This window comes from Phacochoerus africanus, chromosome 15 (genome assembly GCF_016906955.1).
Source record: "Phacochoerus africanus isolate WHEZ1 chromosome 15, ROS_Pafr_v1, whole genome shotgun sequence".
NCBI lineage: Eukaryota > Metazoa > Chordata > Mammalia > Artiodactyla > Suidae > Phacochoerus > Phacochoerus africanus.
In genome coordinates this window covers 41,450,687-41,734,309 of record NC_062558.1, presented here as the reverse complement: position 1 = coordinate 41,734,309, position 283,623 = coordinate 41,450,687, and the positions used below count along the sequence as shown (strand labels likewise).

General features: G+C 47.2%; 5 protein-coding genes across 28 annotated transcripts; 3 read left to right on the top strand and 2 right to left on the bottom strand.

The window, feature by feature from the left end:
- The first annotated feature begins 64,690 nt into the window (after positions 1–64,690).
- Positions 64,691–118,892, top strand: MYO1H (myosin IH). The gene is made up of 31 exons (XM_047761876.1): positions 64,691–64,816; positions 68,597–68,712; positions 70,954–71,152; positions 72,023–72,103; positions 74,619–74,798; positions 78,440–78,538; positions 80,517–80,630; positions 80,953–81,024; positions 81,709–81,828; positions 83,520–83,587; positions 84,431–84,536; positions 84,828–84,908; positions 87,572–87,663; positions 89,069–89,163; positions 95,182–95,228; positions 99,379–99,459; positions 100,130–100,235; positions 100,966–101,083; positions 103,212–103,325; positions 107,037–107,113; positions 108,630–108,698; positions 110,070–110,154; positions 111,091–111,250; positions 112,124–112,207; positions 112,978–113,071; positions 113,530–113,585; positions 114,451–114,586; positions 114,817–114,887; positions 115,027–115,124; positions 116,237–116,336; positions 117,866–118,892. The coding sequence occupies exons 1-31, from the start codon at positions 64,691–64,693 to the stop codon at positions 117,887–117,889; spliced, it is 3,069 nt and encodes a 1,022-aa protein (XP_047617832.1). The 3' UTR covers positions 117,890–118,892.
- Positions 118,893–119,823: 931 nt separating this feature from the next.
- KCTD10 (potassium channel tetramerization domain containing 10) lies at positions 119,824–146,642 on the bottom strand. Of its 2 annotated transcripts, none has more exons than XM_047761801.1 (7): positions 146,519–146,642; positions 139,194–139,407; positions 129,789–129,958; positions 125,893–125,982; positions 125,570–125,622; positions 123,598–123,793; positions 119,824–121,599 (listed from the first exon to the last, which is right to left on the bottom strand). In XM_047761801.1, the coding sequence occupies exons 1-7, from the start codon at positions 146,519–146,521 to the stop codon at positions 121,375–121,377; spliced, it is 951 nt and encodes a 316-aa protein (XP_047617757.1). In that variant the 5' UTR covers positions 146,522–146,642; the 3' UTR covers positions 119,824–121,374. The 2 variants fall into 2 exon arrangements, with proteins under 2 accessions (XP_047617757.1, XP_047617758.1); XM_047761802.1 differs by having other exon boundaries at positions 125,893–125,979; positions 146,519–146,613.
- Positions 146,643–146,666: 24 nt separating this feature from the next.
- UBE3B (ubiquitin protein ligase E3B) lies at positions 146,667–206,425 on the top strand. Of its 17 annotated transcripts, XM_047761791.1 has the most exons (31): positions 146,667–147,036; positions 148,683–148,752; positions 148,897–148,929; positions 151,212–151,216; positions 151,303–151,405; positions 152,659–152,840; positions 153,000–153,120; positions 154,780–154,839; positions 155,259–155,363; positions 156,859–156,955; positions 158,800–158,885; positions 161,099–161,181; positions 167,142–167,247; positions 167,502–167,622; positions 168,477–168,654; positions 169,092–169,258; positions 170,630–170,797; positions 178,588–178,759; positions 180,314–180,432; positions 181,064–181,178; positions 181,942–182,041; positions 187,202–187,321; positions 191,698–191,874; positions 192,005–192,115; positions 194,263–194,400; positions 194,763–194,828; positions 196,827–196,885; positions 199,430–199,612; positions 200,333–200,444; positions 203,331–203,423; positions 204,215–206,425. In XM_047761791.1, the coding sequence occupies exons 6-31, from the start codon at positions 152,680–152,682 to the stop codon at positions 204,404–204,406; spliced, it is 3,210 nt and encodes a 1,069-aa protein (XP_047617747.1). In that variant the 5' UTR covers positions 146,667–147,036; positions 148,683–148,752; positions 148,897–148,929; positions 151,212–151,216; positions 151,303–151,405; positions 152,659–152,679; the 3' UTR covers positions 204,407–206,425. The 17 variants fall into 17 exon arrangements, with proteins under 17 accessions (XP_047617747.1, XP_047617746.1, XP_047617740.1 ...); XM_047761790.1 differs by lacking the exon at positions 148,683–148,752; XM_047761784.1 differs by lacking the exon at positions 151,212–151,216.
- Positions 206,426–218,129: 11,704 nt separating this feature from the next.
- On the bottom strand, positions 218,130–231,825 carry MMAB (metabolism of cobalamin associated B). The gene is made up of 9 exons (XM_047761366.1): positions 231,661–231,825; positions 230,389–230,450; positions 227,488–227,581; positions 224,333–224,390; positions 222,415–222,487; positions 222,080–222,177; positions 221,684–221,748; positions 221,134–221,193; positions 218,130–219,364 (listed from the first exon to the last, which is right to left on the bottom strand). The coding sequence occupies exons 1-9, from the start codon at positions 231,774–231,776 to the stop codon at positions 219,265–219,267; spliced, it is 726 nt and encodes a 241-aa protein (XP_047617322.1). The 5' UTR covers positions 231,777–231,825; the 3' UTR covers positions 218,130–219,264.
- Positions 231,826–232,062: 237 nt separating this feature from the next.
- On the top strand, positions 232,063–267,840 carry MVK (mevalonate kinase). Of its 7 annotated transcripts, none has more exons than XR_007132231.1 (13): positions 232,167–232,370; positions 233,489–233,580; positions 234,708–234,855; positions 236,325–236,457; positions 238,734–238,889; positions 242,615–242,718; positions 243,331–243,376; positions 248,771–248,861; positions 249,233–249,349; positions 253,019–253,172; positions 264,193–264,247; positions 265,281–266,683; positions 267,179–267,840. XR_007132231.1 is itself a non-coding variant. In XM_047760885.1 (12 exons), exons 2-12 carry the CDS (start codon positions 233,503–233,505, stop codon positions 265,348–265,350), a joined length of 1,152 nt encoding a protein of 383 aa, XP_047616841.1. In that variant the 5' UTR covers positions 232,167–232,370; positions 233,489–233,502; the 3' UTR covers positions 265,351–267,840. The 7 variants fall into 7 exon arrangements, 5 of the variants coding, with proteins under 5 accessions (XP_047616844.1, XP_047616841.1, XP_047616843.1 ...); XR_007132232.1 differs by having other exon boundaries at positions 265,281–265,451; positions 266,608–267,837; XM_047760885.1 differs by having other exon boundaries at positions 265,281–267,840.
- Positions 267,841–283,623: the final 15,783 nt, after the last annotated feature.

Sequence of the window (283,623 nt, the reverse complement as noted above, 5' to 3'; positions counted from 1 at the left end):
GGCCCGCCGGTGCGCCCGCGCTCCCGCCTTCCCCGCCGCCCGGCCCGCGCCGCCCGCTGCCCCGCCCCGCGCCAGCCGCGGGAAAGGTGGCGCGGACCGCGGGAGACGGCCGGGTAGAGCGCGGACAAAGGTCTTCCCGTCCCCTTAGGTGGGGCTTGAGTTAGTTGGATCTCCCAAGTAAGTTCGCATTTTCCAACCCCCTCCATCTTGAGCCTCAGTTGGAATAATTTGCAGTGGTGACAACAACAATAAGAGTCATAGTCATTGTTTATCTTTATTTGCTTATCTCTGCCGTCTTGATTAACCTTCACATCAGCCCCTTAGGGGATAGGATGGTTCCTCCCTTTTTGCACACGGGGAAACTGAAGCTCTGGGCGGTAGGGAATGGGCCAGGGCGCACGGGCAGAGTGGAAATTCGAACCTAGGGCACGGAGACTCCACACCCGGTACGCGTGCATGTGGACGTTCGCCTCCAGTCTGCGCCTCAGGCCGTGTCAGGCGGGGCATCCGGTGCTTCTTGGGTTTCTCGAGGCTGTTCTCACGTTGTTTATTTATTCCCTCGTAGCTGGCAGGGGAACCGCACCTCAGCACCTGTGGTTGGGGAGCCTTTCCGACCCGCTGTTTAGGTTCCAGAAGGAGCCGGGGCTCCCTTGGCTGGGTGTACCTGGATTTCACTTTTCATTCAGGTGGGCTGTGACCTTGGCGCTGGTCCACGTCCCAAATGGTTTTCTTGTAGCACCTGGGCGCCCTTGCTCCTTTCTTCTCTGCCAGGAGTAAATAGATCGGTTTGCATTCTCAGGGCGGCGGCGGCGGGGGTGGGATGGGGGGAGTAATTTACAGATGTTAGTTAAGGTCATGGTCATGAAACTTTCTCAGTTTTCATCTCTCTCCGGCCTGCATGCATTGAAAATATGTTTTTGACTGGCTATAAATAAAGGTAGTTTACATTGCTTTGAATGTTCCTGAATGACCTACAATTAATTCAGGAGTTAAATTGTAAGCACTCAAAGCATTTTGGTTTATTTTTATTTATCCTTAATAGAGCTGTCAGTAAAGAGGGGGTCGGGTGGGGGATGACTTGACAACCTTCTTTTGAAGTAACAGTCCTTTTCATTCAGGTATAATTTTATGTCTTTAGAGTGATTTAGAAGGAAAGCCTTCTGGAAAACTGATGAAAAAAGCCCTCTGTAAAGCTTTCAAAATGAAGGGCAGACAGTTTGAGTACTGTAGACTCAGGAACTACTCCCCACCCCCGGCCCTTTTTCCTTAGGAACTTGGCTTCTGTGCATAGATTTTTGGCTGGCAACTGTATCATTCCCCTAAAGCACTGAGCTTTTGAGTTCTTTGCATCAGGTTTGGTTGATGAAAATATTGCCACTCAAATGCCTACAGTTAGAGTTATTCAGAAAACCCAGGTAACTCAGCAGAAATCCTTCTTTGTTAGGTTAATGTATTTTTCCCTTTTATAAATGCATGGTATTTCTCTAGCCTGCAGAATTATAAGAGTCACCTGGGGTGAAATTAAAACCATAAAAGGGAAGAGCTGGGGAATTCTTGTTTTTGAAACAGGAGTCTCAGGTGATGCTATGATGGAATAGGTATGGGCATCTATACCAGGTAAGCTCCTCACTGAGTTATAGAGAGATGGCCAATGCTCCCCTTTTTTCTTTTTTAAAATGGAAGAATGTGAAACTCACCGGTTTCCATAGCTATATCCTCCTTTGTGTCTGGCTATAGAGAGCCTCACATTGATTCTGATGTTTGCAAATTTATCTGCTTCTCTGCTGGCAAGATTTCCAAAAGGCTCTACAGAAGCCCAGCTCGTCGTCCCCTGATTACACAGGAAATGCGGAAGGAAACCAAAACAATAGGTATATGGCTTTTCTGCTTATCCTCTGGTTCAGTATAGCAGAAAATGTTCCACCTTGGTATTTGTCAAGTTTTGGTACTCGAGCAGTGTAGTATTTACCCGGTCTGTTCAGAGCTAGGGTCCAGAGCATGGCTATGTAAGCAGTGTTTTTTCATGATGTCGATGATGAGTTTAAAACCGAGTCATAACAGGGGAGAGCAGTTCCTTATAGGCAGCGGGTAGCAACAGGATTGGTATTGAAGGATTCAAAACTTCTAGCTCACTTAGCAAGTTTTAAAGCAGATTAAGTTCGACCAAGAAGAAACTCAATTTTATTGCTAGCTATGACTGTTTCTTCTTTTTCCCCAAGTTTGTGACTTTTGCTTTGCTTCTTTTGCTTTTCTGGTAGTGACGAGGCAAAGGGAGCATGGTCAGGAATATGTGATTTGTAGAAGTAAATAAACTTCTCTTTCTCCCCCTCTGACTCATCTGCTGGCTTATGTCCCACAGGGCATATCTAGGAAGCAGAAATATCAAGGCGCAACAACCCCCCTTAGCCACAGCACCCTGGGCTGTGTCTGTCACACAGTAGATTACCCCGGAGACTTACAAGCTTTAAAAAAAAAAAAAAATTGTTTCCTTGTTTTGTCCATGGCGAAAGAGTCCCGTGGCATTTTCTCCTAAGAACATGCTCAGCAGAAAGCTTACCCAGTAATCACTCCCTGAGGTTGATGCACCCTCTCAAAATCAGTTCTGTTTCCAAGATGTTGGTCCTATGATGCTGTGAAGCCACCGTTTGATGTCTATACACAGCTTATGCAGATGGGAGCACAGAAGTGTGTGTTTTTTTTTCTGTGGGAGACCATGAAAGTACCCTGGCTGTTGATCTCTTTTGCTCCTGTTAGCATGACTGATGTTTGTATTATGGTCCTTTGGGAGCACGTTTGTAGAGGAACTGCCGCTCATAATTGTTGGTATATATCTTATTTAATAAAAGGATTCAAGACCCTTGGGTGTTTCTAGGAAAGGCATACCAGGATTTTCTGTTTTGATGATACCCTACAGCCTCCGCCCAGACCCAATGCCATCCCTGCCCTGTCCTTCTCCTCAGAAAATTGGTTGGTAGCTAATAAATCCAGGCTTTTAATGAGTGTGACCCTTGGATGTGTTCCAAGCAGGTCGCTGGGGCTTTTCTCCTTCCTTTTATAATAAACCAATTTAGGTGTTATTTGGGACAATATTACTGGGCATTTCTTTATGAAAAATTTTCTTCTTTTGAAATTCTTTTTTGAGAATTTCAGTGTTGAAAAAATAAAGCCCAGAGCCCTTTTCATAGGTGACTCCCCAAAATTGAGTTGAGATCACCAGGTTGTAAGTTCCAGGGCTTATTTGAACCGGAATAAGGAAAAACTTTCTAGCAATAAGAGCAATCCCAGACTGGCCTGTCTCCCCTAATGGTAGAAAGTACCCTGGCCCCAGCCATAGATGCAGAGATCGAGAAGAGGTAAAGGGGGGTTTGCAAACCAGAGACAGATTGAATTTGACCTCTGAGGCCCACTCAGTGCCGGAAATAGCGTGGAATTCCACACCTCATGCTTGAATTTGAGTGCCAAGTCTATGAACATAAGTAACAATTTTTCTTTTTGAACGTGCGCAATCAAGTTTGTTGCCTTAACAAATATTATAATTGCATCTAGTCGTGATAATGCAGAGTTCAAAAATCAAAGCTTTGAAAGGAAAACTTAAAATCCTCTATCAATTTCAATGTATGTTGGCAATGACCACATGGAAATTCTTGGGCAGTTTGGCTTCAGTTTAAAACCACAAACAGAATTTAGAGACAAAAATGGGCTCCTAAACATGTTTTTAAAAGCTTATCTCTTGGCTGGTATAACTGATTACCTACAAATGCCACCTGATAGTCATCTGGTCCTGACAAACCCTGAGATAATTTCTGAATCAAAAAAGACATATCACACTGTTTGGCATAATCTTAACCTTAAGCATATTTTATTTTTGGAAAGTAAAGAATTACAATCATCTTAATGTACTAATTCCATATGAATTAGAATATTTAGAACCCACAGTTCCCTGCAGACTCTGTAAATGGGGTGAGCACATGCTAGAAGCCAGGACTTTCTAATGGCTCGACTGTGAGGCCAACCCCACTTCGAGTCTCAGTGCTGTTCCCTCCCTTCTGAGTGGCTTTGGGGTGGGTTACTCCCGTAGCTTTATTTCCCCATTTCTAAAAAAAATGATAACACCTGTCTTTCAGGGCCAGGGGGAGGCTTGGAGAGAATACCGGATATTTAGAAGATGCCTCATCAACGAGGGCTATGTTTCCAGGTGAGTTTAAATTCCTAAAGTTTCTTCTGGTTCTGTAGCTAGATTCTCCTGGAGCTGATAAGAAACCAGTGGCATTACTCTTAGAAGCCCTCTCAACCTTTTAAATAGAGTCTGGATTGACCACGGTTCTCTTGACATCTGAAAAGTTGGACATAGCCTTTTTCTGGAATCCAGGGAGATACTAGTTGAGGCTCGCTCAAGATAATGATGTTTGGGGAACTAAAAAAATATCCTTATCTTCTGCGTCAATCCATAATTTTACCCCATTGAAGCCCTTAGCCATCATTCACCCACCAGGAAATCCTATTCAGCAATCACTACTGGGGAAAAACTTTTGCCCCTGAATTCTATAATTGCTCTAATCTGGCCATTTTGTAGACTTTTTTTTTGTCTTTTTTTAGGGCCGCACCTGTGGTATATGGAGGTTTCCAGGCTAGGGGTCTAATTGGAGCTGTAGCTGCTGGCCTACACCACAGCCACAGCAACGCCAGATCTGAGCTGTGTCTGTGACCTACACCACAGCTCACAGCAACGCTGGATCCTTAACCCACCGAGCAAGGCAAGGGATCGAACCCACAACCTCATGGTTCTAGTCAGATTCGTTAACTACTGAGCCATAATGGGAACTCCCCATCTCATAGACTCTGTAATATGCATGTATATTTTCTTATATTGTGCTGGGTATATTGCTACAGCCTCTAGATCTATATTCTGGGCACAGTTAACATACACATCTACATCATTAGACAGAATGGGGACCACTCTCTTGTCTATTTCATTTTATTTGTATGTCTCTTTCTATTGGTTGCCAGCAAGCATCATCAACCAGGGCCTGCAGCCCACCATAGGCAGCCACAGACAGGCTTGGTTTAACTCACGAGGTTTCTTTTTAAAAACTTGAAATAGAAGCCAGTGTTTAAAAATCCTTCAAGCTGGGATTTCCAGCATTTCTGGCAAAATCTGGCCACCCTAGGTCCACAATCCCAAGAGGGAGCCCTCAGCTACGACTGAATGCAGCTGCCCCTGCTTAGAGGGAAGGTCACATGCTCTCCACTTTGCCACAGGCTCCACCACTCCTTATTACCCCACCCCAAGGCCAAAGTCTTTGCCACTGGCTTCTGACCACGTTTGTCAGTGGTCTTTGCTGTTTCTCTCATGATGGCAAAAACAAAAGTAAAATGGGTTTTGAGCCCGGGCTGCTATCAGAAACTCAGAAAGATTGTCAGTAGCTAATAAACATAATATGCTATCCTTTTGGAAAAACTTATTCTGCTGGGCAATGTGCTAAGTGCTTTGCACATCTTTCTTGGTCCTTATGATGCTGTGAGGTAGGTGTGACTGCACCCATATGCGAGGTGAGGACATAACTCAGCCGTGGCTCACTTTCTCTATTCTACGTGATGGTGTTAGGGGACAGGGAGGAAGTGGACGTCAGGATCCCGCCCTCTTACATTTTTGCACCAAGTGGTTTCTGCTGGGCAGGGCATTTTAGGCATCTTTTAAAATGATGCATGGCTTAGGACAAGGCACAGCCCGCTGATAAGGATATAGCTACATCCCAGGAACCGCTGGTCCCCACCCTGGTCCCATAGATGTCATAATTGAGTTTGTGGGGTAAATTATAATAAAAATGGAGTTGAGCAAACTTTGTTGAACTTGTTTCAACGTCTCGATCGTCTGATCTGTAAAAGGGAATATTTGAACCCACCATACAAAAACAGTTTGGGAAAATAAAATTAGATCGTTTCCATCTAATGGAAAGGCTTCATTCTTAGTAAAACATACAAAAATGTCTCAGTATTTGGTATCCTCGCTGTGGTTAGACTTGATTTCAAATGATACGCTCTTTTGGATAGTATATTTTGAAATTTGTAGTGTTAAAAAACTTTATTGGAGCAACGCCTTTTGTGTAACTAAGATGTGAAAAAGAATACATCTTCATGCTTCAAGCCAGCTCTTTTAAATATCATGGGCTGATTTTGGAGGCTCCTCATTTGTCTACAAAAAGCTTTTTACAGTTCTTTTCTCAACAGAGAATCCAAACTCAGATTTTTTTTCCCCCACTGTAAACTCCTTTATTCTGTGAACACCAAACAACCCTGAGTGGTTTTAAAAGACAGCTCAGAGAACTCTCTCAGCCTTATCACTGTTGCAGGTTCAGATCCTGTTCCCCAGTAACAAAAAGCATTGTTTTTGTGTGTGTGTGTGTGTGTTTTCCATATCTCTCACACAAACCTTCTGCTTTTTATTGCAAGGTAACAATCCTGGCTGTTTGTTTTAGAAATGGTAATGTTGTATCATTGTAACAAATTATACTTAAAAATCATTTAGTGTGAAATGGCAGATTAATCCCATAGGGAAGGGGTATTAACAATCACCCAGCCCTTTGGAGCATACAGATGGTGAATCTGGGATTTACAATGGGAACAATCGCTGATTACATGCATGGGTGTAACGGACAAAAAGGCCTCCACAACTTCAGCCTGGAAAGTATGGTGGAGGTCCTAGCGCCTGACTTGTTTGAGATGCTCAGTCCCTAAGAAGGCCTGGTCCCTAAGGATGCCTGTGTACCATCACCCCAGCCTGTGTGAGATTCTGCTGTGTCTTCTGTGTGCTCTGAAACCTTACCAAACACGTATACAGAGGCGTCCTCTCTGTGTCCTTAGTATTGAACTCTTCTAAATCCCGTCAGAATGTGTGTGAAAAGCAACTTCACAGGGGGACAGACAGTGCCCAGGCCAGAGAGCTTGTTACCAAACCCAGTACCTGCTGCAGGCTATCGCCAGGAAGATAGTGGGCTTGAGTGTGGGAAGGGTTCTCTGCTTCTGAGGTTAATCTGTACCAGAAATGAAAAGGACTCCTACATACAACACCCCTGATTTTGAAACTGTCAGCCCACAGAGCTAAAGACTAAAAACGCTGTGACATGCTTAATGTTTCTTTTTTGAAAAAACTCCCACATGACTTTCATCTAGATTTGCCAGTGAGATAGAAATTTGCTCCAGGTAGATATAAATATGATAAAAGTATAGATACAGACATAGAAGTAAATACAGGTATTGATTTGCCTTTTTTTTTTTTTTTTTTTTGGTCTTTCCCTTTTTTGGCCATCCTGGGGCATGTGGAGTTCCCAAGTCAGGGATCATCCCAAGCCAGCTGCAACCTACTCTGCAGCTGCAGCCACATCGGATCCTTAACCCACTGCGGGGGAACAGGGATCAAACCTGCATCCCAGTGCTCCAGAGAGCCACGGATCGACATGCTTAATGTCGAGAATTAAAATGGCACACAGTCTTGACTGTAGATCACGTTACAGTAAGTGACCAGCCGTATGTTCTTGGGACTTTGAACCAAGTAAGGCTGTTTTCTCTTAAACTGTTTATATTTTTTAAATGACTGTTCACAAAATTTTTACATTGGAGCATAGCCATTTCTTTGGTCATTTAGATTCACAGGCAATGTCTACATACAACCACGTTATGTTCTCCCCCTAATGTGTGGTGTGATTCCAGACAAAAGTGAGAAATAACTTTCTAGTCAGGAGAATAAGTTGTCTTAGAAGAAAACCCCAAAGCCTGAGTGCTTAAAAGGAAAGAGCTTAACATGATTCTCTTGGCTTTTTAGGACTTGTTTCTCAAAAACAAAGAAAAGCCTTTTATCCATATGAATGGCTTATCCTATATATTCTTTTTCCAAATACTGCTTTGTTCCAGAATTCAGAACAAAATATGAGTGCCATGCCCATGTCTGACTGCAGAAGCTGTTTTGCTTTTAGGCATATGCATTCCACACATGTTTTATTGCTTTTCCTGAATCCAGGGATTTGTGATAGTGATGGGCCAGCTAAGTGATAACAACCAGGTCCTCTACTGGACCAATTAATTACATTCCCAGAGGAGTTTGGCGACCCCATCTTGAGGGGGATGCTTATAAGCTTCTCAGGATTATTTTAGAGGTGCGTGGCTACTGGCCCTTATTTCAGCCTGTTTCTCAGGCGCTTGGTTGGATAGCAGCTTCTTCAGAATGATCAATGTGGCCTTTATTGTCGTGGTTATCAGTGACATTAGTAATATTGAGGCAGTATTTTTTCTTAAACACTATCATGTTTGAAACATGTTAAAGTATCAAGTACAAAATATATGGTAATGGATATACTGTTGAGAAAAGCAAAGATAGCAAAAGCTAAAAAAAAAAAATTGGAGTATAAATCATAAAATACCCATGAGTACATACTGATAAAAATTGTTGAAAGACTATTTATTGATAGGGGAGAAGTGAGAAATAGCCCTAACAAAAAATCCCAAATAATGTATGTATATACTTTCTCCTGCAGGAGGCAGATATTAGCACTCTCCTTTTTCCTCCCCTGTCGCTAATGGACTGCTACTAGTGACTCACCTCCAAATTGCAGTGTATAGAGAGGGGAAAATAGAGGGGAGCAGCCTGGCACATGCAACCTTAACTAAATGATGAAGGTTAATATCAGTGATGGTGTGCAGATCCCATCTTCCCCTGCTGGGGTGGCATGAGAAGGCACAGAGGCACTTGACCTCTGTGGTATTCTTTCTAAAAATCTGGCACTTTGGTCTACTCATGAGAAGAACATTGAGAAAACCCAAAGTGAGGTACATTCTGCAACATACCTGACCAGTACCCTTTAAAACTCTCATTAGGAGTTCCCGTCGTGGCTCAGCAGTTAATGAACCCGACTAGTGTCCATGATGATGCCAGTTCGATCCCTGGATCCCTGGCCTCACTGAGTGGGTTAAGGATCCGGCGTTGCCTTGAGCTGTGGTGTAGGTCGAAGATGCGGCTCGGATCCCACGTTGCTGTGGCTGTGATGTAAGCTGGTGGCTATAGCTCCCATTGGATCCCTAGCCTGGGAACCTCCATATTCCCATACAAAAAGACAAAAAACAAAAACAAAGAAAAACCTCTCATTAAAGAAGGAGACACTATCCCAGACCAGAGGGGACTGGGTAGGGATCACAGCTAAATGGCAGTGCTGTATCCTGGGTTGGACCCTGGAAGTAAAAAAGGGCATGATTGAAAAAAACTAGTAAAATCTGAATGAAGTCTGGAGCTCAGTTAATACAAATGTCCCATCTTTGGGTTCTTGGTTGTGACAGTGTACCATGGTAATAGGGAAGAGTAATGGGGGTGACTAGATAACCTTTGCAACTTGTCTGCAAATCTAAGATGATTCCCAAACAGTTTTGTTCATTTGTTTTGATTCTTTTTTTTTTTATGTCTGTGCCTGCAGCGTATGGAACTTCCTAGGCTGGGGTCAAATAGGAGCTTCAGCTGCTGGTCTACACCATAGTCACTGCAACGCCAGATCCAAGTCGCCTCTGCTACCTACACCACAGCTCACAACAACGCTGGATCTTTAACCCACTGAGTGAGGCCAGGAATCGAACCCGCATCCTTATGGATACTAGTCAGGTTCATAACCTGCTGAGCCACAATGAGAACTCCCCAAACAGCTTATTTTAAATCAAGTAGATGACACATCCATGTTCACAGCATTATTCACAATAGCCAAGAGGTGGAGGCAGCCCAAGAGTCCACCAGTGGATGATGGATAAACAGAAATTAATAGTATTCAGCCTTAAAAAGGAAGGAAATTCTGACCCTTGCTACAACACAGATGAACCTGGAGGTGAAATAAGCCATCACAAAAAGAAATGCTGTATCTTTCCCCTTATCTGAGGTACCTAGAATGGTCAAAATTCATAGAAAGTAGAATGATAGTTCCCAGGGGCTGGGGGAAGGAAGGAATGGAGAATTCCTGTTTAATGAAGACAGAGTTAACATTTGGCAAGATGAAAAAGTTCTGGGGATCTGTTGCACAACACTGTGAATATACTTAACACTTCTGGACCCTTAAAATGGTGAGGATGGTAAATTTTATGTATTTTACCATAATTTAATACATTTTTTGAAAAATCAAGAAAATATAACAATTGTACAGATTGCACAAAGTTTTGTTTACCATGAAGAAGGCGATGGAAGGATTATTAGCCTTGGTGTTATTGACATTTGGACTTGATGATTCTCTCTTCGGGGGTGTGGAGCTGTCCTGTGCATTGTAGGATGTTTAGCAGCACCCCAGCCTCTACCCATTAGATTCCAGTAACACCCCTCCCCCCATCACGACAACCAAAAATATCTCCAGACAATGATAAATGACCCCTGGGTTTCAGGGGGCAAAGTTGCCCCTGGCAGGGAAACATTGGACTATTATAAAACTAGAGAGGAAAGGAACAGATTGTTAAAAAGCCTATCAGAACTTCACCAATATAGTAGTCAAGAGCCATGTGGGGCTATTTAAGTTTAAAATTATTTTTGCTTTTGTTGCTTTGCTTTTGATATCAAATCCAAAACATCATTGCCAAGACCAAATGTTAAAGAGCTTATCCCCTATGTTTTCTTTAAGGAATTTTACATTTTTAGATCTTATGTTTAATTCATATGGAGTTGATTTTTATATTACGGTATAAGATAGTAATCCAATTTCATTCTTTTGCATGTGGCTATCCAGTTTTCCCAACACCATTGTTTATTCTTGGCACCTTTGTTATAAACAAATTGACTGTATATGTATGGATTTATTGTGGGCTCTCTGTTCCATTGATCTGTGTGTCTGTTTTAATGTTAATACCACACTATTTTGATTACTATAACTTTGTAATATAGTTTGAAACCCAGAAGCATGATGCCTCCAGTTTTGTCATTCTTTCTCAATATCATTTTGGTGATCAGGGTCTTTTGTAATTCAATACCAACTTTAGGATTTCTTCCTATTTCTGTAAAAAAATGCCATTGGAATCTTCATAGGGATTGCCTTGGATCTGCAGATTGTTCTGGGTAGTACAAACAATTTTAACAATATTAATTCTTTCAGTCTGTGAACATGAAATATCTTTCCTTTTACGTGTGTCTTCAGTTTCTTTTCATATATTGCAGTTCTCAGTGTACAGATCTTTCGCCCCCTTGGTTACATTTACTCCTAAATATTTTATCATTTGTGATGCTATTGTAAATGGGATTATTTTCTTCATTTCTCTTTCTGATAGTTCATTGTTGCAAAATACTTCAGTGGAGAATGGTTTTAAAACTTTTAAAGATCTAGAAATAAGACAGGAATAAATAGAGGTACAGTTTTTCATGGATGGGATTATTCATGGTGGTAAAATATAAAATAAAATTTACCATCTTAGCCATTTTTAAGTATAAAATTCTGTAGCATTAAGTACATTCACATTGTTGGGCAAGCATCACCATCATTCATTTCCAGAACACTTTTCATCTGAAATTCTGTATCCATCATACACTAACTTCCCCAGTCTCTGGCAGCCACCATTCTACTTTCTGTCTCTGTGAATCTGACTATTCTTAGGGACCTCATGTCAGTGAAATCAGATCGTATTTGTCCATTCGAGTCTGGTGTATTGCACTTGGTATAATGTCTTTAAGGTTTAGCTATGTTGTAGCATATGTCAGTCTTTTCTTCCTTTTTAAGGCTGAATAATAATCGTGTGAGTGTGTGCGCGTATGTGTGTATCTCTAAAGACAATGACTTCATGTCCTTCAGCTATATAAGCAGAAATGGGATTGCTGGATCATACAGTGGTTCTTTTTTTAATTTCTTGAGGAAGCTCCGTACTGTTTTCCATAGTGGCTGTACAGTTTTCATTCCCACAAACAGGGTTCCCTTTTCTCCACATTCTTGTTAGCATTTTTGTTTGCCCATTCACTCATCAATGGACATTTAGGTTGCTTCCATCTTTTGGCTGTTTTGAATAACGCTACTAGGAACATGGGTGTATAAATATCTGTTTTTGTCTCTGCTTTGAATTCTTCGGGATATATACCTGGAAGTGGAACTGCTGGATTGTATGGTAATTCTATTTTTAACATTTTGGGAGGCTTCCATACTATTTGCCATAGCAGTTGTGCCATTTTACAATCCCGCCAGCCGTGTGCAAGCGTTCCAATTTTTCCACATCTTCACCAATACTTGTTTTCTTTTTTTTTTTTTTGATAATTACCATCCTAATGAGTGTGAAGTGATCTCACTGTGGTTTTGATTTGCATTTCCCTAATGATCTGGATGTGCTAATTTAGCATTGTGAATATGTCAGTTCTCTTTAATTAAACTGTTTGATGAAATTCCAATCAGAATTATTAATTCACACTCTTAAGGCACAATGAAAGTACACTGGTGCTGCTACATGAACAAACAGTAAAATAGAACAGATTAGAGACCCCAAAAATGGGCTCATGCACATAAAAAAATATTTTTCTGACTGGCTAATACAAGTGAAACTGACTAGCTCATAAACATTTGTGGTCGAGCATTCTCTCTAACCTCACAAATAGTCCAATAGTGCAAAAGCAAACAGCAATGAAATACTACTTTATATCCATCAGACTGGCAAAGATGGCAAAGCCTGGAAATACTAAGGAAGGGCAGTGATATGGAGAAACCGGAACCATAGCACACTATTGAAGGGAGGACACACTGACCTCTGCAATCCTTACAGGAAAGGGTTTTGCAGAACACAATGAAATTAGGCACGCATGTGCCCTAGGGCACAGTAGTCTCACTCCTGGGCATATACTCCTCAGGGAACTTGGGTATATGTTCAAAAGAGAACATGTCTGAAGATGTTCATCACGCTGTTTGAGGCAGTGGCAGGCTGGAGATGACCAGTTATTAGAGAACTGGATGGGTTGAACAGGGTAGGTTTATACCTGAGATGTTGTATAGCAGTTAAAAGCAGGGAACTGGATATGTTTTTTAAAATGTCAAGTGATGCACGCAAGACATATGCATAAATTGGATCTTTCTTTTGAAAAAGATTTCTTGGAAGCCTCTCCCAGGCACTCCCACTTGAAGTTCTTTGGCTGGTTCTGGGCTAGGTGGCCTCCCCTAGCTGCAAGGGAGCCTCCAAAACTCAGCATTTGAGATTTCCACCCTGTTAGAGAGGAGGCAAAGGAGGAAGGAGCTCTGTCTTGCTTTTGGTCCACAGTGTCAGCCATGAGTTCTGAAATACTCAAATGGGATTGTGGGTATTTCATTTTAACTTAAATGTATACATGCACATTCACTTACAAATCTTTTGTGGCAGAGTCAAAGCCTTTTTATTTTTACTTTTTGAAATAGGGCCAACCCGAATAGTGTTCTTGCTTTAATCATACCCATAATGGATTGTTTATATTCTATATTTCCCTGGGTCACTTTCTTTATGGTGGATCAGGGATCTACTGCCACTCACAAAGCCATCTCAGTACAGAACCCTAGTCTGCTCGGGCTGCTATAACACAATACCGTAGACTGGGTGACTTAATAATACATTTATTTCTCACAGTTCTGGAGCCTGGGAAGTCTAGGATCGAGGTGCTGGCAGATTTGGTTCTTGGCAAGGGCCCTCTTCCTGGCTTACAGATGACCACCTTCTTGTTGGGGGCTCATACGGCCTTACTCTCTTCTGTCTCCTTTTTTTTTGGCTGGGGATGGGGGTGGGCAGAGTGTGCAATATGCAGTGGCTTGATGTGGGATCTCAGTTCCCAGACCAGGGACTGAACCCCAGCCACAGCGGTCAAAGGTTGAGCACTAAGTACTAGACCTCAAGGGAACGCCTTCTCTATCTCTTTTAGAAGGTCACTCATCCCATCACAGGGATCTTACTACCTCATCTAAATCTAATTATCTCCCCAAGGCCCCGCCTCCAAATACTTCAGTATACGAATGGGGGGTGCACACAACCATGCAGTCTATAACAGAATCCTTCTAGATTTTTATCCTAAATTTTTTTTGGCCACACCTTTGGCACATAGAAGTTCCTGGGTCAGGGTCGGCCCCACACCACAGCAGCTACCCGAGCTATTGCAGTGACAACGCTGGATCCTTAACCCACTGTACCACAAGGGAACTCCTTTCAGAAGTCTTTTACAATATTCTCTCCTTATTTAATGTAATGGAAATTAACCCCCAGACCAGTTTCTCTTTGCAAGGCATATTGAGAGATATGGTGGTTAAGTTTCATCAGTTTGCTTAATTGCTTAATTACAATAGCAGGTTTAATAGCTACAAATAGGTTTGGGAATAAATATAGGTGCTCCAGCATCCCATTCAGTTGATGGGGAGAAATCTTCATGAATGTTCTAGAGAGCCCTGTGTCTCAAACTTTAGCTATTGGTCACCTGGGAGCTTATCAAAAGGCAGATTCTGATTCAGGAAGTCTGGGATGGGGCCTGAGATGGTACCAAGACAGCTGATTCTAGGACCTCATGTAGCAAGGTTCTAGAAGGCCTCCTGATGCCTTTTAGAGTCGAGCAGGCCTGGATGTCACCAGTGGGATCAACAGTGTGCAAAGCAGTGGCTGGTCTTGAGATTCAGTCCGTGAAGGTCGGTGGAGAGAGTATGTGCTTGATTGTTTTGGTTACTGTAGGGAAATAAGAAACCACCTCCAGGTTAAGAACTGGATGCAGTGTCCATGAGGATGCGGTTTGATACCTGGCCTCGTGTGGTGGGTTAAGGAGCCGGCGTTTCCGTGAGCTGTTGTGTAGGTGGCAGACGTGGTTCGGATCCTGGGATGCTGTGGCTGTGCTGTAGGCCAGCAGCTGCAGCTCCAATTCGACCCCTAGCCTGAGAAGTTCCATATGCTGCAGGAGACGCCCCAAAAAGAAAAAGAAAAAGAAAAGAGAGAGAAAGAAAGAAAAAAAAAAACAGCCACATTTAGTGGCATAAAACAATGACACTTTTTTTAGGCTCACCAATCCTGTGGGTGATGAATTCCAGTAGAGGACAGTGGGGTGGGCTCATCTCTGCTCCTTTTTTTAAAAAAATGTCAAGTATTCAGCATCTTTATTGAATTATAGCTAACATAAAATAAATGATTCATGTTCACAGTATATAATTTGATGAGTTTTAACCTAGTCATACACCTGTGAAATCATCACCAAAGTCCAAAAATTAAACATATACATCATCCCATAAAGTTTCCTTGTTCCCCTCGATATTCCCTCTAACCTCCTTTTCTGTCCCTCGTTGGCCACCTCTCCCGCCCAGGCAACCAGCCATCTGATTTCTGTCACTATAATTTAGTTTTCATTTTTAGAATTTTATATTAATGGCATAACATCATAGGTACTCGTTTCGGTTGTCTGAAATCTTTCATTCAATATAATTACTTGAGATTCATTTATATTCTTACATGTATCAATAGTTCCTTCCTTTTTATTGCTGAGTGTATTCTACTCCATGACTGTACAACAGTGTGTCTGTTGATTCAGCTATGTGGTTATTTCCAGTTTGGGGCTATTACAAATAAAAGCGCTTTGAACATTTATAGACAAGTCTTGGACATATGCTTTCAGTCCTACTTAGTACCTTCAAATGGCATGGGCAGGTGACATGGTAGGTGATCATTTAACCTTTTAAAAAACTGCCGGCGTTTTTCAAATGGTTCTGTTATGTTACATTTCTGTCAGCATCATGTCATGTGAGCATTCCACAGTTCCACCGCTTTGCTAATATTTAGTATGGTTAGTCTTTTTAGACATTCTCATCTTTGCTCCTTTTTTTTTTTTTGGCTTTTTTTAGGCCTCTCTGTGCGGCATGTGGAGGTTTCCAGGCTAGGGGTTGAATCAAGAGCTGCAGCTGCAGGCCTACACCACAGCCACAGCAATGCCAGATCTGAGTCACTCTGTGACCTGTGCCCTGGCATACAGCAATGCCAGATCTTTAACCCACTGAGTGAGGCAAGGGGTCGAACCTGCATCCTCATGGATTCTATGTCAGGTTCTTCACCTGCTGAACCACAACAGGAACTCCCTTATCTCAGGTTCTTTCTTGCCCTTTGACATTCTTTAGAATTTTTCAGAATTCACCTTCAATTTGTCTATAGTTCAATTTGATTGGAAGTTGTGTCATTCATAGTTTCTAGGTTGGGATTTGCTCCTCAAGGCCTTTGCTGTTCTAGGCACTCTAGCCTTTGAAGGGACAACAATGGCCCTGGGTGGGAAGGTTTACTTACTGAGGGGAAGCACATTTTCCTCCTGAAAAGTTAAATATGAAGTAATAAGGTAACTGTGAACAATCCACTCTTTTACAGAAAAATACACAAGAGTTTGAAAAGCCCTCTCCAAACACAAGCACTATGGCAGGAACATTATTGCCTCTCTTCACTGCCGCCCACTCACCCCAAAGCTTTATGCACTTTACTTCAAGAAATCAGGAAACGCTGTAGGGGAGGAGGCCTAAGAATTCTGGAATGTGATAAGCTTGGAATGAGTTCTGTCTCTACTAATTTCTAACTGAGTGACTTTGGAAAAATCTCTGAGTCCAGTCAAACATAAGTTTTACACATCTGCAAAATGGGAGCAAGCCACTACCTACCTTACAAGGTAGTGGTTTTGTTTGGTTGGTTGGCTGGGTTTTGTTTTGTTTTGTTTTTGTCTTTTTAGGCTAGGAGTCTGTCAGAGCTATAGCTGCTAGCTAGCCTACACCACAGCCACAGCAGCACCAGATCTGAGCCACATCTGTGAACTACGCCACAGCTCACAGCAACGCCAGATCCTTAACCCACTGAGCGAGGCCAGGGATTAAACCTGCATCCTCATGGATACTAGTTGGGTTCATTACCACTGAGCCACGATGGGAACTCCCTGTCTTTGCTCCTCAGTGCCTGGGTCCTTAGCTGGGAAGACTGGAAGGCTGAGATAAAAGTGATTTGATAGCTGGGCTCAAACCATCTGAAGACTCACTCACTCTCAAGTCTGGTCCCTGCCTCCAGAGACTGGAGGACTAGGGCTGCTGACCAGAAAGGCTGCATGTGGCCTCTCCATGTAGCTGGGCTTCCACACAGCATGGTGGCCACAGCATGGTGGGACTGCCATGATGGCAGCTGTGTCTTTGACCTAGTCCCAGAAGACACACTGTGTCCTCTCTGCCACATTCTGCTGGTTACAAGTGAGTCCCAAGCCCACCTAGATTCAAGGGAGGAATTAGACTCCACTTTTTGGCAGGTGAATGGAAAGATCTAGAAGAGCAGGTGGAAAGGGAGATACTATCGCGACCATCTTTGGAAAATCCTGTCTACCAAATTTATGATGATGGATTGACACCAAATCTTGCCAGTTTCTGTAGCACATTCACCTCGGACTCCACATCTTTCCAAATGTATCATCCACAGGGCCTTAGTTCTCCCTTCTTTAAGGTTCCCACAAGGCATTTGCAACCTTGATGACTAGTCTTCATTACAAGGTAAAGGCTCTGTCTCGAAAGCATTTTCCTCCTCCCTGCTGAGTTCCTGTTGCTGAGTATCTGTCAGCTAACAACAGCCCTCCTTGAAGATCAATCTTCCACTTAGAGTACAACTGTCTACCTTTCTGTACTTGTCAGAGCAATTTCTTCTACCTGGTGGAGTTCCACCAGTGGTCAAGGTGCTGCTTAGAGAACCAACAGTTTGTATGTTTGTGGACTAATTTGTGCTCTTTCTCTATTTGTTTCTTTCCTATCTCATCACTTTTGATTTTGTTTCCTATTGCCACATTGGTGAGTCCAGTTGACCATAATGTTAATTTCACTTCTTAGTTGTGATAAATGTCCCAGGTTATGTAAGATGTTAATATTAGGGGAGATTAGGTGAAGGTCAAACAAGAACTCTCGGTACTGTCTTGGCAGCTTTCTGCAAGTCTACAATTATTCCAAATAAAAAGCACAAACGTATGTGGGCGTGGACACGCACGCATAAACAAATGCACGTACGTGAAGTCATCTGCACTTCCGGTTCAGTATATTTTTTAAACAATCAATGGAATGATATGGTCATTATTAAAAAGTTTTTAATATCAATAGTCAGCCTGTTTGGCTAACAGTGTCGATCTGAATGTGATGGGGTGTCAGTGCCTGATGAATGAGCGATTTAAGAGGTTGTCTCTACTTCCTTATTTAATAACGGGATTCGTAAGGGCTTCTTAAGCCTGAGTGACCCATGCTTTGTTGCCCGGCCTCTCCCAATGACCCCTACCAAGACCCCTGTCCCAATTCGTCTATCAGAGAAAAATGAATCTATTTCAGGAGCTATCACTCCTCATTATCTCTAATTGGGTCTGGCGGCTGGAGACAAGCCTCATTATTTTTAATTGGGGCCCATCGTTCTAGAACAAAACGCCACCCAGTTGCATGCAGATCATGCCTGGATATTTGCTTGCAAGTTCAAAGTGAAATTGCATTGTGGGATTTCCAGGAAATCACACTATTTTTATCCTTTTGTTTCACCTAGTTTTATAGTTGTAGTCTTGGGTTGTTAAACCAAAAATAATCACTGCATTTTGGGACTGTCTCTGTTTATGTCAGAAGGTTGATTTTTTCTTTTTTTTAAGGATGTGAGGAGGAGGAGGAGGAGAAGTTTTTCTGTGTTTCAAAATTAATATTATAATACTGGGTGTAATTTGACAGACTGCTCACTTAAGTATCATTTAAATGCTGCTTTGTGCATGGCGTTATGCCATGGATAAATTTTACTGATTGAATGGGGCTGATTTTTTTTTTTTTGCTAATTATTCTAATTTACTATAAAATAATCCTTCAGATATCATATGCTTTGGGTTTTTGTTTGTTTTGTTTTTGCCAAGCCTGGGGCATTTGGAAGTTCCTGGGCCAGGGATCAAACCCCATCCACAGCAGTGACAATGCTGTGTCCTTAATTGCTGAGTCCTTAACTGTGGGGCCACCAGTGAACTCCATAGTGTTTCTTTATTGTTATCCTGATGTTGCTAAACCATCAGTTAGTGTTTTCTGTACAAAATCCATTTTAGAAAATTTTGCTTAAGTATCTGTTTCCTATTGATTTTCAGAGTTTTCAGGTGTCCCAGCTTTCATATTTTAATGATCCAAGATGCCAAATGATTCCTTCTTGGACCAATTGACTTCAAAAGGGTTTTTTGTTTGTTTTTGGCTTTTTAGGGCCACACCTGCGGCATATGGAGGTTCCCAGGCTAGAGCTGGGATGCCAGCTTACGCCACAGCCACAGCCACTCGGGATCTGAGCTATGTATGCAACCTATACCACAGCTCACAGTAATGCCGGTTCCTTAGCCCATTGAGTGAGGCCAAGGATCGAACCAGTGTCTTCATGGATCCTAGTCAGGTTCGTTAACCACTAAGCCACGACAGGAACTCCTCAAAAGACTTTTGGGGGACTGGTTTCCTCCAGAGGTAGACTGTCTGAGATCCCGTCTGAGATCTCAGATTCAGTCTGAGATCCATCTCTTGAGAGAGAATGCCCACACAGGGATGAGGGGTGGGGTGGGTCGCTAAAGTTTCCAGATGCCTGGCCAAACATTCAGACACAAAGTCTGACCCTCCTCAGACCTAAGAGCTTCTTGGGGAAAAGGCAGACCACCCTGGAAAGAGAATTTTTAGAAGCAGCTTTAACATGCTTTGCCTCCTCAGGAAAACTTTTTAGACCTTTCATAAAAACAGAAAAGGGGTCAGGACATGGCCTCCATGTGACGTGAAAGGATGGATATAGCAGGGCTCAGTTCCTTTGGTCCCCCTGCTGTGATGCCTGCCTCCTGCCCTCAGTTGTATAGTGTAGCTCCTGTTTTAAAGCTGAAGATGAGTGGCTTTTGTTTAATTTGCTCTCGATGCTCTTTTTTTGTCACTTTAAATTATTTATTTTTAAAAGTTTTAAGTGAAATATAGTTGATTTACAATGTTGTGATAATTTTTGCTGTACAACAAAGCTATTCAGTTATATGTGTATCCACACCCGTCCTTTTTCAGATTCTTTCCCCATATAGATCATTCCAGAATTTTGAGTAGAGTTCCCTATGCTATACAGCAGGTGCCCACTGGCCAATCATTCCATATACCACAGTGTGCACATGCCAATCCCGAACCTACAACCCACCATCCACCCCTGCCCTGGTCCCATTTGGTAACCATAAGTTCGTTTTCAAAGTCTGTGAATCTGTTTCTGTTCTGCAGATGAGTTCATTTGTATCCTTTTTTTTTTTTTTTCAGATTCCACGTATAAGTAATATCATATGATGTTTGTCTTTCACTGTGTGTCATATTTTAGATTCCACATAAGTGAAATCATATGGTGTTCCTAAGAGGTAAGGGGGGAGGCCAGTGTATATATGATTTTGGTGAAGGATACTGAAGTCAAGCCCACATCTCAGTAGAATGTTTTTGCTGGTCACAGGAACAGATGTCTTAGTTAAAAGTTTTAGTACTTTTCTAAGTATGGGCCAGGTTCATAAAAATTTCTCCTAATTTTTCTTTCTCAGGATTGTTTTGGCTGTTTGGGGTCTTTTGTGTTTCCAAATTTTAAAATATTTTGTTTTAGTGCTGTGAAAAATGCCATTGATAATTTGATAGCAATTGCATTGAATCTGTAGATTGCCTTGAGTACTATAGTGATTTTGACAATATTGATTCTTCTAATCCAAGAGCATGGTATATTTTTCTATCTGTGTGTGACATCTTTGATTTCTTTCATCATGGAGTCTTATAGTTTTCAGAGTACAGATCTTTTGTCACTTTAGGTAGGTTTATTCCTAGGTATTTTACTCTTTTTGATGTGATGGTAAATGGGATTGCTTACCTAATTTCTCTTTCTGATCTTTCATTGTTGTATATAGATATGCAGTCAATTTCTGTGTATTAATTTTGTATCTTGTAACTTTACCAAATTCATTGATGAGGTCAAGCAGTTTTCTTATAGCATCTTTAGGATTTTTTAGGTACAAGTATCATGTCATCTGCAAAGAGTGATAGTTTTACTTCTTTCTTTCCAATTCCACTCCTGGGCATCTATTGCAGAGAAAACCATAATTCAAAAAAAAATAGATGCATCCCAATGTTCATTGCAGCACTATTTGCAACAGCCAAGACATGGAAGCAACCTAAATGTCCATCAACAGATGAATGGTTTAAGAAGATGTGAGATATATATATATATATACATATATATATATGAATATTACTCAGCTATAAAAAACAATGCTTTTGCAGCAACATGGATGGACCTAGGAACTATCATACTAGGTGAAGTTAGTCAGACAATTAAAGATGACAGACATCATATGATATCACCTATATGTGGGATTAAAAAAAAAAAGAATACAGAACTTATTTCCATAAGAGAAACAGATCATCTACTAATCATCTACTTCTTTCCTTGAGTTTTGCTATTTCCTTAGATACCCATGCTTATCCCTTCCTTTCCAACAATATAAAGCGATTCTTCCCTCAAAAACCATATTCAAAATTCACCTTTTCCACAAAGACTTCTTCTGTGTACTTTGCTCTATTCTTGCCATTTTCACTCTCAGTACACATAATACATTGGCCACACACCACCTTTCTCTTATTTAACCCTGTCCTTAAAGTATAATATATTTGTGCTTTTTATGTTTGTGAAAGGTTCATTCTAGAAAATGTAGCAAAGGGACCTATACATATGAGATTTAATAAGTGCCAAGGAAAAGAATGAATGAATGGGTGATTAAGAATTGTGAATTCTGGAATTCTCTTTAGCACAGTGGGTTAAGGATCCAGCATTATCACTGCAGCAGTTTGGGTCACTGCTGTGCTACAGTTCAGTCCCCAGCCTGGGAATTTCCATATGCTGTGGGCACAGCCAAAAAAGAAAAAAGGAAAGGAAAGAAAAGAAAGAAAGGAAGGAAGGAAGGAAACAAAGAAAGAAGGAAAAAAAAAGTGAATTCCAACCCAGCTCAATCATTATTTACTGGGGTGGTGGAATTTAGCTTTTTCCAGCTCCATTTAACACTTTGTTAACTGGGGTTTGGTAATAGGAAGCAACCTTCCAAGATCTGATACATGAATCTAGAATTGGCAGTATTTGCTCAGTATAAAAATTAGGGTACTAGCTATGCTGCTGAGACAGAGCAGAGCTTCAAGGAAGACTGAAGCTATTTCTCTCTTAGAAGAGCCCAGAAGTAAGAGAGTAGCCCAGTGTAGATAGGTGTCTGTTCCACAGGGCCATCCAGCATCCAGGTTTCTTCCATCTCTTTGCTCTGCCATCTTCTGGGGGCTGTCCTGGTCTGCCTGGTAAACACCATTTTACTGTCAGGTCTGTAATTTAGCCCATGAAAAAGGGAAAGACTAGAGGAAGAAGCCACACAATTTCCTTTTAAAGAATGTATATATGCTCACCTTCCATTGGTAGCAACTGAGTCACATGACCAGTCCTAACTGCAAGGGAGGTTGGGAAACACAGTTTCTAGCTGGGTAGCCATGCACTTGGCTGATAGTTGGGGAAGGGGTTTCTTCCTCAAAAGAAGAAGGGAAACATGGCACATTGAGTCCCTGCTCTTTGCACCATGAAGTTAAAGGAAAAGAGAGATGAGACATATTTTCTGCAGCAGACTAGCTACACCTTATATCTAGCCAACCATTTGCTTCTAGGTATCCTGTCCTGCAACCCAAATCTAAACATCTCCTGATTGTTCCACCAATTTTTGAGTTCCCTTTGCCTGAAAAGCATTTGTTACCCCATCCTTCAAAGACCACCTCAAATATAAATATTTCCTCCTACAGGAAGGCTCCAAATGGATCTTGTATATTGATAGCAGTTTGCTCATCTTTCTCTTGGCCTGATATGTTGGTTACTTGTATTCTTGCTTCATCCAATCACATTGCAATTTATGCTGCTCAGTGGATGTTTCTGTGTCTTCTAACTTCTATATAGTAGGTGCATAATAAATGGGAGTAGCTGGCATTATCCCAACTCCCATTTAGTGATGTTTATAATGAGCCAGGAAACATGCTGGTCCCCCTGGGTTAATGAGTCATTGAATCCAAACACTATGCTGGGAGATCCCATCTTGGCGCAACAGTAACAAATCTGACTAGTACCCATGAGGACATGGGTCTAGTCCCTGGCCTTGCTTAGTGGGTTAAGGATCCAGTGTTGCCATGAGCTGTGGTATGGGTCACAGATGCAGCTCGGATATGGTGCTTCTGTGGCTGTGGTGTAGGCCAGCAGCTGCAGCTCCAATTCAACCCCTAGTCTGGAAACTTCCATATGCCTAAAGAGACAGAAAACAAAAAGCAATCAATCAATCAATCTACCCTATAAGGTAGGTAGTGGCTTGCTCCCATTTTGCAGATGTGTAAAACTTAGGTTTAACTGGACTCAGAGATTTTTCCAAAGTCACTCAGTTAGAAATTAGTAGAGACAGAACTCATTCCAAGCTTATCACATTCCAGAATTCTTAGGCCTCCTCCCCTACAGCGTTTCCTGATTTCTTGAAGTAAAGTGCATAAAGCTTTGGGGTGAGTGGGCGGCAGTGAAGAGAGGCAATAATGTTCCTGCCATAGTGCTTGTGTTTGGAGAGGGCTTTTCAAACTCTTGTGTATTTTTCTGTAAAAGAGTGGATTGTTCACAGTTACCTTATTACTTCATATTTAACTTTTCAGGAGGAAAATGTGCTTCCCCTCAGTAAGTAAACCTTCCCACCCAGGGCCATTGTTGTCCCTTCAAAGGCTAGAGTGCCTAGAACAGCAAAGGCCTTGAGGAGCAAATCCCAACCTAGAAACTATGAATGACACTACTTCCAATCAAATTGAACTATAGACAAATTGAAGGTGAATTCTGAAAAATTCTAAAGAATGTCAAAGGGCAAGAAAGAACCTGAGATAAGGGAGTTCCTGTTGTGGTTCAGCAGGTGAAGAACCTGACATAGAATCCATGAGGATGCAGGTTCGACCCCTTGCCTCACTCAGTGGGTTAAAGATCTGGCATTGCTGTATGCCAGGGCACAGGTCACAGATGTGACTCAGATCTGGCATTGCTGTGGCTGTGGTGTAGGCCTGCGGCTGCAGCTCTTGATTCAACCCCTAGCCTGGGAACTACTATATGCCATGGGTGCAGCCATAAAAAGGAAAAAGGAAAAACAAAAGAAACTGAAATAATGATTTGCAACATGTGACAAAGGGCCAATTTTCTTAAGTTATAAAGAGCTCTTACAAATTAATAAGAAAAATTCCACAATCCAAAAAAAGAGGGGGAGGAGAGAGGCAAGGATTAAAGTTGAAGTCAAATGGCTTTTAAGTATAAGAAAAAAAGGCTTAAGTTTCTTACAATTAAAAGAAAATTGCAGCAATCAAGACTTTGATAATCTGTAGTGATAGCCAGCAAGTCATGTTGTGATGGAGATAAAAAGCATCTTTAGGTTCTGCTGGGAGTGTAAGTTTGTGCATACTTGATGAACGACAATGTGGTAATGCTGAGTAAATTATAAAATGGGCATAAACCTTGATTTAGCAGTTCCACTTAGGAATTTAGCATCTTCTGGTTTTTCATGTACATGTGCCTCAAGGTCAGGTATATGGCTTATGTATAGTAGCAAAAAACCCTTGACACAACCTAAACATTAACCTCTGGAAACTGATTCAGTATTTTGTGGTGAATTCACACAATGGGAACCTCTGTGGCCATGAAAAAGGACATTAGCCAATGCAGTTGTGTACATGGAGCATCTGACACCTGCAGAGGTCATTTTGATCACCTCTCTTTTCTAAATGATATAATTATTTTATATATTAATCTTGAAATGAAACAGATAACAACAATGGTCAGAAAGGAAATGGAGAGAGTGAAATTTGTTCTATTTCACTTTGTATATATAAAAATAGGCCAGTTAAAAAAAAAATTAAATATTTCAGAGCAAAATAAAGAAGTAATGGATCAGTACCGCCTAATTACAATAATGTATTTTTTGACAAAAGGGGAAAATTATGCCTATATTTTTGCTATCACAGTGATGAAAAATAACATTATAGCTTCTCTTTTCAAGCCTTCTGCAAATTTGCCAATGACTTCATTGATACTGATTTTTGCATATGCATGTTCAGTAAATAGGAAGCAACAGGATATGCAAATGGTTAGGAAAAGTCTTAAACTTAGGGATAAATTTGGTAGAGATTCATAAAAATTCCTTTGCATAGTACATTCCAGAAATATAATATTATCCGTGTCTGTTTCTTCGGCTCAATTTTTGCAACTTTCCATTGTCTCCATAGATGAAAGTTTACAGTATAGCAATTTTATTAAAGAGCTCATTATATTCAGTGATAATTTCTGATGGCTTTTCTTCTTCTGCAAACATCAGAGAAAATAGCTGAATGACAGCAATTACGGAAATAAATAAAGACCAACCAAATGAGAACGAGAACAATCAAAAGCTCTTTAGAGCTTGTGACAACAAGCGAGTCAGCCACCATCACCTGTATTTTGGCAGAGAAGCAAAAGCCAGCAGAAAAATGAGAAAGTTTTTATGGTGAGGAAAAGGGAGGGTTTCAATGATGCCCTGATGGGAAGTTGCTGGCACTGGAGCTATACTGGCACATCCTCTGGGATTGTCTAGGGGGGCGGTGCATATTTAGCTCTCTCTGATTGGTTCAAAGTTGGAAGTGGGTACAAAAACCAGGGAAGCTGGCCATTTTTCATCAAGTCCTGGCCATTTTGAGCCAATGGTTGCAGGAGTTAATGGTTGGCTCTCCGGGAGTATTACTAGAGATAGATGGCAGTTTGGCTTCCTGGCTGTTTATTACAGGTAAGGTGTTGGTTTCCAGAGCAGGTAGCTACAAGTTATGGGTCAGAATTCTGGCTGTATACATGGTATGGACATTGTCAATTTATATATTCTGTCTCTTATGACATAGACGTTACTTCATTCATCCTCTGCTTTAGAACAAGCCTCCAGTCGCTGGCGGAAATACTCAAGGCATCTAAACACTGCCATTTTAATTTTTTCCAGTAAAACCAGTATCTTTTGTCTTTTCTCCTGTCACTCTTCTTTGAAATTTGGAATTTGTCTGATGTTTTCTCATGATTATTTTGGGCTTATGGATTATTGGGAAGAAGACCCAGAGGTAGAGTGTCATTTTCATCACATCACATTGAGGGTATGAACTATGAACAAAATTTATGACTATGGATGTTAACCTTGACATGACCTCTTCTTAAGTTTAAAAATATAACACCAAAAAAAAAACTTATACATAATAAGTTCAACAAGTCCTCAGGATACAAGAGCGATACACAAAAATTAATTGTATTTCTGTATATTAGCAATGAGTAAGCCAAAAATGAAATTAAGAAAATAATTCCATCTACAAAAAGTATCCAAAACCCCCCAAAATACCTAGGAATAAATTTAACAAAGAAAAATGCAAGACTTGTACACTGAAAACTGTAAAATATATCATTGAAAGAAGCTGAAGAAGACCTAAATAAATGGAAAGACATCCAACCGTTCATGGATTGAAGGATTTAATATTGTTAAAACAGCAATACCCCTAAATTAATCTACAGATTCAATGCAATACCTGTCAAAATCCCGTCTGACTTTTTGAAGACATCGACAGGCTGATCCTAACATATATAAAGAAGTGCAAGGAACTGATAGTAGCCAAAACAATCTTGAAAAAGAAGAATGAAGTTGTATGATTTACATTTCCTGATTTCAAAACTTACTACAAAACTTCAGCAATTAAGACTATGTGGAACAGGTATAAGGAGAGACATGCAGATCAGTGCAATGGAACTCAAAGTCCAGAGGTAAACCCATATACTTATGGTCAACTGATTTTCTACATGGATGCCATGACAAGTCAATGGAGGAAATAACAGCTTTTCAACAAATGGTGCTGAGGCAACTGAGTGAAGTTCAGACTCTTATATTTAAAAACTAATCCAAAATAGTGCAAAATAATGAAGTTAGACCCTCATATCATATTTAAAAATGAATCCAATTATATGTATCAATTATAAAACTCTTACAAGGAACATGGGGTAAACATTTGTGACCTCGAATTAGGCACTGGTTTCTTAGATACAACAACTAAAACGCCCGCAACCAAAGAGCAAACAGATGAATTGGGCTTCATTGAAATGAACACCTTTTGCGCCTCAAAGGACACTATCAAGAAAATGAGAAGACAACCTACAGAAAAGGAAGAAAATACTTGCGAATTATATATCTAGTGAGAGTCTAGGTATCCAGAATATATAAAGAACTTTCACAAGGCAACAGTTAAGCGATGAATCGCCCAATTTAAAAATGAGCAACTGAGTAGGCATTTCTCCAAAGACCATATACAAATGGCCAACAAACACATGGAAAGATGTTCAGCATCATGAGGCATTAGGGAAATGCAAACCCAAACAACAATGAGATAACACTTCACTACTAACATGGCTGTAATAAAAAAGAATAATGACAATAACAAAAGTTGGCCAGGATAGGGAGAAATTGCAAGTCTCGTACATTTCTGATGGGAATATAAAATGGTGCATATATTTTGGAAAATAGTTTGTCAGTTCCTCAAAAAGCTAAACATAGAGTCATTGCATAACTCAGCAATTCCTCTCCTTGAGTATATACCCAGGAGAAATGAAAATATATGTAAACGAAAGCTTTTACATGGATATTCATAGCATCATTAGCTATTCACAATAGCCAGAAAATGGAAACAGCCCAAATGTCCATCAGCAGAGAGTTAATAACTTGACAAGCATAAAATGAGTTCCAAGTCTGGCAGGGACCAACTCCGAACTTCATAGTAAAGCCACTTGCAATCCCACTGCTCCAACAGCCTGAACATTGTAATTTTTTTTTCTTTTCTTTTTTTTTTTGGCCAACCCTGAAGCAAGCAGAAGTTCCCAGGCCGGGAATGGAACCCACACTGCAGACAGTGACCCGAGCCCCAGCAACTGACGATGCCAGATTCTTAACCCAGTGAGCCCCCGGGGAATTCCAGAATGTTGTAATTTCTTAATGAGGAGGCACACATGCATTATACTTGCTTCTGAAAATTGATAATAACAAAAAAATTAAAAATCTTAGGATGGTCAGTGTCTCCATATTACGGATCTTGAAGTTTCCCAGTCAACTTGCTTGCTTGAAGTTGCAAGAGGTTAAATTTTATGAATGGAATCAAGAGAAGATTCCAAGAGCATTTCTGCTGAGCTGGATGGAGGCTGGAAGATAGGAGAGTTTTTCTTTATTAAGTGTAGCTCCCTGAGGGTCCTGAGGGTGACCTGTCAGTGACTAATCAAAAGATCAACAGTAGCTGTAATGCAATCTTGAGAGAGATCCGGTTTCTAGTTCTTATCACTCCCCAGCAGCCCCGTGTGCCCACAGGTGGGTGGCCATAGGATGCAGTCACTGCCTCCCATGATAAATTATTAATATTGCTCCGCCCAGCAAGGTAGAATCACCTTATACTTTGCTACTGAGCATCATGTGTCACAGGAGCCTAAGCCAGTGGGAAGCAAGCTTTGAATGGCTCAAGTGGAATAATTGTTAACAACCTGGTCCCTTCTGTGCAGGATGGAATCCAAGGTAATGGGTCTTAAAGGTGGCCTCACTGTGGTGTCCTCTGTTCTACCTGGAGCCATCTAAACATAGTAACACCTGGGCCTCTAGTAAGCATGGGAAGAGAATGGGGCTCATGGATAAGATTGTGAATTTGGTGAGAATTTTATTTGAGCCTTTAGCTGCTTCCCTTTTGTTGGTTGGGGGAGCGAGGTCATTGAGAAGCAAAGTGTAGGCTGTTACAAATTCGTTTCAAATTGGTCCAGAGCAGAGCTGGCAATCAAACATTCGGTGATGATGGGAAAGGTCTCTATTCTCAATGTCCGATATGGTAGCTGCTGACCACACGTGACTGTTGGGTGCTTGCGATGTGCATAGTATGATTAGAGAACTAAATTTAAAATTTTACTCTATCCTAACAACCACTGGGTTGAGCAGCCCAGGTAGAACATTAAATAATAGATGATGACCTAATAGTGACAAAAACCATGGATAATTTTTGCCCTTAGAGATAGGAGTACTTATAAAGTCACTTTTCTATCCCGGATATATCAGTTTACTCTTAGATGTGGTAACTTGAATTACCCCAGGTGAAAATCTGGGGAAATTTTAAAGAAGCTAAAACCGAGCTATGTTCATTGGTCTATAGACAATGAAAAATTATCCTGGGGTGATGGAAGACAGAATTTGTGTCATACTTACTACCTTTTTCCAATAATTAATTAAAGGCATAAAGATCTAGAAGGATAATTTTTTCCTGTCCTCCCCTTTTTTTGCATAATTTTTTCCTGTCCTTCCCCTATCTAGTTGTATTGTCTATTTAGAAAACATTATTTGTTGAAGGATTATTTTTCCTTCTCTAGATAGTCAAAAAGGAGACAGAAGTATTTATATGTACATTTAGAATAATTTAGTAGCTGGTCACAGAACCCGCCTGTACAGTGAAGAAACTCTAGTTACAGCTTGTCATCGAGCCGTTTAGTCAATGATCCATTTCTATAACACCTAATACTGTCACCTTGGCAACTGGTAACTCCACATGGCACTGTCCTTGACCCAAAATGTATTTGAATGCCCAGAGGTCCTGGTTTTGCTTGCCATTTCCTGAACTGTATCTCAAAATAGGAACTTTTGGAGGCATGATTCACTGGGAGAAATAAGTCGGTTGCTTGGTGGAGGGGAGTATTCACTGTAAATTGGATCTTGCAGAGGAAATGTCACAGGTAGACCTGTCCTCAAGCAAGGTCATATGTGGCATTTTCTACTGTCACGGCTGTATGAAATTCATGTAGTAATTCATGCATATGTATCTATATGTAATTATACTTTTTTTTTTTTTTTTGGCTGCATGCATAGTATAAAGAAGTCCCTGGGCCAGGGATCAAATCCGAGCCACAGCTGTTGCAATGCCAGATCCTTAACCCACTGCATCAGGCTAGGGATCGTACCTGCACCTGTAGCACCCAAGCTGCTGCATTTGGGTCCTTAACCCACTGTGCCACAGCAGGAACTCAATTATACTTTTTTAATTTAAAAAATTTTTAATTTTTTATTATAGTTTATTTACAATGTTCTGTCAATTTTTCCTGTACAGCAAAGTAACCCATTCATATATATGTGTGTGTGTGTATTCTTTTTTTCATATTATCCTCTATCATGTTTCATCACAAGTGATCCGACATAGTTCCCTGTACTATACAGCAGAATCTCATTGCTTATACATTCCAAATACAATAGTCTTCATCTACTAACCCCAAACTCACAGTCCCTCCCACTCCCTCCCCCTCCCTCTTGTCAATCACAAGTCTGTTCTCCAAGTCCACGAGTTTCTTTCCTATAGATAGGTTCGTTTGTGCCATATATTAGATTCCAGATATGTGATATCATATGGTATTTGTCTTTCATCTTCCGAATTACTTCACTTAGAATGAGAGTCTTTAGTTCCATCCATGCCGCTGCATACTTTTTTTTCTTAATGAGGTAAGCTATCCTTCCTTAAGTGGTGAATTAATTCCCAGATTCCCTTGGTAAACCATTATTGGAATGGAACTAATCTCTGATAAAAAATAGCAAACTATTGATCCATCCAACTTGGATGGATCTCAAAGGCATTATGCAGAGTGAAGAAAGACAACCTCAAAAAGTTATATACTAGAGGTCTTCATTTACCTAGAATTTTTGAAATGACGTGATTATAGATATGGAAAACAGATTCCTGGTTGCCAGAAGTTAGAGAGAAGATAATTGGTATAACTATAAAGTGTTGCATATCATTAGGGATATTGGAGAAATTCTTTATCTTGGTTATCATGGTTGCATGAATCCATACATGTGATGACATTGCATAGAACTACTCACACACACACGAGTACATGTAAAATCTAGTGGAATCTGGGAGTTCCCATCATGGTGCTGCAGAAATGAATCCGACTAGGAACCATGAGGTTACGGGTTTGATCCCTGGCCTTGCTCAGTGGGTTGAGGATCTGGCGTTGCCGTGAACTGTGGTGTAGTCTCAGATGTGGCTTAGATCTGGTATTGCTGTGGCTGTGGTGTAGACTGGGAGCTATAGCTCTGATTAGACCCCTAGCCTGGGAATCTCCATATGCTGAGGATGCTGCCCTAATAAGCAAAAAAAAACCCCAAAAACCAAAAAGCCTAGCAGAATCTGAATAAAATCTTACGATTGTCCCAATGTCAATTTCTTGGCACTACTAAAGTTATATTACCTTTGAGAGACTTGGGTAAAGGTTACATGGGATATCTCTATTATTTTTGCAACGTCTTATGAGTTATTTCAAAATAAAAAGTTAAAACTTATCTGGAAATCTTAGAGGTGGAGCTATTTAGAAAGTACCTCAGAGGAAGCTAGGTTTGACGTGTAAAGCAAAATGATGAACAAAAGCCACTTGAATAGTGATGCTGGTAATAACTAAGCACTTGCTTCCTGCCACTTGACTGGGTAGCACCCATGTCTAGGTATTTCCATATGCTACTTACTTTATACAAATCATCAGGGGATTGCCTCTTTCCTCCAATTAACTGGGTTATATGGACTTGGTCAGAAATCAGAAAGCTCTCCCATCAGATAATAAGGAAAAGACTCATGATTCACATCCATGTTCAGTGTTCATGGAGGATGGCTTGCACCATGTTTCAAGTAATAAGTACTTTGCTATGGTTCAAATGTGTTTTGTGATGACATACGTTTTTGTGCCTTTATGACACGAGTCAAAGTGCGAAAGGTAATTTTTAACTTTTATTTTTAAAATAAAGACTCATAAAGAGTTTCAGAAATTGTATGGAGAAGATGCCTTGTACCCTTCACCCAGTGTCCCTGTATGGTTATATCTTACATAGCTATTGTCAGTATTAAAACCAGGGTAGATGACATTGGTATGATGTGCATGCATACTTTCATGCCATTTTATCACATTGGTAGATCCATGGAACAACCACCACAATCAAGAATATTTATTTTGGGGAGTTCCCGTCGTGGCTCAGTGGTTAACGAATCCGACTAGGAACCATGAGGTTTTGGGTTCGATCCCTGGCCTTGCTCAGTGGGTTAAGGATCCAGCATTGCCGTGAGCTGTGGTGTAGGTAGCAGACATGGCTCAGATCCAGCGTTGCTGTGGCTGTGGCTTAGGTTGGCAGCTGCAGCTCTGACTGGACCCCTAGCCTGGGAACCTCCATATGCCGGCGGTGCGGACCTAAGAGACAAAAAAAAAAAAGGAGCATTTATTTTTTTACCTTGGTGTCTTAAGTGCTAAGTAATAAGCTCACTAAGCCTCTAATAGACTTATTCTCCTATTCAGGTAAGAGGTGGTTTCACTAGAAGATTGGTGAAGCAGGGTACAAGTAATATGTTGGGTTCAGAGAAAAATTGGATTGGATAAGCTGCCTCTTGGATCTCGTATCCAATAACTTCATTTTTAACTTTGCCACTAATTTTAGTATGGCTTATTTTGAAAGCAAAGCTGCATCTAAACCAGGCTGTGTGTTTTTTGCAACTACTATAAAAACCCTTATGAATTATTTCCTTGGCGTTCCCAGTGTGGCTCAGCAGGTTAAGAACCCAGCATAGCATCCACGAGGAAGCAGGTTCAATCCCTGGCCTTACTCACTGGGTTAAGGATCTGGCATTGTTTCCATAAGTTGCTGTGTCAGTCACAGATGTGGCTTGGAATCTGGTGTGGCTGTGGCTGTGGCCAGCACCTACAGTTCCTATTAGACTCCTAGCCTGGGAACTTCAATATGCTGAGGGTGTGGGCCTAAAAAGAAAAAAAGAAGAAAAATAAATAAATAAACATTTTATACTAAAAATCTTGAAGGAAAGCAAAATCACACAGAGTTTTACAGCAGGAATTTGACACCATTTTAGGTAATTTTCCAGTTAATTATTTTTATTGGAGTCAGAGTTAAAAACTATTTAAAGGGTTAGTTGTTCTGTCCAGGACAACTGTTTGGTTCACTGTTCCTATCATTGTATTTTCTTTCCTTTTTCTTTTTTTTTTCCGTCTTTTGTCTTTTTAGGGCTATACCCAAGGTATATGAAGGTTCAAGGCTAGGGGTCCAATTGGAGCTGTTGCTGTAAATTCATGGGGACCAGGTACCTCACACAATGCCTTGCACACAAATGATGCTCAGAAAATATTTGCTAATTGATTGCTCGAGTGCTGTATTCATTTCAAGAATAGGAAGGAAGTCTCCAATGTAAATCAACTATAATAAAAAATTTTTGTAAAAAAAGAAGGAAGTCTTGGAGTTCCCATTGTGGTGCAGCGGAAACGAATCCGACTAGGAACCATAAGGTGGTGGGTTCAGTCCGTGGCCTTGCTCACTGGGTTAAAGATCTGACATTGCCATGAGCTGTGGTGTAGGTTGAAGATGCAGCTTGGATCTGGCATTGCCGTGACTGTGGTGTAGGCCGGCAGCTGTAGCTCTGATTTGACCCCTAGCCTGGGAACCTCCATATGCTACAGGTGCGGCCCCCAAAAGCAAAATAAGAAGAAGAGGAAGAAGAAGGAATGACAGCTCTAAAAAAAAAAAAAAAAAAAAGGAAGACTCCATAATAGTAATGATAAATTTGATTGTGCTTATGTCCCTATTTAATACACTCACTCACCTTTCCAATGTGATCTTTTCTTCTTAAGTTGACATTATAGATGCTAGGGTGAACATTTCTAATAGTTTTAGCAGATTCCAAAAATTAGCTCTGCTTGAATCAAATATCATCTAGGGAGTTTCTGTCATGGAGGGTCAACATTTCCAATAGCAGTTTTAGCAGATTTCATAAATTTTCTCTGCTTGAATCAAATATCATCTGGGAAGTTCCCATTGTGGTGCAGTGGAAACAAATCCGACTAGGAACCATGAGGTTGCGGGTTCGATCCCTGGCCTTGCTCAGTGGGTTAAGGATCTGGCGTTGCCGTGGCTCTGGTGTAGGCCAGTGGCTACATTTCTGATTAGACCCCTAGCCTGGGAACTTCCATTTGCCTCGGGTGCGGCCCTTAAAAGACAAAAAACAAACAAACAAAAAAACAAATACCATCTAATGCAGATGATTCCATGGTCATCAGAGAAGCTGGTTCTAATTATGCTTCCCTCCCCCCATCACTATCATTTAGAGAAAGTGAAACAATTTTCCCTTCTGTATGTCTTTCTGGATATTCAGGTTTCTGTCAAATGAACTTTGCTCTCTTTCTTAATGCTTCAGAATTTAAGTTTTACTAGTAGAAGAAGAAGATGCTCTCAATATGATTCAGAAGATGAAGGGTCTTTTTCTCTTTTCAAGGCTAGATCCTTTGTTGTCACAGAAGTCTGGCTCTGCTTATTCTTCCACTTTTAATGGAGCTTTTAAAAGATGACACTTATTAGATTCAGTGTTGTCACTGCTATGGATTGGGTTTTGTTCAGTCCTTTGCCTAGGTACTTAAAAAAATAAATAAATAAAAGATGACACTTATTGATGGAAAATAATTCTAGTCCCTAATATTGATACTTTAATATCAGGAATACTTGGCCAGAAGATTCTTAAACAATACCACTGTAGTCCATAGAAATTATTGGGAAATTAACTCTTTCTTGAATTTTGATTTCTAACCTTGTAATTCTGCAGGCTTCAATTCCAAATGATGTTTTAAAATGTCATTCTTAGTTCATGAGGATTAATCATGTTATTTTAGAAAAATGACCTAAAACCACATACAAGACAGTGTCCCAGTATTTTTACATATCCTCATACCCACAGGGGTAGGAAAGACTAGAAGGAAGCTTCCAAAAGGAAAACAGTGGTAATTTCTAAGTGGCAGGATTGTGGGTAATTTTTGTTCTCTTAATTGCATTTTTTCCCCAGAATGTCTGAAATAAATGTGTAATTCTTTTATAATCAGACCAAAAAACAGAGACCATTTTAAAGTGCCAGATTTATGGAGGGCTTTTAATAGTTGCCTACTTAATAAGTATGCTTTTCATCTTCATCTCCCTACTCAGTCTCATTAGAAACCATGCGGCATTAACAGCAAAATACAGAGAAGTAAATCCTAAAATATTGTACACATTGACTCTTGTTTGTTGTATATTTGTCCCCCGAGGGGTTCGTGTGTGTGTGTGTGTGTGTGTGTGTGTGTGTGTGTGTGTGGTCTCGCCTTCCCCCACCTTCCTCCCCCCTCTCCCCTTTTCCTCCCCTCTCTCCCCCTCCTCCTCAGTAAGCCCTTTTCTCAACCTAACAGGTTGAGAGTTTTCTTTCTCCACTTTCACATTTGTGCTGGCTCCGGTGGATTACCGTGTCCCTTTACTTTCAAACTTGAACTTTAAAATTTCACTAGAGGAGTTCCTGTCATGGCACAGTGGTTAAAGAACCCTAGTAGGAACCATGAGCTTGTGGGTTCAATCCCTGGCCTTGCTCAGTGGGTTAAGGATCCGGCATTGCCATGAGCTGCGGCGTAGGTCGAAGACGCGGCTTGGATTCTGCGTTGCTGTGGCTGTGGTGTAGGCCGGTGGCTACAGCTCTGATTCGACCCCTAGCCTGGGAACCTCCATATGCCACGGGAGCGGCCCTAGAAAAGACAAAAAGACAAAATAAATAAATAAATAAAATAAAATAAAATAAAATAGAATTTCACTAGATCACATTGGAGTCATTCAAACAGTAAAATGTAGACAATCCCATAGGGATCTTGTTAAAATGCAGATGCTGACTTGGAAGTTCTGGGGCAGGGCCTGAGACTCTGCATTTCTAACAAGCGCCCTGGTGATGCTGATACCCTGGGTCCTTGGACCACACCTTGAGGAGTGGGGTTATAGTTATGGTCCCAGGCTACCCTCATTGGAACAGCCGGGGGTACCTGTTCAACATGCCCGCCCTCTGCACTTGCCCAGGCCTCACCGGGAGGTCTTCCTGCACGTTAAAGCTTGAGAACCACCGCCTTAGGTCTGTGTGATCTCTAACTGTGCCTGAGTTTATGAAAACACTTCTTTCGGGGTGGGGAAGAGTTTAAAAAGAAAGCCATGTTGGAAGTTGCCTATTCTGTGATGTCTCTCAATTTCCTCACTGCCCCAAAGGAATGTGGACTGTGGGGGCGGCACATCCTAGGGAAATTCCAGGCCACACTTGAGAATTTGTTGTTCCAAATAGTTCTTATTATAACGATAGTCAATATATCCAGTTTCTGCTGAGTATTTGCAAGGCTTCCAGACCAACAGCAATCTTTCTTTCCAGGGAAAGATAGCTGAGGATGCCAAGGAGATTGTCCTTAAAGCAAGAAAATGCTTCTTTTATAATTTCATCTCTAAACTCAGGGAAATGGGACTTTAAGGAACTGCCATGGACTTGAGGAAAGGCTCAAAGTAGAATAGATACCCTCCATTCAGAACTGGTATGTTGCACTCCCGTATTCACTGTAGCAGTATTTATAGTAGCTAAGACATGGAAGCCACCCATGTTGCCTTCTTTATCCATTCATCTATACCCATCTGAGAGATGAATGGATAAAGAAAGTGAGGTGTAAATATGCAATGGAATATTATTCAGGAGTTTCTGCTGTGGTGCCACGGGATTGATGGCCTCTTGGAAGCACTGGGACACAGTTCTATCCCTGGCCCTGGCATTGCTGCAGCTGTGGCTTAGGTCACAGCTGTGGCTCAGACCGGATCCCTGGCCTGGGAACTCTATATACCGCAGGGCAGCCGAAAAAAAAAAAAAAAAAAGAAATCTTGTCACTATGACAGCACGGATGGACCTTGAGGCAATTATGCTAAGTGAAATAAGTCAGACAGAGAAAAACACAACTGTACGATGTTCCTTACATGTTGAATGTCTTTTTTTCTTTTTTTGTCTTTTTAGAGCCACATCCACAGCATACGGAGGTTCCCAGACTAGGGGTCAAATCAGAGCTGTAGCTGCCCGCCTACACCACAGCCACAGCAATGCCAGATCCCAGCCGTGTCTATGACCAATGCCATAGCTCGCAGCAACACTAGATTCTTAACCCACTGAGCAAGGCCAGGGATCAAACCTGCGTCCTCATGGATACCAGTCAGATTCTTTTCCGCTGAGCCATGATGGGAACTCCTCCAAATCTTTTTTTTTTTCCTTGGACAAAGTGGATTTACAATATTGTGTTAGTTTCAGGTGTACAACAAAGGAACTCAATTATATATGTATATTTAAAATTGAATATTATGCATATGTTCTTTTTCAGACTCTTTTCCATTACAGTTTATTACAAAATATTCAATATATTCTGTATGCTTACAGTAAGTCCTTGTTGTTTATCTATTTTAATAGAGTGGTAACTGTTAATCCCGTATTCCTAATGTATCCTTTCCTTCCCCCATACATGTTGAATCTTTTTTATTTCTTTTTAGGACCACACCCATGGCACATGGAATTTCCCAGGTTAAGGGTCAAATCAGAGCTGCAGCTGCCAGCCTGCACCACAGCCACAGCAACATGGGGTCTGAGCCACGTCTGCAACCTGCACCACAGCTCGCAGCAACACCAGATCCTCAACCCACTGAGTGAGGCTAGGGATCGAAGCCACAACTATAAACTCCCAAAGATCTTTTTTCTAAGATCTATTGATTTTAGTTTGGATACTAGTTGGGTGTGTTACTGCTGAGCCACACCAGGAACTCCACATGTTAAATCTTAAAAACAAAACAAAAACGTAAGCTCACAGATATAGAAAACAGATTGGTGGTTGCCAGATTTGGGGGTTGGGCAAAATGGATGAAGGTGGTCGAAAGATAAAAACTTCTAGTTAGAAAAAAATTAGTCATGGGGATATAATGAACAGTATGATGATTACAGTTAATAGTATTGTATATTTGCAAGTTTCTCAGAAAGATCTTTAAAGTTCTCATCAAAGAAAAAGATTTTGTGACCAGGTAAGATGATGGATATTAAGTAGACTTTGTGGTGATCATTTTACAGTGCATTAAAAAATATCACATCACAGAGTTCCCTTGTGGTACAGTTTAAGGATCCGGTGTTGTTATTGCTGTGGCTCAGGTTTGATCCCTGGCCCCGGAATTTTTGGATGCTGCAGGCACGGCCAAACAAAACAAAACAAAACAAAAAAACTGCTTACAAAATATCATTATGTTGTAGACCTGAAACTAATATAATGTTATTTATTAATTATGCCTCAATTTTTAAAAAAAGAACATGTATGAAGGGGAAGAAAAACAATTTATGTGCTTATTGTTAAGAAGTAGTGAGAGCACTTGATATTTTGAAGTCCTCTATGCTGAAAAGTACATGCAGTGACAGGGCCATTTTTTTCCTCCACCTGCAACTCCCATGGGGCAATTAAGACTCCCTGAACTGTTCTAATTCTTACTGGAAGACCATGTAATCCCTAAGGTAATTTAGGAGCATTATTCTGTTTATAGATAGACATAATTATATGCATTCAGTAGTGATTAGGAGGCTGCAGTTGGATAATCAAAAGCTGACAGTCTCTTTGTCGTTACAGGAAGATAGCCCCTCATTTCAGCAGTTGAGCAAATCAAATGCATATACATACACACTTGCAGTATTATCATGCTCTGATCAGGTTGGATCCTTGTCATTTCCACCACTGAGACAAAATATTGGACCGTATTTTGGATGGATGGATGTTTGGTTTAAATTTATTTTTTGATTTCAACCTTATTATTCTACATCTAACAATGCTAGATACAAAGAAGATCCTTTTCCCCCCCTGTACCCACAGCATATGGAAGTTCCTAGGCCAGGGATTGAACCTGAGTCTCAGCTGTGACCAACACTGGTTCCTTAACCTGCTGCACCACAGCACGAACGCCTAGATCTTTTTTTTTTTTTTTTAAGTATAGTTGATTTACAGAGTTGTGCCAATTTCTGCTGTACAGCAAAGTGACCCAGTCATGCATATATATAATTCCCTTTCTTATATTATCTTCCTCTCCTAGAAGATCTTTTTTTTTGTCTTTTTTTTGTCTTTTTAGAGCCGTACCTGCATCATATGGAGGCTCCCAGGCTAGGGTTTGAATCAGAACTGTAGCCACTGGCCTGCACTACAGCCGCAGCAATGCCAGATCTGAGCTGTGTCTGTGTCCTTCACCACAGCTCATAGCAATGCCACATCCTTAACCCACTGATCAATGCCAGGGATCAAACCTCCATCCTCATGGATGCTAGTCAGGTTCCACTGAGCCACGTTGGGAACTCCATCCTAGAAGATCTTAATTAAGAAGTGTGCTGACTCCAAGTTTGAGGGCTGAATCATAAGCCGTTAAGCATTTATTTAGAGAGAGTTATCTTTGAAATTCCACTTTGCTTCTCTTGGTACGCACAGTTTTTAAATACCATTGATTCAGGAGTTCCTGCTGTAATGCAGCAGAAATGAATCCAACTAGTATCCCTGAGGAGGCAGGTTTGATCCCTAGCTGTGATCAATGGGTGGGGGATCCAGCATTGCCATGAGCTGTGGTGCAGGTCGCAGACATGGCTCGGATCCCACGTTGCTGCATCTGTGGAATAGGCCTGCAGGAGCCCCTCTGATTCGACCCCTCACCTCCATATGCCATGGGTGTGGGGAAAAAAGCAAAAAAACAAAAACATTGATTCAGAAGTCTGATTACTAAGGAAAAGAGAAGTGTGCCCAACAGGATATAGAGCAGGGACCAGTGGAAATTTTTCATAAAGGGCCAGATAGTAAATATTTTAAGTTTGGGGGTCCATATTGCCTCTGTCACAGCTACTCAAGTCTGTCATAGCATGAAAGCAGTCACAGACAGACATAGATGATAATCATGGTTGCATTCCAATAGCTATTTAGAGACCCTGAAATTTGAATTTCCTATGATTTTCTCATGTCATCGAAAAATTATTATTATTATTATTTTTGTTTATGGCAAAAACAGGCAGCTCTCTGGATGGACTTGGCACATGGGGCACCATTTGCTATTCTCTGATATAGAGCAAAAAGACTGTTTTGTTTTTAGAGTTTCGTTGACCACTGATGGAGCTTCTGTGACTGGCTTCATTATGGATTACTTTCTCCTTAAATATCCACTGATTTTTATCTAGCGTATTCTGGCTATTTGACTCCATGACCAGAGGCAGTTTCCTATAAACCCATCAGGGTGATAATCAGAAGCAAGTGCAATAGGCAAACATCAGGATTGCTATAAAAATAACTGAACAGTGACATGAGTCATTGCTAAGACGCTGTGAGAGCCATGCCTATTTGTGCTCACTGGTTTCTTATCCGTATATTCTGGAAGCATCACTAGGTAGTATGCGCTCTATGCAGCTTGTGAAGTAGAAGTGACACACGAGGTGTTTTCAATTCATATATACTCCTGTGCAGTTAGCTATATCTCAACCTGGCCAGATTTTCAAGATTGGGTTTTTCCACGTTCCCACTGTGGCTCAATGGGTTAAGAATTGGACTGCGGCGGCTTGGATGGTCGCAGCAGGTTAAAGGACCAGGCATTGCAGCAGCTGTGGCATAGGTTGCAACTGCTAGCAGGATTCATTCTCTGGCCTGGGAACTTCCATATGCTGCAGGTGTGGCCATAAAAAAAAGAAAAGAAAAAAAAAAAGATATTTCTACCACATTAGGGAAGGGTCCTCTGGTGTTGGACTATTTTATTCTGTTGAGTAGCTTTTGAAAAATTGCTAATATCCTAAATATTTCCTGACTTTCCTACAAATAGGCTTCTAGGTCTTGGGGTCTGAATTTTTAGTTACATTTTTAAATGCCGGCCTTGAAACCCATCGGGAGTTGGCATGCGGTCTCTTGCTGATGGTGCAAAAGTTTCAAACTGTTGTTATTCAAGATGGTTTTCAGTGTCTGTGCCCGGGAGATGGCCCTTCCCTACGGGAGGGTGGGAGGTGCCTTGCGAGCTGTCCCACTAACTCACAGAACTGTGGGCTGGATTGCTGGCCTGAACCCAGACGTTTGAGCGCCTCATAGCTCCTAGGGAACCTGACAGGCAATTGTATTATGAAAGCTGACATGCTGAATGGACCGCTTTTAACGATATTCTTTACCTGTCTCTTTGTGTTAAAGTGGGAACAAGCAAAGTAGCAGAGGAGAGAGTGGATGAAGGCGGGAGGGAGCTGGCAGGTGGAATAAAATATCGGGCGGGTTTCATGTGCGGAGCCCGATGTAGACTGGGTAACAAGAAAGGGTTGCACAGAACAAATCTCTTTTGTTCCTTGTCATCTTTAAATGAGTGTCAAAGTAGGCAGGGGGGCTTTGACCGTTAACCGCACAATTTAGCTGGCCTGTTGTGTCCTGCGGCCCCCACCTCCTTGGAGTTTCTCAGATTAGAAAAGAAGACCCCAGCCCCTTATAAATGGGCCATCTCTTGTTCTTTGTGTCCAGACTGCCCAGTGTGAAATCCACAGTGACGTTAAATGTTTTCTAATGAATAATTACTGAAAGGAAATGGAGGACTATATGTGTAATGGATTGTAGCGCATTAAAATGTTTTATTTTGCACACAAAAATGTTGTCCTTCACAAGCACCATGATTGTTGCAAAAAGGCCTTTGTGCTGGACCTGCTTCAATGGATTATCCACCAGCCTTTCCATCCCAAATGGGAATCAAAGGCCGCCTTTGGCAAACGAATGTTTTTCAAGATGGCAGCCATGAAACACATTTAGTATTTAAAGTTGCGGGGTTTAAAGGAATGTTTGAACTTGGGAGCTTTTCTCACTTACTTTCCCCCCTTTTGATTTGGGAAAGTGTTGCGGCTGCCCCCCCGCCTCCCGCCAACCTCTGTCCAGTTCCGGCAGCCGGACGGTCAGCCTTTACCAGACTCTTGATGCCTATTTCTTAGAGACAAGCAAGCGGTCCCAGGGATGGGTGGTTAGCACTTTTTCTTGGCTAAACTTCATCCTGTTTTTCTTCTGGGTGCACGTGGCTAAATACGAGGCAGCAGAGAATTTCAAATAGCACCTTGTTGTGCACGTCTTAAGACTGTCCCAGTGGGTTTTATTAGGGAGACTATTGGGATTTGAGCGGCTATTCAGTGTCTCAGCATTGAGATCCAGTGGATCTGTGTGCCAGCTCTAATCGGTTTATGACAAGACTAATGGGAATTTCTGTGCTGCTTGAATTGGTGTGGAGGTGTCAGCTTCAGGGTTTTAATACTGTTTTGTTGCCAGTGAGACAACCTCCATGGCAAGGGTCTTCTCTCTCTCTCCCCCCCCAGAATTTTACTAATACTAATGTGAGTGAGCTGGAGACGAGAATAGCTGTGGGTATCTGATGCTTGAAGGGGAAACTTTTCTGGAAGGTAGAATTTTCCCAACTCTTTGCTCATCTGCCTTCATGGGGTAGAGGGTCACTGTGCGTGTTCTCGAGAAAAAGTCTCTTTGGTAATCACAGATATGGGCAAAAACATCCACAGTCTTGCTTTTCTCCATGAGATTAATCATATTGAAGTCTTGTACTAAGACAAAACAAACAAACAAACAAACCAAAAAAAACAGGCATTTCTTGTCTTCAAAAGACAAATGTTGACAGAAGTGGGTCTTGCTTGCCAGGCTCTGCCTGAAATCCTCGTTGGTTTTTAAGCCGTGAGACACAGCCACAGGATTCTGTGCTAGAGGAGAAATAGATACACAAACCAGAACTTTGAAAAAGTACAACAGAGCATAGATATTCTCCTTTCCAATATGTGAACATAACTTTCATCCCCCGAGTCTTTCCCTTTTGGTTTATCTTATTTACCTGCTACCTCCACAAGTTTCAAATAATTTTCCGGATGAATTGACTTGGCGTCCCTAGATGCAGTTTTATAAAGAATAAATGAAAAACAAAATGTGGACTTCCTCACAGGCACTGCTGTCCTACCTTCTTTTGTTTTTGTTTTTTCTTTTCTTTTTAGGGTCATACCTGCAGCATATGGAAGTCTCAGGCTAAGGGTCCAATTGGAGCTGCAGCTGCCAGCCTACACCACAGCCACAGCAACATGGGATTCAAACCTTGTCTGAGAGCTACACCACAGCTCACAGCAACACCAGATCCTCAATCCACTGATCGAGGCCAGGGATCGAACCCTCATCCTTGTGGATACTAGTTGGGTTCCTTACTGCTGAGCCATGATGAGAATTCCTGTCTTAGCTTCTTTGTCTTGAGAGGAAAACACCACTGAATTAAAACGTGATTTTTTTAAAAGGGCTTTTTATTGTGGGCTATAACACCCTCACTAAGAAGTGCGTAAATAAATATGTGGTTCGATGAATTATTATAAACCACACACCTGTGTAATCATCCTGGTTCCCCCAGAAACCACTCATGTGCCTCTTCCATTCAACTCCCTTCATCCCCACTAGCAACAACCATGATGTGGATTTTCATGACTTGTTTTTGAATCATTTGCCAAGCATTTTCAAACACAAATGAGAGCTTTAAAAAAAAAATCAGACTAAGGAGTTCCCATCATTGTGCATCAGAAACGAATCCAACTGGGAACCATGAGGTTGTGGGTTTGATCCCTGCCCTCGCTCAGTGGGTTAAGGCTCCGGCATTGCCATGAGCTGTGGTGTAGGTCACAGACATGGCTCAGATCCCGCATTGCTGTGGCTGTGGCATAGGCTGGCAGCTCCAGATCTGATTTGATGCCTAGCCTGGGAGCCTCCATATACATGGGTGTGGCCCTAAAAAGATAAAAAAAAAAAAATCAGACTAGTTTCACAAAGTGGAAGCATTGAGCTGATTTTAACTGGTACAGAGATGAGCCTAGTTGTATGTTCATGTGTATGGAGGAAAAGAACTAGCAAAACCAATGTATCATTGTTTAGATACTCTTACCTGGAACAAAATGAAAGTAGACCTTGTTGCTAATCTTGCATCACGGCAAAGAAAAATAACTGAGTCAATAATAGAAATAGGTAAGATTTGGGCACAGCAGAAGCCACACCTGAAATGGGGAGCAACCTGATTGAGTAATGATTATCTTTGGATAGAACAGACTGCTTCCGGTTTAAGTTTGCAAAGAAAGCAGATGTCCAACAGCCTTTATTGTTCAGCTACCAAAACCTTTGCGGCTCTGTCAGCAAAAACAAGAGTGTTTACCCACAAACTACAAGTCTCCAAATAATTGTTGGGGAGCATCAAGGTGTGTCCTTGTTATTTTGTTGATGGCCGGTGGGGCCCCACTGATCATGAGATTTATTGAAAGGGTGTATCCCTGTATTTAACCTTAGGGTGGACAATTTGAGCCCTAGTTTGAGTCAAAAGATCATCTTCTGCATTTATAATTTATTACTTAAAAAATTCTATCCACTGTGTTACGTCTTATTTCATTGGCTGCAAGCAACGGACGCAACCCTAACCTAGGCCAGAAGATATTGCTTGTTTTTTTTCTTTTCTTTTTTTTTCTTTTCCTTTCCTTTCCTTTCTCTTCTGTCTTTTGAGGGCCGCACCTGTGGCATATGGAGGTTCCCTGGCTAGGGGTCGAATCAGAGCTATAGCTGCTGGCCTACACCACAGCCACAGCAATACCAGATCCAAACCACATCTGTGACCTACACCACAGCTCACAACAACGCTGGATCCTTAACCCACTGAGCAAGGCCGGGGATCGGACCTGAGTCCTCATGGATACTAGTTGGGTTCATTAACCACTGAGCCATGACAGAAACTTCAGAATTGCTTATTTCTTTTCTTTCAACCTTAGATGCAGGTAATGAAGCTGGAGGGACCCCGTTGACATCACACATTGTGCTCATTGTGAAGCCTTTCTCCCAATTTATCTTCCTTCTCCCCACCTCCATTCACCTTTCCAAATAGAGATTTGCTCCCCATCAGTGCATTTAGAACATATCCTTATATATGGCTGATCCATGTGCAATATGTAGCTTTGTTTTGCGTGGAAATTAACCACATGTTGGTTAAAGGACACCTTTGTTTCTTTGTCCATCATAATGCATTTACTATCTTTCTGCCCTACTGAGAGTTTTCCTAGGTGCGTCTCCCATGCTTGTTCAGTACTTGGGGGTAGACACTGAGGTTACCTGTAAATGGAGCTGTCAACAATGACCATTTCCCTTCTTTATATTCCTGTAATCAAGATCTAAATCCTAGAGAGAAAAATCTGGAAGTCTGCAGTGTGTGTCCACCCACTTCTTGGCTAGACTATAGTACTGGCTAAAATCTCACCCCCTGGACCCCTTTGCTTTGGGCTCATTTGTAGTGCCTAAAGTTGATCCAAGATAGGAAAAGATTTGGGGAAGTTTAGGGGTCCTGTTACGTACCCCTCCAGTTTAACCACATAAGGATCCTTTAAACAGCCCCAGAAGTGGCTTTGAGACTGTTAGAGCTGAGGGTTTTATTTCGAGGTTTAAGTAGGATGAGCAAATCTACTCAAGTCTCCAGAACAATCTCCTTGACATGAAACCAAAAGCTCAGGATGCAGGACAAATCTGTGGTTCTCACTCAAAGGCAGATAAACCTGTTATAAAATCAAAGAGATGAAGGACGATGTTTGAGCCTTGACACAGACATAAAACAACACTTCATTTGCTGCATAAAAGCCAAACTGAGTAGAGAGGAAGAATGACTTTGGAGTGACAGACATGTGTTGAATCCCAGCTCTGCCCTTTGCCAGCTATGGGGACCTAGTCATTTCTTCTTCTTCCCCTTCTTATTATTTTGCTTTTGGGGGCCGCACCTGCAGCATACAGAGGTTCCCAGGCTAGGGATCTAATCGGAGCTACAGCTGCCAGCCTACACCACAGCCACAGCAATGCAGGATCCAAGCCTCATATGGGACCTACACCACAGCTCACAGCAACGCCAGATCCTTAACCCACTGTGTGAGGCCAGGGATCGAACCTGCAACCTCATGGTTCCTACCTAGTTGGATTCACTTCTGCTGCACCACGATGGGAATGCCTCTCATTATTATTGCTACAACCACCGTAACTTTATTATCTACTATTCTGGGGGAGGAACTACTTTTTATTTGGTACTATATCTCTAATTAACTCATATCCTTCCAATAAGTCTCTATTAAAGAAATGTTATGACCTCATGTTGTAAAGGAAAAACTAGAAGATTATATTATTTAATTTCAAGGAACAAAAGCCCAGACAGGTGAGTTTATTTTGTTCTAGACTCACAAGAAACTCAAAGGGATCCAAGAAGAAGTAAATGGGAGTCCTAGACACCATAAAGGTAAAATTCATTTTTCTCATAATTAACTTCATTACATGTTTCTCTGAAGGAAAAAAAAATCCATAAGCAAAATCAAAAGACAAATGGCAGGGGTTCCCATTGTGGCTTAGCGAGCTAAGGACACAGTTTTGTCTCTGTGAGGACTCGGGTTCTATCCCTGGCCTCGCTCAGTGGGTTAAGGATCGGTGTTGCCATGATCTATGGTGTAGGTGGCAGATGTAGCTCGGATCCTGCATTGCTGTGGCTGTGGCATAGACCAGCAGCTGCAGCTCTGATTCACCCCTAGCCTGGGAATTTGCATATGCTGCAGATGCAGCCCTAGAAAAAAAGGAAAAACAAAAAACAAAAAAATCAATAAACATAAATGTAAAAAGCCCAATAAATACACAAAAAGATTCTCCCACCTGCTTGGAATTTATGACATGCCCCATCTCTAGCTATGTGACTAGTGAAAATTAAAAAGACCCATAATGCTAATACTAGAGAGATAGGAAGGGAAACAGCATTTTCTTACCCTATTTGTTAGAGGGGGAGTTGAAGCCCTCTTTTTTTTTTTTTTTTTTTGCATTTTAGGGCTGCACCCATGGCATATGGAGGTTCCCAGGCTAGGGGTCTAATCGGAACTACAGCTGCTGGCCTACACCACAGCCACTGCAATGCAGGATCCAAGCCACATATGGAACCTACACCACAGCTCACAGCAACACCAGATCTTTCACCCACTGAGTGAGGCCGGGGATCGAACCTGCAACCTCATGGTTACTAGTCGGATTTGTTTCTGCTGCGCCACAACGGGAACTCTAAAGCCATCTTTTTGATACCTGATTCTTAAGCTGGCTCTCCAGATTGTCTTTTGATCCATCAATTCCTCCATGACAGATGCTCCCCACTGGTACCCTCTAAAAAGAAGCCAAGTTATGAGCAGGAGGATGTCTATGACAAATGGTTTGTGACCCTAAAAACCAAAGATAACCTGTGTCCACCTGTAGGAATGCTAGCTCAAGGACGAGGATGTTTTTCTGGCTTTTTCATGAATGCATCTCAAGCAAAGTGCTTAGAAAAGAGCCTGACACATAAAAGGAGCTCGGTGCATGTTGGAGGATAATTGAAGGTAGTAATCGATGAAACAGTCTTGTATAGTCGTTAAAAAGAAGGTCATTCTTGGAGTTCCCATCGTGGTGCAGTGGTTAATGAATCCGACTAGGAACCATGAGGTTTCGGGTTCGATCTCTGGCCTTGCTCAGTGGGTTAAGGATCCGGAGTTTCTATGAGCTGTGGTGTGGGTCGCAGATGCGGCTCAGATCCTGTGTTGCTGTGGCTGTGGTGTAGGCTGGCAGCTACAGCTCTGATTAGATCCCTAGCCTGGGAACCTCCATATGCCGTGAGTGCAGCCATAGAAGAGAACAAAAAAAAAAAAAAAGGTCATTTTTGCTGTTATCAAAAGATATCTGGGATTTAGAAAGTAAGAAAAAAAGCAAGATGCAATGTGTCATGTCTTACATGGTTCTGTCTGTGTAAATACAAAAATCAAATGCAGGAATTTCCTAATGGCCTAGCAGTTAAGGATTCGGCATTGTCACTGATACAGCTTGGGTTCAGTCTCTGGCTTGGGGCTTTCCACATGCTGTGGGCATAGCCAAAAAACAAAACAAAACAAAAAATCAAATGCAATAAATTTTCAGGAAGGGTGCTCACCAAACAGTAGGAAACCTGTGGAGAGAGAGACTCAGGTTTATTAGTGATAAGAGAGATTTTGCTTTTTATTTCTTCTCAAATTGTTTGACATTTAAAAACTGGGCAAGTATTAAAAAAAAAAAAAAAAGAGTTCCTGTTGTGGCTCGGCGGGTTAAGGACCTGTTGTCTCTGTGAGGATGCAGGTTCGACCCCTGGCTTCACTCAGTGGGTTAAGGATCTGATGTTACCATGGCTGTGGTACCCATCTCAGCTCCTATTCGATTCCTGGCTCAGGAACATCCAATACACAGGTGTAGCCATTAAAAAAAAAAAATTAGACAAGTATTAATTCTTAAAAGTTGTTCTCTGTCTCATAGGCATCACGATCTAATGAGAACCAAGAAGTTGTCAGATAGTTGGTGTCTGTCTGTATCGTCATCCTTCTAGCCCTAGACTACCAGTCAATGTCTATGTGGCCACAGCACTGTTTTCATAACTTTGCGATTCCCTTCTCCATGACAAAATGAATTAAGCCTCATAGGATCCCTCATCCAGATTCCCCGGGGCTAGATTCTGCCTTGCTCAGCTCAGGTCTGCCTCCCCCAGTTTAGGGAGGTCCATACCCTGGCCCCCATGTGACCAGTTCAACCCACATTTTCAGCAGGAAGCGGGATGGCTAGAAAGGCAATTCCTGACATCTCTCCCATGCAAAGGGCTCAGAGGGGACAGTGCCATTGCTTAAACTAACATAGCTACTCAGCTTTGGGGCTTGGCTTTGATTGATCCATTCCTGAGCCCTCTCCACAGCCTCCCTTGTCACACAACTACTCTGTTTCAACTTTTGCAAAGTGAGGAAAATACCACCTACCCGATGAGTTGTCATAGGTATTATGTAATATAAAATGGACAACTTTTTTTTTTTTGGCCATCCCCACAGCATGCAGAAGTTCCCAGGCTAAGGAATTAACCCAAGCCACAGCCATGACAACACCAGATTCTTAACTGCTAGGCCACCAGGGTACTCCCAGGACAGATGTTTTAAATTGCCCATTTACCACACGCTATGCATAGTACAAACTCAATGAATAGAAAGAGCTATTGCTGGGAGTTCCCGTCGTGGCTCAGTGGTTAACAAACCTGACTAGTATCCATGTGGACGAGGGTTTGATCCCTAGCCTCGATCAATGGGTTGAGGCTCCAGCATTGCTGTGAGTGTGGTGTAGGTCACAAATGCAGTTTGGATCTGGTGTGGCGTGGGCTGTGGCGTAGGCTGGCAACTGTAGCTCCAATTGGACCCCTGGCCTAAGAACCTCCATATGCCACAGGTGTGGCCCTAGAAAGCAAAAGAAAAAAAAAAAAAAGAGCTATTGCCATTTTAGTATTAAATTTTGTTGGCAGGAAGAATACACTTGGATAAACCAGTGTTGATTATCTTTTTTTTTTTTTTTTAGTTTGTTTACTTATTTATTTCTTTATTTCTCTTTTTAAGGCCATAACCACGGCATATGGAAGTTCCCAGGCTACGGGTTGAATTGGAGCTATAGACTATGGCCCTACACCACAGCTCATGGCAACACCGGATCCTTAACCCACTGAGTGAGGCCGGGGATCGAATCCATGTCCTCATGGATACTAGTCAGGCTCGTTAACCATGGAGCCATGATGGAAACTCCCTGATTATCTTTCTTTAACTTGTGCTTTCTCCCAACCAGTGACTTTAGCTGGAATGCTGCCTCTGCAAATTCTCTAGTTGATTTCAGATCTATACAGGGCACAGAATTAGAATAAAATTCTGGAGTTCCCATTGTGGCTCCTCCAGTTAAGAACCTAGCTAGTATCCATGAGGATATGGGTTCTATCCCTGGCCTCACTCAGTGGATTAAGGATCCGGCATTGCCACAAGCTGCAACCCAGGTTGCAGATGCAGCTTGGATCCCATGTGGCTGTGGCATAGGCTGGCAGTTGCTGCTCTGATTTGACCCCCAGCCTGGGAACTTCTGTATGCTGCAAGTGTGCCCCTAAAAAGAAAAAAGAAAAGAAAATTATAAGCTCAGTCAGTAGAGCATGAGACTCTTAATCTCAGGGTTGTAGATTCAAGCCCCATGTTGGGCATTCACTCATTTTGGAAATGAAGATAATAAAAGAACTTTAAAATATTCTAATCGTTTGACAAATTTACTGAGCATACAGTATGTGCTAGGACTTGAGCTAAAAGCTGGAAACATAACAGTGAATATGATTTACCTTTGAGAGGTTTCTGGAAGGGGTCTAAGATCAAGAAATCACTTGATTAAAATAACTACAAGTTGTAGAAAGTGCTATTAGAAACAAATGAGTGCAGAGATATAGAATACTGGGCAGATATACTTGAAAATTATATATATATATTTTTTAAAAGGTAATATAAATACAAGGTGCAACATGTTGAAGACCTGAAGAGCTAACAGTGAAACTTAAGCCTCCTCTTGCAGAAGCAACCAGTGTTGCCAATTTCTTGGGTATCATTTCAGAGAGGTATTATGAATTTATGAGCATATATGTATGTGCATTTTTTTATTTAACAAGATGGTGGAAATCTCTCCAGAAGATTCTGTACCTCTATAGCATTCCATTGTATTACATGTGCCATAATTTAATACACCCATTTCCCTATTCATGAATATTTGGATTCTGTCTGTGTGAAATCATATATAATAGGATAAATAGCTATACATGAAATTACTCCATCAAAGAATATGTACTTAATTTGAAAAATATTTTTTCAAATTACATTTCATAGAGATTCCACAATATGAATGCCCTCTAACCTGTAATAGATGCCAGTATTTCTTGGCCACACTCTCCCAAAGAGTGTGTCCTAAAACTTCACCTATGAGATAACCAAAAATGAGAAATGGTATTTCAATATATTTTAATAGCATTTCTCTTGGGAGGGACCTTAGATATATTTCTCTTTAAAAGACAGATTTTCATATTATTTTCTGTGAATTGTTGTTGTTTATATTCTTTGTCCACTTTTGGTGTGTATGCATGTGGATGGGTGTTGGATTTTTTCATATTGATTTATGGAAGCTCTTTACATACTTAGGAAATGAATCATTTGTCTGAGATGTGAGTTGCAAATATTTTTTGCAAAATTGTTTTTACTCTTTTGACTCTGCTTACAATGCTTTTCCTGGACAGACATTTTTCTATGTAGTTGAATTGATCAATCATTTATTTCGTGGCTTCCGAATTTAGTATCATACTTAGAAAGGCATTCCTCTCTTCACCTATATTTTCTTCTGGTATTTTTTTTTTTTATCTTTTTGCCATTTCTTGGGCAGCTCTCGGGGCATATGGAGGTTCCCAGGCTAAGGGTCCAATTGGAGCTGTAGCCGCTGGCCTACATCACAGCCACAGCAACGCCAGATCTGAGCTGAGTCTGCAACCTACACCACAGCTCACGGCAACGCCAGATCCTTAACCCACTGAGCAAGACCAAGGATCGAACCCACAACCTCATGGTTCCTAGTTGGATTTGTTAACCACTGCACCACAACGGGAACTCCTCTTCTGGTATTTTAATTATTTATTTTTCAATGTTTGAATCTTTCATCTAGTTGGATTTTTTTTTTTTTGGTATAAAGTATGAGGTAGGTGTCCAAATTATTTTTTTATGCCCCCATCAAATATCCCAAAACTAATTTTCAAAGTTAGGTTAATAAAGCCATAGTTTAGGTACAGTAAAATTCATCCTTCTTAGAGGAGCATGTCTCTGAGTTTTCACAATGATATAGTGCCATATTGACTAATCATTTTTTTAAAATTAAATTTCGAAGTACTTGGCCACACCTGCAGCATGCATAAGTTTCTAGGCCAGGGATCAAACCTGTGCAACAGCGGTGACAATGCCAGATCCTTAACCCACTGAGACACTGGGGAACTCTGACTAATTGTATTTTTACCATGAATTTGAAATGCTGTCTTAATCATTTAATAAATTAAGTGTGGGACAAGCTCTAGCTTGTTACATTGAATTCAGTTACATTGAATTTCTTGTCTATTCATATACCATTGAATTAATGTAGCTTTATGTTTTAATATATGCTAAGGCTGGCACTTTCTCATCAATCTTTTTACCCCAGAAATTTCCTGGATATTCTCCTTTATTTTCCCAAGATGAACTTTAGACTTGGATTGTTTAATGCTCCTCCCCCCCATCATAGTACTATTGAAAATAAGATTTCAGTTGATTTATAGATGAATGTGTATATGGTATGTATATATATATATATATCAAAGAATAATAAACAACCATTATCTATCTCCATCCAATGTAAGATATGAAGCACAGTTCTTGGTTTTCCTGTGTATATTCTTTTTTTTTTTTTTTGCTCTTCAGGGCTACACCAGCCACATATGGAAGTTCCCAGGCTAGTGGTTGAATAGGAGCTGTAGCTGCTGGCCTACATCATAGCCACAGCAACACCAGATCTGAGTAGCATCTGCGACCTACACCACAGCTTGTGGCTACACCAGATCCTTAACCCACTGAGCGAGGCCAGGGATCAAACCTGCAACCTCATGGTTCCTAGTTGAATTTGTTTCCTCTGAGCCACCACGAGAACTCCTATATATGTATATTCTTACGTGACTTGCTTTCTTTGAACTATGCTGGTTTTTTTTTTTTTTAATTGAACCATGTTGATGAGCCTAATCATGACCCATTCACTTTCACAGCTGTGCACAACGTAATGGCTGAATTAAGCATCTTTGTTGAATTTCCTTATGCAGAAATTTGGCAAGTTACCCAACCTCTCTGGGCTTCAGTTTTCACATCTGAAAAATGGGAGTAAAGTACCTATTACCTTATAGGGTTGTTGAAAGATTTTAAATGACTTCATATATGAAAAGTACTTGAGGCAGAGCGTGGTGCTCTGTAAGCTCTGTATAGCTGTTGGGTGTGGCTATAGCATTACATGATAGTAATAGCAGCATTTTTATTGGTGGAAATTGAGGTCATTCCCTGACTGTTTTAGTTTATTAAAAATAATGCTATCGTGCCCTTCTTGTGCTTATCCCCACTGCACAGAAACAAGAGGAATGCAGTTGCTTGGTCGTGGAGCATGTGTCTTCAAGTTTTCCTAGGCTATGTTAAATGGTTTTTCAAAGTAGTGGTACCAGTTTACACTCCCATCTATAGTGTAAGACTTTCTGTTGCTTTGATATTTTTACTGTCCTGTCTTATCATATTTTAAATTTTTACCAATTTTTTAAGTATGTAGCTGTATTCCACTAGAGTAAAAAATTGCATATTTAATATTGGCCATTTAATTCTTTAACAAAATGCCTGTTTGTCATTGAGCCAATTGGTTTTTTCTTACTTGTCCCTAAATTCTCTTTGTGTGTTAGAAATAGCTTTTCCTCTACCCTGTACCTTTTCTTTTTACTTTTTTAATATCTTTTGATAAACAAAAGCTCTTGATTTTAATATAGTCAAGATTATACATCATTCCCTGTTTGGTTGATGCCTTTTTATATGAATTATTAAGCAATGCTTCCCTACCTCATAGTCATGAAGATAACTTTTACATTCTCTTCTAAATCTTTATAATTTTGTCTTTCACATTTAGACTTTATTTTTCAGTCACAGCTTTGGGATGTAATTCACATACCATACAGGCAATTCACCCTCTAAAGTACACAACTCAAGCTTGTTAGTATATTCAGAGTTGTGCAACCACCACCAAAATCGATTTTAGAACATTTTCACCACCTTAAAAATCAACCTTTTATCCTATAACAGTTATCTCTCATTTCCTCCCAAACCCCCTAACACTTGGCAACCACTAATTAACTTTCCATCTCTATAGATTTGCCTATTCTGGACATTTCATGTAAGTGGAATTGTGTACTACATGATCTCTTGTGACTGGTTTCTTTCATTTAGAGTTACGTTTGCAACATTGATCCATGGCATATATTGGTATCTTATTCCTTTTTATTGCCAACTAATATTCCATTGTGTGGGTGTACTATATCTTGTTTACTCATTCACTAGTTGATGGACATTGGGTTGTTTCTACCCTTTGGCTGTTCAAAATAACACTGCTGTGAACATACCTTATGAGTTTTTGTGTGGACACATGTTTCCATTTCTCTTAGGCATGTGTGTGAGAATGGAGTTGCTGGGTCATGTAGGAAGTCTGTATTTAACCTTTTGAGGAGCTGCTAGGCTGATTTCCAACATGGCTGCACCATTTCATATTCTCATTGACAGTGTGTGAGGGTTCCAATTTTTCTGCATCCTCACAAACACTTGCTATTATCTGACATTTTGATTGTAGCCATTCTAGTGGGTCTTAAGTGATGACACATGGTGGTTTTGACTTGCATTTTTCTATTTCATCTCTTTTAATAGATAGGTTCTCTTATTTCTTCGACAAATAATGAAGAAACTAGATTCTTTGCCCTGTAGAGTTTCTTAGTCTGAATTTATGTGACTATAAATAAGCTTATGGAAGCAATATTTATTTAATTATATTTATTTATTTATTTATGTTAAAGAGTATGGTGGATTTTATTTCCTAATATATCCTTTCCCTATGTTTTTCTTTTTTCTTTTTTAAATTTTTAATTTTAGATTTCTTCTTCTTATTAAAATACAGTTGATTTACAATGTTTTGTCAAGTTCTGTTGTACAACAAAATGACCCAATCACACACATTTCCCTGTGCTGTACAGTAGGATCCCATTGCCCATCCATTCCAGATATAACAGTTTGCATCCCCAAAACCCCCAAAATGCCCATCCCTCCCACTTCCTCCCTTCCCCCCATCTCTGGGGAACCCCAAGTCTGCTCTTCTTGGATGCTGTTTTTCTAGTTTTTTTTTTATCATTTTTAGATAGGATCATCTGTTCCATATTTTAGATTTCACAAGTAAGTGGATATCATATTGTATTTGTCTTTTTCTTTCTGGCTTACTTAGTATGAGAGTCTCTAGCTCCATCCATGTTGCGGCAAATGGCATTAGTTTATCTTTTTATGGCTGAGTAATATTCCATTGTATATATGTACCACATTTTCTTAATCCATTCATCTGTTGATGGACATTTAGGTTGTTTCCATGTCCTGGCTATTGTGAATAGTGCTGCTATGAACATAGGGGTGCATGTATCTTTTTCAGTGAAAGTTCTGTCTGGATATGTGCCCAGCAGTGGAACTGCTAAATCAGATGGTAGCTCGATATTTAGTTTCCTGAGGTACCTCCATACTGTTTTCCATAGTGGTTGTACCAATTTACATTCCCACCAACAGTGGAGGAGGGTACCTTTTTCTCCACACTCTCTCCAGCATTTTTTTTGTTGACTTGTTAATGATGACCATTCTGACTGGCGTGGGGTGGGACCTCATTGTAGTTTTGATTTGCATTTCTCTAATGATTAGTGATGTTGAGCATTTTTTCATATGCCTGTTGGCCATCTGTATGTCTTTGGAGAAATATCTATTTAGGTTTTCTGCCTTTTTTCAATTGGGTTGTTTTGTTGTTGTTGAGTTGCATGAGTTGTTTGTATATTTTGGCCCTTGTCTGTTGCATCTTTGGCAAAGATTTTCTCCCATTCTGTGGGTTGTCTTTTTGTTTTTTTAATGGTTTCCTTTGCTGTGCAAAAACTTTTGAGTTTGACTAGGTCCCATTGGTTTATTTGTGTCTTTATTGTCATTATTCTAGGAGGTGGATCAAACAAAAGAAGTTGCTGTGATTTATGTCAAAGAGCGTTCTGCCTATGTTTTCTACATTTTCCTCTAGGAGTTTTATAGTGTCTGGCCTTATATTCAGGTCTTCAATCCATTTTGAGTTTATTTTTGCATATGGTGTTAGATTGTGTTCTACTTTCATTCTTTTACATGTATCCTTCTAGTTTTTGCAGCACCATTTATTGAAGAGGGTAAGCAATATTTAAAAAGTGTTTCTCATTCTTTGTTTTCCTGTGAATTGGAAATTAGATGCTAGATGTGTGCAGCCTGAACTCTAGTCACTAGCCACCTCTGGCTGTTTAAATCTAAATTAATCAAAATATGAGTTCCCGTTGTGGTGCACTGGGATAAGGATCCGACCTCAGAGGCTGGGTTGCTATGGTGGCGTGGGTTTGTTCCCTGGCCCAGGGCAGTGGGTTAAGGATCAGGAGTTGTTGCAGCTGTGGTGTAGGTTGAAGCTGCAGCTCAGATTCAGTCCCTGGCCCAGGAACTTCCATATGCTGTGGGTTTGGCCAAAAAAAAAAAAAATTAAAATTTCAATTCCTCAGTCTCTCCATATTTTAGATGCACAGAGGCCATGTGTGATTAATGGCTGCTGCGTTGGATGGTGAATCTATTCATCACTCTGGAAATTTCTATTCTATTGTCATCTTAGCCTGATAAGATTCAGTGAGTCTTGATCAAAATTAAGCTTTGCATGATTTGAATCCTTTGAAATCAGAGATTTGCTTTATGACCCAATTTTTGTACACACTCTATATGCAAAATGAAGACTGTGCAATTGTTAGGTGTGGTGTTATAGTTGTGTTAGCTAATTGTTTAGATTTTCTCTGTCCTATGGATTTTTTTTTGCCTTTGTTTTCTATTTCTGATAGAGGTTTGTTAAGATCTTCCACTCTTGAACTAACTGAACAAACTACAGTACAGTTGACCCTTGGACAATATGAAGATCAGGGGTGCCAACCTTCTCTGCAGTTGAAAACCCACGTGTAATTTATAGTTGGCCCTCCCAGCCACATGTCTTCTGCAGATTCAACCAACTATGGAGACTGTAGTACTGTTGAAAAGCAATTTACTATTGAAAAAAGTCTGCATCTAAATGGACTGGAAGAAGTTCCTGTCATGGCTCAGTGGTTAACGAATCCGACTAGGAACAATGAGGTTGTGGGTTCAATCCCTGGCCTTGTTCAGTGGGTTAAGGATCTGGCATTGCTGTGAGCTGTGGTGTAGGTCAAAGACATGGCTTGGACCCCGCATTGCTGTGGCTGTGGCATCAACCAGTGGCTACAGCTCCAATTAGACCCCTAGCCTGGGAACCCCCATATGCCGTGGGTGTGGCCCTAGAAAAGACAAAAAGGCAAAAAAATAAATAAAAATAAATGGACTGGAAAATGTACAACTATAAATGTAATAAAATTCATTGAGTAATAAAAAAAATTCTTCCCAAAATATAAATAAATAAGTAAATAAATGGACTGGAAAAGTTCAAACCTGTGTTGTTTGAAGGTTAACTGTTACAGTACCTATGTACAGTGGAGAACTTTGCAACCTTAAAAAGGAGTGAGTGCAAGTTCCCACCATGACTCAGCAGTTAAAGAACCCGACTATTATCATTGAGGACATGAGTTCCATCCCTGGCCTTGCTCAGTGGGTTAAGGATCTGGTGTTGCTGTGAGCTGTGGTGTAGGTCACAGACGTGACTCGGATCTGGCGTGGCTGTGGCTGTGGTGTAGGCTGGCAGCTACAGCTCTGATTGGACCCCCAGCCTGGGAACCTCCATATGCCGCAAGTGCAGCCCTAAAGAGCACCCCCCCCCCAAAAAAAATGAAATGAGGAAAGTCATTATAAACTACTCTAAAGGGATCTCCTGGGTAGATTTCCCTGTGAAAAGACAGGTGGGAAAACAGCACGTTGAGTCAGCATATGCCTAAGAAAGGAAGAAAACAAATCCCCTTGTGTATTTGCTTCCATTTAAGAAGAGAAATAGTTTTAGCATTTCCAAGCTTTGTAAATGGCTGGTGGGAATTCCTGTTGTGGCTCAGTGGGTTAAGAAACTGACTAATATCTGTGAGGATGCAGGTTTGATCCCTGGCCTCACTCAGTGGGTTAAGGATTTGGCTTTGCTGTGGCTGTGGCGTAGGCCAGCAGCTGCAGCTCTGATTCTACCCCTAGTCTGGGAACCTCCATAGGCCACAGGTGTGGCCCCAAAAAGACAAAAAAAAAAAAAAAGGTTGTTTACAGCAGGAAAAAAGGATAGAGTAGAAGGGACCAGTATAGGACCTAGCATTTGAATATGTTATTTTGTTTTTGGAACTATTAAATATATTTTCAATAATGATAAAATTTTAAAATCAGTCTCCCCAAATAACAGAAATGAACTGAGATATGTATCTAGTTGCTGGTATAGATAGCCACATGGAAATCAACTATTTCAAGGGAGTTTCAAAACACTGCAGTCATGTACCTATTACAAACACAGCGAGGTACACTCTGAAGAAAAATAATTTTAAAAATTTTAAACTCTTTTCAGTAATCATGTTGGTGATCATGTTCGTATTGTTATTTTGAGATATCGTGTAGATAATGCGGAATAAAACCAATGAATAATTGATTAGGTCACTGAACTGGAATTTTAGGTAGGAGAAAGGGGAAGAAATATAAGCAAAATAAGGTTACGTACAAACTCTTTAGTTGTGTATTTGAATTGGTGGAATCAGAATAAACTTAGGATGTATTGCTCTCTCTAAAGAAAAGCCTTAGAAACAATAACCAACCCAGTGGCAGTGAGCGCCCCTAGTGTCTGATTGTGGTATCTATCACCTCCCCACTGAAAGAAACCAGAGCTCCCGGGGCCGATTCAAGGTCTGGGTTGAAAAAATATAAAATAAATCCAAAATCAGCTTGGCATTTTGATAAGCAAGGGAAGCTGTAAGACTATTAAGGCCATGTCAAAAGGTCTCAAGAGCCCATTTAATAGGTTCCCACTGGCCAAAATGGGATAATTAGAGCATCAATAAGGATAAATAATTGCCATGGAATGAACTGTATTGAATACATAGACCTGTGAGCTTACCATGATATTAAAAACTCATTGTCCCCTTTGGAGGGTGTTATGGAACCAACTCATTATTCTGAAAATGGGTAAATCAAGCATTCATCCTACCTTTTTGTCTGTACCTTAGGGCAACCAAATAGTTGATAAAGTTTCTGTTTATAGAAAGATGACAGCTAATAAATGGAATGTTGGAACTGGAATATTACCATTTTTTGTAGTCTCATAAGAAAATTTGGGCTAGGCAATGTGTATAAGAGCAGTGACATCTTAAAACAATAGCCAGACCTTATGTGCTTTTTGCCAGAAATACACTTCACTACCTAAAAAATCTTTTTGCCAGAGTAACTCAACTCTGTACTTGAAAAGTCCTCTAGATCAAATTACCAGTTTGGGAGAAATGCAGGAAAGAGAAACATATAAAATGATCCCATAAAGATAGATCAGTCAACAAAATCCAGAATATGGGAAATTCAGCAGGGCAAATTATCCAATTTCTTCAAATAAACCGCCAGGCAAAAAAGGGAGAGGGAGTCTAAGACCCATCGACTAAATGCAATGTGTAGACCTTGTTTGGATCCTGATTTTAGCAAACCAACTGTAAAAAAATCACAGAAGATAGAGAAACATTGATTATGATCTATATTAAGGAATTACAGTAAACTTTCTGTATGATAATAATGTATACATATAATTTAAGAGCTGTCATCTCTTAGAGATACCTGCTGAAATATTTATAGGTAAAGTGATATACTTGTGACTTAACCTTGAATGAATCTCTCCAGGAGTGGTGGGGTGGGGCATAGCTGAAGCATGAGAGGCCGTCAGTTGGTATTTGTTGAAGCTGAGTAACAGGTACTTTGGGTTTGCTACTGCTTTTGATATTTCTGTATATGATCCATTTTTCATAATAAACTCTAAATGTATATATTTATAGAAAAAAACTATTTAAAGAAACATAAAGGAGTTCTCTGGTGGCTCAACAGGTTAAGGATCTGGTGTTGTCACTGCTGTGGCTCAGGTCACTGTTGCAGCATGGGTTCAATCCCTGGTCCATAGCCAAACTATCCAAGATAAAGGGTGGCTTGCCTTATTTTGGAGTGTCTGATGCAGAGATTGCAAACTAGTGTCCTGTGAGGCTAAATACATGATATAGGACTTAAAATTCTAAATTTTTAACTTTTCTGGAAGAATTGGAAGGTTTGGCAACACAAGCCATACATTTGTGCCTGGTGCCAACCAGCTAAAGCTGAGCTGTGACTGCACACCTTAGATGGCCATTCATTCCCTAATCTGAGTGAGTCTCCCATCTTGACTCAATTCCAGTACCTACCCTGTAGGTGACAGAGTTTGGGATGCCTGCACTGTGTCTGGCACTGTTCCAAGAGCTGTCCATTGTTCTCTTCCAACCAACCATCCTGTAAAGTAGGTCCAATTATGATTCCATTTTATAGACATGAAACAGAGACAGGGGCTTAGAGAGAGATTAAGAGAATTTCCCAAGGCTGTTCCACTGGGTAACGACAGGAGTTAGCATAGTAGTATCTCCTACAGTTTTAACACCCCAAAGATGGAGTTCTTTCTTAGGTACAGTAAGGATCGCTCCGTCTTTCTCCCTCTCTCTCCATCTCTTAATCATCTTCTTTTTGGTAAATGCTGAAACCCTTCTCTTTTTTTTTTTTTTGAAGTCAGTGATATTTAATTTGCAAGAGGATCATATTTAGAAATTCAGCTTTCTTTTTTTTCTTTTTTTTTTTTTTTGCTTTTTAGGTTTGCACCTGCGTAATGAGGTTTCCAGGCTAGGGGTCAAATTGAAGCTACAGCTGCCAGCCTTCACTACAACCACAACAACACCAGATCCAAGCTGCGTCTGTGAACAACACCACAGCTCATGGCAATGCCGGATCCTTAACCCACTGAGCGAGGCCAGGGATTGAACCCACAACCTCATGGTTCCTAGTCAGATTGGTTTCTGCTGTGCCACAACGGGAACGGCAACTTCAGCTTTCTAGAACCTTTCATTTCTTTATGACCCTTTCCCCTTTTGCTCCAATATTCATTCCTCTGACCATTCTCGTATATATCATTAGGATCCTATAGCTTGTCCATGCCCCTTGTCATAAACTAGATAAGAGAAATCCAGATATTAGAATTGAAATGTTGCAGCAAACAAAACTCCAGGCCAACGTGAATGGGCTGTGCCCTTGCCCATTCCTTAGTCTATGAGGTTTTGTCACATCTCTCTGGGCTGCAAGTCGCCTAAAGCCCTGAGGCTGACTGCAGGACTCACTCTTGTAAGCCTGCCACCCCTCCCATCACTAGAACTGGAATAAGAAAGAGGCTTTGTTCATCTCTGCACCCTTTACCTGCAGAGATCAGACCACAGTAACATTGGTGGGTGCAGCTCTAGAGATTACTTCAGATTCCAGCCAACTCCCAATTTAATATGGGCTCATTGACTATTCACCAGCAGATTTCTTTTTGCTTTATTGTAGTCTCGTTTCTAATAATCTAATTATTAATATTCATGAAGATAGAAGCAAGTCACAGAGCTGACACTGTGTCTGGCACTGTTCCAAGAGCTGTCCATGGTTCTGTTCCAACCAACCATCCTGTAAAGTAGGTCCAATTATGATTCCATTTTATAGACATGAAACAGAGACAGGGGCTTAGAGAGAGATTAAGAGAATTTCCCAAGGCTGTTCCACTGGGTAACGACAGAGACAGCATTGGAACCTGGACAGGCTCACATTCCAAAATCCTTGGGCTTCATCACTATGCTATACTTCCTCCCTTATAAAAAAAATTAAAATGGGAATGTTGGTAATCACTAAAATAGTACTATCTAAATGCATGTTTTTATACTAGAACACAGCATCACTCCTTCTAGCTCCATTTAGCTAGGGTATAGAGACACCTGGTGGTGGTTCTGGTTTTTAAAATGTTTTATTATGGAAATTTTTCAAGTATATGCAAAGTAAACAGAAGAAGATACGAAGTCCCCCCTTGACCCATCACAGAGCTTCAACAGTTATGAAACTTCCACCAGTCTCTTAATCATTTTCACCTCCACCCACTCTCCATCCTCTCCCTACTTGATTATTTTTTATGGATCTTTTTAAAACAGAATTTATACATATCAAAGTGTACAACATTGTAACCATTTATCTTGACAAATAGATAGACCCATGTAACTCACAGCCCTATCAAGTTAGATAATGTTTCTTGGCTCCAAATGTGGCCAGGCAATCCCCCTCTAACCAGGCAACAATTGTTGTGATTTTCACTGCAGATTAGTTTTGCTTGTCCTAGAATTTCATATAAATGGAATCATACAGCATGCAATCTTTTGTGTCTGAGTTCTTTTACTCAGCCTAATGTCTGTGAGTCATCTGTGCCATTGTGCATACCTGTCATTTCTCTTTTAATGCTGTACCCATTCTATTGTACAGATGGTCCCCGTCCATTCTCCAGTTAAGAGGAATTTGGATTGTTTCCAGTTTGGGGCCATCATGAATAAATTTGATGTAAACCTTCATGTTCAAGTCTTTTTGTGGACATATGTCTACATTGCTCTTATATAAATACTTAGGGATGGAATTGCTATATCAAAGGGTAGAGGCTTGGTTAACTTCATTAGAAACTGCCAGACCTTTCCCCAGCAATTCTATTGCCAGCAGTGTTCGAGAGTTCTGTCTGCTCTATATCCTCGCAAATATTCTATGTCGTTGGTCTTTTTCTTTTTAACTCTTCTGGTGGCATCTCACTGTGGTTCTGATTTGCATTCCTCTGAAGACTAATAATATTGAGCACTTTTTTTCTTTTCTTTTTTTCTCCCTCCTTCCTTCCTTTCTTCTTTCTTTCTTTTTTTCTTTCTTTCTTTCTTTCTTTCTTCCTTCCTTCCTTCCTTCCTTCCTTCCTTTCTTTCTTTCTTTCTTTCTTTTTCTTTCTTTCTTTCTTTCTTTCTTTCTTTCGGCCAAGGCATGAGTAAGTCCTTGGGCCAGGGATCAACCACACCACAGCAGTGACAACACCAGATCCTTAATCTGCTGAGCCACCAGGGAACTCTAGATGAGCAGTTTTCTGTGTGTTTGTTGACCATCTGTCTGCCTTCCTTTATAAAGCATCCATTCAAGTCTTTTGCCCAGTTTCTGTTGGGTTTGACTTTTACATGACTGAGCTGTTGCAGTCTTTTATTCTAGATACAAGTTCTTTGCAGGTATGTACTTCGTGAACATTTTCTGCCAGTCCGTGGTGTGTGCATTCATTTCTTAACAGTGTCTTCTGAGAAGAAGGTTTATGTTTGATAAAGTCTAATTTCTTCTTTTTTTCCTCTTATAGTTATATCTTCCGGTGTCCTAAGAAATTTTTGCCTTTCTTTGAATGCAAAGATATTCCCCTCTGTTTTCTCCTAGTAGCTTTGTAGATTTTGCTTTTATATTTAGGTCTAAAACCCATCTCAAAATAATATATATTAACTATATATACTTACACACAATCTGTAAATATATTATAAATTGTATAATCTATTTTATATAATATATATGATGTATATGCAGCATTTTCTGTACAGATACCTAATTGTTCAATACCACTGATTGAAAAGATTTTCCTTTTCTGCACCAAATTGTTCGGGTACATTTGGCAAAAATCAATTGACACACAGTCTTGATTCCTTAAAGAAATATGAGTCCTTTAGCTTTGTTTTTTCTTTTTCAAGACAGTTTTGGCTATTCTAGGACCTTCGCATAGCCATATGTGCCAGTTGTCCATTAACTGTTTCTCAGGTCCAAGTTCACCCTTCAGTACCTGCTCTGAGATGATGAAGTGGACTCCTTGGCATTTCCCCTTGAAGTGGGCATGACTTTAATCTTTGTCTCTAGAAGGTGCTGGAAGGACGTTGCAATAGCAGAAGTGTTCTCTTTCTAGCTCCTTTTGCTATGTCTTGCTTTTTCTTGCCTCTTAGCTGCAGTCAGCCGCACAGTGGGATGTGGGTGGGAGATGCACAAACTGCATCCAGAACACAGAGTCTCTTGCGACTGTGCAGCCCTGGTCTGGGCCTCATGACCACATTGCCACAGTCCTCCCAACACAGACATCACACACTCCAGGCCTCCTACCCACAGCGGCTCTCCTCTCCCTCTGCACACCTGCCAGCCTCCAGCACCAGCTTACCTGAGCCCTGGAGAGCTCTTTCCCATGGTCTTCCCAATTCAAACACGGCAGCACCAGGTTCTCTGCCCTGTGGGGATCTGGCTGCCTTGGCCTATCTGTTCCTGAAAGGGTTGTTACCTAGTGATCATAAACCCCCTGTGGCCTTAGTAACCCAGCAAGATTTTCCTCCATTCAGTGGGCTGCAACCAACCTTCTCCAAGGAGGTCTGAAGCCCAGCCTTTGTGAGGAGACCCTCCAAGTTGAACCTTCCTTGAAATACTCTTCTGTAACAAGAAATTTTCTTCCCGACCAAACTTCTCATCCCTCATCTGGGAATTACATAGAAAGTTTAGGCTACATTCAGTGGCACATAATGGTCAGGAAAGCAGGCTGTGGGGCCAGGCTACCTAGGTTCATATCCTAGCTCTGTCTTTTGGCAGGTCTTGGTCAAGTTTTAAAATCTCACTGTCCTCAGTTTTCTCATATGTAAAATGGGCATGATAACAGCACTTCATAGGGTCAGAATGAGGATTAACAGAGATAATACATGTCAAGCAGTTAGTGTAGTACCTAACACAGAACATGCTTCCTTCCTGGCAACAGCTGCTGTTCCTATTGTTACTGCTTTTACTATCATTTCTTGTTTCCCTAACTGATCACAAATGCTTAATGAAGAAAGCATCATTTAATCTCTGCTCTCTACTATCCCCAGAGTTTGAGATCTTGCTATTTTCATACTAGGTATGCAATAAAAATTACAGAATAAGTGAGTTTCTGAGAAATGTTCTGTTTGCTGTAGAAAGAAGAAGTGAGGCGGAAGCACATTCGTCTGCACATGGAAGGTGCACTGACGGCCCGGGACAAGGTCGGAGTGCAGGATTTTGTGCTGCTGGATGCTTACACCAGTGAAACCGCTTTTCTGGACAATCTTCGAAAGCGTTTCAGCGAGAACCTCATCTATGTAACGTAACCCATTTCTAGGCTGTTTTTCCTAGTGTGGTGGTTTCCTTCTGGTCTTAGGTCTTGGTGATCGTAAATAGTATCTCTCCAATTAGTTTGACTATTAAAGGGAGGAGTCGAGGGACCACTGTCAGGTGCACTTTGGTCCTTTGTATTAAAGCCTTAATGGCTGCCAGTGACAAGAGACCCAACTTAAATCTGCCTAAGCCCCAAGAGGGAACCTATCGACCTGTATAACTTTGGGGTCCAGAAACAGTAAATCCGTTTCTAGGGTCTAGGAAGATGTCTTGAGGACTCTGTCCCATCCCTCTGCTTTCTTTTGCATCATTTTCCTTCTGGGTCAGCCTCTCCATGCAGTGGCAAGATAAAGGCCAGCAAAACCAGATTGATACATTTCCCTCCTAGAGCTGCTACTGAGAAGGGGGCAAGACATCCAGGAGATGGACGTTGATCGGCTCTGATTGGTTCATCTTGGGTCACGTGCCTATCTCTGATCCAATCCCTATAGGTAGAAATGAGGAATGTTATGATTGGCCAGGTTGGAGTTCCCATTGTGGCGCAGTGGAAACAAATCTGACTAGGAACCATGAGATTGCGCATTCAGATCCCTGACTTGGCTCAGTGGGTTAAGGATCCAGCATTGCCCTGAGCTGTGGGTTAAGGATCCGGCACTGCCCTGAGCTGTGGTGTAGGTCGCAGACGCGGCTTGGATCCCGCATTGCTGTGGCTCTGGCATAGACTGGCGGCTACAGCTCCGATTAGACCCCTAGCCTGGGATCCTCCACATGCCGCAGGTGTGGCCCTAAAGAGACAAGAAGACAAAAAAAAGAAAAAAAGAAAAAAAAAAAAGATTGGCCAGGTTATTCACAGACCCATTTCTAAAAGTGAGAGGTGAGGCCAGTGGTCTACTGACCGCATGTATAGACTAGTTGCTGGAAAAGGTTCTTCAGGGGAATCTGTTGGAAAAGGGGGACTTGATGCCAGGCAGGCAAAAATAAGAAATGTCTGCTACATCTCAGGACTCTTCAAGGGTCAAGACTGCAATACTTTACCAGAACTCTGCTCAAGTTGGCCTCATTACTTCTAATGGTCAGTTTTATTAAGTTATCTGTTTATCACTCCACCTTGGTTTGATTGGTCAATTTTCAGGTAAATTCCTCTAAGGGTGCACTCTGTAGTGTTTCTGTGTGTGTGTGTGGGGGGGGTGCTATTAAATGTATTTAATTTTATTAGCTTTTGCTAAGAGTAAATGTGATGATCAGAAGCAGTTCACAATTTGTTGATTTATTTTTTTGGCCGCACTCATGGCATGTGGAAATTCCCTGACATGGGCTCGAACTTGGACCATGGCAGTGACAACACCAGATCCCTAACCCACTAGACCACCAGGGAACTCCCTACGAATATTTAAAAATTAAAAGAAGATTTGATTCATAGCTATTTTGTTTGTAATGGTGCCTGTGATTTAGTTTACATGCGGAAACCAGGGTTACCTCAAGAAATAAGCAAAGTATTTCTCAAAATAGGGATTTTAAATTAGATTATTTTTAATAATTTAAAAATCTATATATGTATTTTTTCTTTTTACAGCCACACCTGTGGCATCTGGAAGTTCCCAGGATTGGGGTTGAATTGGAGCTGCAGATGCAGGCCTATACCATAGCTACAGCAACACCAGATCCAAGCTACATCTGTGACCTTCACCACAGTTTGTGGCAACACTGGATCCTTAGGCCATTGAGCAAAGCCAGGGATCAAACCCACCTCCTCATGGATACTATGTTGGGTTCTTAGCCTGCTGAACCACAGCAGGGACTCCTAAATTTATCTATTTTTAATGGATTTCATGTATAAACTGACTTATGGATAAGCAAAGGAGAGCGAGTATGGTTCGAGGAAGTATAAGTGGGATGGTAGGATCATCATGAATAAATTAAATGTTTCCAGTTTGAACAGATAAATTTCAGAAATTATTCTATTCTGGAAGCTTTCTACCAATGGAAGCAATACAGAATTTTAGTCAAAATACTCATCTGCCTTCCGGTTCCCTCTTTGACTTTGAGAGATTAGAAACAATAGTTGGGATGATTTTAGCATAATTTAATGTAGGCTTGAGTAACTCCAGCATTTGAAACTCTAAAATGAAAAGCGGAGTTCCCGTTGTGGCACAGTGGTTAACCATCCAACTAGGAAACATGAGGTTTTGGGTTCGATCCCTGGCCTTGATCAGTGGGTTAAGGATCCGGCGTTGCCGTGAGCTGTGGTGTATGTCGCAGACTTGGCTCAGATCCTGAGTTGCTGTGGCTCTGGCGAAAGCTGGTGGCTACAGCTCCGATTGGACCCCTAGCCTGGGAATCTCCATATGCCACAGGAGCGGCCCAAGAAATGGCAAAAAGACAAAAAAAAAAAAAAAAAAAAGCAACAACAAACTCAGAATCTGAAAACACCAGATGTATTTTTTAATTTGTAAATTTTTAATATAATTTTTAAAAGTTACTTTCCATTTACTACTACAAAATATTGGGTCTGTTCCCCATGGTGTACAGGACATCTTTGAGCCTGTCTTATACCCAGTAGTTTATGCCTCCCACCCCGACTCTGTACTACCCCTCCCTCCTCACAGGTAGCCACTAGTTTGTTCCCTATATCTGTGACTACCAGATGTATTTTTAAAGGACCCTAATTATTTATTTTTACATAGAAGAGCTTAGAATGTTTATTGTATTCCCAGAAGCTTTCATTAGTGGTTATATTACAAATATAAGTACTTCACATACTTGAATATTAATAGAATCCAAAATTGAGATCTATTGTTTTATTTTATTTTATTTGCTTTTTAAGGCTGCACTACTGGCATATGGAAGTTCCCAGGCTAGGGGTCAAATTGGAGCTGCAGCTGCCAGCCTACACCACAGCCACAGCAATGCATAATCCAAGCCGTGTCCACGATGTCGCCACAGCTCACGGCAATGCCGGATCTCCAACCCACTGAGCAAGGCCAGGGATCAAAGCATCCTTATGGATCCTAGTTGGGTTCTTAACCCACTGAGCCATGACGGGAACTCCCCAACATTGAGATCAAGAGAAAGAAATGCCAGTAGTGGGAGTGTTTGTCCAATTTTAGAGGGCAGATGTGTATACCTGCCCTGCTTTCACTCAGTCATCAGACTTTGTGAAACCTGAATCAGTCAGATCATGGTGTTCTTCCCAAAATCATCTGTTTTCCATAACAGTTCAGGGCAGGTGTTTCACTTCTGTAGAGGGAGTGGTGTCTCCAACAACCATCGCATTTGGAATGAATCCCTGATTGCCAATACCCTGCTCTTTCCCTCCCCAGCATCCTTGCTACCATTTCCCACTCTCCCCTCCCACGCTGACCTCCAGTGCAGAGCCAGCCTGCCACACTTGTCCCCTCAGCCTCAAATGCCCTTCATGCCAACTTTTTTCATCACTGGCTCCGCCTCCTTCAAGTTTCAGCTCAGATGTCACTTCCTTAAGGGAGCCTCGTGAAGCCCACTAGCTAAGGTGGCCTTCCTTATTATTACCCTGTTTGTATCTTTCTTAACACACTAATTGAAACAGTCTTGATCCCTTGGTTGGTTGTATGCCCACCCATACCCTGTAGGTTCCATGACAGCAGAGACCCACAATCAGTTTTATTGACTGTGTTACCTATCCCCAGTGCCAAAAGAAACACGTGAGGATCGTAGCATATAATGATATTTTGCTGTAGCCATTAGAACCCTGGAATTCCTCACTAGTGCTTTGGTCATTCCTCTAGACATATATTGGAACCCTCCTTGTGTCTGTGAACCCATACCAGGAGCTCGGAATATACACTGTGAGCCAGATGGAACTTTATCAAGGGGTCAATTTCTTTGAACTGCCACCACATGTGTAAGTAGCACCCACTGGGCCAGCAATAGGAGTATTTTTCCCTTTCTACCTCTATTTTTCCTCTCCCTCTCTGCCTTCACCCCACCCATCCACCTACCATCCTCCCACCTACCCACCCACCCATCCATCCATCCTTCTGCCCACCCATCTGTCCATCCACCTACACACTCATCCTCCTACACACCCGTCCAGCCAACCACCCAGCCACACACCCATCCACCCACCCACTCACCCACCCATCTATCTCCCTCTCTATCCACATCCTTGACGTATACTCATTAGGTTCTGTACCTCACTTAAACTGCTTCCTTCTTCTTTAAACACAGTGAAAAACATCAGAAAATCATCATGATCAAATCTCAGTTTAAATATGATGAAAAGTAGAATCTTTGTATAACTGCTGAGAAATCTAAGCCATAGGAGAGGTATCTTCTCTGGGAAATGGATTGCTATAGTGCCATCTACTGGTGTATGAATATCATGGCAGCTGAGGAGAATGCCCACTGGTAGGGACTTACCAGGGCTGCAGATCCCTAAGAAAAGGAAATTCCTGCCCAGTCCGTATGTGACTGGGGCTTTGCTGGATTTCCTAGTTCTCCTCCCTGGTTGACTTCTGGGCTAATATGTAGTTTCTCCCTTTATTTTTCTTGATGACTCATCTGTTTCACTCCCAGGGCATTTATCAACCTCTCTGCAACACTACCACCAGTAATTTCTGAAATACCAGATTTCAGACTTGACCACAGACTAAGATTACACCCTTGGGAGAGCTTCATGCTTTGGTTTCTGATCTTGTAGATAAAGCCCTTATAATAGTTTTAGCTCTTGTCCTAAAGCTATCACAGGAGTGTTTAAGTCTTTTTGTTTGGTTTTCTATGTCTACACTTTTAGTACTTTAAGTTTTGAAGGAAAGAAAATGAGATCTTATATCTTTTGAATTATTTAATATTTAGAGATGTTATTTCCACCTATAGTTAATAGAGCTTCTCCTTGGGATGTAATTTAGTAGTTAGCTTAAGAAATGTCGATAGATTTTTAAAAATTGGTAAATTCTGAAAAATAAATTTATTTTATTGAAGTATAATTGATTAATCATGTGTTAATTTCTGCTGTGCAGCAAAGTGATTCAGTCATATATATATATATATATATATTCTTTTTAATAATTTTTCCATTATAGTTTATCACAGATTTTTTTGTTGTTGCCGTTGTTGCTTTTTAGGGCCGCCCCCATGGCATGTGGAAGTTCCCAGGCTAGGAGTTGAATCAGAGCTGAAGCTGCCGGCCACAGCCACAGCAACATGGGATCCGAGTCGCGTCTGTGACCTCCACCACAGCTCATGGCAAAATCGGATCCTTGACCCACTGATAGAGGCCAGGGATCAAACTTGCATCCTCATGGATTCTAGTCGAGTTCATTACCCACTGAGCCACAACAGGAACTCCTATCATAGGATATTGACTATGGTTCCCTGTGTCATACACTAGGATCTTGTTGTTTATAATTCTATATATAATAGTTTGCATCTGCTAATCTCAAACTCCAATCCGTCCCTCCCCCAGCACCCTCCTTCTCCTTGGCAACCACAAGTCTGTTCTCTTAGTCTGTAAGTCTGTGTTTCATAGATAAGTTCATTTGTGTTGTAGCTTAGATTCCATGTATAAGTGATATCATATGGTATTTGTCTTGGTCTGACTTACTTCACTTAGTATGGTCATCTCTAGTCCATCCATGATGCTGCAAATGGTATTATTTCATTGTTTTTATGGCTGAGTAGTATTCCATTGTATGTATGTGCCCCATCTTCTTTATCCATTCATCTATTCAATGGACATTTAGGTTGCTTCCATGTCTTGGCTATTGTGAGTAGTGCTGCAACAAACATAAGGGTGCATGAGTCTTTTTGTATTATAGTTTTGTCCAGATATGTGCCCACAAGTGGGATTGTTGGATCATATGGCAACTCTACTTAAAAAATATTTTTAGTCCTGCTCACATCCTTCACTTTAACTCTTCTACTATTAGAGTTCTGATATCTTGTACATTCCGTGTGTGATCAGTCAGTAGGTCAAGGGGGAGAGTTGCTATCTGTCTGAGTTCTGTGCCTTGTACCACAGTCTAGATGTGGCTTCAGGGAGGCAGGGTACCTTGTCCTTCTGCTCTGGTGGGCATCAGAGCCATGGGAAGTAGCATTATGGCCCCTTCCCACGCCTTCTCTTTCTGTCTGACTCCTTCCCCAGCTACGCCATAGCCGACAACGCTTACCGCATGATGTGCTCTGAGCTAAATAACCACTTCATCCTCATTTCCGGAGAGAGCGGGGCAGGGAAAACGGAGGCCTCCAAGAAGATCCTTCAGTATTTTGCGGTGACCTGCCCAATGACCGAGTCCCTTCAGATAGCCCGTGACAGACTCCTGCTCTCCAATCCAGTGCTGGAGGTAAGCAAACTTGGAGGCCCTGGAGAGGGGCGTTCCAGGAGGCCACTAAGTAGGAAGAATCCTGGCAGGTCAGTCAAAATGGGCAGGTGTAGGAGTTAAGAAGAGGATGGTGGGTTACATGGGTAGTATTGTGGTGAAGGGCGTGACCTTGAAGTCCAGCTGGCATGGAGACTAGTCCCCGGGCAGCCACCTACCAGCAACCTTCTGCAAGTCACTCATATCCCAGAGCCAGTTTCCCCATCTGTAGACTGGGTCTACTCCTAGTACCTACATTGTAGGAGGCTTTGAGGATTAAACAAGATGAATGCACAAAAGCACACAGCAAAATTAGCACTAAATGAATGCTCTAGTCATAATATTTTCCATATTTAATTAACATCGTTTGGATGGTTTTTATTTCTATTGTTGCAGTTCACTGACTTGCGGGATGATTTCAAACAAGCCATTGTCTCCTATCTTTTTTTGCCCTTTGTGTAAGAGATGTTTACTGAAGGAATTTTTTCCAGTAGACTTTTGAACTGAAAATTTTACCTTTTTGATAGAAGAAAGGGTCTGGTGCTGGGGCCTGTCAGCTGTGCCTTCTAGACTAGCCAGGGTCTAGGGTCCTGTAGATCTCTTCTTAGGCCACTTCTAACCCCTTCCTAGACTGGATTCTAGGGAGAAGATATTTTTCCTTTCTTTTCTCTGGGTCCAGCCCCAATACTTAGCATCAAATCCTCTATAAAGAGTGATTTATAGCTTTCATTCCTGGCTCCTCCCTCCCTCTTCCAGTGAGCACGTCATTTGGGGTCAGAAATTTGACGAGCATGCTGAGCTTAAATGACAGTGAATGACCATTTGGTTCCGCCTGCCCTCCTTTTGTATTTCAAGGCTTTTGGAAATGCCAAAACACTCCGGAATGACAACTCCAGCAGATTTGGAAAATACATGGACATACAGTTTGACTTTAAGGTACACTGCAGTTCCTATTACTGGTTCGGGGACCCCCTAACTTGCCGGCCTTGGAAACCCAACCCAAGGAACCATCAGGGAGGAGGGGCATTTATTGATGCAAGTGCTTGAGAAATCCAGAATTAATACTAGTTTTAGGAAATGCAAATAAAGACCACGATGAGATACCATTTTACTATATGGCAGAAATCAAGAAGTCTGATGATACTGGGTGTTGGTGAAGATATGGAGCATTAGGAACTCTTACACGTTGCTGGTAGGGCGTACATTGGTCAACCCATTTGGAAAACACTGTCTCATCTCGTGATGGTGAAATCACCTCATCTAAGAGGGAGCCATTCCACTCCTAGAGATGGTCCTACAGATGTGCAAGCATGCCCACAACAGCACTGCTTATGACCATAAAGGGACCAGGGAGAACCAGCACATCTGGAGAGGACTGAATGGCCCTTGGACAGGAGAACGGCTAAACTGTGGGATGTTCACACATTGAGGTGTTGTATGGCCATGAGAGCACATGAACGCCAGCTCCATACAATGACCAGGTCATGAGAATGTGTGTGTGTCAGTGTGATGCCCTATCTTATAAAGCTTAAAACCATTCCAAAGTAAATCATGTATTGCTTAGGTGTACATAATTATGTGACATGGGTCAGCCACCTCTTTTGGGTGGGGCCCAGATAGTAACGTTTTTAGGCTTTGTGGGCCATACAGCTGTCTGTCCCCACTACTCACCTCTGCTGTTGTAACATGAAAGTAGCCAGAGAGAATACGTAATGAATGAATGTGGCTGTGATGTACACAGAGTTTAAATGGGGCTAATGCAGGTGGGAGGGGTAGACAAATTTCTCCAGGACATGTAATTCCAGGTGACAAAGTGACACTTGGTCTAGAGAACTCACTGCTGGCTGAGTGCTGTGTCTAGTGATGAGGATGAACAAGCTTAGGGTTTCCCAGAGGCTGGGATGTGGGTTCCTCGTGGTGTGTATATAGACTTCAAAAAAAATTTTAATAGCAACATGTATTTTTAAACTTTCTATTGAAGTTCAGAACATACTGAAAAGGGCACAGATCATGCATTCAGCTCAATGAATTTTTACATATGGACCTATCTGTGTAACCAACACTCAGATCAAGATATATTGAAAAAAAAGAGAGAGATGGGATTCCCGTTGTAGCTCAGTGGTTAACATACCCAACTAGTATCCATGAGGATGTGGGTTCAATCCCTGGCCTCACTCAGTGGGTTAAGGATCCAGTGTTGCTATGGCTGTGGCGTAGGCCGGCGGCTACAGCTCTGATTAGACCCCTAGCCTGAGAACCTCCATGTGCCAAAGGTGTGGCCCTAAAAAGACAAAAAAAAAAAAAAAGGTATAAAAATTTCTGTCACCTACAAGGATTTCCTACCTGTCTCTGACCGTACTCCTGCTTTCTCAAAGGTTATTGCTGTTCTGACCTCTATAATCGCATATTCAGTGTGCTGGTTTTTGAACTTCAGAAAAAAGGGAATTATACAGTTGTTCTGGTTTGTGTTTGCCTCTCAATCAATATGTCTCTGAGATTCAACCATGACAGTGCATGGAATCGTTCATTTAATGATTGCACAACTTCTGTCACCATTTACCTGTTCTCCCATGATGGACATTTGGGTTGTTTCTAATTTGGGGTGCTCTGAACATTCTTGCACCTCTTTGAATAGATAGGAGCACTCATTTATATTGGGTATACACCCAGAAATGCCATTGATGGCTTCTTACCAGCAATGTTATAATTGAGAGTTCTAGTACCTCCACACTTTTGCCAACATTTGGTATTGTCAGTCCCTTTAGTTTTAGGCATTCTGGTGGAGGGTATAGTAATTTCCTGCCATAATTTAAATTTGTGTCTCCCTGAATTTTAATGAAGTTTTGCTCATTGGTCACTTAAAGACCTTCTTGTATGTTAAAGTATTTTGCCCATTTTTAATTGGGCTGTCTGTTTACTTCTTAGTGATTTGCAACTATTCTATATATGTCCTGGAATACAGATCCTATATTGGATGTATTATTTTAAATGATAATTAAGACTGTGATATTGGCACAAGAATATGTCAAGAGGCTGATGGACCAGAATCTAGAAAGACTCCCCCCCTCCCCATGTGTGGTCACCAGACTTCTGGCCAAAGTACCACTGTGATTCAGTATCAACAGAATGGTCTTTCTAATAAATGATGCCGATCAACTGGAAATGCATTTGGATAAAGAGATCTTTGGCCTCTACTTTACTCCACATACAAAAATGAAATAATGATGGGTCATGAATGGTAAAACACCATGCTTCTAGCTGGAATCAGAAAATATCCTCATGGCCTTGGGGTAGGCAAAAATCCTTTGGAAGCATCACTAGGAAACTCTAATCCTGGAAGACGGATAGATGGGGCTTGATTCAAGTTCATAATTTCAGTTCATCAGAAGACACTAGAAAGAGAGGGGCTTGATTAGCTTTGTCATTGCTGTATTTTTGTTTTCTTTTGAAGGGCGTTCCTGTCGGCGGGCATATCATCAGTTACTTGATAGAAAAGTCTCGTGTCGTATATCAAAATCAGGGTGAGCGGAATTTCCACATCTTCTACCAGCTACTAGAGGGAGGAGAAGAGGAGCTCCTTGCTTACCTGGGACTTGAGCGAGACCACCAGCTGTATAAATACCTCTCACAGGTTGGAAGGACCAGCACCTGACTTTGGTGGCCCTTTGGAGGGGGGATCAGGGGTGTTTGGAGAGGGCCTCTATGAGGTGTGCATTAACTCTCTCTTTACCATTGTGGAGGTGTTCTCCTGACTGATTTCTTGACACAGACCATGACCCCTCCTTTTAGGCTTGGCAGGAATATCTTCTTCTTTTTTTTTTTTTTTTTTTTCAGTGGCCTCACCTGCAGCATATGGAGGTTCCCAGGATAGGGGTTGAATCAGAGCTGCATCTGCAGGCTTACACCACAGCAATGGCAACACTGGATCTGAACCACATCTGTGACCTACACCACAGCTCATGGCCATGCTGGATCCTTAACCCACTGAGCGAGGCCAGGGATGGAACCCATATCCTCATGGATACCACTTTGGGTCCTTAACCTGCTGAGCTACAGTGGGAACTCCTATATCATCCTGATAAAGTACCAATATCTAAGTGAGTGGTTCTCAGCCCTGACTGAAATTAGAACCACCCAGGGAGCTTCTGAAACACACAAATGCCTGGGCTCTATCTCCCAGCGATTCATGTATAATTGGTCTGGGGCAGGGCCTGGACATCAGGGTTCTTTTAAATATCCCTGATGATTCAATATAATTCAGTCAATCCCCTGGAGATTCTAATGCACAGCTGAGGTGAGAACTGCTGATCTAGTGTGATAGAAACTCACCATCAATGTGTGTCCATAACCTATAGTACTTCATTCTGCTTGCAGAATAAGTTTGGAAAAGACTTTTTGCACCTTCCTGCCTTCCAATCTGAAAACTGTTAGTTGCAAAATGAATATTGTAGAAATAGTTTGGATCATTCTTATAAGCAATCTTAGGATGTAGTGTAAAAACTGGCTTCCAGGATTTAACTTATTAGGTGTCTGGATGCCCAGGATGTATAGCATCTATCAGTATTTGATGCCATTGGCACCTTTTTGCCCCAAGATTTTTGGATTTTTCTCTTCTCGCTGGGCCTGGCTTTTGACTGGAGAACGATTGGCAGAGTTCAGGCAGGGACAATCATTTAAGAGAAAGAGCAAGGTCTTATTAAGGGCGTCTTGTAAAATGAAGACCAATATTTGTGGTAAATCATGGAGGAAAAGAAGACTGGATGGAAAGTTATCTTGAAAAATGAAGCTCAATCAGGACAACCAAAGAAGCTTATAATCTCGGAGTTCCAGTTGTGGCTCAGTGGGTTAAGGACGAGACATACAATCTGTGAGGATGCAGGTTTGATCCCTGGCCTCGTTCAGTGGATTAAAGATCCAGCATTGCCACAAGCTGCAGCATAGGTCACAGATGTGGCTTGGATCTGGCATTGCTGTGGCTGGCAGCTGCAGCTCCAGTTCAGCCCCTAGCCCAGGAACTTCCACATGCCACAGGTACAGCCATAAAAAGGAAAAAAAAATCTCATTTTATATTTAATAAACTTTGTACTAATTCTTAGAACAAAGAATATATCAAATTTGATTTTTAAAAATCTTGAGGACCTGATCTTTCCAACAAAGCTGTGTGGGAGCATCACCTTTGGATTTTCATGATCGGAGGATCAATTTATTAATCCATTTGAGGACTTCATCCATTTAGGATGGATTTTCTCCCTTTAGGAAGGAAATCCTAAACTTCAATAATCAAATCATTCTCTTATGGAATGTCTCATGTCTTTATCCTTGTAAATTTTTTCTGGCCAGATCCTCATGCCACACTGGCTTTAGAAATGGTTCAAGCAATTCGCAGGTATTACCTTTTTCGATTTTGTGATCTCCTGTAACTTTGGCAAACTCTGCAGCTGTGCTTTGCAGTAGACTTGCACTACTTCCAAACCTCTAAGTGTCTTCCAAGGATAGACTGACACTAGCCCTGCCCTTGGAGAAGCAGAGACTGTGCTGGTTATGTGGGTGGGGCTCTTGGGGAGGTTGCAGATTTAACATGGCCAGTTCAATGATGCATATTTTCATGGTATGATATCGTTGCTTTCCTCATGCAACAAGAAATTCTTTAAAGATGACAAATCTTCAGATAATCAGGAAAGTAGGAATACCCTGTGCTACAAAAGCAAAATAATAAAAAGCCCTCATTTAGAAGGTTTTCCCTTTAGACAACTTTTTTTTTTTCTTTTTATGGATGCACCTGTGCCATATGGAAGTTTCTAGGCTAGGGGTAGAATTGGAGCTGCAGCTGCCAGCCTACACAACAGCACAGCAACACCAGATCCAAGCCTCATCTGTGACCTATACCACAGCTTGTGGCAATGCCAGATCCTTAACCCACTGAGCGAGGACAGGGATCGAACCCACATCCTCATGGATACTAGTCAGGTCTGTAACCGCTGCACCACAATGAGAACTCCTGGCAGCTACTGTCTTATACACCTCCCATAGAATCTGTGTTTCACTAAACACCAAAATTTTATTTCCTTGGGTGAGGGTCTCCTTCCATCTAATCCTGTAGTGAAATTTTTGATGGAGATTGCTAAGTGTGTCAAGATTTTTTTTTTTGAAGAGTTTCCCAGTGGCCTAGCAGTTAAGGACTTGATGTTGTCACTGCTGTGGCTCAGGGTTGCTGTTGTTACTCAGGTTTGATCCACATGTCACAGGCATGGCCAAAAAAAAAAAAAAAAAAGATTGTTTTCTAAATTTAAGCACTGTCATTTCCCTGTATGTTTCAGCAGATGCCTACTGAGATGTGCCCTCACTTTATTCAGCAAAAATGGCAAGGAAACCATTTTTAAGAAACACACGAAAAGATATACCACTAATATATAACTTTGAAAGTTTTCCCGGAACAGATATTTAAACAAAATTCCAAATAAATTTGAAATATATATTGGAATCAGTTTGCTATACAGCAGAAATGGGCACAGCATTGTAAATCAACTATATTTAAAAATTTTTTTTAATTCCAAATAGGAGTTCCCATTGTGGCGCAGCAGAAACGAATCCGACTAGGAACCATGAAGTTTCAGGTTTGATCCCTGGCCTCGCTCAGTGGGTTATGGATCTGATGTTCCTCTGAGCTGTGGTGTAGGTCAAAAAAGCGGCTTGGATCCTACATTGCTGTGGCTGTGTTGTAGGCTAGCAGCTGTAGCTCCGATTCAACCCCTAGCCTGGGAACCTCCATATGCCGCGGATGCAGCCCTAAAAAAAAAAAAGAAAAAAGAAAAAAAAATCCAAATAAATGTGAAAAAAGCAGCAGGTAGCAAATCGTCACATTCTGGACAATTAGAATAAAACCCATTTTTGGAGTTCCCTTTGTGGTGCAGTGGTTAATGAATCTGACTAGGAACCATGAGGTTTCGGGTTCGATCCTTGCTTAGTGGGTTAAGGATCCGGTGTTGCCGTGAGCTGTGGTGTAGGTCGCAGATGTGGCTCGGATCCCGTGTGGCTCTGGTGTAGGCCGGCAGCTACGGCTTCAATTAGACCCCTAGCCTGGGAACCTCCATATGCCACGGGTTCAGCCCTAGAAAAGGCAAAAAGACAAAAAAAAATTTTTTTTTCACAGTTCAGAACATTACAGAGCTAGATTTTTCATGCGGTAGAGAAAACCATTTTGATTTGGGAGTAGGAGGTGACACAACTGTCTTCATTAAAATGCTGTTAAGTGACCCAAATCTCTGTCAACAGGGTCATTGTGCCAAAGAGTCATCTATTAATGACAAGAACGACTGGAAAACTGTTTCCAATGCCTTTTCTGTCATCAATTTTACTGAAGATGACCTTGAGGTATGGATCCCAAGGGCAGAACTGCCATTAATCAGGTCTGGGATTGAGAAAACCATCCTGATTTCTCGGTAATTACAGAGAAGGGTGGCCAGATTCAGCAAATAAAAATACAGGACGCCTAGGTACATTTTAATTTCAGATAAACAATGACTAATTTTTTAGTATAAGTGTATCCCAACATTGCATGGGACAAACTGAATACTAAAAAATTAGACATGGCTTTGACATTCGCATGTTACTAGGCATTCTGCATTTTATCTGGTAGTCCTAAATTTTCCCAATGTTGTGTGCCAAGAGGCAGTCACATTTCTTCTTCCTCTCAAACCCAGTCTCAAATATTTAACCCCCTAGAATAATAGGAATATAATTTATTTGTGTTTTACATTAGAACAAACTGGACCAGGGGAGTTCCCATTGTGGCCAGTGGAAACAAATCCGACTAATAACCATGAGGTTGCAGGTTCGATCCCTGGCCTCACTCAGTGGATTAAGGATCCAGTGTTGCCGTGAGCTATGGTATAGTTTGCAGACATGGCTTGGATCCTGTGTTGCTGCCGCTGTGGCGTAGGCTGGCAGCTACAGCTCCTATTCAACCCCTAGCCTGGGAACCTCCATATGCCACGAGTGTGGCCCTAAAAGGCAAAAAACAAACAAACAAACTGGACCAAATTGTAGGATTTGTAAACATTTTGTTTTTACATCTTTTTTCTTAGGAGATGGGAGAGCTATTGATCTTTCAAAGATCACAATGTGATTTAAAATTCATATAAATTGAATGAAATTCAATATATAATAATTGAAATATATAATTATTTATGTAATTCAATATAAATTTGAATATGGGAGTTCGGTGGGTGGCTCAATGGGTTAAGAACCCAACATAGTGTCTGTGAGGATGCAGGTTCAATCCCTGGGTTCACTCAGTGGGTTAAGGATCCTGTGTTGCCCAAGCTGTGGTATAGGTCACCAATGGGACTTGGGTCCAGCATTGCTGTGGCTGTGGTATAGGCCAACAGCTGCAGCTCTGTTCAACCCCTGGCCCAGGAACTTCCATACACCACAGGTGTGGCCCTTAAAAGATTTTATTTTTTTTGCTTTTTTTTTTTTTTTTTTTTTTTAGGGCCACACGCTGTAGTATATGGAGGTTCCCAGGCTAGGGGTCGAATCAGAGCTGTAGTTGCTGGCCTACGCCGCAGCCGCAGCAATGCCAGATCTGAGCCACATCTGCAACCTACATCACTTCTCAAGGCAACACTGGATCCTTAACCCACTGGGCGAGGCCAGGGATCAAACCTACAACCTCATGGTTCCTAGTCAGATTCCTTTCCACTGAGCCACCATGGGAACTCCTAAAAAGATTTTTTTAATTTATATGTGTGCGTGTATGTATGTACATATATATCCGGGACCATGGCATTTGAACATTAGATGGTTTATTGATGGGGAGGCAGGGGGTGATGTCAAAATAGCAGTATCTTTCACTGGAGGCTGAGTGAGGCATCACCTAGCCCTCCACCAAGGCTCTCTCCCTGCACCCCCCCCCCCGCTTTTTTTTTTGGTCTTTTTGTCTTTTTAGGGCCACACTAGTGGCATATGGAGGTTTCCAGGCTAGGGGTCCAATTGCAGCCACTGGCCTATACCACAGCCACAGCAACACTGGATCTGAGCCATGTCTTTGACCTACACCACAGCTCACGGCAACGCTGGATCCTTAACCCACTGATCGAGGCCAGGGATTGAACCCTCATCCTCATGGATGCTAGTCAGGTTTGCTAACCACTGAGCCATGACGGGAACTCCTCCCTGCTCCCCTTAATATCTGACGTGGATAAGAGGCCAAGAAGCCCATTTTCCAGGGAAGGAGGAGCTCCTCCAGGAGGGGGTGGTGTTCCCTCGGGACCCTCCTCTGACGCCATTTATCAATTAGGCGGCCACCGTCTTCTCTCCCTGCCCTCCTCACCATTTCCCACATTCCTAGAATCTCTTTGGCATTATTGCCAGTGTCCTTCACCTGGGGAACATTTGTTTTGAAGAGAACCAGCAAGGCTGCGCCACCATACCAGATACCCAGGAGATCAAATGGATTGCCAAGGTGATGGTCAGCCTTGGAAGAGCACAGTGGGGGTGGGGGGACCCTTTTGGAGGTGGAGAGGTGGGGGAGGGGAACGAGGCAGGGGAGCACCCATGTCCCAGATGGCTAGCATCATGTTCTCCCAGCTGACAGTGGGAGGTTTAAAGAGTGGGGTGGGGAGGGAGTGGGTAAACCAGTTGGTTGAAAGACTGAATGTGGTCTGTTTTGCAGTAAAGCACAATTAGCTGTCAGGACAGATACATCTGGGCCTGGAAATGCCACAAACTCTGTGTTAGTGAGTAAAGTTGGCTTGTCGAATAGCATTTGATTTCCATTTATTCAGCTCCTAGGGGTCCACCCATGGGTCCTTCTGGAAGCTCTCACCCATAGAAAGATTGAAGCCAAAACAGAGGAGGTAAAAACGGCTCTAGGTGGAAATGTGCCCACCCTCCCCACCACTGCTGCCAGCAGGATGGCAGCCCTAGGGGAGGCCAGTCCCCTGATTCCTGCCTATCAGGTCCTGTGTGGTCCAGCTTCTTTTGGCATCTCCTGCCTTGACCTCCCCATCCCCCAAGTTCCCACCATCACGAGCCCTCGATGCCTCACACTTGCCCTGCCTTCCCTCCACGGGGTCTTTGCATATGCTGTTCCCTCTACTGGAATACCTTTCCTTGCACTTCAGGTAGTTCACTCCTCCTCCTCTTTAGGTTCCCAGATGTCACTTCCTCAAAGACCCTTCCCTGCTCATCCCTCCCCTCTGCTAAAGCACCAGATGTATCTCCTTATAGCACTTGCCACTCTTGGCTTGAGAGCAACATGACTCTTCTTTGTGTGACTTGTCCAATGTCCCCCCCCCCCAAAACTGAGCCCACAAAGGCAGGACCTGTCTGTCTTAGGTGTGGCCACATCTCAGCAGCTCAGCACAGTGCCTGGCTCCCAAGAAAAAGCATGAACAGCACAGGAGGGAGGGACATCTTCCCCTAACAAAGATCCTTCCTTACTCATCATTAAAGGCTAGGTTGAAAACTCAGGGGGCTTTTTAAGTATTTTGTAATCTTTTTAATTTTTTTTTAACGGAAATCCCTGCCGTGCTTCTCAGGTGATATGCCCGTTGACGCCAGAACTCTCTGCCTATGCTAGAGACGCAATGGCCAAGGCTGTTTATGGACGAACATTTACTTGGCTGGTCAACAAAATCAATTCCTCCTTAGTGAACAAGGTTGGTCTACCAGTATGGGGGTGTCTTGCGCTCATGAACACTTTAATGGTTGATAACCAACATCACTACTATGAGAACTGTGAGAATTGGAGTTCCTGTTGTGGCTCAGCGGAAACAAGTCTGACTAGTATCCATGAGGACGCAGGCTTGATCCCTGGCCTCCCTCAGTGGGTTAAGGATCTGGCATTGCCGTGAGCTGCAGTGTAGGTCACAGATATGGCTTGGATCCCGCATTGCTATGGCTGTGGTATAGGCTGGCAGCTGTAGATCTGATTAGACCCCTAGCCTCGGAACTGCCATATGCTGTGGGGTATGGAAATAAATAATTTTTGAGAATTGACTCTAAGCTCCGGTGTTTTTTCATGTCTAGTCTCTGGCACACAGTAGGTTCACAAAAATGCACACCAAATGATTTTGGCAGTATGTCCCCAAATGAGGGGTGCATAGCATTTGAAGTATGCCAGGTATAGCTTTACATGTACACAGAAACTTTTCAATGGTAATGTGTATTTTAATGTGTATAAGAAAATATAGGACAGCTCCTTCAAAATCACCCTAAGGGCATGTTTCCTTTTTAAGTAGAATTATTTAAATAAAAAAGGGAGTTTGCAAAAAGCTGGAAATTGGAGTTCCTGTCGTGGCTCAGTGGTTTGCAAATCCGACTAGGAACCATGAGGTTGTGGGTTCAATCCCTGGCCTTGCTCAGTGGGTTAAGGATCTGGCGTTGCCGTGAGCTGTGGTGTAGGTTGCAGACGCGGCTTGGATCCTCGTTGTTGTGAGCTGTGGCGTAGGCCAGTGGCTACAGCTCCGATTCAACCCCTAGCCTGGGAACCTCCATATGCCACGGGAGCGGCCCTAGAAATGGCAGAAAGACAAAAAAAAAAAAAAAAAAAAAGCTGGAAATTAAGGAAATGACGTGAGGGCCCTGGGTACAGGATGTGGAGGTATTGCCAAAGGACAGATTTGGATACATTGACTCAGTACATCATACAGAATGTTAAATTGTATCACTTTTTAAAAATAGGCATATTCTCTTTAAATAGCCATCCTTGCCTGACAGCACTTAGTCCTCTGTTTAAAATGAGATCCAAAGTAATCTGCCTTCTCTCCTGGATAAACATCTCCTTCCTGCTATGTAAACTAGCTACCTTCCTTCCTCCCTCTCTCCCTGCCTTCCTCCCTCCCTCCTTTCCTTGTTTTCTCTCTTTCTCTCTTCCTCCTCTCCCTTCCCCTCTCCATCCCCCTTCCCTCCTTCTCCTTCTTCTTTCTCTTCTTCCTTTCCCTTTTCTTTTTTCCCTTCTTCTCCTCCTCCTTCTCCTCCTCCTCCTCTTCCTCCTCCTCCTCCTTCTTCCTATCTATCTATCTATCTATCTATCTATCTATCTATCTATCTATCTCTATCTCAGATTGAATATGGGCTTGGGAGGCTGAGGAGGGCTGAAGCAAGGAAGTGAATCAGAAGGGCAAGGTCTCACTGCTCCAGTGATGGATATGGAGGTGCAGATGGGATCTGGGGAGGGTGCAGGTAGGCTGCGGAAATTATTTCTACCCTAAGGATCTTCTCTGAACCCTTGTTGGAGAAAAAAGGCATGAGCTTTACAGCCAAGACCCAGCTTTGGGGACAGCTACCAGGTTTTGAGTGTCACAAAGTAAACAACCTAAGGATTAATGGCATGTTTTGCTTTGACTAGGATTTCACTGGGAAAACTGTGATCGGATTGCTGGATATCTATGGGTTTGAAGTCTTCGACAAGAATGGGTGAGTTTGTCGTTCCCCAGCAGTCCTTTGTTCTTCATTAAGGTCTGAGTTTAGTTTTTGGCATCTCTGATGTTACTGGAATTCATTTTCCTATTCCTAGAAATTCTCCAGATTTGCAAAGCCCCTACTTCATAAGCTTTTCTAGAAGCGGAATAAGCATTTTAAAAAATGCAAATGCGGAGTTCCCATTGTGGCACAGTGGTTAACAAATCCAACTAGGAACCATGAGGTTATGGGTTCGATCCCTGCCCTTGCTCAGTGAGTTAACGATCCGCCGTTGCCATGAGCTGTGGTGTAGGTCACAGATGTGGCTCGAATCCCCCGTTGCTGTTGCTCTGGCGTAGGCTGGCAGCTACAGCTCCGATTAGACCCCTAGCCTGGGAACCTCCATATGCCGTGGGAGCGGCCCAAGAAATGGCAAAAAGACAAAAAAACAAAAACAATTTAAAAAAATGAAAATGCCTTTTAGCCTGACTCTTCTGATCTATTTATTAAATTCTTTGATTAATGAAGACTTTGGTTTTTAAGATCCTTAAAAATAAGTAAATACAGGAGTTCTCATTATGGCTCAAGCAGGTGAAGGACACAATGTTGTCTCTGTGATGATGTGGGTTCAATCCCTGGCCTCACTCAGTTGGGTTAAAGATTCGGCATAGGTCACAGATGCAGCTCGGATCTGGCATTGTTGTGGCCCTGGCGTAGGCCCACAGCTGCAGCTCCGATTCGTCCCCAGCCTGGGAACTTCCATATGCCGCAGATACAGCCATAAAAAGAAAAAAGTGAATACAGTTTTTTAAACTTGGTCTACTCATGTAGCTTTACTTAAATCTTTTGCATCTCTAGTTTTGAACAGTTCTGTATAAATTACTGCAATGAGAAACTCCAGCAACTATTAATTGAGAGAACTCTAAAAGCAGAACAGGCGGAGTATGAAATGGAAGGTATAGAGGTAAATGTTTTGATGTTTTCTTCTCATTTGATTTCTTATCCTGTCAGAAAAAGACATTTACCTGAGAAATATTGTTTCAATGAAGATTTTTCCTGACTAGTAGTAAGAATTATTTATCACTCTTTCTCTGCTTATTTCCTGGGAAATTATTTCGATATTCAGCAGGTATTCTTTTCAAATGTCAGGGACACAAATCAGATTTGGGGGAGGGGAGGAATCAATCTGAAAGAAATATATTTTCTGCTCATCTTAATCCTTCCTGGAGAATTTCTTCACTCTTTGTCATTTCAGTGGGAACCAATTCAGTATTTCAACAACAAGATCATTTGTGACTTGGTAGAAGAGAGACACAAAGGAATCATTTCTATTCTGGTGAGACAGTTAACGTTGGCTTGGCACTTACAACACAAGGAAGACCTTTTCTCCAGGCTTACAAAGGGTTAAGGGTGGAATCTACTGGCTTGTTGAAGGGCACCAGTTGCAGTTTTTGGCTGAATTTTTGCTCCAAGATTTATGCTGAGCTTTTCACTCTTGTTCAGATTCACGGACCAAAATGACAGCCCATCAGGAGAGCACACGGAGGGACCTTTGAAATGAAAGCATGTGTGTCTCTCTTCCATAGCTGTGGAATGATGAGCCCAGGAACTGGGGATGGGGTTTAGGCCGGTGTTTGGTGGAAGTTGGGGAGGGCTGTTTTCATACTTAATGCCGATCAGGGAGCCAGGAGACTTAAAGAAAGGCTTTGCAAAGAATATCCACAGATCCTTGGCATTGCTGTGAGCTGTGGTGTAGGTCACAGATGCGCCTCGGATCTAGTGTTGCTGTGGCTGCGGTGTAGGCCCTTAGCTACAGCTAATTCGACCCTTAGCCTAGGAACTTCCACATGTCATGGGTGCGGCCCTAAAAAGACAAAAAAAAAAAAAAAAAAGAATATCCATGGATCCTGAGTTGAGGCTCCTTGGGATAGGCCTTATTTTGAACTATTGTGGCTTCTGAGAACATCACAGGGTCCTTGAATCTACAGCGATTCCAATTCAGACATCAGTTTCTTTCACAAATTCTGAAGGCCAGTGAAAAATGATTTCCCTGCCTTGTGTTCCACTCAGGATCATCTGCACCAGAGTTTGTCTCCCTTTTAATGAGGATAACTGGTCTCCTTCCTCCTCCTGCCTCCCCCTACATCTAACGACTGTGAGAACCCAGGATTCTAAAGCACAGCAGGGGCATTGCTGGGTAGTGACTCTAGTTGTCCGAGCAGGATCTGGATTCTGATGCCAGCCCCATTGCTAACTAGCTGTGTGAGCTTAGGCAGGTGGCTAAACCTCTCTGAGCTCCGGCTGCGTCTTTATGTGGGTCCAGTGATAATAGCACTTTACTTCATAAAGGAGTTGTAAGGGCAAATTAAGTGAGATAATACATGCGGAGGGCTTAGGACTGTGCCTCGCAAGCATTCAGACTCTGTTCATTCAACAAATACTTACCAAACACTTACTTTGTGCCAGGATTCTGCCCTGTGCTTTGGGACACAGCAGCAGACACAACACGTCAAAACACCTACATTCAGGAGGCTTTAAATTCTAGCAGGGAGAGATGAACAACAAACAGGTTAATGGACAAAACGGATAGATTGTGCAATGGAGAAAAAAGGCAGAGATTAAATGTGCTGAGGAAGAAGGGGAATTCAGTTTTAGGTAAGATGGTTTGGAAAGGACTCTCTGAGAAGGCAACATTTGAGCAAAGACCTGAAGGGGGTGAGGGGACAAGCTGTGTGGACATCTGGGGAAGCACATTACAGGAGGCACAGATGCGTGTAAGCTAATATACGTATGTTCAGTGTTCCTATGGATTACTAGACTAGTATTTTAAAATATTTGAGGAATTCCCATCATGGCACGGTGGAAACAAATCCAACTAGGAACCATGAGGCTGTGGGTTCGATCCCTGGCCTTGCTCAGTGGGTTAAGGATCCGGCATTGCCATGAGTTGTGGTGTAGGTCACAGATGCAGCTCAGATCTGGCGTTGCAATGGCTGTGGTGTAGGCGGGTGGCAACAGCTCTGATTAGACCCCTAGCCTGGGAACTTCCATATGCCACGGGTGCGGCCCTCAAAAGACAAAAGACAAAAATAAAATATTTGAGTAATAAGTACTTGTTTCTATTTGGTTTGCCATAGATGGAATCAGAAAGCATAGAAATGCTGCTTTGTGAGAATTGTCTTACCAGTCTGGACACAGGTTTTTGTTGTTGTTTTAGTAAAAATTACAAGGTTGATTCATTTTTAAAAGATAGTCAATTAAATGTTATTATTGTTGAGATCTCAAAATAGGAAACAGACACAGCTTGTTTTTTTGAGGGGTGGTTGCCCATGTCCTCATCATGCAGAAGTTCTGAGGCCAGGGATCAAACCTGAGCCACAGCAGTGGCAATGCCAGGCCCTTAACTGCTAGGCCACCAGGGAACTCCTAGATTGTCCATCTTATTATTAGCCCTTCTCCAAATAGAATATAGATTGGATATAAGAATTTCGGATTTTTTGGGGTTTTTTGTTTGTTTGTTTTTTGTTTTTTACTGTTAACAAGCTTCAGCCAATCAAAATAGGAACTAGACACAGCTTGTGGAAATAGGAAAGGTTAGACTCAAATGGTTTTATGGCTCGCTTTCCCCAAGGGCTTTACTCCTAGTAAAAGAGGTTATGTTTTTGGCCAACTAGTTAAGACTGGTTAAAAGACAATGAAATTAAATGTTTAAGCTGGTCATGGAAGCTGCAAAGTATTCACAGGAAAACTTTGGAAATAGGCGTCAGATCAGTGGGAGAGTTGACTTTTCATGGAATTTCCAGCCTCTCTGGTTCCAGGGTTCCCTGCTCAAACCTGAGAAGCCGAGCATGTATGATGCATTTTACCCTCCTCCCCCCACAGTGTTCACCCCAACTTGTATGAGATGATAGTCTTTTCAGTCTGGTACATTTTGCCATGGCTAGGGGAAGCATTTAAACTCAGAGTTGCGGTGAACAGGTTTGTCTTTCTGTTTTGAAGGATGAAGAATGTATTCGTCCTGGACCTGCTACAGACTTGAGTTTCCTGGAGAGACTAGAAGAGAAAGTGGGCAAGCATGCACACTTCCAAACGTAGGTATCTCGTTCGCTGGGCTGGCGCACCAGGGAACGTCCTTGTGTAGTTGCCCTTTGAACAACACTGGTTTGAACTGCATGGGGACACTTATACTGCATGGCATATGGACTTCCTGAGTCAGGGGTCAGATCTGAGCCACACTTGCGAACTGCATTGCAGCTGTGTTGACACTGGATCCTTAACCTACTATGCCAGGCCAGGGATCGAACCTTTATTCCAGCACTTCAGAAACACAGGCAATCCTGTTGTGCCAAAGTGAGAATTCCTACCTGGTTTTTTTTTTTTTTTCACTAGCAAATACTCTAGTACTGCATGATCCCAACCCCTGTTGTTTAAATCCATGGATACGGACAGCCAACTATGAGTCATATATGTATTTTCAACCATGCAGAGATTCAGTGAATGGTCTTGGTTTTATCAGTTTTCTTGAAGAATATAGAAAGGATAAGTAAATGTGATTGGATAAGTATATGAATCAAGAGTGGAAAAATAGGTGTTCCTGTCATGGCTCAGTGGAAACAAATCTGACTAGCATCCATGAGGACACAGGTTCAATCCCTGGCCTCGCTCAGTGGGTTAAGGATCTGGTGTTTCTGTGAGCTGTGGTGTAGGTCACAGATGCAGCTCGGATCTGGCATTGCTGTGGCTGTGGTAGGAACCTCCATATGCCGAATGTGGCCCTAAAAAGACCAAAAAAAAAAAACAGTGGAAAAAATAAATTGTGGTAGTTTCCCAAGTGAGATAATACATGACCATGAGACTGACCAATCTATAATACATACAGTGATGTAGGTAAATCACACAAACATGTAACTAAGAGGAATCAGACAAAAAAGAGTCCATACTCTAGGATTCCATTTCTATAAAGTACAAAACCAGGTAAAAGCAGTCCATTCTGTTAGATGTCCGGCTGTACCCGGAGAGGGCTCGTGGTGGGGTTCTCAGGGACTAGAAATCTTCTGTTTCTTGATCTGGTGCTAGTTACACAGATGCGTTCAGTTTGCAAAAATTCACTGAGCTGTGCACTTGGGATATGTCTGCTACATTTCCCAAAAAAGTTATGAAAAATTATGAATCACTAGAATCTGAAAAATGATGTTTCATGTGTATTTTAGTCTTTCAACATTATGAAAATGTAAAGGAGCAAAATTGGGTTTTAGTCATCACCTAGAAAAAAATAGAAGTTATTTCATTGTACAAATAAATGTGTTGTTTAGCCCACATATACATTTTTTAAATTCTTCAGTGCTTATGAGAAGGAAGGATTTAATTTTAGAGAGACTGTGGTCTGTAGCCTGATGGAATAGGGGGTAAGACTTCCCTGCACCGCTCTTTGCTTTATACGTTGGTGCGTTTTGTTGCAGTGAAATAGATTTTGTGTCTGTTTCTCTCTTGCTGTAGCCGGAAGCTGGCGGGTCCAAAGGGCCGAAAGAGGATTGGCTGGATGGAGTTCCGGCTCTTCCACTACGCAGGAGAGGTCACGTACTGCACCAAGGGTGAGTGTCTGTGGGTCGCAGGGTCACAGATCACAGCCATACAGGTGCCCCCATGTCCGTCTCAAACATTCCCTCGTCCCGCAAGCCAGCAAGCCATTTTTAAACTAGTTTTAACATATGTATTACTTTTATATATAACCACTTTATTGAGATAATTCACATAGCATATATTTTACCCGCTTAAAGTGTGCAGTTCAGCCATTTTTAATATATTTACTCTACAGGCGTGCAACCATCACCCCCATCTATTTTAGAACATTTCCCCATCATCCCCCCCCCACAAAGAAACCCTATACTCGTCAGCAGTCGCTGCCCCTTTTCCCCCAGCCCCATCTCCCACAGTCCTAGCCAACAATCCAGTCTACTTTTCTTTGTAGATGTGCCTATTCTGGACATTTCATAGAAATGAAATCACACAGTGTGTGAACTTGTGTGTCTGGCTTCAATCCCTGAATATATTTTCTTTTTTGTTTTTTGGGTTTTTTTACTCAATGAATTTATTACATTTATAGTTGTACAATGATCATCACAATCCAATTTTAGACAATTTCCATCCCACAACCCAAGCACATCCCCCCACCCCCCCAAACTGCCTCCTTTGGAGACCATAAGTTTTTCAAAGTCTGTGAGTCAGTATCCCTGAGTATATTTTCAAGGTTCAGTCACATTGTCCTTCCTGTTTAATTGCCAAATAATTATTCCATTGTATGGCTATACCACATTTTGTTTGCCCATTCATCACTTGATGGGCATTTGGGTTGTTGACACTTTGGGGCTGTTATGAATAATGCTGCTGTGAACATGCCTGTATTTTTTTTTTTTTTTTGCCATTTCTTGGGCCACTCCCGCGGCATATGGAGGTTCCCAGGCTAGGGGTCGAATCGGAGCTGTAGCTGCCAGCCTATGCCAGAGCCACAGCAATGCGGGATTCGAGCTGCGTCTGCAACCTACACACAGCTCATGGCAACGGCGGATCGTTAACCCACTGAGCAAGGCCAGGGATCAAACCCGCAACCTCATGGTTCCTAGACAGGTTCGTTAACCACTGCGCCACGACGGGAACTCCAATGCCTGTATTTTTGTGTGGACATATGTTTCCATTTCTCTTGGGTAAATATCTGGGTGTGGAATTGCTGGATCCTATGATCTCTCTATACTTAACTTTTGGAGTACTTGCCAGATTGTTTTCCAAAGTGGCTACATTGTTTTATATTACCACCAACAGAGTGTTTGGGGGTGGGTACAGTTTCTGCACATTCTCATCAGCACTTGCTATTGTCTGTCTTTTAATTCCAGCATCCCAGTGGGTGAAGTGGTATCTCATTGTGGTCTTGATTTGTATTTCCCTAATGATTAGCGATGTGAATATCTTTTCTTGTGCTTATTGGCTATTGGCATATCTGCCTCAAAAAAATGTCTATTCAGGGAGTTCCCGTCGTGGCGGATTGGTTAACGAATCCGACTAGGAACCATGAGGTTGCGGGTTCGGTCCCTGCCCTTGCTCAGTGGGTTAACGATCCGGCATTGCCGTGAGCTGTGGTGTAGGTCGCAGATGTGGCTCAGATCCCGCGTTGCTGTGGCTCTGGCGTAGGCCGGTGGCTACAGCTCCGATTCAACCCCTAGCCTGGAAACCTCCATATGCCGAGGGAGCGGCCCAAGAAATAGCAACAACAACAAAAAAGACAAAAAAAAATGTCTATTCAGATCCTTTTTCCATTTTTAAATTGTTTTTTATCATTGCGTTGTAATAGTTCTTTAAGTTCTAGATTCAAGTCCATTATCGGATCCATGATTTGCAAGTATTTTCTCCAATCTGTGGGTTATCTTTTCACTGTCTTGATGTTATCTGTCAAAGCACAAAAGCTCTTAATTTTGATGCAGGCCACTTTGTTCTGTTTTACTTAGCATAATGTTTTCAAGGATCATCAATGCTATTACTGGTTTTGTATTGCCAAATAATACTCCATTGCATGGTTATACCACAGTTTGTTTTGTTTTGTTTTTGTCTTTTTGCCATTTCTTGGGCCACTCCCATGGCATATGGAGGTTCCTAGGCTTGGGGTCGAATCGGAGCTGTAGCCACTGGCCTACACCAGAGCCACAGCAACGCGGGATCCGAGCCACGCCTGCAACCTACACCACAGCTCACGGCAACGTCGGATCATTAGCCCACTGAGCAAGGCCAGGAATCGAACCCGCAACCTCATGGTTCCTAGTCAGATTTGTTAACCACTGCGCCACGACGGGAACTCCGAGTTTGTTTCTCCATTGATCAGTTGATGGGCATTTGGGTTTTTTTCCACTTTTTCACTATTATGAATAATGCTGCCGTGAATGTTTTTTTCAAAGCATCTTTCTTTCTCTCTCTCTCTCTCTCTTTCTTTCTCTTCCTTTTTTCTATGACCACACCTGCAGCATACATATGGAAGTTCCTGGGCTAGGGCTCAAATTGGGGCTGCATCTGCAACCTACACCACAGCTATGGCAACACAGGATCCTTAACCCACTGAACAAGGCCAGGGATCGAACCCTCATCCTCACAGACACTATGTCAGGTTTTTAACCTGCTGGACCACAACAGGAACTCCTCAAGCATTTTTCAGACATTTTCTTTTGTCACTTCTGCTTTGGGTTCTAGATTATTTTTTCTTCTAAATAAGTTTATTTTGCTAAGAATCTATAAAAAGTAAAATACCCTGTATTAGATTTTTTCCCCTTAAATACAGAGCAGGATTAAAAAAGAAGAAATATTTTTTAAAAGAGCAAATCTCGGGAGTTCCCTGGTGGGCTCATGGTTAAGGATCCAGCATGGACACTGCTGTGGCTCCCGTCACTGATATGACTCAGGTTTAGTCCCTGCATAGGGAACTTCCACATGCTATAGGTGCTGCTTTAAAAAAAAAGAAAAGACATTTTTGTTTAAAGAATAAAGTAATACACATACAAGGCTAGAAATTGCTGATAGTACAGAAAAGTATAAGAGGAAAATTAAAATCCCTTTTTATTCCTAGTCTCTCCCTGAGGTGACCCCAAGAATCCACAGGAAAATTAAAATGTCTTACACATATATTTACACATGTGAGAACACATGAGCATGTGCATACACACATACAAATAACACAGATTGTTATTTTGTGTTATCTCTTTTGCACTCTCTTTTGCACTTTTCATTTAATGGATATTGGCAGTCATTTGGACTCCAACTAACATTCATTGAGCACTTATTACGGGCCAGGCACTCTCCCAAATGCTTCACCTCTGTTGCTGGTTTAAACCTCGCAGAATCTTGTGAAGTAGGTAGCACTATTAGCCCCCTTTTAATCTATGATGCTCTGAGCTCAGAGAATTTAAGTAATTTTCCCAAGGTCACACAGCCAGTAAGTGGCAGACCCAGACCTTTTGCCTCTAGACCTGCGTTGTTCTCCATAGTGGCCAACAGATTCCACCCCATTTATTCTGAAAAACTTCAGGCAACCCTCCATGGGGCTCTGTCCTGTCATCCGTCTGAAGGACTCTGGTTATTTCCAACTTTGTCTTTTGTAAACACTGCTGTGTTAGGCATCTTTGTATATTTTCACTTAACCAGTAGGATAAGTTCTTAAGGGTGGCATGAATAAGTTAAAGGTTCTATCAAAGTTAGTTTTGGGAGTTCCTATCACGGCTCAGTGGAAACAAATCTGACTAGTATCCACAAGGATGCAGGTTCAATCCTGGCCTCATTCAGTGGGTTAAGAATCTGGTGTTGCCATGAGCTGTGGTGTAGGTCACAGATGCGCTCAGATCTGGCGTTGCTATGGCTGTGGTATAGGCTAGCAGCTGCAGCTCCCATTTGACCCCTGGCCTGGGAATCTCCATACACTGCGGTTGCAGCCCTAAAAAAAAAAAAAAAAAAAAAAAAAAAAAGACAAAAAAAGTTAGTTTTGACCCAGTCTGAGTATATAACCAAAAGAATTGAAAGCAGGAACGTGAACAGATACCTGTACACCTGTATACCTAGGAGCATTAGTCACAGTAGCCAAAAGGTGGAAGCAACCCATGTGTCCATCAGTGGATGATTGATAAACCAAATGTGGTCTATTCTTACACTGAAATGTTATCCACGCTTAAAAACGCAGGAAATTCTGACACGTGCTACAACATGGATGAACCTTGAGAACATAATGCTAAGTGAAAGAATCCAGACACGAAAGGACAGATATGATCGGATTCCACTTACATGAGGCACATAGAGTCATCAAATTCACAGAGAGAGAAAGCAGGATAGTGATTATCAGGGGCTTCAGGGAGCCGGGAATGGGGGATTAGTGTTTAATGGGTCCAGAGTTTCAGTTTTACAAGATGAAGAGTTCTGATGGTGGTGATGGTTGCACAACAGTGTGAATTCACTACAATATCACAGAACTCTACACTTAAAGGGAGTTTAAATGATAAATTTTATGTTATGTAGGTTCTACCACAATAAAATGTTAGTTTGGAGTTCCCACTGTGGTACAATGGGATCAGCAGCATCTCTGCAGCACTGGGATGCAGATTTGATCCCTGGCCCAGCACAGTGGGTTAAAGGGTCTGGCATGGGTCACAGCTGTGGCTTGGATCTGATCCCTGGTCTGGGAACTCCATATGCCATGGGGTGGCCAAAAAGAAAGTAAAAAAAATGGTAGTTTTGGTAACTCCAAATTGTCATCTAAAAAGGCTGTATCTTAGACATTGTTGATGCGTATCTTTCTTTTTTCTGGTGCATGTCTTCTTTTTGTTTGTTTGTTTTTCATTTCATTTTATTTTTTTTTATTACTCAAATGAATTTATCACATCTGTAGTTGTATAATGATCATAACAATCTGATTTCACAGGATTTCCATCCCACAGCCCAAGCACATCCCCCCACCCCCCAAACTCTCTCCTCCGGAGACCATAAGTTTTTCAATGTCTGTGAGTCAGCATCTGTTCTGCAAAGAAGTTCAGTCTGTCCTTTTTTCAGATTCCATATGTCATTGAAAGCATATGATGTTGGTGTCTCATTGTATGGTTGACTTCACTTAGCATGATAATTTCTAGGTCCATCCATGTTGCTAAAAATGCCGGTATTTTGTTCCTTTTAATGGTTGAGTAATATTGCATTGTGTATATGTACCACATCTTCTTTAGCCACTCCTCTGTTGATGGACATTTAGGTTGTTTCCATGTCTTGGCTATTGCAAATAGTGCTGCAATGAACAACGGAGTACATGTGTCTTTCCTAGTGGCCCAGGAGTGGGATGTGGGATTGCTGGATCAAATGGTAGTTCTATTTTGAGTTTTCTGAGGACTCTCCATACAGTTTTCCACAGTGGTTGCATGTCTTCTTTAGCTGGTTTTGACTTTATGATGCCATCTAGCTACAGATTGAAATATTACTTGGCTAGGTTTTAAGTGAGCATTTATAAGCCAAGTTTTAAACTTGGAAATGACGTGTCTTCCTTTGATGTCGTTGGGTACCACTAGCCCCAGTGCTTCGAGTATGGTTTTTGTCAGAGGTGGGGATGGTTTCTCATCCATCTACACTGTCTCACCTGGCCACACCTGGAATTCAGCTCCCTCTCCACATTTCAGTGTCATTCATGGCACGTGTAATTCTTTGCCACTGGCCTGGGGCACGTGTACGATACTCAGCATAAAGATTCTACATTCATGTGATCGCTCATCGGGGTTGAGAATGTAGCATGAAAACTATAGGTCAGTGTTGAGGACTTGGGCCTCAACCAAGGATAGAGCTCTCCCCGGGGGAACATCTGGCAATGACTTAGAAACGTATTTGTTTGTTGTACCTGAGGGAGGTGCTGCTGGCATCTAGTGGAAAAAGTCCAGGGATGCTGCTCAACATCCTACAGGGCCCAGACAGCCCCACCACGAATGTCAGTACTGCCACGGCCGAGAAACCCTAATCCTCAGAGATTATTTTTAGGATTTTCCTTTGGGATAGAATTATAGTTTTATAAGCCAAGCCATCGATTCAAAAATTTTTTATTCAATATTTTACAGGATTTTTGGAAAAAAACAATGATCTCCTCTACAGGCATCTGAAAGAAGTAAGTCTGAAACCTAGCTGTATGTATTTTTTTATTTTTTTATTTTTTTGGCCCTGGAACTTCTTGGGCCACGTAACTTCTTGGGCCTGAGACGCTGCAGTGACAATGCTGAACCTTTAACCTCTAGCCCACCAACTCTATATACGATGACTATGAAATATCACCCATGACACTTATTTGGGGATAGATTTGGCCTTCTGGATTTTTCTCTTGGATGAATTATGTTTGAACTCCAGCATGTCATGGCCAGAACAGACACTGGAGATCATCTGTATGAACTTTTTTTTTTCTTTTTTTCTTTTTTTTGCTTTTTAGGGCTGCACCTGTGGCATATGGAAGTTCCCAGGCTAGGAGTCAAGTTGGAGCTGCAGCTGCTGGCCTACACCACAGCCACAGCAATGTGGGATCCAAGCCATATCTGCCACCTACACCACAGCTCACAGCAATACTGGTTTCTTAATCCACTGAGTGAGGCCAGGGATTGAACGTGCATTTTCACAGGTATTGTGTTGGGTTCCTAACGTACTGAGCCACAAGGGGAACACCATGACTGTTTAAATTTCGTTTAGGGGGTGAGAGAAAACAACTCTGTGGAGGTAACTTTGAACTGAAAGCTGAATGAGAAGAATCTTCACCTTGGAAAGATCAGGGGCTACTCCAGGTAGAGGAACCAGCATGTGCAAAGGCCCTAAGGCTCCAACGAGCTCACCACGTGCTCAGTGCGGGGCAGTGTTAGGAGAGGGGGCTGAGAGCTCAGCAGGATGAGAGCTCCACAGAGTTCCTGTTCTGGAGCAGAGGGACTGTTCTGGGGTGATATGAGCTGAGGATGAAGAAACAGACCCAGAAAGATCATGTCTTGTTCAAGGTCAATCTCAAGATGGGGCTGGAGCCAGGATAAAATTCTTCATCTCTTTCCATGTACCTCCCTAATCAGAGAAACCTTAGGTTTTTTTAAGCCTTTATTTTGTATTGAAATAGTTGACCATTTTGTGAAACTTGGGTCTGATATAATTAACTTGGTTTATAAAAAAGCTTAAACCTAGGGAGACGTTTTGATGGTTCCTAGTTGAATCTGTTTCTGCTGAGCCATGACGGGGACTTCTAGGGAGACCTTTTCAGAGCGAACATGTAATCGGTTCTTCTTGGGAGTGTTTTCTGCTCTTTCTTATCTTTCTCTACCACTTCTAAGACTGCTTGTCCCAACCTCTGGGGCTCAGGATGGCTAAGTGATGCCTAACTTTGCATCTTTGCTGCAGGCTGGTGCTCTCTGGGCCTGAGACTCAGCCTGCCCCCTTCCTGGCTGGGGGTTCTGGAGGGGGGCAGATTTCGCTGTCAGTGAAGTGGGTCTGATGGTGCCTTTCTGTAGGACTGAAAGGGCCCCTTGGACAAATGGAGGAAAGCATTGCTCTCGTGGCTTTCTTCCCTGTGGGCAATGCCCATTCCCTTCACAAATCCAGCCATGGAGGGAGGCTCCTACAGGAAAAATCTCTAAGTCTCCCACTTCTTCATCCAGGGCTGAAGTTCCTTGTAGTTGCTGAGATGGAGCCTTTCTCATTTTTTAAATTTCCTGTCTGCAAATTCCTCTCTCATGCTGCCATGAGTTTAAATTCAGGATGAGTTAACAAAAAAATTATTATTAAAACATTTTAAGAGTTCTGCTGTAGTGCAACGGAATCAGCAGCATCTCTAGAGCACTGGGATGTAGGTTCAATCCCTGGCCTGGTGCAGTGGGTTAAAGGATCTGATGTTGCCGCAGCTGTGGCATAGGATGCAACTTGGATATGACCCCTGTCCCGGGAGCTCCATAAGCTGAGGGGCACCAAAAAAAGAAAAAAAAATTAATGTGGCAAATATATATACATAACAAAAGTTACCATGTCGGTGATTTTTAAGTGCGGAACATGCACCTTGTTGGGCAGTTCACCTCCAGAACTCTTTTCGTCTTGCAAAACCGGAACTCTGGGAGTTCCCATTGTGGCACAGTGGTTAATGAATCTGACTAGGAACCATGAGGTTGCAGGTTCGATCCCTGGCCTTTCTCAGTGGGTTAACGATCCGGCGTTGCCGTGAGCTGTGGTGTAGGTCGCAGATGCCACTCGGATCCTGCATTGCTGTGGCTCTGGCATAGGCTGGCGGCTACAGCTCCGATTGGACCCCTAGCCTGGGAACCTCCATATGCCGCAGGAAGCAGCCCTAGAAAAGGCAAAAAGAGAAAAAAAAAACCCAAAACTGAAACTCTGTACCCATTAACCACTAACTCCCTTATTCCACCCCCCACCCCCACTCCAGGCCCTGGCAACCACCGTTGTACCTTCTGTATGCATTTGACAACTCCTGGTACTTACATAAGTGGGATTACATGGTGTCTGTCTTTCTGTATCTGGCTTATTTCCCTTAGCCTAATGTCCTCAGCATAATGTTGTTACGTGGATGAATTTCCTTCCTTTTTAAGGCTGAATCAGGAGTTCCTGCTGTGGTACAGCAGGTTGATGATCCAGTGTTGTCTCTGAAGCAGCACAGGCTCCATCCCTGGCCTAGCGCAGTGGGTTAAGGACTTGGCATTGCTGCAGCTGTGGTATAGGTCGCAGGTTGCAGCCCTAAGGCAAAAAAAAAAGAAAGGCTGAGTTATCTTTCATTGTATGGCTATAAGGAAAATTGTTTTGATTGTCAAATTTTTAAAATATATGATTTTTATGCACAGGAAGGAAAAATCAGTACAAAATTGGTGTCCTTGGACCCATGTCACCAAGTCCCTCTCATGAGATCCAGCTACTCTTTTTTTTTTTTTTTCCCGCTTTTTTAGGGCTGCACCTGGAGGTTCCCAGGCTAGGGGTCTAATCGGAACTGCAGCTGCTGGCCTACACCACAGCCACAGCAACGCCAGATCCATGTTGCGCCTGTGACCTACACCACAGCTCACAGCAACACCCGATCCTTAACCCACTGACTGAGGCCAGGGATCAAACCTGCATCCTTACCGAGACAAAGTCGGGCCTTAAACCACAGAGCCACAATGGCAACTCCCTTTTTCATATTCTTTTCCATTAGGGTTTATCACAGGATGTTGACTATAGTTCCCTGTGCTATACAGTAGGGCCTTGTCGTTTACCTATTCTATATATAATAGTTTGCTTCTGCTCATCCCAAACTTCCAGTCCATCCCCGCTCCTTGGAACCACTAGTCTGTTTTCTTCATCTGTGAGTCTGTTTCTGTTTCATAGATAAGTTCATTTGTGTCATATTTTAGATTCCACATATAAGTGAAATCATATGATGTTTGCCCAATTTCATTTAATATGAAAATCTCTAGGTCCATCCTTGTGGTCGCAAATGGCATTATTTCCTTCTTTTTACTGGCTGAGTGGGATTCTGTTGTATATATGTACCACATCTTCCTTATTGGAGATCATTGTTCAAGGCTGGTTTATTCGGTAGCACTGGGCTAGACTGGGAACAATTACTGCTCCATCATGCAGAGGAGAAATAATCTCAGAGCTTGACCAAGTAGACAGAACAATGGATACAGCATAGATCTTCCTCAGCTTATGATGGGTTACATCCAAATAAACCCAATGTAAACTAAAATTACCATACACTGAAAATGCATTGACTACACCTAACCTACTGAACATCATAGCCTAGCCCAGCCCACCTTAAAGGTGCTCAGAATGCTGTGAGAGCTTGAGCAGAATCACCTAACACAAAGTCTGTTTTATACCAAAGTGTTGAATATCTCACGCCATTGATTACATACTATATTGAAAGTGGAGAACAGTGGTTTTGAGCGTATCATTGGTGCATCCTCATGATTGCATGACTGACTGAGAGCCGTGGCTTCCTGGGCTGGCCAGCATCATGAGTGTATTGTAATCCCAGGAAAAGATCAAAAACCAGAATTCTAAGTATGGTTTCTATTGAATGCGTATCACTTTTACGCCATTATAAAATCAACCCCCCCACTCAAATAAGTTGGGGACCGTCCATATTTGAACAATTTCTTCCATGTGTGGTGGTGCTTTCTCCCCTCTTATTCAAGTGCTCCCAAGGCAATTGGCTCTGGTCCGTCGTGCACACTTATATGAACTTGCCTGGAAACCCCATAGTGATTTCTGAAGTAGTGAATGTGGTGTTCATTTGCCTTTAACTACAGGTGCTCTGCAGGTCCAGAAACAGAATCCTGAAGGAATGCTTCCTGGTGGCTGAGTTAGAAAACCGGAGGAGGCCACCAACCGTGAGTCGGGGGAAATGCCTGTGCAAAATTGGGAAGGTAGCAGAAATCACCCAAAGGGTGCAAGTACTTTAGGTACGTATATATTTTTTAAGCTGCCCTCTCCTTTTTCTGGAAGTATCACTCTCTGGAAGTTCTACTAAACATATATTTTCCAAAGTTAGCAACCAGTGTGTTCATTTGCAGGCGTTCATTGAGTAGGTACTGTGTGTCAAGCGCTGTGCTGGGCACAGGGGACTCTAGCAATAACAAAACAGTCAGGGTTCCGGCCCTTCTGCATTTTACAGTCTGGTGGGAAATGGTATAGGAAGATACCATGAAATAAATTACAGTAGCGTGAGGGTCATAAAAGAAGCTCGGTAACAAGGTAATGGAGGGTGACTGGCTCAGCGGTGATGCTGGCTCCTACAAGGGGCTCACGTTGTATTTGCTGAGTGAGAGAAGCATCCTGGAAAGATGTTTGTCCAGCCTCCGCTTGACCAGACTGAGCTGGGCTTCTCAGGCCAGGACATCCAAAGCCTTATCTTAATGGACAAAACAGTTTGTAACAGATAATGAGTAGAATAGTTTGTCGAGAGTTGAGGTCTAAAGAGCCAGGCTGGTGCTTTAACCACCCTTCTCTGTATAAAGGGGGATCAGCAATGTCTCCTTAGCTCATTATCTCTCCCTGCAGGTGGGGACTCAGTTTAAAAACAGTCTGAGCAGCCTTCTGGAAATTCTCATCTCTAAGGAACCTTCATACATCCGTTGCATTAAGCCCAATGAGAGGAAAGAACCCAGTGAGTTGTGAATTGTTCCGAACACGGAGCTCAGGGAAATGTGCCTGGGAGGAAAACCAAGGTGGCAGTGGGTTAACATCCTACAAACCACCACAGGCTTGCTTCTTGTCCTCTGTATTTAATAATAGAAGGTTAATATATAGGGAGGAGGGTTATCTTTGGTGGTCCTATGTGAGCATTTCTCAGGGCTTTGCGAGTTTCAGGAGGGACACAGCTGAGCCAGGCAGACCTCAGAGTTAAGGAGAAGCAACATTGCTTCTCTCCAGTTGGGTGAACAATCTTCCAAAATAGTTTGTGATTTGGGTATTTTCTAAGCTTGTACCATGGTCTTATAACAAAGTTATACAGTCAAAGGCATACAGAAGCCAGGCAGAAAGAGCAAATAAGTGAAGTAGATTGGCTGTAATGAAGTAGGGAAGGGAGAGGACTGCCGCAAAATGGACAGGGCACACCCTGCCTAAAGGGGCAGTACTTCCCCCTTCTGGCCTGATGTTGCCATCTGGGACTCCAGGCTCAGAATGGCCAGACCTCACGGTTTTTTCGAGAGAAACCCAAAATTCACATGTCCCTGTAAAATTACCCCATTAAAAGAAACACAACCAGAACCTAACAAAACATGTCTGTAGCCAGACCCAGTCCACAGATGGTCAGCTTGCAGCCTCTGGTCTGTCTTGGTTGAAACAGAGCCATGGGATCCTTTACTGTCACTCTTCCTTCTGTGTTTCCAAAGACAAGTTCGATGACTTCCTCGTAAGGCATCAGGTCAAATACCTGGGGCTGATGGAGCACCTGCGGGTGAGACGGGCCGGCTTTGCATACCGGAGGAAGTATGAGCATTTCTTGCAGAGGTAAAATTTTAGTTGATCTGAAACCATCAACTAAAGTCAAACACCTGCTGTTCATGAGCCTCTGGATGTGATGATGAATCAAAGGCCGTCCCCCAAAGAAGTCCGTTTGGTTCTTAACTGCTGTGGCTGTGACAGTGATCAACACTGACATTTCTAAGAATAGGAAGCTGGCTCCATTTACCACCTTCCCTTCATTTCACTAAGCCTCTCAGAATCCGTGAAGTGCAAGGCCCAATGCACAGACCTGCCACCAGGGGGCATATGTGAGGCATGCTCCCGGGGTGTGTACCTGGCTGGGGAAGACCCTCCTGGAGAGGGATCTGGTTTGGTGTGGTCAGTCTGGATGTAATCCCTTTGGCTTCATTGGCTGTCAAGGGACGCATAATAGGAATACCACAGCTAACATCTTTTTTCTTTTAAGGGCCACACCTGCAGCATATGGAAGTCCCCAGGCTAGGGGTTGAATTAGAGCTGCAGTGCATGGCAGTGCCGGATCCTTAACCCGCTTAGTGAGGCCAGGGACCAAACCCACATCCTCATGGATACTAGTCGGGTTTGTTACCACTGAGCCACAATGGGAACTCCTATAGCTAACTTTTTAAAAATTCTCAGACTCTGCCAGATAGTTTCCACGGGTTATTTTATTTCAACCTTGTGACAACCCCACAAAGAAGGTCATGCTGCTGAGTGAGGAGGCGAAGTGACTTGTCAGGGATCCAACTCAAGCAGTGTGGTTCCCATCCAATGGCTCCTGATATATTGTTTCTAGCCTTGGTCCTCAGGCACCTCTGAATTCTGCGTGCACCTTTTTTCATTACTTTGTAGACCTCATGGTCACCTTTATTATGACCACATATTAAAAGGGAGTTCCATCTTGTATTGAAATCAGGTTCTTTTTGTCTTTTTTTTTTTTGCTATTTCTTGGGCCGCTCCCGCGGCATATGGAGGTTTCCAGGCTAGGGGTTGAATCGGAGCTGTAGCTGCCAGCCTACGCCAGAGCCACAGCAATGCAGGATTCGAGCCGCGTCTGCAACCTACACCACAGCCCACGGCAACACCAGATCGTTAACCCACTGAGCAAGGGCAGGGACCGAACCTGCAACCTCATGGTTCCCAGTCGGATTCGTTAACCACTGCGCCACCACAGGAACTCCGAAATCAGGTTTTTTTTGTGTGTGTGTGGCCACACTGGTGGCATGCAGAATTTGCTGGGCCAGGGATCAAACCTGCACCACAGCAGTGTCCCAAGCCACAGCAGTGAACCAAGCTGTAGAAGTGACAACACCAAATCCTTAACCTACGGCACCACAAGGGAACTCCTGAAATCAGGTTCTTAAGTCAACCTTGGGTCCAAAATTACCCTCAAAAAATCCCTCATGGGAGTTCCCATTGTGGCGCAGCGGAAACAAATCCGACTAGGAACCGTGAGGTTGAGGGTTCCATCCCTGGCCTCGCTCAGTGGGTTAAGGACCCGGCATTGCCATGAGCTGTGGTGTAGGTCGCAGATGCAGTTCAGATCTGGCATTGCTGAGGCTGTGGCTGTGGCTGGCAGCTGAAGCTCCGATTTGGCCCCTAGCCTGGGAACCTCCATATGCCGCAGGTGCAGCCCTCAAAAGCAAAAAGGAAAAAAGAAAAAAAAGAAAGAAAGAGGAAACAAAAGAAAAATCCCTCATCACTTACCAAGCATGGTGCCTTTTCTTCCCATGCTAGACCACATTTATTTATTCATTCCTTTGTCCACTGATGAACATTTGGGTTATTTCTACTTTTTGTCAGTTATAAATGATGCTCTGAATACTCACATATAAGCTTTTGCTCTGAATATTCACATATAAGCTTTTGCATGGACATGTCTCTTGCATATATACTAAGAGTGGAATTGAATTTCTTGGGCGGAGTATCTGATGATGTCATCATTTCTATGAAGACAGATCAAACTTCCCACCTTAGTGAAACAGTTTCTCTTTTTTCTTTCTTGCTGAGTATCTAGTGCTGAATTACCGGAGGTCCATGTGATGACTTGACTCTATTATGCTGAGTGGCTGGCATGGCCAGCAGAAGGAGCTGACCTCTGTGGGACCCAGTGTAAGGTCTAGGGCCTTCTAACTGTTCCCTCTCCTCGCCCTAGGTACAAGTCCTTGTGCCCAGACACCTGGCCACACTGGCACGGGCCTCCAGCAGAGGGCGTAGAGCGGCTCATCAAATACATTGGCTACAAACCCGAGGAGTACAAATTAGGGAGGTGAGTGTCTGGGGAATCACTGTCAAAATGTTAGCCCATTGGTCCATATCCATCTTGAGCCTGAGATTCATTCTGCAGGAGTTTACGTAGATTTGCAAGCAGATACTTCCATCCACTCTATTTATTTATTTGTCTTTTTTTTTTTTTTTGCCTTTTCTAGGGCCGCTCCCGCAGCATATGGAGGTTCCCAGGCTAGGGGTCTAATTGGAGCTGTAGCCACCGGCCTACACCACAGCCATAGCAACATAGGCTCTGAACCACGTCTGTGACCCACACCACAGCTCACAGCAATGCCGGGTCCTTAACCCACTGAGTGAGGCCAGGGATCGAACCCACAACCTCATGGTTCCTAGTCGGATTCGTTAACTGCTGAGTCACGACGGAAACTTCCATCCACTCCACTTAAATGCATCTCTACAAAGAAAAAATTCTCCTGTGTGTCTCCTTCACTCTCGGTGCTTCCCTTACACTCAGAACATTCCATCAGCCTTCTGACACCAGCTGGGTGTCCTATAATTAAACTCACTTCTGACAGTTTACCTGGAGACTGTGTCAGATCCTGCAGGTTAAGAGCTCAGCCCCCCAAGTCTGTCCAGCCTCCTGTCAGATGCCAAGTCCAGTTTGTTAGCTGTGTTTCTGACCAATTAGCTCTATGTTGGAGGTTCCCATGACCCACTCCTTGAGTTTGGTTTATTTTTCTGGAGCAGCTCAAAGAATCAAGAAAATATTTTACTTACTGAATTACCAGTTTATGACAAAAAGATGTAAGTTAGGAACAGCCAGAAAGAAGAGATGCATAGTGCAAGGTATGGGGAGCCCCCCTGATCTCTCTAGGTGCACCCAGAAGATTTCCAAACTGTGGCCTTTTGGGTTTTTGTTTTCTTTTTAGGGCTGCACCTGTGGCATATGGAGGTTCCCAGGCTAGGGGTCAAATCAGAGCTACAGATGCCAGCCTACACCACAGCCACAGTGACACAGGATCTGAGCCTCATGTGAGACCTACGATGCCACAGTTCACGGCAGCGCTAGATTCTTAAACCATTGAGTAATGCTAGGGATCGAACCCACATCCTCACGGACACTATGTCAGGTTCTTAATCCGCTGAATCACAAAAAAGAACCCCAAAAAGAATTTTTTAAAAGACACTCATTTCTCCTTTATCACTTTGAAACTACTTCAGGAACATAGCCCAAAAGATTATAACCTTTGTTCCTGCTGTGCCACAAAGAGAATTCCCTGTTTTTCTTATTATAAAGTACAGTGTCACAAGCGCTAGTTAGAAAAGGCTGCATTGGAGTTCCTGCTGTGGCACAGTGGGTTAAGGATCTGGCGTTATCTCTGTGGCTGCTTGGATCGCTGCTGGGGCACAGGTTCCATCCTTGCCCTGGTGCAGTGGGTTAAGAATCCATACATTTAGAATGGATAAAGCAATGAAGTCCTAGAATATGACGGAAGATAGTATGAGAAAAAGAATGTGTATGTGTGTATATATATATATATATCTTTGTGTGTATGTGTGTGTGTATGGGAGTTCCCATCGTGGCTCAATGGTTAATGAATCTGACTGCGAACCATGAGGTTGTGGGTTTGATCCCTGGCCTTGCTCAGTGGGTTAAGGATCCGGTGTTGCCGTGAGCTATGGTGTGGGTTGCAGACACAGCTCGGATCCCGCGTTGCTGTGGCTCTGGCCTAGGCTGGCAGCTGTAGCTCCAATTAGACCCCTAGTCTGGGAACCTCCATATGCCGTGGGTGTGGCCCTAAAAAAAAAAAAAAGACCAAAAAATGTATGACTGGGTACTTTGCTGTATGACAGAAATTGGCACAACATAGTAAATCAACTATAATAAAAAAGAAAGTGAAGTTCCCATTGTGGCTCAATGGTAACAAACCTGACTAGTAGCCCTGAGGATGCGGGTTCAATCCCTGGCCCCACTCAGTGGGTCAAAGATCCGGCGCTGCCGTGAGCTGTGGTGTAGGTTGCAGATGCGGCTCGGATCCCCTGTGGCTGTGGCTGTGGTGTAGGATGGCAGCTACAGCTCTGATTAGACCCCTAGCCTGGGAACCTCCATATTCTGTGGGTACAGTCGAAAAAAAGAAGAAAGGCTACATCACTGCCTGTTGGAGATGAAGTGTTCTACACCTGCATCCAGGGCTGGGATGAGCTTCTCTGTGTGCAAAATGAGACGGGGACCAGCATGAACCCCCTCACCTCTCTGTGCCTAGATTCTTTCATCATTCACATGTGTGCATGGCCTCTTGGAGGGGCTAATAGGACTTCTGTGTTGTGAACGCTCCTCTAGCATCCCAGAAGTGGGTATCGTTACTATAGACTTGCGGTTGCCCATGAGCAGATCTTTCATACGTGTTGAAAGCTTCAAGGCAGAACTCAGTGGGGGTGAATGGGGGTGATTCTATTTCGTCTATTCTATTAGACATTTTGGTCCACATTAATTAGGTTGCAGAGAATAGTGTTCATGCATGAAGAGGATCCATCCCAGGCCACAGAGATTCCAGCCTCAGGGGCCTCTGCCTTTGAACCTGTCAGTGGGCTTTCCCTGCTAGCAGCTCCTAACTCCCGCATGGGATTTAACTCCAGCTCTGTGACCACCCTGGCCCTGGTCCATCCTTTACTCTTCTGTTCTGGGCCCAGCTCCAAGAAGCAGTAATTTTTCCAAGTCATATTTCTGAGGGGAGTCTGGCTTTGCACATCCTGAAAGAGGTGGGTGTTGGAAATCAGAGGTGTCGCTGTTCCATTCCATAGCCTTGGAAGAGAAGATGGGTTCACGTGGCACAGTGCACTGCTGCCCCCCAGTGGTTGATATGGGACGTTCCCCTCAAAGAGTGAAGGTGTGGTAAGTGGTAGGCAATGAGGTCAATATTTATAATTTATTCGAGTTCCCACTGTGGCGCAGTGGGTTAAGAATCCAACTGCAGTGGCTTGGGTCGCTGTGTGAGGCACGGGTTTGAGTGCAGTGGGTTAAAGGATCAGGCATTGCCACAGCTGCAGCATAGGATGCAGCTGCTGCTCGGATTCAGTCCCTGGCCCAGGAACTTCCATGTGCTGTGGGTGTGGCCATAAAAAAATAAGATTCTCAGCAAGGGCTTTAAAAAATATTTGTAATAATCTTTGCTGGTTGATGGGATCTTCTTTTAGACCTAGGCCCATATTCTTTGCCATCACTTTTCAAAGCCCAGGGAAGTCACTTTGGGTTAGGATGGTGTATTAGCTTCCTAGGGCTGCATAAGTGAATTAACCACAGACGGGATGGCTTACAACAACAGAAATTTATTTTCTCATAGTTCTGGAGGCTAGAAGGCCAAAATCCGGATGTGAGCAGGGCTGTTCCCCTCTCAAGTCTCTGAAGGGATCCCCCTTTGCATCTTCCGGTTTCCAGCAGCTCGTGACTTTCCTTGACTTGTGGCAGCAGCACTGCTGTCTTCACATGGCTTCCTTTCCTGCGTCCCTCTCTCTGTGTGTCTTTTGCCCTCTTAGAAGAACACTCTCTCTGCATTTAGGGTCTACCTAATTTGGTATGGCTTCATCTCAATCCTTATCCCGATTACATCTGCAAAGACCCTTATTTCCAAGTAAGAACCACATGCTGAGGATCTAAGTGGATGTGAACTTGGGGGCAGAGAAAGGACAGTGGTCAATCCACTGCTGATGATGCCTGACCAGTGAATAATTAAATCATTTTTTTCACTTCTAGAACCAAAATATTCATTCGCTTCCCCAGAACACTGTTTGCTACTGAAGATGCCTTTGAATTTAGTAAACATCAATTAGGTATGATTTTTTTTTTCTGCCTTGATTTCAAGCTTGGGAAACATCTTAAACATGGGTGTTGATTATAATGTTAGAAAGACTTGCTTTGGAAACCCAGAGCAGAGTATGGGGTTATAAAATGCAGGTGAATGTATGCCTTAATGAGTATTTGGAGGGCTGTCACAGATGTGTCTGGAACCTTAAACTATAGTTCTACCTCATTCCTAGCTTGGATCCAACTCTGATCTGCCACACCAGGGCCCAAATCCATGGAGTCCATGCCCCTAAATGAAGATTTTTTTTAAAAACTTCATTTGTCTAAATATCTGTTGTTGGAAGGTGTACAAAGCCTTTAGCCAGAGTGTTTGTTGTACGTGGTAAATGAGGAAAGTTAGGTGGGAGGAAAATACAAAAAATCAGAAATCGAAACTATAGGTTGAAAGAAGTTCCTGCTGTGGCGCAGTGAGTTAAGACTCCAACTGCAGTGGCTCAGGTTGCAGAGGTGGGGTCAGGTGCAATCCCCAGCCTGCAGCAGTGGGTTGAAGGATCCAGCACTGCTACAGCTGTGGTGTAGATTGCAGCTATGGCTCGTATTCAATCCCTGGCCTGCAAACTTCCATATGCCATAGATGTGGCCATAAAAACAAAACTACAGGTGGCTAGAGGCTTCTCCCTTGAGGTCTAAACTGGCCTGTTGAGCCAGCTCTGCTTGAGTCCCCGCTGTGTGCCAGGTATGTGCTGAGTCCTTGCATGCACCATCTCATTGAACAAACCTATGGTCAGGTGGTATTATCATCTCTGCTTCACATGTGGGAAAGCAAGGCCCAGAGACGTTGGTAACTGGCTAAAGGACACACAGCTAATAGGCAGCAGAGCTGAGGTCTGTGGCTGGCTGGCTGGATTTGGGGCCTGGGGTCGTAACCAGCATGCATGGAGGTCTGTTTTTGACCCTGCAGCAGTGGGCACAGATCTCCTGGACCGGGTTCGTGGGCAGGTGGTGAATGCGGGGACTGGGTCAGCAGTTCTGACCAGTTCACAGGGGATGTGATGCTGCTGGTGTGCAGGGCCTCAGTTCCTAGGCAGAGGGGGCGTATAGAGAATGGAGAGCTCCAGGGTGAGCCTGTATGGGTCCTGCAGCCCTGTTCACACCCCTGTTTCGTAGCCACGTGGCTGCCTCATGCCCGGGCAAGTGTCTTCATTGCCTCGGTCTGTAAAACGATGCAGTGCCCACCTGACTTGCAGTATGAGGATGCAGGATAATGCCTAGGAGGGACCCAGGGGCTGGCACGCCCTCTAGACAGTGGCTGGTTCCTCACCTGGAGGAAGGTCCGAGGAGGGAAGGGGGTGCCAGTCACGGACCAGCTCTGGGGGCCAGGCTGAATAGAACCCCTGCTCTCATTCCCTCCTTGTCACATCCCATGGCTTCCTCTGTCACTTCAACCCTGAACACCCCCAGGGCCTTCTGACCTCCCCTCTGACAGTCACAATTACAAAGCTGCACAACTGAAAGCCATTTGACCAAATCTTTTGTTTTAAGTTGCACGAATCCAAGGCACGTACAAAGGCTGCCTAGAAAGGAGAGCGTACCTGAGAAAAAGACAAGCAGGTAAGAACTGAGCAGGAAGCCCCAGTGTGCCCTGGACCACAGCTCCCAGCTTCTCTCTCATCCATGTGGCACCTGGAGGCACAGGCAGCTGTGAGCATCCTCCCCGCCGGCCCGGCCTTGAAACCTGGTGTCAGGCAGCCTTGGGGTCCAGTCCTAGGGCCTCATTTTTACTCTGTTCACCAGCGATCTTAACACTGCAGCCTGTATTTGTACCACAGACATGTTTTATTTGATCCACAACATATGCATGTCTAAAGAATAATTTCTTGGCGTTCCCACTGTGGATCAATGGTAAGGAACCCAACTAGTATCCATGAGGATGCGAGTCGGATCCCTGACCTCACTCAGGGCATCAAGGATCCAGTGTTGTCACAAGCTATGGTGTAGGTCACTGATGTGACTCGAATCTGGTGTTGCTGTGGCTGTGGCATAGGCTGGCAGCTGCATCTCTGATTCACCCTGGCTTGGGAACCTCCATATGCTGCAGGTATGGCCCTAAAAAATAATGATTTCTTTTAAAAGGTTACCAACATCACAAGCGCCCTTGGAGCCCCTGCCCTACTCCCTCCCTGATCATTTCTAAGCACCCCCCCCCCCAAATACCACTCTTCTCAACTTCACATTTATCGTTCCGTTTTTCTTTATAATTTCAGCATCCATGGATGCATCAGTAAACAATATATTTATAGGCCAGCATGTTTTGAACTTCATAAAATTACAGTTTGTATTTTTCCTGTGCAACTTTTCTGTTGCAATAAAATTTTATAAACACAGGCAGCCGGCCCTCAGGCAGCAGTTTGCTGACCCCTGTGTGCTCTATGCGAAAACCACAGTTTAGCCCTTCCATTGATGGACATTTGGGTTGTTTCCAGTGTTTGTAACAACCAACATGTGTGTGACCATGAGGAATAAAAGAGAAGCATTTTGAGTGTTAAAGTTAACTGAAAAAAAAATCTGAAAAGCATCTAAAACTTGGGAAACAAGCCAGAAATCTGGTGTTTGTGTGCCCCAATTTACCTATCCCCATTTTTTAGTGCAGACACTAAAACACAGGGTGAGACAAAGCAAAGGCGGCAGCAAGACTCATCTGTACCATCCGGTGCCACCCTTGTCCCTCAAAAAGGCCTCAGGAAACCGGCCCCCTCACGTGTATTTTGGGGCTTCCCAGCAACCTCTGCTCTTCTGTCACCCTGGTTCAGTTGTCCGTCTGGCACCTCCAGGGAGAAACTGATGACTCTGACCCCACTTCCCATCTCGAGGGCTAGGCTGGCCATCCGGGTGTGGGTGGCATGGATGAGTAATTCTGGCAAAGGCTTTGGTAGTTAAATATGATTGTGCTCACCTTCTAATGCCAGCAGTGAATTCTTTCAGCCATTACACTCGAAGCCCACTGGCGCGGAGCCCTGGCTCGGAAGGAGGCCGAAAAGAGAAAGTGGGCTGTGCAGATTATAAGAAAGTAAGTTTTCCATCGGGCCCGGTGGAGAGGAGAGGGCTCTGGATGCTGCGGTGCTGCAGAAGGTGGTCATGGCTTTGGCTGCGGTTTTAGCAGCCCAAGTCATTCTCCCTGCAGGATGGCATCCCTTAGGAATTTCCTCCCATCTCCTCCCTCTGCCCATTTGACGGTGGTCACAGTTCAGTGCATTTATCCTTTCTCTTAGCCTCGTTCAAAAGTCACAGAGTCAAGGGAGTTCCTGTTGTGGCTCAGTGGATTATGAACCTGACAAGTGTCCCTGAGGATGTGGGTTTGATCCCTGGCTTGCTCAGTGGGTTAAGGATCTGGCGTTGCCACAAACTGTGGTGTAGGTTCAGATGTAGCTCAGATCCCATGTTTGTGTGGCTATGATGGAGTCTGGCAGCTGCAGCTCTGATTGGACCCCTAGCCTGGGAACCTCCATATGCCAAAGGTGCAGCCCTAAAAAGAAAGCAAAAAAGAAGAAAAAAAAAAGTCACAAAGTCAAATGCCTAGCAATGCCAGGCAAGTACAGTGAGTCTCCTGAGCTAAGGCATTAAGGTAGGGTGGGGACTGCGGCAAACCAGAAAACTCAGTTCACCTCAGAGGTGCAGTCACTGCCCCACTTTAGCTGACTGCTGTCATGGAGAAAGCCCAGGCCTGTGTTATTGGGTATTTTTATTTTTTTCAAAGAAAGCTGGAAATCTGGCTTTCTTGTAATACCTCCCCCTTTTTGGTTGTTGTTGGCAACAAATTCAAGTTGCTCAAAACAAAACAAAAAATGGTATGTGTGAAATCGAACGTACCTTTGGGGCAGATTTGGCCTGTGGCCCTACGTGGCGATCAAGTTTTCACCTCCACTGAATCCAACAAGTGGGGGAAAGAACGCAACTCTTGGTGAAGAAATGGGCCAGAAAACCAATAAAACTCGGTCTTTTTTAGGTTCATAAAGGGATTTATCAATCGCAACAAGCCCCTCTGCCCTGACAATGAGGAGTTCATCGTGTTTGTGCGGAAGAACTACATCTTGAATCTTCGGGACCATGTCCCAAAGAACCTTTTGGATAAGTGCTGGCTGAAGCCTCCTGGCATCCTGGCAAATGTAAGGACTACATTGGAACTTGTGTGCAGGTGACTAGGGCACCAATGGAGCTTAGCCTGTGTGTTTGCTTGTGCTGCCTCAGCAAACAAAAGCACTTCCCTGCAAGGGGATGCCCAAGGAATTTAACTACTCAGAATTTGTAATATCCTCTCCAGAATTATAATGCCAGTGGAGATTTGTTCACATGGAGTGATTTTGAATGGTTTCCATAAATGGTTTCTGCCCTTGTTGTAACCTTTCAGATGGGTTTAGAGACTGCCACCTCTAACCGTATTTCCCAGAAGACAGTCCTAGGACCCTCCATCTGGAGCATAGAGTAGGGGTTACTATGAGATTTCTGGGTCCCAACCCATCAGCGACTCTAGGAAACTGCTAGCTCGCTCCTCAGTGACTCATACTCATTCACGTTCAAGAACCACTAGTTTAGGAGTTCCCTTGGCTCAGCAGCTAAAGAACCCAACTAGGATCCATGAGGATGTGGGTTTGATCCCTGGCCTCACTCAGTGGGTTAAGGATCCAGCATTGCCATGAGCTGTGGTGTAGGTCACAAGAGGCAGCTGGGATCTGGCATTGCTGTGGCTGTGGTGTAGGCTGGTGGCTGACACTCCAATTGAACCTCTAGCCTGGGAGTTTCCATATGCCACTGGTGCGGCCCTAAAAAGACCAAAAAAAAAAAAAAAAAAAAGCAGAAGCAAAAGGTGAACCCCAGACTAGAAGACTAGCTGCTTTCTTTGACTAGAAAATATTCACACTGTACTTTACGTCAAACTGAATTCAGCTGTGCTTTCAGAGCTCCTGTTTTGGAGTCTGAAGCCCAAGTGGGGTGGGCTAGGGGAGGGAGGCGGGTGGAGAAGAAGTGTGTTCTCCACACAGGCATCGGAGCTGCTCAGGAAAATGTGCACCAGGAACCTAGTCCGGAGGTACTGCCGCGGGATCACAGCCGAGAGGAAAGCCATGGTAGGGATGCCGTGTGCGGGTGGGTGGCAGGATGGTGGAGGGGCTGGTGCCAGCCCTCAGCAGTCCTTGCCCACCACCTCACCTGTAAGCCAAGGGTCACACGAGGCCCATGCCTCATGCTTGCACTGAGGATTAAACTCATGTGCACCACTTAGTACAGATCCCTGGTTAACCGGCAGCTGTTAAGAAGTAGCATCCTTCATATTGTTACCATGGGAACACCATCCATGTGGCCCGTGTGCCACAACAGGGCCCCTTCCCTGCTGGAGGCTGGTTTTGTGCATGTGGTCTGCTGGTCAGCAGACTTTTTCTATAAAGAGCTCGAGGGCCACATCATCTCTATTGCAATTACTCTGCCTTGGTAGCACTTGAGCAGTCAGAGCGAACCTCTAAGTCAGTATCACGGCCACAAACCAGAAAGACTTGACTTACAAAAAACAAGCAGCAGCATGCTGGATATGGCCCTTGGGCTGTGGTTTGTAATCTCTGACCCGGAAGAAATTACTCTCTGAAATTCTGAGAATTCCACTGAAAGTCAGCGCACAAGTTGGACAAGCTGAAGTGCCAATTCCAGTCTCTACCAGTATAATCTTAGAGCATTTATGGCTAAAGCCAGGTATGTGTTCTGACTTCTGTGCAGAAGTATGCAAGTGCATACTTATCCTACAGCTTATCCAGGAAAGAAAGCACTAACGTGGACTTAAAACTTCTCTTTAGTTCCCAAAGAACCTCATGGCTACCTTTTTGTACTTCCAATTATATATCCCCAGATGCAGCAAAAGGTGGTTACAAGTGAAATATTCAGGGATAAGAAAGACGGCTATGCAGAAAGCTTAAATCAACCCTTTGCCAACAGCCGAATAGGTAAGTCCATTTTTCCATCTATGTACTCACTTTCCCTCTTTAAAAAAAAAAGTCAGGGAGTAACCATTGTGGTGCAGCAGAAACAAATCCAACTAGTATCCATGAGGATGTGGGTTTGGTCCCCAGCCTCACTCAGGGGGTCAGGGATATGGTGTTGCCGTGAGCTGTGGGGTAGTTCACAGATTCGGCTTGAATCTGGCGTTGCTGTGGCTGTGGGGTAAGCCAGCAGCTATAGCTCCGATTTGACCTCTAGCCTGGGAACCTCCATATGCCACGAGTGCAGCCCTTAAAAAAAAAAAAAAGTCAAAGGAAGACGCTTACCCTACACTGTTTCCTGACAGTACTTTTCCAGATTGAGGTCTGGGTCATAGAAGAACATAAAACCAGCAAATTGCCCAAGGCTTCTGCTCAGGGGTGATATTTAGTGACGATTTGCTGTGTTCTGGTTGCCACCTTAGATGAAGGAGACATTAGTCCCAAAGTGCTTCAACTCATCAGCAGTGAGAAGATCCAGGTAAGGGACGTGTGTCCTTGCCTGAGGCAGGATTCCCCCGTGGAGCCTGAGAACAGGGTCTCTTCCCTACATGATGGGCATCTAGAAGCAATACTTAAAGGCAGGGGTGCCTGTGGGCGGGCCGGGTTCTCACCTGGGACGCTCCAGGTATGAAGATTAAAGGGACCAGATGACCATTAGGTACTTGTTGCTGTTCTCATGGTCCTTATCTGTCACCCCTGGACCTGGGTTTGGTTTTCTATGGAAGTGAGTGAACTGCAGCTGTACAATCTGTAAACATCCCCTATTAGAGGTGGTGTGGCAGGGCCTGGTGCTGATGTGTGTTTCAGAACGTAGCTGCGTGATCCTGGGTGGGTGACTTACACTCTCGGTGCCTCTGTCCCTTTGAGTTGCAGTGAGGGGGCGGGGGGGTGGTGCGGGGAGAGTCGATGGTATGAAGTGCACAGGTTCCAGCCTGGCATGCAGCAGGCATGGCTGCTGGTGACCGTGGCTCTGGTGGCTGCTCTGTCCCTGGGGTACAGAAACCCATGACTGAGCTGGATCACTCTCTGGCCGTCAGGGCTTTAACACCAGCTAAGTCTTTACATTTCTGTAGGCCTCTCAGCAGCAGCCCTGTGAGGTAAGTGACCATAGCCTTGACTTCCTTAGAAGGGCAGCTCCATAGGCAGGGCCAGGGATGGCAGCCTGTCACACAGGGAGCCAGGGTGAGGAGAAATCTCATTTATGCAAACTGTTTGAGTTCCTCTCCTTTGAGTGCCAGAAGCAACGTCCCCAGTCCTGATAGGGAGGAACTCGGTACCCTGCCCCCCTCCCCCACGAAGCAAGAAGCAAGTGTCCCCTCGCAGTGACGGTCACCTCCTTGCAGTATGGTGTCCCAGTCATTAAATATGACAGGAAAGGCTTCAAGACGCGGCAGCGGCAACTCATTCTCACTCAGAAGGCAGCTTACGTGGTGGAGCTTGCCAAGATCAAGCAGAAAATAGAGTACTCCATGCTCCAAGGTAAGCAGCAGGCACCCTTGACAACTCTCTGGGTTGACTTAGCTCCGGGGCCTGGCCTGCACCTCTCATTCTGGCGTGAAGGCCCAGCATCCAAGTCGGCAATGGTCACCATCACCCGTGTGCTCACTGGAGGGAAGAGACTGGGGTGGGGCCCCCCACGCATGCCTCTTGTCTCTGTATTCATGTCAAGTGGTCCAGTTCCTGGCCCCTGACTCTGGATCTGTCCTAAGGTGTCTCTACCAGCAGCCTCAGCGACGGAATCTTGGTCCTTCATGTGTCGCGGGAAGACAATAAGCACAAGGTAACCGGTGGCCGCTGGGCTGTGGCCGGAGGGAGAGGCTGCCCACAGCGTAGCTGCCCCAGAAACCTGAGTGGCGAAGAACACTCTTCTTTGAAGCTGCTGCCCCTGAAACGGCCGTGTCCTCCCCTCTCCGCTGCAGGGGGACGCCGTCTTGTGGTGCGAGCACGTATTTGAGGCAGTGACAAAGCTCGTCATGCTGGTTCAGAAGGAGAACATTGTCACCGTGGTCCAGGGGAGGTAGGTGGTTTCATCCACAGCTCAGGAAGTCACTCAATAGTGAATGTTTATTAACAGATCGAGGAAGATGTAAATGCTAATTGTTTCTTTCACCCATGCCTGCCCCTCCCCACAAAAGAAGCACTGCCTGCCAGCCGGGGTGGGTTACCCTTGCCCCCTCTGATCAAGAACTTTCTTCCCTCCTCACCCCCTGTGACTTGGGCTCCTGAGAAATACAGTTAGTGATCATTCCACCTACAGGAAGGGCTGGTGACCTTATCATCCAGTTTTCAAAGGAAGTGCTTATGTTCCTAAGGGCGCTGTTACAGAGTGAAAGGTGGACCCCTGGACCAGAGCAGGTGACAGCCACACCTCTGTTGTTGATGCCTCTGGAAGAACTGAATGTACTCAAGGGATTAGGGAATAACTACAGGATCATGTGGCCATCTTCCCAGTTGCAGAAATGGTTTTCTTCCAATTACTCAAATATATAGTAAGACTCTGGGAGTTCTCGTTGTGGTGCATCAGAAACTAATCCGATCAGTATCCATGAGGATGTGGGTTCGATCCCTAGCCTCGCCCAGTGGGTTAAGGACCCGGCATTGCTGTGAGCTGTGGTGTAGGTCATAGACGTGGCTTGGATCCTGCGTTGCTGTGGCTGTGGCGTAGGCCGGCAGCTGTAACTCCAATTCGACCCCTAGCCTGGGAACCTGAATATGCCTCGGGTGCGGCCCTAAAAAGCAAAAAATTAAAATTAAAAAAAGACTATAATATAACAGGAATTCTACATCTTTCTTTGTCTTTTAGGGCCACACCCATGGCATATGGAGGTTCCAGGCTAGGGGTCGAACCGCCAGCCTACACCACAGCAACGCAGGATCCAAGCCACATCTATGACCTGCACCACAGCTCACGGCAATGCCGGGTCCTTCACCCACTGGCGAGGCCAGGGATTGAACCTGAGTCCTCATGGATGCTAGTCAAGTTCGTTAACCACTGAGCCACAACCAGAACTCTAGGAATTCCATCTTGAACCTAGTAAGCATCACAAGTGAAATGTCTTTTGCAGACGAAAAGCTGAGGGAGGAAAATAAAAGACCCTATCAGTAATTCATCCTGTTATGTATTTTAAGTTTACAGTTTTATATTAGTCCCGGAAAAGAAGGCACAATAGTTTTTGACACTGGACCAGGAGAACAAATCTATAAAGATAAAAACGGACACCTAACAGTGGTGAGTGGATGTTTGGGGGAGAGAGGTGTGAGCAGTTTTAAACTAACTATAGATTTTTTTTATTTTTATTTTTTTGTCTTATTAGGGCCGCACCCATGGCATATGGAGGTTCCCAGGCTAGGGGTCTAATCAGAGCTGTAGCTGCCAGCCTATGCCACAGCCACAGCAATGCAGGATGTGAGCCAAGTCTGCCACCTACACCACAGCTCAGGGCAATGCCGGATCCTTCACCCACTGAGCGAGGCCAGAGACTGAACCTGCGACCTCATGGATACTAGTCGGGTTCGTTAGGCACTGAGCCACAACGGGAACTCCGAAGCTGTAAATTAAAATTCCACCAGCTTCAGCCCTCTGTAGACTGACTGGAATCACCACCTAGCTTCTCTGTTCATCTCTTCCCGATTCTACATTGAAAAATAGGAATTGGTACTAGAAGTATAGACTCAAACACTGTATAACGAGGGAAACAATTTACCCACCACATTTAGTTGTCAGTGAACCAGAAGCTGATATTAAGTTCTCAGTTTGAAATGTCAAAGCCCAACCCTTCCTCAGATTGCGAAGGCCTGATTCCCCACGGCTCTCAGGCGATTCTCCATGCCAAACTTCAAAAGATGCCAGTGTTGGGAGTTCCCGCTATGATACAACACGTTAAGGATCTGGCAGTGCTGCAGCTATGGTGTAGATTGCATGTGTGGCTCAACTATGTGATCCCTGGCCTGGGAATTTCCATATCCTTTGGGTAGGGCAAAAAAATAAGTAAATAAAAATAACAATGCTGGAATTCCCTGGTGGCCTAGCAAGGATCCAGCATTGTCACTGCTGTGGCGCAGGTCCGATCCCTGGCCCAGGAACTTCCACATGCTATGGGCGCAGCCAAAAAAAATAAATAAATAAAACCAAAGAAAACAGTGTTGGCGTCTCCCCCCCAGCAAGATACCATGATGTAATCGGCTGGGGGTGAGGCCTGAGCTAGGGAGCAGAGGTTTGAGAACCACGCCTATCCTAAGAAGCCAAGCCTGTGGGCTCAGTGCTTTGCAACTCTGATCCAATTTTTCTGGGAAAGCTAAAGGGGCTGAATCTTAGCATGTATTTCTGTACATACACCAAGTATTCATAATTTGCTATGAACTAATTAAAAAATGGTCTAACAACAGAGTGTCTCATACACATTTAACTATGAAACTTTTTTGTGGCTAAATAGTACATGTAATTGCCTCTCAACACAGTTAACTCCTTCAGGGACAAGTTAAAATATTTAAGCATGGTATTTAAAGTATAAGGGGATTTTTCAGTTTACATGCTGCCTTAAGACTTACACCCCATATTCCTCTCTGACTGGCTCAGGCCTCAGAGCCCATTTCTAAATGTGACTTGTCTCATGGGAGGTGGGGCAGCAGATGGTGTGGGTGGCAGGGCTGGCTGCTCGCAGCTTGTCCACATCCACCTTGACGGCTCAGGTGGTTGGGGTGATAACTGCTTCCTTCTAAGATAAGCGAGCTCTAAACCTCAGCATGTACCTCCCCCAGGTGTCTGTCCGCACAAAGTCCTGATGGAGGATGACATCTGACCTCTCTCAACGCCACTTTTGCTCTGACAGAGGAAAGCACCCAAGAAGTGGGAATTTGGTCCAGTTAGCAACACCTTCAAGCAAAGGTTTCAGCAGCTCAGGCAAAGGATCGCCTCTGAAGAAACGGAGTGGCATCTTATGCCAAAGCCCAACCCCTCAGGAGTCCTGTGACATTAAAATGTCCTCTTCAGGGAGCCAACCTCAAGTCACCCAACAAGGTGGTTTTAAATGTCCCCAATGGGACGGACACTTGATAGGCACTTGAACAGATCATTAAAGGGTGGGCGATAGCTGCCCCTGAGGCACAATGAAGTGTTATCTCTGGTCTGGGAGCATAAAGCTGCACAATTTGAATTTTGCTTTAAGTAAATGGAACTCAAACATACCTAGTTCCTTCCCAGCTTTAGGTTCCACATGGCAAGCTGCAGTTCTCCATACCAAAGAGTCAATCAGAGGCGATGCCCGCTGTCTGCTCTTTCATCAGCCTGGCAGCATGTCCACCTAAGATGCCTCTATGTCTGAATTCAAACACAGCAGAAAAGTAACTCCTCTTATCTGCCCTGAGCAACTTTAAGGTGATAAAGGAGAAGGTGGGATCTCTGCCTTGCTCTCTTTGCTGTAAACTGCACTTTGCTTCTGTGGCTGAACTGTGCTAGACGTTTCTGAAAACAGCCAGAAAAAGATTTAAGCAGAAGCATTATACAACCTTTATTTTACACATGTCCATCAATGCTTGTACAACACAGTGACTACTTCTAGTGCTCAGAGTATTTCTTCCTGTAGCACAAAGAGACAGAAAGGTTAGTGACACACGCGTGTTACATACAGTGACTCCGGGGGGAGCCCTAAAAGGCACACATTCCAGAGGGAGAGCTGGGTAGCAGCACAGCCACCAGCCTGCTAAGCCACCACAGGAAGGTGACGGAGAGACTGTCCTCGGCAGAAGCCCCAGTCACCACCATCAGATGACTTTTTGAAAAACCTTGATTACAAGGGACCCAGAGGTGTTCTGCTTTTTCAATTGTAATAAGCTATTACAACGTAATAAAACTGTACTCTCAACCAAATCTCAGGCCAGGGTTTTACTTGGATGGTTCTTAAATACCGACTTTTGTTTGCCCTTAGTGCTCACATAAGAAATCAGTTCCTGGGAGTTCCCATCGTGGTTCAGCAAAAACAAATCTGACTAGTATCCATGAGTATGCGGATTTGATCCCTGGCCTCACTCAATGGGTTAAGGATCCAGCATTGCCTTGAGTTGGGGTGTAGGTCACAGACGTGGCTTGGATCCTGCGTTGCTGTGGTATAGGCCGGCGGCTGCAGCTCCAATTCAACCCCTAGCCTGGGAACCTCCATAGGCCGCAAGTGCAGCCCTCAAAAGCAAAAAAAAAAAAAAAAAAAAAGGCAAGAAATCAGTTCCTTGTAGAATCTGTTTAACAACAGAGCTTGGAACCAGCCAACACTCTGTCAGCTCATGGCTACATGCAGCTAACCATGGAATGTATCATGTACTTGTTCAGATCCCAGTAAGCAAAGACTCCAAACTACAAGTGCAGAGTTGGAGAAAATGCGAAAGTGGAGAGACGGTCAGAATCATTAAGTCATAAGGTGTAGAAGCCCCGACAAATCAGGTGGTTCCACAAACTCACTCCTCACATAAAAATCTTAAAAAACAGAACTTACAGGATGGCTTTTCCATTCCTACAAAAAACATAAGAACTGACATTCACTTTAGCTTTCTAAAAAAGTTCAACCCAAACAGCAGGGTTGATGTTTAAAACTTAAACAGTATAAAATATTTACAAAACATTATTGAAGCCCCCCCATCCTTAGCACTTAATAAAATCCACATAGCCTAATACGAAAGCATCCCACATAACAGTTTAAAAAACATCTACCCGGTCCGTGATTTTTAGGTTCAGTCATGATTGTTTTAAAGTTTTATTGTAGGCTTTGCTGCCGGATATAAAATAAAGGTGTACAACTGTCACAAGTAGGGCAGGATGTACAAAATCTAAGCTGTAAAAACCATTTCAAAATATAAACTCGTTTTTTGTTTTTTTTCTGGAATACACTGTGTCAAAGGCTGCCCATATTAACACCTTTGGTATAGAACGGTAACGTTTCCCTTGAAGAGCAGACAAAACCCATCCACAACCTCACATGTTCACATCTCCCTCTAACTACTCTACCTAATCTAGTCTCAACCACCCACATTCGTCACAGCTCCCTCTGTCCCGGGGCGCAGGGGAGACGGGAGGTAGGTAACTGAGAACATCTATCCCGCTTGAGCACCATGCAGACAGCAGGGCTCCGGCGCGGGCCACCCGAGCACACGTCCTCATCCACAGTCACATACGTCCCTTAAACAAACACAAACACAGACACTGACTGGACCCCAAAGGATCTGCACGGGGTCTCCTCCGCTTGCTGACAGCCACTCCACACTGTGTACAAATCAGGGGCCAAGACAAGATGGGATCACCAGGTGATGGCTGTGCTGACAGCAGGAAGGCCGTCATGAGGCTGCTGGTGTGAGTGCTGGTCCTGCCTGGATGTTTAATTTCTTCTAAGCAAAGGGCAGGGCATCCACTGGGGGCAGGAAGCCTTGCTTAACAAAGCGTAAGGCGGAGGAGGAAGAACTGGAATTCACAGGGCAGCGGCTTGTGTGCTCTGCCCTGAGCAGGCCAGGCGGCCTTCCTGGAATGGAGTGGGTCAACGAGGAGGGCAGGGGAAGGGGCAGGGGCCAGCTCTGCCCTCAGCCAGACTGTGTGGGGCCCCAACAAGCACTAGACCACAGATCAGACAAAACGAGCATATGCCTGCCCCTGCAACACAGCTAGGCCCCCAGAGCTACGCCAGGAACAGCAACCGAGAGGCAGGAAGCAGGTCCCATCTCCACAGCTTCGAGCGTTGGTTCTTTCCCAACAAGCTCTAGGGGTGACAGTGTGGCAGGGAGCAGGGCTTCTCGCAAAGCCTTGAGGGAGAGACTGTGCTGGCACGGGAACCGGCACCAGCGTGCTGGGCTGGAGGGTGGGGAAACATGACCCGCAGACACCCCTGGGGACCCCTGACTACAGGACCCCTCATGGAGGTGATAATCTCAGAAGCAGGGCCACTTCATACAGGTAGTCGGCACCCACAAAAATAAATACTGCAAACAAGTTCTCACACACTCATCACACCATTCACACGTTTCCTCCGAGAACCAGGAAAGCCTGGTTCCAGCTGCTTCTCGGATTCTCGGGAAAAGCAGAGACCTTGGACCCAGTGCGAGCCACAGCAGGGGTGTGTTCACCTGGGTAAAGACGATCAATTCACCTGGTCAAGAAATAGCAAACTCGTTATCTGGCTGGTTACGAAGTCTCTCCAGACTCCGGGGGCGGTAGGGGTGCCCAGGAGCCCGTAGCGGTCTGAGTGCATAGCAGGGAGGAGAGCGGCAGAGGTGTGGCCAAGCCCCCTGACCGCTCACTGGTGGAGGTGGGCCCGGTCGTCTGGGCGCTTGATGTGGATGCGCCGCACGCGCTCGATACGCTCCCGCTCCCGTTCCTCGTCCTCGTCCAGGTGGTGGGAGCGCCCGGCCGCCCCGCCTGTGGCCTCCAGGAGCGCATTGTCAGGTCCCCGACCATCCTGGGCCTCGTACAGCAAAATGTTCAGGGTCTCCTCATAGATTCGGGCTTCAGGGAACTCCACCTGCATCCCCACAAAGCACAAGGCAGGTAAGTTAGCATCACACCCTCGCCACCTCTGCTGCTGCCCACTTCTGAGCAGGGCCATCCAGTTACACGGGGCCCTTGATTCCGTAAGGCCTTTGTTATTATTTTTAAAGCAGTTTTTATTTTCAATAGGCAACATTCACACACTGTGCTCAATTCACAGGAGACAAGAGAGAGATACAGTGAAAGAGGCTTCCCTGCCCCCCAGTTTCCCTTTCTTTGGATATTTACATCATTTCCAATACGCTGCTTCTAACAAACAGGGCTATATCCTTGCACATGAGTCATCCCACACCTTAAAGCGGCGTTCTGGACTTCCAGTCGTGGCTCAGCGGTTAACGAATCTAACATCCATGAGAACACAGGTTCCATTCCTGGCCTCCCTCAGTGGTTTAAGGATTCAGTGTTGCTGTGAGCTATGGTGTAGGCTGCAGATGCGACTTGGATCCCGCCTTGCTGTGTCTGTGGCTGTGGTGGAGGCCGGCAGCTGTAGTTCCGATTCGACCCCTAGCCTGGGAAGCTCCATATGCTGCGGCCCTAAAAAGCAATAATAATAAAAAGCGGTGTTCTTTCTGAACAGGGACCAGGTGGGACCCTCATGAAGTGGACACAATCTCTCCTGCTCAGTAAAGCACCATGTCTGCTTATTGTCCTCTGGGGTCTGGCGCCATGGACAAGAGGAAGGCTACACGGTGGGTCCTGGGCCCTGACTCATGCAGTAGAGTGAATCAGCAAGGACCGCTCAAGCACTTGAAATGCTGCACCAAGGAAGGTACCAGTTACACAAAACCCCAGTGGGACATCCATACAGTTACTTAAGACGACAAGAGTATCAGCTCCCAGAAGTTTGGGTTCTGGGCCAGAAAATGGGGAACCTGTCCCTGGAGGGGCAGCCACTGCAACACCAACTTCCTGGAGAAAGGAAGGAGCCTTAGGGACAGGATGCAGGGCGAAGGGAGCCAGGAGAGGGGCCCCAGCCTCCACAAACAGAGGCACAGGCTGCTCCGAGAATCCATATGCAGCTGGGAATGGACCACAAGGTCTCAGTGCCTTTGCTCCCCCGTTAAGTTCAGAAAATGTATAGTCACTACCGTCAAGTTTAGTCAATATAATGATTAGCCTTTAATACCCAAGGGCAGAGGCAATTCATGTAAATAAAAAACTGAACCGTGACAAAACAGGGAGTCTAGTTACAGCTGGAATTCACAGCCCTAAAGAAAGTTCCCAGGAGAAAACAGGCACGTGTCTTGCTAACACATAGAGAGAAGTGAACAATTCTGATACCTCTCATCTTTAAAAGAAAAAAGCGGCTCAGTCTTTTCCCCTTAAAACAATACCCATCTTCGAGGATGTATTGTAAATACTAATGAATAGTGTTTTAAGAAGTTAAAAATAAATTTAAACTCTGGTTTCAACTTTGTGATCTGATTTTCTCCCATTTGTGCTGTGCTTCTGAGGTTGAGGACCACAGAGCAGGGGTGAGGATGACAGCTGTGCAGGTAACCCACAGATCTGTGTGTGGGTGATGAGAGGCAGGACCTATAGCATGTGTCCTGCTCATCAGCTTTCCCCCGGATGGGTTGAAAAGGAAATAACAGAGCCTATGGTATGATTTAAAAAACACACCAACCACGAGTTCCCATCATGGCGCATCAGAAACAAATCCGCCTAGGAACCATGAGGTTGCGGGTATGATTCCTGGCCTCGCTCAGTGGCTTAAGGATCTGGCGTTGCCGTGGCTGCGATGTAGGCCAGCAGCTGTAGCACCAACTTGACCCCTAGCCTGGGAACCGCCATATGCCACTTGTGTGGCCCTAAAAAAACAAAAGACAGAAAAACAAAAACATGCAGTTGTGAGTCAAGGAAAGCATTTTTCAAGCCTTTCCTTAAGTGTATTATGCCCAAGTGGACTGGGAGGTTGTACAAGCAGGGATCTCAGTGCAGCCACTCAGAACTGTCCTCTTGAGGCCCTTACCTTGGTCTGTTTCTTCTCAGTGGCGTAGACAATGGAGGTACAGCAGACCTCGGCGATCTTGCGGCCTTGGCCATAGAAGGACCAGCAGCAGATTTCGTCCCCAATGACATCCTTTATGAACAGGACCCTTCCATTAAAGCGTAGAGACAGCTTATCAAACAGCTCGATGTTTTTCAACATATTGTCATCGGAATTGCTGCAAAAAGGCATTTGCTAAGGTGAGTACAGCCTGGTGTTAACTGCCACCACCAAGTAAGCGTCCCCCCACCATCCCTTTGCAACCTCAGAACAAGCCCACAAAGAGTGCACCACAGTCCCCACTGCTCAAAGGGAAGTGAGGGTTGGAGCACTCAGGGAACTGTCTGAGGCCAAAAACTAATAAATGGCAGAGCTGAGCCTCAAAAAAAGACAGCCCTGGCCTCTAGTATGCCAGCCAGGAACACAGGCTTAGAGTGGTGGCCCTGCTTGTGGAACAGCAAGAAACGGAACGCTGAAAACTGGGGTCTGCAGGCACAGGCACTGGGAGACATGGAGAAGAGCCCCACAGAGCCCCAGGACCTGCCCAAGGGGAACTTTTTCTCCTGGGTTCATTTATGGGTCTTGAGTCACTTCATCAAATACCCTGGCATCCTTAAGTCCCTGATTTAGAGCCACATGTTCCCAAGAGCCAAAAGGTATTCTAGAAACCTACATATACTATTAGTAGGATCATAAAATGGTTAAGCCACTTTGGAAGACCGCTTGGCAGGTCCTCAAATGATTAAACTGAGAGTTACCATACGACCTAGCAATTTCACTCCTAGGTACATACCTAAGGGAAAACGTGTGTGTACATGCATGTCCTCAGCAGCATTATTCCTAACTGCCAAAAGGGGGAAACCACCCTAACTGCCCATCAACTGATGAATGGATAACCAAAATATGGTCTGTCTGTACAATGGAATATTATTCAGCCATAAAAGGGAATAAGGTACTGATTCATGCTACAGAATAGATGAAACTTGAAGACATTAAGTTAAGCCAGTCACAAAAAGCAATATATTATGTTTTTGGGGGTTTTTTGTTTGTTTGTTGTCTTTTTGCCTTTTCTAGGGCTGCTCCCAAGGCATATGGAGGTTCCTAGCCTAGGGGTCGAATTGGAGCTGCAGCCGTCGGCCTAAGCCAGAGCCACAGCAATGCAGGATCTGAGCGGAGTCTGCGACCTACACCATAGCTCACGGCAACACCAGATCCTTGACCCACTGAGCAAGGCCAGGCATCAAACCTGCAACCTCATGGTTCCTAGTCAGATTTGTTAACCACTGCACCACGACAGGAACTCCAATAAAAGCAATATATTATGTGATTCCACTCATAGGAAATGTCCAGAGTAGGCAAACCCATAGAAACTGAAAGCAAAACAGTGGTTGCCTGAGGCTGGGGAAGGTAGGAAGGTGGAGGGAAATGGGGAGTGAATGGGAGTTCCCACTGTGGCACAATGGGATTGGCGGCCACATCTCTGGAGTGCTGGGACACAGGTTCAATTCTCAGCTGGGCACAATGGGTTAAGGATCTGTGTTGCTGCAGCTGTGGTGTAGGTCACAACTGTAGCTCATATCTGATCTCTGGCCTAGGAATTCCATGTGCCATGGGGCAGCCAAAAAAAAAAAAAAGAAAGAAAAAAGAAATGGGGAGTGAATGGTAATGGGTACAAGGGTTTGAGATGATGAAAATAGTCTAAAATTAAGCAAGTAGTGATGCTTGCACACTGTGAATATACTAAAAACATATTAAAAACCACTGAATTGTATATTTTTAAAGGATAACTTTAACAGTCTGTGTGAATTAGATTTCATATCTATTGGTCTATCTAGGCATTCAAGAGGTGCAGAAGGACCAGCCTCATCTGAAGGGAACAAGGGGAGCTGGGCCTGGCTGGTGTGGGCAGAGGTTTACCTAGCAGTGCAGATGTCTTTTCTGGCCAACACCTTACCTGGTATATGAGTATTTGTTGTTACTTCTGTTGTAGAGCAACTTCACAGCTGGCTGCGGGTTGTTTTAAAAAAGGAAGAAGAGAGTTACTTGGAGTACAGATGCAATGAACCACTGGCTTCCCATAGGGCTGGGGAGGAGCTAGGGAGGGAGAGTGCAAGACCCAACACCAGGGGCCACACAATGAGCTGTAGGCTCCCATTCCTGACCCTTTCTCAGGCCTTGCTCAGGCAATTTCACATATTTTTATTGAGAAACTTATTTAGAAGAACCTCTGCCATTTTTGGTAGCAGAAGGAATGCCACAAGGGAGCCTCTGACATACCTTATTTGAAGTTGCGATAAGTTTCTGTTCTTCCTTGGATGAGGTGATGACAGGAACTTTGCAGAAAGGCTCATAAGTATCTTTGTTCTGCTGGAACAAAACTTGCTTTCAGCCTGGGAGGCCTGCCCAGCACTGGACTGCTTAAACTGGCCTGCTGGGTAAAGACAGGCTCTGGCGAGGGGAGATAGGGCAGCCATGGCTGGGAATCGAGGAGGATTCTTAGCACCAGTGAAATAGGATGGGGGACAACCAGAAGTGGAGCTCTCAATAAACTTGCTCCCTGGTCCAGACTGTTATATGCCAGGGTGTTCAGTGAACACTAATAATGATGACACATTTTCACAGCCCAGGAAGCCCCTCAAAAATGAACTCTAAACAGGGCAGATGAAGTATGACTGCATCAAAGCTCCTAAAACCCCCACAGAAATGACTGCAGAGGAAAAAAAAAGGTATACACCCATAAGGGGAAAAAGAATGGGAGAAGTAAGGTCAGCACACAAAAGATGTCAAAAATTCAAGGCTGTACTGTACAGAACAGGGAATATATCCAACTTCCTGGGATAGACCATGATGGGAATAATATTAAAAACAAATATATATATATATATATATATATATATATATATATATATATATATCTGAGTCACTCTACAATACAGCAGAAATTGGCACAATAGTGAATCAACTATACTTCAATAAGAAATAAAACTGTCTGGTTACCTAGACCTTATCATATTAAGTGAAGTCAGAAAGAGAACGGCAAATAGCATATGGTATCACTTACATGTGGACTCTAATAAAAAAACAATACAAATGAACTTATTTATAAAACAGAAACAAACTCAAATATTTTAAAATCAAACTCAGGGTCACCAAAGGGGAAACTGTGGTGGGAAGGGTAAACTGGGGGAATGGGATTAACATATACCCATTACTATGTAATACAGCACAACCATACAATATAGTAGTATTACTATACAGTATAGTAGTATTACTATATTATACAGTAATGTGTGTTTTATAAAACTCTTTTATATAGTTATACAAAAACAGACAACTAACAAGGACCTACTGTATAGCACAGGGAGGTCTACTCAATGTGCTGTAATAACCCACATGAGAAAAAAGAATGCATACATGTATACAATTGATCCACTTTGCTGTAAACCTGAGGCTGATACAACATTGTAAATCAACTACTACGCCAGTAAAATTAAAAAAGAATTAATGTGGAGTTCTTGCTGTGGCTCAGCAGGTTAAGAACCCAACATAGTGTCCATGAAGATTCAGGTTCGATCCCTGGCCTGAGTTAAGGATCCCATGTTGCCATAAGCTGCAGAATAGGTCACAGATACAGCTCGGATCTGGCATTGCTGTGGCTGTGGGGTATGCCCGTGGCCGCAGCTCCAATTCAACCCCTAGCCTGGAAACTTCCATATGCTGCAGGTGTGGCCTTACATACTAAAAAGAAAAAAAAATTCAAGGCTGGAGTTCCCTGGTGGCCTAGTGGTTAAGGATCTGGCACTGTCACTGCTATGGCTCAGGTTCTGAAGGCTGGTAGGCACAGGATAAGAGCAGAGGATTGCTTGCCAGTTGGCAGAAGCACTGGTGAGAACCTCCCTGCCACCACCGCCTCCCCCACCCCACCACTGCTGAATTCCCTTCCCCTGACTGTTAAAAGAGAAAGGTCCATTTTCCTGGAGCAGCTTGTACAAGAGAGAACAGAACTGAGTTGCTGTTCTGAAACAGGGGCATTAAGCGAATGGTCTACACACTAAATGGTGAACTCCATCTCACCCCAGCCCCCTTCCCCTACTTAGATCCTAGAAGGCAGCTGATCAGGCTTGTACCCACCAGTCAAAGAGAGTGGAGGAGGATTCCTCTGCGGGGAACCACCTGTCCAAAAAAAGGCTTACAGATTCTGACACTGAGGGTTCCTACTGAAAAAGTCAGCTTTATCATCTGCCACTGAAGCCCACTGGACAACAAGAACCAACACATACAGTTTTCCAAAGCCTTACTCCTAAATTTCAACAAACTAAGGACCATCAGATTATACTCAAAAAGCCTCTCAAATATGAGTGTGAAATCAAAACAAAGAAAAAGAGAAGCAATTACACAATAAAGGCAGCAAAAAGAAAACTTCAAAAAGTATTATTGGACAGACAAGAGCAGGTAGCACATCTCATCAAACAAGATCAGCATGCTATACAAAGAAGACCACTTCTTGAGAAGAAGGAAAGGCTCTTAGGAATTAGAAATATGATACCAGAAATAAAAAATTTAATAGAATCATTGCAAAGATAAAGTGGAAAAATCCTCTGAGAAAGCAGAACGATAAAAGCGACAGAAACCAGGAGGTCAGTCCTGGGGGTTTAATCTCAGACCAACAGAAAACCACAAAAAGGGAACCCAGAGGGCATGTCTCTAAGACGGAGATCAAACAGAGATTCCCTGATGAGTTGAACATACCACAAGGAGACTGATGTTTCTGAGAATTTAGGGCTGAATTAGGGATATGTACTTAGAAAATAAAATACACAAAAAACAATGAAGCAATCACTTAATTCTGGCAAACTGAAAAGTTACACAAGGAAATAATCACTGTATACTCTGTGGCTCAACAATATTTACACAACTCAAAGTAAAACTCTGAATACTAATTTAACCAAAACTGGGATAAACTGTTGGGAAAAGGAATGCATGCATGCAAGTTAGGTAGTGGTTGGCGGTGGTGGGGTGCATGAGCTAAATCTTAATTTTCTATAATAATGTCAGCAGGTAATGTTGAAAACTGGAAAATCAGAGTTCCCGTCACGGTGCAGAGGAAATGAATCCGACTAGGAACCATGAGGTTTCGAGTTCGATCCCTAGCCTCGATCAGGTTAAGGCTCTGGCGTTGCCATGAGCTGTGGTGTAGGTCGCAGACATGGCTCAGATCTGGCATTGCTGTGGCTGTGGTATAGGACAGGGGCCACAGTTCCAATTGGACCCCTAGCCTGGGAACCTCCATATGCCATGAGTGTGGCCCTAAAAAGACAAAAGAAAACTGGAAAATAAATAGCTGTATTAGAAATGAGAGTAAACAGAACTGCTGCAGAAAATTGCAAGAGGCTGCTGAGGGGTGGGAGTGGGTGGAGGGCATATGGTAGTGTTTTTTATACCAACCTTAAGACACTAACTTGACTTAAATGCTTTACATGCATTACTTTAATAAACATAAGAATGAAATAGAAAATAATAAAGTAAAGGCTACAACATTCAGTTAGGGTTATAGTGAGTTCCCAGACAGCTCGTGGTAGAGATGGTGGGTGCAAATAACCATTCCTCGGGCAGAGAGGCATCATGAGCACTGCCCCCGTGGAGAGCCACGCAGTCACTCCCCACACAGTGCTTGGGGGAGGCTTGTACACAAATCGGATTCCTAGGACAACACAAAAGGACTCTTCTGCTTCTCTGCCATGTCTTAACTTGCCTTGAACTAGATGGCCGCTGGCTCTATTTAGAAGCATTTGGGGTTTCTAGGGATTTTGCTCTCCCTAGACTTGACCCCAGTGATCCTGCCCCAGGTCCTGCTGAGAAGGGTGTCTGTCTGTAGAGATTATGCTGGGCTCTCAACAATGACTTGTGGGATACGCTTAAGTTCCCAAATGGATCCAGAAAACGGATCAAGTTTTATACCCCATGGCTCAGTCCTGAAGCTGCAGTGTACACAGGAGAGGACCCAACACCATGGGGACTGAAATAAGCCACAGGGGAGCAGCTCTAGGATTAATTCATTAACTCTCACAACAGCTCAGTGAGGTAGAAACTGCCCTCATTTGCAGGGGGGAAAACAAGGAAGGCAAGTGCATGGGGGCCCTCCCACCCACACTGGAAGAAAGGGTGATACCTACTTGCAGGGCTGCCTGGCACTCTTCCACCAGGCCCTGGACCAGGTAGTACTTGGCTTCTGCCAGCAGCTCCTCAATTTCCCGGCGGCTCTCAGGCAAGGGGACTGCTCCGTCACGCAGGTAGTTGAGTATCGTACCAAAGTGCTTCCCACAGCGATCAATGAGGATCCAGCCTGGGAAGTGGGGGGGGGGGGGGGCGGGGGGGGGGTGTGGAGGGTTAGGACTGGAAGGCACTGAGAAGAACTGGGGTGTCTCTTGGCTTCCCTCACCTCTCAGGAGCGAGCAGGACCATGGGACCACAGAGAGGGTGCGGCCCCACCTGCCAGCAAAGGGCTGATCGGGCCAGGCCCTTCCTGGCAGCACTGCCACAGCCTTCAGGCCCTGCTGGCTAGAGACAAGCACACCTTAAACTCATTGGTCGTGGGCTCTTTTAGACATCAGGGCCTTGGTCCTAAAAGCATGTTTCCAAAGTACCCTCAAAAATCCATTCACCAGGAGTTCCCATCGTGGCTCAGTGGTTAAGGAACCAACTAGGATCCATGAGGATGGAGGTTCGATCTCTGGCCTCACTCAGTGGGTCAGGGATCCGGCGTTGCTGTGAGCTGTAGTGTAGGTTGAAGATGTGGCTCGGATCCCGAGTTGCTGTGGCTGTGGCGTAGGCCGGCAGCTGTAGCCCCAATTCGACCCCTAGCCTAAAACTTTAATATGCCACAAGTGTGACCCTAAAAAGCAAAAACTAAAAAACCAAAACGCATTTACCAGGTATACTCAAGAGGGCTTGCTGCACCACACCTGGATAAAATGGGCCCAAGTGACCACATTCATCAGCAGGGAAAGGCTTCTGGCTTGAAAACATCTACGCCCTTCTTCATCAACACTTTTTTCAGACTTCCAAATAACAGAGCCATTTATAAGGAAGCAAAAGGCTCACTCCCAGACTGTGGCATGTGGCTCCCAAGGGTGACCCTCAGACACTCACCAGTACCACCACAGGAAGTTCTATCTGTAACCACCTCCCCCAAACAAACAAGCACTGAGTGGCTAATGATAGCAATCAGAGATGAAATGGTGAAGCAAACAGACCCTGGCCTCAAGCAGTTCAGTCTAACATGGGGAGATGGTGCCTGCATTTATTAGATAAGGAAACTTGGCCAGCTGCTGACCAGAACCAGGCACAGTTAGGGATTCTTAAGGGTGGGGGCAAAGCAAGCTTGCCCACTTCTCAACATGCTCTCCAATCTCAGCACCAGCCTACAGTGCCTCCAATTCCTCCACTAGAGATCCAGGGCTTTGCAGAACTCCTCTACTGAGTTTCCACTGTGGCTCAGCAGGTTCAGAACTGGACTAGCAACCATGAGAATGCAGGTTCAACCCCTGGCATTGTTCAGTGGGTTAAGGAGCTGGTGTTGCGGTGAGCTGTGGTGTAGGTTGCAGACGAGGCTTGGATCCTGCATTGCTGTGGCTGTGGTGTAGGCCGGAAGCTGCAGCTCAGATTTGACCTTAGCCAGGAAACTCCCATATGCGGCGGGTGTGCTAATAAAAACAAGAAAAAAAAATTCCTCTACTGAAATGCAAATGTTATTGGGAGGAGGAAAGAGGACTGGTGCCTAGGAAGAGAGGGTGGTGCCAGAAAGTGAAGTAAGGCTGGGGAGAAGGCCAGGTAAAATATGAAGCCAGACAGATGCAGAACTGCAGGGCCACCTTGGCAGGGGCCCCAAGTCTCCTGCTATCTTCCCCAAGTTGCCAGCACCCAGGGCAGTTAGGAGGTTTACAGAGGAGTTGGTCATTCTCTGCTCCTGCTTTCCCTCTGCTTTGCTCTCTGTTTCGGAAAAGGGTCACGTTTCCACTTGCAAGACCACTGTGTCCTCCCCGAGTCCTGCTCAGACTCCAGGCTCTGGGTCGGCTGCAGAGGCCAATGAAGGGCAAGGCACCCTTTCACCTCCCAAGTCAGTTAGCCCACCTTCACCATATCCAGCCCCACTAAGTGTGCTCTGGTGTTCTAACGCACTAGTTGATGTTCTTTGCCACAACCACCAGGAAAGTTGACAACAAGACCACTTCCACACCCCATTGCAACTAGTCCGCAACTAGTCCTCAGCCCAAGGTTCCTAGGCCTTTGGTTAATGGTTTGGTCTCATCCCTCCAGGGCCTTCTTCTTAGCATCTCCATGCTGCCATGGCTTCCCAAGCTATGAAAATAATCCCCAGTCGGAGCAAACACATGTAAACATGTGATCTAGAGCCAAACCATGGATCCCAGGAAGGATGAGGCCTTCATAGGTGAGGTAAATCCTATCACCTTGACTGTGCCCACTGGACATTATGCTACCGCTTCTTTCTTAATCTGAGACAGCAAGTATGGACTCTGTATCTGTTATGCCCTTCAATCGCCTAGAGGGCCTTGAGCAAACAGGATAACCCAGGACAGCCGGACAGGGCCGACCATAGCACAGGGCCTGCATCCCAGGGAAGGGGCTCTTCCAGTTACAGGTGGGGGGTGAGGGTGGGGTACTGTGAGAGCTTGTGATGTCCCAGCAAAGCCAAAAATGCAAATTTCCCCTTAAACTCTCCTGATTTTTTTTTTCTTTAGGGCTCCACTCACGGCATATGGAGGTTCACAGGCTAGGGGTCAAATCAGAGCCACAGCTGCCAGCTTAGCTTACACCACAGCTGATGCAGGATCCAAGCCAGGTCTTCAACCTACACCACAGCTCACGGCAATGCTGGATCCCTGACCCACTAAGCAAGGCCAGGGGTCAAACTCACATCCTCACGGATACTAGTCAGATTTGTTTCCACTGTGCCACAACAGGAATTCGTCTCCTGATTTTTAAAACAGTAAACTGATTCTTTTAAAAACCTGTCATTAACCCACCATAAGGCAGCCAAATCAGGGCCTGCAGGCCACCAGCTTGTGACCTCTGTGTCACTCTGGGTCGGGCTTTTCTTGATGAGATTTAGAAAAACGGTATTATCTTCCCAGCAGTTTTTTGTTTTTGCTTTTTTTTTTTTGGCTTTTTAGGGCCACACCTGAGGCATATGGAGGTTCCCAGGCTAGGGGTCAAATCGAAACTGTAGCTTCCAGCCTATACCACAACCACAGCAACACCAGATCTGAGCCCCGTCTGCGACCTACACCACAGCTCACGGCAATGCTGGATCATTAACCCACTGAACAAGGCCAGGGGTCAAAATGTGAGTCCTCATGGATACTAGTTGGATTCGTTTCTGCTGTGCCACAATGGGAACTCCTCAGCAGTTCTTTTTGAGGAAGACTCTGTCCTCTGCATTTCCCACAGATGAAAACAGAAGCTCAGAGAGGTTCAGGGACATTCCCAAGATGCGAAGGCAGAGCTAAACCACAATGGAAAACTCCTATCACGGGAACTGAGAAAACACGCAGAACCTCAGTCTCTGGGAGAAACGACAACCAATTCCACCCAGCTGCTCCGGGAAGAAAACCTCCCTAGTCGCCTTTGATGCTTGGACGACTCAGCTGCTAAGAACACGGGCCCCTGAAATCAATTACCCAAGTGACAGTCCAGAGTTTCCATAAACGAGTAGGCGGACCGTGACACTGGGCTCTGACTCAAGAATGCTGTCAGGAAATGCTTGTGGTGAAGGAATCATACTTTGGACAAATAAGGGCAAAAAAAAAAGAACCAGGCACACTCTCCATGAGGTTTCAATTAGCGTTGTGACTTCAAAATATTTTAGCTGCTTTCCAAGCAGGAATCTATCTCTTTGAAACAGTCAGCTCCAGTCCCCAGAGTGCAGAAAAGCTACCAGAAGCCAAGCAGCTTCTTGCCTGTGGGGCGTCCTTCCTGCACCAGGGAGCAGGTGGGCTATGTGGAAGGCTGATCAAGTCAGGGCAGCCTGGGGTCCCCGGCCCCTTGAGCAGGGCTGGAGAGTGGAATGGGAGGTACAGACCCAGACGCTCCAGGACAGGTTGAGAGACCTAGCAACGTGTAGTGGTTGAGAGCGTGGGCCTGTGCTGGACACCCAGCTCTGCGACTACTAGCTGGATGACATCAGTGTCTCACTAAACCTCTCTGTCTGGCAGTTTCCTGTTCTAAAAAGGGTGCCTCAGGAGGTAAAGGTAAGATGAGAGACTGTACAGGAAGCACAGGACACAATGCTGGGTCTATGGGCAGCACTCAGACTAGGTCTTTGATGGAGACCCTTGTACACATGTCATCATTGCAGAACCGAGAGAGGCGGCAGCAGGGCCCAGCCCCCAGGAGGGTGTCTGCATGGCTTTCCGGGCATCTGAGAGGAGGCTTCGTGCGGGGCAGGGAACTGGGCCTCTGGGCTTGCCCCCTCCCAGCCCTGTGTACTTCCTCTCTCCTCCTTCCCTCCTCCCACCTCCTCCAGGGAGCTGTCACTGATCTCTCTGTCACAAGTATTTAGTTTTTTATGGTCCCCAAACCTGCCTATTCTGAGGTTGCCTAAGGTACTTGGGTACTTGTTACAAATTCCAACTCGTAAAAACTGCCTGATTCTTAAATCAGAATCTCTAGGGCAGGTTGTCTCTACCTCGGCGCTACTGACACTTTAGACAGGTAATTCTGTGATGGAGGGATGGTTCTGCACATCGTAGGAGTTGTGACAACATCCCAGGAACACCCCCTCCCCCAAATGGGATACCAGGAAATGTCCCTGGACACTGCCAAATGTCCCTGAGGGTCAAACTCAGCCCTGGTTGGACACTACTGACTGAGGTATGAAAAAACATCATTTAAAAAGTCAACAAGTCATACTGGGAGAAGATATTTAGAACCTAAAGTCACAAAGAAATATGATCCATAATATGTATTTCTACAGAGCAATAAAAAAAAAGGAAAATGGGAAAATGTATAAGTAAATAAGACACTGTCCAGCAGCTAAAGGATGCAACACAACCAACCAATACACATAAGACATTCGATGCACTAGAAATTAGGAAATGTTCTCTCCCCCCCGCCTTTTTTTTAAATGGCTGCAAATGCGGCACATGGAAGTTCCCAGGCCGGGGACTGAATCCAAGTCAAAACTGATTGGTTAAAGGAACATGAGATCCTTTAACACACCGCGCCAGGCGGGGGCTCGAACCCGCACCTCTACAACAACCCAAGCCATCGCAGTTGGAGTCTTAACCCACTGCACCACAGTGGGAACTCCTAGGAAAGGTTAAATAGAACAACACAGTACCATATCATAATGATCAGATTGGCAATCAGTAAACACTGACAGCGACCAGTGTTGGCAAATATTCAGACCCCTGTGGAGAGTGTAAATTGACACAACCACATAATAATATCGAGTCAAGCCTAGGGTGAAATCCCCAATTCCTTTCCCGGGAATAAACTCTAGGACCAAACTCCTGGGTGTGCCTGGTATCATGTGGCAAAGGGTGGGAAGCAAGCCCTGGAGAAACTCACACATACACAGGACAGATGTTCAAGAATGATAATATTCCTAATGGTGAAACAATCTGATTAACCATCATGGAACACAGATCCGTAAGCTGCAATATATTCCTAGCATGGACCACTCTACTTCAGGGAAATGTGTGAACTAGGGCTGTTTTATCATGGCTCAATCTCACAAGCATAATGCTAACGAAAGCAAACTAAAAGGCTACAAACTTTGTAACAACACCATTTACCTAACGTTTAAAAACGCACATTGTCTGGGGCCACGGACAGTTGTAGTAAAACTCATTTATGGCAAGACCCGCACCTGTGGTTCTCAGCCCTGGCCGAACATTCAGAATCCTGTGGTGAGCTCTGAAAACGTCCTAATGCCCGCCACAGCCTGTCCAATTACTCTGGCTCTGGGGGGCCCAGGTGTCAGGGTTTAGCTCCAAGGGTGGCTCACTGTGCAGCCAAGACTGAATCTACCTGAGTGACCCCCACAGCCAAGTTACTTAGAGACTCTCACTGGAAGGGAGAAAGGCAGAGAGGGTAAAGAGAGGCCCCACCAGTCCAGGTGACTTTTTATTGCTTGTCTGAGTGGGGGCACAGAGGAGGCTGTTCCATTATTCACAGTTTGATGAAAGCTTTCAACACACTCCAGAATTCCGCACAAGGCAGGGGCCAGAGATCTCTGGAAAACAGGTAGTGTGGGTTTTCCCACTTACCATACTGACCTCCCCACTGGTTCTCTAGGGAATGTGTTAATTAGATTAACGACTCTCTAGTTTACACGCTTCTTCACTCCAAAAACATTAGCCAGAAGGAGTTCCCTGGTGGTTCAGCAGGTTAAGGACACTGCATTGTCACTGCAGTGGCCCAGGTCACTACTGTGGTGTGAGAACTTCCACGTGCCGAAGGTGTGGCCACCCACCCCCCGGCCCCCGCCACCAAAAGACAAACAAAAAAACCCCATTAGCCAGAGACCAGGCACTATTCACAGGGGGAAAATACTACACCAAGCAACAGGGATGAAGCTGGCAACTACAGGTGAGAACCACTGGAAAGAATTCGCATTACAAAAGGTGTCACATCAATCTGCCGCCAGTAATGACACTGAGGAGGGCTGGAGGGCTCAGGGAGAAATTCCAGCCCTGTAAGAACTGAACCCTCCTGGGGAGGCGTCTTGGAAAGGCCTGATGCCTGCCCCTGTCCTGGGCTTCTCAGAATGTGGAACTGCAGTACTCCCATCCCTCAAAGCCCAAGTGGGCCACTTTTCCCAACCTGCTGAGACTGCTTCCCCACAGCCATTCAGAGGGCTCTGCCTTCCCCCTCTTCACCCAGGCAGGACTGAAGCAAAAATGAACAGTTTCCACTCATTAAGTCTCCTAAAGTGTCAGCAGCTCTGTCAAGGGCTTTCTGACGTCCTCTCTGTTGAGGAATTAGATGCACAAGGAATAAAACTCAGGCAGAAGGGCATGGAATGCAACAGAGTCTGCCACCCACCCAGGACTCCAGGTCCCCTCCCCCGAAGCAATCAGTTTCTCAGGCATCCTATAGAGATTTCTGGCAACACAATGCATACACTGTTCGGTACCTTCGGAGGCCCTGTCCTTTAACCAGCATGCCATCCTGACGGCTTCACAAGCCTGCATGAGCTGCACTTGGCACTTTGGCATGTTTGTGGCTTCCTGCCTGAAGGCCAGGGTGAAGCTGTGAGATGCAGGAAGTCCACCTCATTTCGCAGATCTGAGGGTGTGCTCGGGCCAGGGGTCAAGCTGTGCAGTTTACTCCCAGGGGCCAACGGGACTGCTCTGAAGGACCAGACACTCAGCCTGGCATTCCAGGCCCAAAAGGGTTTCAGTACTAAGCCAGTGGTTGGACCCTAAGATTGCCACGCTTGGGCGACCTAGCCTGGGCCCACATCAAACCAGGGTCAGTAGACAGTAAGAACTAGTAAGCTCTGGGTTTAGTAGCTTGTTTCCAGCCCAGTAGCTTTTAAAAAAGCATCTCACTGGAGATGCAATTTCTCATCAACAGGGTGAAAAGTGAGGCTTAAGTGAAATAACATCCATCAAAGGCCGTACTGTGAGCTTTTCATAATGACTTGAAGGGGGCTGGAACTGTCCTAACGTGAAAACCTGAGCGTTGGAGTGTAAAAGACAGCACTGCTTCCCCAGAGATGCTGGGTTTTCCAGGAAGCACAGGGAAAGGATATCTAACAGCTATTTAGAAGCCTGTGCAGGCCCACTGGTTCCACTCCCATGTACCTCCCACCTGGGGGACAGGGAAGTTTGCAGACTTTTTCTTTTTTCTTTTTTGACATGGCATCAGGCCACCAGAGCCAGGGCTTTCAAGGAGACAAGGCTTCCACTTTGCTTTCAAAGTGACTCGGCTGTTTTTCCTGAGCCTCACCAGAGACTAGGCAGGGTAAAAGAAAAGCCACAATAATCCTGAGTTCTCAGATAAGGTCTGTTTCCTTCAGCAGCTGGGGTGCTATTGTCTTGTTTTCCACATATACTCCTGGGTGATGCTGGGTGTGGCCCAGCAAAAGGGATCCTCCCACTCATAAAAAGCTTTCTGGGTGAGGCCCAGAGGCAGCTCTGGGACTCTAAACTCACTCACCTGCTGCTGGGCCAGAAACCCAAGTTCACAGGGAGCCCAGGGAAGCAGAACTGTGAGCCCTGCAGCCTGGCTTCTCCAGGACACAAAAGGCATTACCCCAGCTAGCAGATTTCCGGACTTTGGCCCAGGGCCCCCCATCCTATTCCCTGTGTCAAAATTTGACACTCTCCCAGGAACTACCACCCCTCAGAAGGAATGGTGTGTCAGGAGTTCCCATCGTGGCTCAGCGGATAACGAATCCAACTAGGAACCATGAGGTTGTGGGTTCAATCCCTGGCCTTGCTCAGTGGGTTATGGATCCGGCGTTGCCATAAGCTGTGGTGTAGGTCGAAGATGCGGCTCAGATCCCGCGTTGCTGTGGCTCTGGTGTAGGCCAGTGGCTACAGCTCCGATTAGACCCCTAGCCTGGGAACCTCCATATGCCACAGAAGCAGCCCTAGAAAAGGCAAAAGACCAAAAAAAAAAAGGCATGGTGTGTCAGCACAGAGGCCAGCCTCAGAAACAGGTAAGGTAAGGTCAAGCCAAGCTGTAGCCTGGCCAGGACTAAAGAAAGCTCAGGCCAAGGAACGAAGGATGGGCCATCTTTAAACTTCATGTGACCTGTCCTATATCCCCAGCCAGGGATGGAAGATACCCTCCTGCAGGTATATGAGTGTTCCAGGTAGGAGGAAAGTAGTTATGCTATGTAGGACAATTTTAAACAATTTTTTGACCTTTACTAACATGACTTTTCACCCCCACACACACCCCCACCAAAGCACTGAATATACATACAGTGAACGCTTACTATGGGCCAAAAGCTCCATAGGGTGGCTATCACTGTGCTCATTTGCCGGATGGGGAAATGGATAAATCAAAACAGATTAGGGTCACCAGACACTAAAATGGGGAGCTGTGACTCAAATCCAGGTCTGTGAGTTTGTCAGAACCCTATCCTAGGAGGACAAGGGTCCAGAGAAAACACTCACACCTCTGTCACACTTGAGTTTCACTCTGATGTCACAGAATCACCATGGAGAGAACTGGAAGAGAGCTGACCAGGTGAGTCCTGAGTCCACTGCACAGAGCTGAGGCCTGGGGCATGAAGTGCCTTTCTCAGAGCCACACTGAAAACCAAGAGCTAAGTTGAGACTATGACCCCTGGTCCAGCTGACTCCTACCCATCCTCAGGCCTCAGCTCAGATGTCACTTCCTCAGGGAAACCCTCCTTGACCACACCCCCGATTACATCCGGCCTCCCTGTTACTCATTCTCAAGGCTCCCTGCACGCCTGGTAACACAGAGCACAACAGGAAACCTGGGCCATGTACACTGCCGTCTCTCACTGGTTTGCTGAACTCAGAGGATGCCCTCAAGTACCAATGTGTCCCCCGCCCAGACCCTGGGCTTACCTTCGCTGTCGGTGAGCACCTCCATGCGCCCGCTGAACATGGCTTTCAGCATGGTGTCCTGCTTGGTCAGCGTCTGCATGGTGGTGTAGTAGAGGGCTCCGCCCACATTCAGCTTCACGTATTTGGAGCTGGGGCTTGTGCCCTTGAAGGAAGTGGTGCGGGTCGCAGCCGCTGGCACCGCTGAGCTCACCACACTTTCTCCTGACATCTCTTCCTGCCAGGGGACGAGACACAAGATCACCAGGGTTGCAGCACCAGGCCTGTTTACTTCTTTCAGCCAGCAGACTACAGCTGGCCTCCAGATGTGTTTTACTTAGTGCAAGCATACACGACGTGGAAAACAAAGTTTGCTCCCAAGGCTGTCAACTCTGGAGAGTTCTTGGGAAAATCTAGATTTCTGGCTTCTCTTAAAATCAGAGGCCAAATAGGCCAGCCTGGGAATGAGTGGTAGGAGCTGGGGTGTTGGCTGTCCTCCAGAGAAGGGCATGCATTTCCCCAATCAGCCCCCAACACCACACAGATGGCTTCACTTGCTCACCCTGGAGACACAAGTTTGCCACTAGGTCTTACATTACAAGAACTTCCTTTGTGCCTGCTACCCATATAAACGAATACCCTAGCTGAATCCTAAAGCAGCCCAAAGCACTGCCGAGGTCTCTGTTTCCTTATCACCGTGCACCGTGGAACAGCTAAAAGCATCATTTTCCAGCTGAATTACAGATGAAACAAGCTTTTATGAAATTGAGTGGGATCTTAACTACCGTGCGCCTATAAAGAAAAAGTGTTTCTGAGGACTCAACAACAGGCATAAAAACTCTTGGAAGCTGGAGTTCCTGTCGTGGCGCAGCGGAAACAAATCTGACTAGGTACCATGAGGTTGCAGGTTCGATCCCTGGTCTTGCTCAGTGGGTTAAGGATCCAGCATTGCCATGAGCTATGGTATAGGTCATAGACGAGGCTCAGATCTGGCGTGGCTGTGGCTGTGGCGCAGGCTGGCAGCTACAGCTCCAATTAGACCCCCAGCCTGGGAAATTCCGTATGCTGCGGGTGCGGCCCTAAAAAAAGACCTAAAAAAAAAACCCAAAAAACAAACAAAAAACTCTTAGAAGCAAGTTACTGCAAAATTAAAGACTTCCTGTACTAGTTCCACCCTAGACAGCAAGGTCTGATGTCTCCCAACTGGCACTGCCAGGAATCGTCAAAAGAATGGACATAGTGTCTGACTTAGGCAGACGTAGGAAAGGAGACTGGTACCTGGCACATAAATCCTCAAAGAAAACATTTCTTGAACAGGTGAAACTCTCTAGCTTGGTGTCCAAGAGTAGGCTGAGTTGTTACTGAATCTGGGGCACAGCATTGAGGAGAAGGCAGCCCTGAGAGCCAGGAGCTGGCCTGGCTTTCACCGAAACATGAATGACCACACAGTGCAAAACCATCAGACAAGGCTGCTCTGTGGCTGACGGATCGACATAAATAATTATGTCCAAACACAGACAAAAACAACAACAATGTCCCCTAACACACGCACACACAAAAAAACCACTAAGAGCCATGGCTGCTTTTTTACCAATTAGAGCGTGAGCCCCACTCCATCCTTCCTGCCTTCAAGTGAGGAATTGCTGAGACCCAGTCACAGAATTAGCCCTGTTTTCCGACAGCATCAAGGCAGAGCAAAGCCCCACTTCCCTGATTTCTCCCCCCCAAATCACCCACCACAAGCCCGAGCGCTCTGAGATGCCCCATGGTTCTCCCCCAATGCACCAAGGAAAGAAACCTGACTGACTACAGACATGCTCTTGGTGGCTTTGCCAGGAGGGCACAGACAGCACAAAATTTTTAAAACTATTCCCTGATACTGCAAGTGCCCTCTGGCACAGTGGGTTAAGGATCCAGTGTTGCCACAGCCATGGGACAGGTTGCAATTTCAGTGTGGGTTCCATACCTGGCCCCAGAACTTCCAAATGCTGAGGGTGCCACCAAAGAACAAACAGAAAAACAATAAAAACTATTCCTTGATACTAGAAAAAAAGATTGTTTAGTCTTCTTAAAATTCTCTATGCCTCTCTACCTTTTTCAGATCCCCCACAATGAACACCTATTACACTTATGGTAAAACACAACTGTTATTTTTTAAATGGAGAAGGGACTGACAAGTAGCAACCTGCCATCCATGGGTGATAGCAGAGACAATGGCCAACCTGATCTCCATTGCATCAAAAGAAATCACCCACTGGGGAACTGGTGGCAGGGTCCTGCAGAGTGACACAGACAAAGAATGGCCTCCTGGGGAGCAAAGTGTTTTCGCAAGAAACTGTTCCTGCTTCATCAAAGGAAAACATCACAAGAAGTTAGGTTTTCAAAAGCTCACCTGGGGCCTCTGTGCCCTGATGCCAAACACAAAAGACAGAGGCCAAAAGCAAAAGCAGTGACCTCTCCCTTTCAGCTTTCCTCTGAAATCAGCCCCCAGAGACTGACACTAACAGTTACCACCAAGCATTTCCCCCAGAAAGACACACTGTCCATGGGATGACAGAAACAGCTTATGGGAATAAAGACCTGGGGGGGGATTTTAGGGGGGTTGGGGGAGAGAGGGTTAGTTAAGGAAATTTATCCCCAAATGGAAATACTTTAAAGCACCCCTTTCAGATCTAAGTTTACACAAAAGTCAGTACGTTTTTGAGAAATGGTGTAGCATTTTTGTAAGGCACTTAACCATGAAACAGACAAAAAAGACATCATAAAGGATAATTTTATGTACTGTACTTTGCTTTCCAATACCTCTTTAAAGATAATCAGCACACAATAAAGTGTATTTTAAGTGTAGAGACGGATGAGTTTCGGACAACTTTTGCATCTACAGAGCCCCCACTCCAGTCGAGATAGAGAACATTTCCATCAATCCAGAGAGCCCCTCCTTTCCCACTCCTCCCTCCAGAAGATACCACTGCTTTAGTTCCTATCCCCAAGTACAACCATTTAAAACCTAAACGATGTTGGACAACAGCCATTGTTTCCATTCTGTGGATTCCGATACCTTAGCCCATAGACATTCAGTCACTTCCCAAAGCATACTGGTGACAGAGGAGGTGGCTTGGTGACAAAGCAATGAATGATGTAGGCAAGCCCTGCCTGGCCTCAAGCCCATGACTGTATCAATGATCATGCTTGGTATGGAGAGTTATGATATATAAACTGAGAAAGGGGGCCCCACACCCCCCTTCTTCAGGAAGCACCAAAAAAAAAAAAAAAAGCTAAAAAAAAAGAAAGAAAGAAAAAGATGGGAGGTCATGTGTGGCTGAGGGCTTGGGTTTGGAAGTCGGAACTGAGTTTAAGCCCCCAGCCCTGACACTCACCAGCCGCGGGAGCCTGGACGAGTCAACCCTCTGAGACTAGCCCATCGAGCAAGCAGGGACAGCAGGCACACCTCCCTCCCATGGCTGCAGTGAAGGATGCCACAGAGAGTGCTCAGCCGGCCCCTGGCTCAAACCAAACACGAAGCACTCCAACTATGATCATCTGAGAAAGCTGTTCAAGTCTCAAATTATCCTCTCTCTGGAGATGTTTCTAGCTCTAATGACATTCAGCTGAATTACTTGGAGATAAAGGCAGAAACCATCCTGATCTAGAGCTTGAGACTCCCAAATAGACAAAGAAAGCTCCGAACCTTTCTAGAACCCACCTTTCCAAAGGTCAGTCACTATGAGAGGCCCTCGGCAAAAAGGTTCTGGCTGTGTCCCCGTCCCTAAACGCCAGTCACAGGCAGCAGACGACACAAAGCAATAGACAATAAGCGTCTCACAGCAAATCTCTCTTCAGAGGACTCCTCAGCCATCCCCACTGGGATCTTGCGTTTTAACTTGTTTCAAGGCTGGGGAGGTGGGGTGGCAGAGAGCAAAACTGGTTCCAAGAAACAGAGGTAATTAATACTTGAGCTATTGGTTACTGATTTGATTCAATCAGTTTATTCCAATTAGATGAACAAGTCCAGGCTTCTCTCCCCCTCTGAGAGTACTGTTGCTGATTCTAAACAGTGGTTCTCCACTTAAGAAAAAATACTGGTTCTGGGCCCTATCCATGGAAATTCCTTTTTTTGTTTGTTTTTGTTTTTAAATGGCCAAACCCACGGCATACGGAAGTTTCCAGGTCAGGGACTGAATCTGAGCCGCAACTGCAACAATGTCAGATCCTTTAACCCACTGTGCTAGGCCAGGGATCGAACCTGCACCTCCCCAGCAATCTGAGCTGCTGCAGTTGGATTCTTTTAACCTACTGTGCCATGGCTGCAACTCCTATCCATAGACATTCTGATGTAATTGGTCTGGGCATAGAGCCTGAGCAAAAGAATTTTAAAATTTAAACTCCCTAGGTGATTCCAGTGTGCAGCCAATATCGCAACCCACTGTTCTAAAAGTTCTGTGTAGCCCCCACTCCAGTCAGGCTACATTTAACTTCCTGGTCTTAGAGAAGCTCCTCAACCTCTTGTTCTGTGGGTCCAGTGAATTCCTGACCACACATAAAAACAAACCAAATCATCAAAAGCAAAAGCAGGTCCCTACTCACAGCTTCAGGCCACATACAGACAGGAAGCAACTGTACACATGCTTAAAAAATAAACCATCAGCCCAAGGTGGGAAACCTTTGACTTGAAAAGAGGCCCAGGCAAGGACCACAGGAAAAAAGGCACCAAATCCCTCCCCCTTAGAGGTTTCCTCTACATCTCTATTTAACTATCTCCCTGGTGTGTGGGTTGGGGGAGATGTGTGTGTGGAAGGTTAGAACGAGCATTTAGCAAACCTGGACTGCATGTCTGTGTGAAGTTCAGACAAATGGCTTCATAGGGGATCAGTTTCCAAACTTGTAAAATTCAGTTAAAGCCATATGCTTCATAGTAACCCTCAAGGAATAAATGAAGTATTTAGCACAGTTTCCCTTCTGCACCTCAAGCTCTCCTGAAGACCAGAGGTTCCCAGCCCAGGTGGTAATGGACTCACCTGGGTGCACTTAGAAAGTACTGATGCCCTATCCGGACAAAACTCTACTTAAAAGAGACACGTGCACCCGCATGTTCATTGCAGCACTATTCACAATAGCCAAGACATGGAAACAACCCAAATGTCCATCGACAGATGATTGGATTCGGAAGATGTGGTATATATACACAATGGAATACTACTCAGCCATAAAAAAGAATGACATAATGCCATTTGCAGCAACATGGATGGAGCTAGAGAACCTCATACTGAGTGAAATGAGCCAGAAAGACAAAGACAAATACCATATGATATCACTTATAACTGGAATCTAATATCCAGCACAAATGAACATCTCCTCAGAAAAGAAAATCATGGACTTGGAGAAGAGACTTGTGGCTTGATGGGAGGGGGAGGGAGTGGGAGGGATCGGGAGCTTGGGCTTATCAGACACAACTTGGAATAGATTTACAAGGAGATCCTGCTGAATAGCATTGAGAACTTTGTCTAGATACTCATGTTGCAACAGAAGAAAGGCTGGGGGAAAAATGTAATTGTAACGTATACATGTAAGGATAACCTGACCCCCTTGCTGTACAGTGGGAAAAAAATAATAATAAATAATTTTTAAAAAAATAAAAAATAAAAATTTCTCATCATGAAGTTTTTCAAAGAAAAAAAAAAAAGAAAGAAAGAAAGTACTGATGCCGAGGCTTCACCCCAGAACAATTCATCAGATTGGGGAAGGGTGTGGCAACTCTGAAACCAGTGTTTCAAAAGCTCTTCAGATGATTCTAATGTGCGGCCAGAGCTGAGAGCCACAAAGCTAAGGCGTTTCTTTAATCAGCCAGATTCAAGAGTCACTGCCTTGAGGCCAATTATAAAACTTTCCCAAACTGAGGGCACGTCTTCAACTCAGAAAAGTCTGCTGTTCCATTTCAACTAAATTCAATCAGGCACGTTAACTGTAGCATTGGTTTGCATCTGAAACTTACAGAATGGCTTCTGCCCGATTTCTTTCTTTTTTTTGTGTTGAACACACAAACCATCGGTCTATTCCTCTCAACAGTCTAGTGAGGAAAATGTTATCATCAACCCCATTTTAAGGGAAGAAAAGTAGGAATCAGAACTATTAGGGTCCTCTGATGCCCACTCTCATGCCTCTCTATTACATAGCCCAAATTAAAAAACTCATTACTCTCAACCCCTGCACAGCTTTTGCTGAAACAGATTGCTGGGCCCCACCCCCAGAAGTCTGCAGGAAGGCTTGAAAACTTAGCCTTTTCTACCAAGTTCCCAGGTGATGCTGCTGGTCTTTGAGAACAACTGCTTTGTGCTTCCTTCCCCTCAGGTGGAACTTATTTGCACAAAATACTGTCGTCCTAAGTCAAATACAGGTTGAGTCTTTTTTTTTTTTTTCTTTAGCATTGGCCTTGGTACTAGAGTGCCCTAAAGACTGCACTTTCCAGGGAGGAGCCATGGGACAAACAAGTAAAAAGAGAATGTGGGTTGAACTTTGGTCATTCCCACCCAGGGAAAAAGCTATTCGAGGAACAGACCCTTGATGGCTTCCAAGCACAGAGAAACCACCCCACAGCTAGGAGATGGACTGTGAGACACCCCAGCTCCTTAGGCGTGACCACCTCGGACCTTGAGGGAAAGGACTAGATAGGTACCCAGGAGCCAGATAAGGGGCTGGACTGCGTGGCGAAGGGACCCTGACTTCAGACCCCTGGCAATCCTCCGCGGAGTTCCCAAGACCCAGCGCACACCCGCCCGTGGGCTCCCTCCATTTATTTCCTCCACTCCACTGGTTCAGGTGTTCAGACGTACCTGGAAGCCACTTCCCCGAAAACCATTACCTTCTACCTCAACTTCCAAAGCTCCCTCAAAGCTCCGCTCCTAAGAATCCCACTTCACCCTCTCATAACCAACCCATCTCTCCTTCACAACCCTCCCCAAATTCTCATTTTCCACCCCAAATGTCCGTCTTCAATAACATCTCTTTGTTCTCTCTTTAATCACCAGCTCCCATTTCCAAACAGTCCTAAGACTCAGAGACTGCCCTCTCTACTCACCCGCGCATATATTCCCAAGCCCAGATGCTCCTTCCAGGATCCTCAACAGCCAGGGACACCCCCCTACACACACACAATTTTCTCACGTACAGTCCTCCGTCCAAAGCCCTTCCCCCACCCCGGGCTCTCCCCGCATCCTAATACTCCCACCGCCTCTCCCCTACCGCAGCTGCCCCTCAGCGCACCCCTCCTCTAGGTCTCTGCCCCCTCTACTACGCCTCTGTCCTGCTCTCTCCGCCGCCTAGAGCCCCCAGTCTATGGGCACCGCCCTCCTTACCATGAAAAGTCGGAGGACGCCGGAGTCTCCAAACCCGGACTGAAAGAGACAGGAAACACCCAGTTCGCGTGAGCCGGGGGCGGAGGTGGGGCCGGGGCGGGAACTTCCGCTCTCTGCACCCTCCTTCCGCCCCTCAGAGGGCACTTTCCTAAAGGATCCGGTGTACCCCCAGATATAGGATTCCTTCCTTCCAAATTTCCCGGCTCGAATACGCTGCATCTCCTCTCGGACGAGTCAGGAATTTATCCTGCTCCTGAATCATCTGTTTTTCCAGCTTACAGAGAGGAGGACACGATGTATGGAGGTTTTCCTTCCCGAACGCAGAAGCTCTAAGGAACTTTCGTTTCCCGGAACCGAATAGCTGTTTCCCGACGGAGCTCTCATGGAGAACACCCCGGGGCAAGATGGCGGTCTGGCCGCGGCCGCTGCCCCGGGTCTGGTACAGCTCGGCAGTTTGGGGCTGAAGCTGTGGTCACTGCGGCCCCGACCTCTAGCACCGGGGCCTCGAGCGGATAAAGGTCTATGGCCTGCGGGTAGCGAGTGGGGACAGGGTCTTGGGTTCTCCGGGGGGTGGGGCCGGGGACTTGGAGGGAGGTGGCCCGGAGGCCCGAGTCCCTGCTTTGCCTGGTCGGAGGGGCAGGTGCTGGGGGCTAGCTTTCGGGCTCCAAGGGTGTCTCTTCGAGTCCTTTTTACCTCTGGGACAATAGGCCTTTATAATCGGACTTATTCTGGGTGGAAAAGACTTGTTATTGTCGTTATTGATGCTGAGAAAAGACGCTGGGCCTCAGGAGTCATCCAAACCGGAGTTTGAATCCTACTTATTCTGACCTTGGGTAAATTCCCTCTCCTCTCTGAGCCTTACTTTCCAAGTCTGTAAAATGGAATAATGAGCTCGTGCCACAGAGGGTGTTGTGTAATTCAAGTTTTAGTACTGTGCCTGACACTCAGCTCTCAATAAAAGCAGCTGGTGTTAATGATATCAATAAAGAAAAACTTGGTAGTGATCTAACTTAGCCCCACAGACAGCCTTACATTCTCGACTTTTCTTTGCCTTCTGTGAATAGGAGGGTCCCCGGGTCTTCGGTATTTCACTTAAAATAAATGATCCTTTGGAGTTAGGAGTGGATTCAAATTCAGGGGCCTAGAGAGCTCTGACAAGACATGTCCCTTCTCTTTGTGAAGGTGGGATTGAAGATAGGCTGCAGGGGAGTTCCCGGTGTGGCGAAGTGGTTAATGAATCCGACTAGGAACCATGAGGTTGCAGGTTCGATCCCTGCCCTTGCTCAGTGGGTTAACGATCCAGCGTTGCCGTGAGCTGTGGTGTAGGTTGCAGATGCGGCTTGGATCCCGCTGGTGTCTACAGCTCCAATTAGACCCCTAGCCTGGGAACCTCCATATGCTGTGGGAGCAGTCCAAGAAATAGCAAAAAAAAGACCAAAAAAAAAAAATAGCCTGCACCTACATAGGTTGTAGCCTTCAATAAATGATAGCTATTACTATTAACAGCCCTGTTGCTTATTCTGAAGAAAACTAGACTCTTGAGATCTGACAGAGCTTTTGGAAAAACAGAAGGTGGTTAAATATCTATAGATGTCTGATACATGGTCCACTCTTAACAGATGGTTATGGTCATTCAACCTGGCTGGCCAGTCGTTTCCACCATGAGTGGAGAATTCTCTAGGTCTTGGGCAGCAGTTGGTATTTATGGTGTTTCACCTTTGGACAATACTGCTGGAGTGTCATGCTCTTTCATGGTTCTCTATCATGTTGGCCTCACCCAGCAGAGACTGATTTTGAACAGTCTTATGGCAATGTAGAAATAGAAAAGAGTCCTGTCTTAGTATTAAAATCTTGACTCTGTTCCTTACTAATGGTCTAACCTGGACCATGGGAGATAGTAAATGATCTCAAAGGGTTGTCCTTTCTTACATGAGATCACAAAGAAAGGACTTGACAGGGCAGTGGGTACTCAAAACAGTATGTTTCTTTTGGCTTTTCAGACCATCTTGGTTATCACCAATCCCTTGTTTCCTAATCTTTCACCGTTGTCGCCCTAACTGGATTGTAAAGTTCTTAAGGACAGTACAGTAAAGCTCACTTACATGCCATCTGCTTTCAGATAGATACTCCTTATGAATATTTTCCCTTTTAATCCTAATAACAGTGTCCTGGATGACTAAATCGAGATACAAGAGGGGCAAATTTTCATCTAATCCTTTTAGTAACTCTAGGAGGTAGGTACCATTATTATCCTCAATTTATAGATAAGGAAACTGGGGCCTAGAGAGGATAGGTAACTTGGCCAAATGAGGTAGAATCAGAACTAAAAGAACCAAAGGCTACCTGATCTGATTCAAGGCTTTTTCTGCTACACACAGCCTTTCCTTTGATCTTCCAAGACATTTATCAGAGTAAGTACTTGATAAATACTTCTGATGTGTTTCTATTTGATTGTTGCACCGTAATAGACATTATGTCAGTCGAGGAGGTGAATAAGAAAGAATTAAAAAAACTGCAAAGTATAGACCATTATGAGGTGTAAATAGAAACCACTATATAGTGTTGCTGAGGGGATGATAACCTCGAAGAAGGGATCTTATCATGCCTGGCCCCCTGGGAGAAGTGAGTGTTTGGAGATAGTGTTACAGCTATGTAGTCATAGTTTGCATGCAACCTCCTGTTTTTCTCTTGGGAAGAGGCTCCCTCTTCCGTCCTCCCACCCTAACCCACCCCCCATGAGGGACTATCTCCGTGTTAAGGAAAGAGTATGACTTGGGCTAGTTCGTCTGAGGTCTCAGGAGCTTGAAGCTGGTACCCAATCTAAACAGAGCCAGAGGTTCATAGCCCAAGTGACAGAACTGGTGAGTCTTAGTGTACCCAGGGATAGGAAAAACTCTTCACTGGTGACCATTATTCCCTACCCAGAGAGCCAGAGTCACTGTACGGATGGGGGCCTCTGCTGAAGAGTTTAAAAAAGGAAAACCTTTTGTGTCTATAAAAATGACACGTCAGGTAGACTTCCTGACAGTGTGCTCCATCAGCCCTCAATAGGTACTTGGTGTGTATCTCCTTCTGTCCTCACAGTCAGCCTCTAAGCTGATTAACAGATAAAGCAGAACAGCTCTGAGATACCTCCCTGCAGTACGTGGCAGAGCTAGGGGCCACTCCAGCTCCATGTGACTCCAAAGCACAGGGGCCTTTCACAGTGCCTTGTCACCTCGCCATGTGCCTTCTGTGGAGAATTCAGGAAATAGGTAGTTAGAGAAGCAAAATGCCCACAGTTCCACTATCTCAAAACAACCATTCTTTTTTTTAAAATTGAAGAACTGTTTAATCGAAGTATTATTGATATACAGTATAATGCATGTGTTACGGGTATATAGGAATTCCTTGTGGCACAGTAAGTTAAGGATCCAGCATTTGTACTGCTTGGGATTGCTGCTGTGGTGCAGGTTCAGTCCCTGGCCTGGGAACTACCACATGTTGTGCCCCCTCAAAAAAAGAGTTGCAGGTGTACAATTGTGATTCACAATTTTTAAACATAATACTGCACTTACAGTTATTGTAAAATATTGGTTATACTATGTTATAACATGTATCCTTTGTATTTATTTTTTTGACAGCTGCACCTGTAGCGTATGGAAGTTCCTGGGCCAGGGGTTGAATCAGAGCTGCAGCGGCAGACCTACACCACAGCCGCAGCAATGCGAGAACCAAGCTGTGTCTGTGACCTACAGTGCATCTTGTGGCAACACCTAATCCTTAGTTCACTCAGTGAGGCCAGGGATTGAAGCTGCATTTTCAGATTCATCAGGTCCTTAACCCACTGAACCACAATGGGAACTCCTGTACCGTATATCCTTATGGCTTATTTTATACCTTATAGTTTGTACCTCTAAACCCCCTACCCCTCCATTGCCTCTTCCTCCTTCCTCTCCCCGTTGATAGCCATTGTTTGTTCTCTATATCTGTGAGTCTGCTTCTTTTTTGATATATTCACTAGTTAAAACAACCATTCTTTATGGTGGTGTTTTTTTCCCCCGTTTTGTATCTACATACGCATATGCCTTTTTCTTTTTCATTATGTAATTGGGATCACGTTGGTTTGTAACCAGCCCCTTTTTCACTTCTTAGGCATAAACATTTTTCCAACTTGCTAAAAATGTCAAACAATTTTCAATGGTCTTTTTTATTACCATGTTTTTTAAATTGAAGTACAGCTCACTTACAACATTGTGTTAGCTTCAGGTGTACTCAATGGCTTTTTAACATTCCATCCCCTCTTATTCTTGGTTGCTGTCACAAAGCACATACAGTTTTAACTGAGCGACTTCTTTGAGCTCATTTTCATCCTATTCCCTTTAAACTCTGTGAACTAGGGAGATGCATCTCCCATTTAGGTCCAACATTAACCTAAATGGGAGATGCATTTTTGCTTTTTTTAAACTGGAGCAGTTTTTATTTTTCTCAGTGAAAAAGATACAGAATGCCATACCTGCACAACTTAATCCTGGAGTTCCCGGGTGGCTCAGCAGGTTAAGGATCCAGCATTGTCACTGGTGTGGCTCAGGTTGCTGTGGTGACACGGGTTTGATCCGTGGCCTGGGAACTTTCACATGCTGCAGATGTAGTCAAAAACAAACAAACCTAATCCTAAGTCTGGATTTTTTTTTTTTTCTTCTGCTTCTGCCAGAGAAGGTGAGCTCCTCTGAAGTGGGAAGCTGCCCTCGGCCGTGAGTCCTGTGCAAGATCACTAATGATTACCTGGCCTTTTTGCGTCATAGGCAGGTCCTCAGCTGAGCGCTCCAGACTTCCACTGCTGGGGCAGAGTGAACGATCCAGAAGACCACTGCCTTTCTCTCACCTGTCTTCTCACGCTCCCTCCAGGTGAACGTTTTGACATACTCTTACCTGTACTTAATCACGGTTTGCTTGCAACCTCCTATTTTCCTGCTGGGAAGAGTCTCCCTCTTCTGCTTCCTCTCCACCACCTCCTATGAGTGTTCGTCTCCATGTTCATTTGTCTTGAGAATTACTGATGAAAGACCCACATATAGGAAAAGCCTTGTTTAACGGGTGCGGTGGGTCAATGTTGAACAGGGGCCACAGAGGTCCCTCATCATATTGATGGTGGGGGAGCCTCACGTGAGCTTTTCATTCTTAAATATTTTCATGGGGGTGCTGCTTTGAGTGAAGTAACCTGGTAAAGAGAAGTTTCTCCAGAAGTCTGGATTTCGGAATAGTTCATTTCAGTGCTTGTGTCAGCTGGGCTGATTATATATTTTGGATAGAATGACAAAGTTGTCAAGCTTCTAAATACGTCACCTCAGTGTGTGAGGCTCTGTGGACCAGTACTGTGTGCTTTTGGCTAGCAGCCAAAGCCATCCCTTTGGGAAAAGACAGTTACTGGTGATTTAGATTAAAATGTAGTGGATAATTTAGAGCCTCCACCCATGGATGGGAACAATTCTGCTCTAAAATTTTCATCGGCCCTTGGGAGGCTGAGAACAGTAAGTACCACAAAATAAGTTATACTTAAAACCAAACGTATTCGATTTAAAGGCTTGTCTCACATTCTGGAAGCATGTACTTTTGGCTTTTTTATTATTTCAATGGCCCTTTAGAAAAAATGAAAGGCTTCTTTTGTGCTGGTAAGTATCAATAAATATTTGTTGGGTGAATGGATAAGATAATGATGACAGTAAATAATTATGTTTAATGTTTTTCCCTTAAGTCTTTACTTGGCAAAATAAAAGTTGATTGCTCAGTGAAATATCTTTTGACTTGAGAATGCCTGTTTTGAATTAGAGCTTTATGGATGGAATCGATTCATGTTTTGTTTATTCATGGGGTGATTACAGAGCCTGTAACCTATGCCAGGCACTGGGTTCTTTCTCTTAAGAAAATGTAATTATTTAGTACAGGAAAAAGCATTGCTGGTCTGAGCGGTTGCCTGAGAGGAGCCAGCAGGATGTTGGGACCTGTGCCAGGAGAGCTCTTAGCCCCTTGGAGAGTGCTGGGGGTCCTGAGCGGCCCTTTGCTGTGGCCCAAGTCCCTTCGTGCTCTTTGCTCCTGAGCCCCTTCCCTTGAGTGTTTTTCATACAATGATCTACCTCAGCCACTTGCCATTTTCCTTGCAGGGCTCGTGCAAGTTTGCAGACATGTTCACTGTTTCTCAGACCTCGAGGGCATGGTTCATTGATCGAGCCCGTCAGGCTCGAGAGGAAAGGCTGGTGCAGAAAGAGCGGGAGCGGGCAGCCGTGGACATTCAGGCCCATGTGCGGAGTTTTCTCTGTCGGCGTCGACTGCAAAGAGAAATCAGGTAGGTGTCAGGAACTCCTCAGTAATTTTCTTTGCTCCCAATTAATAGCCCCCCCAACCAAAAAAAAAAAGATTGCTATTCTCTTACAGTTCTTAAACAGCCTTCCAGCTGCTGTGAGCTCCTCATTCGAAATGTCTTTTTTCCTCTTTCCCTCCCTAGGAGAGAAATTGATGAGTTTTTAAAAGCAGATGACTCTGGGTCCAGTAAAAGAAGTGCACTTTGTATTTTTAAGATTGCCAGGAAACTGCTGTTCTTGTTCAGAATTAAAGAGGATAATGAGGTAAAGTAATAGCAAACATACACCGTGCTTACCATATGTCAAGTTTTTTTATAAGTGGTTGCTAAATATTAACTCATTTAGTCCTTAGAGCAACTATGAGACAGGTTGTGTTACCCCCACATCCTGCCCCTTTTGTTTTCTTGGAACCTGTTTTGTAGGAATCACACCCTGTGCTGGGGAATATTGTGATTTTTTTCACATTGACTGTTACAAGCACTTGTCCTCAGCTGCAGGCGGGAGCCAGGCAGGTTAGGCAGATGAAGGAACAAGCTACTCTTGAGTCGTAGTAAATGGTAACTGATGGGCAGTAGTGGTGAGGACCCTGGAGGAAGAGCTGGGCTGTGGACTGCCCTCCAAAGGGGTGGCTACACCTCAGCTCCAGCCAGTGGTAGACAGAAACTGTGTTTTTTTATTTTTATTTTTTTGTTTTGTCTACTTTTTTTTTTTTTGCTTTTTTAGGGCCACACCTGCGGCATGTGGAAGTTCCAAGGCTAGGGATTGAATCAGAGCTACAGCTGCCAGCCTACACCACAGGCACAGCAATGCAGGATCCAAGCCGCATAGTATCTTAGACCCATACTACAGCTCACAGCAACACTGGATCCTTAACCCCCTGAGTGAGGCCAGGGATCAAACCTGCATCCTCATGGATCCTAGTTGGATTTGTTAACTGCTAAGCCATGAAGGGCACGCCCAGGCACTGATTTTTTTTTTTTTTTTTTTTAAGGAGACAATGGATATCTTTGATACTCAGTTTTCTACTTTGTAAAAGTTGGTGGCTAATTTGAAATTTCTTCTAAAATCTACAAACCAGATAAAACATTGTAGTTGTACCTTTGGAATTAGAGCGATCAGCCTAGAAAGTACAATTCCAGGGAAGCAGCTGGTTATCTGTCACAATACTAAGGACACCACTTATCCGTGCCTCTGTGTTATGGGGGCTTAGGCATCCATTACTACTCAGCTTTACACTGTGCCAGACCCTCTTCTGGGCACTGGGGTCCAAGAAAGAAACAGGATGGGCAAGGTCTCTGCCCTGGAAGAGCCAGCAACCCAGCAGGAGAGGGAGGAGGACGACAGCAGGGAACATGCAGCCATGCAGAAGAGGACAGGCAGGTGCCCTGAGGTGACTCCCGTTTTCAGAGGAGACTGACCACAGCTCCATATGGCAGGGCAGCAGCCAGGGCCACCCCACTTCTAAGGGTGGGTCCCCAGCTGGTATAGCCAGAGTATAACCCAGGTTCCAGTTTCCACTTTTACTGCTTTTGCATTTTAAGATCAAAGTAATGATATGACAGTCTGTGAGGCAAAAGTCAGTATCCAAAGTGCTTACAAACGGCTGAACACAATTAGGAGGTGGCTACTAGTCTGCAGGAATCCAGGCCCAGTTTGTCAGATTGATCTAGTTTTTCCGAAGGGAATCCCAACCCGTCACACATGTAGCACCCCTCCAGCCTGTGGGCCACCAGTTTGAGCACCTCTCCTTGGCCCCTCTGATCCTTGGTCTCCACATCTGCAAGTGGGAATTAAATAGGATCCCAGTGGGGGTCAGCTGCCATCGCCCCCGCACACACATGCCAGGGGCCTACCGAACATTTGCTGCTTTCCCATTTCTCCATTCACTGTGGGGGTTTAAATGTCTATTCTGCCTTTCCGCAGAGATTTGAGAAGTTGTGTCGCTGCATCCTGAGCAGCATGGAGGCTGAGAACGAACCGAAGGTGAGTGGGGTGGGAGCTGGAAGGTCTCCCATGAGCCCTCAAATGGGCTGATTTGGCTCTGCAAGTTCCTGGTGAATGTTCTGACTTGGTTGTATGTGACTCTGCCAGTGTTCACACCATATACAAATCAGAAGTGGAGCAAAACATTAACAAAATACAACCGATGTCCTTAGCCTCTGCATCATCCAGGAAGCTGTTTTCTGCTCTTGCCTCATACTCAGCATGGGACAGTCCTTTCCCAGGCTATTTTATCTTTGGGTTTAGTGTTAAAATAAGTTCTATTTGCTGCTTATTTATCCATTCCTCCTCCTCCCTTATCTGGCTCTGGACCTAGCTAGTTGGTCCCATTCCAGTAGCTGGCATGTATGTCATTTGATCCCTGTGACCGCCCATTACATTTCTCTTTGTCCTGCTTGTAGGCATGGTACGTGTCCCTGGCTCTCTCCAAGGATCTCACCCTCCTGTGGATTAAACAGATCAAAGACATTTTGTGGTATTGCTGTGAGTTTCTTAAGCAGCTCAAGGTAAAAAAATAATAACAAAGCTGTAAGTGTATCCTACCCCCTTGAGACCTGTAGAGTATATTTTTTTCAGAGTCCTCATAGGCTATCCCTTTGTGATCTATCAGTCGGAGTCTAGTAAAGAACTCCTGGAGCCCCTGGTCCCAGAGAGCGCGAGTTAGATGCTGTTATCAACCTGAGCCCTCCTTCCATGAACAGCATTTGGAATATTGACCTGCATGCAGCACAATCTTGATGCCAGGGAATCTGTCTAGAACGATTTTGCTATAGTGGATACTTCATAGTTCACATTATTGGATTAGTCAGGCCTCTTGCTGCAGGGCAGAAGCCTACCATGAGTGCAGCTGGTAATACATACAAGCTAAGCAAGAAAGACAGTATTTTGTCATAGAGTATATTCTCCAGTGCAGCAGCTGGGGACCACCAGAGCCAAGGCTTCTGGATTTTCTCTCATTCCCTTCTCTCGTCTGTGTTCCCTTCTGGAACTACCTTGTCCTCTCCCTCCGTAATCATGATAGCTGGTGGTTCTGGCCTCTTATCCTTACTCTGTTTTGACTGAAGAGCAAAGGGAAGCCTCCCCCCACCAGTTCAGAAATCTGGAAAGACTCATAAAGGTCCAGTGGAATCCTGGTCTCAACCCTGAGTCACAGTCACAGTGGCAAGACAGGTAGGGTAGTGCCACCACCACCAGCCCCACCTGGTCGGGTACCCCCTCTTCTGTTACACAAAGGTGGGCAGGAGCCATTTCCACTCTGCACAGCGGGAGGGAGAAGTTTCAGGGCCAAAGCTTGGCAAGGACACAGGTAGTGACTGAGCAATGGAGCAGATGTACCCAGAGCCCCCAGTGATGCATTCCCAGACATGTCTCTCTCGGGGCACTTGTAAATAGCTCTTTTGGCCTTGACTGAGCAGCAGCATGAATTATAATCATGATTGCAATAATAGCCAGTATTATATGGTGTTATCTGTGTGTCAGGCACTGTACTTTGTGCTTTATATAAGTTGATCTTAATTTCTCATAACTCAGTAAAGAAAGAAAGTGTTCTTCTCTTTAGTGAACAGAGGAGGATGCTGAAGTACAGAGAGGTTAAGAAACTTACCCAAGATCACACAGCTAGAAGTTCTAAAGCCAGAAGTCTGAGCCCACAGTCCTTGTTATGTTCAGTTGCATTTCTTCTCTGTTGCTCCAGTGCACGTACACACGTACATGCATGTATTAAAGCCTAAATGCATACAGATAGCAAGCCAGCCCTGGTCATCTTGTTTTCGAAGACTTCTCAATTCTCCATCCCAAGAGTATTTCAGATTCTGTGGTCAGGCATAGTGTGCTGAAATCCCTGTCATTTCATTCCTAAAGTGGTCATTCCCCAAGAGGAATAGAATAAAGACTGACTGATAATCCTGACTCATTTGTTCATTTGCTTGCTATAAAGTGGCTGTTTCACTGTCTTGGACTGAAGGACGAGTGTCTTAATCTTACTCTCTTTATTGTTTCTAGCCTGAAATTTTACAAGACTCCAAACTCATCACACTGTACCTCACAATGCTTGTCACCTTCACAGACACTTCAACATGGAAAATTCTCCGGGGAAAAGGTCTGTGGGACTCACTTAAAAATCTTTCCTAAGTAGTATTTCCGTACAGAGTTTGGGGTCCTTTTCATCTTTTCAAGAAGTCATTTGCCACCACAAGCCTGAGGAAAAGCCCTGGGACATACACACGGAGATGCCTTTGGCACGTCCCGTCCCACTGCACTGTAGTATCCAGAATATGGTCAGGGGAGTTCCCATCGTGGCGCAGTGGTTAACGAATCCGACTAGGAACCATGAGGTTGCGGGTTCAATCCCTGGCCTTGCTCAGTGGATTAAGGATCCAGTGTTGCCGTGAACTGTGGTGTAGGTTGCAGACACTGCTCAGATCCTGTGTTGCTGTGGCTCTGGTGTAGGCTGGCAGCGGTAGTTCCAATTAGACCCCTAGCCTGGGAACCTCCATATGCCACGGGAGCGGCCCTAGAAAAGGCAAAAAGATGAAACAAACAAACAAACAAACAGAATATAGTCAAGACTGTGGGCTCCACCCTCCCTTCTCAGAATTTATGTCTGAAGGCACAGTCGTTCTGATCTCAGTTAACTCCCACAGCACCTCAGCCTCCAAGTGGTAAGGCCTCACTTAAGCCTCATCATTTCATTCGGAGAATCTTTGGTAGCAAAATAATTCTATTTTACCCATAAGTTGCATGTGGTAAAGCCGCTTCCTCCCCAAATGTTGTTCTCAGCCCTGTGTGTTTCATGAAGTGAGCTTCATCCATTCCACCAGTAGCCTGCTCACAGTGCCAAGTGCTGTGCAGGCACTTGAGAGCCGGTAAAGGTCATGTCCTCTGGGGCTTTAGGTGCTGAACCACTGTGTCCACTCCCCCTCTCTCCCAACACTTGAGTCTGGAGTGGTGGGGTGAGGTGGGACAAACATTGCAGAGAAGCCGTATACATGTGTGTGAATGTGAGTCATATATGTGGGTATGTACACGTGACAACAGCGTGACAGGTGGTGCTTGGGCGGAAGAGCGCAGGAAAGAAGCGAATTCAGTGGAGTGGGGAGGCCTTGCCTTGTCTGGGGCTCAGGCTTTCCTGAAGAAGTCATGTCAGGGCTGAGAGCTGGAGGGAGAGGGAGAGGGAGAGTTAGCCGAGAGCAGAGGAGGAACAGAGCCTTGAACCCAAGGGAACTGCATGTGCAAAGGCTCCGGGCCAGGAAGGAGGGTTTGTTTAAGACATGATCCTGGACTCTGGGGCGGATTTAAAATGGTGTGTTCTGAAGTTCCCGTCATGGCGAAGTGGTTAACGAATCCGACTAGGAACCATGAGGTTGCGGGTTCGGTCCCTGCCCTTTTTCAGTGCGTTAACGATCCAGCGTTGCTGTGAGCTGTGGTGTAGGTTGCAGACGTGGCTCGGATCCTGCGTTGCTGTGGCTCTGGCGTAGGCCGGGGGCTACAGCTCCGATTCGACCCCTAGCCTGGGAACCTCCATATGCCGTGGGAGCGGCCCAAAGAAATAGCAAAAAGACAAAAAAAATAAATAAAATAAAATAAAATGGTGTGTTCTGGGCCCTGCCAGGTTGTACCCAGTGGGGAGAGGAGGTGCCACAGGGAGTAAAGTGCCTCGGTGGGCATTAGAGAAGGTGCTACAGGAGCTTGGAAGCCCGGGGTGTTACTTATGGGAAATGTCAAGACCCTTCACCTAAGAGGTGACCCTTGAACCAGGCCTTCCAGGAGAGAGAATTCCGGAGATGTGGGTCTCCCTGAACCCCAGTACCAGACCTGTGGGCGGCAGGAAGGCCAGCCAGAGGGGCTCTTGTTTCCTTCCAGCCATGGGCCTGGGGCACAGAAACCATTTACATTAGGGCTAGAGATTTTTTTTTTTTTCTCAGACTTTTTGTCTTCATTTAGGTGAGAGTCTTCGACCAGCCATGAACCACATTTGTGCAAATATAATGGGCCATCTCAACCAGCATGGATTTTATTCTGTACTTCAGGTCTGTGACCCCCACCCCTAATCCGTGACTCATGCTGCAGTACCTGCACTTGGGTTGTTACATCTGGTGTCAGCATACCTGCTGCCCTCCTCATGGGAGCACTTTCCACAGGACTGGTTTAAGGCCTAGTGCCCTCCCCAAACCCTCCACCCCCGGCACCTTGAGACCCTTGTGGTTTGTGTAAAGGGAGGACAGTGACTAGGATCCCTTTATTGCACTACATTTTTGGCTCAATGATGGGATAATGTAGTCACTTGAAATTTAAACGTGGGAAGGCCTCAGAGCTCCTTCTTGGTTGGTGTCTAGAATTAAGTTTCAAGGTCTGGGTTCTTTTTTTTTTTTTTTTTTTTTTTTGTCTTTGTTGTTGTTGTTGTTGTTGCTATTTCTTGGGACGCTCCCACGGCATATGGAGTTCCCAGGCTAGGGGTCGAATCGGAGCTGTAGCCCCCGGCCTACGCCAGAGCCACAGCAACGCAGGATCTGAGCCGAGTCTGCAACCTACACCACAGCTCACGGCAACGCCGGATCCTTAACCCACTGAGCAAGGGCAGGGACCGAACCCGCAACCTCATGGTTCCTAGTCGGATTCATTAACCACTGCACCACGACGGGAACTCCCAAGGTCTGGGTTCTTAAACCGCCTTCCATCCACACTGCATGTTACTGTGCCAATTCATACATCTGGGGAATCACCAGAAAGCTAACTAATCACTGTTTAAAAGTACTTTGGGGAGTTCCCATCTTGGCGCAGCAGAAACGAATCTGATTAGGAACCATGAGGTTGCAGGTTCGATCCCTGGCCTTGCACAGTGGGTTAGGGATTCAGCGTTGCGGTGAGCTGTGGTGTAGGTCAAAGACGCGGCAGGGATCTGGCATTGCTGTGACTCTGGCGTAGGCCAGCAGCAACAGCTCCGATTAGACCCCTAGCCTGGGAACCTCCATATGCCACAGGTGCTGCCCTAAAAAGACCCCCCCCCCAAAAAAAAAAAGTACTTTGGGATTCTCGAGTTTGATAAATGACATCGATTTAGTCTGCCTGGTACTAAGATGGGCTCTTTCCTGGTTTGGTTTCATTTTATCCTCACAGCAGCCCTGCAAGGTGGGGTGGCAGCCAGAGGTGAATTATCAATGATTCCTTTTAGTGGAAGCTTCTACTTGATACCATAACTCTGAACTGCTAGTAAAAAAGTTGAGATTTTGGAGTTCCTCCTGTGGTGCAGTGGCTTGAGTATCCAACTGCAGTAATTCAGGTGTCTGTGGAGGTACAGGTTCAATCCCTGGCCCAGTGCAGTGGGCTAAAGGATCCAGCATTGCTGCAGCTGTGGCGTAGGTCACAGCTGCAGCTTAGATTCAGTCCCTGGCTGGGAATTTCCAGATGCCGCAGGTGTGGCCATAAAAATAAAAACAAGTTGAGATTTAAAATCTTGTATTTGAGAGTTCCCGTCGTGGCTCAGTGGTTAACCAATCCTTCTAGGAACCATGAGGTTGTGGGTTCGATACCTGGCCTTGCTCAGTGGGTTAAGGATCTGGCATCGCATGAGCTGTGGTGTAGGTCACAGATGCAGCTCGGATCCTGCGTTGCTGTGGCTCTGGTGTAAGCCAGCGGCTACAGCTCCAATTAGACCCCTAGCCTGGGAACCTCCATATGCTGCAGGAGCAGCCCTAGAAAGGCAAAAATACTAAATAAATAAATAAATAGAATGTTTTTTTAAAAATAAATAAATAAAATCTTGTGTTCTTTGTTAAAAGCTGTTAATTTTTTAAAACTGTATTATTTTTGAAAAAACTAAGTGTAATATTTAAAGAGTGATTTAACGAACTTCTACCCACATTATTTTTCTTTCATTTTTAAAAAACATTCCAACAGGTTTTTTTGTTGTTGTTTTGTTTTGTTTTACTTTTTAGGGCCACACCCTCGGCATATGGAAGTTCCCGGGCTAGTGGTCAAATTGGAGCTGCAGCTGCCAGCCTGTGCCAAACAGGATCCAAGCCACGTCTGCGACCTACATCACAGCTCATGGTTAACTGACTGAGTGAGGCCAGGGATTGAACCCATGTCTTCACAGATACTATTTGGGTTTGTAAGCTGCTGAGCCACAATGGGACCTCCCTCAACACAACTTTTTATCTGAAGTATTCATTGTACATTTTTTTATGTACAAATGAATATAAAGTTGGTATCACCCCCTGACCAGTTACAGTTTTCTTTTCAGGTATTGTTAACCCGTGGCCTGGCGAGACCCCGGCCTTGTCTGTCCAAAGGCACTTTAACAGCAGCCTTTTCTCTAGCATTGCGGTAAGTAGAGAACTGTTGCAAGGGTTGGTGTACTCCTAAAGGCCTCCTGTCTTGCTTTCCTTTTGTTACTTAGCTTAGGTATAGGTTTTCCTGCTTTGTTAGAATTTAAAGCAAGTGTTGTTCTTGGGGAAAATGACACATCTCTGACTGCTCTGCTGCTGCTGCTGCTGCTTTTTTTCCGTTTGTCTGTTTGTTTGTGTTTTCTAGGGCTGCACCCATGGCATAAGGAGGTTCCCAGGCTAGGGGTCAAATCTGAGCTGCAGCTGTCGGCTTACACCACAGCCACAGCAACGTGAGATGAGCCGCATCTGCGACCTGCACCACAGCCTACAGCAACGCCAGATCCTTAACCCCCTGAGTGGGATCAGGGATCGAACCTGTGTCCTCCTGGATGCTAGTCACATTCGTTTCCACTGAGCCATGACGGGAACTCCTGACTGCTCTACTTCTTAATCTTCTATCTGTACCTCTGAGTACTTTTGCATCATGATTTGAGGGAAGCTATTCAAACTGAATTGCTTTTATTCTTCAGGGGGCCAAGATAGAATCATTTTGTCTTTTGAGCTTTTAAGTGGCAAAATAAAGGAAATGTAAGAGTTGGAAGAGGCCTCAGCAAAGGGCAGGGCAAAAGGATTAAAGGAATAGTGTTGAGAACACAGGTTTAAGACAGTAGAATGCAGAGGACCAGAGAGGAGGGTATATTCACCTTCCTGTCATCACTTCAGAGAGATGTATAATGCTTAAGAAGCTCAATATTTCCTGAGAGAAATCCTACCAGCAAATAGGGGAAGCACCAAGTGTAAATAGCTGTGCTCGTTGATGGGTCCAGAACATTCTTAACCTGTTGAGAGGAATAATAACGTGGGGAGTTGTTAATAAAATAGCTTGATGATCTTAGATAATCTTGATCCCCAAGATAATGTCTAACTTGAGAAAGAAGGAGTGTTGTGGTCAAACGAGCTTGGTAAGGCTGCCTATCTGCCCCCTCCTGCTAATTCACAGGGCACCATCCTGCTGAAAGCTGACAGGTCCTGCGCTAGGAAAACCTTTGGGCTTGTTTAACCTCATGTTGGCCCAAACATACCTGAACATGGAATATTGTCACCTTAGTTTTAGATGGTGGACGTTACTATCCTGTGGATTGCAAACACCAGTTTGCAATCTGATGGTCTAGATGATAGGTTGGCAGACCTTTTCTGTAAAAGGCCAGCTAATAAGTATTTTCGGTTCTGTGGGCCACACAGTTTCTGTCACAGCTACTCTGGCACTGTAGCCGCCACGCAGCCATAGACAGTGCATACACAAATGAGAATGGCTGTGTGTTCCAATAAAACATTATTTACAGAAATAGGCAGGTGGGCAGAAATTGGCCTGAGGCCGTAGTTTGGCAGCGCCTGGTCGAGACTGTGCTTTCCACTAACCACTAGCCACATGGGGCTATTTAAATGGAAATATATTAAAATTAAATAAAATTAAGAACTCAGTTCCTTGGTTGCATTAGCCACATTTCAAGTGCTGAGGGAGGGGCCGAATGGGACTAGTGACACCCCCATTAGGCAGCACAAATGAGGAACATTTCCATTGTCACAGAAGGTTCCGTTGTACAAGGCAGGTCTACAGCAGCACTGTCCAGTGGAAATATAATGATTTCCCTTTGTGGCTCAGTGGTAGCGAATCCGACTAGGATCCATGAGGTTGTGGGTTCAATCCCTGGCCTTGCTTAGTGGGTTAAGCATCCGGCATTGCTGTGAGCTGTGATGTAGGTCACAGGCGAGGCTTGTATCCTGAGTTGCTGTGGCTGTGGCTTAGGCTGGCAGCTGCAGCTCCAATTCAACCACTAAGCCTGAGAATACAGCCCTTAAAAAAAAAATACAGCCCTTAAAAAAGAAAAAAGAAAAGAACAGAACAGGAGAGCTCCTGCTGTAGTGCAGCAAGTTTAGAATCCAGCATTGTCTCTGTGGTGGTGCGGGTTCAGTCCCCGGCCCTGCACAGTGGATAAAGAATCCAGCTTTGGAGTTCCCGTCGTGATGCAGTGTTAACAAATCCGACTAAGAACCATGAGGTTGTGGGTTCGATCCCTGGCCTTGCTCAGTGGGTTAACGATCTGGCATTGCCGTGAGCTGTGGTATAGGTTGCAGACGTGGCTCAGATCCCGTGTTGTTGTGGCTCTGGCGTAGGCTGGCAGCTACAGCTCCAATTAGACCCCTAGCCTGGGAACCTCCATATGCCACAGGAGCAGGCCCAAGAAATGGCAAAAAGACAGACGAAAAAAAAAAAAAGAATCTGGCTTTGCTGCTGTGGCTCAGATTCAGTCCCTGGCCTGGGAACCTCCATATGCTGTGGGTATGGCAAAAAAAAAAGCAAAATTAAATTTAATGAAAAATGTTATTTAAGGTGTGTCCAAAGTGTTATCATTTTTGCATGGAATCGATACTTTTAAATTATTTTAATTAAAATTTAATTTTTCTTTCCATACTGAGTCTTTGAAAAGTGCTGTGTGTTTTAGGCTTACAACATAGGAATTTGGACTAGCCACATTTTAGGTGCTCAGTAGCCCCTGACATGTATTGGATAGCATGTCTTTAGAGGCTAGACTTTCATAATAGGAACAGAATCCAACCTGTTATCCTCTGATTAGTTATAGAAGTAGAACAGATTATTTAGTTAGCAATCATACCTTTGTTTCATACTTTGAGAGGAGTTACATAGAGCTGTATTTAATGAGTCATGTCTAGGCACAAACAGGTTTTCCTAGAAGCAGGTTTCTTGAGACCCCCCCCCCCCCCCAGGGCAGCTTATTCCAGCAACATCACCCACTCTCTCCTCTGTCAGTGGCAATGAATGGTCAACACACAGACACCTGCTCCCTGGAGCACAGCAGCAGCTCTGCCTGCCTTCCATCGCAGCTTCCCTCCCCTGCCCCGATGTGGCCACAGTTCACACTGTGATTCACCATTAGGGTTGCATCATATGGTTCCACACGTTGCTTCTCCTTTGAAGATATAATCACATCCATCATTTTAAGTTTCTTCTTTCATGTGTCAGAATCCATTGGTTGATTTGTTAAGGCCAGGCTGCTCTAAGGCCTTTTTCTTACACAGGGCACTTTTTTTTTCCTCCTCTGTAATTGAACATGACCAGAACCTTTTAAAACAGGATACTCAGTGGTTCTGTCATGGGAGGATATACTACTACTGAAAGCCTGTCATGTTTAGACATAGTCACCAAATCCTATAATACAAACAACTGATATTCATGTGCTACACTGACTCCTCACCACGTCCTCTTATCTCCATTTTATAGATGAAGCAGCTAAGGCTCCGAGAAGTTAGATCACTTGTCCTTGGTCATACAGCAGGGAGTGGCAGGGCCTGGAATTAGACCTGGGCTGCCTGACTCCAGAGCCCACACTCTCTACTCCTTATGCTTTATACTTGCGTCGCATATTGGACACATTTTTATATTAAAGATCAGTATGATCAGTATGTATTTCTTGAATTAATGGAGTATTTTTGGCTATTATGAATAGTGTTGCTGTGAACATTGATGCACACATTTTTGTGTTGACATATGTTTTCATTGTGAATATATCCTTAGGAGTAGAATTGTTGGGTCATGTGGTAGCTCCATGCTTAATTTTTTGAGGAACTGCCAAACTTTTCCAGAGTGGCTGCATCATCTTACACTCCCACCAGTAATGTAAAGAGTTCCAAACTCTCTATACTCTGGCCAACACATGTTATCTTTTTTATTATAGCCATCTTAATGGGTGTGAAGTGGTGTCTCACTCTCATTTTGCTCGGCAATTCTTTGATGGCCAATGATGTTGACCAACTTTTAAGCACTTATTAACCATTCGTATATTTTTATTTGGAGAAATCTCTCTTTAGATCCTGTTCTTATGTGGGGTTGTCTCTTGTTGAGTTGCGTGAGTTCTTTATATGTTTTGAATATGTCCCTTATCAGATACATAATTTGTGACTATTTCCTCTCATTCTGCGGGTTTGATCACTTTCTAGATGGCGTCTTTTAAAGCAAAAAGTTTTTATTTTACTTTTTTCTTTTGTCTTTTAAAAAAAATTTTTTTTAATTTATTTATTTATTTAGTCTTTTTGTCTTTTCTAGGGCCGCACCTGAGGCATATGGAGGTTCCCAGGCTAGGGGTTGAATTGGAGCTGTAGCTGCCAGCTTATGCCAGAGCCACATAAGGATCCGAGCCGCGTCTGCAACCTACACTACAGCTCACGGCAGTGCTTAATCCTTAACCCACTGAGCAAGGCCAGAGATTGAACCCACAACCCCATGGTTCCTAGTTGGATTTGTTAACCACTGAGCCACGACGGGAACTCCTCTTTTGTCTTTTTAGGCTGTACCATGGCCTATGGAGGTTCCCAGGCTAGGGGTCCAATAGGAACTGTAGCTGACGGCCTACACCCCAGCCACAGCAACTCAGGATCTGAGCCTCGTTTGCAACCTACACCACAGCTCACAGCAATGCCGGATCCTTAACCTACTGAGTGAGGCTAGGGATCGAACCTTCATCTTCATGGATAAAGCAGAAAGTTTTTTAATTTTTTTGGTTTTTTCTTGTTGTTGTTTTTATCTTTTTAGGGCTGTACTCACGGCATATAGATGTTCCCAGGCTAAGGTCTAATTGAAGCTGTAGCCACCAGCCTACACCACAGCCCCAGCAGTGCCAGATCAGAGCCACATCTGCGACCTACATCACAGCATACAGCAACCCCAGATCCTTATTCCACTGAGTAAGGCCCACAACCTCATGGTTCCTAGTTGGATTCATTTCTGCTGTACCACGACAGGAACTCCTTAAATTTTATTTGTGATTTTGCTGTCATAGCTAAAAAATTATTACCAAACCCAGGATCTCAAAGATTTACTCCTATGTTTTCTTCTAAGAGTTTAATGGTTTTAGTAATAAAACTAACATTTAGATCTGTGATCCATTTTTAGTTAACTTTTGTATGTGGTGTGAGGTAGGGGTCATTATATTATTTTAATAATATATTTTTCTGATTATGGAAGTAATACTTGCTTATTGTGGAAAATGTGGATCTAACAGGAAAGTAGAAGGAAGAAAAAATGTTTCTTATTGTTCTACAACCCAAAGATACATTGTTAACTTTTTTTTTCTTTTTTTGCCTTTTTGTCTTTTTAGGGTTGCACCCGAGGCATATGGAAATTCCCAGGCTAGGAGTCTAATTGCAGCTATAGCTGCTGGCCTGTGCCAGAGCCATAGCAACACAGGATCCAAGCCGCGTCTGCAACCTACACCAGAGCTCACGGCAATGCCAGATCTTTAACCCACTAAGCCAGGGATCGAATCAGCAACCTCATGGTTCTTCCTAGTCAGATTTGTTAACCACTGAGCCACGACAGGAACTCCCATTGTTAACATTTTTTAAATCTGCCTTCCTGGTCTTTTTTTTTTTTCTTTTTCCATTCACATTACTTATGTGTTTGTGTATACCTATCTGCATATAACATCCTAACATATGTATTTAAGCTGAATTGTTTAATCGAAGTATGGGTTGTTGGTGACTTTTTACACAGTAAACACACCACGTAAGCACCAACCCCCCTGAGAAACGGAACAACAGTACCAGAATTCCAGAAGCCTCTCTCTTCCCCCTTTCCACTCACTACCTTTTCCTCTTCTCCCATGTATACGTTTCTTGTTCTGCTTTTTTTTTTTTAAGTTGATCGTAGCATGAAGATTCTCTCATATTTGGTACAACTTGAGAACCGATTTCTCATAGCACCATCATAGACTGTACTCAACCCTTCTGCCAGTGGATGGGCCCATTTTCAGCCTTCAGTTTCCCTAGGAATCCAGTGAAGCATCATTTCAAGGGATTTGGGGGTGTGGGTAGGGTTGTTATACCTACCCAGGGTCAGGGTCACAGGCGAACCTGTCTGAGTGAGGTGCTCTGTCTGTGTAGACCTGTGATTGCCGCCCAGTTTTCAGACAATCTGCTACGGCCGTTCCTCATCCACATCGTGTCTGTGCCGGCTCTCGTGACTCATCTCAGCACGGTGACCCCTGAGGTAAGTGGGCTCTGGGAATCCCCCCCCCCCCCGCCATTCCACATTTGCCCACGTCCTCAGGAATTAGAAAGTAAAATGTTTTCTCTGTTAATTTCCACCTTCTCCTGATACGTTTAAAACCAGTAGCCACTGCAGATACCGCTCATGTTAGAAGCCCAAAGAAAAAGGTTCTCATCTATGTTCATTTTCTTCTTGGTGATCGTGGGAAGTTTCTTTTGTCAGCTTCCACTTTAACCATCTGCAATTGTTTGCAGCGCCTCACTGTTTTAGAATCTCATGACATGCTCCATAAATTCATCACATTTTTAAGAGACGAGGATCGATGCCGTGATGTGTGTGAAAGTCTAGAAGGATGCCACACACTTTGTCTCATGGGTGAGTATCTGTGACTGGGATTTGATTGTGTTCTGGGCATCAGGAAAAGCCTGGGGGTTTTGCTTTCCACCATTCCGGAGGCCACAGGCAGTTTTTAATAGTTGGAAGGGCTTACCTTAAAAGACATGTAAACAGATAGACAAAGTGAACATGTACCACTGAAATTACATGGAAAGTAGGCTGGCAAACTAGCTGAGTGGTTGTAAATGAATATTAAATTTCAGTCCTTAGCTTCCTGGCAGCCAAGGGAAAAATGAAAACGTGATGAGCTGCCCAGATAATTCTTATCTTGAGAGAGAAGAGAGCACAGTTGTGTGGGGCTTAGATAGGAGTAGGGTCTGCAACGTTTATTTCACAAGGTTTTTGTTTAGATGAAGAAACAGTTTGTGGATAGATGCATTTGAAACAGCAGAGGTACATATTTCTCCTTGCCTAATTAGAAGAAATTTATTTTACATAGAAAAAGGTTCTCGGGGCTACGTTTTTTAAGGGATGTTATGGTGAGGGTCCTCACATAAGACATTAAATGACTTCATTGCGCACTGTGGAACACTGATTTTCCAGGACTTTCAGATGTTCTTCAAAAGAGCATTTCTCCTATTAACTCTTGATTTCAGAATCTTGGGGTAATAAAGTATGATGCTAAACTTAAAAATCTGTGTGCCTGAGACTTTGCATGTCACTTTATATAATCCTCACATGGAGAGCAGGGCTTATCATTCCAGTCTTACAGGTGAGGAAACAGACTCAAGAGGTGGGTTGCGGGTCCCTCAGCTCTTGTCTGCAGCAGAGGCAGGGTTTGAAGCTGGGTGGGCCTGTTTCTTAGCCCCACACTCAGCCTTCTTTCTTCGTAGGCAACCTCCTGCACTTGGGCTCCCTCAGCCCCAGAGTGCTAGAGGAGGAGACGGACGGGTTTGTGAGTTTGCTCACCCAGATGCTGTGCTACTGTCAGAAGTATGTTTCCCAGAAGAAATCCAACCTGACCCACTGGCACCCTGTCCTTGGCTGGTTCTCCCAGTCCGTGGACTATGGGTGAGTCCCTGAGCAGATCACTGTCTTTCTTGTCTCCTCACGCCTCTCTTCCACCTCCTCTCCCTTCTTTCAGCCACATTTGTGCGCTAAGCCTGCAGGCTGGCTGTGAAGAGGACAACACAGTAGGCATCAGATAGCGTTTGTCGACTGGGTGGTGAATAGGATGGAATCGGGAGGAAGAGCAGAGTGCGGGTGTCTGGGAGGTGACTGTGACATGGGCCCTGGGAGAGCAGCAGTGCTGCTGGCAGCATGGGAAGCCTGAGCAGAGCGAGAACCAAAAAAGAGGTCATTACCTTATGCATCTGGGCCTCAGCAGCAACTTGTGGATGTTGTTTTTTATTATCTTATTTGCTATGCCAAGTGGCAGTCCCCAGCTACCCCTCTGAGTGGTGCTCTAACAGGGGGACTGATGTGCCTGCTCTCCTGCTCTCTCCTAGCCTCAACGAGTCCATGCCCTTGATCACCAAACAGCTGCAGTTCCTGTGGGGGGTGCCTCTGATCCGCATCTTCTTCAGTGACATCCTGAGTAAGAAGCTGCTGGAGAACCTGGAGCCAGCCCACGTACCACCGGCATCGTCCCCGCAGAACGTGCTGCCCGTGAAGAGTGAGTCACTGCAACAGGCTGGCCCCGTGGCCCTCCTTGCCCAACGTGTAGCTCTTGCCTGGACCCGTGTGCCTGCCTGCCTCTGTCTTATGGACTCTTGCTTTTCCCTTAAAGATTTTGAGACTATTGAAATCAAGTTCACATTTAGCAGTGACCTAAACTCCTAGAAAATAAGGACTAGGGAAATACAACTAGGTAAACAAAATCAAGGTCATATGTAGAGAGCATCTGCAGGGCCCATGCATGCTGCTGTGCTTATCTCTGAACTTCCATTTGGCTCTGAATTTGTAATAGCCAAAAATAAAAAGGGATTTGTGGAGGAAGACCTATTTCTTAGGGGGAGTAGAGCTTTTCTGAGTCCCCGAATATTCCATAGACGAGATCTCCCACATGGAGTTTTCATACAGGAGACAGTGATCACTGACTGGACTACCACCTTTCAGGGTCAGTAATGGGTTCCCTGGAGTGGTTTTCTTTTCTTTTTTTGTCTTTTGAAGACTGTACTCACGGCATATGGAAGTTTCCAGCCTAGGGATTGAATCGGCGCTGCAGCTGCCGGCCTACACCACAGCCACGGCAACACCAGATCCAAGCTGCATCTGCGACCCATACCACAGCTCATGGCAGTGCTGGATCCTTAACCCACTGAGCGAAGCCAGGGATCAAACCTGCATCTTCATGGATGCTAGTCTGATCATTTCTGCTGAGCCAGCACGGGAACTCCCATGGAATGGTTTCTTATTGCCCACTCTGATAAAGGTAAGGCAGTATGGTTAATACACACTTGAGTGGGGTTACTTGCCTGTGGCAGGTTGCCAAGTTCAACATGGCTTTTCTTCTGCCACCCAATGTGTCACAGAACTCCATCTTATAGCTGTCGATGAGCATGGCTCAGTGTAACTTCAGCAGGGTATAAATGGGAAAGTGTGAAACAAAAGAAGAGTACACCCCTAAACTGAATATGAGTACTTAAGTTTGATGCTCTAGAAGTACAGAAAATTGGGAATCACCCAGGCCCCCACCCCCCTCACCTTTTCTCTTTTTCACCTCATATAGTCCTAGAAGTTTTACCTTAGTGGATTCTAAAATTAAGTGATTATGATGAAAGAACCCACTGTAAGAATCAGATACACTTGGCTTGTTCTGAAAAGTCTTCTGATCTTCTAAGAGGTCTTTTTGTTCTACCTACAAACCTGTTGTTAATGCTTTTCTGATTCATCCCAAAGAGATGATTTGCGTGAAAGCAGGAATCCCACTGCCTGGCTTTGGCTGGAAATGAGAAGGCTTATTGAAATGCTGTACCCTTTACAGGGTAGAATTTGGCAGATGGCGGAACCTCTGCTCACACGTTCCTTCTTCCCTCCTTGCCAGCTCTCCTGAAGCGTGCATTTCAGAAGTCTGCATCAGTTCGAAATATCCTCAGGCCCGTCGGGGGTAAACGTGTGGATTCTGCAGAGGTACAGAAGGTCTGCAACATCTGCGTCCTCTACCAGACCTCGCTGACGACACTAACCCAGATCCGGCTGCAGATACTCACAGGTCTGGATCCTGAGGCGGCCTGCTCCACCTTTCACATTTGCCAGACAGGTTTTCTTAGAGGTTAATTCTCAGAGTTCCTGTGTAGCTCAGCAGGTTAAGGATCCAGTATTGTCCCTGCTATGGCTTGGGTCACCACTGTGGCACAGGTTTGCTCCCTGGCCCAGGAACTTCTGCATGCTGTGGGTGCAGTCAAAAAACGAAAGAAAACAGAAGTGGATTCTCTCCTGGCTTCCTTGGCTCAGAAAATAGATTGTGGGAGTTCCTATTGTGATGCAGCAGAAACACATCTGACTAGGAACCATGAGGTTGTGGGTTCAATCCCTGGCCTTACTCAGTGGGTTAAAGATCTGGTATTGCCGTGAGCTATGGTGCAGGTCGAAGACGCAGCTTGGATCTGGCATTGCTGTGGCTGTGGTGTAGGCCAGCAATTGTAGTTTCTAGCATATGAACCTCCATGTGCCGTGGGTGCAGCCCTAAAAAGGAAAAAAAAGATTGTGAAGGAGGGTATTTTTGAGCTATTCTTCATGGAAGCTGGTCTACCTCCATTAAATAGCTCAAGCTCACCACAGTTCTAGCATTTTTAGTTTGTTTCTATGGCCCTGGCTTCTGTTTTTCTTATGAAGTACAACTTGCTTTTTAATAAGTTATTATTTTTTCTGAATAGAAAACTAGAAAAGATAAGGAAGCAGAAAAAAGGAAACTTAAACCAATCTTAATTCCATAGCCCATAAATACCTACCTGTTCCTAAGTGTGCTACATATGCATCTATTTAGATCGAAATATATAGTTTCATTTTCCTGTCCATTAATCACTTCATAACCATTTTACCATGTCAAATAGTCTTCAGAAACCTCATTTTTATTGGCTGCATAATATCTCACTGCATGGATAAGCCCAACATTTTCATTTTTAGCTGAGCAAGGAAGAAGATCCCTGCTGTAAGCAGAGAATTTGGCATCAGGGCTTATAAGTTGTGGCACAGGAGTTGTTAGTATGAATTGGTGTTACAAGGACAAAAAGTCCGCAAGCCTTGAAGCTGTTTGCTGCATAAAGGGTTAGGAACATCTCTGTTGCATTTTACGTTTCTAAATCAAATTGCTGCTGTTCCTGTCTTTCACACGTATTTAATTTATCTTTGGATATTTATAGAGCAGCTGTGTGTGCCAGGCACTGAGTGTACAGAGAAGAAAAAGACAGCCAAGGTCTTATGTTCTCAAAGGGGTTACATTCTAGTTCCGGGGAGACCAATAATAAGCAAGAGAAAAGTCTATTTAATATAACGAAGGGCACTGTGACAAAATAATGAGAGACAGTATTGGCTTGGGCTAGGGCAGAGTTTCCCAGCCTTAGCACCGTTGATGTTTGGGGGCTAGATAATTCGTTGTTTTGGAGGACATCCTATCCATTGTAGGATGTTTAGCAGCCCCTGGCCCCTACCCATAGATTTCCAATATCACGTCCACCCAACTCGTGACAACCATACATATCTCCAAACATTGTCAGGTGCCCCTTGGGGGACAAAATCACCCCTGGTTGAGAACCACTGGATGGATGAGATGGAAGCAGGAGGTTTTATGCTATGTTTTAGAAGTAGTCTACAGGTTTCACTGGTAGATTGCATTTGGGGGAGTGAGAACTATGAGTTTTAGAGATGCTGCCAGATTTCTGGCCTAAGCAACTGTATTGGTGGTGGTGCCTTTTGCTGAGCTAGGGATGACCAGCTTGGTTCGGGATAGGGGTGGGCATCGAGAGTTCTGTTTAGCTGTGATGAGATGCCAAGCCAGCCTATAAGAGTACTGTGTCGGGGCATGAGCAGAGGGGTGGCATGAAAGACCTGGGGCTGAGGGCTGCTTCTCTAAGGAGAGTTCAGGGAAAGTTGCCCAGACTAAGCCTGGCACCCCAGCACCCAGTGGCGGGTCTGGGAAGCATGCTGACTGAGGTGATTTTGAGGTGATAGCCAGTACTCAGCTTTTTAAGATAAGCACAAATTTAAGTGTCACCCCTTGTCCCAGTGAGAGGATTCACAAAGAAGTCTTTTTTGGCTAATTTGAAAATATATGACTTTATGGAGTTCCCATTGTGCCTCAGCGGTAACAAGCCCAGCTAGTATCCATGAGGATGCGGATTTGATCCCTGGCACTGCTAGGTGGGTTAAGGATCTGGCTTTGCTGTGAGCTGCAGGGTAGGCCACAGACACAGCTCGGATCTGGCGTGGCTGTGGCTATGCCTGTGGCTGATGCTGCAGCTCCGATTCATCCCCTAGTCTGGGAACTTCCACAAGCCTCAGGTACAGCCATAAAAAGCCAAAAAAAAAAAAATGGAAAGAAAGAAAAGAAAATGTATGACTTTAAAAATGAACATCAACTAGTCTAAAATATTATATGGATGATATTCATGCTATCAGTTTAGCTGTATACAAATTAGATTATAGAAAATAATATACTTGTTTTAAAAATACTGCTGTTTCTCTCCTCTCACAATTTACGAAGTGTCTGTTCGTGCTCCTCAGTTGCTCGGGAGGCAGCCCTGGTTGAATTGGTGTGTCATGCTGTAACTGAGTATTTTTGTCCTGTAGAAGTATATCTGTGATGTCGGCAATTTACTTCCTCATTCCATTTCTTTTTTGTTTTCTTTTGCAGTATAGTTGACATTAACATCATCTTATATTTGGGTGTACAACATAATGATTCAATATTCATACATATTATGAAATAATCAACATAGTAACTCTAGGTAACATCCATCACTATACATTGTTAAATTATTTGTGTTGAGGACTTTTAAAATCTACCCTCTTAAAAATGCAGTGTAGTATTATTAACTATAGTCAGCAGGCTGTGCCTTACATCCCCGTGACTTATGTGTTTTACAGCTTCAAGTTTGTCCTCTTCGATCCCTTCTCCCATTTTTGCATACCTTCCCCTCACTGCCGACCCCCTGCCGCACCAACCACCAACCTATTCTCTGTACTCATGAGCTTGGATTTGTTTATTTTTCAGTTTTCACTTATAAGTGAGATCCTATGTTAGTTGTCTACCCGATTTAATATAATGCCCTTAGGGTCCATCTGTGTTGTCACAAATGGCAAGATTTCATTCTTTTTTACAGCTGAATGGTATTCGTGTGTGTGTGTGTGTGTGCGCGCGTGCACACCACATTTTTTTTATCCATTTGACCATTAGTGGACACTTAAATTGTTTCCATATCTTAGCAGTTATAAACAATGCTGCTGTGCACAAGGGGATGCAAGTATCTTTTCAAATTAGTGTTTTTTGTTTTCTTCAGGTACATACCCGGAAGAGGGATTACTGGATCATATAGTAGTTCTATTTTAAATTTTTTTATGGAACTGCCATACTCTTTTCTATAGTGGCTGCCCAATTTACATTCCCACCAACAGTGCATAGGGTTCCCTTTCGCCAGCACATCCTCAATAGCACTTGTTACTTTTTATCTTTTTGATGATAGCCATTCTGATAGATGTGAGGTGGTATCTCATTGTGGTTTTGATTTGCATTTCCCAGATGGTTAGTGATGTTGGACACCTTTCCATGTGCCTGTTGCACTTGTGTCAGATCCTCTGACCATTTTTTAAATCAGATTGTGAGTTTTTTTTACGTATTTTGGGTATTAACCCCTTAACAGGTATATGATTTGCAGATATTTTCTTCCATTCTGTAGATCACCTTTTCATTTTGTAGATTTCCTTTACTGTGCAGAAGCTTTTTAGTTTGATGTAATCCTACTTGCTTATTTTTGCTTTTGTTGCCTTTGCTTTTGGAATCAGATCCAAAAAGTTCACCTCTAAAACCCACATCAGGCAGCTTAGTGCCTATGATTCTTCTAGGAGTTTCATGGTATCGGGTCTTACATTAAAGTCTTTAATCCATTTTGAGTTAATTTTTGGGTAGGGTGTAAGATAGTAGTCTAGTTTCATTCTTTTGCCTCTGGCCATCTGCTTTTCCCAGTACCATTTATTGAAGAGACTGACTTTTCCTCATTGTATATTCTTGCCTCCTTTGTCATAAATTAATTAACTATATATGTGTGGGTTTATAACTGACCTCTATTCTGTTCCACTGGTCTATGTGTCTGTTTTTATGCCAACACCATACTGTTTTGATTACTATAGTTTTGAATATAGTTTGAAATCAGGGAGCATGATTCCTCCAGCCTTGTTTTTCTTTCTCAAGATTGTTTTCCATTCAGGGTCTTTTTTGGTTCCACATGAATTTTGATTCCTTTTTTTTTTTTTTCCTTCTGTCTCTTTGAGGCTGCACCCCACGGTATATGGAAGTTCTCAGACTAGGGGTCAAATCAAAGCTGTAGCTCATGGCCTACACCACAGCCACAGCACCATGGGATCCGAGCCACATCTGCAACCTATTGCCTAAGCTCACACCAGTGCCAGATTCTTAACCCACTGAGTGAGGCCAGGGATCAAACCCACATCCTCATGGATACTGGTCAGGTTTGTTACTGTTGAGCCACGACAGGAACTCCCAAATTTTGATGCTTTTTCTGTGGAAAATGCCATTGAAATTTTGTTAGGGGATTGCATTGAGTTTGTAGACTGCTTTGGATAGTATGGACATTTTAACAATATTAATTCTCCCAGTCCATGAACAATGAAATATCTTCCCATTTGTGTCTTCTTTGATTTATTTCATCAGTATCTTACAGTTTTCAGTGTACAGGGCTTTCAGAACTCCCTGATTAAATTTATTCTAGGTATTTTATTCTTTTTGTTGCAATTGTAAATGGGATTGTTTTCTTAATTTCTGATAGCCACAGATTTGTGTGTGTGTATATATATATCTTTTGTCCTTTTAGGGCCATACCTGCGGCAGATGGAGGTTCCCAGGCTAGGGGTCCAATCAGAGCTACAGCTGCTGGTCTACGCCACAGCAACAGCAGTGTGGGATCCAAGCTGAGTCTGCGACCTACACCACAACTCATGGCAACGCCAGATCCCTAACCCACTGAGCGAGGCCAGGGATCAAACCCTCAACCTCATGGTTACTAGTAGGGTTCGTTAACCACTAAACCACTACGGGAACTCCAGATTTTTGTATATTTTGTATCCTACAACTCTACTGGATTCATTTATTATAACAGTTAATGAAATCTTCAGGGCTTTCTATATATAATGTTACGTCATCTACAAATAGTGAATTTTATTTCTTCCTTTCCAACTGGGATGCCTCTTTTTTCCTGCCTAATTGCTCTGGCTAGGACTTCCAATATGATATTGAATAAAAATGGTGAGAGTGGGCATCCTTGTCTTATTCCTGATCTTAGAGGAAATGCTTTCAGCTTTTCACAGTGATGTTAGCTGTGGGTTTGTCATATGTGGCCTTTGTTATGTTAAGGTGTGTTCTCTCTGTACTCACTTTGTTGAGTTTTATCATAAATGGATATTGAATTTTGTCAAATGCTTTTCCTACATCTTTTGAGATCATCGCATGATTTTTATCTTTCATTTTGTTAATGTGATGTATCACATTGATTGATATGCAAATGTTGAACCCTCCTTGCATCCCTGGAATAAATCCCACATGATCATGGTGTGTTATCCTTTTAATATATTGTTGAATTTGGTTTGCTAGTATTAAGTTGAGGATTTTTGCATCTGTGTTTATCCAGGGCAATGACCCTGAAACTTTCTTGTTTTGTGACGTTCTTGTCTGGTTTTGGTATTGGGGTAATGCTGGCTTTGTAAAATAAGTTTGGAAGCTTTCCCTCCTCTTCACTTTTTTTGAAGCATGTGAGAAGAATGGATATTAATTCTTCCCTGAATGGTAGAATTTACCACTGAAGTCATCTGGTCCTGCACTTTAATTTCTTGAGAGGTTTTGATTACTGATTCAGTTTCCTTACTAGTAATAATAGATCTATTCAGAATTTCTGTTTCTTCATGATTTAGTCTTAAAAGGTTGTATGTTTCTAGGAATTTATTTCTTCTAGGTTGTCCAATTTGTTGGCATATATTGTTAATAGGAGTCTCTGAAGATTTTTCTATCTCATGGTAGCAGGTATAATTTCCCCTCTTTCATTTCTGCTTTTATTTATTTGAGCTCTCTCTTTTTTTGTTGAGTCTAGCTGAAGGTTTGGCAACTTTATCATTTCAAAGAACCAGCTCTTAGTTTCATTGATCTTTTGTCTTGATAGTCTCTGTTTCCTTTATTTTTGCTCTCATCTTTGTTATTTACCTCTTTCCACTACTAACGTTGGGCTTTATTTGTTTTTCTAGTGCCTTGAGATTTAAAATTATTTTCTTTTATTTGAGATTTTTGTTGTTTCCTTGAGCTAGGCATGAATCACTATGAACTTCCCTCTTAGAACTGCATTTGCTGCTTCCTATAAGTGTTTGTTTTGTTTCATCTTGTGGCCGCATCCATGGTATGTGGAAGTTCCTAGGCCAGGGATCGAACCTGTGCCACAACTGTGGCAACACCAGATCTTTAACCCACTGTGCCACGAGGGAATGTCCCCATAAGTGTTGATATGTTGTATTTCCATTTTCATTTGTCTCAAGTTATTTTTCAGTTTCTCTCTTGATTTCTTTATTGATATGTTGACTATTCAGTAACTTTTTTTGTAACCTATTTTTAAATTTTGAGATTTCTGCATTTCATAACCACATCCCCTAACTATTAAAAATATGAGGTCAAACCTTTAGGAATTAAATTTCTTTGCCTCCATTACAGTCCCTTCGGTTCACCTTCTAAGTATCCATAAGTAGCACTGATTCTGTCCCCAGACTAATACATCTTCCCCAAACAGTTCTTTGTTCAAAATTAAGTAATTCAAAGTACTCTGTTAAATGGGAGGCATTATAAAGACTCAAATATAAGGTGACTCCCACTTCTCTAAGGAGAATTCAGGAACATCTTATTGTACATTCAGTAAAACATGGAACTTCAGAGCCACACTTTCTGAGTCAGTAGCTGTATTCATATATTTCAATGTAACAGTGATGTAGCTTGTTGCCTCGGGCCTGGCCATCAGGAAGCTGACTTAAAATGTCTTCTGCCTCTCCCAGGGTCACATTTTTGTGTAGCACTTCAGAATATCTCTGCTATGGTCATTCATTGCTTTCTTATTTTTAACAGAGGTAGAATAAGAGAAGTAGGTGAGAGGAAAGCTTGGCTAAATGTGAGTAAGCCTGAAAGGTACTTTACAGCAGGTGTTGACAAACCACGGCCCCTGGGCCAAATCCAGCTTACTACTGGCTTCTGTAAATAAAATTTTTGTAAAAACAGTTGGAACACAGCCACTTCCATTTATTCACATATTGTCAGTGGCTGCTTTCATGCTGTGATTATAACATTGAATAGTTGTGACAGAGACTGGTCCAGACTAAAAACCCAAAAATACTGACTCTCTGGGCCTTTCCAGAAAAAAATTGCTGTTCTCTGATTGAACACATAAACACTGAGTCAGGCAGACCTGGCTTCTCTTATTGGCTGTGTGATTTGCAATCAATTACTCGACCTCTCTGTGCTTCAGTTTCCTCCCTTGTAAAATGGAGATAACATTGGGTGAAAAGGAAATAATGCCTGTAGAATATTTAGAGTGGTACCTGACACATAGTAAGCACCCACTAAATGTTAGCTGTTACCATCATTGATCTCCCAGTGATGCTTTTCATAATGGGACCTTCTTTCTTTCATATGTGTTAAATGGTCACTAATAGGTTTAAGTGTTTTGTTTTCCCAGTGGATAGTAGAAATAAGGGACCAGGTGGAGCCCCACCTGAAGCTTGGGTTTCTCTATCCTTTTCCAGGTCTCACTTACCTTGATGACCTGCTGCCCAAACTGTGGGCCTTTATCTGTGAGCTGGGGCCCCACGGAGGGTTAAAGCTCTTCTTGGAATGCCTCAACAATGACACTGAAGAGTCTAAGCAGCTCTTGGCCATGCTGATGCTGTTCTGTGACTGTTCCCGGCACCTCATCACGTAGGTTGACTGCTGTGGGGCTGAATTCCTTTCCTAGAATGTGGAGAGACAAAATTCCAGTGTCAGCAAGGAAGCAGGTGCTGATGTGATTACTGCAAACATTTGGACCTGTCATTGAGAGGATTAGACAAGACTTTTACAAAGTGGGTAGCACATAGAAGGGATTCAGCAATTGTTAGTTCCCATCCTTTTTAGAGAGCTGTCTCAATACCACTCAGTGTGGCCTTTGGGGTCTCCTGGAGCTGGGTTCAAATCACACCTTGGTCATTTACTCACTGTGCCAGGTAGTTAACTGGAAAATTCCAGAGCCAGGGTGCTGAACTGGCTCAGCCACTCACTGAGACTCCACCTCTCTGGACCTCACAGTTTCCTCATCTGTAGATGGGGATTCATCACATCTACCTCTTAGCCACGTGGGAAGGTGTAGAAGAGATAAATGTTTAGCATGTTCCCTGGCACAGGAAGAGGTCAGTATGTGCTGGCTGTTATTCTTACCGTTATTATCAAGCTGACCCTGTATGAGTTGCTTAACCTCTCTGAGCCTTAGTTTCCTCAACAGTAGAAAGGAGACAGAAGTACCAATTTGACAGGGAGTAAATGAGAAAAGGAATGTCAAGCACTTAGTACAGTGCCTGACATGGTGGGAAATCAACAAATTCAGTTCCTTTTCTTTAAGCTTGTGTATCTACCTGTGTATTTAGTATTCTTTTCATTCCACTTTTTCCAAAAGATTGGTAAAGAGTTGTATGATGGAAAAGACCTCAGGTAGTTATATTCAGACCAAGAGACATTGGCAGGAGGGGATGAGGGACATGTAGGTGGCAGATTGGGTACGAATCATGGAGGGAGGGGCTCAGTGAGTAGCTAGAGGGGAGAGCAGGGGTCTGCTGCTGGTAAGATACCCTTAATTGCTGGGTTAAGGGTAACCCAAGAGTGAGTTGGGCCCTAAGGTGAATGAAACGGTTATAGGAAATTTCAAATAGAACTGCATCTGAAATGATTCATTTACCTGTATATTCTTTCAGACATTTTATTCATTCACTCTCAAAAACTTAGCAAGTGCCTACTAGTGTCTGTAGGGGCACTAGTGCCCACAGTGTATGTTATAGATCCAGAATACGATTCCACAGCTTTCTTCAGTGGACACACTCTCAGTCAAGATTCCTTAATAATTCAGGCATGAATCCATAAGCAAGTGTCACAGTCAGATCCTTGGGAATAAGAAAAATAGAGAGTTGAGTTTATTTTTTTCCTTTCTCAATTGCATTTTTAAACTTTTTACTAGGGACAGTTTCAGATAAAGTGGAAAGGATAGTATGATGATCATGTGCCTGTCACCAGCTGCAATAGTGAGTTGTCAGCTCATGGCCACTTTTGCTTCGTCTCTACCCATACCCACTCTCCCATCATATCATTTTATCTGTAAAATTTATCTGAAACATAGGGCTTCTTAACCTTATTTTGTTTAGTATAGGGTGTGTATATATATATATATATATATTTTTTTTTCCCCTTCTCAGTGGGAAATTGTGAATAATTTTCTGTCTGATTTAGGATCCTTGATGACATTGAAGTTTATGAAGAACAGATTTCATTCAAACTGGAAGAGCTGGTCACCATCTCCTCTTTTCTGAATTCCTTTGTCTTTAAGATGATCTGGGATGGAATTGTAGGTAAGGTAAAGACGTCAGTCATCTTTCAATTGGCGCTATACACGGGGAGTTCAGAGTCCATAACATCAACTGATTCTTAGCCTTGTTGTCTATCAGAGTTAGCTGAAAATGCACACTCATATAATCAGAAGTTTTATTTCTTCACTCTGCCATCTGTGACCTCTTAAGGGAGGAGCATGGTTATGGAAGTCTTCCCAGGCATCCTTCAGGCTTTACGTGGATGTGTGAAGGATTATTCATGATGATGAATTTTGCCCTGCATCTCCTTTTGAGTCTTGAGTTGATTTCCATGAAGAATAAAACATGCGGACTGTCACTCTTCAAATCAGAGTCCACCTCCTGAAGTGTTTCCAGTCTTAGTTTCAAAGGGCCTTAGGTCAGGAAGTTCCTTCAGATGACCTCTGAGTGAGAGGCAGCATGAGTGATCGTGTCTAAGAGATTTCCAGGTCCTGCAGGCCCTGAGGATGTCCCCAGGAGCCTTTCCATCCTCTTGGTCCTTGTAAAGTTCAGTGTGAAGGAGAGAAAGAATCTGCTGGGCCTCCAGGATGGCGGGAGGGGCAGTGCTGTCCTTGCGCCCCTCCAATTCTGAGCAGCTCCACCAACCCTGGCTCTCCTGGTTGTTTGCCCACAGAGAATGCCAAGGGCGAGACCCTGGAGCTGTTCCAGTCTGTTCACGGGTGGCTGATGGTGCTCTACGAGCGGGACTGCCGGCGGCGCTTCGCCCCCGAGGACCACTGGCTGCGGAAGTGAGCACGGGGTGGGGGCTGGTTTACAGAGGCCGGAGTCCCTCCATCACGCTGCCTGAGTGCTCGGCACACAAGTTTCAGGGCAGGGAGGATGTGGTCCCTCTTCCTTATCCTGTCATTGCATCCGTACAAGTTCCTAGGAAGCACCTGTCAGGACAGGTCACCTCACAGTCACTTCTGTTAGGTCACGTACTCTGTAGGTGATTAGAGCTCCTTTGTGGCAACCAGGCCGGATCCCATTTATCAGGCATTTCTTATGCAAGCTGCAGCAAAAAGTTTTTTCAGCTGACTTGAGCAACAGGTTACAATCATGAAATGTCAGTTTTTATCTGCATGATTAACAGGATGAAAACTACAGCGAGGTTTTCTTAGGGGGTGGGGGGGAGAGATCCTCCACAACAACCAAGCCCAAGATCATGTCTGCATTCTTTTACCCACAATACATCAACTCTTCCATAACTCAGAGTTGTGGCGCTGCAGTGGGGACTGGCCAGCTTTCTCTGTAAAGGGCCAGATGGTAGGTATTTCAGGCTTTGCACACCAGACAGTGTCTGTTGCACCTACTCAGCTCTGTCATTGGAGGGTGAGGGCAGCCAGAGACAGTGCCTGATGAATGGGTATGGTTGTGTTCCATTCAAACTTTTATTTACAAAAATGAGCAGCAGACTGAATTTGGGTATACCTTAGGGTATAGCGGACCAGCCCTGCCCTAGAGGATGGTTTTCTGGTTTTCTTGTCCCAAACCCATATCTTTGTTTTTAAGGGATCTCAAGCCTAGTGTGCTCTTCCAAGAACTTGACAAGGACAGAAAGCGGGCCCAGCTGATCCTGCAGTACATCCCGCATGTCATTCCTCACAAAAACGTGAGTCGCGCTGAAAGCCAGGCTCCTTCCACGTGGGTCCTGACTGTCCATCTTCGTTAGAGCGATCGGAAACGAATAAGAGAGATGGCTCATTCAGTGAGTGCCGATGCTGACTGGCTCTTGCACTGTGCCGGGCATCATGCTAGGCGCTGGGGGTACGGAGATCAAAGATGGTGTGAATGGGCAGTTCACGTAGCGAGGTGGGTGCTGTGGGAGCCCAGGGAAGGGCTTTGGGAGGAGGCGCCACAGACAAAAGGGGACAGTGATGACAGGCCCAGGCTGGGAGAGTGTGGTGCTACCAGAGAACCCGGCCAGCGGTCTAGAGAGTACAAAGGAGGAGTCAAGAAATGAAGCCGGCGGGGAGTTGTGGGAGCTGGAGCAGGAAGCCTTGTAAGCCAAGGGCAGGAGCTTGGATTTTGTCCAAAGCCCTGGGAGAATTCAGTTTTGGAGGCACCTGGTCAGAGCCGTGCTTGAGAAAGTTGCTTCTGGCTGCAGTGTGGAGGATGGGCTAGATTTAGTGGGGCCCCAGAAGGAGAAAGACGATGTCAGGAAATCTTTAAGGAGGGAGCACCTACAGGCCTTGGAAAATGATGACATTCTTGGGGGAGAAAAGGAGGCATTCTGAGGATGCTCAGGTTTCCAGCTTGGGAGCCTGAGTGCTCAAGAGCTCCAATCCTGGAAGTAGGGGCCCAGGCCAGAGCGGGGCTGGGAAGTGCTTGTCCCATCAGCCTTGAGCAGGGAGCCGGTGACATGTCTGCAATTCGTCGAGGCCAACAGACACTCAGGTCTGGAGCTCAGGAGAGAAGACTGGGCTAGAGGCTCGACACACAGAAGCCCTCAGACCTCCTGTGCTTACAGACAAGGACGAGGCAGTCAGGGAGCCAGACTGAGTGAGGAGACCAGGGGCCGGAGACCAGGGCCCTGCACGGGTCGGGTGAGGGAGGAGTGACCAGAGGAAGGAAGAGACCAGGGTGGGGAGTGTGGTCTCATTCGAGGGGCCTGAGAGCCTTGGGAGGAGCAGGTGCTGTGGCAGGGGTTGGGGGAATGAGGGACTCCCTGGTGTCCTGATGAGCGCTGCAGAAATGTCCCCTCCTTCAGGGGAGGCTCTTAAGAGCCTGCACACGCCCTTGGCTTTCTTTCCTTGCTTATTACTCCTTCCTGCTCTCTGATACCATCTTAACCTTGATGTCATACACGGTTACCTTTCTTTACTTACCCTCAAGCCATGGCTCACACAGATGTGGCTGTTTAAATTCTTATTGCACTTGACAGCAGAGCCTCTCGGAAGTGAGTGACCTCGCAGAGGTGACTTGGTCATGAGAGCCCCTTCAGCAGCACCCCTGACCTTGCCTTAGGGAGGGAATGTGCAGCTTTGCAAAGAATGTGCAGCTTTTCTTCCCAATGGTGGAACACTCTCCGCTCACACTGACCTGCCTCTCCGTATCTTCTCCTCTTTGGTCCTTTAACCACCACTGAAAGTGGACCCTGTAATCCTCTGAGTGGTCTGTTTTCCAAGGGTAGTGCCCTTCCCTTCTCCAGCTAATCCTCCCTTCGTCTCCAGGCCTAAGCCAGGTGGGTGGAGTCTGACACCTCTATGTGACACCTCATCGTGGTCTGTGTGTCATCTCCACTCAGTGTATCTGCACTTCATAAACTGTGCACTGGGGCACCCTGGGTTGTTACAGGACATTTTAAATTTTTGAGGGGAACACAGTGAATTTTGCTGGGCACCGTATGAAATACCAGCTTGAGTTCACAATGTCAACGTTAAATTCTGCTCCATTCTTTTCAACGATGTCACATTTGCTAAATGGGTTTTTTTGTTTGTTTTTTCGTCTTTTTTCTTTTTAGGGCTGCACCTTTGGCATATGGAGTTCCCAGGCTAGGGATCCACTAGGAACTATAGCCTCTGGCCTACACAAGAGCCACAGCAACTCGGGATCTGAGCCAAGTCTGCCACCTACACCACAGTTCATGGCAATGCTGGATCCTTAACCCACTGAGTGAGGCCAGGGATCGAATCTGCATCCTCATGGATACCAGTCAGGTTTGTTAACCATTGAGCCACAATGGGAACTCCTAAGCTGGGTTTTAAAAATGAAATTAAAATGTTTTTAAATTCAGTGTACATGGGGTTTTTTTGGAGAAGGGGGTGGATTTTTTTTTTCTTTTTTTTGGCCATGTCCATACATGCAGAAGTTCCCAGGCCAGGGATCAGACCTGCACCACAGCTAATTTATGTGTTTTGTTTTGGCCACAGCTGCGCCAAGGATCGGATCTGAGCTGAAGCTGAACTTACAGCAGCAACACGGGGTCCTTAACCCACTGTACCACAGTGGGAACTCCAGTTTATGTGTATTTTTAAAATATAGCTACTCAGTTCTTAGGATGTAAATGCTTATTGTTAGGACTTAACTACCTAGTAAATGGAACTGTTAGGTATTTCTTTTGACCTAAGATAATTGTTTAAAAATGTGTATTACTTGGAGTTCCCATCGTGACTCAGTAGTTAACGAATCCGACTGGGAACCATGAGGTTGCAGGTTTGATCCCTGCCTTTGCTCAGTGGGTTAAGGATCCGGCTTTGCCGTGAGCTGTGATGTAGGTTGCAGACTCGGCTCGGATCCCCCGTTGCTGTGGCTGTGACGTAGGCCGGCAGCTACAGCTCCAATTAGCCCCCTAGCCTGGGAACCTCCATATGCCGTAGGTGCAACCCTAAAAAGACAAAAGACAAAAAAAAAAGTACCCACTGTAGTACAGTGGAAATGAATCCTAGGAGTATCCCTGAGGATACAGGTTCAATCCCTGGCCTCACTCAGTGGGTTAGGGATCCAGTGTTGCTGTCAGCTGTGGTTTAGTTCACAGACGTGGCTTAGATCCCACATCGCTGTGGCATAGGCTGGCAGCTGCAGCTCTGATTCAGCCCCTAGTCTGGGAATGACCATGTGCCACGAGTGTGGCCCTAAAAAGCCAAAAAAAAAAAAAATTTACTGAATCATTAGAAGTGCTGTGAATAAGAAAGTATGGGAACCTCTGAGGTTTGTTGGCCTGACTTAAAAGTCCAGGCTATGTTCTAATCCTCACCATTTGGTGGTGCTTAAAATTGACATCAAAGCCATTTGTCCTTGGCTCATAAAATCTCTCTTTTCCCTCCCTTGAGAAAATAGGGTCCTTCCGCATCTCCTGTCCCCTGTCCTGCCCCCTCTGATGGCACAGACAGGTGTGGGAAAGTGTCTGAGGCTTGGCGTGTTAGAGTGGCTGGGATGCCCCTGTCTTCTCCATCTTGGGCTTTCCTCCCTTCGTCACAGTCGTAGCTGGCCTCTCCTATGTTTTTGCCAGGGCGCACAGGGGTGGGCTGGGGTGGGTGGTGATAGCCTCTCTCCAGGCCTGCGTTCTCTCTCTCGTCTGCCACCATTATGCCATCTGCCCTAAATGCTGAACCATTATGCCAGCTCCCCAGCACAGAAGGGAGGGGCGAGAGCACCTTTCATCCACGTCCCCAGTCTCCCTCATGTCCTCAGCCCACGCTGTGCTCCTAAACCGTCTGGAACCCCTAGAGCTTTTGCGGTACTCAGCACTTCAGTCCTTGCTTCTAGACTTGTAAACCAGCCATGTGGCACTTCTTCACTGAGCAGTCCCTCCTCTGAGTACATCCCCCTTCTTAGGAGGCCCTTGGTGGCTTTTCCTGTTACAACCATATTTACTTCAGCGAGCTTACAGAATGGTCAAGTGAAAATGCACAAGCCTCCCCTCGTGCAAGTTTAGCACTTATCACTACTGTTGTTATTATCACTGTTCTTACTGTTCACCTGTGTGGGTGTGGGTGTATATATATGTGTGTGTGTGTTAATATTTATTATATAGTATATGTATTTTATATATTTTATGTATATCTAAAATTTTATATATTTATATATAGTTTATATAAATATATACTTTTTTTTTTCTTTGTCTTTTTGCCATTTCTAGGGCCACTTCTGCAGCATATGGAGGTTCCCAGGCTAAGGGTCTAATCGGAACTATAGCCGCTGGCCTACACCACAGCCACAGCAATGTGGGATCCGAGCAGCATCTGCGACCTACGCCAACAGCTCACGGCAACACTGGATCCTCAACCCACTGAGCAAGACCAGGGATCAAACCCGCAACCTCATGGTTCCTAGTCGGATTCGTTAACCACTGAGCCATGATGGAAACTCCCAAATATATGCTAATACATGTTTATATATATATGTAATTTTTTTTTCTTTCTTTTGCTGCACCTGTCGCATGCAGAAATTGCTGGACCAGGGATCAAACCTGCACCATAGCAGTGACCCGGGCCATAGCATTGGCAACATTAGATCCTTAACCCACTGAGCCCCCAGGGAATTTTTTTTTTTTAATTTTTTATTATGATCAGCTGACAGTGTTCTGGGAATTCCTTTTCTTATTTATATTTAACAAATCTCTTGACTTTGGGCAGATTTCCATTTTTCAAAAAAAAAAAACCAGCTGTGGTTGGCGTTATTTATTCATTCCACCGACATCATGTGAAGGCTATTGCAGGATGGGATCAAAGGTCATGCTCTCCTAAAGGGGCTTATCAGAATCTTGAGAATGGGAGATCCTTTCTAAATGATACTTGAGAAATACTACTGGTAGTCCTGTGGTGTGCTTGAGGACACAGGGGAGGCCCATTAAATGGTCTGGGACCTTTATACTGTAGGATCATTTAAAATTTTTCTAACAGTGAAAAATGTCGTCTTTGGAATGTTTCTGTTTTTTAAATTCATGCTATTGATTTCCCCTAAAGCAGACATGACTATATAAAGCAGCCTCTGTAACTCATGCTGCCTCCAGGTTTTTATGGTGGATTATTGACTGAACAAGGAGAATAATTTTCTCCCAGACTATTCTTAGCTGGGCTCTGGCTGCAACCAGACCACTCTTTCTGGAACCTTTCTCCCTTGGCATATGTTCAGCTGTATTTCCAATTCCCAGGAGTATTTGGGGACATGTGTACTGCTCTCCCAAGACACTTTTAACCCTGTAGCACACATGGAAGTATCCGATTCTTGGGGGCTCTCACGTGCTTCAGTTTCATTAATTTTGTCTAGTATGTTTTCGGGGATCCTTGGTTTTTGACCCCATTTCCCGTCTCACCTTTGTTCATTTCAGAGAGTTCTCCTGTTCCGAACCATGGTGACCAAGGAGAAGGAGAAACTGGGGCTTGTGGAAACCAGCTCCGCCTCGCCTCATGTCACACACATTACCATCCGCCGGTCCCGGATGTTGGAGGTGAGAAGCCTGTTGCAAAGTGTGCTCTGGAAAACGTAGGATGTCTAGTGGCTGACCTGTTGCCTCTGAACTCTTCTTCCCACTCCTTGATCTGATGACACTGAAGCCAGGGCTCCGGGGGCAGGAAAGGGCCTGTTTGTCCTGTCATCTGTTTGGAGGGCTGCCTGATTAAATGTGCCCTCAGCGCTGAGACCGCAGCACAGCAGTGCCCTCCCTTCACCCCACGAGGTTAGAGCATCAGACACTCTGTGCCTCTGAAATGAGGACAGACACAGTCATGTCTGTGCAGACACCATCTGCCCCGGCAGGCACTGTCCCCAGACACCCAGCTGTGAAAGTGGAGGCTGGAACGTGGGTGTTAAGTTACTGAGCCTACTGGGAAGTGCATGGGTCACAGAGCTGCAAGTTCTTTGTGGACATAAGGGGATGCACTTGAAGGTTCCACCTTCACCAGACCCAGCGTCCAGGGTCCCGCTAGGCAGTGAGGTGTGAATTAGAAATAAGCGCCTGTCCTCAGAACACTGTCCTCCATGTGACAGAAAGTCATACTGATTTTGTTCGAACAAGACCCTGGAACATTGTCATAATGTGCACTCCTGCAACATCTGCATCGTGCCCACCTCACTCCCCCAAGCCGGTGCAGTGCACAGTCTGCCTGTGTGTGCTGCTCCTACACCTATGGTCACTGGGCTCCAAGTCCCCATTCCTTGAATGGCTTGGCTTGATTTTTTTGCCCATCCTTGCTCTTTAGACCTTTTATCACACTCCAGCCTGTCACACTTCTTCGTCAGCATGTTCTGTGGTGTAGGACAGTCACAGGATCCCAGGACAGCACAAGGCCACATGCCGGCCATCAGTAAGTGGCGATGGCAACAGCCCTTCCTCCCCACACGTTTTCATTTCTCCCTCGGGGCATTTGTGCTGTGTTTGCTGCTCCTTCCTGGAGGACTTGTTTCAGTTCTCTGACCACTGGTGATTGACACCCTCGTCTGCCAGGGAAGGCAGCATGTGGTAAACAGTGTGACATTCTTAAGAGTAGGGATGAGAAATGTCAGCACCCCCAGGGACCCTGCCAGTCATGGGAATGAGTAACACTGGCCGAGTGTCTCAGCACAGGGGCCTTGTGTGTGCATGCTAAACAAATAGGAACGTTCTCTGCTTCCATGGCTCCCTCCCATTTTTCTTGAAATACAGGCCTTGGACCAACCCCATATGTGAGCTGATAAATGACATCTGACAACCAGCCCAGGCGTTGGGGCACAGGAGAGGGTAGGCAGGTGGAGAGGACGCACCTGTCAGGCCACGAGAGTATGGCCTTATGGGTTTTGTATGAAATCCACAGATCCATTATGTTGTGAACAAATCAATTTCTGTAGAGAAACTGGAAAGTCACATGACGCCTGTCTGCCCATCAAATTCAACCTGTGGCCACCAGTTCACAACCTCTGCTTTGACTCAAAGAAAAAGCCTAATTGTGCCATAGGAACCCACTCCTCCAGCTCTTTCTTCATGGGACCCAGGTGCACCTCTCCTGTCTCTTAAACTCCTCCATCCCCACCCCCGCCTATCTCGCCCACTCCCATGTGGCCAGTGTGACTGAGAGTCTGGGGTGGTGGAAACTGGTGTCTCCTGAGCGCAACAATCCCCAACTCCCTACTGAAGTGTCACTGGGAGAGTCACCAGACATCCGCTTGCCCTGGGCCTGCTTTTTTAAACATCCCCCAGGGTCGTCAAAGGAGGGATGTCTCTTGGATTTTAGGCAAAGTCTGTTTTCCTCTTTACATGTCACTGGGGTCGATCAGGTCGTGAAATTGGTCGCTGGTGTTCATATTAAATTAGGAAGGAGGAGGGGTTGTTGATTCAGTTACCCCAGTTCTCATGATTCATTGGTTTGGTTTTCAGACCTTGAGAGCCTCATGGCCTTTGCTTGATTTGGACACAAGGGGGCATCAAAAAGCTAATATTTGACTCATGATCTTCTGGGCTTCTATTCTGGTCCCCTTTTCTTATGGTTTGTACTGAGCGCGGGGCCTCCAGGTGATGGTCTAAGGCCTCCCCTCATGGAGGCTGAGTGGGGGCTGGAAGTCCAGCTTTTCAGAACTGGAAGGAACCATAGGTATAGGCTTACCTATCCCTTCCTCCTCGCCCTGTCAAAGGCAGGACTGAGGCCGGAGTTGTTCACGGTCACTCAGGTGTCGGTGACAGAGCTGGGCCTGGAAGCTGGCTGTCCCATCCCCAGGTCCGTGGTCGTGCGTCTGCTCTTTGAAATGCAGTAGAGAAGAAGAGCACCCTGTGCCCAGCCCCCTTCCTGCAGAGCACAGATAGAATCCTTGAGCAACGACTCAGGTGCCCAGAGGGCAGTGGGTACAACAGGAAGTGTCAGAGGTGGGTGGCCAGTTCCTCTCTACAGTGTTTCAAAGGGAGGCTACAGTGGGGCCAGTCCAGCAAGCAAATGTTCCTGGAGCACCTGCCCTGTGCTTGGCCGCTTGCGCAGAGCTCTCACCTGTACCATCTCTTCTCATCTCCATGGCATGATGTGCCTCGGGACATGCCTAACTGTTGGGGAGACGTCAGTGTTAAGCAGACCGGAAGAAACCCTGCAGGCATGTTAGACTTCTCTGCCTGTCCCCAACTCAGTGCCATGATAATTATCTTAAATTTAGGCAGAATGGTTTAAATGCTGTAGCAGCTACATGGCAACTTCCTGTTTTACTCTTCTTTTTGTCTAACTTAATGGTTTTCACATTGCATGTGCATGAAAAGCGCTTCTCGGGATTGTGGTCCCCAAACCATGTTCTTATTCCTTCAGGTGACTTAGGGGACTTTGGAGGTGATTTTTTTTCTCTTGCTCCCTAACTATGAAGCCTAAGTCCTAAGTAAGATGGGAAGCCACCATGCACAGTCCTCTGGATCAGTAGATGAGGACAGAAGTGATGGGCAGGACAGCAGCAGGGGGTCCCCCATCAGGTGTTGCAACACTGGCTGCATTTGCTTTGTGACAGGGAAGCAGCCTGGCAGGCAAGTGGGTGCAATGGAGATGGTCTAGTGTCAGCAGAGCCTCTGAGAGCGCTGTACCTGGGGCTAGGGAAGAGGCAGGGGGTGGCTGCTACAGGATGTTGCAGCTGACTTGTAACCTGTTGTGTGACAGTATCTACAGACGTCAGTGTAGGGGCAGGGAGGTTAAATGCCTTGCAGTGAGCAAGCCCGGGCTCCTCATCCCTGGTTATTGGGCCTCTCAGGGTGGTTATGAGGGCTCTCACACTGGCCAGAGGCAGCCTCCTGGGGCCCTGTCCTGTTCCATGCTGTTGTTTTTTTTTTTTTTAAATCACTGCTCTGAAATGGAGCAGTGATAAGGCAGCTCACCCTCAGCACACACATGCTAGGAGTACACTCAATGACAGAATCAGAAGCCAGGAAAACCTCGACAGACTTTATCAAGAGATAAACTGCACAGATGACTTAGCGGGAGAATTCCAATGCTGTATCCTGGAGTTCTGGACAGGGAGATGTGCTGAATGGCTGCACGTCTCAGGGAGCTGTCTGCGAGCCAAGGGTGCCAAGGCTTCTCTTCCCTTGGCCCAGTCTCTCTCCTGACTCATCTCCCTGCCTCCTGCCATCCCTCTGCTCTGCTTCTAACAGAAAGATTTTCCTAAGGCAGAAAGCTAGCTGTCACTCTCTGCCTAAACTCTGCTATGGCTCCCCACTACCCTCAGGGTATAACCTGAATTTCTCAGCATGACTCTCAGCCTTTCATGATCTGGGGAAAAGTGCCCGGAGTTGAACAGTCCAGGGCACTTTTGTTTTTTATCTTATGGTGTTCTGTACATTTGATTGATTTGTGCTTTTTTGTTTTTTTTAACTGCAAGCTGAAAGATTCTTAGCATTAAAATGGAAAGAGGAGTTCCCTTGTGGTACAGTGGGTTAAGGATCCAGCATTGTCAGTGTAGTGGCCTGGGTCACTGCTGTGGCTCAGGTTCAATCCCTGACCTGGGAACTGCCACACGCTGCAAGGGCGGGGTGGCAAAAAAAATGGAGAGAGGAGATCTTGTCTCAGTTTCTACCATCCTTTGTCTGATGCCTAAGAGTGTGTCATGACTCATCTTTCGTTTTTCCATCTCTATGCTCTGCATCCTCTTGAGGGTAGTCTCCCTTCCAAAGTGTGATGCAGTCACAGCCCCCAAATGAATTGTTCTTTCAGCAGCCTCTCACCAGAAGCAGGTAGAAACTGCTCCCTCTCCTCATGCACCCGTGCGTCCTGACATATTTAATAATTACACAGGGAAGTCTTCACCAGGGGAGAGGGAGCTTTGCAGAGGGAGCCTGAATTATGCAGGGAGCCTTGGGTTCCTGATGGGCTATAATTCTGCCCTTGGCAGGACGGCTACGAGCAGCTCCGGCAGCTCTCCCAGCACGCCATGAAGGGCGTCATCCGCGTGAAGTTTGTCAATGACCTTGGGGTGGACGAGGCGGGGATTGATCAAGACGGCGTTTTCAAGGAGTTCTTGGAAGAGATCATCAAGAGGGTGTTCGACCCAGCGCTCAATCTGTTCAAGGTATTTAAAGGGAGCGGGAGCGCGGCTGACAGTAGCCAGATTGGAGGTGACATATGAGAAGTGAAGGCCCAGGTTTGCTCGTTGTAAGGCATTTAACCTCCCTGCCCCTGCCTGTCCTTGTGCCTTGCAGACGACCAGTGGGGACGAGAGACTCTACCCTTCGCCCACATCCTACATCCATGAGAATTACCTGCAGCTCTTTGAGTTTGTGGGCAAGATGCTGGGGAAGGCTGTGTACGAGGTAGGCACGCTGACCTGGGATGGAGAAGCACATGTGCGTCCTGCAGGCTTCGTATCCCTGTATGTGACCAGGCCCAGCCATGTCAGCTGTCATTAGGATAAAGTCAAGGAAAGAGGGACAGGAACCAGGAGTACTGGGCAAGAACACACAGCGCTTTGGAGGTGTGGCTGCTGTCCTGTGCACATAAGGCTGGGAGAATCGAGGCTTTGAGAAGTCGCTTGTCCTGTCTCATCACTGTTTAAATGGTAGAACCCAAATTTGACCTCATGCCAGCCTGGGTCCCAAGCCAGCCCCCTGCTCTGCTGGGGGGTGAGGGGTGGTACGCCAGGGCCAGGCTCCACACAGAGGCCTGGTCCATTTGTCTGAGGGCAGCATCCTGTAGGGTGTGATGGTTGTTTTAAAATCTTTGGCTGTTTGAGTGCTTCGAGGTGGGCCCGAGGTGCTGGGGAGATGCCTGCAGACTTGAATGTGAAGGTAGGATGAGCTTCTAGGCCGAGACCTGTCTTCCTGGCTCGGGATGTGACTGCGCATGCCAGGAGCTTTATTTCTTAAGGCCCCTGTGCTCCTCAGTGAAGTGGGACAGTAAAGCTACCTTCTCCGGTTGCTGTGGAGGGTTAGTGAGTTCATCCAGATAGAACCCCTCCTGTGGTAGCACCAGTCATGGGGGAGGTTGCGGCTACCATACTCATGTTTATTAGGAGGCAGGATGTCTGAGCTCCTCAGTGTCATGGGGTCAGGGCCGTGAGGACATCCACAGGCTCCTGTCCCTCCTGGCTGAGAACCCTCACCAACTGGCACAACCGCCTCCTGGTGGCTCCTGACTCCCCACCCTGAGGGTCCCTGCTCCCTAGGAAGGGAGTAAAGCTTCAGCTCAGGCTCTTCAGCAGCCTGTCCTCGTGGGCTTCACAGCAGGCCCCGGAGCCACAGGGGACCATCCCCTCCCCAGGGCCTGGCCCTGCCTGAGCAGCACTCACCTCATGCCTGTCCCAAACCCCAGGGAGCACACAGCAGCCAGGCTGGGCGGGAGGCCACGTTGGGGGGACATACTTTGACTCTTGGAGGATCCAGCATTCTCTCCGAGGCCCTGGCCCACAGCCTTGGTCCCCGCTGTGATGATACCAGTCCCCATCTGAGTCCAGGCACTCTCCAGCCCTCCTGCCCGGGACTCGCTGAGTGGCCTGGGCTCATTCTCTACACTTCTCTGCATTTGGAGATGTGTACATTCTCCACACATCTGCAACATGGAGACAGTTTCTCATTTGATCCCCTTTTTACAAACAAAAACAAAAACAAAAAAACCATGAGGCCCCACCTGGGCACATGCCACGTTTTCCCTTTGAACAAGTAGCTGTGACGAGACTTGGAGGAGTCCGGGCCAGCTGAAATGCATGACTTCCTGGCTTTTGTGGACGTCCTCCCCGGTTTCCTGGGCCCAGTCTCTGTCTCCTCCCTGTCCAGCAGGTGAGGAGCAGTGTGCGTTAACTCTCGAGATCCTCCAGGCCACTCTTCCTCTAAATTTCCCCATTCTGCCCACTTCTCTCCACCCAGTACAATCTCCGCTGTTCCTGGCTGCGTCCCTGCCTCCAGGCCGTCACACAGGAAATACAGATGCAGCACTTCCCTGCTGAGATCCCTCCCTGCGTTCCCTGCTGCCCTCAGGATAGAATCCAGACTCCAGAGCCTTCGGAGCTTGCTGGTCTGGCCCTGCCGGCCTCCCAGGCCTCATCGCTCCCCACGCCACCCCCACCCTCATGCTCCTCTAGATCTAGCTCAGCTACCTCTTCCTCCTGGAAGTTCTTCCACCCTGCTTTTTAATACATAAAACTGAAGCTGTGCTGGTCCCCTGGGACTGGCACAGGTGCAAAAGCCAGTGTCCCACGGCCTGGCTGCAGCAGAGCTGGGATTTGATCCCTGAGCTGTGCGGCTGCAAAGCCTGGGCCCTTAACCACCACACCATAACATCCCTGGGAGGGGCTTGACTGTGTTTAAGTGGTAGGGAGGCATTGCTCTCCAGCCTAAAAGTTTAGGCAGTGCCTAGAAATGCCTTTAGCACTCTCGGCGCCCCCTCTGCAGCCTGAGGTACCCCAGATGAGATCTCCAGGATGGCTTCCTGGGTGGCAGTTGGCAGCCTGTCTTCTCTCTCCCAGGGAATTGTGGTAGACGTACCCTTCGCATCCTTCTTCCTGAGCCAGCTGCTCGGGCACCACCACAGCATCTTCTACAGCTCTGTGGATGAGCTGCCTTCTCTGGATTCCGAGTTCTATAAAAACCTTACTTCCATCAAGGTCAGTCTGGAGGGCAGGATGGCTTAGCTGAATGCCTTTGTGAACCCAGCACCGTGAGGCCCTCTGGGGTTGGGCTTTATCCCATTGTTGTCAGGGGGAGGGGATTTCCTACTGTGCCGAAGGGGCTCATGCTGGCTCCGTGGCCACCGCAGGCCCTTGTGTCCCCTTCTGAGCCCTTCCTCCTGGGACTAGTGCCCACAGACTCCCTCCTCCAGGGGATGGGTGGCTTTTTCCTTTGCTTCAGGTTGTACAACAGCCACAATGGTAACCACCCAAATAGACGTCATAGGAGAGGAGTGTTAAATTCTTAAAGGATATAGCACTCCCTGGCTCCTACATTGTCCCTTTCTCTGTTGCTTTAGCGGTACGATGGGGACATCGCTGACCTGGGCCTGACACTGTCATACGACGAGGATGTCATGGGTCAGGTAGGTGGGCATCTGTGGCTGAGCTTTCTCCCCTTCCCTTCCTGAGACCTGCTCCTCTGGGCGTTTTCAGTCTGTCTGTCCACCCTTCTCTTCTGTCTTACCCAGCCCTTTTCCTGCCCTACCAGGAGGGAAGGTGCATCCCTCCCCTTTCCCAGGTGACCCAGCTTTGCCTGCCCACTCTCCACCCCCGAGCTCCCACAGAGACCCCGTTCTGCTTCAAGTGCACTTTAGGGTCATTCCCCGTGAAAGCTCTGGCACCGGCTTTATAACACTGATTGTTGTTACCGTGGGGAGGATTAGCTGTCACAAACAGGATTGTGACTTAAAGAGGGAGAAGAAGCCACCCTGCAGGAAGGGCCTCCAGCAGAACCCTGTCCTTGCTCCTTCTCATCATGGAGAGCAGAGCAGGGAGAAAAGACCCTTGTAGTTGTGGCAGCAGAGGGGCCTTCCCAGACTTGCTCTTTCCTGCTTTTTTCTAAAGGGCTCCCAGCCCCTCCACTTGCTCCACCTGCACGAGTCCATGTGCACACGGTCTGAGGGCAGCTGCCCGGAGCCTCAGACAGGTCCCTCAGTCTCCCTGAACTGCACTTTCCTTATCTCAACAAGTGCCACCTGCCAAATATGAGTCCGTACTGGTGCCAGTGTCACTAGACACTCTCCAGATGCCTGCACACCCCATGCCCCTCCTGAAGAGCCACAATGGCACAGTGGGTCCCTGAGGGGCCTGTGAGGGAGACGCCTACCTTAGTTGTGTTAACCCCAGCCTTCCCCAGCTCATTTGGTCACAGAACCACTCCCAAAGAGGGCACGGCATCTCACAGGGTCTCTCTGGATAACGGGGCCCAGACCAGGGGTTCCCTGGAGCCTTCGTGGGCAGTTCCTAAGGGCCCATGCAGCTTTAAAATCCTGCAGCGTGCTGAGATGTGATAACAGTGGGACCAAAGGCTGCTGTTTTTCCTTTTTCCATCTTTGCAGTTGCAGTATATTATGTTAATAGAATTTCTTTTAAAATTATGGAGTTTTTGATTTGAGGGTGACCCACAGAAGTTCCTGAAGTTAAGGAAAGCAGTTGGTTCTATAGCATTTTGGAATCTTTAATCAGATTTTCAGACTTCCTTCCAACATTCTTCATTTTCCGTCCTGCCTATAAAACGAACACAAACTTCTAACCAAAAATTCAGCTACAAGAAGAGTATAAAGGTGAAAATGAAATGGTGCCAGTGCCCAGGGAGGCCCTGTTAACTTGTGGCCCAATCCTTTACAGGCTTTTTCTCCCTGGGTGTGTGTATAATTTTTTGTACAAATGATACCATACCACACGTGGTGCTCTGTAATCTGCTTTTCCCCCACCTTTGCAAGAAATAAACATTTTCGGAGTTCCCATAGTGGCTCAGCGGTTAACGAACCCAACTAGCATCCATGAGGATATGGGTTCAATCCCTGGCTTCACTCAGTGGGTTAAGGATCTGGTGTTGCCATGAGCTGTGGTGTAGGTCACAGATGCTACTCTGATCTGGCACTGCCGTGACTATGGCATAGGCCTGGGGCTTCAGCTCCAATTCGACCCCTAGCCTGGGAACCTCCGTGTGCTGCGGGTGTGGCCCTAAAAAGACAAAAAACAAACAACAAAGAAATAAACATTTTCAGCATATTTTTAAATCATGGCACCATAGTCCAGGGTATTGTTGTGCCAGCATTTTCTAACAGTCTTCCTGTGCTCTTCATGGCCAACATGTCCCCCTCCACGGCACCCCAAAGCCTCAGTACAAACCTTTGAACAAGGATCAGGTAAGAAGGGACCTTTCCTGTTGATCCTGCAGGGCCTGCTTGTTGATATTTAAGTCCGGCGTTTTGTGAAAATGATTGTTCCCAAACATGTCTCGTCTTCACTCCGTCATTATTATGGATGTTGGTTGGCGTCGGGCCCTTTCATCTTCAGGAAGCTTTATTTCCTCATTAGGATTCTCTCGAGTAATTGTTCCCCTTCCTCTCCCCCAGCTTGTTTGCCATGAACTGATTCCTGGAGGGAAGACCATTCCTGTTACAAATGAAAATAAGTGAGTATAGCAATTAGATTTTTAAGGTCACCACTTGAAAAGACTTCATTCTGGCTCTCCGGGCTGACTTTGAGAATTTATTAAGATAGATTGAAGTAGAAAGAGGCCATAAATATCATAATGGAATTTACTGGTTACAGTTCATAGGCCGAAATTGTATTAAATTCGATTTGCAAAATAAGAATTGACCATTTATTTTTTGCAGCAGCACTTCTAAGGTCAGAGGCACCCGGGCTGCACTGTTCCTAGGAATATAATGACGTCTCTCGATGCAGACCGATGGCTCCAGAGCCCTTCGGGCGCACGGTCCTGAACCAGAGGGCACAGGGCAGAAGGACACCTTGGAGGGGCAGGTCATTTTGGAGTGAGGGCACATGGCAGTTGTTTCAAACACTGTTCTTGAGAAGACACAGTGGTGAATTCAGATGCAGTCTCCCTTAGATACAGGGAGACTCTGAGGCCCAGCAGCTATTGTCACAGATAACAGGCTTTTAGGATTCTATCGTAAATATCAACCTCTTTGGTCCCTCAAAGCAAAGCCCCTCCATGCATGTCTCTACCCAGCTCTGCTCTCACCTGATTAAACAGCAGGACCTGGCACAAGGAGTAGATACTGACCCTTTTGTCAGTCTCTCTCTGTCTTCTGCCACCAGGCTCAGCTGAGCATCTGAACTGTTCATCTGAGCATCACTCTCTTCAGTGACAGGTGAGAGCTTAGTCCTACCCAGCGAATCTTTTGGATCAGATGCACGTCCCAGCCCAGTGTCCCCGGGCATCACATCGTTCTCTTGGGTCACATCAGTCAGTCCATGTGCTTGGGGAGCTTTTATTTAGACTCTCAGGAGAGTCAGAAGAACAGACCCAATTCCCATCATGATTAAAATACAGCAGTTTTGACTCTTGGTCAGAGTGTGTTAGTGTGACTGCTGAAAAAGAACGGGAACACAGGTTATAAGGAAGCCACCTGGGGGTGTCCGAGAGCAGAGTGGATCCTGTGCACACCCACAGGGTGCTGATCACTACCCCTTCAGAGGGATGAGCACCCGTAGAGTACCCTCCAGGATGTCTGGCTCAAAGGAGGGCCTTAATGAATGAAAGCAGTGATGGTCACCATCATCAGATATGTCACCCTTGGATTGGCCCTGATCTGCCAGGCATTATGGCTCCAGGTGACAGTGGGAGCTGTATGTATAACGGCCAGAACAGCTGCATTGATGCAGCCTATGGAGTGAGGTTCCTCTCCTGCCTGGAAACCTACGTGGAAAGTCATTTCACAAACTAGTATGTGTTCTTAGCATTAAACCTCACTATAAGTGCAAGGGTATTCAGTTCTGCAGACTCTCCTAAAAGGCCTGGCAACTCCCATTCCCTCTCCTACACGGTGACCTTTGATCTTGCACTTCCGGGTGTCAGATGGGAAAGTCTCCCAGGCTCCCTCTCTCTCTCTTAGTAATCTACTTCAGAGCAAACATGAAAGGAGTAGCAGTGATAGAGAAAGTTGTGTTACATGTATCAATGTGCAGGTTTGCGGGTCTGAGCATCGTGGGGGAGAATAGATTTATTTGGACTGTACTCATTTGGAATTTTGAAAGTCGTACCTGGGCTGGGCTCCAGTTCTTTCATATTGGAGTAAATGGTTTACTAATCAGCAATGCTGGCAAGCCTGTTGGAACGTATTTGTCCTGGTTTGAAGCATCGTGTGGTATCCTGCAGCTGTAGATGAGCTTCCCGTGTTCCTAAAAGCAGACCCGGAAGACCATCTGCTTGGAGCCATCCATCCTCAGTGCTCTGATTCCTAATCGTCAGCCAGCTGCATGTGATTAAAACTTCCTGCAGCCTTACCTTTTTGTAGCCTAGACTCCTTGTCCAGTCTAGCAAGGTTTTGACTGAAGTTTCAATAGGAAACAGTTTTTCTCTGGAGGACAGAGTAATATCTTGATTGGCTTAATGTCCAAAAGGATGAAATTAACTAAAAAGTCCTTTTGTACTAAGAAAGGCCCTCTCCTTATCTGGAGAATGTCTCACTTTGATTCTTTTTTTTTTTTTTTGTCTTTTTAGGGCCACACCCGAGGTGTATGGAAGTTCCCAGGCTAGGGGTCGGATTGGAGCTACAGCTGCCAGCCTACACCACAGCAACTTGGGATCCAAGCCAAGTCTACAGTCTACGCTGCAGCTCACGGCAACTCAGGATCCTTAACCCACTGAGCAAGGCCAGGGTTCTAACCCGCAACCTCATGGATACTAGTCGGATTCATTACTGCTGAGCCCCAGTGGGAACTCCTCGCTTTGATTCTTGACAGTGGGGTGGTATCCCAATGTCTGACCCACTGGCTTTGGAGAGGGGTGCAGGAGGTGATGTCCTTGACACCTTGACAGTGACACACCTATTGGGAGGGTTGTCGTTGCAGTTGTTCTGCTGCAATGCTCTGGTGCTGTTTGTGTTCTTGTGAAGTGGTTCAGAACGGACTGGACTCATCTTTCAGCCCATTGGCACCCAGCTGCCCTGTGCTGTTAATTTCCGTTGTTTTCTCTCATTGGCAACAGAATAAGCTACATCCATCTGATGGCCCACTTTCGGATGCACACCCAAATCAAGAACCAGACAGCTGCCCTCATTAGCGGATTCCGTTCCATCATCAAACCTGAGTGGACCCGGATGTTTTCGACCCCTGAACTACAGCGACTCATTTCAGGAGACAATGCTGAGATCGATCTGGAAGATTTAAAGTAAGGATCGAGGAGCTTCCCGTTGTGGTGCAGCAGTAATGAGCCCGACTAGTATCCATGAGGATGCGGGTCCCATCCCTAGCCTCACTCAGTGGGTTAAGGATCCAGCATTGCCATGAGCTGTGGTGTAGGTTGCAGATGTGGCTTGGATCCCATGTTGCTGTGGCTGTGGCATAGGCTAGTAGCTGCAGCTCCAATTCAACCCCTAGCCTGGGAACTTCCATATGCCGCAAATCCAGCCCTATAAAGAAAAAATAAAGTAAGGAGTGAATACAGGAGTAAGGGTGAAATCCTTAAGGCCTCCTAGAAAGCAAGCTGCTTTTTTGCTGGGTGCTTTTTGGAGTGTTTTCAGGGTCCCATCTCCAGATGGACTTTTCCTCCCTGATCACTGGCTGAATTGCTTTGGAAGAAAAGCTCAACCCTTAGCCTGCCTAGAGGCTGAGAAGTAGAAGCAGTTCTTGAGGTCTCTTGGGCTCTCTGATGTCCCATGACATGGTGGGGCAGGGTCTCCTGTCGGCCTTGGCTGGGGACCAGCAGCACTAGGGCCATAACTCTCCACCCATTTAGTTTCCACGGGCCTGGGGTTATTGAGCCACGAACTTCTGGCTTAAGAGAAGTTAGTCGTCACCCGGAGTTGGTGACTCTTGTCTAAATTCTGTGCCTGCGTCTGTCAGCGCTCACCAGAACATGTGGCTGAGTCCTTGTCTGCACTGTTTTTAGGAAGCACACGGTGTACTGTGGCGGTTTCCATGGAAGCCACAGGGTCATTATCTGGCTCTGGGATATCCTGGCCTCTGACTTCACACCCGATGAAAGAGCCATGTTTCTGAAGGTATTTAATGCGTTACTTGTGCATGTGTTCATGTGTAAAGATGCTCTCATAAACCCAGAAAGCCAGTAGGTGTGATCTTTTACACTGGGAAAAAAATAACATTATCAGGAGAACTTTGTATCGTCAGCATATCCTCTTCTGGAGAAGGGCTACCCAGAGGTAGGGTAGGGTGCCAGAGAGAGGGGCTTGAGGGCACAGCTGAGTCTCGTGAGCCATGAGCCTGCTGTGCCCACTGCAGACAGGCTGCCCTGGAGGCCTGCCCACGGAGCTCAGCACCCTGTCTTCCTTTCCCAGCACTGGCCTTGCTAACATCTCGTTTCTTATGCTCTTCACTGTGGAAGTAAACAGTATTTTTTAGGTTACCTTTGGAAAATACAGGCAAGCAAACTTTTAAACAATCCCAGTTCCTACAGTGTAGGACTTAAACAGTTTCTATTCTCTTCCCCAGGGGCTACCTCTGTGCACCCTCTTTCTCAGCAGTGTGGAATATGCAAACCACATACACACAGTGTCCCAGTAAAACACGCATCATCACGTGGGCTACTGTCAATGTATGTTTTGTATAAATAGAGTGGCGGATGTTAACCAGTTCACCTGTACTGTGTCTTTAAAGTATACACATTCAAAATGTCCCCCCAGTACCACTCTTGTTTCTTGTTGCTGCCATCAGCACAGTGTTTCATAGGGCACTGTGTGTGTCATGTACGTGCATGTTTTTATAAAATGGAATCCTGTCACTTTGCTACCTGAGCTTCTATTTGATTTTTCTATGATGACCATTTTGCCGTACTCTGGGGGTAAATTTAAGTGCCTTGAAACACCATCCCTTGGGGCATTTGGGTTTCTAGAATGGTCTTCTGTGACCTCAGTTGTTACAGCAACATGGACATTGTCACCACCACCTGAAGTGGCAGTGGGTTCTCTTTCTCCTTGACCTGTCGTCCTGAGGAGAGTTTGCTCCTGTCAAGGAAGCCCTTGCTGCAGTGCACAGTTGCAGAGACGCACTGGTTGTGCCTATAGGTTTTAAGGGACTCAGATTGGGCAGGCGGACCTAATTCCAGAAGTTAATTCTCAGGAGTTCCCGCTGTGGCTCAGCGGGTTAAGAACCCAGCTAGTATCCATGAGGATGTGGTTTCAGTCCTTGGCCTCACTCAGTGGGTTAAGGATCCAGTGTTGCTGTGAGCTGTGGTGTAGGTTACAGATGCATTTCGAATCTGGCGTGGCTGTGGCTGTGGTGTAGGCTGGCGGCCATAGCTCTGATTAGACCCCTAGCCTGGGAACCTCCATATGCTGCAGGTATGGGACCTGAAAAGAAAAAAGAGAAAGAAAAAGAAGTTCTCAAGAGAATTGGTCTGGTTTTTCCATCACGGCCTCTTGTAGGCTGAACCTCTGCCCCCCTTAGGGCCACTCACTTCCCTCTCCTAGACAGAGAGGAAAGCTGGTCTCTAACCGCACCGTCATCACCCCCACAGCAGGCATGTTATGTCTTTGGGTTTCTTTTTTTTTTTTTTGGCTTTTTGCCTTTTTGCCTTTTTGCCTTTTCTAGGGCCGCTCCTAGGTTCCCAGGCTAGGGGTCGAATCAGAGCTGTAGCCACCAGTCTACGCCAGAGCCACAGCAACACGGGATCCGAGCCGCATCTGCAAACTACGCCACAGCTCACGGCAATGCCTGATCCTTAACCCACTGAGCAAGGCCAGGGATCGAACCCACAACCTCATGGTTCCTAGTCGGATTCGTTTCCACTGCCCCACAACGGGAACTCCTATCTTTGGGTTTCTTGTCACCACACCCGCAGGTCCTCATCCTGTACCTGCCCTTTTCTTCAGCTACAGATAGAACTGTTGTATAGGAGCGCGCATGACTGTACTTTCTCTAAATGTAATGACAGCAGGGCCCCTCAGTGCCCCCTGCCCCATTGTCCTACTTCCCCTGGGGGGCGGCCACCCCCCTCCCTGGACCAGCACTGGCAGGTGGGCGGCTGGCAGCAGGCCTCAGCAGCCTGACCTGGGGGGATGCAGACTCCCCGTCCTTAGAATAGGTAGAATAGGTCGAATGACACGGTGCCTGGGGAGAGATTAGATGAGGTTGGTTCACGGAGGACCTGTGCAGTGTAGAAATGTTTCTAAATGGGATCTGCAGCCACGGTTTTTCTGGTGGAACATAGAGTGTATTAGGAAAGTAATATATCTTGTTAGTACTTTTGTAGAAACAGTTTTTTAAAGCATGACATAAACTTTCTAGATGGTCTCAGGAATCTCACTACCATTTATAACATTGTTTAAATGGTAATATTTATTTTGAGACCCAAACACTCAGCTTGCCATGGAATTTTGAAGCACAGCCCATGTTGCAAGGGGCAGGTTCCCGGGTCCCCTAGAGAAGGGGGAGCACTGGGGCTAATGTTGAACTAAAGAAAGCGAGGGGTTTCTCAGGACTTCCCTGTGCGATTTTATCACTTGGATTTTCTGGTGAGTCAGCTGTCTGTCTGGGCAGGAGCTAGTGGTTTGGGGAAATGACGCAGGTGCCGCTGGCTGCCCACAGGCCCAACTAGGGGTTGTCTGGTACCTTGGTCTGCCCCTCAGCCTCACTGGCTGCCACAGCCTGGTCTTTGTCAGCCTGCTGAGGACATTGAGTTGCCCGAGGGGCCCAGAGCCAGGCTCACAGAGACTGCCGGGTGCTCAGGGAGGGCACTGCATGGCTGAAGAGCCAGATGTGGAGTGAGTACTTGGGGTAGCAGTGTCAGCTGCACTCGGGGTCCCTGCGCCCAGCTCCGGCCTCTCGCTGCCCCACCGGCCCATGCCTCTCACCCCCAGCCCTCTCACTGAGTCATCTCCCTAAGGGCGGGCACCAGTCAGCCCTGTCCCTGCCTCTGCTTTGTGTTGCAGTTTGTGACCAGCTGCTCCAGGCCCCCGCTCCTGGGCTTCGCCTACCTCAAGCCTCCCTTCTCCATCCGCTGTGTCGAAGTGTCCGATGATCAGGTACCACTGCCAGGGAGGGGTTGTCTGCTATGCCTGCTGGGTGGGGTGCGCACCCCACTGTGTGCCCAAGTGGGCACCCAGAGAGGTGGGCTGCTCTGCGACCTCACCTCTCCTGGAGTCCCTTGCTCATTACTCCCCTCAGGGGAGAATACGTGGGGGGCGTTTTTCTAGCTGCTGATTCAGCAGGGGTTCCAGGGCTTCGAGGAATTTGTGGGTGAGCTGAGGACGTGGCTTCAGAATTGGACAAGCACAGGCCCAGCATCCACTCCTCCACCTGCCATGGTGCATGCCTGGGCAGGTGGCCTTATTTCCTCCTCTGTAAGGAAGGGCGGCCCCAGGGGTCACCATGTCCTGTGTCCATGAGCCTGACCCTAGTGGGTGCTCAGGTGGTGGCTGTTGTAAGTTTCTTGCCCCATGAAAACCCAGTGGCCTTTGAGTATAGCGGCCTTCCTCAAAGCCGGTCCCTCCTCCTAGGTGACAGATGATCCTCAACCCCTGACTCAAGGGAGCTGCCCCTGGCCGCAGCACCGGCAAGGTCAGGGAGGAAATGTTAGGCTGCATGCAGAAATGTTTGCTCCTGAAATATGTTTACAGTGTTCCAGCTCTTTGCAGATGGGCTCACTGATAACTAGCAGTTAACCAGAAGGCCTGGGTCCCAGTGCCGCTTAGTGCAGGCCTCCCGTGCGGGACCCGAGGAGCCAGGCTTTCTTCTCTGCACCCGCCCCCAGACCAGCTGGCCTGGCCCCTTCCTGGGCACCCCCCCAACCCGAGGCTGTGGGGTCTGCTTGCAGGACACTGGGGACACCCTGGGCAGCGTCCTCCGCGGCTTCTTCACCATCCGCAAGCGGGAGCCGGGCGGCCGCCTGCCCACTTCCTCCACCTGCTTCAACCTGCTGAAGCTGCCCAACTACAGCAAGAAGAGCGTCCTCCGGGAGAAGCTGCGCTATGCCATCAGCATGAACACGGGCTTCGAGCTCTCCTAGCTCCTGCCTCAGCTCGCCGCCTGCCCTCACAGACTCCCGGCTGCCAGGGACCCTTGCCTGGGAGGTGACATTTCCCCTGGGAGTGAGATGGACATGCCAGGGGGTGGCAGCCCCCAGACCCTCTCTACAGCCATGAGACTCCCCTGTGGCCTCAAGAACTTTGTGGATGCATATGATGACGCTCCACAGCCTTCCCCGAGTGACACTAGCGGGAAGGGGGTGTTGAGAATAAACCTCCAGATTCCGCCAGCCTTGGTCCTTCTTTCCTGCCCTCCAGTGGCCTGAAGCCCAGGCCTGTGGTAACAGCAGGGCTTCTCTTTTTGATAGTTTGATCTTTTTGTGAGTGTTTTTGTTCTTAACTTTCTGAGTGAGCTGTGCATGAACAAGTCCCAGGAACTCCAAGATTCCAGAGTGGTTTTCAGGACTTGGGCCCGAGGGCAAGCAGCCAACCAAGCGTGAGATGCTCTCCTTCCATTTCTGAAAACTCTTTACTCAGGTAAGGCCTCGCCAAGCCTCTCTGCACCCTCCGTCCCGGCCACCGCAGCCTCTCTCCAGACGGCCAGGTCCACCTGTCCCCACCGCGGCTGAGGCACCTGCTGGGGGCCATGGAGCACGGGAAGTTCGGGGCGCTGCTCCCACCGCAGAGCCACACATTCCACGTGGCAGTGGTCCCCCCGTCCCCTCAGCTGCCCAAGTCCTCGGCACAGGCTGCCAGTGAGCCTCCACCATCTTGGGCACTCACGTTGGCATCCTGGGCTTGGGAGAAAAACCCTGTTGGCCCTTAAGGGCAGCTCCATTTCCAGAAGGCCCTGGCCGTTACTCAAAGCCAGTCGATTCCCGAGGCTGCACGTGCTCACAGCAGCTTTCCCCTGCTTGTTGGCTGCGCTTGCTGTCTAGGAAGGAACAAACACCAGCGGAAGGAACCTGTCCCGCCTGGGCAGTGGCTTTACTCCGTAGATTGTAAAAGTCCCCAGAACCCTGAGTTTTGCTTCCCGCCCCTCCTCAGAACCAGGAACCCTTTGCACTGACAGAGGCTCATGGGCCCTCTGGGTTGGGTTTTTAGTTTTTTTACTTCATTTTCTCTTCCAACCCATTGTGCTCTTCGGCCACCATTCTTCACCTTTATCACGAGAACTGTACTCTAAACCCAGGGAATTGAGGCAGAGGCCATGTTAGTGGTCTGTGTTGACAGCCGTCCACCCTCACCCACCTCATCACACTCTGGTGCGTCCCCACTACCCAGATTGAAGCCAGACCAGAGGCCAGGAGTGCCCGATCGATCCCTCCTCTGCCCTGTGGAGCCAGCAGAGGGCTCGCAGCTCTCTTCCTGGCAGCAGAACCCCTTCCAGAAAGGACCGTCATGTTGGCGGCATAGCAGGCAGGCCCTGTTTCCATGGCGTCCGGCAGAGGGTTTTGGCCAGGTGCTGGCATCCTGCCCAGGCCCAAGCCAGTGATGTTAGAGCCCCAGGCTTCTAGAAAACAGTGTGTGCTTCACCTTGATGGAAAAATGGCCAGGAATTTAAAGACAGACAGGTCTTATAATTGTTATTTAAGATAGTTGGTAACCTCTGATTCTGTGGACTTGCCACTATCTGTAAACAGTCGATTCCTCTGAAAATGTCTTCTGAACACGTGTGTCATGCACTGGGCAGGGTGGTATGTTTATGCTGGTGCCCAGATGATTGTCAGCGTGCACAGAGAGGTTGGATCTCATCATGATTGTTATTCCCTAAGAATCAGTGAGTGTGGGATCGCAGAGAGCGTGGCTTCTAAGCACCACCAACAACTTTGCGCTTTTGATGGGGAGGGGTAGTTTTTACCTTCACTGAACTTCTCTTCAACAGCTGGAAGATTGCACTGTCGAAAACACTGAATCTGTACTTTTCTAGCTGGTGTTCATGGACACCACGGTGGCTCTTGATGGCTTTAAAAAGTTGTGGGGACGCATTGTTTGTTTTCATAGATAACTTATGGATTAAAACGTGATCAAAGGCTTTATTAAATTTGTACTTCAGCACACAGTGGCCGTGTTCTTTTTATGTCAAGAAGGAGCACTTTCTGACCAAGTGCCTGGAGAGCTCACAATGGGGCGTCTGGGGCCTGAGGCTCTCACAGTGGGAAGAGGATGCGGAGAATAATGCAGCAGATGGCCGAGGCTCACTGCTTCACCAGGGTCAGCGGTGGTTCATAGTTTGTCATATGATGTTTGTCACCTTTCAGGTAAAGCTAAAGCCCCTTTAAGCACCCTCCACGTGCCCTGTCCTGTCTGCACTTCCCAGGGGTAGCCATCACCCAGGATCACACCTTTTCCATGATAATGTATGTAAAAAGGCGATAGGTGTTTCTGAAAATAATCCGGATAATTCAAAAGTGTTTGAAGTCGGATTTTACAGCTCTCTTCCCTTACTGAAGATCGTATTTGCAGGATGCCCCAGTCATGTCTCTTTCTGTTACTCAAGCCCCAGTTTACACTCAGCAGAAAACCCATCTCAACCCTGCCAGTTTTTCCAGCTCCCCCGTCGGTGGCCTTGGCCCTCAGCCACAGCAACTGAAGTCCCCTGTGAGTTCTCGCTGCCTCCCCTGGCCCAGGGGGCGCCTGAGGATCTGAGCGTCAGGAAAGAAGTCTCAAGGCCTGACAGGCTCTCTTCCAACCGTTGGGCGCCCCGGCTCCCAAGAGGACTTTGTGCATGCTGGGCTCCCTCCCGAAGAGCGTCTGTGTCCTGCAAAGAGAAAAATACTGCAGTCTCCCAAACCCAGTAGGGTCTCCAGTGGGAAACACACCCCATAAAAAACCAAAGCCTCAATCTGTGATATTTTGGCTTTTAATTACATGTTAGCACTGCAAAGAGAAAGCTTATCTTCATAATGTGGACAAATAAGTGGATTTTTAAAAATTCTTATTTAAAAGGAGGACAATTTTAATACACTGACAGAATTTGCCAGTGTCTAAGAATATTTAGGTGGAACACAATTTGAGAAACACCAGTGGTTTGTTGTTTTTTCTATTTCTTTGTTTTTTGCTTTTTAGGGGCACACCCACAGTATATGGAAGTTCCCAGGCTAGGGGTCGAATCAGAGCTGCAGCCGCAGGCCTACACCACAGCCACAGCAATGTGGGATCTGAGCCACGTCTATGACCTACACCACAGCTCACAGCAACACCAGATCTTTAACCCACTGAGCAAGGCCAGGAATGGAACCCACAACGTCATGGTTCCTAGTCGGGTTCATTTCCATTGTGCCACAGAGGGAACTCCCACCAGTGTTTCTGAAGGCAGCGAAGCCAGGGACCTAGGTTTATGCTGCTGATTTAGCAGAACTCATGCTGCTCACCAGGTGAGAGGGTGGGGACAGGCAGTTTATCTCGAGGCCTGGCTAATGCATAGAACCAGGCCTCCCTTAGACCAAAGTTTTATTTCCTGGAAACTTTTTAAATTGCGACGAGCAGCTGAAGAGCTGTGGAAGGCGGTTTATTTGGTGCACTTTTCTAAGAAATGGAGACAGATGTGCAAAGCGGGCCCTTTACTTCCTCTGCATGTGTTTTCCTGGGGGTCCTGGTGCTCCCACGGGGACACGGGAATCAAGTGACCTGGGCTGTGCTCCCAGGGCCAATCAGACTCAGATCTTAGTTCTCATCCTGCATCACCTCACTTACCACTTTACGAAAACCAGGCTGCCCACCAACCTGTTGATCAGGCTTTGGCCAAGCTTCCGGAGTAGCTTCTGGTCACAGCAGAAAGACAAGAAATGACACAGAGAAGGGCTCTCCGATCTCTGTGGGACTAGCTTGGGATGGGAAAGGTATGCTCCACCTCTGTACTTACTGTGGAGAAGGACATGAGCAAAGAACTCTTGAGTTGCGCAGCCCCAGGGCACCTCAATGTGGCCCCAGCACGCACATGCACGCATATGTGCACACACAGTTACACTGAGTAACACTGAGAAGAGGCTGCACTGAGGCCCGGACGGGATCCATGGTTCTCTCCAGCCTTTCGAGCGTGAGGTCAGAATGAAACAGCCTCATCATTATAATCATCGAAATGGTTAACATTTGTTGCCAGCACACACTTAATAGATCATAGCTGACTCCCAAGTCCAGCTGAGCATTTACAGCTCTAAACCGAGAGTGCCAGAGAGAGCAAGGGATTTGGGGCATCTGGACCTGGGTTCTTGTCCCAGGGCCCCTTGTTCTCTGGGGCTTCCAGTAACCAAGGAGAGCAGGACGCACCAGGCCACGGAGGAGGAGGGGGATCGGCAGCTTCTCCCGAATTGTCATTCTCCACCAACATCAGAGGACACCCGAGGAGCTCCTGCTGGGCTCCGACTCAGCCCCAGGACCATGCATGGCTCCTGCCCCAGGCCAGCCGAACTCCAAGCTTCCACGCGCACTCAGACCAGGCATCCTCCCAACTCGGGACTCGAAGCTGCTTCAGGGTTTTCTCAGCCACTGGATGTTTCTGAACCATAAGGAGGCTCAAAGGCTTGGCAGGACTGGGGTGGGCCTGTCAGTTTACAGACTCCACCAAGAAGCCAGACTGCAGGAATCTACTCGGTGACGACAGAGGAAATTCTGCCAACCTGGCCCCAGAGGAGCCCACAGAGGAAGCCAAACCAGAGCTCCCCCAGCCCCCCCACACACAAGGGTCCCCAGAGACGCTCCCCTGATTGGTATGTGGTGCTCCTGCAGATCTGGCGGGGAGATCACCGCACACCACATTCAGGGAAGCAGGGTTAAAGTGTCATCCTCCAAGGCCCAGCATTCAGGCGGATAGACTCAGACCCTGAACCTGGCTTGGATCAGCTGAGTGACCCTGGGTAAGTTTCCAACTCCCTGAACCTCCTTTCCTCACCTGTAAAATCACCCGGTAGTAGTAGGGTCTGTCCTGAGTACCTCATGAACAGCTCAGGGCCATCGTGGTAGAAACGTGGGTGGTGGAGCCAGACAGACGTGGGAGCCTTGGCAAATCTGCGAGCCTCACTCTCCTTAGCAAAGACAAGGGCGTAACGAGTCATACCTTAAAGAGTATCTCTATGGTAACAAGTAGTGCAGGAGGGTCTCAGGAGAGGGGTCACCTGTGGTTAGGCACAAGGGGGCTGGAAAGAATGTGTTCTTTTATTTTCACTTGGAAAGAGGGCTTCCCCTTTAAGGATGAGAAGGGAGGTATTTGGGGCAGAAGTAGCAGTCAGACCGAAGGTGTGGAGGGGGCGGATGGTGGGAATTAGAACACATGTGTCACCAAGGACAGGAGTGGGGTGGTTGTGCCCTAAATGGTAATGGCGGTAGCAGCTGTCCCCTGGGTCTTCGCCAGAGCCCAGCCCTGTGCTCAGCCCTCTGTGAGTGGTCACAATCCACCCAGGGACCCTGGGCATCAGGAGTGAAACTGGTCCATTCTGCAGAGACGACACAGGTTCAGAGAGGTGGATTTGCTTGCCCAAGGCCACACAGTTAGAAAGCACCAGAAGTGAGATTCAGCCCTGCGTCTGTGTGACTACGGAGGTCCCACTTCCCCCTCCACTAGCACTGCCACAACAGGTAAGGATTTGCGCTGGGTAGCCGTGTGGCTGGGGGGCCAGAAGTCGCTGGGTGCAGAGAGACCTAGGGGGCTGCAGGAGAGGGGCCTCCAGGGGGAGCCTGAAGTTGGAGGCAGAGAGGTGGGTCGGGGGACACAGTGACACTTGGTGCTCTTGACTGTTTTGCCTGCCCTGGGCACCTGTCCCAGATGTCAGGCTCCACGATCCTTTTCCCCCACACTGACTCCCTACCCTGCTCGAGTCCCACCCAGGGACACTGTCCAGGGACAAGAGTGTCCCCATGTGGGACAGTGCAGGGCCATGTGAACTGTGCAAGCTGCCTAAACAGTTTGGTCACCACTGAAGATGGTGCCAGAGGAGCCTGGCAGCTGGCAGATGTAGCAGCCGGGAGCTGGCTCAGGAAGCCAGACTGCCAGGGAGTTCAGGCTGGCATCCATTCATCCAACAGGGAGACACACAGGACCTACCATGCTCCAGGCTGGGCTGGGTGCTGGGGGTGCAGCAGGAAGACCGGACACCACCCTGTGCCGCAGAGCTGGCTTCGGGGTGGGGAGGAGAGAACTAGTTCAGGGAGGAGCTATAATGAGCCTGTTTGGTGATCCTTTAGCTCAGTGCTGCGATGCTAGGATGCCCATTTCATAGCTGAGAAACTAGGTGAGGAGGTGGACAGCCCCTGATCTGAGGCCCCAGAGACAGTTAACAGCAGAGCTAAGGTTCAAACCCTGGTCTGCAACACTCTAGAGCCCTACGTGCTTTGAGCAGGTAGAGGGGGGTGGGAGAGGCTTCTAGGATAGGAGGCCAAGCTCGAAGGAAGCCCCGGGGGCTGTTCTATCCCTTACCCAGTCCCTGCTGTGTCTGCCACTCTGCCCTGTCCTGCCTACCCTTGAAGGAGCTGCAGGAAACCGACAAAACTCTGCCCACATGGCAATTAAGACCTTGCAGCATTTCTAAGGACTTGCTGAGGACCCAAGAGCTCTTGACTCCCAGAGTCCTGGCAAATCAGGGGAGGTGACAGTCAGGCTGTAGCACCAGTCCCCAGCTAATGAACCAAAAGGCAGGATTGGATTGGTGAGTATGCCTGATAAAGGGGTGCCCTGCCCTGCAGTACTGTCACTGTCCCACCCCTCCCCCTGCAGAAGTTCCCCACATGGCAGGAGGCTGGAGTTTCCCTTCCTTAGCTCATCACTCCCATCCCGGCAGCCACGGCAGAGACCCAGGTGGAGCAAGGTCATTGCCTCCTCCAGCAGTGGCTCCTTCCTGCCTCTGGGAACATGCCCCATTCAGGGCTGAAGTATCTTTTTCATGAAGGCCTTGTCCTCCAGCCCCCCAAACATCTTATTGATGACAGTGAACTTGTCACTGCTTCCATAGCAATGGCTGGAGTTCCTCGGCCTTCCCTCTCAGTTTGCTGTAACAGTGGTCCTGGCTGGTCCCAGCAGGTGCTCACACATGAAGCTAGAGGTTGGAAACTGCCCACCTCCAGCCACTATCAGGGGAAGGCTCTATCACTGGAGTCCCTGAGCTGCAAGCAACAGAGGCCAGTTCTGCTGCACTAGAGAGAAAAGAAGTGTTCTGGCGGATGTTGATGGGAGGAGGACCAGGCCTGAAGCAGACCTGGAGCCGGGGTGGTTCAGGGCCCTGGGTAGCAGAGGCTGCCTCTGCGTCTCCTCAGGACTCTGAGCAGGAAGGACTCAGCTCCAACCAGGAACCTCCTCATCTAGATCACGCAGGGGTCTTCAGGGAAACTCAGAAAAACCAGGGAGAGACAGCGGATGAAGGAGACAGGGAGACAGGGAGAGGCAAAGCACAGATGTCGCTTTTTCACCTACACCTTCGCTAAGCAATTTAGTGACCCCAGGCACCTGCTATGGGCCACGCACTGTTCTAGGCACTGGGAGACAGTCTACTGTGGGAGAGTGAGACACTATAAACAGGAAACCAATACCATCATTTCTGATGTGTAGAAAATAAGACAAACAAGGACCTTCATGGAGATTGTATCCCCACGAAGTAACCCCAAAGGAAATTGAGGCATGGCTAATCAAGAGAAGAGGGAATCGATGGCAGGTCACTAAACATAGCAAAATCCCCTGGAGGATTCCTGCTATTTTCAGGGCTGCTAAAGTCTGCTCTGGCCCCCAGGGCAGTGGGAAGGATTCAGGTACTAGAACTGGACAGATAGGAATTCAGATATAGTCATGGCTACTTCCTTACCATGACCTGGGGCAGGTCAGCTACCCTCACCAATCCTGCAAAATGGGGACGATAATTTTTCCTCTGTAGAGTTGCCGTAAAGTCAGGTGAGGTCACATGTGCAGTGCCTGACGTGTACTGAGTGCTCAAGTCACTTCCCATACAAATACATGGTCACATCCTGGGTGCCTCTCAGTGTGTGTGTGTGCACGCGCGCTCCTGCACACACACCTGGAAGGCGCCCAAGTGAGCTCCTTGAAGTTAGGGGCTGTGCCTGCTGGATGCTCTGGTGTATTTCATTCCAGCTTTAGCTTCATCATTTCTCCATCCTTAAAGAGGTTTATTAAGACACCTGATTGTAGAACTACTTCCCTGAACCCTCCCACAAAGCCCCCAACATGAGCCCAGATCCTCTAAGTCCTGACACCCTGTTCCTGAAACACCCCATGGTTCCTGTGTTGTGCACTCTTGTTGAAACCAGACAGTCATCTGACTTTGCCCAACTACAGGTGGGTTCTTAGTGGTCTTTGGCTGGAGGGCACTGTAAATCAGACTCCCCAAAATGTCCCTCTGAACAAAATATTTGCCTCAACTAAATGCAGCACCACAGGGAGGGGAGCTGGACCTGGTACCCAGCAAAACAGGAAACAGCACTAGAGGGAACTGAGAGAAAAAGCAGCCCAAGGAAAGGGCTTCTAGAACTATAGCCCCTGTCCCAGGAGACTAGCTGCCGTTAGGAGGAGGGATAGATGATCCAGGATCCAGGCAGAGCTTGGAGGTGGGTTGGGAGTGGGAGGAGTCATGCCATTTCTCACTGGCTTTAATCTTAAATTTGCATGTTTTAATGTGGAATGTAATTAGAGATTCTGAACTATGGTGGTGAGCTCGTCAGGGCTGATTAATCAGTTAGTCAGATTTATAAGTATTTGGTTGAGATCTGTGACTCTGATGTGTTATCTCAAAGCCCCGAGAAATCTCTGTCTTGTTGGTTTGCTCTACTGGGAACTTTGGAGACCCCTTGGGCAACTTGAATAACCCATACCTACCTCTGAGGTCCCTATCCTTTTGAAACCTGTGATGGCTTTGGTCCAGGAATTTAGAAATGTCAAATACACACTATTTATTCCACTACCTCTGTAGGAAGCTGTGGCAGGCATTACTAATGGATTACCAAACTCCTTCCTGCTGAATCTGGATCCCACTTCAGGCTCCTTACTGCAGCCCTCCAAACAGCCACTACCAATCAGTTGGAATCAGCATTCTTGCCCATCCCTAGGATAAGCCCTTTCCTTGTCTGAACAGAACAGAGTTGGGAAAGGGAACTGGATTCTGATAAAAAAAGGCCTGGATTGAGTGCTGGTTTTTCCACTTGCTGACTGTGGTACATAGGATTCATTACCTGATGGGGCACCAGTTTGTCCAGGTAAAGTTAAGATGTTAATGTAGGATGAAAATCCACATAATTAAATGTGAAACTCCATTGTCTTCTCTGAAATTCTGTACAAGTTAAAGATGCAGCAACCAACAGAGGAGAAAGAAGGATATCAGCATTCTCAGCATCCCATGAAAAGCTGGCGTGATTACCCGCCGGGGGCACCTCAGCAGAGCCGGGATCATTTTTCTTCCCTCTGCTGTTGCCCTGGAATGGAAGCCAAGCGTCCACATCCAGGCTTCACAGGAACTGCACTCCAGACAGCCAGCTGTCTCTGACAGAATGAATGCAGGGCACTTTCTCCAGGTTTCTAGACCTTGGAGGGGCCCTGTGGCTTTGGCTACTGGTGGGTGCCTCCCTTTGAGTTGTTCTCTTGGATCCAAACATCCCAAGGGAAGTAGATGACTTATTATAGGTAGGAAAGCAGTTGTCAGTTTCTTTACACTTTTTCAATCATGTTTATTATATAAGAATCCAACCCAAATTCATTGTAAAAAAAAAAAAATCAGAAAATCCAGCCAAACAAAACTGAAAGTTAAAACCATCCAACAATCCTACGATTCAGAAATAAGAATTATTAACATAGGGAACCAATCCTTGCATTTTTTTTCCTATGGTATATTTACACATGTATATTTCTCTTAAAATATTTGGGTCATTCTATAGCTACCATTTTGTCACTTGGGTTTTTTCCACTTAATAGATTGTGAACACTTTTCCATAGAAATAAAGATAGGCACCATCATTTTTGTAGCTTTATGATATTTCTTATAGTCCCTTATTGTTAAATATTTCTTCTTTAATAATTAGCTCCCTATTGTTGGACATTGGTTTCCAATTTTTCTCTGTAATGAGCAGCATGCAATGCAAAAAAAAAACAACAACAACAAAAAAAAACACCTATGACTCCACTGCTGTATTTATTTCCTTCAGAGAAATTCTCAGACATGGAATTGTTGGGCCACAAGGACCCATCTTTCCAGGACTTTGATAGGCTTTGCCAAATTGCCCTCCTGGAAGGTCGTACCTCACTCCCATCCCCCCACAGGGGAGAGTCAGCATTTCTCTCTCCCCGCTGAGCGCTGCAGGTGGGGATCCACAGGCTCAGAATTCTCTCCAGCTGCCAATCTGAGGTTGGACCCCTGAGGGCCAAAGGCATCAAGCTCATCCCCTCCCTCTCCCCACCCCAATGCCTGAGAGCACCCAGTGCCAGGCAGGGCCAGGGTCCCGATGCACCTGATAGCCACCAGCAGACCCTGAAACCCTCCCCTTCCACATAGGCACCTGGCTGTCTCTCCTCGAGGCCGGCCGCCCACACCTCGTGCCGGGACAGCGAGCTTCTGAGTTATCGGCAATCTTATTTCCCTCTACAGCTCCTACGGAGTTAACAGATGTATGCACGTCTGAGGCAGTCATGCGGCAAGAGACTTTGGGGCCAATCCTTCCCGTTTTGACAGTGTGTAATCGAGGTGAAGCCATAAATTTTATAAACAAGAATAAACGACCCTCAGCAACATATGTCTGCTCGACCCTTCCAAGGTGATCGTCAATAAAGGCACCTGCTCACTGGGGAGGGGGGTGGGCAGTGCAGATGGCCGGAGGTGGGGGGGGGGTCTGTGCCTTCTGGTGGGAGGAGGGCCCCCAGGTCCTGGGTCAGCTGGACACCTCTCTGCCATTTATGCAATCCCTGCCCCTGGCTGCCTTTTCCCCCTGCACCCTGAGCTGGCCTCTTCCTCAGAGACGGGTCTTGTAGTGGGGGCCTCCAGGGTTTATGATCCCCTCTTCTCTGCAGTCACATGCTCTGTCCGAAGAGGGCCCCTCGCAGGAATCTGAAGACCAGGCTTCTCATCCCAGCTCTGCTGCTGCCCAAGGGGAATCCTTGGGTGTTGATCCCTTTCAGCTGACGGTTCTGTGACCTGGTCACCCTCCCTTTCACTTTGGCCTGGTTCTCCTGGAGCCATGACCCCCTGGGCTGACCAGGCCCAGCCCCCGCTGGAGGCCCTATCGCCTGCAGGCTCAGGTATCTAAACAAACCAGAGGCGCTGCTCATTGGTCCTCTGTGCTTCACCTGGGCCTGAGCTATAGAAAATGTTTTGAAAAAGGGTAAAACTTGATTCAACAAGAGCTACTTTTGGGAGTTCCCTGTATGGCTCAGTGGGTTAAGAACCGAGTAGTGTCCATGAGGATGCGGATTCAACCCCTGACCTCGCTCAGGTTAAGGATCCAGTGTTGACATGAGCTGTGGTTTAGGTCACAGACACGGCTCAGATCCTGCGTTGCTGTGGCTGTGGCGTAGGTGAGCAGCTGCAGCTCCTATTTGACCCCTAGCCTGGAAACTTCCACATGCCCCGCATATGGCCCTAAGAAGAAAAAAAAAAAGGTTTTTGAATCTGTAGAGTGGAAGAGCACCAGGACACCCCCAGAGTTCCTGAGTGTCCCCTAACCTTCCAAATTCTGTGTCCCCAACCAGCCGGCCTCCTGCCTCTGCTTGCACCCAAGCACTGTCTTCCATGAGGAACTCCCAGAGAAGAAAGGTGACAAGCCAAGGCAATGAACCCAGCACTTTGGCTCAGCTGCGAAGGCCTCGGTCAGTCTTCTCCCTAAACAAGGTATGACCAGCCCGGACCCAGGATTGCCAGCAAGATGCCTGGGCCCGGCCTGAAGGGGTCGTTGAGCCCCAAAGCCTCTCAGGCACTGAGTTATGCATCATTCATGTGGAATTTATTATACAAAGGATTTTATTCAATTAAACTTGAAATATATCTGGATTCTTAAAGGTTCAGTAGTGATAACTGGGACAGAGGGACCATAAAACTGGATGGGTTGTTGGAGTAAGGTGTTGAAGGGAGGAGGGGGAGATGAGGGTGACATTGCTGCTGACAGGGGATCCGGAACCAGGGACGTTTGTCATCGGGATGTGTTACAAGTTCGGGCTGTGAAAATTACTCGGTGAAAAATGCACATTAGCAATAGCCATGAAATATCAGTTAAGGGAAACTAGGTTGAGAAATGACACGGCAGAATCTATTAGTGCTCGACATTGTTCTCGGGGGCCCAGGTCTGATTACAATGACTATCAAGTAGTGGTGGGGGAGGGGCCCTGGGCTGGGAGTCGCAAGACAACACCCAGGGCCCAACATCTTGGTGCCGGCTCCCCGGCACAAGTTGGTTCCTGAGTCTCAGTTCCTCCCCTGCAACTAGTATAGTGAGGGCGCCTCCCTCGGGATTGCTGTGAGGTTCCAACAAGGTGATGTCCAGGGAGCCCCAGGCCCTGGCACACATCAAGCCTTTGGACAATGCCACCTGGTTGTTATAGGTCGGGTGGGTTCTCACTTTGGGAATATCCAACCAGCCCTGGCCATAGCACTGAATATGCTCCACCCAACTGGAGCAATTTCTTGGGTGCAAAATGTATGGACATGCCCATAAATCCAGGAAGCGAGAAAAACAATAGTTTGATGCAATATTATAAAAAATCAAAACTATGCAAAAAAAACCTATGTTTGACAAAGTAGCACAACTATAAATAAAAACAGCCTGCTGTTTCTCTCCTGACCTGCATTACTATGTGGTGGGGACAATCATTTATGAGGGTTGACAGTGGCTGCAGTCGGGCTCTATATACAGTCATGTGTTTTGATTGTGGCGCCTTCATTAACTCTTTCCACTGGGTTTGAAGAGGTTTTGATGTTTCGGGGGGGACACATTTTTCCTTTTGCTTCTGCTCCCACGTGGCTGTATAATGCATGGCAGAGGCGTGAATGTTTCAAACTAGCCCATCCCCAAGGGTCCCCAAACAGGCCTCCTCAGTTCTTCCCAGGCCAGCAGCGCAGGACACGCCTGCACCTGCCTTTTGCCAGGGAGGCCGCAGTGTGCAGAGGCTTGATGAGGGATTTAAGTTCCCAGACCAGGGATTGAAGCAGAGTTGCAGTGGTGAAAGCATCGAATTCCAACCACTAGCCCACCAGGGAACTCCATGCATCTGCATGTTTCTCAGGTGGGATATTTGTTGGTGGAAGGGACGATGTAGAGGGGACAGCGCCTGGGAACCCAGGGTTACCATCTGGCCTGTGCCAGCCCCTCCCAGTGAGGGCTGGTGGGCATGGGATTTGGCAACAGGCAGAAGGCCTTGTTTCAAAGATCATCTGTAAGGACAGTGTACCTACTTCTAGAGCATCTCCTGTCCTCTTAGGATGTTCTACCACATGAGGAGCATGGCACTGCTGTTTTATTACCCATGCCCTGCTCGTTCCAGAGGACGCAGAGGTGCAGGCAGGATCGAGTGACGTGCTGGATTCCCTGCGAGCTCTCCCTGGCCCAGCCTGAGAGCCTGCCCAGCAGCAAACACCTCTAACCTGTTCTGTATTGTTCTCAGTTCTGTCCACACACGCCGAGCGCCCACCATGTAGCAGGCCTGGTGCTGACCGTGCGCCGGAGCCACTCACAGTCACCTGCACCCCAGCCACTGTGCCCAAGTCAGGAACGAAAGGACTCAGAGGGGACGAGACATGATGTCCCTCCAGCAAAATTAGCATGTGAGGTGGTTAAGAACAAAAGCAACGGTAGCACAAGACTCATCATTTTAATGTATGTTGACTTGCCGGACAGCGGAGTGACCAGCCTTCCTGAGCCTCATGCCAAGCAGGAGCTCAGGAGATAAATGAGGGCCCAGAGGAGTTCACAGGGCATTTCCGCCCTGACAGTGAGCGAGAGCCTGCCCCTCCCAAGTCGTTTCCTGCAATTAGCCACTTGGAATCTTCAGGTTCTCAGAGCTGCCTCCTTGCCCTTCATAAATATCTCCCTTCCAAGGACACAGCTGACACTGGCAGTGTCGTTTCATTGCGGGAGGGAGCAGCGGTGACAAGTGAAATAAAATATAGCTGTGGCCTGGATCTCAGAGGCATAAACCAGCCAAGTGCAAAATCAGGGAAGTCAGTCTGGTCTGCGTTGGCCTCACTGGAAGTGGAAGATCTTAATGCCTCAGGCTGAACACCATCCACTCCAACCCTGGACGTGCCCTCCTTTAAGCGGCGGTGTTTCGCTCCCCGGGCTCTCTGTCCTTGATGGAGAAAGCCCTCCCCTGTAGAGAGGATTCTCCAGGCTGCACCCCCGCCACACACTCATCTTAGTCCAAGTGCTTTCGAGGCCTCGCTGTCAATCTGCAGCTGTCCTCCCCACATGATGAGTGACTCAGAGGTGACTAAACTCCAAATCCTGTCTGTCTTCCCCTTTGTAAATGTGACGTTTAAAGCCCCTTTGGCACAGGTAAATCATAGTTATGTTTCCAAGGGCCTCTGGTACCATTCCAGATCCTCGGACAACAGAGCTGCCAGTGGAAGGCCTCTCTCTCCCTCTGACACATACACACACACGCACCGTGCACAAGCCTTTCCTACTTTTACTCTCTTTCTGCATGGTCCTCAAAGAAGCAATCACTTTGTCTGTCTTTCCAGCAACACTGATTCAGTCCCACTTCCTGGAAGACCCAGGAGAGCCTAGGGGAGAAGGAGCCAGGTTCTCCACCAGCCACAGCTCCTAAAGGAAGTGCAGGGGTCTGAGAGAAGCTGCGTCTGGACAAAAGACCACCTTCTGGCCCCTGTGGGTGAGATCTTCAGGAATCAGGGCACGAGGGGCAAACTCTTCGCTGTTGTCAGCATGGAGGGGTCTGCAAAGCTTCCTTTCCCCATGATTTCCAAGCATCTCAGGCTGGATCTGATGGGTCATTTTTCTTATATATTTTTTCTGGATTCCCCTCCTTCATGGCTGCATATCTGGCTAACGTGAAGAGATAGTCGCTGAGTCTGGAGGGGCAGAGGGAGGCAAATGGAATGATCTGAAATGAGAGATCAATGCTAACTGGGTCCTTCCTATATTAGCCTTCAAGAAGGAAATATAAATCACATGCCCCCAGGAGCACCGGGCAGGACAGCAGCTGCTCAGCCAACCTGCACTTGATGGATGGCACATGAGGCCAGCTTTCGTGAGCCCTGTGCCTGACTCTGGCACCAAGGCTGGTGTGGTTCCTGAAGGAGGAGGCCACAAGCCTACCTGACCTCACAGGGCTGGTGACTCTGGGCCACTCCCTGGTTTGTTTCTGCACCTTCCAGTGACCAGGACTGGTGCCTCCCAAACTAGGGCAAGTCACCCTGGGATCCTGGTTTGGCAGGACCAGCTGAGCCAGGTCCAGGATCCTGCCGGTCTAAGGGGCAGCCAGGTGATGCTGACCCTGCTCTGAGTAGGGGCCTAGAGCAGGCTTCTCAACCTCAGCACTGACATCTGGGATCATTACCTGCAGCTGGGCGATTCTTTGCCGTGGGAATAGAGGCTGTCATGTGTGTCACAGGACACAGGCTAACACCCCTGGGCTCTACCCACTCGAGGCCAATGGCACCCACCCACCCCACCCCTGTTGTCTCTAGACTTTGTTAGCTGTCCTGGTTGAGAAGCACTGGCCTGGAGGGTTCTAATGGGCTCACCCCTAGCCCCTCTCCTCCTTTCTTTGATCCACTTTCTCTAGGCAGGGGTGAGAGTGGTGAGAAATACTAGAGGAAAGAGCCCACAGGGGCTGGCAGGGAGTTGGGAAGCTGTCCTGCACACTCCCTGGCTCCCACACCGAGCACTGACCCCACCCTCCTCTGTCTCTCCCGCCCCAATCCTACTGGGAGGCCAGCTCTAGGTCAGGTCCTGCTGGAACCTTCCCTGACCCACGCCCCTCCCGCAACCATGTCCCCCTCCTCCTAACACCTGGCTGTCTCTCTGTGGTTGGTGGGGGGTGCGTGGAAAAGTCTCTGCTCTGTGTGTACCCCCCAACCCAGGGCAGCCATGTGCTTGTTTCTCATCTGTGAAGTGATTGTTTCCTTGCTGAGGGAGTGAACTGGCCGGGCCTGCACATTACTACGAGACTGGAAGGTTCCCCAGGGGCTGCTGTGACATGAACAGAAGGGTCCTCATTCCCCTGGGGCCCACTCCCCTCCCAGGAGGAAAGGAGCTGGTCAGGGCCCATCAAAGCCCAGGCCATGTCCCAGTGCAAGAAGTGACCACAGTAAGGGGCCAGGTTCCAGCTGTGAAGTCACTTTCTGGACCCCCAGGCAGCTCCCAGGGTCCCTCAGCTCTCATCCTGGAGGAACCTGAGCCAGGGCCGGAGCAGACTGATTGCGGGGCAGGAGCAGCCTCCCCAGGCCAGCCCGGCCCCCTGCGTCCTGCGCCCCAAAGGTTTTGAGGTGGCTCTGCCCGGCCCTCCTTCAGGTTACACTGCTCCAGGGCCTAGCGGCAAAGGGGCTCCCTGGTCGGTCACCTGCTCGATATCTCAAAGCGGACCCCTTGCTACCTCACTGGCCTCTGTCCTTATGTTTTCCTTTGCTGGTTTTTTGCAGCAGCCTCTCCCAGCAAGACCGTCCTCTCACCACAGGGACGGAACTTGCTGTGTCCTCAGCTGCATCCCTGTGCAGGGCCTGGCCCACAGCAGACCCTCAGTGAACACAAAACATGGACAACTGAGGCCTGTTCTATTGTTACTTTCCATGTCAGAGACCCCCCCCCCCCGCCGCCCCAACCCCCCCTGCATATCTACCTGTTTAAGAACTTGGCCACGTTCACATCTGTCTCACCCGTCTGGACAAGAGGCACCACGCTAGGAGAAGAAACAGTGTCACATGAGGTTACAAGCTCTGCACACTGTGGGGCCCAGGCTGCGTCCCGAGCCAGCATTTCACTGTCTTCTGGGGCCTGACCTGGCATCCTTGCCAGGTGACTGCTGTCTGCTGAGCGCCAATGACCCGGGAGGCCCTCTGCGCATGTCGCCTCTGCTGCATAACCCTGGCTGGGAGGCTTTCTTCCCAAACACAGGCCTCTTGTTTGTGTCCTTGCCCCAGGGGCTCTGTCACCTGGGCACGTCTCCACCCGCCATTTGGTGTCCTAAGGACCCCTCCTCTGCTCAGCCACCCCCACTTATCCAAACTTGGTGTTGTCTCCAGTTTTTCGCCACTATGAGCACTGCTGACTGGATAGCTTTGTACAAATGACTCCTTTCCTTTTGAAGCTGAAGCTTTGTTACCCTGCTTCCCTTTAGGAACCACCAGGCCCCATGAGCCTTTCAGGCCCCGCTCCCTCGGTCCCCTTACCGTCTCTCTGCTCGGCGGCACACGGCCCGACAGAAGTGCAGCGCAGAGCTGCTCTTGCCTCCCGACTGGAAGGAGAAGGTGGACGTTGGCTGGAGTGAGGGGGTGGGGAGGTGCCCCCGGCACATAGGGACTCCTCGGACACACAGAAGGACGTGTGGACCCTGCCCCCACAGAGTGTTCTGCCTCTAGGGGCCCTGCCAGGGCACACCCACTGGGTACCCCTCTCCAAAGTGGGTAGGGCTAGGGAGGGACCAGTGAGGCTCTGGAGGGCACTTGGGGACTGGGGGACAGCTTCCGTCACTGTTAAAAATTAAAGAGGGGGACTCAATCCATGCCTGTGTTTTTTCAATACCCTTGGCCCATAGCCACCCCTGGGTTCAGGCAGCTGGTACCTACAGGCAGGATAAAGGCCGTGAGTGGGGGCAGCTGGCTGGAGTATCTGTCGATCCACTGCTCCAGCTCCAGGATGGGCCCCACCTCGAACGTGGTGTGTTCTGTAGAGCCAAGAAGGCCACTGCCATGAGGCCACGACCCAGGATCACAAGGAGCCCACTCCCTGTCCCTTTCACCCAGGGGCCCCAAAGACCATTCCACTGGCTCAGAGGACCTTCCCTCTCAGGCTCCAAGAGCCAGACTGACAGGGGGCCCCGGTGATGTCCAGGAGCGAGTGTCCCCTCACTGCCACCCATGGGCCCTCTGAACACACACGGCAGGTTCAGGGAGAGAGTTACTTAAGTGAGCCTCCCTGGCCGAGGAGCGCGGTGTGGCCAGGGCAGCGCCAATGTCCTGCAGGGAGCACTGGATCTGGGGAAGAAACAGAAGGCGTGGTTGAAAACCTGGTCACATGGGGTACAGAGCGCTATATGCGGGTGAGGCGGGTAGGGGCTAGACTGCCAGGGGCTGGTGGACCTCTAATGAGCTAGCATTTAAAGGCTAACAGAGTTCCCATCGTGGCTCAGTGGTTAATGAACCTGACTAGTATCCACATGGATGCGGGTTTGATCCCTGACCTTGCTCAGTGGGTTAAGGATCCAACATTGCTGTGAGCTGTGGTGTAGGTCACAGACGCTGTTCGGATCCAGTGTTGCTGTGGCTGTGGTGTAGGCTGGCGGCTGCAGCTCCACTTCAACCCCTAGTCTGGGTACCTCCATGTGCCATGGGTGCAACCCTAAAAAGACCAAAAAAAAAGGCTAACTAGCAAACTCTGTTTGAACCTGCACAGTTCTGCCCTGCTGAGAAGGGCCCTGGCTCCCTTGGGAACATCTGGGTGACACAGATCTCCATCTGCATCAGGCACCCAGGGATGGCCAAGAGGAATCGTTTTACCCCGATCCTGTCTCCCATGCGCCAGGGCATGCGAGGTCTTTTTCTTTTCTCTAAACTTCCAGCTTTGGTTTTCTAACCTGTAACACCTGGGCTGAGGGACCAAAGGAGACAGTGCTTTCTAAACTACACAAGACAGGCCTGTGTTCTCAGGAGACAGCTGCTGTGACAGCATGCCTGGAACAGGACACGGGGAGAGGACAGATACTGCCCGCCCAGGAGTGGACTGGAGCCCTCCCTGGACCACTGAGCAGTGGACATTGGTTAAGTTACTTGATTATGCGGTGGCTCTTGGGTGGGAAGGGGAGTCACGGTACCACCCCCAATGGGCTCCAGGAAGAACAAATCACAGTCTGTGGCCTTAGGGCACCCAGACTACACTCCTGGTGACACCCGCTGTTTGAGGCAGAAGTGCAGGAGCTGTGGAAGCCTGGGGGAGGGACCAGCTGGAGGCGGGGATGGACAGGGAAGGCTCTGGAGGAGGTGACATCAAAACTGTCACCCAAAGCACGGAGCCTAAGCCAGGAGCCACTGCCCGCCTTCCCTCTGCAAACACCGCTCAGGTGAGCACAGCAGACAGAAACTACCACTGTGAACACCAATGGGTCCTCGTTATGAGGCTGAAGACCAGCCTTCTCCATACAGGAAGTGCCTCGTTCACAGAACGTTCTAGCAGTTTAGGCCTCCCATGCTCTCCAGCCCCTCAGTGCCCTGCATTAGCTCCCAGGGGCTCAGTGGGCTCCAGCCTGGCCTAGAGGACTGGAGTGGGCCAAGGGCCGGCCTTCCAGGGGCAGTTTCTAGAGATTCAGGTCAGCACGTAGACTGGAACCCTGGGGACATCCTCCACGCTCTAGTGGTGACGGCCCTGCTTCCATTTCCGAAGTCCTCTCTGTAGCCCGGAGCCCCCGCTGCCTCTTAAGGAACAGAACAGTAATTCTAAGAATGCTACTGTCCGACAGCCTGACATTTTAGCCCAGGTCACTCTCAGTGGGGAGAGCTGTCCTGTGCCTTGTAGGATGTTTAGCTGCGTCCGTGCCTCTACCCACTAGATCCCAGCTGGGACACCTAAAAACATCTCTGGAACTGCCTGCTGAGACCACAGCACTTCACATTTCCCTCTGTGAATGCAAGCCTCGCCCTTGCCTGTGATGGAGGGTTACCTCTGTACATCCCCATCTCACAGATGAAGAAACTGAGGCTGAAAAAGGGAAGGTGACTAGCTCTAGGTGACACAGAGGGGAAGCAGTGGCCAGACAGCAAATCGAGTTATGGCCACCAGGCCTCGGGGGTGAAAAATCCCAGCTTGGGTGAGACACTGTTACTCACTTTCTGAAGCTCTTCAGCAAACGGGTGGCCCTTTTCTGCAATTAATTCCATAGCAAACCTTTGAGGAAAAAGGAAAAAGAATTTCCCTTGAATATAAAGTCCCCGGGGCCCTGTCTTGCTGGAAGGCAATACGTCCTCATGTGACAGGTCATTTGGCTAACTGAGCAATCACAGGAAGGTGTTATTTTCTTACTGACAATGAGAACATTATAATCTTCCATGGGGTTGGGGGTATTTGTTTCCCATCCTCATTGCTCATCCAGCCAACAACTCCTATTTAAGGGCCTACTCGGGCCAGGTCCAGGCAATTTGGAATGAACAGCAAGTGAGGGAGCTGTGAATTGGATATCACATGATGGAAGGTGAAGTTGCAGATGGAGGTCAGTGCTCTGAAGAAAAGGGCGAGAGTCCTGGGAAGCTTGGCCTTGATTAGAGTTCAGGAAGGGCTTCCTGGAGGAAGTGATGCTGGAGGTAGGACTGTGAAGGTTGGGTAGGAGTTCCCTGGTCGCGGGGGGGGGGGCAGGAAGCAGAGTGCCCTTGATGCAGGTCAGGCCCCAGGCTCCAGCCTCCCTCAGAATGCTGCACCCCCTTCCACACAAGTTAGGGTCCTGGCCGGGAACAGACAGCAGTGCATTCAAAGGGACTGTTAACAGAGTGGGAAGGGTTATGGGAACTGAAGACTGGGTGGCAAAGGTGAGCAAAACCAGGAGCTTGAAGGGGCAAAAGAGGGTCAAAGGTGCTACTAAGTCTGGAGAGAGCTGGAATCTGGGCAGGACCTCAGAGCTGGGCCGCTGGGAGGGCAGGTGGAGAGCCCAGCTTCTGCCAGAGCCACACATAGCCGGGGACGGGGTCACATGTACCCCACACCTCTCCACCCCTGTTCGATCTGCTGGTGCTTCCCATTGGTTAGACCAACTCTAAAGCCAGAGGACAAGGGAAGCAGAGTCCAACAGCCTCCAGGGAATAAAGGCCAGCCTCCCGGGGCACAGAGAATGGCTCTGAAAGCTGTCTAGTGCTGGTCTTCCCTCTGGGCAGCGAGGGGGGTCTCTGCGCTGGGACATGGCGTATGCCTCAGGCCTAGCACACAGGACGTGCTCACCCAGCTCCATCCCAGCTCCCACCACGTGTTGCTGCCCCTCGAATCCACTGCATCCCATCCCCAAAGACCATGGGCTCCAGAAGGCAGGGCTGCGGCTCCCTGCTCGGCAGAGCCTGGCACACACAGATGCTCCAAAAATGTCTGAAGACAGAAGAACCTACAACTGAGCTTTTGCCAGCCTTCTGCTTGCTGCTATGCTAATTCCAAACAGAGGAGGCTAGAACCTTCCTTCCCGCCCCTCTGCCCACTTCACCTTGTGTCTGCTTCCCCCTCTCCACACAGAGCAAGCGGGCTGCCCTCTCTACTCTGCAGACTATCTATACCGCCCATCATCTGTCCTGAAAACCTCACTTACAACTATCATTGAGAAAGGGCATCCGTGAAAGGTAAGAGTGATTCTTTTTTGGCCACCCTGCAGCATATGGAGTTCCCTGACCAGGGATCAGGTCTGAGCCACAGTTGTAGCCTATGCCACACATCCTTTAACCCACTGTGCTAGGCTGGGGATTGAACCTGTGTCTTGGTGCTGCAGAGACATCACTGATCCCATTGGTCCATAGCAGGAATTCCAGTAAGTTTTAATAATAACAACAATGATAGTAATGATAACTAGCATGATTTGGGGGGCTTGGTACTGTCCTGAGGGGGAAACACGAAGTTATCTCATTCAATCCTCACAAGAACCCAATGAGATGGATATTATTATTATGCTCATTTGACAACAGGAAGCAGGGGCTTGGAGAGGCCAGGTAATTTGCCTGCAGTCACAGAGCCAGTCAGCAGTGGGAGAGAACTTGAACCCGGGTCTGATTCCCACAAATCAAGGCCCCACTAGAGCTCGTGAACCAGCACTTGCAATAATGGCAGCTCACACTGCCCATAGCTTGCTGAGCACAGTGGACTGTACTTTGCTCTCCAATATTCTCTGCCTTCCCACCCCGCTATTGTTGGGTGTGTCCACAGGGCTGGCTCTGGCCAATGAAATGTGAGTGGAGGGGCTGTGCACTTCGTGGAAGCTTTAAGAGCCAGTGTGGGACACTAGCACAGTCTCTTCCCTCTGCCATGATTACTGGTATTGTTCCAGACTGAGGCCGTCCTGCCAGTCAGGTCCCAGAGTGAAGGCCATGTGGAGCAGAAACATATCAGACACAGGATGGGCTTGAGGTAAGAGGATGAAATATGCCTTTGGTGGTGTAAGCCATGAGATCTGGTAGGTTACCCTGGCATGGCCTGGCCAATCCTGACTAATTCCCTAAGCCTACCTTCTAAACTCTGGCTGTGTAAGTGCTTGTTTAAAAGACAAGACTCGGACCTCCCTAGTGACTTTGTGGGTTAAGGATCCCGTACTATCACTGCAGCAGCTTGGGTCACTGCTATGGCACGGGTTTGATCCCTGGCCCAGGAACTTCCGTATGCTGTGGGTATAGCCCAAAATTAAAATAAAAAAATTAAATAAAAAACAAGACTTGGAGTTCCTTTTGTGGCTCAACAGTTAACAAACCCGACTAGTATCCATGAGGACTCAGGTTTAATCCCTGGCCTCGCTCAGTGGGTAAAGATCTGGCGTGGCCGTGAGCTGTGGTGTAGGTCACAGATGGGGCTCAGATCCAGAGTTGCTGTGGCTGTGGCGTAGGCCAGCGGCTACAGTTCCAAGTTGACCCCTAGCCTGGGAACTTCCACGTGCTGTGGGTGCGGCCCTAAAAAGACAAAAATAAATAAATAAATAAACAAACAAACAAGACTCACCAAAGGAATACATCTGATGTACTATGTACTATGCTCAACTCACCTATGACTCAATATGTGCTCCTGAAAGGCACACACATGCACCCGAGCGCAGTGAGGGAGCAGGGACGCAGGGGTGAGGGACAGAGCAGACGGGAAGGGCATCTGCAGCCCACAGCCTCATGGAGCTGACCAGCTGCCCCTGAGCCCGCAGGGTTGTCAAGGGCTGGCAGCCTCCAGGACAGGCCGGCACTCCGGAGGGCCATGCGTCAATCACTAATCACTAATGACCAACTCAAACCCAACCCCAAGGCCAACCCGTCCCCCTTACCCGATGGCTGAACTTAATTCATCTGTAGTCCCCACGGCTTCAAACACCTGGTCATCTTTGGGTCTCCTTTCTCCAGTGAAGGTGCTAGAAAACCCTGTGAAAAATGTTTTGCCACCCAAATTAAAGATTTTTTTTTCCCTGATAGGCTTTAAAAATTTTTTTTTTCCATTTTAAGTATTACATATACAGAAAAGTGTTCACGTCATAAGTGTGCAAGTTGATGAATTGTTACTAACTGAAATAGACCTCAGTGATCTCACCCAGATCAAGAAAGAGAATATGAGCCTCTCCCAGAAGCCCCCAAGTCCCCTCTTCCAGTCACTGTCCCCCCTACCAGGGGTAGCCACTATCCTAACTTCTTTCCTGATAGGCTTTTATTTTAAACTTAAAAAAACCTTTAGACTGGATAAGCAATGAGGTCCTACTGTACAGCACTGGGAACTATATCCAATCTCTTGGGATAGACCATGAGGGAAGACAGCATGAGGAGAAAAAAAAGGTATATATATGTTTGACTGGGTCACTTTGCAGTACAGCAGAAATTGACACAACATTGTAAATCAACTATACTTTTTAAAAAAATTACCACAAAAACCCCTTACAATCATGTACTAACCATTCTGTTAAAGAAATAAAACATACATGCCCAGATTATATCCACATGGTCATGATATTTCACATAAAATCCTAGTCCTCTGTATCTTTGCCAGGTCCCTGTCCTCTCTTCCTCCCCCAACCTCTGAGAAAGAGAAAACTTGCTCCTGGCAGCCAGGCACTGGCCTGGCACTCACAGGTGGGCTGCGGTGTTCTCCACAGATGATGTCACAGAGCACCACCAGACGGGCCACTTGGTGACGGAGATGGATGAAGACCAAAGCAAGACCCTTCCATGGTCCTATCTGAGCACAGAATACTGTCCAAACTAAAAAAAAGGGCCAAATATCCCCCTTTCCCGACTAATGTGACTGCTGCTTCCTCATCAATTACAGCTTGAGCCCCCCTCTGCCCTTCCCTTCTTGCCCTTTTATCATCTAGATAAACATGACTAAGACATCCAATGACAATTAGCCCCACTTTCTGACAATGTGCGACCCAGAGTGAAGCCCCCTCCACGGATCTCTCCCCAGATCACCTGGCACAAGCCTGGTCCGATGCTGTGCCACTGCTCTGGTTGTGATGAGCTACCTGGGCCTATTTTATTTGACTGGATTGTCCCTGGAGTCTTTGACTGGAGGGCATCGGCACTGCCTTCTATTTGTCATTCCTTTGCATCTTTTTTTAAATTGTAACATCTACATAAAAGAAAATTCACCATTTTAACCATTTTTAGGTGTACAATAGCATTAAGTACATCCTATGCATGTCTTTATTGTTTTACTACATAAACATACCCCCAGAGCAATAAATACTAGTGATCAGCATAGTTTTTTTGTACTTTTTTAGGGCCGTACCCCAGGCATATGGAGGTTCCCAGACCAGGGGTCAAATAATCAGAGCTACAGCTGCCAGCCTATACCACAGCCACAGAAAGGCAGGATCTAAGCCTCATCTGCAACCTATACCACAGCTCACAACAACACCGGATCTTTAACCCACTGAGTGAAGCCAGGGATCGAACCCAAAACCTCATGGCTCCTAGTCGGATTTGTTTCTGCTGCGCCACGAAGGGAACTCCCTCAGCACAATTTTAAACTTTAGAAAATAGTATCATACTGATAGGTTCTTCTGGATCCTTTTTCTGTAAAACATGTTTCAGAGTTTTTTAATCTTCATTTTTTAAAATTTACTTTTACTTTTTATTATTATAGTTGATTTCCAATGTTGTGCCAATTTCTGCTGTACAGCAAAGAGACTCAGTCATGCAAATATATGTTCTTTTTTTTTTGCTTTTTTTTTTTTTAGGGCCACACTCGCAGCATATAGAAGTTCCCAGGCTAGGGGTCCAACCACAGCAACACAGGATCCAAGCTGTGTCTGCAACCTACACCACAGCTCATGGCAACACCAGATCCTTAAACCACTGAGGAAGGCCAGGAATGGTTCCTAGTTGGATTTGTTTCTGCTACACCATGATGGGAACTCCCAAATATATATTCTCTCTCTCTTTTTTTTTTTTTTTTAAGGCTCCACCTACGGCATATGGAAATTCCTGGGTCAGGGGTCCAATTAGAGCTGTAGCTGCCGGCCTATGCTACAGCCACAGCAACGCTGGATCCAAGCAATATCTGTGACCTATGCTGCAGTCTGTGGCAATGCCAGCTCCTTAAGCCACTGAGTGGGTCCAGGGATCAAACCCACATCCTCAAGGATACTATGTCAGGTTCTTAACCCTCTGAGCCACAACAGGAACTCCTATATCCTTTTTTTTATATATTATTTTCCATCATGGTCTATCCCAGGAGATTGGATATAGTTCCCTGTGCTATACAGTAGGAACTTAATTTTTTTTTTAGTATAATAACTATGTTTTTTCCATTTTAGGAAGTATAGTTGATTTACAATGTTGTGCCAATTGTTTTGGCACTTTAAAAATTATCAAAGTAATACGTGCTCATTATAAAAAATAATGGAATACAGTAAAAATATGTACAGGAAACAATGAAAGCCTCCCTATTCATTCCCCTCTCCCATAATTCAAGATCTCTCCCAGGTCCAAGGTGTAACTATATAATGTTCTTGGCATTTCTGAACATATAAAGACACACACACTTGTATCCAATGGATTCCAATTTGAATTGCTCTGCAACTCACATTTATCACTTAATATATCTTGGGCCCTTTCATGTCACATCACATTTTGATCTGTCACATACTTTGCAGTGTCTGCAAAGAAGGCGGAAGAACTTTAAAATGGAAGAATCTTCCATCTCTCTCTGTATTTTTCGCCTGTCTCCACCCTACCTTTGTCTCCTGTCTTGGTGTAGATCTTGGGGATTTTGGGCGTCTTTGAGGAAGGCTGTGGCCTAAGGAGAAACAGACAGCAAGAGGTGGTGAGTGGATGTAAATCAACTATAATGGAAAAAATAAAAATCATTAAAAAAAGAGGTGGTGAGTGGGGATGGCCTATACCATGGGGCACCTCCATCAGTGGGTCACAGTTTGCTATCTGAACTCAATGGCAGCACTTATCCGCCTCTGCTTGGATCTCCTGTTATCTTTCCCCTCTGCTGCTCTTATTTTTAAGCTCTTTGTGGGCAAGCTCTGAATCTTGCCCACATCCATAGCTTCCCAGTAGCTGAAGTAGTGTACCGCTCAATAAATATAGGCTGAAAGAATTTATTGATCATTTTCTGTAGTCTCTGTTCTGTGATAGGTGAATTAATGACACTATCACCTAGAATTATGTCTGGAAGCTTCCCAAGCCCTCAAGGGAGGCACTACCTATGACCTTCATTTTAATGAGGAATCTCTAGCTCACGGAATGAGACTCACCTTCCCAGGTCATCCAGGGAGGAAGGAATCGAGCTGGGATTCTTGCCCATGACTACCTTACTCCACATTCCAAACAGTTACCTCTGTTCTACTCAAACATTGACCATCTACTCCACTAAGCCAGGGACTCTTGGAGTGAAAAAACCCTGGGCTATTTGCATACTGTGAAGCTCCCAAGTGCACTCTGAAATGAAGAACTGCCAAAACAGGGTTCAAAAACTGGCATTTTCAAATAGCAACATAACACTTTTAATACACACTTCAGCATTAAAAAGTGACATTAAAATGTTATTCAAATGTTCAATTACGGATCTATTAAATATATTAATCCATTAAGTCGGGTTCTGAGGTCTGGGAATAGGGTGCAAATTTCAAGATATATGACAGCCACCTTTAGATTGTGTTGGTGTATCTCTGTGTCTTAAAGTATAAACTAAGTTGGAGATAGGTCAAAATCTGAATTGCGGCCCCTCCTGATTGTAAGGCCAGTCAAGATGACCCTCTTGGCCCACAGAGGATACATCCTGTCCTGATGAATGCTAGACTTCGTCTGGACTTGTCTTGTGCCAAGACACCTTGATCTCCAGCTTCCACAGAACCTGTGTTGCCATGTGACGTCAGGGCTACAGAGCACGTCACCTGGGATAACTGCGGCGACGCCCCAGGGGTATGACGTAACCAGGGCGACGAAAACACAATTCACTACAGGTATCCGAGTTACCGTCCCAGGCAGGCACTCACCTCTCCCCGTCTTCCACGCCTTGGGGGCCACGGCTCTGAAAACGGAGACACAGTAGCCTGCGGGCACCAAGGCACCCACGCAGGCCAAGGCGACCTCCCGGGCCCCATATAGCCATGAGCCAGGCTTCTGATTGAGGACTGACCCTGACAGGCTCCCGTCCAGGTTCCTGGATGACACCACCTACCGCCGGCCGCGCCACCACTCAGCCGCCGTCTTCCATTGGTCCGTGGCTCTCGCCCCAGGGCGGGACACTCCCAGGCATTTGTTTCCATTGGTTCACACAGGAGAGGGGCGGGGAAATCCGCGAGGACTCGGCTAGCAACGTCTATTGGCTACTACTCAAGCCAATTGGTAAAAAGAGACTCCCGGCCCGCGCGCTCTGATTGGCTGGGCGGATGGGCTCGGCCACCTCCCCATGGCGCTTCAGAGCTCGCGGTTGGAGTCCGGGAGCTGTTCGGGGTCTGGAGCCGACAGCCTGCAGTCGCAGGTGAGAAATCCGAGTCGTGGTCCCTGGTGGCGCCAAGTCCGAGGCTGAGACCTAGGACGACCCCGGCTGGGCTCTTGGCTTCTCTGGCTCAGTTTCCCCAACTCTGAGCATCCGTCCTGAGTGGTCCACGACCTCGAATCTGGCAGACGGGATTTTGATTTTTGGACAAGCAACAGGTTTCCCGGCTCCGAGCCTGAGTTTCCCCTCCCCTTCTAAGAAACGGTACTTAGCTCATACTGCGGTTCAGGCCTCGTTCTATTGAGGCGATATACGGAAAGCCTTAAATAGATGGTAGTTTTGTACGGTTTACAAAAATCTTAAATGCACACAACGTGCACCTAGCAAGTTACTTTCTAGCAGTCTGTCTTGTAGAGATTCTCGCTTAAATGTCAAAAAAAAAAAAAAAAAAAAAGGAGGGGGTTGTAAGAGCTGTTTTCTGTGGCCTATTTTTAATTATGATATGTTAGTAACAGCCTAAATGTCCAGGAAAGAGTTCTTTCTGGTCCATGATTTCATTTACATTTCTACCTTTATGGAGTTCCTTCTGTGGCTCAGTGTGTTAAGAAGCTGCCTTCAGTGGCCCGGGTGCACCTGCAGCTCTGATTCAGTCCCTGGCCTGGGAACTTCCACATGCTGAGAGTGCAGACTTTTTTTTAAAAAATTGTAGTAATAATAAAATTGCAACCAAGAACCAAGCCAGTAATAAGTAGCTGTCAGCAATTGAGTGGTTATGATGTACCAGACATTGCTAAGTTTCCCTTCCATTATTAACCTTCTCAAAATCCATCGAGTTAAGTTCACTTATTGCTCCATGTAGCTTTTTGTGTCTGTGTGTGTGTCTTTTTTTTAGGGCCGCCCCTGTGGCATATGGAAGTTCCTAGGCTAGGGGTCGAATCGGAACTGTAGCTGCTGGCCTACACCACAGCCACAGCAACGCCAGAACAAAGCTGCATCTGTGACCTACACCACAGCTCCCGGCAACACCAAATCCATAACCCACCAAGTAAGACCAGGGATTGAACCCCTGTCCTCATGGATAGTAGTTGGGTTTGTTACCATTGAGCCAAGAGGAGAACTCCTCATGTGGCTTTTGAGGAGACTGAGGTCCATAGCCATTTGAGTGAGTTAACTAAGATGATATCACTGGGGATGGAAGAGCTAGATTGGAACCCAGATCTTTTTGATATCTCTTGTTGACTGCTGCTCTGCACTGCCTTTTAGGCATATACCACATGCTGAATGGCCGCTGCCTCTTTTTTGTTGTTTATATTGGTGAGCTTGAACTAAGCATTCTTGAAGATCTGGAGACCTTCCAACTTCTTTCTGGCTTTTCTTTTCAGGATTCCCAGGAGCCATGTTGTCTCAAGTCCTGCTGGTGTCTGCTCCAGGGAAAGTCATCCTTCATGGAGAGCATGCTGTGGTCCATGGCAAGGTACAAGGCCCCCTGAACCTTTGAGGAATGGGAGCTACTTTGCCCTGATGCTAATCTTATAAGAAGCTAAAAGGAAGCCTTAAGACATGGCCTAGTAAATCAGAATGAGGTCAGAGAGCTGAGCAAGGAAAAGACAGGTCTTAGGCCCTCTGAACGCCTTCTCTGGCCCACCCTTTAAGAGAGCAAAAAGATGACATGGAAAGCCCCGTGGGCAGAATGAAGTCACTTAGGAAGTGAACTTTGGTGAAGAAGAGATGAGATTTAAGGACTGAGCTCAGGAGCATTCCAACATCTAAAAGCTGGGAAGATGAATTGTATCCAGCAAGGAACTCTGAAACATGCATTTTCTCATTTAACTCTTACCAGTGCTGTCTCAGGGAAAACTTTTATTGTCCTCTCTTACAGATGTGGAAGCTGAGGCTTGGGAGAGGATTGGGAACTTGATCAAGGCCCCCTACACCATAGAGCTAGGAGTGAACCTAAGTCTCTTTAAACCCAGAGCTTGTGCTTTTTTCTACCCCTCTACTCTGTCATTTCTTTTTGTTTGTTTGTTTGTCTTTCTGCGCTGCACCCATGGCATATGGAGGCTCCCAGGCTAGGGGTCGAATCAGAGCCGTAGCTACACCACAGCCACAGCAATGCCTACACCACCACTACCACACAGTGATCTACACCACAGCTCACAGCAACTCCGGATCCTTAATCCACTGAACAAGGCCAGGGATCAAACCTGCGTCCTCATGGATGCTAGTCAGATTCGTTTCCGCTGAACCACAATGGGAACTCAGCACTCTATCATTCTTTATGTCCTTATGTTTATCTTTGAAAACATGGTGATTATGGGAAAGCCATGCCTTGGTGTTGAGAATTTCTGGTTTTCTGTGGGGGAGAGCAAATATAAGTAGGTATTAACTCCAAATTGATTGATAGTGGCTGTGTCCAGGTGTAGGGGAGAGTGTGCCTAGCCTGTTCCCAATGTCTGCCAAGGGTGTAGGCAAGAGTGACCTGTGTGCTAGTACTTGCTGTCTCTTGGCTCATTGACAAGGGTCCCTTTTTCTTAAGACAGGAGCCGTGCTCATTGCCACCTCCCCGCCTCAGGCTAATTGCTTCTGCCCTTTATTCTACAGGTAGCACTGGCTGTGGCCTTGAACTTGAGAACATTCCTCCGGCTTCAGCCCCACAACAGTGGGAAAGTGAGCCTCAGGTTACCGAACATTGGCATCCAGCGGACCTGGGATGTGGCCAGGCTTCAGCTGCTGGACACCAGCTTTCTGGGTAAGTACAAGGAGCAGGCGCCAGGTGTGGGAAGAGCCTGGGCCCCGAAGAGAGTGTGGGCAGAGGCCCGGGGTACAGAGTGCCATCCACATGTGCGAGCTAACTTCTCCAAGCCTAACAAAGGCCACTTATCCAAGGGGACACAGGGACTCTGAGCCTCTTGGAGTCAAGTTTTCTATGAGGTTTCCAGGATCTGCCATCTTTTTCTCCCAGTGTCCTCTGGTTCTCTCCTGATAGTCCTAAACACAGTGAACACTTGGGCATTTATGTGTGCCAGGCACTGAAGCAGTGTCCTCTGTACGTTAGCATTCATGGAATTCGCCAGTCTTCCCCGGAAGTAGGTGGTGTGATTCATCCCCATTTTATGGATGAGAAAATTGAGGTTCAGGAGCCAAGTGGCTCAGGCCACACAGCTTGGCCGTAACACAAAAAGGATTCAGACCCAGAGCTTTCTCAACTACCAACCCCAGGCTCTCAACAAACCCTTCCATCTCCATCGCAGAGCTCAGAAATGTCTGGGCAGTCAGTCACACTGTCGTCAGTGCCTTCAGTGGATCATTCATTCAGTCAACACACGCTAGTACAATCTCTGCCATGATGTTTCCTACCAGCGGCACACCCAGCTTGGTTTCGTTTAGAATTTGACTCGGAACTCGGAGTGATTCGTGAAGGTTGGCTGGTCAGACCTGCTCTACTCCCCCAGCCTCTCGGAAGAAAGTTGTCCAGCTTCTACCGTGCCCTGGCCTTTCCCTTCCATCCTAGCTAATCTCAGTCTTTCATATTCACTGGTTTTATGTGAGGGTCCTAGTTTTTTTGATTGTGAGAGAGGGAAATATTTGGGGAATCACATGCTATTGCCTTTGGTTTGGGTTTTGTTCCGGGGAGGTCACATCCAGGCATTTGAGTGATCGTGTGTCTGTGTGTTTGAAACCTCCTATCCATGAAGCCCTTGCTGTGTCCCAGGAACAGTGCTGAGGATTTTCTGTCCCTTATTTAACTTTATCTCCACAACTACCCTGGGAAGAGGTACTGCTGTTATCTCTAGTTACCAAGGAGAGACACAGGTGCAGAGAGGTTAAGTCACCTGCCCGAGGCCACAAGAGCAGTCACTGGCACAGTCAGGACCCAAACCGAAATCCCCCTGCCTCCAAAGCCTGCAGCCCACTGACAGCCTCGGCTGAGATGCTCAGACCATGAGGCTACATCCATCCAGATTCTGACTCCCTTCACTGCTCGGTTTTTTGGTATTCTGTTGTCTATAAGCACCGAGGGAGTTCCCTGGTGGCCTAGCATTTAAGGATCTGGTGTTGTCACTGCAGTGGCTCCCAGTCCCTCCTGTGGCTTGGGTTTGATCCCTGACCTGAGAACTTTCATATGTCATGGGTACAGCCAAAAGAATTAAAAATAAATTTTGAAAAGCACCAAAGGCCTCTCACCCACCCATGTGCACTTGTTTGCCTGTGTGACAGAGCAAGGCGACCTGACAGAGCAAGTGGAGAAGCTGAAGGAGGTGGCGGGCTTCTCCAAGGACTCCACCAACCACGACTGCCTGGCGGTGCCGGCCTTCCTTTACTTGTACCTGACCATCTGCCGGAGTCAGAGGTGTGTGCACAGTCTGGGTGAGGAGTCCGGGTTCAGCCTGCCCCAGAAACCGAGCTCTGGTTTTGGCCGCTGGGCTGCAGAATACAGCAGCCAGCAGCTGTCCTTGCCCCATGCCAGGCACCGTTCCAGACCCTACGTGTATATATGGTCAGCTTTTCATATTCACAGTAACCAACGAGAAGGACACTGCCCATGTGGCACAGGGAGGAACTGGGACTCAGAGAGCTAGATGCTTCAGGCTGTGCAGCTCTCAGTAAGTGGGAAGAGCTGGGCACTTCCTTTTTAACACCTCCTCCCCACCCCCACCCCCACCGCCTCCTCTGATGCCTTCAATTCGGTAGAACCCAAGCCAGATTTCATTCCTGGGTCTGCAGTGTGACTTGTCCATGCCAGGCCCTGGAGGCACACTTGTCCCACATCACACAGGCTCCAGGGAACTCCGTGATTAGCAGAGTGAAGCCTGTGTTACAATAAGACCTGGACTGTCTGTGCTCAGGAAAGCCAGCTCCAAGAGGGGGACATTCCTGTTGAGGTGGTGTCACGTGGTGACAGGGCACGGGCTGAGGGTCAGACAGCGTTGGTCAAAACCCCAGCACGGGGTCACTCACTAGCTTGTGTGAAGTTCTTACCCTTCCTGAGCCTCAGTTTCTTTCTTTTTTCTTTTCTTTTCTTTTTTTCTTTTTTTTTTTGTCTTTTTGTCTTTTTAGGGCCACACTCGCGGCATATGGAAGTTCCCAAGCCAGGGATCAAATCAGAGCTATAGCCACCGGCCTACACCACAGCCACAGCAATGCACGATCTGAGCCGAGTCTGGGACCTACACCATAGCTCATGGCAATGCCAGATCCTTAACCCACTGAGCGAGGCCAGGGATCGAACCTGCATCCTCATGGATGCTAGTTGGATTCGTTAACTGTTGAGCCACGACAGGAACGCCTCAGTTTCTTTTTTGTTGTTGGTTTTTGTTTTGTTTTGTTTGTCAGGCCGTGCAGTGGCTTGATATGGGATATCAGTTTCCAGACCAGGGATGGAGCCTAGGCCATAGCAGTGAAAGTGCCATGTCTTAACCACTAGACCACCAGGGAACTCCCGAGCCTCAGTTTCCTAATCCATAAAATGGGGGTCATAGTAGTACCAACCTCATACGGTTCCTGTGAGGTTAAGTGAGTTCATTTACGTGAAGTGTTTGATTATCACCTTCCTCAGAAAAACTGTCGGAGGGTTAGAAATGTTATATATGAAATGGGCCTGGTATTGTAACTGGTGCAGTGTGTATTCACTATGACTGATTGGTCTAGAACCTTAAGGGAAAGATAAGCTTTGCAGTGCAGCCTTTACTCGTGCAGCAGACACCGGTTGAGAGGCCCCTGGGGACCCAGCACTGTCCTGGACACTCAAAAATGTCTAGACACTTGCTGTCCCATGCTGGGGTTTTCACCTTGAGAGCAGCGTGTCCCCTTCTGGGGTGGTGGCGGGGGACACATTTCAGAATCTCCTGATGTGGGTGGGGTAGATAAGGCAGATAAGATAAGGTGTGTAGTGTGTAGTTTGATAAGGCAGATTCAGTCTTGGAATTTTAACATTTGGAAAATGAGAAGTGTGCTTAAGGGAAATGGCAGAACCTGACGTCTGACGGTTCTCACTGGGGGGAAATTCAGGTGAGATGCAATGACTCGCAACTTCCTACTGACCCAGCGCAGGCCTGTGTTACAGGCAGAAGCAGCATCCCATGAGCACACAGTCAGCGCCCTGCGTGATGAGGCAGCGCGGTGGAGACATTACAGGCTGGGGTCCTTGGGGGGAGCTAGGGGTGACCTCTGGGTGGTCCAGGGAAGCTTCGAGGTGAACGACACTTGAAGAGGGTCTTGCAGGATGGGTAGGCATTTCTCTGCTAGAGAAAGGGGTACAAAGCTCCCCTGGGCAGGGGGATCATCCAGTGCTATAAGCAGGGCCTGGAAAGAACCTCGCTTGTGGGGAGCCAGGAAGAAGTTTGGTGGGATAGCTAGTGGTTCACGAGGCACCTTTAGGAAGAGCTGCGTTTGGACAAGGTAGTGGTTTAAATGATCCTCTGCTTGTGTTCAGGTTGTCTGATTCACTAGTTCCTGTGGTCTAACAGCGATGCCTTTGGGGTTGGAAATCTCCCCAAGGTCAGAAAACTGGGCCAAATGCTTAGAGTCAGGCCCTGCCCATGTCCAGTCCCAAGCCTGCGCTGCGGGCTCAGCACTGGCAGTTCACGGCCCTTCAAGAGAATCACCTCTGCTCCTGGGGTGTTTCAGGACCCTGCCCAGCCTGGACATTGCCGTGTGGTCGGAGCTGCCCACTGGGGCCGGCCTGGGCTCCAGTGCCGCCTACTCCGTGTGTCTGGCAGCCGCACTCCTGACCGCATGCGAGGAGATCCCAAACCCGCTGAAGGACGGGGAGGCCACTGGCAGGTAATCACAGCCCTCGATCTGCTCCTTGTCCTTCCTGGCAGCACCGCCCGTGAGGTGAGAGGTGTTGCATGCACGTCTTACAGCTAAAGAAGCTGAGGCACAAGGTGGCCACACGGCGGGCCCAGGTTACACAGATGGTGATGGCAGAGCGGGATCTGGTCCCCCGTGGTCTGAATCCAGAGCCAGAGCTCTTCGCCCAACCCCCCACAACCCCACTTTGCCTCTTTGGGGTTCAGGCTTCGTGGTTTGGTAGAAAGAACCTGAGCCTGGGAGTTCCAGTTATGGCTCAGTGGGTTAAGAACATGAAGTTGTGGGAGTTACCGTTGTGGCGCAGTGGTTAACGAATCCGACTAGGAACCATGAGGTTGCGGATTCGGTCCCTGCCCTTGCTCAGTGGGTTAACGATCCGGCGTTGCCGTGAGCTGTGGTGTAGGTTGCAGACGCGGCTCGGATCCTGCGTTGCTGTGGCTCTGGCGTAGGCCGGTGGCTACAGCTCCGATTTGACCCCTAGCCTGGGAACCTCCATATGCCGCGGGAGCGGCCCAAGAAATAGCAACAACAACAACAACAAAAAAAAGACAAAAGACAAAAAAAAAAAAAAACAAAAACGAACCTGAGCCCAGATGTAGAGAGCAATGGATTAGATGAGCCAATGGACCCCCCTGCCATCAACTTGCTGTGGAACCCCTGCCTCCTGGGGGCCTCACTGCCCTTTTCCATAAATGGTAATACTGATGCCCAGGGGCATGTTGCCAGTTGTACCAGGTGGTCATGGGAAAAAGTGTGACAGGCCGAGAAATAAACACAGGAGGAGCATCTCTCAGATCAGGGCAGCTCCCCTCCTACATGTCCTTGTCTGCCGGGGAAGCATCTTCTCTGCGGTTCTCACTGTGAGTCACTGAGGCTTGTCCAGATAGGGCTGCTGGTGAACCATTTCCGACACTGGAGAGACTTGAGCAAGCGCCCTGAGCACAGATTATGCAATTTGTCCCAGCTCCTGCCCCTCCCACCCCTAGACTTGTGGATGTCGCCCCACCTTCCAGCCTGGCAGCTTCTTGGGGCCTGTCTTGGGCCCTCGAGGCTCCGGGGAGCCCTCCCACTGGGAGCCACGTGGGCCCAGCTGTGCTGTGTGTGCGTGTGGAGTGGGGAGTCTGCTAGCTAAGCCCCAAGATCGCTTGGGTCCCCTTCACCACAACGGGTCTGGGGGCTGTTGATAAGATGCCAGGGCCACTCCGAAGGGCTTATGGGCACCGGAAAGGGGGGTTGGGCGGGGGGAGGTGCCGTGGGAAGAATCCAGCAGGTAACAAGCGAGTAATGGTTTCACCTGTGGGGGACGCGAGGCGGCTGTTTTCAGGAATCATCTTCCAAAATCGCAGTCGGCTTTGCCTGTTAACTGGCTTCCCTCTGAGGCTCCATTTCCTCATCTGAAAGTGGGGGGTTACACCTGATGCTCTCTTGTGCGTGCGGGGGTGGAGGTGGGGGGGGTGCTTCCAACCTTGACATGTGCTGATCCTGAGATAAGATGGTGACTTGGGACAGAGGCTTCAGGATGGCTGCTCAGTGCTGTGTGCCGATCGCTGAGTCTCTCCCAGAGCAGCGAAGGCCCAGTTGTCCTGGGTCCCCTGAATAGACCTCTGCCCACGAGCCAGCAGCCAGGCTCTGCCTTTCAAAAGATATGAGTGGTTGTGGGTATGCAGGTGTGTCTGAGGGTGTGGTCTTTCTTGTCTTGCTTCCTTCCCGTTCTCTCACCCGCCCCTGCTGGGGGAGCAGGCCCCTACTGCTGCCACCTGGCTCCCAGCACTTCTGAATCAGAAGGAAGAGACTCAAACTGCGCTCAGAGTGGGAAAAGGCCTCGAGTTTGCTGAGGCAGCCAGCCTGGGCTACGTTCAGCTGCCCCCGCCTCACCTCACTCACTCGCTCACCCACTCACAATTGCTTCCCCATAAGGACCAGCTCTTATCTAGTTCCAGGCACTGCACTGCCTCAGGCTGGACCACATTCCCCCCACATCTTACCTCACTGCCTCCTCCCATTTAGAACGGGGTGTGCTCCGCACAGCTGGCACGGCACTTCCCAGAGGCTATACTTAAACCCTGGTGGCTTCCTGACATCCGCTCTGCACTCCAAGTTGCAAGACATCAGGGACCAGGTCTATGTGAGCTCAGTCACTGGCACACAGTAGATGCTCAGTAAACACTTGATGAGTGAGTGAGTGAGCGAGTCTTGCTGACACTGTAAAGTTCAGTAGCTACAAACTCAGGCTTGCTCCAGTCAGTGGATGCGGTTCCGACATCCCTGTGATCTTAGGGACACTGTTTCACCTCTCTGCATCTCGGTGTCTTTCTGTAAGAAAGCGGACAGTAATCAGACCTTCCCTGTTGGGTTACTGTGAGGATTCCAGGTGATCCGTTAAAGAAAGCCCTTATTTAGCACAGTGCTTGGCCCGGGGTAACTGGTAACTTTGAGCAGTGTGAACTCGCTATCAATCATAGCCTCATAACCCCCATGTGAGTCTCAGGTCCATAAAATCCTCATCTGACAGATGAGGAGATAGGCTCAGAGGGGGGTGATTGACTTGCCTGAGTCTCCACAGCAAAGGGGAGGTGGACTGGTCTTGGAGTGACTCCAGGAGCCGAGATCCCAGTGAAGCACATACTTCCCCCTGGGCAATTTTTTTTTTTTTTTTTTTTTTTTTTGCTTTTTAGGGCCACACCCACAGCATATGGAGGTTCCAGGCTAGGGGTCGAATTAGAGCTGTAGCTGCCGGCCTACACCACAGCCACAGCAATGCGAGATCCGAGCTGTGTCTGAGACCTACACCACAGCTCATGGCAGCGCCAGATCCTTAACCTACTGATTGAGGCCAGGGATCGAACCCGCAACCTCATGGTTCCTAGTCGGATTTGTTTCCACGGAGCCACGACGGGAACTCTCTCCCCTGGGCATTTTGCAAAGCCCTGTTATATTTCCATCTCACTACGTCCTCTGTGAGCTAGACTCTGCTCTCTCTGTTTCACAGATGAGAACACTGAGGGTTGGATGAAGTGGTTGCTCAGGGATGCCCAGTGAATCAGCGGCAGGATGGGGTTCAGACCAACTCCCTGCTTCATCCTCAGCTCTGTCCCCGAGCCTGGCACTCAGAAGCCACAGAACCTCCCATGGCTTCTACCATGTCATGGGGCAGGGACTTGGTGGAAAGGAAACCAAAGCTGAGAGAGAAGGCAGGGCCGTGGTGTTGAGCCTTTGTCCTCACCCATCTCTCTTGTGTTTGAGGTCTGTTCACTTAAATGGTCCAGAGCCGACACCCCTTGGCGGGGGCAGCCTGACCCCAGGCTGGAGAGGGATCCACCGGCCCCATTCCACAGCCCTGCACCGAGCCTGTGCGGAGGGAGGACTTATCATCCACAGATAGGAGTGTGAGGCTCAGAGAGGGCAGGCAGGGGCCCAGAGTCACTCAGCTCCTAGGAGGCAAAGCAGGACCCTGTGAACTCAAAGCCTTGGCTCTTTTCACTGCGCCAGGCAGGAGGGCTTCTGGCTGAAGGGAGGGTTCAGTGTGCTTTTTTTTTAGCCTGAGCACTTCAGAGCTGTTTATTTTTCTTTTTCTGAGTTTGGGGCTCTAAGCCCCTTTGCCTTTGGGTCGCCTCCACCCTCTGCCTCCCTCAGAGACCCCCAGGCCCCCATCCACCACCCTGGATGGTAAAGACAAATTTCTGTGTCTTCTCCAGGTGGACCGAAGAGAACTTGGAGTTAATTAACAAGTGGGCCTTCCAGGGGGAGAGGGTGATTCATGGGAACCCATCCGGAGTGGACAACGCCGTTAGTACCTGGGGTAGGTGCTACCTCGGGCTTGCATTATTTTTGTTCTTTGAGAAATTCTTAACGACAGACAGGCAGACGCAGCTGCCCAGGCTTTGGTGGTTTGGGATGAATAGGATCAGTGGTTTCTGAGGAAGAGAGCATTTTCCTGTTATGAGGGGAACAGCTGAGTTTTGGGGGCCTCACACCTCTGGGTCTGAATCTCTGGGGGGTGGGCTGGGGCCTGGGAATCTGCGATTTCACTGAGCCATACAGCACCCCCATCCCCAAAGCTGGGGAACCATTGCTGTGGAGCCTGCAGACACCACAAGCTGGGCTCCCCTCCAGTGAGGACACCTGTTCACTGGACCTGGACACTGCCCCCCTAGCCCCCTACCACCATGTCACCATGCAGCCTGTCAGTGGGGAAGCTGGGTGCTGGACAGAAGGAAGGGACCCCGAGTTGTGGGCACTGAGCGCCTTGGCACCCTCCTGGGCTTTTGGTACCTGAAGCCGAGATAACTAATTTCGCTGTTGAGTCTAGTGATGGTGATCCTCTGGCCCCACCCGAAACCCAGCCCTCTCCTAAGAGGCACAGACACCGAGCTTCTCCTGCGGTTCTGACCCACTCATTTCTTCTCTTTAGGAGGAGCGCTCCGATACCAGCAAGGGAAGATTTCACCCTTGAAGAGGTAATTCTGGGGCAGAGCCGCAGCTTCTGCGTCCGGCGGGGAAGGGGAGAGCCCCATTTGTGAAGATGCAGGGGGCAGAGATTCCTCGGCTTCCCCCTGCCTAGTGTTGTTGCCGAAACCCAGCCTCTGTCCACCAGTGCTGAATAGAAATGGGGAGACAGAGTTTGGGGTGAAGGGAAAAAAAGTATCTCTAATTTCTTTGCCACACAAAGGAGGCCACAGCAGGCTGATGCCTTAAGGACTGTGCCCCCCTTTGGGAGAGAACTGCAGGGAGTCTTATAGTCTAAAAGGAGAAAAGGTATTTCAGATAAGAATCGGGATTGGGCAAACATGCATTCTTCTTTCTTTGGGGAAATTTTTTTTTTTTTTTTTTTTTTTTTTGCTTTTTAGGGCAGCACCCATGGCATATGGAGGTTCCCAGGCTTGGGGTCAAATCAGAGCTGCAGCTGCCAGCCTACCCCACAGCCACAGCAAACTCGGGATACAAGCCACGTCTGCGACCTACACCACAGCTCACAGCAATGCCAGATCCTTAACCTACACTGAGCGAGGCCAGGCATTGAACCCTCCACCTCTTGGTTCCCAGTCAGATTCGTTTCCGCTGCGCCATGACAGGAACTCCTCTTTGGGGGAATCTTAGTCATCGAAACTGGCATCAGATCTCTGCATGATCCTGGTGGTGGTCGTCTGGGGTATCTGCAAGTATAACAGTACTTGCAAAGAGGGCACATTGATCAGAAATGAGAACAAGCTGGGAAGGTTCCTGACAAACATCATGTGCTAATAATCTTAAACCCACAGCCAGTTGTGCTCAGGATGCCTCATCTTTAGCTCACAGATGATTGTGTTTAGGGTACAATCAAATGAGGGAGAAGCACAAGAAAGGGCTCCAAGCTGTTCAGGTTTAAAGCATTCATTTCTGAAAGAAGCATAAGGAATATACCTTTCCTCTTAGGTCTATAAGATGCCTGTGTCATTATCTTTATCCCTTGAGAGGGAACCAGGTCCCTGCCCCAAAGCTGTGCTATTGTTGCTTGACTGCTCCTCCCTTGTCTTTGCCTCCCCTTCCTTCCCTGATCAGCAGCTGTCCCAACCTGTCTCTAGGAACTCAGGGAAGGCCGTGGAGGCTGAACGAGTCCCATTTCCTAAAACAAGAAATGGGGGGCGGGGGAGTTCCTGTCGTGGCGCAGTGGTTAACGAATCTGACTAGGAACCATGAGGTTGCGGGTTCGATCCCTGGCCTTGCTCAGTGGGTTAACGATCTGGCGTTGCCGTGAGCCGTGGTGTAGGTCGCAGACACGGCTCGGATCCCGCGTTGCTGTGGCTCTGGCGTAGGCCCGTGGCTACAGCTCCGATTAGACCCCTAGCCTGGGAACCTCCCATATGCCACGGGAGCAGCCCAAGAAAAGACAAAAAAAAAAAAAGAAATGGGGGACACAGGTGGGGTTCCCTTTGTGGCTCAGTGGTTAACGAACCCGTCTAGGATCCATGAGGACGGGGGTTCGGTCCCTGGCCTCGCTCAGTGGGTTAAGGAGCCACTGTTGCCATGAACTGTGGTGTAGGTCGCAGACGTGGCTCAGAACCCGAGTTGCTGTGGCTGTGGTGTAGGCCGGCAGCTATAGCTCCGATTGGACCCCTAGCCTGGGAATCTCCATATGCCGCAAGTGGGGCCCTAAAAAGATAAAAAAACAAACAAACGAACAGAAAGGTTTTTATTCCCAGGAGCCCCTCAAGGCCCTGCTTGATTACAGTAGGCTGCGAGGAAGCCTGTTCTTTCCCTCTCCACTTCAGCTCTTAAACTGCCCAGAGATTAGAGGGGACGTCGTGTGAGGCTTTCACCTTCCAGAAAGTGGCTGGGAGGGTCCCCTAGACCTCAGCTGCTCCTTCATCTGTCTGTCTGTTTAGTAGACAAGAACCCATACCTTCCTGTGTTCTGGATGCACTGTGCCAGGGCCTCGGGCTATAAAGATGGATCTGGACATAGTCCTGGGCAGCAGGAACAGACCTGCACAAGCCACCGAAAGACAGCATGGGGGTTGCCACCATGAAGGCGTCCCAATGGAGCAGGGCCAGAGCCCAAGGGAGGCTTGTGGGAAGCTGAGCGTGGAGGGGGCGTTTGGCAACTTTCTGCCTGTTTTATGTTTCTTCCCCTCACCCCCACCTCCACTCTGGAGGCACTGGAGTTACAAATATCCAAAGTCCCCTGTACTGTTTGCACTCTGCGTGGAACCACTGGGGGCACGTGGCCAGGAGCGAGTACCTCTTGGCTGACCCCTAAGCCCTCCATCCATCAAGTTGGGGACAGGGGGTGGGTTGGGGGTGGGGCTTTCTGTGAGGGCCCCTAGGCTTGCTCTCACGTTCCTCAGCCAGGGACAGCACTTTCTTGGCGACTGGACGGCAGGTCCCTGCTGTCTGCCCTCGCCAGCTGGGCTGCTCCATTCATGGCTCAGTGACCTGCCAGGCTGTGGTGCGGGACTCCTGCCTGCACCTCTGGCATCTTCCCACCCCTGCCCTGTCAGCTTCCGGGAGCCAGGTCTGCCTTTCAGCGTTTCTTTAACCTCAGCACTGTGGACATTTGGGGCTGAAGGATTCTTTGCAGGGGGCGCCCATCCTGTGCCACATGGGATGTTCATCCACATCCCTGAGCTCTGCCCACTAGATGCCCTTAGCACCTCCCTCATCTCACAGTGTGACAACCAAAGATAGTTCTGGACATTGCCTCATGTGCCCCAGAAGGCAAGTCCCCCTGGGTGACAATCACTGCTCTACACAGAGGAGGAAGTGGAGCCATTTAGGTGCATGGCACAGCTCCTTTGGCTGCTTGTGGAATGGGTGGCAGGGGCCTGGCGCCCAGGTGGCTGTGTGCAGTGGGATCAGGAGCTAGGGCAGGTACTGAGGTGTCTGGGCCCAGGTCTGCCCTCGGGGCTCTGGGTCTGTTGGAGGAAGTGGTCACTGCTGTAGCCCTCAGGGTTCTGAAGCTGCTGGGGATGACAGTGCGGAGGTCCCAAGTCGAGCTGCGGATCTGGGATGTCCTTCTTGGGGCTGGGGCAGTTCCTTCACTCTGTGTTTCCTGAGAGCTTCTTGTACCCTAAGTGCTGAGCTGGGCCCAGTGGAGGTGTGGCATGGGGAGGCAGAGGAGAGGACCCGAGGGGTGCACAGGGGTCGGGTGGCCCCAGAGGCTCTGGGCTCTGCAGGCCCGAGTCTGAGCCTGGCTTTGCCATTTGCCCACTAGGTGCACTTGAGTGAGTCACTTCTGTCTTTTTGTTTATATCATGAGGATCCTGAGCTTGAAATCAGAAACATCAAATGCTGATGAGATTTTATTTTATTTTATTTTTTTAGGGCCACACCTGCGGCATATAGAGGTTCCCAGGCTAGGGCTCAAATCAGAGCTGTAGCCTTTGGCCTAAGCCACAGCCACGGCAATGTTCAGAGCCTTAGATCCAAGCCGTGTCTGTGACCTATACCACAGCTCACAGCAATGCCGGATCCTTAATCCAGGCCAGGGATCAAATCAACGTCCTCATGGATGCTAGTCAAATTCATTTCCCCTGAGCCACAATGGGAACTCCATTGTGATTAGCTCTTTCTTGACCACATTCATTCATCTGGTCCATAAATATCCGTGAACAACTCCTGCATGCTGGGGCCTCAGCAGGGAACCCAAAGTCCTGGAACTCCCACTTTGTGGGGGGAGACCACCCTCCCACAGACAGTTCCAAGAGCACTGACGCCCTGCACCCCAGGCCACAGGACACAAAGCAGAGTGAGGACTGGAACATGGAGGAGGGGTCCAGTTGGACAGGCTGATCAGGTCCCTGATGAGATGAGCAGAGCTGCCCAGGCCACAGGCAGGCCCCTGGCAGAGGAGGCACACATGCAAAGGCCCTGAGGCAGGAGTGTGCCAACATGTTGAGCAGCCAGGGGCCCAGGGTGGCTGAGTGGAGTGAGCTCCAGGGAGGGCTGAGACGAGATGTGGCTGGGGACGTAGCCAGGCCTGGATCACATAGCAGTTATAGGACAGACTCCTGTGTGGTGGTCACTGGAGGTCTGGGAGCCCTGGGTTTTGTGGGGCTGGCAAGGCTGGCAGCAGGTCCGTTTGCAGGGAACTCTGTCTGAGGAAGATGAAGACATGATACCCAAACTCCTCCCACCCCGATGGATGGGGACGCAGAGTGAACCGACCTTGGCCGCTGGCTGCAGGGCGCCGCGGTGAGCAGATGGCAGGCTCTCCAAGAAGCCGGGAGGCCAGACTCCACATTAATCCCGCCGATGGCTTAAAGAGGAGCCCTTTCCCCCTAAACCATGCATGGTGCTTCTCCATAAAAAAAAATGCATTGTTTGCGGAGTGGATCAAGATGCAGCCTCCTAGAGCACTGCCCTTTTGAGGAACGGCTCATCCTTAAAGGAAAGAGAAAAGCCAAATAGAATGTTCATCTTTCATAAAGTGGGGAAAAAAAAAAAAAAAAAGCTGGCCTCCAAGGCTGAGAATCAATATTAATTTCATGGGCTTGTGGGTGGTGAGATCAAGCAGGTTGCTGGCAGCCTTTTCCAGCCCTGTCAGCTTTTAGTCTTGAGCTATGAAAAGAAAAGTGAAGAAGGGTATCAGAAGTCCGGCCATCTCCAGCTGTCCCCGGCCAGAGTGTGTCTGAATTCTCTGCCCTCTTGTCCCCAGCCTGCAGTGCTCTGAAAGGCAGCTTGGGATGGCAAGAAATGGTGGCTTAAGTCCCCCCCAAAAGAGCCAACCACAGGGACAATTGGGATTGTGGCTTCAGGAGAGATGATAAAGCTCTGAGGGCAGGTGAGGACAGCGGGGTCGAGCTGGAGTGCGGCTGACTGTGGCCATGGGGCCCTGCAGGCGACTGACTCCCTCTCACCACATCTCGTCTCCTGCCAGGGCCCCTGGTCTGAGCACCATCGAGGAAGGGCAAAAATGGGCTCAGCGCACTGGGACCCCGATCCTTCCATGGGCCTTCCCTTCCCTCACACTCCTGTGCTGACTGGAGCATCTTTCTTCCCCACGCCTCCCTCCAGGACCCATCCCTAACTCTGCTGATGCGTTGTGTTCTACCCCTCGAGGCTGGGCTGAGCCCTCACATGTGCAGGGTCACTCTAGGTTGAATGAACGAATGAATGAGTGAGTAAGTCACAAGCAAAAGGAAAGTGGCCATCTACCCAGAGGCCGAAGCAGAAACACAGCTGCTTGGTGGCCGGCACACCAGGCTGGGAGTCAGGAGTCCATGCTCCTCTGACCCAACCCGGGCTGTCCTTGATGTCACCTCCCCAGGCCTCTGCTGCCCACTTTGGGGCAGGGTGGGGTGCAGTCCTGGCAGGCCCCCAGCCTTGACCCAGCTGCTCTGTCCTGGGCTCACGGGGGACCCTCTTCACCTGCAGGCTGCCGGCTCTGAAGATCCTGCTGGTCAACACCAAAGTCCCTCGCAGCACCAAGGCCCTGGTGGCCAGCGTCAAGAACAGGATGCTAAAGGTGCTGCTGGTTCCACTCCTGGGCAGGTTCATGGTGGGGCCACGACACTCGCTTTTGGGTGTCTGGGCCCTCCCTCTGCCTGTTGGGTTAGTGGAGGGGGAGTGGGGAGATGGGGACCTGGGGAGGTGCTGTCTGTGCACCCCCAGCTGGGAGGGGAGCAGGGATCCTTAGACACACTGGCTTGGCTCGGAGAACCCCACTTTTAGGTCGGAGGTGGCCAGGCAAGCGGAGACCTGGCGGGAGGGAGAGGAGGTTCCCTCAGAGGGTGCACTGTGGCCGTGGGGACACCTCCCCACTCTGCCCTGGTGCCAGGACAGCCATCCAGTGTCTGCTGGCCCCTCAGCCTTATAGTCCTTTGTCCTTCCCTCCAGTTCCCGGAGATCATAGCCCCACTCCTGGCCTCCATGGACGCCATCTCCCTGGAGTGTGAGCGGGTGCTGGGGGAGATGGCAGCGGCCCCGGCCCTGGAGCATTACCTTGTGCTGGAGGTAAGAGCCCCCCCGGGATCGGGGTCACTGTCCACACGCTGTCCCAGGTGGGGACTCCCCATCTGTGCCTGGAATCCCTGGGAGCTGAACTGTAGAGGCCAGGCCTGGGCACCCCGTGTGCACCTGTGAGCAGGTGTGTCTTGTTTCAAAACCTCTTCTCTCGGTGATTCTGCATATTTGAGGGAACGTACAGAAAGCGCCAAGAGTGGCACCTGGCATGTGCTAAGTTCAACAGGCCAGGTCTGGGGTCAAGCATGTAAGAACTCAGTCTTCTGTACGCCCAGGAGTGATTTCTCCCCTGTTTGCTAAGCATTTCTGTTCATCCAGTACCTTCTCACCTACACACTTTGGATCAGACTCAGTCTAAAATTGTGCTTTCGGTGTTGCTGCTCTAGCCTTTGCATAATTCTAGGTTAGAGGTTGAGATCTCGCCCATTGGATTTCATCAGACCCAGGTCTGAATGCTGGCCTCCTTGGAGGGTCTTCAGAAGGCAGTGGGGTTCTGTGGGCAACACACAAGTATGATGCCCAGTGATCCACCAGCTCAGCCAGAGGGCCTGGGTTCATTCCCAGACTCGGCCCATCTGGCCCAGTGAGTGTGGCATTAAAAAACCATATGGGGAGCTCCTACTGTGGCGCAATGGAATCAGCAGTGTCTTGGGAGCATTAGGATGCAGGTTCAATCCCAGCCCAAAACAGTGGCTTAAGGATCCAGCGTTGCCACAGCTGCAGCTTGAGTCACCACTGTGGCTCGGATCTGATCCCTGGTCTGGAAACTCCATACTCTGTGGGGCAGCCAAAAAAAAAAGAAAGAAAAAAAAAAAGAAAAAAAAGGAGTCATCTGGGGAATTCCCGTTGTGGCTTAGTGGGTTAAGAACATAACTAGTATCCATGAGGATGCAGGTTCAATCCCTGGCCCCACTCTGTGGGTTTAGGATCCAGCGTTGCTGTGGTTGTGGTGTAGGGTGGCAACTCCAATTCAACCCTTTGCCTGGGAACCTCCATATGCCGCAGGTGCAGCCCTAAAAAGACCAGGCGGGGAAAAAAGCCATCTTGCCTCCCTGGAAGAGTCAGAGGTTCTGGCAGCCCCCACTGCATGGCTGTTCAGCAGCAGTCAGCTGGAGGTGCCCAGGTGGCCCCCTTGAGAATCTCTATGTCGCCGCAGTCCCCACCACTCCCTAATCTTTACCCACAGCCACTGTACTCTCTGCCTGGTGCCTCCCTGTTCTGCTGTATGTATCTGAGTCTGCAGCCCCTGTAATGAGTGGGAGCCACCACTCTCCAAAGTCTTTTCACAAACGATTCCTACAACAGCCTGCCTGGGAAGTGCATATGTTGCCCCCATTTTACAGACATAAAAACTGAGGCCTAAAGAGGCTGACTTTCTTTGAGGTTTTCCAACTAGTGAGTGGCCGAGCCAGGGGGCACTGACTTATTTATTTCTTTAGTCAACAGTAATTTTTTTCTTTTGTCTTTTCAGTGCTGCACCTGCGGTATATGGAGGTTCCCAGGCTAGGGGTCGAATCAGAGCTGTAGCCACCAGCTTACACCACAACCATAGCATTGAGGGATCTGAGCCGCCTCTGCAACCTACACCACAACTCACAGCAATACCATATCCTTAACCCACTGAGTCAGGCCAGGGATCAAATCTGCATCCTCATGGACACTAGGTCGGGTTCTTAACCCACTGAGCCACAGTGGGAACTCCTAGTCAGCCAATTTTTAATGAGGGCTGACCTGGGCTGGCTTCAGGGACTTTTTCTAATTCCTTCCGGAGCTCTTGCCCTCACCCTCCGGCCGTCTCCCTCCATTCCCCCAGCCTTTGCTTGCTGGTTCTCAATTCCTTTCACGTAGGTAGGAAGGGAACACAGTCCTCCTGAGTGGGAAATTAATGATGGAGTGCTGCCTAAAATACGCCCCACCAAGCCCCTGGAGAATGCCACGGAGCAGTGCGTTGATTATACATTGTGTATATTTTTGGCTGCGGCAGCCGCTGAAATGTGCAGCTCACCTCCCGGACAGCTCTGTGCTCCAACCAGCGAGCTGTTCTCCTGTGTCACAGCCTGTCATCTGATCCTTGACAGATTTTGGATCAGAATATGACAGGTGTCTGGAACCTGCCTTGGCAACGTGACACCTGGTGCTCGGGTGCAGAGAGAGGCCCCCACAAGTTTTCCCTCCCATCCAGCCCTTGGGCCCAGAGAAAGGCACCCGGGGCTGCCACCGGGCCAGTATGCCTGTCTGCTCGTTTGTCAAAAATGCTGGGGTGTGTGAGGCGGGCTGCTGCAGAGGGAGGGCTGACCAGATTCTGCCCGACAGGCTCCGGGCAGGAGAACCAGGTGGGCCTCAGCAGACAGCCCCGTGATGGGCAACCCTCATGGCACACAGGTGCCCCTCGGCCCCTGGGGCAGAGGTGTGCGCTATTGAGCCCACACTGCGAGAACGGATGCCCGGGGGGTCTCGGTGGGGAGGCCCAGTCCCTCACTAGCCCAGCGACCTTAGGCAAATCACTTTCCCCTCTGAGCCTCAGCTTTCCCCTCCATAAAATGGGGATGCTGGTAATGGAACCATAAAAGAACTAACAGCAGCTGGTGTTTGCCAAGCACCAGCTTGTGCTGGGCATCTAGTGAAAGGCATCTCTTGTCATCCTCACGGCAATGAGGTGGGTACTCTTACAGTCTCTGTTTTCCGGGGAGGGGAGCGGGGGGCAGGAGGAGGGACTGAGGCTCAGAGTGAAAGACCTTGTCCTAAGACATACAACCAAGAAGTGGCAGAGCCAGGACTCAGACTCAGGCCCGTCCACCTCCAGATCCCACATTTGTACCTTCCCAGTGGCAGGGGTTATAGCTCGTTCTCAGAGCCCCAGCGTCTAGCACGGTGCCCGGCATGTGGAAGGGATTTGCCAGACACTGGTGGAGTAAGTGAAGTGTAAACAGGGAACTCCTGGGAAGTGGGGGTGGTTGTTTTGTCAGCCTGCGTCTTGTTTGTTCCACAGGAGAGCAGGAATTTTATTACACATAATCAAAGAAACCTGAACAAATATTTAACAGTTTCCCCCACTTGTGACCTTATTAAAACTATAAACCTGTTCTGATAATCGGTACCTGAGGCAGGTGTAGGATGGCATATTACTCGAGACATTTCCTGCAAATGACAGAAATCCATCTCAACCAGGCTTTAGCAGCAAAGCTGCTAAATCCATCTCAACCAGGCTTTAGCAGCAAACCATATGCTTTGGCCTATAACTGAGGAGACCAGAGGGGAAAGCTTCAGGCATAGCTGGATCCAGGGGCCAAAACAATCTAGTCTGAAATCTCTCTCCCATGTGCAGGGAAGATAACTCTGGCAGCCGACCTCTGAAGTCAACCAGTTTTAGCAGCTCCAGTGGACAGAGGCAGACTTAAACCCTGGGAGGGTTCTCACTGGTCCAGCTAGGGTCACGTGCCTGATGAGTTCCTGTGGCCAGGCCTGGGACATGTGCTCACTACCAGCTCCATCCCAGCCCCAGGGGACATCCTACAGGAAGGAGAGGTTCTTTTGTCAGTGGTGAGGGGCAGTGTGCTGGGTAGTCAAAGCCATTTATGGTCCCAAACCTCAGAGCTGCTGGATGGACACAGACCTGGGCCTCAGGCAGACCAAGCAGGAACAAAGAACTTTCTCCCCCAGGAACTCATCGACATGAACCAGCACCATCTGAATGCCCTTGGTGTGGGCCATGCCTCACTGGACCAGCTGTGCCAGGTGACCACGGCCCATGGACTGCACAGCAAGCTCACTGGTGCTGGCGGCGGGGGCTGTGGCATCACGCTCCTCAGGCCAGGTACCCAGGGGGTGGGCGGAGTTGCCAGCCTTGGCGCCTACAAGGTTCAATTCCCTGGGCAATTCCCCTGGGAGAAAGAGGCCTGTGAACAGTCTCACCTCTGCTATGTGGCCTTGGTCAAGTGAAGTAACCTCTCTGGGCCTCTGTTGGTAAAACAAGGATGCTGATATCTATGTCAGATCGTTACCCAGATTCAAGGAGAGAGAATGCATTTAGAGAACCTGGCACGGGGCTTGTTCTTACCACCTCCTTACTGCCAAGCCACCCACACTCTTGAGATAACCAGGACATTGTCACCATCCATAGTCACCGCCACCACCAGCCTTGCAGCCCTCACTATCACCTCAATGTGGCCAAGATAGGCACTGTTCTTGCACAAAACAAAGGGGTCTCTTTCCTCTTAGTCCATGGGGAAAGAGCAAGGCCGAGGAACAGGCTTACAGCCACAGCCTCTGTGCTGGGTGTTGAGTCCCCATAGCACACCCGCCCTTGGGACCTGGCTCTCAGTGCTCTGCCCATCCCAATCCCCCCCCCCCCGTGCTTTCTCTCCATCTCCCCTTCCCAGCCTCCTCATTCTTTTTCTCATACTGCTTTTTTTCCCCTTTGCTGTAAGCCCACAGCAGCCCTAGAGGCCCCCTCACCCTCAATGGGGCTCCCAGGCCTCAGGGAGTCACCATATCCTAACTTCACCTGACCTTGACTGTGGGAGCCTAGTTCAGGGGCGATGACAATGGCAAGAGACTATTTCTCCAGCCTGTGCGGTGTGCCAGGTGCCGTGCCAGACTCTCTGCCTGCAGTAGCCCATGTAAGCCTCACCATGCCCTTTGAGGGGTACATCTCATTATTCGACCCATTCCCAGATGAGGAGACTGAGGCTCACAGACTGTGTCTGAGGCCCCACAGCCGGGCATTTCACGAGGAAGACTGGTCCCTGGCCTGTGCCGTGAATGGGGATGAACCTTCTTCAAGGGAGCAGATGGTTGTCAGGGGTGACCTGCTGCCCTTCCTCCCCACAGATCTGGAGCGGCCAGAGGTAGAGGACACGAAGCAGGCTCTGACCAGCTGTGGGTTTGACTGCTGGGAAACCAGCATCGGTGCCCCTGGCGTCTTCGTCCACATGGCTGCCTCCCTGGACGCCTCTGTCCAGCAAGCCCTGGGGGATCTGAGATGAGTCCACGTGGCCGCAGCCCGATCCTGGACTATTCTGGGTGCTGGAGTCAGCCTCCACGCTGGCCAGTGGGCGCGCAGCTCCTCTGACACCCCCCCCCCCCGCTGTCTGTGACCCCAGTCCCTGCTGTGAGCCAGGCCACATGAAAGCAGTGGTCTGTGTTCTACAATGTTCTTTGAAGCCAGCCGGACAGCAGGGCCATGTGGAGTCCAGCTACTTGGACACCCAGATGGTTCCCGGAGCAGCGGGCCTCCTCCCTCCCTCCACCTCTGCACTCTTACCTGTCTGTCTGTCCGTCGGGGCCCAGACCCCTCCCACTTCCTCCAGGAAGCCTTCCCTGACCACTGGCAGGGTGACCCTTTACCCAGCTTCCTCACTTCATACCTTCAGCATGGTAGCACTTTGCCCAGGCTGTTCTCTCCAGCTAGACTGGGACCCCTGGGGTATCCGGGTGATGGTCTTTGCCTTCTGCCCTCCTGCCTGAGGATGGGTGAGAGGCAGGGTCAATGTGCAGTTTCTTCTGGTCTGTCCCTCAAGGGTTTGCAGAAAAGATGGCAAAAGGAATAAAAAGATCTTGAGTGAACAGTGCTTTTTTTCCGGAAAGAAGGGGGAAGGTCTGGTAGTCTCTGGCCACCCACAACTGCCTCCCCTGACCTGTCCCTTCTCCAGCCACTGTCTTGGTGGAAAGAAAGGTTTTGGGTCACTTGGTTGCGTGTCTCCCGGATGGAGCAGGGCTTTCCCAGGCCGGGGACATCAGGCTCTCAGCCCATCAGCACTTTTCCAAAAAAGGGGGGTTTTAAACTTACTAGTTTCTCAGATCGTGAGAACCCACTAATTTATAGACTTCTGTAAGCAACAGAAACGAAATCTGCTGTAGGTCTGGGAGAATTCTTTTCTTTCTGAAATTGACTGGCTGGGTGGGGGAAAGAGACTTGCCTGCTTGGTAGCTAGTGCTTGCCACCTGCCTGGCCCTATTTGAACTTTGTATTTCAAGTCAAGGATCTTTATGAATCCATCCAAAAGCCCTCATAGCTGGCATTGCCACTGAATCTCTGGGAGCCTCCAGTCTGCAAGAGAGCACCCCCACTCAAGAGGGTGGGGGCTGGGGCAAGGGTTGTAGGATTGGTTAACATGACTGCACTTCTGCCCTTGGCCACTAGGGGGCAGCTGGCGTCTTTCCCTGTGTCTTCAGGGGGCGGCGGAGTGGGAGCGGGCCTTAGAGCGAAGTCTAAGCTCTACCCCACTCACCAGACCTCTCTGGGTTTTGCCTGGGGTCACTGCCAGGAATCTGAGGACATTAGGAAGAACATCTATCCCAGCTTAACCTGTGAAAATGGCTCTAGTATCACTGATTGCCTACCTCCACCCTTCAAAGCAACACATAAAATGATAATATGAAGGCTAAGGACTTACTGTGTGTCAGGCACTGTTCTAAACGCTGTTCGTAAATCATCTCTTTTAATCTGCCCCAACCTGGGAGAGTAATTGTTAGTCTCAGTCCCATTTTACAGATCAGGAAACAAGCTCAGAGAGGTTGAGTAACTCATCCAGGGCCACACAGCTAATCAGCATCAGAGACATGATTCCAACTCAGTCTGACTCCAGTGCCTGCCCTCAGCTCCTGTGTGCTTCTCCCTGGACACAGGTTCGTTGTGATTCTTGCTGTTTTCCATGCTTGGGCTCCTGATTTCCCCTGGATGTCGAGGGCGCTTGGTCAGACTGGGGCTGGGATGTTTTTCCGAAATTAGTTCCCCATGCAATGTGAATGGGCAGTCAGGGCTGCAAGGTGCTTTGTCAGGGCTGCTGCTGGTGGGCTGCATTTCTGCGTTGTGGGAGGTGGGCCTGGGAGGCCGAAGCCCCAGAACCTACCTGCTCCTTGTGATGCCCCCTCTTCCTCACCTCCTGGGGACCAGGTATCTCCCCCAGAGCAGAAACCAAGCCGTTACTCTTGCCCCACCAAAGCAGCCACCTGGCATGCCTTGGCCTGCCGCCTCTCACCCCAGCCACCACCACCGGCCACCATATGGGCCTAGTGGCACCCACGCCTGGCCACCTGGTTTTGGTATTGCCTTTGTAGCCTCGCCCTCCTCATTGCCTAGCGTGGTGGTTGTCACTCCCAGCTGCGCCTCAAAACCACCCCTGAAAGCTTCGCCCTACCCAGGCTGTTCCACTTTAACAAATCTCAGCAGGACTCAGCCATGGGTAATTTTCAAAGGCTCCCAAGTGATTTGAATGTGCGGGGGCCCGGGGCGAGGACACTTAGATGAGCCCAAGGTCATTTCTGCAGCCATCATGGCACTGAGAGCTCGCCTCTGCCTGGGCTCCCATTCAGCTCTGCCAGCCACCAGCCACCCGACCTCAGGCCAGCTAGTCCATGTCTCCAGCTGCAGGCTCTTCATCTCAAAGATGGAAATAATAATAATGCCCACCTTATGGAGTTTCACGAAGACTGAATGAGAAAATGCATGTGACGCCCTTGGCGCAGTGCCTGGCACATTGTAAGCACTCAGTAGAGGCTCAGGATTATAACTCCTGTGCTGAAGTCAGAAATTTCAGAACAGTGCACAGAGCTGGTTTGAAGCGCCCAGCCCCTTTGGTCCAAACCCCCCAGGGTCGCTGTTTGAGAAACACAGAGAACGCCAACTGGCTTTCCAGCCTCCTGGCTTCCTCCCCAAAGAGGAAGTGGCATAGCCCTGCGCCCTCTCCACCAGCCAGAGGACAGCAATTTCTCAAGTCAGCATTTGGAGCAGCTCCCAGCCTCTGTGGCCAAGTGTGGATTTAACACCCACAGTGACAGCCTCAAGTTGGAAGGAAATTTCCCTGGTCCAGCAGAGGTCTCGCCGTGGGAGACAGGCAGCAGGTACTGGGATCCACAGCCAACAGGGGAATCGCTGTGCTCGCACCCACGTTCTTTCTGTCTGTGAGGATCTTGTTCCCCCTGAGACCATCTCCTGTGGATCACTGGCAGTTTATTGAATTAGGCAAAAGCTTTAAAAAAAAAAAAAAACAGAAGCTAGGAGGCACCCCTTTCCCCCCGCCCTTCCTGCTTTCCAGCTCATTTTGGACCAGCTCCTTGACTGTCTCTTAGCACCTGCTGTGTGCCAGGCCCTGTCAACATCTACGGTGAGGACAGTGAGGCCCAGAGAGGTTAAGCAACCTGCCTACAGTGTGTTTTCATCTCTAATGCCCCGGCCTTAGTCACATTTCCTCCCAGTTGTCCCCTAAACATCCAGAATCCTGTCCAGGACCGCACAGCTAGCTGTTATCACCCTCAATTCTCTTTTAATCTGGCACAGCAGCTCTACACACACACCTTTTTTCTCCATTACATGGCTTACTCGGAAGACCTGGCCAGTCGCCCTGCAGAATGCCCCATCTTCTGCATTGGTCACTCCCTCCCTGTGGCTTTGTCACCTCCCAAAGTGTGGACAGCTGGCCTTCCTGAGTGTCTGCTACACGCCCAGCCTGGCCTCGTGCTTCAGGTGCCTTCCCCCCTGTGAACCCACCCAGGGCAATGAGCTAGGCATCTTAGCCCCAGTCCATTGATGAGTAAACTGAAGCCCAGGGAAGGGAGGTGACTTGCCCATGGTCATGAGGCAAGCAAGTGGCAGAGTGGGATTTGAACCCAGGCCTGTGTGACTTCTGAGCCCTGCTCTAAGCCATTGTCCTGCATGTGTCTTCGGGAGATGACTGGTGACACCCCAACATCCCCATCCAATCCCCACCTCATTTCCATGACTGAGTTATCACATCTGCCAAGAGGTGCCAGCTCAGCTACCCTGCCTGCCCCCCCCCCCCCTTTGGCCCTCTTTGCTGCCCACACCTTGGACCCCCAGGGTCCTGCCAACATCACCATATCCCACGTCATCTCAGAACAAAAACAGACAAGGGCGGTCTTCTCCAGTGTCACCCACGTGGATTTCCACTGTTTGTAATTAAAATCCAAAAGTGTCAGAGTCGGGAGGACACTCGGAGATCAAACAGTCCCATGTCTCACTTGCTGTTAGTGGGGAAACAGAGACCCAGAGAGGACAAGTCTTGCCTAAAGTCACACAGCAGGCTACCTTCGGTTGCCTCAAAACCGGGGCATCACAGGAAGAGCACTGTACCCAGGGTCTAGAGACCTGTCTCAGGGCAGCTCCTGCATCTCCTGACTCTGCAGCCACAGGTGTGAAGAGTGAAGGTCATACACAGTATGTCAGCTGCTGTTGTTTATGCTGCCAAATAGGTTTTGGTGCCGAGCTTCTGGGATGCAGGGTGTCTTGGTTGGTGGGCCTCAAGGATCCTTCCATTTTGCGGAGAAGCAGACACACGCTCCTTCAGAGAGAAGTTCATTTTTTCCCCCGAGGCCACAAATCTAAGAGGTGAAGCCCAGGCTTGAACCCCATCCGTCAGGCTGACCTGACCCCCCTGCTGCAGGGTCTGACCAGGGCCACAGAGGTGAGAGGGCCCGGACGTGGATCCATGCAGTCCAGACAGGGTGAGTGTCGCCGGGCCCCAGCTAGTGAGTCAGACCCGCGTCGTCCATCTTATTTGTTTTTCTCCCCCAGCTTATAATGTGCACATGAGGCTGCAGGAAGTGGCAGGAGCAGGAATTGGAGGGGCCCAGCCAGAGGGAGAGAGAAGGGGCCTCCCTCCCCTCCTGAGCCACCCCCATCCAAGCAGGGGGAAGGGGCAGGGAGGCCAGAGTGTTTCCATTCTTGCCACACTCCCAGCCTCACAGAGGGAGAAGCCGCCTAATTACACACCCAGGGAAGAGATGGGAACTGGGCCTCTTTCGCAGGCTGCTCTGCCAAACCCCCCTGGCACGGGAGATTAGCTGGGGCTGTTCTCACACAATGTTTGAAATCTGATAAGGAAAACATCCATTTCGAGGCATTTGCATAATGTCTTGGCTGAGGCCGAGGTGTCCCGTGAATGCTGATGGGGCGCCTCCGAGGCTTTCCTGAAATGCACCTGGCCTCCTTCCTGGGCATCCTTCCTGCCCAGAAAGAAAGGACTTGACCTCCTCCTTCCCCAACCCCCCTGACAGCCTAGAGCTGTAGGCAGATCCTGGCCCCTGAGCTCAGGGGCACCATCCACTCAGCAGATATTAGATGCGCCCCTGCCCTGCATGCCAGGAGCTGGGCTGGGCCCTGGGGAAGCCAGGTGACGGATGGGACTGCTCCTACCTTTGTAGGCACATTGGCCTGTAGCTCTGGATGCTTCCACGCTCATTCCCTCCACCCGCACTCATGGCAAGGAAAGCCGTGGTGAGTCCCATTTTACAGATGAAGAAACTGAGGCCCAGAGAGCCCCTACTCCAAGCCACTAAGTCGACAGGTGCAGAAGCTAGGCCCTGAGATGGGTCTCCAGACTCCAAGTACAGTGTTCTTCCTATGATGCTCTGGCTGTGAGGAGGAAACCAAAGGGCAGCTCACTGTGTGACCTTCGATAGGCCTCTTGCCCTCTCTGGGCCTCTGTTCCCCCATCCACAGAAATCATGGTGACCATTCACTGTCCCAAGAGCTTTGCCCTCGCACTCTTGTTTCATCTTCCCAGTGATTACTAATTCGTGATCTTCAAGGTCAGACAGGGATCTGGCCTTGTTCGTTGGCCCCATCCTCCAGCTGAGGGGCTTGGGCTGCCCACATCAGCTCTCTGAGCCTCAGGTTCCTCGTCTGTAAGGTGGGAATACTAGGTAACAATGCACATCCAACACAGCCTGGAGCCTGGTACATAGAGCGAGCATCCAACAAGCAGTAGCTATTGTTATTATCAGAGATGGGGAAACCGAGGCTCAGAGAGGTGACAGGACAACTCAAAGGTGGCTGAGCTGGGATTGGAACCCAGTGGCGTCTGATTGCAGAGCCTGGGAAAGGAAGTGACCTGCTGGCAGACACACATAGCACTTTTATGGAAGAGCTGGGATCCTAACCTAGGCCTCGTGACTGGCTGAGGATACTGGGTCGAGATAGGGCATTCCAGGGCCGGGAACGGAGGCAAAAGGGCCGCTGCTGTATCATTGCTTGTCCTGGGCGAGGCTAGTACCTCTCTGGCACCCTTAGGGGACTTGGACCAGAGCCTGCCCCTAGGAGGGGTGACGTGACAGCACGGGGATGCAGGAGTCTTAATGGCTTCGACGGGGAGCAGGGAGGGGAGGGGTAGGGGGGTCAGAGTCAAGATCTCCCCATCTCCCTTCCTGCCTTGTGTGGTTGAGGAGAGCACTGCCCTCAAATTGGGAGATTTCTGAAATGCTGTGTGACTTACCCTTGTGGCTTGCCCTCTCTGGGCCTGGGTCACATTTCTAAAGATATTTTCAGCCCCTTGAAAAAGTGCCCTGGGGTTTCCCACCTGCCCCTCAGCACCACTGTAAGGAATCCTACCCACCCAGCGGTCTCAAGTTTACTAGCCTCCTGACACAGACAAGTCAGGCTTGGGGGAGAGTGCAGTGCCCCAACCCCAAGCTTTAGGCAGTTGCTGCCCTGAGGGGTGGTGGGCCTACTATGGCCCAACCTTTCTATTTAGTTTTTAAAGAGAATTCAGAAATCCAGATTTGGGGGCAAAATATCTTGGTTTTTTAAAATGCTGTCAACCAATAAAATCAATTTTTAAAAATCCCAAATGGCCAGATCAAGGTCTTCTGTAGACGGAAAATCGCCCGGGGTCAAGACCTCTTTCAGAGGCCATCTCCCCCTGGCTCTTGGAGAATGAGCTGGGGAGTGGGGGGGTACCACCTGTGGGAGGGCACCCCACCCCCGGCAGAATCTGATTACCCTTGGCGCCCCCATGCATGGCAGGCAGGCGGGGGCGGGCGGGGGCGCCAGAGGTTGGGTTGAGAGCGTTTCCCCAGCAGGCACAGATGGTATTTTTTTTTTTTTTTATCAGTGTCAGCATTGGCTTCTTTCTGCTCTGATGAATAGATTCTAAAGAGGCAGTGACATTATTCGAGATAACAGAGGGAACAGAAAAAGGGTCAGCGATGGGGAGAAAATGGCAGAGCCAGCAGATAAAGGGGAGGTTGGAGAGGGCGGAGTGCCGTGGCTGGGGTGCCCCCTCCACCCCGTTACTTCGATGCCCTCCCTCCCCAGCCCGGCTCCCTGCAGCGGGGGTTGCGGTGCCGCCCGGCCCAGGGCAGGGGAGGCCCAGCCAGCTGCACGCCTCCTCCCTCCCGGCATCCCGCCTCCGCAGCCCGGCCGCCCATTCCGCCTTTTCAATTCGATTCAATTAGGCCTCCCCGCTCGGAAGCTTGTCTCCTCTGATATCCAGTTTAACTGACAGGGGATTAGAGCTGTTTGTATTACACACACACACTCTTGGGCTGCTAAACCACAGGCAGGGCCCAGGGACCCGGGTTATTTATGGAGCTGCAGCCCTGTCTCTCTCAACCTGCTCCCTTGGCGGAGAGCTGGGGGGCCTGCTGTCTGCAGCATCCCCACTTCTCCCTCACCCCCACCTTGGGCCTGGGCAGGGGAGCAAAAGGGCCCTGGGGAGAACTGAGCCTGAATCCCAAGCTCAGCCCCTTGCTGGCTGTATGGCCTCGGGCAAGCCTCAGTTTCTTAATCTGGGAAATGGAGACAGCCCACTCCATCACATGGAGGTGGGTGTAGGGATTACCTGAGGGAACAGGTGGAGGGCTTTTGACACGGTGCCTGTATATTCACTTGGCACATCACTCAGCAAATATGATAGAGGGACAGCTCTGTGCTGGGCGCGGGTCTGAGCCACCCAGGAAGTAAGGGTGAACCCGGCAGACCCTGTGCCTGCCTTCCGGAAGCTGACATTCCAGCTCAAGAGCTTTTTCTTCTTTTCTTTTTTGGCTGCCCCATAGCATATGGAGTTCCCTGGCCAGGGATCAGATCCAAGCACAGTTGCCACCTAAGCCACAGTTGTGGCAACGCTGGATCCTTAACCAAATGAGCCGGGCAGAGAATCAAACCTGCGTCCCAGTGCTTCTAAGATACCACCCATCACTTCACGCCACATCGGGAACTCTCCAGTGCAAGAGTTAAAAGAATAAACATGGACTCCCTCCGGCTGCTTCGTGAGCAACACAGGGGGAGGACGGAGCAGTGAGAAAGAGGGTGATGGTGATGGAAGCAAGGACCACTGCAGGGCCTTTGCCTCTGCTGTTCCCCGCCTGGAGCACCCTCACCCACCTCTCCCTTTGTTTTACCCCCAAACTGTGCCATCCTTTGCTGTTACATCACCTGTCTCCCCAATCAGTTGCCAGCCCTCCAAGGGCAGGTGCCATGGCTGTCTTCTCACTGCTGCCCTCCCTAGTCTAACACAGTGCCTGGTACATGGTAAGAATGAAGAGTGGATGGATGGATGATGGATCAATGGATGGATGGATGGATGAGAAGGTAGGCAGACGGAAAGCCGCCCCTCTTGCCTTTGATGTGATGACCCTGCTCAGCTCAGGAAGCCTGGCTACCCCAAGCTCACCTCTCCAGACAACCTCTCCAAAGAGATTTGCTGTGTTTAGGAATGGGCGGGGCTTGGAGTCTTGGTCAGAAGGTGGTGGGCACTTCTCTTCTTATCCTGTTTTCACTCAGACGGAAAGAAGGGCCTCCACAGACCCTTCCTCTCCCAGCAGCCAGGGGGCTGGGGAAAAAATTGCATTTCTGAAATCCTCTGAAGTCCTGGGGGAGAGGCATGGGCAATGTCCTTGTTGTTGGGGAGGGTTGGTGCTGCCCTTTCCTCACTCCATTTACCTTGGGAGGGCCTGGCCCTAGGGGAGAACAGGTCCAGACATTCATAAAATTCAATGCACTAGAATAACAGCTATCCAGTAAATGCACACATTTCCATAGTCAGACTGAACATGGGGGACCGAATTCACTCCCACAGTAGGTCTCAGTGGCAGGTTTTGTCCCCATTTTCCAGAAGAGGAAACCTAGGCTCGGAGTGGTGGGCGGGCAAGTCTGACATCACCTGGCAGGAAGGAGTGGCACTGGGATGGAACCCAGGACTCTGATGTTAAAGACCTGCTCGGGCATTGAATGTCTGCTGTGGGGGGAACAAATGAGCAGACAGAGTCAGGACGCCCAGCCTCTTCTCTGTGCACCGCAGCAGCCCTGGCCTGAATGGCATCCAGGCAGACAGGTGTCAGGGCGGCCTCTCCCACCAGGCGTTCTCCCAAAGAAGCGCTGTTGATGTCAGTAGATGCCTGTCGCTTTCCTTCCCCGGCAGAATCTTGGCTGTCGGAGTAAGTGAAATAGTCATTGCCTAGCCTTGCGTTTGAGATTTTTATTGCCACGCACCTTCATGTATGTTGTCTCCTGACATTCTGAGCAATGGGTATCCTGTCCCCCATTTTGCAGAAGGGAAAACTGAGGTTCAGAGAGGCAAAAGGTCCGGCCCTCCATCTCATAGCCCATTAGCAGCAGAGCCAAGTGGAAGTACAGGTCTACCTGACTCCAAATTCCACTTGGCAGTCTCTACCCTGCAGTTTGTTCCTCAGATCAAGTGCCCATATTGTTTCAGATTTGTATTAGCCCCTGTCAGGGCTGTGAAGGGTCAGATCAATCATCCAGCAGGTGTTCGGTCCTTCAAAAGCCCCTGAAGTATGACACTGTCCTATGGGTAAGAGATATGTCATCCAGTTGGAAGGGTGACATATATATAAAGAGTTATGAGAATTAAATGACAAACAGAAACTCTGAGCACTCTCACAAGGGCATGTGTATGATCCACAATTCTGAGGGATTGGTCAGGGAATCTGGCCTTGAAGGACCCATGGATTTTTAGAGACAGAAAGCCACATGATACCCATTGCAATTACAATGAATCAATCATCATTATAATGACAAAACCATTATTACTATAATTAAGCCCTGTGTCATAAGTTTTGCTGTTCCCATTTCACAGATGAGCATGCTGAAGCTCAGAGAGAGAAAGTGACATCCCCAAGGCCAGCCAGCTGGTAAGTGGGACTCAAGCCCAGGTCCTCCAACCCCAAAGCCAGTCTCTGTCCCCCTACCCTGGGCAATCTCAGAGTGTCACAAGTGGGAAAATAACTGGTCCAGGTTCTAGGTGGCTGACCTGTGTTCGTCCCCAGGTCCAGCTTCTTGGCCAAGGCCTGAGTTTGGCTGGGACCAAGGGGTCAAGTAGATATACGACCTGAACTCAAACTATGTGCTGGGCTCTGGGGTCCCGGGTGAACGAGACCCATCCCTGCCCTCCAGGGCTCACAGGGCAGACCCACAGAGCAAACTGACAATGGCTGGAAATAGTGGCAGATTCCGGGTGACCCTGGAACCCAGGGAGGGGTGGTTCATGTCCTAGTTGGAGCGTGGGAAGGGGATCAGGGAAGACTTCCTGGAGGAGGAGGTGCCTTTGCAGAATTTTGGCTGAGCTGGGAAGTGAGCGAAGATGTTCTAGGCAGCAGAGGCACCGAGGAGAGCAGTGCCAGAGCGGGTGCAGCGAAGCCACACCTGGTTCGGCGTTCAGGTGGTGCCTGTTGTATGAAGCAGTGCCTGGGCCAATACAAAGCAAGGTTTACCCTGAGGCTCCTGGGAAGCCGCAGTCAGTGTTAAACACAGGAGCAGAGGCCACAGCTGTGCTTCAGGAAGTCCTCTGGGTGTGGCAGATGGAGCGGGACAGTGGGAGGTGAGAGATAGCAGAGGCTGGAAGGGTGTGGTAGCATTGGGAACTGAGGGATTGGAGGCGACAGATGGGAGGATTCTCCAGGTGCTTGGAGGGGCCTTTCAGTTTTAGAGTCCAACTCCCCTCCCCTGTTCAGGGAATGGGTCTCTCCTTTTTGGAGAGTCTCCTGCCAGAGGTGGGTCCACTTCGTTCCCTTTGAGCCTCTGGGGAGAATCCTTTCTTGCTTCTTCCAGCTCCAAGTGGTGGCAGACCACCCTTGGCCTTCCTTGGCTCACAGCAGCACCCCTCCAGTCTCTGCCTCCGTCCCCATCACACGGCCATCTTCTCTCTGTCTCTCTGTCTTCATGCAGTTCCTCATCTTATGAGGGCACTAATCACATAGGATTCAACCCCCCCCATGACCTCATTTTAATTCGGTGACACCTGCCAGGACCCCAGACAGAATCACGTTCAGAAGTACCAGGGGCTAGGGCTTCGCCATCTCTTCTAGAGGGACACAGCTGAACTCAGAACGCCCTCAGGTCAGTAGTTTCCCCGTTTCTTTCCTGCGTCTGCGGTCCCCAGCTCAGAGCCTGGCCTGTGTCAGAGCTCAGAGGGGAGCCGTGGGGTGAATAAATGAGTGGACAGAGTTAGGGCACCCAGCCTCTCCTCAATGGCTGAGCCTGGCTACTCTGGCCACTGCAGCAGCCCGGGCCACCCCCGAGGCAGACAGGTCTCAGGGGCGGCCTCTCCCGTTGGTCGTTCTCCCAAAGAAGCGCTGTTGATGTCAGCAGATGCCTATCACTTTCCTTCCCAGGCAGAATCTTGGCTGTCAGAGTAAGTGAAATAGTCATTGCCTAGCCTTGCGTTTGAGATTTTATTGACAGTTTCATTGTCACCCAAAAAAACCCTCCTTTTCTCCATTGGCATTTTCATCAGAAGAGCCCAGGGGCAAGAGGGGAGGCAGGGCTGGCTCCTGAAAACTGACTCTGGCAGGTGGTGGGTGCTGGTTCCTCTGGCCTGGGGTCAGTGAGGGCAGAAGACCCCCGTGGTGGCCTCCACCGCCATGCCTTGGTTCCAGCCCTGCTCAGCAGCCCCCTCCAGGGTACAAGAGGGCATGAGAGGCAGAAGAGGAAGCATCCTGAGGGTCCCTGGAAATAGTGACGGGGGCCAGATGAGTCACCCAGACCTGGACCCCATAGCGGGTCCTCAGGCCCCTTGCCAGCTCTCCCTGGTGGGCATCTGGCAGCATCGGGGGCTGGGTGGGAGCCGGGGCCATGTGTTCAGGCCCAATGGGGTACGGTTCTCAACTCAGCGATAGGCACCTCAGGGCAAGTACTTTGCCCCATGGAGCCTCAGGGTCCCCATCCCCAGTAACGTGCAGCTTCCATGACCAAGGCTTCCTCTGAGCCAGGCACTGATTATCCTGGTCAGTCCTCACCAGAACCCCGAAGGCTGGTGCCATCAGGAGCATCACTTTTTAACAAAGTGGAGACAAGGCTTAGAGTGGTGAGGCAGCCTGGCCAAGCCCACCATGGCTGGGAAGCAACGGAGCCTGGGTTTGAACCCAGGCCGTGGGAAGCCGAGCCTGACCAAGAACCACCTTACAGGGTCTGTGGGAGGGCGCAGGCACGAAAGTGTCACGCAGCGCCTGCACGCCAGAAAAGCCGTCTGCTACTCTTACTGTTTGTTGCATAGGGTGGAACTGGGCCCCTAGGCAGCTGCTCTGCCCCGAGGACTCTGGATGTCACCAGGACGTGTGCCACATGGAGAGGTGAGCTCAAGGGCTAAGGACCTAGTCAGAGCATCCTTTCCTACTCCATGCTCACAGCAGGACTACCCCTTCCCTGGCCCACAGCAGGACTTTGGGCGGGGCTGCCAGTTAAGAAGTGGGCTAGGGCAAGGTCAGCGGGCTGCAGCGTCAGCCCCAGACCTTGCAAAGCCCCTTCACCACGTCCAAGCCACACAGGAGGGAAACGAGGGCTGGACAGCCGCCCCTGCTCAGGACTGCCGAGCCAGGCGGGTAGATAGTGTAGCTCACAGGAGCCTGAAGTCCATGCATTTGAGTTCTCGTGTGGCCACCTGCTGGCTGGTGAAACTTGCCGAATCTCATGGAGGCTAAGTTTCATCCTTCGTAGAGTAAAATAATAAAAGCTCTCTCTCGTAAGGGCCAAGGGCCAAATAATACTGCAGGGAAAACAGCGCTGGGTCTGGCACACAGGAGAAAAGACGATAGAATTTTAGCACCTAATGGCTTCTTTCTGTAAAGATCTCAGGCTGCCAACTCCTCCGTGGTGCCCAGGAGGGAACAGAGGCCCAGACAGGGGGAGGCTTTCTTCTCGACCAGCCCCCCAAGCTGGCCTCACACCTCGGCCTCTGGATTCCCAGCCCAATGCTCTGGCCGCCTCCCCTCCCAGCTTGTCAGCTGGGGCCCTCTGGCCCTCACCCATCCTTCTCCCCACGTCTCCGGCCCCCGTTGCTTCGAGAGCCCGAGCCGCGGGCCCCGCAGCGAGGCACGCCATTCTCCCTCTCCCCAGCACACTGAAGGTTTTGAAAGTTAAAGTATTACCGTCGGCTTTGTTGTTGCCTAACTACGACAGACAAATTGAAAACCAGTTGTCAAAATGTCAGTGCGCAACAAATCAACATGCAGAACGAGTGGCGGCCCTCTGCGGTGTATAATTAAACAAAAAATCCCTTTTAGAAATTTCCGCGCGCGTTGGTTCCACTTTATATTTGTCTGTGTGATTAATAAAGGCAGCTAATTTTCAGACTTTAAAAACAGCTAGAAAATAGCTCCTAATTACATATTAGGTTCCTAGCGGCCCCCGCTGAGCTGCGCCGGCATTGGTGGGCCGAAGAATTTGGCAGAGCCTTAATTGCATTCTGAGCATCATCTAATTTTAGTTAAATGTAATGTAATCAGCAGCAGATGTCTGAAATAAAATATGAATTATGAATATGATGAAATTTCATTCTTGAATAAAAAAGTAATTTGCTATTTAGTTCATTAAAGTCTTAGAGGTTTATTAGGAGCAGGTATATACAGCCCGGCGAGGTGATATGGTAAATGCTCTCTGGGAGAAAAAGGGAAACCCCAAAGGGCTGGGGAACTTTATCCAGGAAGGTCCGGTTGTGGTTCATTACCATGCTGCCTCAGGGAGGCCGCTGGGGCCCCAATGAATCTCTCAGGCTCCTTGAGGTGGAGCCAGAGTTTTAGGGCAAGGAGCTTGGAGTGGGAAAGGATGGGTACCTCTGGGGCCAGTGCCACCCCTGGCACTCCACTCCCATCTCCTTCTCACCCACGGCTAGGTCTCCTGGCTTCTGCAATGAGCGTGCAGGGGCCGGTTCCTGGTGACACTGCTCTATGCTGGTCACCACGTTGGGCCCAGTGACACCACATGAGGGGGCCATTGACATGAGGCACTCAGAACAGTACCTAGAATGTGCCAAAGCCTTTGCTTAGTGGCTCTTGTTGGAGTTGTTATTATTCATAGAGATCATAGTACTAAATCAGTACTAAAATGCCTTTTTTTGGGAGTTCCTGTTGTGGCTCAGTGGTTTAAGAATCCGGAGTTCCCGTTGTGGTGCAGGGGTTAAAGAATCCGACTAGGAACCATGAGGTTGCGGGTTCGGTTCCTGCCCTTGCTCAGTGGGTTAACGATCCGGCGTTGCCGTGAGCTGTGGTGTAGGTTGCAGACGCGGCTCGGATCCCGTGTTGCTGTGGCTCTGGCGTAGGCTGGCAGCAACAGCTCCGATTAGACCCCTAGCCTGGGAACCTCCATATGCCTCGGGAGCGGCCCAAGAAATAGCAAAAAGACCAAAAAATAAATTAAAAAAAAAAAAGAATCCAACGCAATGTCCCTAAGGACGTAGGTTCGATCTCTGGCTTTGATCAGTGGGTTAAAGACCTGGCATTACTGCAAGCTGCAGCGTGGGTCACAGATGCGGCTTAGATCTGGCGTTGCTGTGGCTGTGGCTGGCAGCTGCAGTTCTGATTCAACCCCTAGCCTGTGAACTTCCATATGCTGTGGGAGTGGCCCTAAAAAAGAAAAAAAAAAAGCCTTCTTTGGTTTCATCTTTTGGAGTAGCCTATAATGCAGTTATAAACTCTATTTTGTTTTTCAGCTGAGGCTCAGAGAAGTTAAATGGCTCACCCGGGGTTGCACAGCTAGCAGTTGACATAGGATTTGTGCCTGAGATCATCCCTGCTTCCAGTGTTTCCTACGGCTTCCCAGAGCAGCGTAGGTGCCTGGCGAGCTGGCCTAGTGGGAGCTTTGGCTGAGGATTCTGGAAGGAGGCTGAGCAGGGGGCCAGAGGGAGCAGGGTTCATCTGCCCCAGATTAGAGACAGAGAGAAGTGGGTCAGGGGCGGGAGGCTGGGCAGAGGGGTCTAGGCCAGCATCCTGGGCTCTGCCAGCAGCCGCTCTGGGAAGGTGGGGGGGTGGGGGAGGCAGAGGCCGCCTCTCCACCCCCACTTCACACCAACCAATAATTTCCTGCAATTATCTGGAAAAGATTAATTAGCGAAGTGCACCGTATTGACTCGAGGCTGCCCTGACGATCGATAAACTTGGGACAGTTTCCCTGGTGCCTGGAGAAAGGACCAGAACTTGAAAGTGGGGGAGGAAGCCCAGCCCTAGCTTTGGCAGGTCTGAGCCTCGTCCTCCAGCCCCGGCGTGTGTGTGGGTGGAGCAGTTAGCTTCCTTGGGGGGCAGCTTTGCATGACCTCCTGTTGGCTTTGAGCAGGTCCCTTCACCTCTCTGAGCCTCAGTTTTCTTACTATAAAATGAGGGCCCAAGGGAATTCCCATTGTGGCTGAGCAGAAACGAATCCAACTAATATCCATGAGGACACAGGTTCAATCCCGGTCTTCTTCAGTGGGTCAGGGACCCAGCGTTGCCAAGAGTGTGAGCTGTGACGTAAGTCACAGACACAGCTCCGACCCTGAATTGCTGTGGCTGTGGTGTAGGCTGGCAGCTGCAGCTCCGATTCGACCCCTAGGCTGGGAACTTCCATATGCCGTGGATGCAGCCCTAAAAAGCAAAAAATAAAATAAAATGAGGGTCCAAGCTGCCCCCAGTCAGGAATCTTCTTTCTTCTGTAAGTTCTGGAAGGAGTCGGGGGCCAGTGGGGCAGCAGCTATGGAGGGAACCTCAACTTCCCTTTGCTGACATGTGGCCTGCTGGGGACCGAGGAAGCGCAGAACGTGCACTGAGACTGCCTTTCGAGGATGAAGTTGAACATCTGAGGAATTCTGATGATTTCTGAGGAATCAGTGTACAGCCCCTCCACTGGGCCCAGGTTCTGGTCAGACTGAGTTTGGTGGTAAGTTGAGGGTGCACAGCCAGGAGTGAGATGACAGGGCTGGAGACTGGGTGAAGGATGGCTCAGGTTCCGACTCCCCCATCTCCCCACTGGGTGCCCCAGCCAGTGTCCTGGCCTCTCTGAGCCTCGGTGCTCCGCTCTGGAATTTGCACACCCCATTGAGCAGCTAGGAGTTTCCAATGGGCCAGGGGCTGCTCGTGGCCCAGCCCCGTGCCAGCACAGAGCAGGTGTGGGAGGATGGAAGCTGTGGTCCATCCAGATCTCACCCCCACCCCACCTGCATCCAGCAGCATCCGGCAGGACCTGGCCTTCCACTAGATGGTGCAAGTGAAGGGACCTCAGTGGGGGGATTCTGTTTACAGAGGTGCAAGCCAGCCAGGGATGTTGAGGCCCCAGACTCAAAGGGACATGGCCACTGCCAGGAATGCTTCACCGAGGCAGACAGAGCAAGGCAGACATACCTCAAACTCTCCACCTCCCCTGACCCCTGCCTGCCAAGAGGGGATCCTTCCTGAAGCCAGAGGGTGGGGAAGTATGTGGAGGTCAGCTTCTCAGGACACAGAACCGGGCTGGGAAAGTGGAGAACCGACAGGTGGTAAAAGGGAAAACCCCACCATAGCCCTTCTTCCCAGGACTCTGGATAAGTATTGGTGGGGGAGGGGAGGGCTTGGGCGAGAGTGGGGACAAGGGGGGTCCTGAGCAGGCATGGTGTTTACCCCAGGTTCCCTTGGCCAAGTCCCTCATGACTCCTCCCCAGGGGTCCTCCCCTCTCCCCATGGGGCCTCGTCCCCCCCATCAGTCTCACTTAGCATTAGTGCTCCCGAAACAGTGCTCCTTAGGGGTCCCAAAGGATGACCAGACCCGCCTGGGTTCGCCAGCTCCCAGCTTGCTTGTGCCCTAGGAGTGGTGGCTCCACCTCCTTGAGATTACCTGAGGCCACATCAGCCAACACCCAGCAGAGTGAGACACCCAGGAAGTGGTCCCCACAGCATCCCCTTCCGCCCCTCGCCACCCTCTCCCTCATCAGCTACCGCAGCATCACCCATTCCTCTGATAGCGATTAGGCTCCTGCCATGTGCCAGGCCTATGCCAGCCCCCAACCCAAGCTGCAGCGAAGCTGAGAGTCATCTATCCTGTGGCAAAAACTGACACAGCATTTCCTGCAAGCTGGACTCCGGGGACCCGGCAGTGACAAGACAGCGCTGGACTTCACTCCTCTGAGGTCCATGGGTCTCGGAGAGACGAACTCGAAGCAGGAGTTTCCAGAGTTTGAGGTGCTGTGGCAGGGGGTGACCCAGAGGGCTGCAGACAGGGCCCCTGATATCAGTTGGCCACACCCTCCCCAAAGGGAGCCCCTCCTGTACCCTCAGCCTGGGGCCGGGGAAGCTGCCCTCAGATGGGGTGGGTGCTTGGTGTGCAGAGCTGGTAGGTGGGTCCACACAGCCCTAAGCCCTGTGCCTGGTGGGGCCCAGGAAGGCTGGACGACTCTGGTGCCTCCACCTCCACTCACCTCCCAGATCTACCCCAGCCCCCCAAACACCTCACCTCCCGCCAGGCCCCCAGGCCGCCTGCCTGCCTGCCTGCCTGCCGCCCCCGGCCACTCCCTGGCCCAGGTCAGCCGCCAGTCCCTGCTCTATTCATCAAGGGCATGACAGCTAAAATTCATTTGAAGATGAAGAAAGTGCCCGCTAATCCGTTCTGCAAGACATTGATAGACTAGCAGCTCAGGGAGAATTGCACAGCAGTAATGAAATTAGGCTAAAACTGCTGGCGGATTGCAGATAATTGCCCTTGTCTGTCACTAGGAATAACATCTCCCAAATCCAACACAAGGATTGTTCAACTTGCAGGAATTTCTTTCCTTCCTTTTCTCTTTCTTTCTTTCTTTCTTCATTTTTTTTTAAAGAGAGGCAGGAGAGGCAAAACCAATGGGGGCTTGCGATCTTTGTCTGGGCAACAGCCTGGGGGAAAGGAGTGGGCATCACCCTGGAGACTGCCTCCTCTGCCCTAGAGGCTGCCAGGAGCCCCAGCTGCTGCCAGAGGGACAAGGGGGCGGGAGGAGGGAGCCGAAGCATGGTCCTGGGACATTTCTCCATGGCCCCCTGGGGGTCTCAGCCTGAGCCTTGGTTTCTCCTCAGTGCCTCCCAGCATGGTCCGGCTGGCAAGGCTCTGGGTGGAAATTGAGGAGTAGAGAATCTTAGGGAACTACAGCTATAGCAGCAATGGCTCTGGATCCTAGTGGGACAGAAGAGGTTGGAAGAGGGCATGGGACATGTACGGAAGTTGCCTTTGAATTATGTTGAGATAAATCCAACCCTTCGTGTAAGAGAATGGACCATGGGAGATGGAGACCACTAATGTCCCCAAACCATTCTCTGGTGCCAACATGAGGGTCTAGACTCCTGGAGAGGAAAGTTCTGAGAAGGGACAGTTTATGGACTCGTGAGTTTCCCTGGGTTGTTGGCATGACCAGCACACAGCTGGCACTTAGTTCACACTGATGTCATGGAATGTTCAATGTCAGCCACAGCCCCTGTGAATGTCAGCAGGATGTCTTTTCACGTGTTAGCAGCAGAGACTGTTTGATGTCAGTGTCGCTGGATGATGTCATAGGACATTGGAATGTCAAAACCATGCTACGTTCAAATGTAAGTCGCCTGGAAAGCGTGAATGTTCCTCTCACAGGAGGTTGGAGCGTCAGTCAACGTTGTGGATCCTTAGCATGTGAATATCATTGACTCATAGAATTTGAGAGCTGTAAGGAGTCTCAGGGATCGAGCCAAACTCTTCACTTGACATATGAAGAAACCATGGCCCAGAGAGGTTAAGTGACTCGCCAAAGGTCACACAGCAAGAAGGACCTCAAATGTAAGTTTCATCAAGGTCACAGTTTTGTCTGCATCGGCCCTCGGAGAATGTGTCAGCCGTTCTTCTCCTCCAAGCCCCACCCATCCCAGGCCCCCCCAGGGTGCTGGTCCCTGGTGCTCAGCTCTTGGGCATATATCCATATTCTGGGATTCAGAGCAGGATCTCCCAGGATCCACTGGCCTGCTAACCACTGTTAGCCTATCAGGGGCTTATTATGTCTGAGGAAGGTGCTGGGAGACAGGGGAGGCTGGAAGGGAGAGAATGGCTGGACAGGAGGTTCAGAGGAGGGAGACATGATTCTGCTGCAGGCTTATGTTCAGGAAGAACCTGACTTTGGACAGGATCTGGAGAGAGCCAGCAGGTGTCCATCAGTAGCTTCACTTAGAGTTAGGAATGAGGGTGGAGCTGGGTTTGGGGACGGAGAACACTCTCCCCTCAAAGGCGGGGGCATCGGCCCCTGATGATGGGGACAGGGACAGTGGCACCTGATGATGGACAGCAGCTCCTCAAGGTCTGTTAGCCCATCAGACTTCATCCACATCTTCCAGCACCCCTGGCAGCCCTGGGATCATCACACTGGATCAGTGGTTCTCAAAGTGTGTTCCATGGACCTATGAGGACACTTTTCAGGGGACCTGTGAGATCAAGACCATTTTCAAAATAATCCTAAGTCCTTATTTTCCTTTTTCACTGTGTTGATGGTATAAAAGTTACGGATACGTAAAACCCACTGGCCTCATAGCATGAATCACTGCAGTGACACCAGTCTGGAATAGGGACCATTGTATTCCTGTTTTTTTGTTTTTGTTTTTGTTTTTTTTGTCTTCTTAGGGCCGCACAGTAGCATATGGACGTTCCCAGGCTAGGGATCCAATCGGAGCTGTAGCCACTGGCTTACGCCACAGCCACAGCAACGCCAGATCCGAGCCGCGTCTGCAACCTACACCACAGCTCACGACAACTCCAGAGCCTTAACCCACTGAGCAAGGCCAGGGATTGGACCTGTGTCCTCATGGATGCCAGTCAGATTCATTTCCACTGAGCCACAATGGGAACTCCCAGGGACCATTGCATTCTTGATGCCAAACACTCTCTTGGTCAAAAATTTAAAAGCTGGTTTCACTTAAGAATGTTCTGGGTGAAAAGTAAAAATTATTAATTTTTTAAAAAATCTCAGCTTCTGGAGTTCCCTGGTGGCTCAGTGGGTTAAGGATCTGGTGTTGTCACTGCTGTGGCTCAGGTCGCTGCTGTGGCACGGGTTCAATCTCTGGCCAGGGAACGTCCACATTCTGAAGGTATGGCAAAAACAAAAACAAAAAACAAACAAACAAAAAAACCTCAACTTCTAGTACACATCTTTTAAATACTCTGTGACAAAATAAGAAGCACCCTGGAAAGGCCCTTCCCGTTACCATCAGTTGCTCCAGGAAAGCATCATGTGACCTGAGCTACAAGCCACGCTAGCCATTTTTTTCACAGAGTATCATTTTCCCTGGAAATTTTTACTCAGAGACAAAACCATAGCCTCACAGGCTTGGCAATTTGGCAGATATTTTCTCGAAAATGTTTAAAGTCACCTGTCAACTGGCAGTATTTGTAACTGATGATAAAATTTGACTTTCAAGAAAAACTTTGAATTTTGGAGAACTTGTACCTGCCACCCTGGCTTTGACAGCTTCCTGCTGAAAGACGTTCCTGAAGAGCTGGGTGGTAATAGCGAATGTGACTTGTTTTTTCTTTCTTTCTTTTTTTTTTTTTGATATTGTATCATGAAATATGTCAACATTCAAAAGAGCTACATACCTCAGTAAACCAGTATCTTCCCCATGACCAATGCAAGGTGTTTCAAAATGAGTAAAGGATCCATTCAAAGCGTAAAACAGATCAGGGGGTTTCATTTAACAGAGCATTGGAGTTCATGGATGTGGCTTCAGGAGCCAGATGGCAGCTAACCTTTCACAAACCACCACAGAAGGCTTTTTTTTTTTTTGTCTTTTGTTGTTGTTGTTGTTGTTGTTGCTATTTCTTGGGCCGCTCCCTCGGCATGTGGAGGTTTCCAGGCTAGGGGTTGAATCGGAGCTGTAGCCACCGGCCTACGCCAGAGCCACAGCAACGCGGGATCCGAGCCGCGTCTGCGACCTACACCACAGCTCATGGCAATGCCGGATCGTTAACCCACTGAGCAAGGGCAGGGACCGAACCCGCAACCTCATGGTTCCTAGTAGGATTCGTTAACCACTGCGCCACAACGGGAACTCCGGCTTTTTAGTTTAGTATCAAAGAAGACTATCCATAATGATCTGAGAAGGCGATGACAAACTTCCCTTTTCTAGCTCCGTATCTGGGCCAGGTCAGATATTTTTCACACGCTTCCACCAAAACTACATGGTGCAGCAGATTGAAATGCAGAGGCAGGTGGGAGAACCCAGCTGTGCTGATAGACCAGATGTTAAAGAGATTTGCCAAACTGTGAAACAATGAATGAACCTCTCCATTTTCCAGATGCAGAAACTGAGGCTCAGAAGGCCCCAGACCAAATCCCTTTCCCTGTCTGGGCCCCCCGTCACCCCATCGGGTCGCCGACCTCTGAGAATCCACTGGCCCAAGGTTTTCTCATGGCTCCTGCCCAGGCATCTGGGAGGCAGAGTGGCACAGAGCCAGGCCCTGCCTCCCCCACCAGCCTGCTTCTCACCCTGCTGCCCACAGTGGGCAGGGGCCAGGCCCGGGCAGCCAGCAGCTGGCCCCACGTCCCTCGGGCTGGCAAGGAGGTGACCAGGGCTGTTTGCGGTAATGGATTGCGGGCGGGTGGCGGCTGGGTGAAGGAGTGCGCCGGCCGCGGCCCGTAATGCCTCACGAGCCAGCTCTGGCACGGGTAATTTACTGCTGCCGACAATAACATATTTCACTTCCCGTCGCCCCGATGAAGATTAGTTGTGTTTGAAAGTGGCTGAGTACACAGTCAATTCCGCTTAAACGTTTACAGTCAACTGAGCACAGATAATGCCCCCTCTGAACATGTGTCTGGGCCTCCTGTGGCTTGGGGAGGGGCTCAGAATGGGGCAGGGGGTCCCCACCCCAGGAAGGGGCTGCAGCTGCACAGAGGGAGGGATTCAGGAGCCGGGGACTAGGCGGAGGTCTGTGGCTTCCTTTGGCCCCACTTTTCAGATTGTCTTTTAAAATCGTCCTTTCAGAGTTCCCGTTCTGGCTCAGTGGTAACAAACCTGACTAGGATCCAAGAGGATGCAGGCTTGATCCCTGGCCCCACTCAGTGGGTTAAGAATCCGGCATTGTCATGAGCTGTGGTGTAGGTCGCAGACGTGGCTCAGATCCCACGTTGCTGTGGCTGTGGCTGTGGCGTAGGCCAACAGCTGCAGCTCCGATTCGACCCCTAGCCTGGGAACTTCCATATGCAGAGGGGAGCGGCCCTAAAAAAGACAAAAAATAAAATAAAATGAAGTAAAATACTCCATTCAGCAAACACTTCCCCAGGACTAGCCAAGGACTTCGGTGTAGATGGGTATGGGGAGAATTTAAAGCCATGATTACATTTCATCCGGACAACATCCCTGGAAGGCAGGTTTCCAAAAGACTGGAAACTATGGCTCAGAGAGGCTCATGAGTTTTCCAGATGTCACACAGCCGGTACCAAATGGGACTATGATTTGAACCCAGGCCTGCTGGAGTTTCTGAGTCTTGAGGTGTTCCTAGACTGGACCTAGATTCTACCCCCGAGCCCTGGGTTGGGCAGCATTGTCTGCCTGGGGCTCCCAGTCGAGCTATAGACTTGCATCCTCTGTGCACCCATGTGGGAGGTGGGACTCTCATAGCAGGGCTGGGGTGTGTGAGCCTGATGGGGTTTGAAGCTAGACAGAGTCCCAGGTCCAGAACGTTACTTGCTGGGAGGGGAAGTTTCCTCTGACAGGCAGGCTTCTGGCGATCTTCAGGAGGGGAGTGGTTTGAGGGTCGGGAGCACCTCTTGCCAGGCCTGCATGATACATGCATAAGGGTCTAGATTGGGTACAAATGGTGGTCCTATCCCCAGCCCACTGAGTCTTCTCTTCCCGTCATGGGCCGTGTCCAGAACAGGAGGGGCCTCACTCACACACATGGGAACACCAGCCTGCCGGGGTCTACACCAACCCCCCAGACACTTCCTGGCCTGGGCATGCTCACATTGGTGGCAGATTTGTCCTGGGAGGATGGACCTCCGATGGACCTGGGAAGAGGCCCTCCAGACCTTGGAAGGAGGCTCAGGGCTGTCAGGGAAGGGGACTCTGGGAAGGCGGCTTCCAGAGCATGGTCCACGCTGGTAGATACATGACCCTGTGGGAAGGGGCGTGGTCGGAGATACCTCACCCTGTGGGAAGGGGTGTGATCAGAGATACAGCACCCTGTGGGAAGGGGCGTGGTCAGCCCTCTAGGACACAGGTGGCCCCCATCCAAGGTGATGCTGCTACCCAGCCAGCCTCATTTGCAGGAGTGAGTGGGTGGCCTGGGTTCCTCCCCTCCACACCGCTCCCCGCCCCAGGCTAGCCCCCAATTTCCTGAGGGGCTTCCGTGCCTGGTGATCCCACAGGCCCCGCATCCAAGGGCTGCCGTGGAGAACCAGAGGCTGGCGTGCCTCACCCAAAGCTGGGCCTTCCACAGCCACAACCACACTGTAAGTAAAGGCCTTTATTGAGTGCCTGCCATGTGCCAGCCCTCTGCCGTCCTCCTCTGAGCATTATTTCACCCAAGCTTCTCAGTATCCTAGGGGGTGGCAGTTCCCTCTCCCTTCTCAGGGGAGGAGGGGAGGGGGGAACCACAGAAGGGGGTGGAGCCAGGGTTCACACCTGGTCTGCATGCCTATGGGAGGGCCTGGCCTCTCTGCCCCCGCAGTGAGATCAAGAATGCAACTGTGGGAGTTCCCATCGTTGCTCAGTGGTTAGCAAATCCGACTAGGAACCATGAGGTTGTGGGTTCGATCCCTGGCCTTGCTCAGTGGGTTAAGGATCCGGCGTTGCCGTGAGCTGTGGTGTAGTTTGCAGATGCGGCTCGGATCCCGAGTTGCTGTGGCTCTGGTATAGGCTACAGGTCCGATTAGACCCCTAACCTGGGAACCTCCATATGCCACGGGAGCGGCCCTAGAAAAGGCAAAAAGACACACACACACACACAAAAATGCAACTGTGTGTGTGTATGGCCACTCCTGTTGCTGTATGACAGTTGGGGTGTGTTCCATGCTGTGTGTGATGTTGTGTCTGGTAAGCTATGGCTGTGAATGCTGTGGGCACTGGGTCTACTGGGGTGACACTGTCCCAGTTCCACTGTTTTTCCATGTCTCTGGGCCATGATCATGTGACCCTAAGTTGTTTATATGACACCCTCTATCCATGTCTCATGACACTTTCAGGTGACCTTGTCATGTCCAGGTGCTGCTGTCCCCTGTAAGGGGCTGTATCAGGATTGTTTTCAGACCCAGGAGCCCGTGCTGGGCATTGAGTGCTGGCAGAGCTTGCTGGCTGCTGGCCCCATCTCTGCAGCCCCAACCACCCTGCCCATCTACCTGGCCATGCCTGGACTCTGGGGCCTGAGCCCCCAGGTTGGGGAAGCAGCCACAAAGACTGCAGTCCTCAGCCACACTGACCAGGGTGCCTGCCCCTGGGCTGGGCTAATCCCATGTCGTCTTATCGTCTCTCCACACCAAGGGGCACCTCTCACCAGTTACTCTGTCCTCAGCGGTGTCAGTGGTAGAGCCCGGCATCCCAGGCCAGACACCATCCCAGCCATGTCTGATACCTCTGTGGGGTTCCCAGGACCCTCCCTCCATCGCATCCACTTATCAAGCTCCAAAGAGCTGAGCCTATTCCAAGCACTGGGGATTCAATCAATTCCTTGCCCTTGGGAGTTCCCGTCATGGCTCAGTGGTAACAAACCTAACTAGGATCCATGAGGATGTGGGTTCGATCCCTGCCCTTGCTCAGTGAGTTAAGAATCCAGCATTGCCATGAGCTGTGGTCTAGGTCGCAGATGCACCTCAGATCCAGTGTTGCTCTGGCTGTGGCATAGGCCAGCGGATGCAGGTCCAATTCGATCCCTAGCCGGGGAACTATATGTCACTGGTACAGGCCTAAAAAACAAAAACCAAAAAAATTCCCTGCCCTCACCAAGCACAATGAATAGATGTGCTCAGGCCAGGAGCGTCCCCATCAGACAACCCTTGGATGCTGAGCCCTGAGGCTTGGCTCCTGCCCCCAAGGTGCCCACAGCCCAGCTGAACCCTCCCAAATTGGAGGATAAGAAACTTGGGATAGGATCTTTGAGCCTGACCGATGTCCCCTCACTGTGTGACCTTAGATATCATGTTTAACTTCTCTGGCCTGAGACATGAGATGATGTAAGAAAGGGCTTGAGGTGGAGTTCCCATCATGGCTCAGTGGTTAACGAATCCGACTAGGAACCATGAGGTTGCAGGTTCAATCCCTGGCCTTGCTCAGTGGATTAAGCATCCGGTGTTGCTGTGAGCCATGGTATAGTTTGCAGACGTGGCTCGGATCTGGCGTTGCTGTGGCTCTGGCGTAATCCGGTGGCCACAGCTCTGACTGGACGTCTAGCCTGGGAACCTCCATATTTCGTGGGAGCAACCCTAGAAAAGACAAAAAGAAAGAAAGAAAAAAAGAAAAAGAAAGAGCTTGAGGGTTTGGAAGGGCAGCAGAAACAGCGGTCTGCCTTGCATGGCACAGAGCTCTGTGGTGGTCAGGGGGCTGCTGCTGCCACCACCAATGGTGACAGAAATGGCAACTTTGGTCTCCTAGCTTGGGCCCTGGTCCAAGCTCTTTGTGTGTTGCATCTCCTCGGAGGCAGGCCCTCTGTTATTTTCACTTTGCAGATATGAAAACAGGTTCAGAGAGGGCAAATGACTTGCTCAAGGCCACACAGCAAAAGACTAAGAGACTTAGAGCAAATCTATACTCAGAACAACCCCTATGTCCCGTACTGTTTTCTCCAGTGTGGATGGGGTGTGGCGGGAGGGATGATCCCACTTAGATGGGGAACAGAGGCTCAGAGAGGGGATGTAATGTGTTGGGGAGACCAGACCCCCAAGCCAGTGCTCTCTCCCACCCCTCCCCAATCTCTCTACCATCCTGAGTGCAAATCACCATGGTGGGGTCAGGGAGGCTGGGCTGGCAAAGAGAGAGAGACTGTCAGAGACAAAGGGCCACTGTGGCCACACAATGGTGACAGCCCCAGCCAGATAACAGGCACTGGGGTTCAGGAGCAGCTCAGAGCCCACCTGCAGCTTCCTTCAGACAATGGGAAGCCTGTGCTCCCGGGGGTGGGGCACAATAGCACCCTGTGTTTGGGGGCCTGCCTCTCCCTGCACCACTTTGGGGATGAGAGATGGCCCTAGAAGCCACTGCCTGGCCTAGGAGCAAGGGACAGGGGGCCGGTGAGCTCACACGTGGTGGTGGGAGAGAGGGAGCAGGCAGCCCATCCACATGGTGGGATTTGGAAGGTCTCGCATTCCGGGCTCACACCCCCCACGATGAGTGGCCTCTCACTGTGCCTGACAGTCTATAACTAGCTCTCCATTCCCTTGCCTCTGGGCAAGCGACTTTAAACATCTCAGAGCTTCCGTTTCTCCATCTGTAAAATGAAGATGATAGATTTTACTTGGCACAGATGCTTTTAGAATTAGATGAGGGAGACACAGTGAATGACACATAGTAATGGCTTAAGATGTGTCAGTTCCTTTTCATGATGGGTGGAAGGACAGATGGGTGGGTGGATGGATAGATGTGTGGATGGGTAGATGGGTGGATGGATGGACACAGGAAATGAGATGAGTGGAAGGATGGATAGGTGACTCTCAGATGCGGGTCTAGGTAGCAGGTAGATGGAGAAACAGCAGACAGTAGGAGGGAAGATGGCTGGGGAATTCAGGGAAGTCTTCCAGGAGGAAGAAAGATTCAGATAAGCAGAGAGGAGGGTTCTGTGTGTCCCTCCAGGGCAGGTAAGGTGCACTTCCCAGCTCTGAATCCCCATCTCCTGGCCCAGACCCTCATGCAGAGCAAGGGCCCAGAGATTCCCTCTCCCTGGATTTTAGGTCCATGCTGATCAAATCCCCAGGGGGGGCCCATCCTTCACCAGATCCTTCCAGTGAACAGGATGGGGATTCCTGTCCCTCTCCATCCTCGGAGGAGGTGGCAAAGGCATGAGACTTGGGGTCAGGTGGCCCTGTGTCTGAGTTCCAGCTTCACCTTCTACTTGCTGTGTGTCTTTAGGCCCATTCCTTCCCCTCTCTGAGATTCTGCTTCCTCTCCTCCATACACTAGGCACCCTCATCCTGACCTGCCTGGCATGGTGCGTAGCAGGAGGGATGGTGGAGATAGAAGCTCCCAGCACACAGCAGGTACACAGGATCAAGTCTGGCCAAGGCTTAGGGCTGGGAAAGAGTGGATGGCAGTGAGGAGGCTCAGGACCCAGAACCTTGGCTGGGCCTGACCTGTTGCCTCCTGAACCTGAAGAGCCCCCTGACTCCTGTCCTCTTGCCCCCTGAAACCAGAAGGTACATTTCATAATTTAAAGAGAATGAGCAAGAGACTCTCAAACCACATCCGCCTTTTAATGGAATTACTGAAAAGGGCTTTTTAATTAAAAACAAGAAGTTGGGGACAGGTTCATATCCATAATTCAGGGCCTGGCGCTGTGGCCGCCCATGGTTTCATTCCCCTCTATTTATGTCTTACTCTCGGCATGATCTATATTGTTAAAATCCTGCGTGAAAAATGGGCCCGGCTTTTCAGGTGGAGCTGTAAATATTTACCCTGCCTAACACGGGTCCCCCTGTCGCAGGCAGCTTAGGGGCTTTTAAATGCAGCTTAAGACATCCCGAGATGTCTCATTAAAATTTAGTCTCGCCTAAATTTTCCATCTGCTGTGATTAACGCTCACAGGGCATGGGAGAGACAGCTGGGAGGGGGACAGAGAAATGAGAGCAGGTTAGGGGATCCCGGCTGTGTGGGCCTGACACCCTCCAACCATGGGGTCTCAGGCACCACAGCCTGGAAGGGCCAACAGGACAGGGGAAGTGGCTGGGAGCTGGTTCTGCCTCTGGGAAGGGGCTACTCAGGGCTGTCCTGTGGGCTGCTCCATCTCCACCCTCCCAGCCCCCTCCTCACAGAGCCAGGGGTCCCCATGAGTCTCTCTCACCCCCACCTCCCTCCCTTTCTTCCTCTGAGTATTCTGCGCATGCTCCCTTAAGCCTCTGGGCCTTCACACCTGCTGTTCCCACTGCCTGGAACACTGGGTGTGGAGAGGCCCTGGAGATGCGGTGCTGACTGTCCCGTGGTGCCGTCCCTGCCAGCAGGAGATGGGGTGGAAGAGCCAGGTTTGATGGCACCAACTATGTGGCCCCAGGAGGGAGGTGTCATTACAGCCCCTATTTTGCAAATGAGAACACTGAGGCCTCAGGAAGCAAAGTCACTTGCAGAAGTCACAGGCCTAGCCTCCAATCTGCTGGATGAAGTCCCATCCCTCAGCCTGCTTCCAGCCTGCCTCTGCCTCTTCCTGGCTGCTATGAGATGTGGTGAGAAGCCAGGTTCCGTTTATGGGTGAGAGTCCCAGATGGCTGGGATCCTCTGTCTCGTCCCCTTATGTGGCTCCAGTGCCCAGAACAGCCCCTGGCACAAAGCGGGTGCTTGGCGATTTTGCCAAAGGGATGTGCAATGTGGGGACTCGGTTTCCTCATCCATGAAGTGGGCTAACATTCAGCCCCTCGGGCTTATGAAAGTACAGGGCACAGAGGCTGAGCTTTTCAGATGGCTTCCCCCACCCCACCCTGCCTCTCCCTCCTCCCCCATGGAGATAGAGCTGGGCTTGGGTGGCAGAGCAGCCTTCACATGGGGGGTGGGTCCCTGGGAAGAGAATGGGACAATAATCACAGTCCATGGCTGCCCTAGAAGAGCCTGTGAGGGCACTTGCCACCTCTCCTGCTACCCTGTCCCTCTTCCCAGGCTGGGACCTGTCAATCAGCTCTTGCACACCTCTCTGGGGTCCCTGCCCCAAGTTCTGCCCATCCTGGGGGTGCCAAGTGAATGCGTCTTCTGCACAGAGAAGCCCTCACTCCTTTTCCAGCTGATGCAGCCAGTTAGTGATGTCAGGAGGCCCCCCTCTGCTGTGATGCCATTACGACAGCCAGATTTTTAAAATCCAGAGGAGTTCCCTGGTGGCTTAGTGGTTAGGGATTTAGCACTGTCACTGCTGTGGCTTGAGTTTGATCCCTGGCCCAGGAACTTCCACTTGCCGAGGGCATGGTCAAAAAAATAAAAATAAAGTCCGGATTATCAGATGCCCATCCCTGACCCTTGCTCACCCCAAAATGATTGCAGAGAGAGGGTTGTCCCCATGGTGGGCATGGTCAGAGGCCTGGCTTCAAGGGGGCCCTAGCCTCCCTCCTTTCATTTGCAGGCACTGCTCCTTGGCTGTGGCTGGCAGGGGAGGGGAGGGGCAAATAGCTTCCCTGCTTCCCAACTGCTGG

Excerpts from the sequence above, each read along its gene's own strand:
- MYO1H (XM_047761876.1), top strand. The coding sequence starts at position 64,691 with ATGGAAGGTGCACTGACGGCCCGGGACAAGGTCGGAGTGCAGGATTTT. Across the intron at positions 107,114-108,629 it reads ATTTAGTAAACATCAATTAG|TTGCACGAATCCAAGGCACG; the intron begins GTATGATTTTTT and ends TTTTGTTTTAAG. Across the intron at positions 114,888-115,026 it reads GGGAAGACAATAAGCACAAG|GGGGACGCCGTCTTGTGGTG; the intron begins GTAACCGGTGGC and ends TCTCCGCTGCAG.
- MMAB (XM_047761366.1), bottom strand. The coding sequence starts at position 231,776 with ATGGCTATATGGGGCCCGGGAGGTCGCCTTGGCCTGCGTGGGTGCCTT. Across the intron at positions 230,451-231,660 it reads GGCGTGGAAGACGGGGAGAG|GCCACAGCCTTCCTCAAAGA; the intron begins GTGAGTGCCTGC and ends GTTTCTCCTTAG. Across the intron at positions 221,194-221,683 it reads TGCCGCCGAGCAGAGAGACG|CGTGGTGCCTCTTGTCCAGA; the intron begins GTAAGGGGACCG and ends TTCTTCTCCTAG.
- UBE3B (XM_047761788.1), top strand. The coding sequence starts at position 152,680 with ATGTTCACTGTTTCTCAGACCTCGAGGGCATGGTTCATTGATCGAGCC. Across the intron at positions 180,433-181,063 it reads GATCTGGGATGGAATTGTAG|AGAATGCCAAGGGCGAGACC; the intron begins GTAAGGTAAAGA and ends GTTTGCCCACAG. Across the intron at positions 194,829-196,826 it reads ACGAGGATGTCATGGGTCAG|CTTGTTTGCCATGAACTGAT; the intron begins GTAGGTGGGCAT and ends CCTCTCCCCCAG.
- KCTD10 (XM_047761801.1), bottom strand. Across the intron at positions 125,983-129,788 it reads AGTGCCAGGCAGCCCTGCAA|CAGAACAAAGATACTTATGA; the intron begins GTAGGTATCACC and ends GTTTTGTTCCAG. Across the intron at positions 121,600-123,597 it reads CTGAGAAGAAACAGACCAAG|GTGGAGTTCCCTGAAGCCCG; the intron begins GTAAGGGCCTCA and ends GTGGGGATGCAG.
- MVK (XM_047760888.1), top strand. The coding sequence starts at position 233,503 with ATGTTGTCTCAAGTCCTGCTGGTGTCTGCTCCAGGGAAAGTCATCCTT. Across the intron at positions 234,856-236,324 it reads GCTGGACACCAGCTTTCTGG|AGCAAGGCGACCTGACAGAG; the intron begins GTAAGTACAAGG and ends CCTGTGTGACAG. Across the intron at positions 238,890-242,614 it reads GACGGGGAGGCCACTGGCAG|GTGGACCGAAGAGAACTTGG; the intron begins GTAATCACAGCC and ends TGTCTTCTCCAG.